At 57.3% G+C, this 243793-nt stretch overlaps 7 protein-coding genes and 3 long non-coding RNA genes across 14 annotated transcripts in view; 4 read left to right on the forward strand and 6 right to left on the reverse strand.

The window, feature by feature from the left end:
* LOC112545912 (uncharacterized) overlaps positions 1–884 on the forward strand; it is a 2841-nt gene extending 1957 nt beyond the window's left edge. The window contains exon 2 of the long non-coding RNA XR_003089500.3: positions 1–884. This exon is cut by the window's left edge and continues 64 nt beyond it. This is a non-coding gene — a long non-coding RNA (uncharacterized LOC112545912).
* Positions 885–91189: 90305 nt separating this feature from the next.
* On the forward strand, positions 91190–97231 carry LOC102460934 (uncharacterized). Of its 3 annotated transcripts, XM_006128572.4 has the most exons (3): positions 93813–93962; positions 95043–95188; positions 96068–97231. In XM_006128572.4, the coding sequence occupies exon 3, from the start codon at positions 96088–96090 to the stop codon at positions 96598–96600; it is 513 nt and encodes a 170-aa protein (XP_006128634.3). In that variant the 5' UTR covers positions 93813–93962; positions 95043–95188; positions 96068–96087; the 3' UTR covers positions 96601–97231. The 3 variants fall into 3 exon arrangements, with proteins under 3 accessions (XP_089628627.1, XP_006128634.3, XP_089628626.1); XM_089772501.1 differs by lacking the exons at positions 93813–93962; positions 95043–95188 and adding an exon at positions 91190–91257; XM_089772500.1 differs by lacking the exon at positions 95043–95188.
* A 33138-nt stretch (positions 97232–130369) lies between these two features.
* On the forward strand, positions 130370–133485 carry LOC149521793 (uncharacterized). The gene is made up of 2 exons (XM_089772555.1): positions 130370–130529; positions 132415–133485. Exon 2 carries the CDS (start codon positions 132436–132438, stop codon positions 133192–133194), a length of 759 nt encoding a protein of 252 aa, XP_089628681.1. The 5' UTR covers positions 130370–130529; positions 132415–132435; the 3' UTR covers positions 133195–133485.
* Positions 133486–138118: 4633 nt separating this feature from the next.
* LOC112546700 (uncharacterized) lies at positions 138119–141222 on the forward strand. The gene is made up of 2 exons (XR_003090418.3): positions 138119–138257; positions 140696–141222. It is a non-coding gene; the product is annotated as an uncharacterized LOC112546700 (long non-coding RNA).
* A 27313-nt stretch (positions 141223–168535) lies between these two features.
* LOC149521794 (uncharacterized) lies at positions 168536–178008 on the reverse strand. Of its 2 annotated transcripts, none has more exons than XR_016347732.1 (4): positions 177862–178008; positions 174329–174484; positions 173785–173929; positions 168536–172056 (listed from the first exon to the last, which is right to left on the reverse strand). It is a non-coding gene; the product is annotated as an uncharacterized LOC149521794 (long non-coding RNA). The 2 variants fall into 2 exon arrangements; XR_016347733.1 differs by lacking the exon at positions 177862–178008 and adding an exon at positions 175470–175520.
* Positions 178009–181235: 3227 nt separating this feature from the next.
* LOC102448873 (peptidoglycan recognition protein 3-like) lies at positions 181236–192429 on the reverse strand. The gene is made up of 5 exons (XM_075907448.2): positions 192171–192429; positions 189085–189181; positions 188396–188606; positions 185053–185171; positions 181236–182674 (listed from the first exon to the last, which is right to left on the reverse strand). Exons 2-5 carry the CDS (start codon positions 189131–189133, stop codon positions 182496–182498), a joined length of 558 nt encoding a protein of 185 aa, XP_075763563.1. The 5' UTR covers positions 189134–189181; positions 192171–192429; the 3' UTR covers positions 181236–182495.
* A 13281-nt stretch (positions 192430–205710) lies between these two features.
* On the reverse strand, positions 205711–208463 carry S100A12 (S100 calcium binding protein A12). Its single transcript, XM_075907832.2, has 3 exons — positions 208307–208463; positions 207781–207945; positions 205711–205991 (listed from the first exon to the last, which is right to left on the reverse strand). Exons 1-3 carry the CDS (start codon positions 208313–208315, stop codon positions 205824–205826), a joined length of 342 nt encoding a protein of 113 aa, XP_075763947.1. The 5' UTR covers positions 208316–208463; the 3' UTR covers positions 205711–205823.
* A 141-nt stretch (positions 208464–208604) lies between these two features.
* Positions 208605–224423, reverse strand: LOC142819606 (uncharacterized). Its single transcript, XM_089772453.1, has 4 exons — positions 223594–224423; positions 222952–223062; positions 214580–214929; positions 208605–209674 (listed from the first exon to the last, which is right to left on the reverse strand). The coding sequence occupies exons 1-4, from the start codon at positions 223685–223687 to the stop codon at positions 208808–208810; spliced, it is 1422 nt and encodes a 473-aa protein (XP_089628579.1). The 5' UTR covers positions 223688–224423; the 3' UTR covers positions 208605–208807.
* Positions 224424–228283: 3860 nt separating this feature from the next.
* Positions 228284–240070, reverse strand: LOC142819607 (protein S100-A1-like). 2 transcript variants are annotated; one of them, XM_075907827.2, is made up of 3 exons: positions 239958–240070; positions 230267–230457; positions 228284–228608 (listed from the first exon to the last, which is right to left on the reverse strand). In XM_075907827.2, the coding sequence occupies exons 2-3, from the start codon at positions 230408–230410 to the stop codon at positions 228453–228455; spliced, it is 300 nt and encodes a 99-aa protein (XP_075763942.1). In that variant the 5' UTR covers positions 230411–230457; positions 239958–240070; the 3' UTR covers positions 228284–228452. The 2 variants fall into 2 exon arrangements, with proteins under 2 accessions (XP_075763942.1, XP_075763940.2); XM_075907825.2 differs by lacking the exon at positions 239958–240070 and adding an exon at positions 234001–234156.
* On the reverse strand, positions 228752–230250 carry LOC142819605 (uncharacterized). The gene has a single exon (XM_075907822.2). It carries the CDS (start codon positions 229919–229921, stop codon positions 228752–228754), a length of 1170 nt encoding a protein of 389 aa, XP_075763937.2. The 5' UTR covers positions 229922–230250.
* Positions 240071–243793: the final 3723 nt, after the last annotated feature.

Below are 243793 nucleotides of genomic sequence, written 5' to 3' on the forward strand. Positions count from 1 at the left end.
GCCCCTGCAGTTATGGGAGCGGTGGCGGCTACCGGGGCCACTACGACTGCTATCGGCCAGGGTGCTACTCTAGGCCCTATAGATGTGGCTGGGGGTATGACAATGGCTGTTACTACCCTTCTTCTTCCCGTTGGGGCCATGGGTGTGGGTACCAATATGGAAGATGCTGGCCATGTTAAATCCCGCAAGAAGAGCCTCAGAACAAGGAACAACCAGGAAATGAAAAGCAGGAGATGGATTCACAACTGAGCTCACGGGCAATGGCTTTCTGAAATGCTGACCCTCCACAACCCCTCAGATCTGTGAGCGGTCAGCAATTCTGTCCATTTGCCCCACATCTGTATTTCCCAAATTCCTCTTTATTATTGTTCCTTCTACTCTCCACTTCTCCTTTAATTATCTGAAGGCCTGAAGCTCAATCCCATGAAGGTCCCTTTAGGCCGGTGTGACAGTCAGTGACCTAGGGATCTGCGGGTTGGGACAAACAACATTTATACTCACTCAGTGCCCCTTCCTGGCAAGAGAGGCCTGTGCCTTGTTTTAAGCCCTTTCTTTAACTAAATGTCTTTTCTTTTTTCATGTAACTGTGCCATGGAAAACGTATCATGGAGAAGCAGCGTAGCGCTCTGCTTGTGCTGGGCTTTGTCTCGTTTGACCCTAAGATTAAATAAGTGCAGTAAAATCATTGCAAGCAAAACTCAGTTATCAAACTCCCCAGGAGCCACGAAGCAAGAAGAACATCTGGTGTGAAACATCACCTCAGAAGGGGTGATTCTTGGCAGACCCTCTCAGAAACCTGGAGACGTGGCCTTTCTTCTCTGCATTGTTTCTGTCTGCACCCATGTATGCCTTTTCTTATTCACAGTAAACTTTTTGCATCAGAATATCTGTTTTCTGGATTTCCTTTAGGCTCCACGCCTTATTCCCCAGCCTTTGTGGCCCAGATTTAGTGAGCTGCTTTCACGCCCAACTCCCACGGAAATCAGTAAGAAAGAGGCATCTAAATACCCTTTTGAACCCAGGAGTGTGGGTGACCCTTCCGTCCTGGGCAGGGAGACATACGTCCCACTTGAGCCTTGAGGTGGGAAAAGAATCCGGTCGGGCAATCATAAAAGGTTTTTTCCAGCCATTCTCCTGTTTGTCCCAACTAAGCCAAGCAGGGTGATGGTTATTCCTTCCCATTCCGAACAACTAGCGCTTTTAGGTTGAATACCGATTCGTAGGAGCTTGATACGTTCCACAATGTGAGGAGGGGGGGGGGAAGGAGTCTGCCGCTTCCCTCCCACACTCAATGTGAAAGGAGTCTGCCGCTTCCCTCCCACACTCCTGAGAACAGCCTGCTGTCCCACCCCCACGTTATTCCATCCTTGCAATGTGGTTTCATTAAAAGTGCTTCTGAAATCTCCTGCCCATCAGGCAATCTCACATTAAGCGCCACGTCGGGTGAGGAGGCGGTAACGGTCACTTGCCTAAAACCGTCCATTTTCCGATGACATGCCAGATATCTCCCGGGGGTTACAGCCCCAGCAGTGAGCAGGAAATGAGAGTTCCTATTTCCCTCCCATATGGGACTACACGTTGCACAGGGGGTCTTATACCTTGCACAGGGGTTCTTACACGTTGCACAGGGGGTCTTATACCTTGCACAGGGGTTCTTACACGTTGCACAGGGGGTCTCACACCTTGCACAGGGGGTCTCACCTTGCACAGGGGTTCTTACACGTTGCACAGGGGGTCTCGCACCTTGCACAGGGGGTCTCGCACCTTGCACAGGGGGTCTCACACCTTGCACAGGGATTCTTATACCTTGCACAGGGGGTCTCACATGTCATCGCACCTCGACCCTCTTCCATGAAAAGCAAAGACTCCAGAGCACCAGGAAGCGGGACCAAACCCTGAGCCACAGGAACCTGACACCTGGCGGGGCAAATCCAAAGCTGCACTGCCCCAGGTGGGGGGGGGGGCAATACACGGGAAGGGCGGGGGCGCAGCGGAGGGGCCAGGAGGGGAGGCTGAGGGGCGGGGCTTGTTCCGGCTGCAGACGAGCAGGGGGCGGGGCTCAGAGTGACGGGGCGGGGCGAGCCCTCAGGAGCCACCACGTGCGGGGGGGGGGGGGGGGGCTGGAACCGGACCCTGCTGCCCGGAGCCCGCAGGGCTTTGCCCAGGGGCTCCGGGCACCAGCAAACCAAGGCGGGGCGCTAGGGGGCGGGGCGTTAAGGGGGCGCTGGGGGGCGGGGCGGTAGGGGGCGGAGCTGGGCGGGGCGGTAGGGGGCGGGGCGTTAAGGGGGCGCTGGGGGGCGGGGCGGTAGGGGGCGGAGCTGGGCGGGGCGCTGCGGGGCGGGGCGTTAAGGGGCGCTAGGGGGCGGAGCTGGGCGGGGCGTTAAGGGGGCGCTAGGGGGCGGGGCGCGGCCATGGCGGCCGCTCGCGGAAGCGGGGTTGTGGGGCTCGGCGGGGTACCGGGTACCGCCTGGGGGCGGCTGAGCCCGGGGGGGGGAGGCTCTTGTTCACCTCCGAGAGCCCCCCCCCGGCCTGTGATCCCGCGCGTCCTGCCCCCCCCCCGGCCCCCTGCTGCCAGCGGCGGGTATCGGGCAGGGCGAGCGGGGCCCCGCGCATGCGCCGCTGTTGAACCCTCCCCCGCCCTGCTCGGCGCGGGGTCGGCAGCCTGGGGCCCGCGCGGGAGGGAGCTCGAGCCCCGCCCCCACCGCAGCAGGCAGCCCGCGCAGGCGCGGCAGCAACAGCCCCGCCCCCGCAGAGCCGCGCAGCACGGCGGCTGCTCCCCCCCGCACAAGCCCATTGGCCGGAGCTGGACAATGGCCGCTGCGGGAGCCCACCAATCAGCGCTCCCCTCTGGCTTTAAATCCCCAGCACATGGCCGGGCGGCGCCTGTAGGAGAAAGGGGCGCGCGGCGCTTCTGGGGCAGTGCCCGCCCCCACCCCCTGCCTGGGGCACAGTCCAGACCCCCAGGCCTGCCCGAGAGAGGCCCCCCCCGACACAGGAGCCCCCCCCAGACACAGGAGGCCCCCCCTTTATCACAGCCGCTTTACGACCCCCCCCATTTCACCTTTTTCCAAAGTGGGGCCGGGGCCAAACCCCCGCTGCAAAGAGGCTGAGCGAGGGCGGGGTCGCCAGGGTCCGGCCCGGCCCCACAGTCCGGTCTTTGTGGCTTCGGTCAGGCAGAAACCCCCGAAAACAGCGGCCAGTGAAATGTCTAGAAAGCCACCTGGGATGTTCTCGCCCTGCCCTGTCTGCAGGGGACGGGGAGTGCGAGATTTAAAGGTGCCCTGATTATTTTGGGGGTGGGGGGCCCTTTTTTGCTCAACATTCGGACATCCCTCCCCTTTTTATTAATGCAGAATGTTGTTTAAAAATGAATTACAATATCATTAGAATAAAAATGATCCAACTAAATTAAGTTTCTATCAAATTTACCCGATTCACATTTAATATGAAAATAGCCTTCCATTTGTGCATTTGACGCCTTTTTTCTATTTTTTTCTCCAAAGGGGGGCCTGGAGAAATTGTGCTGCCCTGGGCCCCACAAAACTCTCATCCACCCCTGCCTGCTGGGACTCTGTCGCCTCTTCTCCCCGCTCCTCCCACCTGGATCCCCATGTCTGGCTCTCTAAACAGTCCCTCCTCCCCCTATTCTCTGGGCCCTGTAACCTCCCCCCCAACACACACACACGCCTGCCCAGGAGCCCAGCCCTCTTGTGCTGTGTCCTGACAACCTCACCCCTGCCTGGGACCCAGGTGATTCTCCCTCCCCCTTTGTCCGAGGAAGGGGAACTCTGGTGTTTGAGTGCCGGTGTCCCCAAGTCCCTCCCTGGACAAAAAAAGGAGGGGGGCATGTTCGCGGTCCCACAGCAGGCCCTGTCCTTGGTGAGGATCAGTTATGGCCCATGCAAGAACCAGTCTTATTTCAAAACGAGCTCCAATGTGATGCTCAGTGCCTACCAGGAGACGGATTCATAGCCAACTCCACCACAGGAAACGGGGCAAGCACAGTGGTTAGACTGGCCCTGAAGCACTCGAAACTGTGTGTAATTTCTCAGCTTTCCTTGAGGATCTCCCTTTGATGTGGAGGTCCCTGTTCATTGCAAACCAAACCTGGCTGCACACACCACTCTTTTAGCTGATGTAATTGTATTTCCTCAATCTTCCCACTCTGTCCTCAAACTCCTGCCGTGATTGTGACCTTGATAACCTCCCAGCGTAGCCCTGGAGAAGCACGCGGTATAATGTTTATGTGTCACTGTGAGATAGGGACTGGGTAGATGAATCTTGCAAGGGAAGAAAAGAGGGTGGTTAACAAGGTAAATTACTCACAATTCTACACTCCTTGCACAGAGGTGCCACCCTGAGAGAGATTCGCATAGACTCGGGGCCCCCACAGCACAGCAGTAAAAGAGCCCGTTGAAATCAACAGGTTGTGTGTGAACAGACTGTCAGGGCCTTCTTTCCCATCCCACAAATGGACAGGAAGCTTGCATCCCAGGTAGTGTCCTCTTTAACCTCCATCCCTGTGCCGATGCTTTCTATTCATGTGCAGAATAAATTTTTACGTGCACAAACGCATGTGGGATGTGCACCACCACAAGAAACACACGCCTTGCTGTGAGCGCTGTGCTAATCAGCTGGGGGAGCCTTTCAGTCTCTTCCAAACAGCTGCACAAGCGCTCAGCACACAGGGAACACTGGTCCCAGCCTCGCCCCCCAGCTAAAAAAATTAGCAGAACAATTGAAAAGACTTTGGGCTACTAGAATGTCATAAGACTGAGCCGTGACTTCTGGTAAGCTTGTAGAATTCACGCCGGGACTTTTATTGTTATGCTTTGAACAATGTCCGGAAAGATCTAGCCGTAGTGAATACAAGGGAAGATTGAACCCCCTTTTTGGGTTAGTTTATACAAAGAAGGGAATGGCAGAACTAGTATCTCCCTTATGATGTATAGAATCCTGCCAGGCCTGATTGTCTTCACACTCAGAAGTGTGGGAAGGAAGGAATGCACAGGTATGAGGGCCCTGCACGGGGCTGCTCTCATGACAATAAGTAATTTCCCCTCCAGGTACGTTCACCTCCTCATCACTATTGGAGTGAGCCACGTCCACCCTGATCTCATTAGCACTGATGGTTCGCTCCCATCTCTGCACCCCGTTTCCTGGCCTTGTGTTTCCTTCAGGCATCTGAGGAAGTGAGTTGTAGCTCACGAAAGCTTATGCCCTAATACATCTGGCATTACATTTAAGATACCCCCAGACTCCTTGTTATTTTTGCCAAAATAGACTATTTTTGCTGTAATCTCTACCTGTTGCCAAGGGACTGGAGCAATACCTCGCGTTGGGCACGTCTACACTACACTGGAGATCGACGCTGGCGCAGTCAATCTTTCAGAGTTCCTTTTAGCGGGTGCAGCATAGACCCGTTGGATCAAACTCAAAGGGTGCCCCCTCCCCCCCGTTAGTGCCAGTACTCCTGCTCCTCGCGAGGGGTAAGGGAAGTGGACAGAAGTGTCTGCTCCCATTGAGTTTCCGCTGTATGGATGGGAATTTAAGTTATGTCAACACCAACTACGTAATTTACATAGCTGGAGTTGTGTCTCTTACTTCAAGCTTCCCATATGGTGCAGACCAAGCCTGAGGATTTACTGACTCTAGCCAGCCCTAATGGCTTTGCACTACAGGGCTGGAATGAGACTTAAGGAAGAAATTGGCCTGCACAAGAGTGAATTGTTCCCCATGCTCCTGGACTCACAGGGGTATTTAGTCATTTCATTCCCGTCGATTTCATTAGGAACCAGGCACCTAAGAAGCTCTGGGAATCGGAGCACGGAGGCTGGCAAGTCAGGAATGGAGCAGGAAGGAAACCCACACAGCTGATATTGCAATGCAGAGTCAGTTTAATGCGAATGAGAAGATGAGCAAAAGGAAACAGAGAGAATGCAAATGAAAAGAATCTATTTCCGGCGCTTCAAGTTGGTTGGCAACATATCACCCCTTCCAAGGCAAGGCATTTCACACCAGCTCTCCCTCTTTCTTCCAGGCAGTTGTCACGCTTGACAGTCAGGTCCCGCTGGTAACCCTGGCCAGAGTTTCATCCCCGTCAGAGCTAACTGCGCCAAAGCACAGGAGGAGCAGGGCACTACGCCACTTCAAGATACATTTTCTGTAGCCAAATGAAAGCTGGAAACAAACACGACAGAAAGGGGTAGAAAAGCGAGGGCCTAATTCTCCTTGGCACCACGTCCCTCGTGCGCTGCTCCGTAAGGAACATTCCGGGGGGGGGGGGGTAAACGTTCTAGCGTAAGGCCCTTGCTTCGTTTACACTGCCAGAGTGGCATAAAGGAGTCGGCGTGAAATTCGGATTCAGGCCCCCTGGAGAGTTAGAGGCAGACAGCCCTGAAGGCCACATGGGAAATACAGATCTGGGGTATTTTAGAGAGGTTCTGGGCGCTCGCAGCCCCCATTGGAGTCACAGGTGCCCAGTGTTTCCGAAAGCCATTCTACCAAAGCTCAGCCGGGAATCCACATCCTGCTGCTCGTGTCCCTTGTTTCTGGGCTGTTCCTGCTGGGTTTAACAGGGCCAATGCTTTCCACAGGGGTACCAGTGGCCCCATTGGGAAGAGCAAGGTCTGGAGCAATCATACACATGATTCCATCCACCCCTGGAGGCCCCCCAATTGCCACATGGCCTCGTGTAGCTAAAATGGCTCCGGGAGCCATGCCAGCACCCATGACTCCAGGGGTTGTAACACAACTCAATAATGCTTCCGTCGAAAGTCATCTTTCTGCGCTGGAGGTTGACCTGAAACACACAGCAGGGAAAAGAGTCAACACAATGCACGCGAGTCAAAATGGGGTTACTCTCCTATCGCCGGCCATGGAGCTAGAGACGGGGCTGGAGCAAGGAAGTGATGACTTAGGACCAGTTCCTGGCTATATGTTCCATCCTCCTATTTATCCTCTTTGGGTATGTCTACACTGCACAGCTATTTCGGGATACCTCTGGTATCCCGAAATAGCTACTCCACGTCTACACAAGCCGTCCATAATTTAGAAATATTTTTCAAAATAATGGGCACTATTTCGCCATCCCGGTAAACCTCGTTGCACGAGGGATAAGGGATGGCTTGAATACACGTTATTTTGAAATTTGGCGCTGTGCAGACACGGCAAATTTCAAAATAAGCTGTTTCGAAATAGTTGCATAGTTCAAATTGCATATCTTATTTTGAGTTTCAGGTGCTGTGTAGATGCAGCCTTTCACTCATTCATAGCCTTCTTCTTAACCAACCCCTTTTATTCCATCTCCTTCCCCTTCTCTGAAAATACCGGTAGCAAGGTAACTATCTTCTAGGGACTATTTTCATCTCTCTTCATTCGGACATAGGAAATCGTGTTGGAGTCTTTGTGAGGGTTTCCTCTCAGTATGGAGACAAGTTCTCTCTAGAACCAGAATGTGATGCTTTGGCTTCGAAGCCACGCAAGTCAGAGATGGAAACTAGTCACTTCCCAAGGAACTACATGAAGGAACAGATGGATTACGTCAGTTCAGGCTGGTGTAAGTTAGCAAATCTCCACTGAAGTAAGTATAGCTAAGATGTGCCACTCAGATCCTTAACTGCAGACACGAATCTAACAATTGTCACGTTCTGTCAGACCGGCAGGTCATTTAATCCATTACACTGTTGAGTACCAACTGCTTCCCAATGAGGAGCAGTGAGCTCTTTTGTGGAAGGAAATAGAAACGTTTTTTCCTCAAACCTTTTAGGAGGGAGGAGATTATTCAAAGATGCCAAAGAATTCCAGTTCCCTGTTTCCTCTTGAGAGTCTTAGGAACCGGGTGTCAAAGACACGGGTGTTGCTCTGCAAAGCCTACCAGTAACTTCTAAAGCATGAATCCTCCCACAGTCTGAAGAACTATGAAAAAATATGGAATAACTAAAACCACAGCGCCCCTTTGGAAAACCCAGTCCTGAATGAAAACAGTCACTAACATGCCACCCAAAAATTGACTCGAGTCAGACTTACCCTGTTCACTGAGGACACAACGTCAAGAGAAGCGGTGGGAAGAGCTGAAAGTACAAGAGCTTTTATACTGTCTGACTGGCAGGAGGATTGAGACATCCTTGCGCATCAGGTCTTTATGAGCGATACAATGAATTGTGTAGCACGTCACTCTTTTAATGACTATAATTGTTTTCCTGAGTGCTTGTGGTTATTAGTCTCTTCCTAAATGCACACGGAACAATAGGCACATTGCATCCTGTGGGAGTCAACCGTACTAAAAGTGTTAGGGATGAATTGTATTCCTGCTCTCATTCTCCTGACTTCACTGATATTACACGGAGAATGAATCCGTATCAAACTCAGAGCTGGCTCTGTGCATCAGGCTCCTGTACAGGAATCCAGCCTGGTCCTTTAAATCCATGATGGTGTTGGAAAAACTGAAAAAACAACAAATAGTCTTGCAGCACCTCTACAAAACATGTAGATAGGATCATGAGCTTTCGTGGGCACAACCCACTTCTTCAGATGAATGCCGTTATTAAAGGTCCAGTTTCGAAATAAATAAATAAGGGATGGGAGGAAGGAAAAAAAGAAGAAGGGGGGAAGAAATAATCAATTAGGATGCATCTACATAACACCCTAAACTCAAAATAAGATACTCAATTTGCGCTATGCAAATTACATATCATATTTCGAATCTATTTCGAAATAGCTTATTTTGAAATTTGGTGTGTCTACACAGCACCAAATTTTGAAATAATGCACTATTTTGAGACATCCTTTAACCCTCGTGCAACAAGGTTTACTGGGATGGCAAAATAGCGCGCCCATTATTTCGAAAAATATTTTGAAATAACAGACGGCTTGTGTAGACGCGAGGTAGCTATTTCGGAATACCTCTGATAACCTGAATTTGCCGTGCAGTGTGTAGACATACCCTTAGAATGTCGATGCTACATGAAGTTGATAGAAACAGTGCTAATTGTTCTTAAGTACCCTTTGTTTAGTTTTTTTATGTAATTAGGATGTGGAATGTTGGTGTTGGTTAAGAATGTTTTGGCAATGTCGTTTTTTAGGATCAACTACAGGTTGAACCTCTCTAATCCATCACTCTCTGGTCTGGCAACATCCATGGTCAGGCACAATTTCATTTAGCCAGATGTCCACTTATCATGGATGTGGCCAAGTTTCCCACAGTCTCATAAAGTTTGTTTGCAGCCACTTGTCCTGGCTCTCAATGTTCTGTGCTGTTCTTTAGCTCTAATTTACCCCTCAATGTCCTCTACCATCCCAACAAGCAGCAGCAGTGTTGGCGATGCTACTAGACAATATGCAACTCCCGTAGTCTGGCCAGACTAGAGATGTTCAACTGGTAGCCTTAATTCTGCATGTTCCGCACATCCACCTATAATGCAGCTGAACCAAAGCACATGGAAATGAACAGTAGTTAATTAACTGACTTCAGTGGGCTCTTCATGAAGCCATATAACTTGAAATTAGCTATGGCAGAGGAGGAGTACAAGAGCTATGAACCAAATCGGTCCCACCTACACATTCAAATATAGTTCTTCTTTGACGCCTAAGTGCTCATTCTGCAGTATTGACTGACTGTCCTGTGAGGCTCCTCCCTTTCCATTTTATGACAAACAATCCAATTCCAGGCACATCCCATTGTCCTGGCACAACCGAACCCCGGCCTTGCCATTCAAGAGGAGTTCTTAAACAAACAGACTTACAGATGGACAAACAGATAGACAGAGTTGTGCACATTTCTAAAATATATAGTAAGATAATTGAATTGAATCTTATTTCTTTCTGACCACTTGTTCAGTGTGTTCAGCTCCTTTTGAATTTTAATCCTGTCCTCCAAAGCACTTACAGCCTCTCCCAGTGAAGTGTCATATGCAACTTATACTCAGTATGCCATTATCTAAGCCATCGATAACCATTGATTAAGATCATCAATGGAACTGGACCCAGAACTGATCCCTGATGGATTGCAGTCATAATTATCAGAATCAGGATTGGTATCATAATCTTCGGTTTATGTCCTGAATATTGTATCAAGACACTTATTCCTGGGCAAAATCCCATTCCTCACTCCTCTCCATATGACTGTGAATATGGCTGCCTTTACATACATCTGGAAAGAGCAGAATGGAGATAGATGCACCAGCAGTCCATTTAACAAGTCTAGCGAAGACCCACCAAAATAACCACAAATCTCTCTCCATTCGATTCTGGTATTCTACACTACATAAGAAAACTAAAATAAGTCATTGGGAGAGTGTCTCTTAGGGTATCGCTACACTACCCCCTAGTTCGAACTAGGGTGGTTAATGTAGTCATACGGAGTTGCAAATGAAGCCCGGGATTTGAATTTCCCAGGCTTCATTTGCATAAAGCTGGGCGGCACCATTTTAAATGTCCGCTAGTGCGGACTCCGTGCCGCGTGACTACACGCGGCACAGATCAGGTAGTTCGGACTAGGCTTCCTAGTCCAAACTACTGTTACTCCATTTCTCTTCCGTTTCTACTCCGTTTCACGAGGAGTAATAGTAGTTCGGACTAGGAAGAGTAGTCCGAACTACCTGGTCCGTGCTGCGTGTAGCCGCGCGGCACGGAGTCCGCATTAGCGGACATTTAAAAATGGCACCGCCCGGCTTTATGCAAATGAAGCCTGGGAAATTCAAATCCCGGGCTTCATTTGCAACTCCGTATGACTACATTAACCACCCTAGTTCGAAATAGGGTGGTAGTGTAGACATACCCTAAGTGACACTGTAGGCAGTTGACTTATTGCAGGTCGACTCTAGCTATGTTATTCTTGAAGGTGCTACTAGACTCTTCCTTGTTTTTTAAGTTTTTCCAGTTACAGACTAACTCGGCTACCCCTCTGAAGCTCATGTTATTCATGTGCACCAGTTGCCTAACTTAGGGCAACTCGCTGAAATAGTGTAGATGCAACCTATAAAACAGAATCTTAACTCCAACCTAATATTTTCCTCAAAAAAAAAAAAGCAATCTTCTCCAGCAAATGGACTCTAGATCTGTTCCACCTACATTGGCTGAGGTTGCAGTGCAGATTGTAAGTAGTTTGCAATGTTGTGGTAGTTTTGTTAGTCCCTGGATATTGGAAAGACGGGGTGGAAGAGCTAATGACTTTTGTAAGCGAAAGACACCAGCCTTCGCAGAGCTCTTCTTCTGCATGAGTTTGAAAACAGAAGTTGGTCCAATCAAAGATATCACCTTACCCGGTTTTTCTTTGGTTAGTTAAATATTTGGAAACCAAGAAAGTGATGGGTCTAGGAAATTCAGCATCAATGAGAAGTAGGTAACAAATACTGTCTAGAGCAGTGGTCCCCAATGTGGTGCCCGTGGGTGCCATGGCGCCCGCCGGGGCATTTATGTGCGGCCGCCTAGTGACCAGGGCCAGCCTGAGCCATTCTTGCGCCCCGGGCCTTGGTGCCCAGTGCATGCACGGCCCCTGCCCCGAGTGCGTGGCTCATGCGTGGTGCCACCCCCAGGCGCACGACGCATGAGTGGCCCCCACCCTGGGCGTGCGGAGCATGCGTGGCTCCATCCCTGGGTGCCCAGCAGCCCCAAAACGTTGGGCACCACTGGTCTAGAGCACTGTGTGTTACTTGTGACTTTGCCATTTTCTCTGTGACCTTCACCCCCACTGTTTCTTTATTTATTTGCATATAAACCAGGAAGGAAAACAATCTCATGAATGTTCCATTATTTCAGATACCAAAGTACTTCACAAACATTCATTAAGGGTTTTGATGTCCAACATGTTGGTTTATTATCATGCTAATCGTGTCTTCCCGGAAGACACCTTAATCATGAGTAATAGAGTCATTTTTAAAAATGCATGTCAAGGTGACTTGTGTCGTCCTCCTAACGAGGTCATTCAGAATTTCCAACGATTGGATTTCCATTCAAAGATTGTATTTCCTTTTCAGAGACACCTCCCTTTCACAGTTTCAGAGCAGGAAATCAGCTAGCCAGAGTAAGCATAGCTCCATAGAAAACATGAGCTATGAGGGAAGGCTGAAAGAACAGGATGGCTGCGTCTAGACTGGCAAGTTTTTCTGAAAAAGCGCCTGCTTTTGCGCAAAAACTTGCCAGCTGTCTACACTGGCCACTTGATTTTGCGCAAAAGCACTGACGTTCTACTGTCCGAAATCAGTGCTTCTTGCGCAAATGCTTTGACATTACCGTTCGGGCAAAAGCTCTTTTGCTTAAAAACATTTCCGGAAGAGGGCCAGTGTAGACAGCTAAAAACTGTTTTGCACAAAAAAGCCCCGAAGGCGAAAATGGCGATCAGGGCTTTCTTGCACAAAACCGTGTCTACATTGGCACGGACGCTTTTCCACAAAAAGTGCTTTTGCGGAAAAGCATCCGTGCCAATCTAGACGCTCTTTTCCGCAAATGCTTTTAACGGAAAAACTTTTCCGTTAAAAGCATTTGCGGAAAATCATGCCAGTCTAGACGTAGCTGATTTGTTTAGTTTGGAAAGGAGAAGACTGACGGGGACATGATAGCAGGTTTCAAGTCTCTACAAGGGTATTACAAGGAGGAGGGAGAAAATTTGTTCTCCTTGGCCTCTGAGGACAGGACAAGAAGCAGTGGGCTTAAATTGCAGCAAGGGAGGTTTCAGTTGGACATTAGGAAAAACTTCCTACCTGTCAGGGTGGTGAAACACTGGGATAAGTTGCCTAGGGAGGTTGTGGAATCTCCAACCCTGGAGATATTTAAGAGCAGGTTGAGTTGATACCTGTCAGGGATGGTCTAGACAGTGCTTGGTCCTGCCGGGAGGGCAGGGGACTGGACTTGATCTCTTGAGGTCCCTTCCAGTTCTAGTGTTCTATGCTAGAATTCAAAGATGCTCATGGTATTTCAGTCAGCATAAGGCTCTTCAACCTTGCAAGGTTAAAGGAAACGGCCCTTTGGGAGAGAGGTCGTTACCCTTTAATTCAGTGTCTGACCAATCCTGGGGCATGCTGCAAGACCCCGAAGTCACAGAAAGCTTTCTTACCAAGCTGAAAATGATTTTTAATCTAATCTTATCCCAGCCTTGGCCAAGAAGGCCTTATCGCCATCATCCTTGTGTTCAGTCTAGGCCACATTTTTCCACGGTTCAAGAATTGTCTGGGCTGTTTTTGGAGGGAGATCCCTCTGAGCTTTGGCCTTTATAATCCATTTCATCCCAGAGCATTGCTGCTATAATGGAGGGGACTGTGAAATGAATTTCTAACCAGCAGATGGAGAAGGCCAACACAACGGCCAACACAACTGCTCCTATGTCCCTCTTAGGACCTATTTTCAAAGCTGAAGTGAGACCTGCATGGTTCATAAACCACATTCTGTCTTTCTTCCAGGGGCAATGTTCGAATCTGAGTCAAAACCCACCAGGAAGAATGCCTTGCATTCATGCCAAAGGGCAATAGATACCGAAACTTGGGGTGACAGCTTCAGAGCAACCAAATTGTTCCTCCCTCCTAGGAATTACAAGACTCAGGCAATGCCCACAACATAAACCAACATGACTTAGCAGGGCCCCACTGGATTCCTTTGCACACCGACAAATATGCGGCTGATATCGCCTGGAACCTTTCTGACAGTTGGAACTCCAAAGGTGGCCATTAGCATGATAGCAGGATGGAGTGAGTCCCACAAAACTTTTTTAAATGAATGTTAATTGAACTCTGGGCTTGTACATACGTGTCATTCCTCATGTGAGGCTGACAACACAACCTCCCAACCACAGAAGAAAACAATTATAACGATTGGAGGAGCCTTGTGCCCAGCAAAACACGTTTTGTAATTAATGAAGACCGTGAGCAAAACAATGGCTCAGATTTTCCAGGCAATTTAAGAAATTATGTAAAAGCACTTCCAACTCAGAGTTCTTTAACCATTTAGCTTGACTCCTCACCTTGGTGACCTTGGTAAGACTGATTTCACTCTATAACTATCAAGATCTCATATTGCTGATAATTTCATTTTTCACTGAATCTTGCACAGAACTCTGTGAGCATTGGCTCTCTTTCAGTGGAAAACCCCTGAAGAAAGTTATTGAGTTGCAAGCTCTGGTGGATTCATGCTTTAGAAGTGTAAGGATGCAATTCAGGTTATCAAAGTGTAAAGCTACATAGGATTTTGGGACACTGGTTCCTCTTTAATTTTTTTATGAATAAAGTATTCAAATCCCTTTGGCAGATTGGAGACATCTGAGACCCAACTTTTCAGTTAGCGGTGTTAGGAAGAAACTCCTGCAGTTTAATCTCTAAAGCCTGGTCTATACTATAGCAGAAGGTCAACTTATGATCTGCAACTCCAGCTACATTACTTATGTAGCTGGAGTTGACATATCTTAAATTCATGTTTCTGTACCATCTATACACCAGAAGGTCAACAGGAGCAAATGCTCTCATCAGCTTCCCTTACTCCTCATGAGGAGCAGGAGTACTGGCACTGACGGGGTGCCCTCTGGGGTTGATTTAGCGGGTCTATCCTAGACCCGCTAAATCAAACCTCGGAAGATCAGCCACAGCAACATCGATCTTCTGTGTAGCGTAGTCATAGCCTAACCGACCGCTTCCATGTTCTTCTGCTTTAGAATGCTGAGTTATAGCTGCAGCAGAACAGAGACAGGATGGGATTAGGTGATCCAGTAGGGCCGTCGCTACCTCCTTTTGTGCACTGGGAGAACAGCAAGAGGCAGATCCCCAGCTGGGGTCATTTCACTGGACATGACTGAACGCCGTTGAACGCTGCTGATTTCTGCCGGCTGAAGTGCTGGTTCTGTGTTGTGTTTTCACAACAGAATGCCGGCCATTGATTCATGAGCACATACTGCTCACACAGGCTCTGGAGGCCAAAGCCCCACTCTCTGATTCTGGGGAGCGAAGAGCTGGTATCTCTGCTGGAGTCAAAACCTCCCCAAACCTCCCTAACAGTTTTGTCCCACCCATACTTTGTACGAACAGTTTGGAAAAGCGACAAAAACTAAAAATCCCAAGTGTGCATGACGGAAAGAGAATCACAGAATCCTACGGCTGGAAGAGACCTCAGGAGTCATCGAGTTCAACCCCTTCCCAAAGCAGGACCAGCCCAACTAAATCATCCCAGCCAGGGCTTGTCAAGCCAGGACTTAAACACCTTTAGGGATGGAGATTCCACCCCTCCCTAGGGAACCCAGCCCAGCGCTTCCCATCCTCCTAGGGAAAGAGTTTTTCCTAATGTCCAACCTAGACCTCCCCCACTGCCACTTGAGCCCATTGCTCCGTGTTCTGCCACCTGCCCCCACTGAGAACAGCCTCTCGCCAGCCTCTTTGGAACCTCCCTTCAGGGAGCTGCAGGCTGCTCTCAAATCCCCCCTCCCTCTTCTCGTCTGCAGACTAAATTAATATTCTGTAGGGTACGTTTGCTTATTCCAGACAGTGTTCTCAGGACAAAGGGACTTAGAAGGGTGCAAAGAGGTTGCATAAGAGGGAGGCTGAGATGAGGAGAGGAAGGAGCAAGAGGACCAAGAAGGAGGAAGTGGGAGGAACTAGGTCGCCACCACCTGAGGGTCTAGGTCATGTCCCTGTTCCGTCGCTACCCCCCGGCTGGCAATGCCGTGGTAACTGAGATTTGACTCTTCATTCCACTGGCTCTCGTGCAGTGTGTTAATTCTCTTCCCTGCTGCGTGTCTCAGGCTCAGCTCGAGCGCGGAGACGACTGTCAGTGAACGCATTAATCGTGTTAGAGCCCTTCCTGTTCCGAGGGCTGGTGCTGTTTAGAGTTCCTGCAGGCCGTCCCAGCGTTATGGTGGCCACTCCCCTTACTGCTGGAGCCTGGGGCATGGGGGCTATGGCAAGGTCCGGCCACATTTGGCCCAGCAGCGCTAGACCTGACACAAGAAAGCACCAGGAAACATCAAGTGATAGGATATCCGCGGGGGCAACGCCGTTCCTCTCGCTCCAGCCCTCCCGTCGGCACTCCATTAAAACCTCTTAGGTTTACCTCTCCCACATCCAGAGTGAGACTGGGCTGTGGTCCTGTGTAAAGGGATGGGCCCTTTTGGCCGATACGCCCCTAATCGCCCCCCAACTGGTGTCAACCCATCCTCTTGCACAGGCCAGGGCAATGAGGAGACAAAACAGAGTCCAGAGACGTGCGTCTCCTCTAACGACGCCCCCGGACAGGGGTCCACGTAACAACAAACCAAACGCCTCCCCCCGGGATCCAGGCTCAGGTCCCACCAAACAAACCCCCAGCACAGATTCCAGGCCTGCTCGGGGTACACGTCCGGAGCAGGGGAGAGCTTGCTGCCCCGACAGACTATCGGCTTCTCCTGCCCGCCCCCTTTCCTGCTTCCTCTCCCTGACTGAATCGCCACGAGGCCAGCGCAGGGAAATGCCTCGGTTGTGCACGGTCGGTTCTGTCTCTGGTGGGGCTGGGCCCTTCTCTGGGCCTGGGACCTCTAGACTTTGTGGGGCCGAGGGGGTGGGAGTGGGCTCAGGGCTGGGGCAGGGGGTTGCAGTAAGGGAGGGGGTGCAGCTGCAGCTGGCGAGGTGGATTGTGACCGTTACAGCGCAGTGTAAACGGGCTCCCATGGCCGTCAGCGACTCCCCTTGTGGAGCTGGTTTTCCCACAGGGCTGGGAGAACTCCTAGTGCCGGTGCCATGACCCCCCTGCAGCGTTAGAGCGCTCTAGGCAAACCCTTCTCTGCACGTCTGCTCCGACCCAGGCCCAGGCAGCTCTGCAGCCAAAGTTCTTCCAGACCTTCGTTCCGGACACACCCCTCCCATTTTCCCACATTTGTCATTTCTTCCCTGCCATGCGCACCGCTCTCGTGCAGAGCTTAGGTCTGCCTGGTTCACGGGGGAGTGAAATAGTCAAGATCTGACGCTTGTCATTGACTCGTGCAGGGTTTGTAGGATCCAGAGCAAAAGCAGGTGGGACCCAAAAAATTCAGCTTCAAACTGAGAATTTTTTTTTCCTTTTTTTCTTTTTTTGTTGTTGAGGAAATAGTGTGTTTGTGGCAACAAATAACGAAACCAGATGCAGCGTCTTTGGGAGAATCTTTTGTACTAAGATGCTAGGTCACCGTGTGCATAGCGAGGAAGGTGGGATTGTACTAAGATGCTAGGTCACAGTGTGCAAAGCAAGGAAGGTGGGATTGTACTAAGATGCTAGGTCACCGTGTGCATAGCGAGGAAAGTGGGATTGTACTAAGATGCTAGGTCACCGTGTGCATAGCAAGGAAGGTGGGATTGTACTAAGATGCTAGGTCACCGTGTGCATAGCAAGGAAGGTGGGATTGTACTAAGATGCTAGGTCACAGTGTGCAAAGCAAGGAAGGTGGGATTGCGTTTGATACACACAAGGGGAAGGGATGCCATAACTTCTGCAGAATGTAGATACTTGGGGTGATCAAGGTAAATCCCAGAGCAATGGAGACACCCAAAGAGAGGTACCGCCCTGCCGGCAGCCCAGCATATGGCTGTGCAGCCTTTCATTGGTTGGGGACCCTCTGTCTTCCTTTTCACTCAGCAGCCGAGCTGGTGCCTTGGAGCTGAAGGACTCTTAGACAGGGGGTGCAGCTGAGAGGGGGATATTCGCTGTTCGCTCACATGCAGGAAGGAAGCTATAAATACAGGTTACCCACCTAACTAGTTCCGTGACCCTCGGCCATGGGGCTTGGCTAACAAGATATGGAGCAGCAAGGAAAACCAGCAGGCAGGGCTATGATGCAGAGCGGCTTTATTGCGGATTGGCGGAGGAGCGCCCAGCGAGGGACACAAGCAGTGCAGGGACACAGAAGATCGACAGCGAATCGCTGGCTCCAGGGGCCTGGCTTTCACCCCAGATGTTCTCCAGCCGTCGTTGCCATGGGAGCGGTTGCTGATGCAGCCCCGGGTCCAGCGTTTCTAGCCCGTTTGGTTTCCTGGTTGTTCCTCATGCCGGGTCTATTCCTGCTCGGCAAAGCAGGGCCAGCAATTGCCATAGCCGTACCCACAGCCCCAGCGGCTGGGGTAAGAGTAGCAGGAGCCGTAATTGCGGCCCCACCCGTAGCTGTACGGCCCACAGTAGCCCCCGGGCCGGTAGCAGTCGTAGCGGCCTCTGCAGCCGCCCCATCCCCCATAGCAACAGGGGTCACAGCCCCAGGAGTGAGAAATCTTTTGGTGGTGGAAAGTCATCGTCCTGCGCTGGAGGGAACCTGAAACACAGCAGGGGAAAGAGTCAGCTCCCTGCCCCGGAGACAACGCAGCGGAGAGGCCTGACTCGGTCGCTGTTGGAACAGGGGCCGGAGCGAGCCAGGCCCGGGAAACGCTCATCCGGCCCCTCAGTTCCCTCCTGAGTTTTGCCTCCTATTTCCTCGTCCCCTTCCTCCCCTCTCCTTCAGCCTCGTTCCCGGCCCGGCCCTTCGAACCCTTCTGAGGCCCTGTCTCCTAGCCCCCCAGTAGAATAAATCAATGCACAGGACAGAATATTTCTGCCCTACGCACGTGGGAATTTGCCCTTGTACTGAACGTTCACACAAAACTTGGCTGGGACAAATCTATTGAGGAGAGTTTCCCTGTGAGGATTCACCTCAGCAGAGACCCCAGTTCCCTCTAGGACCAGAGCCAGGCTTTTTGCCCGCTGAGGCTTGCGACTCAGCAATGCTTCCCAAGGAACCAATGGCCGATATTCCTGGGTCAAAGCACAGTGGTGAGCCCCGGAACCTGAGCAGCGGGAGGCCAGCCTGGCTCCTCTAACGACAGGGTTCTTGGCTAACCCACGCCGCTTGGGATCTGAACGCTACCTTGCTCCTCACACACAGAAGAACAGGCACGTTGCCACACTCGGTCGGCCCGGAAGGCCGTCTAACGCCTTTCTCTGTCTGGACAGTGCTGAGTAGCAGCTGCCACAGAATAAGGGATCCAGAGACGCGGTCTCTTGGGGGATGGACCGCGAGAGTTCCTTCCTCCCGTGGGGCATTTCAACACCGCTGGGGGATTGGAATGTCTCATTCTGCAAGCAAATAAATGGGCAAGTGTCCCCCGTGCCTAGGTGCCCTGTGAAATTTGCCACCTGTACTTCCAAGCCGCGATCCACCTGCATCTACATAAGCACTATCTGCAGGGAAACACCCCCTTACCAATTATACGCAGGCCTCAGTCCTAAATTCAAACCATCACCAAGGTGACATCTCGATAGCTCTATGGAGAGTGAGGCCAATCGACTTACCGAGTTCACGAGCACGAGAAGTCGGGAGAAGTGGTTGTAGAGCCTGAGCTAGGTGCCCTTTTATACCGTGTCTCAGGCTGCCTGGGGAATCCTTTCGCTGAAGGTCTTAATTAGTTTCCAAACACGCTTTGCTCTTTGCGTCACTCCCTCCGTTGATAGGATTGTTTACAAGGTTATTGTGTGTCAAGGCTGGCATGCAGAAAACACCCTCGTCAGTTCTTTAATCTGAAAAGTTTTATAGGACTCAACATTCCCTGAGGAACCAACATGAGCTGTACAATAGGAATGAATCCACAGGTCAGAGCGGTATCTATTGCACAATCTGCTGCCCTGTGCATGGATCCATCTAGATCTACTGACCCAGACTGGTATTTGTCGGGGGCATTGCTCAGTTCTTCCCAAAAGGCACAGAATTTTTGGAAGGCTCCCCGAGAAAAGCCGACACGCTCTCGTTTTTAGATCTACTGCCCACTGAAGTCAATGGGGGAATGTGGTCTGGGTGGACTTTGTCTCACGCTGTATGACTTGAAATCTCTCTCTGGAAAAAAATATAATATAATTCTTGTACCCCAATGCAGTCCCATGGACACCGTCAAAATAGAACGTTACAGGGAAGAGGTAGTGTCCAAGGCCGTTCTGCTGGCCCCTCTTCTCGAGGGTGAATTCCCCCGACATGGAGTAGAAATTAAGTTCATCGTCCACCTCCAATGGGCCACCAAAGCTGTGGGATCGGAGGGAACATCCTGGTAGAAGCTCGGTTTGCTGCCCACTGAGGGTTGCTCTGGGGCTGAGCTGAGGAATGGTGGTAGGAGCAAACCGGCAGTGCAGTCGGTGAGAGAGGCCCTGGAATCAGCAACTTGATCCCATCCAAAAGCAGCCAAGAGAAATGATGCTCTTGCAAGAAAATACAATTGTACCGTCTCCGACCAAACACCGGAAAGGTGGAGATACGGCTTTCCTGGCCACGGCAGCTGGATACCCTCTGTGCAGCGGACGGAGGGGACCCTGCAAGACACTGAAAATCATTCTCAGCCAGGTAGACGGGCTGTCTGCAAGCTCAGAGTGTAACGCACACTCCAAACATTGTTTCCCCTCTAACCAGGCAAAGGTGCAGTGCCTGGTTCTGATTGAAAAGCTCCGAATAACTTTAAATTCCATGGAACTGTTTTGATTCCTTCCAGTTGGGCTCCTTCCCTTTTCCGTGTATCAAAGACATGCCTACGGAAAGGCCAAGGGCAGCTCCTTTGAAATGGAAATCCAATAATCCCAAATTCTAAGCAGCAAAATCATGATCTCATTGGGGCATGACACAAATCATCTTGGCAGGTGTTGCTTTTAAGAGGCGAGTCTATTCCTTAATACACGGGCGTCTTCCTGTATCAAACTGTGAATATCGTAACAATGTCCCGCGTGGCAAATCAAAGGCTTTAGTGCGTGCTTGTGAAGTGCTTTGATATCCAGCGTCCTCCAGAAGTGGAACGTCTTCCCTGGGCATGATGATGCTATTTTACTGGGATGCCCAGAATCACAAAGTTCTAGGAAAGACTCAGTTCTCAATTAAAACCATCACTGACGCAACATCTGCTAGAGTGTGGTGGGGACTCTCCCAGTTCCGGAGGGGAGGGAGACTGTGGAAAACCCGCCCCCTCACATTTTCTCCTCTACTGCCCACTAAAGTCAAAAGGAGTCGTTACTCCAGGCGCATTTTGCCTTAGACCTTGCACAGTCTTGGCTTTCAGATAGGTTAGGTTGAAATTTCAAGTCATAGGGGCCAAAGAGGTCTCAGGGCCAATGGTCAGTGCATGACACATGCTGTTAACGTGACCACGTTTCAGTTCTGCTTTGCACCTTGCTTCCTGGCCAGCCTTCACCTGAATGTGCCTCAGTTTCTCTGCATGAAAGAAGGGATCAAACCTCTCCTGGAGGATGCCCTGCTTCCTTGGGACTCTGGCTGTCAGAGCATCTCACAAGCACTCATGAAGGTTTTGGGTAGCCAAAGTGGTCTATTATAATTATATTCATAATTTGATTCTGGACGATGCCTTTCTATTGCGGAATACGCGTCGAGGTGATTGGAGTCATTCCCTTCATGAGACTTGCAGCTCGGAATTTGGGATTATTTGATTTCCACTTAAGAGAAGCTTTCCATCCCTTTCCTTGTTGGAAAGGCGAAAGCAGGCAACCAGCCGGAATAAATCAAAACAATTCCATCCAACGTGAAAATATTCAGGGCCTTTAAATCAGAACCAGGCTCTTGACTCTTGCCTGGTTTGAGGAAACAACATACAGCGTGAGGGTTGCACTTTGAAAATCATTCTCAGCCAGGTAGACAAGCTGTCTGCACGCTCAGGCCTTGCTGCATGCTCTGAGGAGGAGCAGGTTTTCAATTAATGGAAGCTTTTCCCATAGCCTTTGCCAAGAAAGCTACCACTCCAGCTTCCCTGTGTTTCATTGTGGCCTTTATCAGTTGTATTTTCTTGCAAGAGCACGATTAGTCTTGGCTGCTCGGCTGGGGATCATATTGCTGATGCTGTAAACGTCCCAGAATTTCTCTCAAAACCTGCATAAAATATTGCATTGTGGGTCGTCCCCCCCCCCGGCATCCCTCTCCCTGTAATAGGGAGCTCCCTGAGTCTGCATGGTCACCCCTCTGGTCCTGTAGCATCTGTGGAGGTGACCTGGGGACCCAAAAGCTAAAGAACATGAGTGCAAATGTCAGGTCATGCGACCCGAGCCCCACGCCCCCAGGAATGACGCGCAGTAACGTCAGGGGGCGTTCGATCAGAAAACGTGGGGGTCCCGGCTATGCGAAATGATCCCTCCCTCCTACAGATTTCAGGAGGAGCACTGCAAAGCCCCAACACATACCAGCAGGCCTCCCAAGGACAAACCTGGATTCCCTCCCCTGACAGCAGATGGTGCAACAGCCACAGCTGTGACTAACCTTTAGATTAGCTCCTATTGCACATTGACAGCCGTCATTAGAAGGATTCCAAGGAAGATTGTGCCCCATAAACTACTGAGATGAAAGAAACATAGAGGGTGTTTTGTGCCGTGTGAGGCTGAAAAAGCAATAATCCTGGGACCAATTATATCAGCCGAAAGAGTGACATGTGTCGTAAACAGTTAATTACAAAACATAAGATGTCAAGCCAAGGGTGGTGCAGATTCTCCAGGCAATCTCAGAGACCGTATAAAAGTGCTCGCAACTCAGGGCTCTTCAGCCACTTGTCTTGACTTCACCTTCGCTGAGCCAGGTAAGTCCTATTGTCTCTGTCTAGAGCTATCGAAAGGTTTCCTCTGTGGGGGAGTGAATCCTGCGTATAACTTTGCGAATATTGGGATGGACTGCGTTGGGGTTAGTGGTTATGCAGTTGCAGGCGTTGGAGGAATAATTTCTGAGCAGAAAGCCTGACATTTTCATACAATCACAGAATCATAGAACATTAGAACTGGAAGGGACCTTGAGAAGCTATCGAGTCCACTCCCCTGCTCTCTAGACCATCCCTGGCAGGCGTCTGTCCAACCTGCTCTTCAATATTTCCAGGGATGGAGATTCCACAACCCCCCTCGGCAACTTATTCCAGGGTTTCACCTCCCTGACAGGCAGGAAGTTTTTCTTAATGTCCAACCTCAAACTCCGTCGCTGCAGTTTAAGCCCCTTGCTTCTTGGCCTATCCTCAGAGGCCAAGGAGAACAGTTTTTCTCTCTCCTCCTTGTAACTCCCTTTTAGAGACTTGAAACCCACTATCGTGTCCCCTCAGTCTTCTGTGAGGGAAGACTGAAAGAACTGGGCTTGTTTAGTTTAGAAAATAAGTCAATTTTCTAGACCTTTCATCATTTTTGGACCTTCTCCAATTTCTCTACATCTTTCTTGAAATGTGGTGCCCAGAACTAGACAGGATATTCCAGTTGAGGTCTAATTAGCAGAGAGTAGAGCGGAAGAATGACTTCTCGTGTCTTGCTCACAATACTCTTCTTCATGTAGCCCAAAATCATGTTTGCTTTACCTCACTCCCCTCCCCTAACAGAGTCACAGGTACATAGGCATTTGGGATTCTAGTTCCTCTGTTTTCATGAGGTGTTCAACTGACTTAGGTGTTCAAATCTTCCATCCAACTTTTATCTAAAGGGTTTTAGGGTCAGTATTCTCACATTATTTCATAAAGACTGCTCCGGTGCGCTTCTTGATTATCTGAAGACGTCCATGCAGTGTGCAGCGGCAGTCAAAAGAACCAAACAGAATGTTAGGAATCATTAAAAAAGGGATAGAGAAGAAGATGGAGAATATCTTACTGCCCTTATATAAATTCATGGGACACCCACATCTGGAATACTGCGTACAGATGTGGTCTCTTCATCTCCAAAAAGATATACTGGCATTAGAAAAGGTTCAGAGAAGGACAACTAAAATGATTAGGGGTTTGGAACAGGTCCCACATGAGGAGAGAGTAAAGAAACTGGAACTTTTCAGCTTGGAAAAGAGGAGACTAAGGGGGGATAGGATCGAGGTCTATAAAATCATGAGTGGTGTGGAGAGGGTGAATAAGGAAAAGTTATTTACTTGTTCCCATAATATAAGAACTAGGGGCCACCAAATGAAACTAATGGGCAGCAGGTTTAAAACAAATAAAAGGAAGTTCTTCTTCACACAGAGCATAGCTAATCTGTGGAACTCCTTGCCTGAGGAGGGTGTGAAGGCTGGAATGTAACAGGGTTTAAAAGAGAACTAGATACATTCATGGAGGTTAGGTCCATAAATAGCTATTAGCCAGTCTGGGTAAGGAATGGTGTCCCTGGCCTCTGTCTGTCAGGGGGTGGAGATGGATGGCAGGAGAGACCCAGTCTGGCCGTTCTTATGTTCTTATGTGGCAGCTGCTACACAACAGTATTTCAGAAACAGTAACACATTATACAGACTTCTGGTCTGAGGTACATGACTAGGCATTGGAAATCCCAATCTACAACTGGTGTCGGTGAGCTGAGATCCCCGAGTTCAGCTGCATAGTGCTAATATCTTCCTGTTCGGGATCCAGCTGCTGCTGTTCCGGTTTGACACAGGAATATGTTCCATTGTACTTTCTCCAGTCCCCCGACTTACAGGCGTTAGCCGCCGAAGGGCCCCGCGCCGAAGCCAGTAGAGACGTGGTGAGAAGTTCACTCCTCACACACCAACTCATGAACGGATTTAAAAGTAGCCCTCCTCCTGCAAAGGAATTTCGAAAGCCAGCTACAGAGTGTGGAACTGGCCTTCACATACACATTTGACGCTATCCCTCATGGCTAAAACAAAGACATGAACTGGATGGGCCGTTAGCTTTCCATGTCAATTGGGTGTTGAATATAAGTATGGGAGACTGCCAGCCCGCTCCGTCAGCCTCACTAGCACCGGCACTACGATTGACAGGCACCACCCCCTCCACCTCCTTTTTCTGTTGTAAATTGTGACTGTTCCCCCTTTTCTCTCCTCTCTGCTCCTCTGAGGAAGAGAGTTTTGCCCACGAAAGCTCATGATTCTAAATATGGAGCGAGAGAGAGAGATGGGTTAGTCTCGGAGATGCTACAGGACTGCTTGTTTTTTCAGCTAACCTTAGCACATTTGTCCCAGCAATGCCAAAGGAAACACATTTGGAACAAGGGAATAAAATTCCCACGTGCGTAGGGCAGAAATATTCTGTCCTGTGCGTTGATTTATTCTACTGGGGGGCTAGGAGACAGGGCCTCAGAAGGGTTCGAAGGGCCGGGCCGGGAACGAGGCTGAAGGAGAGGGGAGGAAGGGGACGAGGAAATAGGAGGCAAAACTCAGGAGGGAACTGAGGGGCCGGATGAGCGTTTCCCGGGCCTGGCTCGCTCCGGCCCCTGTTCCAACAGCGACCGAGTCAGGCCTCTCCGCTGCGTTGTCTCCGGTGCAGGGAGCTGACTCTTTCCCCTGCTGTGTTTCAGGTTCCCTCCAGCGCAGGACGATGACTTTCTACCACCAAAAGATTTCTCACCCCTGGGGCTGTGACCCCTGTTGCTATGGGGGATGGGGCGGCTGCAGGGGCCGCTACGACTGCTACCGGCCCGGGGGCTACTGTGGGCCGTACAGCTACGGGTGGGGCCGCAATTACGGCTCCTGCTACTCTTACCCCAGCCGCTGGGGCTGTGGGTACGGCTACGGCAATTGCTGGCCCTGCTTTGCCGAGCAGGAATAGACCCAGCATGAGGAACAACCAGGAAACCAAACGGGCTAGAAACGCTGGACCCGGGGCTGCATCGGCAACCGCTCCCGTGGCAACGGCGGCCGGAGAACATCTGGGGTGAAAGCCAGGCCCCTGGAGCCAGCGATTCGCTGTCGATCTTGTGTGTCCCCTGCACTGCTTGTGTCCCTCGCTGGGCGCTCCCCCGCCAATCCGCAATAAAGCCGCTCTGCACCATAGCCCTGCCTGCTGGTTTTCCTTGCTGCTCACTTCTCAGCCCTGTGGCCGAGAGTCACAGAACCACGTAGATCCGGTCTGTAGTGAAATCCAGGTGAGGGAGGCATGCCACCTTGCCTGTGTCTGGCTGTCAGGAGATTCCCACCCCGTCACCACTGCAGTGCAACTGCAGCTCTCTCTCCTGCCTCTGCTTCCTGCGAGTCCCAGTCATCAGCTTTCTTGGTCAGAAACCCGCATCGGTCCCCCTTCTCCCCCAAGGGTGCCCAACCCCCAGCCACCTGTCGATGGGATGTACCTCTCCCGGGTGTCTCCAGTCATCTGGGATTTGCCTTAGTTCGTGAATGAGCTTTGGTACCCCTCCCCAGGGTGGGTGGCAAACTCAGTTGTCCCCACATTGCTTTGCACTCTCTGCTCTGTAGTCTTAACACAATGCATCCCCCCAAAGACACTGCGCCTGGTTCCACTTTCTCTCACAACAAACCCGTGTCAGTGAGAACAAGGGAGGGGTTTCTCCCATTCGTTGCTTGTTGTTTTTTAATAAAAGCTCCAACAATTCCAAAACTGGTCCTCAGAACAATGATCGGTGGGAAATGCCCATCTTCCAGACCTGAGAACATGGGGAAATGACCCATTCCTCCCTGGCTCCCCGAGCCCTGGGACCGCGTTTTCAGCTGTCTAACTGCCCAGCAGAATTCTCGTTAGCAGTGCTGAGCGGGGTCCATGCTACCTTACTGATTCTTACAGAAATAATACCCAGTGAATAGTGTGAGAAGAGACTCCGTCCATTGTATTCACAACAGAGCATGTACAGCTGGTTTAACCATTGAATCCTAGAATCCTAGGGCAGGAAGACCCCTCAGGAGTCATCGAGTCCAGCCCCTGCCCAAAGCAGGACCAACCCAACTCAATCAGCCCAGCCAGGGCTTTGAAACCTGTAGGGATGGAGATTCCACCCCCTCCCTAGGGAACCCAGCCCACCCTGCTTCACCGTCCTCCTAGGGAAATAGTTTTTCCTAATATCCAACCTAGACCTCCCCCACTGCAACTTGAGCCCATTGCTCCTTGTTCTGCCATCTCTGAGAACAGCCTCTCTCCAGCCTCTTGGGAACCCCCCTTCAGGAAGTTGAAGGCTGCTCTCAAATCCCCCCTCACTCTTCGCTTCTGCAGACTAAACAAACCCAACTCCCACAGCCTCTCCTCATAGGTCATGTGCTCCAGCCCCCCAATCATTTTGGTTGCCTCCGCTGGACCCTCTCCAATGCGTCCACATCCTTTGTATAGTGGGGGGCCCAGAACTGGACACAATACTCCAGATGTGGCCTCACCAGAGCCGAATAAAAGGGAATAATCACTTCTCTGGATCTGCTGGCAATGCTCCTCCTAATGCACCCTAATATGCCATTAGCCTTCTTGGCTACAAGGGCGCCCTGCTAACTCCTATCCAGCTTCTCACCCACTGGAACCCCCAGGTCCTTTTCTGCCAAACTGCTACTTAGCCAGTCGGTCCCCAGCCTGCAATGTTTGGGATTCTTCCTGTCCTTATTGCACCTCATCAGATTTTTTTAGGGCCAATCCTCTAGGTCACTCTGGACTCTTTCGTTGCCCTTCAGCGTATCTACCTCTCCCCCAAGTTTAGTGTCCTCTTCAAACTTGCTGTGGGTGCAATCCATCCCCACACCCGGTCATTCATAAAGATTAATAGGGATGCCTAACATAGTGAATGCTAGTGGAAATGGGGTAGGGTTAGAAGTTAAATTAAAAAGAACAAGTTAAAATTACTTGGAGAAGTCAGATGTCTGCAAGTCACCAGGGCCTGATGAAACGCATCCTGGAATACTCAAGGAGCTGCCGGAGGAGGTATCTGAGCCTTTAGCGCTCATCTTTGAAAAATCATGGAAGTCGGGAGAGATTCCAGAAGCCTGGAAAAGGGCAAACACAGTGCCCATCTATAGAAAGGGGAATAAGGGCAACCCAGGAAACTACAGACCAGTCAGTTTAACTTCTGTGCCAGGAAAAGTAATGGAGCAAGTAATTAAGGAATTTATCTGCAAACACCTGGAAGATAATAAGGTGATAGGTAACCGGCAGCATGGATTCCTAAAGAACAAACCATGTCAAACCAATCGGATAGCTTTCTTTGATAGGATAACGAGTCTTGTGGATAAGGGGGAAGCGGTGGATGTGGTATACCTAGACTTTAGTAAGGCGTTTGACACAGTCTCGCATGACATTCTTATCAATAAACTAGGCAAATACAACCTATATGGGGCTACTATAAGGTGGGAGAATAACTGGCTGGATAACCATTCTCAGAGGGTAGTTATTAACAGTTCACAGTCCAGCTGGAAGGGCAGAACAAGGGGGGGTTCCGCAGGGGGTCTGTTTTGGGACTGGCTCTGTTCAGTATCTTCATCAACGGTTTAGATATCGGCACAGAGAGGACGATTATTAAGTTTGCAGATGATCCAAAGCTGGGAGGGGTGACAAGTGCTCTGGAGGATGGGTCAGAATTCAGAATGATCTGGACACACTGGAGAAATGGTCGGAGGCCAATAGGGTGAAGTTCAATTAGGACCCATGCAAAGTGCTGCACTTAGGAAGGACCAATCCATGGCACACATGCGGAACGGGAAGCGACTGTCTAGGAAGGAGTCCTAAGCCAGAGGCCGATTACACGCTCCCTGCCTGGGAGGCTGAGAGCTACCCCACAGCCTGACCCAGAGGACCAGCCTATCTCCATATCCCATCCTGCACCCCAGAACTGGGAGAGACGCGGCTGCTGCCAAGGCCTGAGGTGTGGCTGGAACCCCTGACTGACCCTGCCCCAGGCTGCACCGAGGAACTGGCTGAACCCCCTGGATCTGCGAGTGGTGGAGGACTGCCCGGACCCCCAGGACCCCAGTGGCACAAGACCACCCCGGCCTCCTCGACTGAGCAGCCAGGAATCCACATACCGGCTGAGGGGGGAAGGGAAGTGGCCCAGGGGTTAGCGGGACTGGTAAAGGCCTCAGGGCTGACGCGTTGTGGGCTGGAGCCTGCACTGAGCCCGTCACAGCCTGCACTGCTGCTTCCAGGGCCCTGGGCCAGGGCGCAGTGGAGTGGGAGGACCTGTGCCCCCCCCCCCGCCACCCACCCCCCTCTGCCACTGCAGGCGAGCTGCCTGCACCCCTCCTGAACAAGGGGACCCGGGCCTGTGTTTGTTGCTGCCACGCCCCAAACGAGGCCCTGGCTTTGCCTGACAAATTGACTGTGTGTTTATGACCTGCCTGAACCAAGGCCTTGGCCCACAGCCTGCTGTGTGTTGCCTCCCCTGAAGCAGGCTAGGGCACTTTGAACTATTTGACTGTTTGCGGCCCTGCCCTGAAACAGGAACGGGACTTTATACTAACTGTGCTGGCTGCCTGCCCTGAGCCAGGGCCGGCTTCCAGACGCACTAGGGCTCCTGATCTACTTGCCTCTCACCTTGCCCCGAGCCGAGGCCGGGGAGTTGGACTACTGCCTTGGGGGCTTATCCTAAGCACCTGGTGGAGTGGGGCGGAGCAGCCACCCACTGCCCCGGAAGCGGAGGAACCTCTCCAGGTAGCCAACCCAGTTACAGCGGCATGAACGGGAGTGTGGTGCGCAAGACCTGAGGAGTCGTTCTCCCGCTCTGCCCTGCACTGACCAGGCCTCAGCTGGAGGATTGTGTCCACTTCTGGGCACCGCATTTCAAGTAGGATGTGGAGAAATTGGAGACGGTCCAGAGAAGAGCAACAAAAGTGATGAAAGGTCTAGAGAACATGAGCTAGGAGGGAAGACTGAAGGAACTGGGCTTGTTTAGTTTGGAAAAGAGAAGACTGAGAGGGGACATGCTAGCAGCTTTCAAGCACCTGAAAGGGTGTTACAAGGAGGGAGAAACATTGTTCTCCTTGGCCTCTGAGGACAGGACAAGGAGCAAGGGGCTTAAACTGCAGCAAGGGAGGTTCAGGTTGGACATTAGGAAAAACTTCCTGCGTGTCAGGGTGGTCAAACACTGGGATAAATTGCCTGGGGGGTTGTGGAATCTCCATCTCTGGAGATATTGAAGAGCAGGTTGGACAGACACCTGCCAGGGATAATGTAGATGGTGCTTGGTCCTGCCGTGAGGGCAGGGGACTGGATTTCCTGATCTCTCGAGATCCCTTCCAGTTCTAGTGTTCTGTGATTCTATGATTCTCTGAAAAGAGGTCAAGTGAAGGCATTAGAAGAATCCCAAATCTGAACAGTGTTACACGCTTCTCAGACCTGCTGCGGGATCTGAGATGCCCTTTGTCCTTCTTAGCTGCATGTCACCTTCTCAGTCAATGTCATTATTTCCCTCAGTGTTTGTGATTACTACTGTATTACCCATCTCATGCGAGACTTGTGGTGAATCTAGCAATTCTATGCTGTCCCTTCACAAGGCACTATTGTGTGAAATATATGGACCGCAGTAGACCAGGGATTGTGTGTACAGTTGTGTTCGACACAAACATCTTCAAGAACTAAAACAGAGGCGGACAATTGAAGTAAACCATTGATGACTGTAATATCTCCAAAGTGGAACCAAGGGATTATCTGTGTCAACCTGTGGAACTCCCTGCCAGAGGATGTTGTGAAGACCAGGAATTTAACAGTTCCAAGAAGAGCTGAATAAATTAATGGAGGACAAGTCCATCAATGGATATTAGCTGTTGAGCTGGGCAGGGATGGTGTCCCTCGCCTCTGTTTATCAGGGGCTGAGAATGGGCAACACGGGAGGAATCATAGGATGGTTCCCTGTTCTGTTCACACCCTGTGGGACACCTGACATTGGCCACTGTCAGCAGACAGGACCCTGGGCTAGATGGAATTTTCTCAGAGAGAAAGCAGCAGACAAGACCTGGCCTTTCCCCTGTGCCATCCCCAACTCACCAGTCTCAGGCAGAGGGTGAGGCCTTAAAACCTGGGCTCAGAGGAGAGAGCGCTGGGTCTCCACAGCCAAAACAGGTCACAGCTGGGAGTCAGAAACCCTAGCGGGGCCCCTGAGGGGCCAGACGAGCAGGCAGCCACACCCGGGATATTCTGGTCTGAGCGTCACCCCCGGCACGATTCTGTCAAGTGAAAGGTTTGTTTGGCAAAACGACGTCCCCTGGTCCCCAAACTACCTTGGCCATGGTGATCTCCCGAGGCCCCTTCCTGTTCTAGGACTCCAGGAGCCCGGGATTGTTCCCTGACTCCCTGGTGTCACAAGGGAAGGGAGCCAAGGCTCGCTGGGTTAGTGGGCACGCAGAGCGGAGCAGCAGGGCTGCCTCCCCTCCTACGGCTTTCAAACACTGCCAGACCGAGTCACCTCTCCCCACAGGGCTCCAAAGGCCTGGAAGTAGGTGTCACATTACCGAATTGGAGGGAAGCAGCCAGATCGCTGCTGCACCCCTAGGTGGGGGTGTTGGCCCCAGAAATCTGTATGAAAGGGAGCTATGTGGGGTATTGAATGGGAGATTATTGTTTGTTGATCTTATGTACGCTATTTATGTGAGTGTATAATGTCTGTGTGTGTGGGTAGGAATCTGTAATCTGTGTGGAAGCTGAATATTTCTGTGAATGTGGTTAAGCATGGCTATGGACAGGCTGAGTAGCAAAGCCCTGTGGAACAATGACTCTCAATAGGCTATGGACACACCCAAAGAATGGGATTTGTCACCTGAGGGTAGCCAGCAGGAAACATAGAGATTGGCCTCTGACCAGGTGACTTGCTGCATACTAGAAGAGGCCAGGAAGGGAATAAAAGAGGCCATGTGGTCAATGCCATTTTGTTCTCAGCTCAGCACTTCATCCCAGAGGCAGCACTGCAGGGATTGAAGAGCCCGGAAGACCTGTGAACCCATCCTGATCGTAGGATGTGCAATAAGGACTTTTAAACCAGCAGCTGCAACATCTCTGCTAGAGCCTGCATCGAGAACTGGGAGATTCGGTGCATGTAACGTACTGTACTTTAATAACCTTACTCTCATGCTTTTCTTTCTTGTAATAATAAACCTTTAGATATAGATTCTAAAGGATTGACCCAGCGTGATTTGTGGGTAAGGTCCAGAGGGTAAATTGACCAGGGATCTCTGGCTGGTTTCTTGGAACCGGACAGAACTTGTTCGGGGTAGGTGGGATTGGGTGCTAGGACCCCCCACCTGTGTATGAGGCCCGGGGCCATCTGGGGCACGGATATTGCTGGGGTGTCGGAGGGGTTTTGCTCCGGAGGCTTCAGGCAGGTTGCTGAAGCGCTCTGTGGGACTGGTTTTTGGCCTGTGTGGAGAGGTCACCAGTCGGGGGCTGTAAGGAGCCCCGGATTTGAGCAATTCGCCCTGAGCGGACGCACTCAGCTGTGCCCAGACACGGCCCGATCCGTCACAGTAGGACACAGATGCTGCCGCCCTGCACAGCAGGGAACGTTCCCACCCAGGCGTGGACACCCAGCGCCGTGGTGCCTCGCGCACACTGATTTCAGCAGGGACAGGCACCCCAGGACATCGGTGGGCCTGGGCCCTGGGGGCGGCCGCTGAGCAGGCAGCAGAAAGGAAAAGCAGGAGGCGGCTGTTGCGATGCAGAGTCACTTTAATGCGAAAGGGGAGGAGACACAGCGAGGGACGGGCCCGGTGCGGAGCGGAACGGGGGCATTTCCCGGGCTCCAGGAAGGTCTGCGAGGAGCCCCGGTGCCAAGGGGAATGCAGGTCGCCCCAGGCGGCTTCCTTCTGCGCTGCAGCGGGAGCATTTCACACCCACGTCCTGCCCTCCTGGTCCCCCGCTCGGATCGAAGGAGACAAAGCGCAGGGCCCAGGCTGGGCTGCTCCTCGGCGCACGTCCGGCAGCGGAGCGCAAAGTGGGAACAAGCGGGAGGCGGCCCTGGAGAGACTCGAGGGCAGGGGGATGATTCTCATTCACACAAAGGCCCCGACACGGCTCCCTGTGCAGCTTCCCAAGGAGCGTGAAGGCTCCGACCCACCCCACGGCCGCTGCTTGGCTTGCTGGGCCTGCCTGGCCTAACGGGGCCGTCGTGGGACTGAGATTCCCTCTGCTGGCCATTCCAGGAGAAGCGGAAGAGGACGGAAGGGATCAGCGGGAAGAGGGATGGAGTGCGATCTAGAAATGGGCAGTTTACTCAGGTGCCGAGCACTCTCAGCCCCCAGGGGAGGCGGGGGCACTCGGCACGCCTCAAAGCCATAGTGCAGGAACTGGGCCGGTGGGTTTCCTGGGGGGCCGTGTGCCGGGTCTATTCCTCCGCGGCGAAACACGGCCAGCAGTTCCCAGAGCCGTAGACACAGCCCCAGCGGTACGGGTAGGGGTAGCAGCACTTGTACTGACGGCGCCAACAGCACTTGTAGGGCCTTGGGTAGCACCAGGGCCTGCAGTAGCCAGACCCTCCATACCCACAGCAGCCCCCATAGGAGCCGGAGTAGCACCAGGGCCTGCAGTAGCTGTAGCCGCAGCAGCCCCCAGAAGAGCCAGAGCAATAGCAAAATCCGCCGATAGGGCTGTCGTCAAAAGTCATCTTTGGCTCTTGGAGTGCACCTGAAACACAGCAAGGGAAAGAGTCCTGAGTCCACAGCATCACACTGTGGGAAAAAACTCAAACAGGATTCTGTGCTGCATGAACGGGAGTGTGGAGAGCGAGACACGAGGAGTCGTTCTCCCTCTCTGCTCTGCGCTCACGGGGCATCAGTGGGAGTGTTTTGTCCCGCTCTGGGCTCCATGTTTCAGGAAAGATGTGGGGAGCTTGGAGAGGGTCCAGAGAACATGAGCTACGGAGGAAGAGTGAAAGATTTGAGCTTGTGTAGTTGGGAAAGGAGAAGACTCAGAGGGGACACGGTCGCAGTTTTCAAGCATCTAAAACGTTCTCACGAGGAGGGAGAAATCTTGTTCTCCTGCGCCACTGAGGAGAGAACAAGAAGCAAGGGGCTTAAACTGCAGTAAGGGAGCTTGAGGTTCTACATTAGGAAAAGCTTCTTGCCTGTCACGGTGGTGAAACACTGGAATAACTTCTCTATGGACATTGCTGCCCCCTGTGGTCATTCTCCAGTATAACTCCCTCCTGCAAGTCCCCTCCCTTTCCATTTTATGAGAAAACATCCAATTCCAGGCACATCCCTTTGTCCTGGCACAACCAAACCTGGACCTTGTCTTACGATATCAGAAGAGGATTCTGCCAACCAAATTTGGTGGTCCTGGCTCTTACTGTTTAGGAGGCGCTCTTGACCAAACAGACTCACAGATAGACAGAGACAGACAGACAGACGGAGACACATTTCAAAAATATAGTAAGATTCAGAGCTTTTAAAGGGGATTCCCATTTCCCATCATGTGCTAGGAATCAGAAGAAACACTCATGTTGTTCACCCCATCCCACCGCTCCCTTCTACAGTGTGAATCGGTTGATGCCTGCAGCATCACAGCCTGGAACAAACACATCGAAATCGGCATTTACGTTGCTGAGAATCACCGAGGCACCGTCCCTGGTTCCGTCCTGAGCTGAAGAGTTAACAAATGAGCCACCTCAGTAGTAGTGCAGAGATGGGTTCAAACCAGACTTACCCAGTGCGCTGAGCAGAGCAAGTCCAGAGAAGTGGTGAGGAGAGCCCGGAACGGCAGGAGCTTTTATCCAGTTCTCAAATGGCCTGGAGGATCGGAGATGCCCTTTGAGCTGGCCCTCGTTAATTACAAAGCACATTTTATTGGTCTGGTTTGATGACTATTTCATTTGAGGTAAGTCTTTCCTTGGTCTTTGTAAACAACGAGTCGTCCAATGGCACTTCAGAGACTCACAACAGATCTGTATTTCCCACCTGTAGCAGTGGGTTTTGCCCATGCAAGCTCATGATGGATCAATACATTTGTTAGTCTCCAATCTATCTCAGGATGACTCACTGTTTACAGTGTTAGGGTATGTCTACACTACAAAGTTAGTTCGAACTAACGGACGTTAGTTCGAACTAACTTTAATAGGTGCTACACTAGCGCTCCGCTAGTTCGAATTTGAATCGAACTAGTGGAGCGCTTAGTTCGAACTAGGTAAACCTCATTTTACGAGGACTAACGCCTAGTTCGAACTAGCTAGTTCGAACTAAGGGCTGTGTAGCCCTTTAGTTCGAACTAGTGGGAGGCTAGCCCTCCCCAGGTTTCCCTGGTGGCCACTCTGGCCAACACCAGGGAAACTCTATGCCCCCCTCCCGGCCCCGGACCCCTTAAAGGGGCACGGGCTGGATACGGTGCCCGTGCCAGGTGCAAGCCTGCCAGCACCCAGCTAGCAGACCCTGCACCTGGCACGGCACAGAGCCACCCACCCGATGCCCCCCAGCCCACCCCCTCTTGCCGGGACCAGGCTGGCGGCTCCCGGGAGCTTGCCCTGGACCGCAAGAGGCGGGCACCTTCCTGGGCTAGTGCGGACATCGTGGACCTCGTCCACGATCTCCGCACTAGGCACAGGAAAGTGGCCGTCTAGGGCAGGAGAGCTGCCAGCCTGGCCACCCAGGACCAGGTGTGCATGAAAATCAAGGGGGTCCACTGAGACCCCCGACACTGAGCCCTGAGCTTACAATGGCCGTACTGGGTCAGACCAAAGGTCCATCTAGCCCAGTAGCCTGTCTGCCAACAGCGGCCAACCCTAGGGACCCTGGAGGGGATGGACCGAAGACAATGACCAAGCCATTTGTCTCGTGCCATCCCTCTCCAGCCTTCCACAAACTTTGGGCAGGGACACCACTCCTACCCTCTGGCTAATAGGACTCCATGGACCCAACCTCCATCACTTTATCTCACTTCCCTTTAAACTCTGTTCTAGTTGTAGCCTTCACAGCCTCCTGCAGCAAGGAGTTCCACAGGTTAACTATTTGCTTTGTCAAGAACAACAACTTTCTCTTACTAGTTTCAAGCCTGCTACCCATTCCTTTCCTTTGGTGTCCTCTAGTCCTTCTTTATGGGAACTCAGGAAGAACTTTTCTGAATGCACCCTCTCCACCCAACCCCTGCTTTTAGAGACCTCTATCCTGTCCCCCCTCCGTCTCCTCTTTTCTAAGCTGAACAGTCCCAGTCTCTGTAGCCTTTCTTCATCTGGGACCTGTTCCCAACCCCTGATCATGTTAGTTGCCCTCCCCTCTCCCAGCCTTCTCTTCCCCTCTCCCACCTCCTTTTCCCAGTGTCCCCCAGTTTTTTTCAATAAAGACAGAGTCAATGTTGGAAGAAACGTTATCTTTATTTTGTACATCAATAAGAAGAGGGGCTAGGGAAGGGTAAGTGGAAGGAGGTGAGGGAGGAATGGGGTACGAGCCCCCGATGGGGAGGACTGGGCTGGCTCTGCGGGCTTCTGGGGGTGGAAGCTCTCCTGCAGCCCCCCAATTACTCCCTCTCCCCAGATGGCAGCCTGCGGCAAGTGCAGCCGGGCTGATGGCCGAGTGGTGTGATGTGCCCAGTGTGGGCACTCAGGGCACTCCAAGCCAGAACTTCTTTGCAAGCGGGGCACCCCTTAGAACTGTGTGTCCGGGGTGGGGGTCGGGACCCTTTAAGCGCAGCCCTCGGCTAGCCTGAGACAGCATCTCCACGCTCTAAGTCCTCCTCTGGCCCTGCCGGCACTGCTTCCGGCCATCCTTAAGCCCTGTTCAGAGTCCACTCAATGTGGACTTACTAGTTCGAACTAGCAAAACGCTAGTTCGAACTAGTTTTTAGTTCTAGATGCGTTAGTTCGAACTAGCTTAGTTCGAATTAACTAATTCGAACTAAGTTAGTTCGAACTAGCGCTGTAGTGTAGACGTACCCTTACAGACTAACGTACCTTTGAAAGTCCTCTCAGCTTTCTTCTATTGGGGGAGCATTCCCATGGGCAGGCTCCCATCCTGTCCCCCCGTCATTCCAGGGAGGGCGGGAGGCTGAGTGAGTCTGAAGGAAAGGACGAGGTCCATATCACACCACTACCATGTGCAAGGATCCAGTCTCATCTTTCACCTCCATGGTGTTGTGAGTTCAGGACACTTCGGTAGTAACCGCGGCTGTTAATGGGAGCCCGTGTTCTGCACTTCCGCCCGTGATGAATGGCAGAACCCAGTGCTCACTGAAATGAATGGGAGGCCAGCATGGCATAAGCACGCTGATCTATTTGTCCTAGGTCGGGCAGGCTGGTGGCACAGGGTTGTATAAACCCTTGGAGTCACAACCACATCCCCCTCCGTAAGGAGCTAAGAGAAGGGCGATCTTATGGGAATGTAGGGCCCAGAGATCCCAGATGAAGCAGAAGAAAGTGGAGAAAAGACACTGTTGGCCAAGCAAGAGCTGTCTGTGCCATGGGTCATGGAGTCCATGTGTCCAGGGTCTCTTCCAGGGAGTATTCCACTAGCCAGACTGTGATTCACGGCTGTTCGGGGCCTGGCTTCTGAATCGCACAAAGGAATTTGCTATGAGATAAGACACAAGGGGCTTCGAACAAATAGCGACACGTTCTGCGGTGTGAAACCATGAGCTGAGTGAGGCCTAGAAATGGGGGGATGGGAATACGGTGGTGAAGTGACGCTGTTACTCAACACAAGGGCTTCTCCCAGGTGCAGAAGATTGACATGGCAACCCTACAGCACTTTGCATCTATGGAACGTTAATGACTGTTTGCGAAGGGCTTGGCACCCTGCGTTACCACTGATTATCTATGAAAACACGCGCCTGCTCCACTTTATCATGCCATGTGCTGCTCTCCGAGTCGGACGTGATTAGACGTCATCAAATGACATTGGCCACGAGTTTTGTTAATAACATGTAATGATTTGAGATTCCTAGTATGCAACTGAGATGGCTGTAATGGTGACAGAGACTCAGGAATCTTCTTGGTTTGTTTGGAAAGACCAACCGCAAAACATCCTGGTCTACTTTAACGGGGCCTTCCTTGCGCATGGAGATACTCATTTTCCAAAGGAATGCTCCGGATGTAAATTCCATGCGTGTGCTGGGTGGGTTGGGATTACACATTTCCATGTAGAATGGATATATTAAAGGCTGAGTGCCAAGACGCCGACGTGTGTTCTTCTGCAAAACCCTCCTCTTACCATCTCCACTCCAACCTCCCGTGCCCCCAAACAGTGTTCACCTCCCCCAGCGACGCTGGAGCCTCCATCTGCTCCATGTACAGTGGCTGAGTTTGCCCTTAAGGTGACATACATTGTGATGGATTTCCCCAGTCATAGAATCATAGAACCATAGAACCGCAGAGCTGGAAGAGACCTCAGAAGATCATGAAGCCCAGCCCCCTGCTGTAGGCAGGACCAATCTCAACTAAATCAACCCAGCCAGGGCTTTGTCAAGCTGAGACTTAAACACCTCTAGGGATGGAGACTCCACTACTTCCCTAGGTAACCCATTCCAGTGCTTCACCACCCTCCTAGGGAAATAGTTTTTTCTAATATCCAACCTGGACCTTTCCCACCACAACTTAAGCCCATTGCTCCTTGTTCTGCCATCTGTCACTACTGAGAACAGCCTCTCTCCATCCTCTTTGGAACCTCCCTTCAGGAAGTTGAAGGCTCCTAGCAAATCCCCCCTCACTCTTCTGCAGATGAAACAGACCCAACTCCCTCAGCCTCTCCTCATAGGTCATAGTCCAGTGGCTGTTCCGTGTCTTTCTATGGAAACACTTTCTTATGACGGTTCTCAGTAGCCTGCTCATTATAAAACACATGGGGCCTGTGTGACAAGGTAAAAGTGGGTCTTGCTCCTTGTCTTCCTCTTACAATTGTGACAGACGGCTGGCTAGGCACAATTTTGCAGAAGAACACACATCGGTGTCCTGGCACTCAGCCCTTAATATATCCATTCTACATGGAAATGTGTAATCTCAACCCACCCAGCACACGCATGGAATTTACATCCGGATCATTCCTTTGGAAAATGAGTATCTCCATGCGCAAGGAAGGCCCAGTTAAAGTGGAGCAGGATGTTATGCGGTCGGTCTTTCCAAACAAACCAAGAAGACACCTGAGTCTCTGTCACCATTACAGCCATCTCAGTTGCATACTAGGAATCTCAACTCATTACATGTTATTAACAAAACTCTTGGCCAATCTCATTTGATGAGGTCTAATCACGTTCGACCCAGACAGCAGCACGTGGCAGGATAAATCGGAGCAGGCGTGTGGATGTCTCCGCAACCGACTCTTTGGGTGAGCTTGAGCACGACATACCTCTGTGTATTTGCATAGATAATCAGTGGTAACGCAGGGCACCAAGCCCTTCCCAAACAGTCATTAACGTTCCACCGATGCAAAGTGCTGTAGGGTTGCCATGTCAATCTTCTGCACCTGGGAGACGCCCTTGTGTTGAGTAACAGCGTCACTTCACCACCGTATTCCCATCCCCCCATTTCTAGGCCTCACTCAGCTCATGGTTTCACACCTCAGAACGTGGCGGTGTTTGTTCGAAGTCCCTTGTTTCTCATATTGTAGAAAACTCCGTTGCACAATTCACGAGCCAGGCCCCGAACAGCCGTGAATCACAGTCTGGCTAGTGGAATACGTCCTGCAAGAGACCCTGGATAAATGGCCTCCAGCGGGTCAGAGGAGGCGTCTACACCCATTCCAGAGACTTGCTTGGCCAACGGAGCCTTTTCTCCCTTTGCCTGTGATCTCTGGGCCCTACGTTCCCATAAGCTCTCCCCTCTCTTAGCTCCTTATGGAGGGGGATGTGGTTGTGACTCCAAGCCTTTCTCAAACCCTGTGCCACCAGCCTGCCCAGCCCAAGACAAATAGATCAGCGTGCTTATGCCATGCTGGCCTCCCATTCATTTCAGTGAGCACTGGGTCCTGCCATGCATCACGGGCGGAAGTGCAGAACACGGGCTCTGAGAAACAGCCACGGTCAATAACGGAGTGTTCTGAACCCACAGCAGCATGGAGGTGAAAGATGAGACTGAATCCCTGCCCATGCTACTGGTGTGAGATGGACCTCGCCCTTTCCTTCAGACTCACTCAGCCTCCCCTCCTCCCTGGAATGACGGGGGGAGATGGTATTGGAGCGTGCCCAGGGAACGCTCCTCCAATAGAAGACAGCAGGGAGGACTTCAAAGGTAGGTTAGTCTGTAACACTGTAAACAGCGAGTCGTCCTGTGCAACCTTAGAGACTCACAAATGTATCGATGGATCGTGAGCTTGCATGGGCAAAACCCACTGTACAGGTGGGAAATACAGATCTGTTGTGAGTCTCTGAGGTGCCATTGGACGACTTGTTGTTTACAAAGACCGAGGAAAGAGTTACCTCGAATGAAATAGAGTCATCAAACCAGACCAATAAAACGTGCTTTGTAATTAACGAGGGCCGGCTCAAAGGGCATCTCCGATCCTCCAGGCCATTTGAGAACTGGATAAAAGCTCCTGCCGTTCCGGGCTCTCCTCACCACTTCTCTGGACTTGCTCTGCTCAGCGCACTGGGTAAGTCTGGTTTGAACCCATCTCTCCACTGCTACTGAGGTGGCTCATTTGTTAACTTTTCAGCTCAGGACAGAACCAGGGACAGTGCCTCAGTGATTCTCAGCAACATAAATGCCGATTTCGATGTGTTTGTTTCAGGCTGTGATGCTGCAGGAATCAACATATTCACCCTATAGAAGGGAGAGGTGGGATGGGGTGAACAACATGAGTGTTTCTTCTGATTCCTAGCGAATGATGGGAAATGGGAATCCCCTTTAAAAGCTCTGAATCTTACTATATTTTTGAAATGTGTCTCTGTCTGTCTGTCTGTCTCTGTCTATCTGTGAGTCTGTTTGGTCAGGAGCGCCTCCTAAACAGTAAGAGCCAGGACCACCAAATTTGGTAGGCAGCATCCTCTTCTGATATCTTAAGGCTAGGTCCAGGTTGGGTTGTACCAGGACAAAGGGATGTGCCTGGAATTGGATGTTTTCTCATAAAATGGAAAGGGAGGGGACTTGTAGAAGGGAGTTATACTGGAGAATGACCACAGGGGACAGCAATCTCTGTAGGGAAGTTATTCCAGTGTTTCGCCACCGTGACAGGCAAGAAGCTTTTCCTAATGTAGAACCTCAAGCTCCCTTACTGCAGTTTAAGCCCCTTGCTTCTTGTTCTCTCCTCAGTGGCACAGAACAAGATTTCTCCCTCCTTGTGAAAACGTTTTAGATGCTTGAAAAGTGCTACCATGTCCCCTCTGGTCTTCTCCTTTCCCAACTACACAAGCTCAAATCTTTCACTCTTCCTCCGTAGCTCATGTTCTCTGGACCCTCTCCAAGTTCCCCACATCTTTCCTGAAACATGGAGCCCAGAGCGGGACAAAACACTCCCACTGATGCCCCGTGAGCGCAGAGCAGAGCGGGAGAACGACTCCTCGTGTCTCGCTCACCACACTCCCGTTCATGCAGCACAGAATCCTGTTTGACGCTCTGGACTCAGGACTCTTTCCCTTGCTGTGTTTCAGGTGCACTCCAAGAGCCAAAGATGACTTTTGACGACAGCCCTATCAGCGAATTGTGCTATTGCCCTGGCTCTTATGGGGGCTGCTGTGGGTATGGAGGGTCTGGCTACTGCAGGCCCTGGTGCTACCCAAGGCCCTACAAGTGCTGTTGGCGCCGTCAGTACAAGTGCTGCTACCCCTACCCGTACCGCTGGGGCTGTGGCTACGGTTCTGGGAACTGCTGGCCGTGTTTCGCCGCGGAGGAATAGACCCGGCACACGGCCCCCCAGGAAACCCACCGGCCCAGTTCCTGCACTATGGCTTTGAGGCGTGCCGAGTGCCCCCGCCTCCCCTGGGGGCTGAGAGTGCTCGGCACCTGAGTAAACTGCCCATTTCTAGATCGCACTCCATCCCTCTTCCCGCTGATCCCTTCCGTCCTCTTCCGCTTCTCCTGGAATGGCCAGGGGAGGGAATCTCAGTCCCACGACGGCCCCGTTAGGCCAGGCTGGCCCAGCAAGCCAAGCAGCGGCCGTGGGGTGGGTCGGAGCCTTCACGCTCCTTGGGAAGCTGCACAGGGAGCCGTGTCGGGGCCTTTGTGTGAATGAGAATCATCCCCCTGCCCTCGAGTCTCTCCAGGGCCGCCTCCCGCTTGTTCCCACTTTGCGCTGCGCTGCCGGACGTGCGCCGAGGAGCAGCCCAGCCTGGGCCCTGCGCTTTGTCTCCTTCGATCCGAGCGGGGGACCAGGAGGGCAGGACGTGGGTGTGAAATGCTCCCGCTGCAGCGAAGAAGGAAGCCGCCTGGGGCGACCTGCATTCCCCTTGGCACCGGGGCTCCTCGCAGACCTTCCTGGAGCCCGGGAAATGCCCCCGTTCCGCTCCGCACCGGGCCCGTCCCTCGCTGTGTCTCCTCCCCTTTCGCATTAAAGTGACTCTGCATCGCAACAGCCACCTCCTGCTTTTCCTTTCCACTGCCTTGCTCAGCGGCCGCCCCCAGGGCCCAGGCCCACCGATGTCCTGGGGTGCCTGTCCCTGCTGAAATCAGTGTGCGCGAGGCACCACGGCGCTGGGTGTCCACGCCCGGGTGGGAACGTTCCCTGCTGTGCAGGGCGGCAGCACCTGTGTCCTACTTCCAGGCCTTTGGAGCCCTGTGGGGAGAGGTGACTCGGTCTGGCAGTGTCTGAAAACCGTAAGAGGGGAGGTAGCCCTGCCGCTCTCCTCTGCGTGCCCACTAACCCAGCGAGCCTCCGGATCCCTCCCGCTGTGACGCCAGGGAGTCAGGGAACGATCCCGGGATCCTGGAACCCTAGAATGGGAAGGGGCCTCGGGAGATCACCGCGTCCAAGGTAGTTTGGGGGTCAGGGGACGTGGTTTGGCCAAATAAACCTTTTACTTGACAGAATCATGCCGAGGGTGAAGCGCAGACCAGAATATCCCGGGTGTGGCTGCCTGCTCTTCTGGCCCCTCGAGGGCCCCATGTGACGGACCGGGCCAGGGCTGGGCACAGCTGAGCGCGTACACTCAGGGTGAATTGCTCAAATTCGGGGCTCTCCATAGCACCCATACTGAAGACCCCCCCAAATAGGCCACAAACCAGTGCCACAGAGTGCTACAGCTGCCTGCTCAGCCAGCCAGAAGGCTCATGATCAAAACCCCTCCCACACCCCAGCAATATTCGTGCCCCAGATGACCCCGGACGCAGGTCAGGGGTATTGGAGCCTCATCTCACCTTCCCCAAACAAGTTCTGTCCGGTTCCAAGAAACCAGCCACAGGTCCCTGGTCAATTTACCCTCTGGACCTTACCCACAAATCACGCTGAGCCAATCCTTTAGCATCTAACATCTAAAGGTTTACTACTAAGAGAAAGAAAAGCCTGAGAGTGAGGCTGTTAAGGTATCACACGTTACACGCATCGAATCTCCCAGTTCTCGATGCAGGCTCTAGCAGAGATGTTATAGCTGTTGGCTCAAAAGTCCTTGGTGAACATCCTACACCGGGATGGGTCCACAGATCTTCCCGACTGTTCGTTCCCTGCACTGCTGCCCATAGGCGTGCGCAGCACATTTCATTAGGATGTGCACCCAAATAATTTTTTTAAAATGTACTTTGACCCCCATTGGCCACACCCCCTGACTCCCATTGGCCACACCTCTGGAGGTAACACTCTGAGGGCAAGATGGGCACATAACCGGAAGTAAAAAGTGTCATGTGACCCCCCCCCTCTAAGGACTTTTCCCACCATCCTGCTACCAACAGGGATTAATTTGTCCCTCACCAAGCCCCCCTCATGCAACTATCCTGCAGTTGCATTAACCCCGATGTGTGTGACAGTAACTCGGGGGCGGAGAGGCTGGGGGAAGTGTTCCTCAGAGTTTCCTCCCATGAGCAGAATGGATTTTGTGTTGTGCACCGGTACTGAGTTCATGTGGCTTGTTTGGATGTGCCTGTGGCACCCACGTTATTAATAAATGTCTCATAAACCTTTTCCCTCTGCTGCCATGTCTCCTCCCCTTGCTCCATCAGCTCCCTGGTACCTGCTGCCCCCAACTCCTCACCCTCCTCTGCTGTCCTGACTCCTGCCCTTCTCACTGCCCTCAGCCCTCCTGCCACTTGCACCCCTCCACCAGCCCTTCTCTCCCCCCTGTGCCCACTCCTCCAGTAGCCCCACTCTGATCATGTGAGCTACCCCTCCTCATCCCCTCTCCTAACACCTCCCTACACACCTGCCCTGCCTCTCTCCTCTGGTGCTGGTCCCTCCCCTGCAGGTGTCTGCCCTTCTGCTTCACCCCCAGAATCCTCTGGCACCTGCATCTTCCCTTAGCCCTGGGTCCTCCAGGTGCCTCCCCCTTCCCTCACTACTCCTGCCCCCTTTTTCCCTGGTGCCCACCCCCTCACCACCCTCTGCCCCCATTCCCCTCATGCCTGTGCCCTCACGCCTGTGCCTTGCTCCATCCCTGCCTTCCTCATGCCCACCCCTTCTTTCAAGCCTTCTCCCAGCACCTCCCCTCACCCCTCTATCCCCCAATGCCCTTCCCCTCTCCTCTCCCAGCATCACCCTGTCCCCCTCCCACTGACACCTCCCCTCCTGCCCTTTCCCTCATTGTCTGCACTTGGCCGCTTGGCCTTTGTCTCTCCTCTACCCTGTCCCTTTGTGCTGAGGGGAGGGGGCAGGTCAGGAGGAGAAAGGGGAAGGCACCAACCCCTTCCTCTCCCACCCCTTCCCCTCCCATCCCCTCCGTTACCTTATCTTCAGCTTCTGCCTTCCTATTTGCAGGGCTGGAGTCAGAGCTGGCCCAAGCTACAGGCCGGCTGGGCCCTAGCTGGGGGCCTCAAGGGCGCTGCACCGTGCTGCCGGGCCAGGGGGGTGCTCCCGGGAGCCTCAAGGGTACCACGCCGTGCTGCCGTGCTGGGCGAGGGTGTTCCCGGCTGCCTCGAGGGCACTGTGCCATGCTGCTGGACCGGGTGGGGCCCAGGGAGCAAAAATGGCTCGGGCTAACCGGCCCGAGGCATTACGATGTGCCTGGGCACACCCGGCACACGCCGTGCTGTCGCCTATGCTGCTGTCTCTGGGATGAAGGGCTGAGCTGAGCACCAAGATGGAGTCGGACACTTGGAATATTTATACCCCTCCTGGCTTCTTCCAAGCTGGAGGGAGTCACATGGGCAGCTGCCAGGGGTGTCTTTGGCCTCCAGAGGCCCATTGTTCCCTGGAGCTTTGCTCATTAGCATGTCCATGGGCAAACATTCCCGGCCCATTGCTCAATCACATAGGGTACGTCTACACTACCACCCTAGTTCGAAGTAGGGGGGTAGTGTAGACATACCCATGCAGAGAAACTTCCAGTCCCCATACAGAGTACATATTCATAACTCCACACACAGACATTACGCAGGTGTATGACGAGCAGATACAGAGCCAGTAGGAAGTAAGCTTTTGTTTGACCCCTCACACGGCCCCCTTTGTACCGACTTTTGGGGCAAACACCCCCCATGGGTGCAGCAGTGATATGGCTGCTCCCCTCACAATCCCGTAACGTGACACCCCGCTAGGGTTTCTGACTCCCAGCTGTGACCTGTCCTGGCTGGGGAGACCCAGCGCTCTCTCCTGTGAGCCCAGGGGTTAAGGCCTCACACTCTGCCTGAGACTGGTGAGTTGGGAATGGCTCAGGGGAAATGCCAGGTCCTGTCTGCTGCTTTCTCCCTGGGATACAAACATCAGGGCGGCCAGACTGAGTCAGACCACTGGCCGACAGGGGCCAGTGCCGGGTGCCCCCGAGGGAGTGAACAGAACCGGGAACCATCACGTGACCCCTCCCCTGTCGCCCATTCCCGGCCTCTGACAGAGACGAGAGACACCGTCCCTGCCCACGCTGGCTAATAGCCACTGATCATAGAACCACAGAGCTGGAAGAGACCTCAGGAGGCATCAAGTCCAGCCCCCTGCTCTAGGCAGGACCAATCCCAACTAAATCAACCCGGCCAGGGCTTTGTCAAGCCAAGATAAACATCTCTAGGGATGGAGACTCCACTACTTCCCTAGGGAACCCATTCCAGTGCTTCCCCACCCTCCTAGGGAAATAGTTTTTCCTAATATCCAACCTGGACCTCTCCCACCACAACTTGAGCCCATTGCTCCTTGTTCTGCCATCTGCCCCCACTGAAAACAGCCTCTCTCCAGCCTCTTTGGAACCCCCCTTTGGGAAGTTGAAGGCTGCTCTCAAATCCCCCCTCGCTCTTCTCTTCTGCAGACTAAACAGACCCAAGTCCCTCAGCCTCTCCTCATAAGTCATGTGCTCCAGCCCCCTCATCATTTTGGTTGCCTCCGCTGGACCCTCTCCGATGCGTCCACATCCTTTTTGTAGTGGGGGGCCCAGAACTGGACACAATACTCCAGATGTGTGATGGACCTGTCCTCCATGAATTTATCCAGCTCTTTTTGGAACCCTGTTAAAGTCCTGCTCTGCACAACATACCTCTGGCAAGGAGTTCCACAAGTTGACAGGAATAACCCCATGGTGCCACTTTTGACATGTTACATTCATCAATGATTTACTTCTATTGTCCTGCACTGCTTTAGTTCTTGAAGACATTAGAGTCAAACACAACCATACACACAATCCCTGGTCCATGGGGGTCCACACATGTCACACACTGGTGCCTTGTGAAGGGACAGCAAAGAATGCTAGACACACCAGAACTCTCACAGGAGATGGGCAATAAAGTAGTAATCACAAACATCGAGGAAAATCATTGGGCCCTTGGAGGGGGGAGCGCACCAATTTTTTGTAGGTAAAAAACCCTTGCTATGGGCAGTAAGGAAAATCTAGATGTAAACCGGTAATGGTTCCAAACACATCATTTTGATAGGAGAGGTGGGCTGCTCCCCAATGCTGCGGGAGAACCCGGAGCCTCAGGTGCCAGACCCAGGCAAGCCGGGGGTTGCAGCCGGTCCCTGGGCCTTACGTTCCCACCCCTCGGCGTATACAATGACCGATGAGATACTGTTCCTTCCACTTTGTCTTGCTTCTCCGTGACGCTAATGGTTGTCGTGATGAATAGATAGCTAAGGGATGGACAATGAAGGTCCCGGTTGCTGTCGGGTAAAACTCCATCCCTACCCTCCCTGGTTCATAGCCATTGATGGACCTAACGATGCGCTGGGTGAAGCAAAACGTCCTTTTGTTTGTGAACTGTGTGGACCCACCATGGACCAGGTTGTGGTATGGTTGTCTGTATGGTTGTGCCACACCAACATCTTCAAGAACTAAAACAGTGGAGGGCAATTAAAGTAAATCACTGAAAATGTAACACCTCCAATATGGCACCACTGGGTTATCCATGTCAACCTGTGGAACTCCTTGCTGCCCTGCACAGCAGCGAATGTTCCCACCCGGGCATGGCCCACCCAGCTGTGTAGTGGCCTGTACACAGTGATTTCAGTGGGGCCAGGCACCCAAGGACATCAGTAAGTCTGGGCCCCGCTGAGCTAGGGAAGCGGAAAGGAAAAGCAGGAGGCGGCTGTTGCGATGCAGCGTCACTTTAATGCGAAAGGGGAGGACACACAGTGAGGGACGGGCCCGGTGCGGAGCGGAACAGGGGCGTTTCCCGGGCTCCAGGAAGGTCTGCGATGCAAAGTGGGAACAAGCGGGAGGCGGCCCTGGAGAGACTCGAGGGCAGGGGGATGATTCTCATTCACACAAAGGCCCCGACACGGCTCCCTGTGCAGCTTCCCAAGGAGCGTGAAGGCTCCGACCCACCCCACGGCCGCTGCTTGGCTTGCTGGGCCTGCCTGGCCTAATGGGGCCGTTGTGGGACTGAGATTCCCTCCCCTGGCCATTCCAGGAGAAGCGGAAGAGGACGGAAGGGATCAGCGGGAAGAGGGATGGAGTGCGATCTAGAAATGGGCAGTTTACTCAGGTGCCGAGCACTCTCAGCCCCCAGAGGAGGCGGGGGCACTCGGCACGCCTCAAAGCCATAGTGCAGGAACTGGGCCGGTGGGTTTCCTGGGGGGCCGTGTGCAGGGTCTATTCCTCCGCGGCGAAACACGGCCAGCAGTTCCCAGAGCCGTACCCACAGCCCCAGCGGTACGGGTAGGGGTAGCAGCACTTGTACTGACGGCGCCAACAGCACTTGTAGGGCCTTGGGTAGCACCAGGGCCTGCAGTAGCCAGACCCTCCATACCCACAGCAGCCCCCATAAGAGCCGGGGCAATAGCACAATTCGCTGATAGGGCTGTCGTCAAAAGTCATCTTTGGCTCTTGGAGTGCACCTGAAACACAGCAAGGGAAAGAGTCCTGAGTCCAGAGCGTCAAACAGGATTCTGTGCTGCATGAACGGGAGTGTGGAGAGCGAGACACGAGGAGTCATTCTCCCTCTCTGCTCTGCGCTCACGGGGCATCAGTGGGAGTGTTTTGTCCCGCTCTGGGCTCCATATTTCAGGAAAGATGTGGGGAACTTGGAGAGGGTCCAGAGAACATGAGCTACGGAGGAAGAGTGAAAGATTTGCCCTTGTGTAGTTGGGAAAGGAGAAGACTCAGAGGGGACACGGTCGCAGTTTTCAAGCATCTAAAAGGTTCTCACGAGGAGAGAGAAATCTTGTTCTGTGCCACTGAGGAGAGGACAAGAAGCAAGGGGCTTAAACTGCAGTAAGGGAGCTTGAGGTTCTACATTAGGAAAAGCTTCTTGCCTATCACGGTGGCGAACCACTGGAATAACTTCTCTATGGACATTGCTGCCCCCTGTGGTCATTCTCCAGTATAACTCCCTCCTGCAAGTCCCCTCCCTTTCCATTTTATGAGAAAACATCCAATTCCAGGCACATCCCTTTGTCCTGGCACAACCCAACCTGGACCTAGCCTTAAGATATCAGAAGAGGACGCTGCCTACCAAATTTGGTGGTCCTGGCTCTTACCCTTTAGTAGGCGCTCTTGACCAAACAGACTCACAGATGGTTGGAGAGACAGACAGACAGACGGAGACACATTTCAAAAATATAGTAAGATTCAGAGCTTTTAAAGGGGATTCCCATTTCCCATCATTCACTAGGAATCAGAAGAAACACTCATGTTGTTCACCCCATCCCACCTCTCCCTTCTACAGGTGAATATGTTGATTCCTGCAGCATCACAGCCTGAAACAAACACATCGAAATCGGCATTTATGTTGCTGAGAATCACTGAGGCACTGTCCCTGGTTCTGTCCTGAGCTGAAAAGTTAACAAATGAGCCACCTCAGTAGCAGTGGAGAGATGGGTTCAAACCAGACTTACCCAGTGCGCTGAGCAGAGCAAGTCCAGAGAAGTGGTGAGGAGAGCCCGGAACGGCAGGAGCTTTTATCCAGTTCTCAAATAGCCTGGAGGATCGGAGATGCGCTTTGAGCCGGCCCTCGTTAATTACAAAGCACGTTTTATTGGTCTAGTTTGATGACTCAATTTCATTCGAGGTAAGTCTTTCCTCGGTCTTTGTAAACAACGAGTCATCCTGTGGCAGCTCAGAGACTCACAACAGATCTGTATTTCCCACCTGTAGCAGTGTGTTTTGCCCATGCAAGCTCACGATGGATCGATACATTTGTTAGTCTCTAAGGTTGCACAGGACAACCTGCTGTTTACAGAGTATGTCTACACTAACCCCGTAGTTAGAACTAGGGTGGCTAATGTAGGCATTTGAATTTGCAAATGAAGCCTGGGATTTTAATATCCCGGGCTTTATTTGAATCTTCCCGTCCGGGCGTCATTTTTAAATCCCCTTAGTCCGAACTAACGGCCCGCGGCTTCACGCGACAGTCAAACGTTAACTCGAAGTAAGTTTGAGTTAACTGTTACACCTCGTGGAAGCCCTCTCTGCTCTCTTCTATTGGAGGAGCGTTCCCATGGGCATGCTCCAATCCCGTCTCCCCCCATCATTCCAGCTAGGGCGGGAGGCTGAGTGAGTCTGAAGGAAAGGACAAGGTCCATCTCACACCACTAGCATGTGCAAGGATCCAGTCTTGTCTTTTACCTCCATGGTGCTGTGCATTGGGGACACTCCGGTATTGACCGCAGCTGTTTCTCAGAGCGCTTTTCCTGCACATCCACCCATCATGCATAGCAGGACCCAGTGCTCGCTGAAATGAATGGTAGGCCAGCATGGCATAAGCACGCTGATCTATTTGTCCGAGGCCAGGCAGGCTGGTGGCACAGGGTTTTAGAAAGGCTTGGAGTCACAACCACATCCCCCTCCGTAAGGAGCTAATAGAAGGGCGATCTTATGGGAAAGTAGGGCCCAGAGATCCCAGATGAAGAACAGGAAGGTGGAGGAAAGGCACCGTTGGCCAAGCAAGAGTGTCTCTGGAATGGGTGCAGACGCCTCCTCTGACCCGCTGGAGGCCATGTGTCCAGGGTCTATTGCAGGAAGTATTCCACTAGCCAGACTGTGATTCACGGCCATTCGGAGCCTGGCTTCTGAACTGTGCAAAGGAATTTCATATGACACAAGAAATAAGGGACTTTGACACGTTCTGATGTGTGAGACCATGAGCTGAGTGAGGCCTAGAAATGGGGGGATGGGAATACGGTGTTGAAGTGACGCTGTTACTCAACACAAGGGTGTCTCCCAGGTGCAGAAGATTGACATGGCAACCCTACAGCACTTTGCATCGGTGGAACGTTAATGACTGTTTGGGAAGGGCTTGGCGCCCTGCGTTACCACTGATTATCTATGCAAATACACAGAGGCATGTCGTGCTCAAGCTCACCCAAAGAGTTGGTTGCGGAGACATCCACACGCCTGCTCCGATTTATCCTGCCACGTGCTGCTGTCTGGGTCAAACATGATTAGACCTCATCAAATGAGATTGGCCAAGAGTTTTGTTAATAACATGTAATGAGTTGAGATTCCTAGTATGCAACTGAGATGGCTGTAATGGTGACAGAGACTCAGGTGTCTTCTTGGTTTGTTTGGAAAGACTGACCATATAAAGTGCTGGTCCACTTTAACTGGGCCTTCCTTGGCCATGGGAATACTCGAGTGCCAGGACGCCGACGTGTGTTCTTCTGCAAAACCCTCCTCTTACCATCTCCACTCCAACCTCCTTTGCCCCCAAACAGTGTTCACCTCCCCCAGCAACGCTGCACCCTCCATCTGCTCCATGTACAGTTGCTGAGTTTGCCCTTAAGGTGCCTTGTGTGATGTGCATTGTGATGGATTTCCCCAGTCCAGCGGCTGTTCCGTGTCTTTCTATGGAAACACTTTCTTATGACGGTTCTCAGTAGCCCGCTCTTTATAAACCACATTGTGCCTTTGTGACAAGGTAAAAGTGGGTCTTGCGTCTTGTCTTCCTCTTACAATTGTGACAGACGGCTGGCTAGGCCAGAGCTCTGCCAGGACAGCCTGGCTGGAAAGGCCAATTGCCGGCAGCTTAGCCAGCCCTAGTCTGGAGGGCGAATGGAAGCAGCTGTGGGCTCAGTAGCCAGAGGGAAGATAAGACAAGCAGAGCAGCAAGGGCAGGAGCCAGGAGCCAGGGTGTGGCTGAACGGGCTCCCCAGGAAGATGAGGAGCCTGGCTGAGTTTGCTGGAATCCAGAAAGCTTTGTAACTAGAAGGTAGTGGGAAGCCGATAGTTAACGTTCCAGGGAACTGCACCAGGGAGGGTCTCCGGATGGTTTGTGTCCCAGAAGAGGTCCCATACGAGGGGCCTGAGCCAGGACCTTGGTACACGTGATGTCAGGGGTGGGATCTGGTGCCAGCGAACATGGTCCTGCCTCAGGACCCTCGCCCTGGGAGCCCTTCCGGTCCACAAATCAATCCTTTACTGTCGGCTCCCACGACCTTCTAGTCACAAAGCTTTTTAGAATCCAGGAAACTCAGCCAGCCTTCCCGTCTTCCCGCATGGAATTAACATCTGGAGCCTTCCTTTGGAAAATGAGTATCTCCATGCGCAAGGAAGGCAAAGTTAAAGTAGATCAGCACGTTATGTGGTTGGTCTTTCCAAACAAACCAAGAAGACACCTGAGTCTCTGTCACCATTACAGCCATCTCAGTTGCATACTAGGAATCTCAACTCATTACATGTTATTAAAAAAACTCGTGACCAATCTCATTTGATGAGGTCTAATCACGTTCGACCCAGAAAGGAGCACGTGGCAGGATAAATCGGAGCAGGCGTGTGGATGTCTCCGCAACTGACTCTTTGGGTGAGCTTCAGCACCACATACCTCTGTGTATTTGCATAGATAATCAGTGGTAACGCAGGGCACCAAGCCCTTCCCAAACAGTCATTAACGTTCCACATACACAAAGTGCTATAGGGTTGATTGCTAGGTCAATCTTCTACTCCTGGGAGACACCATATTCCCATTTCCCCCATTTCTAGGCCTCACTCAGCTCATGGCTTAACACATCAGAACATGTCGCTATTTGTTCGAAGCCCCTTGTTTCTTGTCTCATATCAAATGCCAGTGCACAGTTCTGGAGTCAGGGCCCAAACGGCCATTAATCATAGTCTGGCTAGTGGAATACTTCCTGCAAGAGACCCTAGATACATGGCAGGTCAGAGGAGGCGTCTGCACCCATTCCAGAGACAGCTCTTGCTTGGCCAATGGTGCCTTTTCTCCACCTTCCTGTTCTTCGGCTGGGATCTCTGGGCCCTACCTCCACATAAGATCGCCCTTCTCTTAGCTCCTTATGAATGTGGATGTGGTTGTGACTCCAAGCCTTTCTAAAACCCTGTGCCACCAGCCTGCGTGGCCTGGGACAAATATAACAGTGTGCTTATGCCATGCTGGCCTCCCATTCATTTCAGTGAGCACTGGGTCCTGCCATGCATCACGGGCAGAAGTGCAGAACACGGGCTCCGAGAAACAGCCACGGTCAATACTGGAGTGTCCTCAACCCACAGCAGCATGGAGGTGAAAGACAAGACTGGATCCTTGCACTTGCTAGTGGTGTGAGATGGACTTCGTCCTTTCCTTCAGACTCACTCAGCCTCCCGTCCTCCCTGGAATGATGGGGAGACGGGATTGGAGCATGTCCATGGGAACGCTCCTCTGATAGAAAACTGCAGAGTGGGCTTTCAAAGGTACGTTGGTCTGTAACACTATCAACAGCGAGTCGTCCTGCTGTACCTTAGAGACTAACCAAAGAGTCGATGGATCGTGAGTGTTCATGGGCAAAACCCACTGCTACAGGTGGGAAATACAGATCTGTTGTGAGTCTCTGAGGTGCCATTGGACGACTCGTTGTTTACAAAGAGCTAGGAAAGAGTTACCTCGAATGAAATAGAGTCATCAAACCAGACCAATAAAACGTGCTTTGTAATTAACGAGGGCTGGCTCAAAGGGCATCTCCTCTCCTCCAGGCCATTTGAGAACTGGATAAAAGCTCCTGCCGTTCCGGGCTCTCCTCACCACTTCTCTGGACTTGCTCTGCTCAGCGCACTGGGTAAGTCTGGTTTGAACCCATCTCTGCACTGCTACTGAGGTGGCTCATTTGTTAACTTTTCAGCTCAGGACGGAACCAGGGACGGTGCCTCGGTGATTCTCAGCAACGTAAATGCCGATTTCGATGTGTTTGTTCCAGGCTGTGATGCTGCAGACATCAGCGGATTCACACTGTAGAAGGGAGGGGTGGGAAGGGCTGAACAACATGAGTGTTTCTTCTGATTCTTAGCAAATGATGGGAAATCGGAATCCCCGTTGACTGCTCTGACTATTACTATACTTTTGAAATGTGTCTCCATCTGTCTGTTTGTCTCTGTCCATCTGTGAGTCTCTTTGGTCAAGAGCGCCTCCTAAACAGTAAGAGCCAGAACCACCAAATTTGGTAGGCAGCATCCTCTTCTGATATCGTACGACAAGGTCCAGGTTTGGTTGTGCCAGGACAAAGGGATGTGCCTGGAATTGGATGTTTTCTCATAAAATGGAAAGGGAGGGGACTTGTAGAAGGGAGTTATACTGGAGAATGACCACAGGGGGCAGCAATGTCCATAGAGAAGTTATTCCAGTGTTTCGCCACCGTGATAGGCAAGAAGCTTTTCCTAATGTAGAACCTCAAGCTCCCTTACTGCAGTTTAAGCCCCTTGCTTCTTGTCCTAACTTCAGTGGCGCAGGAGAACAAGATTTCTCTCTCCTTGTGAGAAAGTTTTAGATGCTTGAAAACTGCGGCTGTGGCCCCTCTCGGTCTTCTCCTTTCCCAACTATACAAGCGCAAATCTTTCAGTCTTCCTCTGTAGCTCTGGACCCTCTCCAAGTTCCCCACATCTTTCCTGAAACATGGAGCCCAGAACGGGACAAAACACTCCTGTGAGCGCAGAGCAGAGCGGGAGAACGACTCCTCGTGTCTCGCTCACCACACTCCCGTTCATGCAGCACAGAATCCTGTTTGACGCTCTGGACTCAGGACTCTTTCCCTTGCTGTGTTTCAGGTGCACTCCAAGAGCCAAAGATGACTTTTGACGACAGCCCTATCAGCGAATTGTGCTATTGCCCCGGCTCTTATGGGGGCTGCTGTGGGTATGGAGGGTCCGGCTACTGCAGGCCCTGGTGCTACCCAAGGCCCTACAAGTGCTGTTGGCGCCGTCAGTACAAGTGCTGCTACCCCTACCCGTACCGCTGGGGCTGTGGCTACGGCTCTGGGAACTGCTGGCCGTGTTTCGCCGCGGAGGAATAGACCCGGCACACGGCCCCCCAGGAAACCCATCGGCCCAGTTCCTGCACTATGGCTTTGAGGCGTGCCGAGTGCCCCCGCCTCCTCTGGGGGCTGAGAGTGCTCGGCACCTGAGTAAACTGCCCATTTCTAGATCGCACTCCATCCCTCTTCCCGCTGATCCCTTCCGTCCTCTTCCGCTTCTCCTGGAATGGCCAGGGGAGGGGAATCTCAGTCCCACGACGGCCCCGTTAGGCCAGGCAGGCCCAGCAAGCCAAGCAGCGGCCGTGGGGTGGGTCGGAGCCTTCACGCTCCTTGGGAAGCTGCATAGGGAGCCGTGTCGGGGCCTTTGTGTGAATGAGAATCATCCCCCTGCCCTCGAGTCTCTCCAGGGCCGCGTCCCGCTTGTTCCCACTTTGCGCCGCGCTGCCGGACGTGCGCCGAGGAGCAGCCCAGCCTGGGCCCTGCGCTTTGTCTCCTTCGATCCGAGCGGGGGACCAGGAGGGCAGGACGTGGGTGTGAAATGCTCCCGCTGCAGCGAAGAAGGAAGCCGCCTGGGGCGACCTGCATTCCCCTTGGCACCGGGGCTCCTCACAGACCTTCCTGGAGCCCGGGAAATGCCCCCGTTCCGCTCTGCACCGGGCCCGTCCCTCGCTGTGTCTCCTCCCCTTTCGCATTAAAGTGACTCTGCATCGCAACAGCCGCCTCCTGCTTTTCCTTTCTGCTGCCTGCTCAGCGGCCGCCCCCAGGGCCCAGGCCCACCGATGTCCTGGGGTGCCTGTCCCTGCTGAAATCAGTGTGCGCGCCTTAGTGTGGGGGGAGCACGCCAAATTTTTTTAGTTAAAAACCCCTTGATAAGGGCAGTAAGGAAAATCTAGGTGCAAAACCGAAGTGGTTCCTAACACACCATCTCGATAGCGGTGGAGCAAATCGCACTTGCCCTGTTCACAGAGGAGGAGAAGTCAAGAGACGTGGTTAAAGAACCCTGAGTCGCGAGTGCTTCTTTTCAGAGAATATGAGCCACCCTTTTGCCTGAGGTCTTAATTAGTTAGGAAAAAAGACTTTGCTGCGTCCATCACTCTTGCCATTGAGATAATCGATTTATTCAGCCAACGGTGATTTTCGGCCCCACGTGGTTTGGAGCGCACATGACACCCGTCAGGTTCCTTCATCTTAAAAGTTTTCTGGGACAAATTCTTTCCTGGTATCGGTCTAGGGCAGCCTTCCCAGTTACTGCAGGAAACAAATCGGCACATTACTCAGGGCTGTATCCATTGTACAATATCTTGTCACGCAGAAGATTCACCTTGGGCCTTTCAAATTGCACTGAAATGAGTCGGTCGTGTTGGGAGCGACGAGTCCTTCCCCCTATCTTAGGAGGAAGGGCACATCACGGCCCAGTTCCTTGACATTTCTCCCTGCCATAAGGACGGTTTGAGACCTGTGAACTGAGAGACTCCCTGCTAGGAAATTCGGCTTTAGGAATTTGACACTAAAAATAAACTTTGCATTTCCATTTCTTACACAATCAAATATCTCAAACTGGGAGGGGAAATCCCCAGTCTGATCTGGGAGCGACAGCAATGATCGTGCCAGGAATGCTTTGCAAAGCGGCTCTGACGCTCAACGCAGGGTGTCCAGCCACAGACGGTGTTATCAGACGCCTTCCGTCCCTTCCACATCAATCGGTTCCTGAGCGTTTCCCAAGAGGTTTGCTGTCTGGGGCGCCAAGGAACCGGCCCAGCCGCACTGAGCGATCCCTTCCCTGTCTGACAGGTGAGAGACAGGCCCGCTGCACCTCATCTCCCGCCAGGCCTTGCTCTCCAAGGCAGAGCTTGTCCCCTGCTCTGGCCCACATGCGCTAATACTCTGCATTGCACATGGCCCGTCAGACCCTTCGCATTCGTCCATCTCAAACGCGCCCACGAGTGGGGAGTAGCTCACAGGCACACGCAGCCACGGGGCTGTTCCTGCTTTGTTCGGGAAGGCTTGGCGGCTGGTTGTCCTTCCCGGGGGCGTCTCCTCCCAAACGTGAACCTGGAATTGTACAGTCCAGTCCATGATCCGACACCCCCATTGCCCCCGTGCGCCTGGCATAGAAGCGCTGGATTGGAAAGCCAAAGAGGAGTAGGGGAGGAAGACATCTCAGGTCTTCTAGAGCACGCTCCCATTAATCACCCCAGCAGGGCTTTCTCCAGCCTGGTCGTAGGTGAGGATTCCAGCTCCTCCCTAGGTGGCCCCGTCTAGCGCTGCCCCACCCTCCAAGGGAATCCTTTGTCCTAAGATCCAACCTAGACCTCCCCACTGGAACTCAAGCCCATTGCTCCTCGTTCTGCCTGTGCCCCACTGAGACCAGCCTCTCTCCAGCCTCTTTGGAACTGCAGGGAGCCAAAGGCTGCTACCGAATCCCCCCTCACTCTTCGACAGGCTCCGCAAGCCCCGTTCCTTCAGCCTCTCCTCCTACGTCACATGCCCCGGCCCTTCCTCCTTCCCTTTGTCCTCCTGTTGTCACGCTCTGGTATGTCCATCCCCTCTCCGCAGCGGGGTCCCAAACGTGGCCTTCCTCTGGAGAGAGATTTTCTGCCCTTACAGAGCCGGCCAGCTCAGAACCAGTCACTGTCTGGCCCGGTCGGCCTCTGCTTCTGCCTAGATGAGAGAAAGATTCCTTGTGCATTCCCGCACCCCTTTGGAAAGCCTCCCGCGGGGCGAGACCCACTGGGCCAGTGAGGCTGGTGCTTTCTCCCTCTTTCTTCCGAACAGAGGCCGGAGGAGTTGGGGGCGAGGACTAACCAGAGAGTAATTCACGAGGCGATTCAGTCACAACTCTGGTGCGTGTTGTTTGGGGAACAGCTGGAAGACTCCTCCAGGGACGAAGCATAAGGCAGGGCTGGGAACCTCTTTGTGGGGGGGAGTGTGACCCACAGGGAAATCAGTCGGGGGCTGCAGAGAAAGGAGACGCAGAAAACAAAACAAAGAACAAAACCCCCTCACTGAGACGCCCCCGACTGAGACGGACCAGAGTCCCTCCCCACGTTCCCCTCGCACACCAAAGCCTGGGCAGGTGGGCTCCTGGATTTAGTGTGCTCCAGCCTTGCGGGGGGGAGGGGTGGGCTGCTCCCCAATGCTGCGGGGGAACCCGGAGCCTCAGGTGCCAGACCCAGGCAAGCCGGGGCTTGCAGCCAGTCCCTGGGCCTTACGTTCCCACCCCTCGGCGTATACAATGACCGATGAGATACTGTTCCTTCCACTTTGTCTTGCTTCTCCGTGACGCTAATGGTTGTCGCGATGAATAGATAGCTAAGGGATGGACAATGAAGGTCCCGGTTGCTGTCGGGTAAAACTCCATCCCTACCCTCCCTGGTTCATAGCCATTGATGGACCTAACGATGCGCTGGGTGAAGCAAAACGTCCTTTTGTTTGTGAACTGTGTGGACCCACCATGGACCAGGTTGTGGTATGGTTGTCTGTATGGTTGTGCCTCACCAACATCTTCCAGAAGTAAAACACTGGGGGGCAACTGAAGTAAATCACTGATAAATATAACACCTCCCATGTGGCACCACCGGGTTATCCCTGTCAACCTGTGGAACTCCTTGCTGCCCTGCAGAGCAGCGAATGTTCCCACCCGGGCATGGCCCATCCAGCTGTGCAGTGGCCTGTGCACACTGATTTCAGTGGGGCCAGGCACCCACGGCATCGGTGAGTCTGGACCCCAATGAGCAGGGAGCGGAAAGGAAAAGCAGGAGGCGGCTGTTGCGATGCAGCGTCACTTTAATGCGAAAGGGGAGGACACACAGTGAGGGACGGGCCCGGTGCGGAGCGGAACAGGGGCGTTTCCCGGGCTCCAGGAAGGTCTGCGATGCAAAGTGGGAACAAGCGGGAGGCGGCCCTGGAGAGACTCGAGGGCAGGGGGATGATTCTCATTCACACAAAGGCCCCGACACGGCTCCCTATGCAGCTTCCCAAGGAGCGTGAAGGCTCCGACCCACCCCACGGCCGCTGCTTGGCTTGCTGGGCCAGCCTGGCCTAACGGGGCCATCGTGGGACTGAGATTCCCCTCCCCTGGCCATTCCAGGAGAAGCGGAAGAGGACGGAAGGGATCAGCGGGAAGAGGGATGGAGTGCGATCTAGAAATGGGCAGTTTACTCAGGTGCCGAGCACTCTCAGCCCCCAAGGGAGGTGGGGGCACTCGGCACGCCTCAAAGCCATAGTGCAGGAACTGGGCCGGTGGGTTTCCTGGGGGGCCGTGTGCCGGGTCTATTCCTCCGCGGCGAAACACGGCCAGCAGTTCCCAGAGCCGTAGCCACAGCCCCAGCGGTACGGGTAGGGGTAGCAGCACTTGTACTGACAGCTCCAACAGCACTTGTAGGGCCTTGGGTAGCACCAGGGCCTGCAGCAGCCAGACCCTCCGTACCCACAGCAGCCCCCAGAAGAGCCGGAGTAGCACCAGGGCCTGCAGTAGCCGTAGCCGCAGCAGCCCCCAGAAGAGCCGGAGCAATAGCACAATCCGCCGATAGGGCTGTCGTCAAAAGTCATCTTTGGCTCTTGGAGTGCACCTGAAACACAGCAAGGGAAAGAGTCCTGAGTCCACAGCATCACACTGTGGGAAAAAAGTCACACAGGATTCTGGGCGGCATGAACGAGAGCGCTGTGGGAAAGACCCGAGGAGTCGTTCTCCTGCTCTGCTCTGCGCTGATCAGGCCTCACTTGGAGTGTTCTTTATTCAGTTCTGGGCTCCAGATTTCAGGGAAGATGTGTGGAAATTGGAGGGTCCAGAGAAGAGCAAGAAGAATGATGTAACGTCCAGAAAACATGAGCTGTGAGGGAAGACTGAAGGATTTGGGCTTGTTTGGTTTAGAAAAGAGAAGACTGAGGGGGAGATGAGAGAAACTTTCAAGTATCTAAAAGGGAGTCACAAGGGGGAGGGAGAAAAATTGTTCTCTGTGGCCCTTGAGGATAGAAGAAGAAGACAGGAGCATAACCTGCAGCGAGGGAGGTTCAGGTTGGACATTAGGAAATCTTCCTGCCTGTCAGGGGGGTCAAACACTGGGATAAGTTGCCCAGGGGGTTGTGGAATCTCCATCCCTGGGGATATTTAAGAGCAGGTTGGACACCCGCCTGTCAGGGTCGGTCCAGCCAGTGCTGGGTCCTGCTGCGAGGGGAGGGGACTGGACTCGACAGCTCTCGAGGTCCCTTCCCCTACTAGTGTCTGTGACACTCTAACGTGCCGTGGCCAGCAGAGTAAAGGGTCACAGCTCAGTTCCTGTTGTCCTTGAGGCCATGGAGAGAGAGAACAGGCAAAGAATGACCAAACCCGCAGTCCCTGGCCTTGTGAGGTCTCCTCTTTCCTCCTTCTAGACCCCTCTTTCCGTCTCTGCCTCTTCCTCTTAGCCCGCCTGTGCCCGGCTCTCATGCTCTGCCCTTCCTAACTGAGACATGGAATCCCACCTACCCAGCGTTCCCGTGATGCGTGGCTCGGGCAACGTTCATCGGGTGGGTTCCCGGCGAGGGTTACGCCGCAGCATCCTGAGCCCGTCCCTCCTTGCGCCGACTGTAGCACTTTGCGGGGTCAGGCTAGCGAGGCAGCGAAACTTGCCAAGGACTGAATGGAAAACGTTCCCCTTTCCCTACACCGCAGCGAGGGCCAGAGCCGGAGCTGGGTTACAGCGGCTCACCCTGATTTCAAAGGCTCCATGATAAGTCGCCCTGGCCTGAGAGCGGGATCTGCACTGGCTCCGGGCACACGTCAGAACAGTGACATTGTCCTCTTGGCACAGATCGGTGGCTCACCGAGTCCGTTCCCTGTCCTGAGCAGGGCCGAGCACCGGGTGCTGCCGAAAGAGGTGGAAGAACCAGAACCCGGAAATTCCCCTTTGTGGAAGGAAGTGGAGGGGACGCGTCTCAAACCCTCCCGTGAAAACAGCGCTGCCCACATATTAGGACGTTGCCCCGGCCTTGCTCTCGTCCTTTACCCTGAAAAGTTTTCAGCGTGAAAGCTGCCTTGAGGGGAGAGGACTGCCCCAGCACGATCTCCCCATGGCAGTGTGGGGCAGGGGAGAAGCACCTGTCCATGGCTGCTCCAGCCACATGTCTGCCGGCTGGGGGACAGACAGACACGCAGACAAATGGACACACAGCCAAACTCTCTGAAATATCTAGTGGAGGGCTGTCCCTTTCTCCTCCCTGCCCCCGGGGTAATAGCCACATGGGGGACTAGCTGTCCCGGTCCCCATCTCTGGCCCATCGCTGCCTCCTGTGGCCATTCTCTGGGTTAACTCACTCCTAACCCCCCCCCCCTTCCCTTTTATGAGAAACCATCCAATTCCAGGCACATCCCATTGTCCTGGCACAACCAAACCTGGACCTTCCTCTTCAATAGCAGAAGAGGACGCTGCCCACCAAATTTGGTGGTCCTGGCTCTTACCCTGTAGGAGGCGTTCTTAGCCAAGCAGACTCACAGATGAATGGACAGAAACATTTCAAAAATACAGAGTAAGATTCAGAGCTGTCAAAGGGATTCCTAGGAATCACTCATGTTGATCAGCACAGCCCCCCCCCCCTCCTTTCCAAAGCGAGAATCTGTTGATTCCTGCAGCATCACAGCCTGGAACAAACACATCGAAATCGGCATTTACGTTGCTGAGAGTCACCGAGGCACCGTCCCTGGTTCCGTCCTGAGCTGAAAAGTTAACAAATGAGCCACCTCAGTAGCAGTGCAGAGATGGGTTCAAACCAGACTTACCCAGTGCGCTGAGCAGAGCAAGTCCAGAGAAGTGGTGAGAAGAGCCCGGAACAGCAGGAGCTTTTATCCAGTTCTCAAATGGCCTGGAGGATCGGAGATGCCCTTTGAGCCGGCCCTCGTTAATTACAAAGCACGTTTTATTGGTCTGGTTTGATGACTCTTTTTCATTCGAGGTAATTCTTTCCTCGGTCTTTGTAAACAACGAGTCATCCTGGGGCACCTCAGAGACTCACAACAGATCTATGGACATGTCTAGACTACATGGCTCCATCGACAGAGCCATGTAGATTAGGGTTGTAGGCAAAGGGAAATGAAGCCACTATTTAAATAATCGCCGCTTCATTTACATTTAAATGGCTGCCGCGCTGAGCCGATCAGCTGTTTGGCGGCTCAGCGCACTAGTCTGGATGCTCCGCGGTTGACATCAAAGGCATTTGTTGACCTCCCCATTATGTCTCGTGGAACAAATGTCCATGCAAGCTCACAATCTATCGATAGATTTGTGATAGAAATGCAGCCGTGTTAGTCTGGACTAGTTGAAACAAAACACAGGACTATGCGGCACTTTAAAGACTAACAAGATATTTTATTAGATGATGAGCTTTCGTGGGCCAGACCCACTTCCTCAGATCAAATAGTGGAAGAAAATTAGCAAGACCATCCTTGTGCTATATAGTCCTGTCTTTTGTTTTATCAATACATTTGTTAGTCTCTAAGGGTATGTCTACACTTGCAGCCTAATTCGAACTAGGGCTGCAAATGTAGGCATTCAGAATTTGAAATCAAGCCCAGGATTTAAATATCCCGTGCTTGATTTGCATCTTCCTGGCCGGGCGCCATTTTTGAAATTTACAAGCCCGAAGTAACTGCCCGCATCTACATACCGCAGTGAAACGGGCGTTTGAAATAAAGCTCTATTTCGAACTACCTGTTAAACCTCATTGCAGGACCTGTTAAACCTCATGTAGATGCGGGCAGTTACTTCGGGCTTGTAAATTACAAAAAATGGCGCCCGGGCAGGAAGATGCAAATCAAGCACGGGATATTTAAATCCTGGGCTTGATTTGCAATTCCGAATGGCTACATTTGATCGAATTAGGCTGCAAGTGTAGACAGACCCTAAGGTACCACAGGACGACTCGCTATTTACAATGTTACAGACTAATGTACCTTTGAAAGTCCACCCTGCTGTGTTCTATCAGAGCATGGGCAGGCTCCGATCCCGTCTCCCCTTCTCCCCATCATTCCAGGGAGGGCAGGAGGCTGAGTGAGTCTGAAGGAAAGGACGAAGTGCAAGGATCCAGTCTCGTCTTTCACCTCTATGCTGCTGTGGGTTCAGGACACTCTGGTATTGACCGCGGCTGTTTCTGGGAGCCCGTTGTTCTGCACTTCCACCCGTGATGCATGGTGGGACCCAGTGCTGGCTGAAATGAATGGTAGCCACCATGGCATAAGCACGCTGCTCTATTTGTCCCAGGCCGCGCAGGCTGGTGGCACAGGGTTTTAGAAAGGCTTGGAGTCACAACCACATCCCCCTCCGTAAGGAGCTAAGAGAGGGGAGATCTTATGGGAACGTAGGGCCCAGAAATCACAGCCGAAGCACGGAAAGATGGAGAAAAGGCACCGTTGGCCAAGCAAGAGCTGCCTATGGAATTGGTTTAGATGGACACCTCCTCTGAACCACAGGAGACCATGTGTCCAGGGTCTCTTGCAGGAAGTATCCAACTGGCCGGCCGATGATTCACAGCTGTTTATGGCCTGGCTCATGAACCGTTCACTGGAATTTGCTCTGGTACAAGACACAAGGGGCTTCGAACAAACACCGCCACGTTCTGGGGTGTGACACCATGGCCTGAGTGAGGCCTAGAAATGGGGGGATGGGAATACGGTGTTGAAGTGACGCTGTTACTCAACACAAGGGCGTCTCCCAGGTGCAGAAGATTGACATGGCAACCCTACAGCACTTTGCATCGGTGGAACGTTAATGACTGTTTGGGAAGGGCTTGGCGCCCTGCGTTACCACTGATTATCTATGCAAATACACAGGGGTATGTCGTGCTGAAGCTCAGCCAAAGAGTCAGTTGTGGAGACATCCACACGCCTGCTCCGATTTATCCTGCCACGTGCTGCTGTCTGGGTCGAACGTGATTAGACCTCATCAAATGATATTGGCCAAGAATTTTGTTAATAACATGTTATGAGTTGAGATTCCTGGTATGCAACTGAGATGGCTGTAATGGTGACAGAGACTCGGGAGTCTTCTTGGTTTGTGTGGCAAGACCTATTACATAACGTCCTGCTCCACTTTAACGGGGCCTTCCTTGCGCATGGAGATACTCATTTTCCAAAGGAATGCTCCGGATGTAAATTCCATGCGTGTGCTGGGTGGGTTGGGATTACACATTTCCATGTAGAATGGATATATTAATGGCTGAGTGCCAAGACGCCGACGTGTGTTCTTCTGCAAACCCCTCCTCTTATCATCTCCACTCCAACCTCCTTTGCCCCCAAACAGTGTTCACCTCCCCCAGCAACGCTGCACCCTCCATCTGCTGCATGTACAGTTGCTGAGTTTGCCCTTAAGGTGCCTTGTGTGACGTGCATTGTGATGGATTTCCCCAGTCCAGCGGGTGTTCCGTGTCTTTCTATGGAAACACTTTCTTATGACGGTTCTCAGTAGCCTGCTCTTTGGGCCTGTGTGACAAGGTAAAAGTGGGTCTTGCATCTTGTCTTCCTCTTACAATGTTGATCAGCGATAATCATAGAGAATGAGACAGGGAATATCTTATTGCTTCTAAATATAACCATGGTGAGCTCACATCTTGAATACTGCGTACAGATGTGGTTGCCTCATCTCAGAAAGATCTATTGGCATTAGAGAAGATTCAGAAAAGGTCAACAAAAATGATTAGAGTTTGGAACGGGTCTCATGTGAACAGAGATTAAAAAGACTGGGACTTCTCAGTTTAGGAAAGAGGAGACTAAGGGTATGTCTAGGCTGGGGGGAGGTTTGAGATACCAGAGGTATCCTGGAAAACCCCCGCCGTGTCCAGGGAATGCGTTTGCTCTTCCGATTTTTTTCTCAGAAAAGCAGCCGTGCTCTTTCGAGGAGCCCTGTATACCTCTGTGCCCATCTTAGGGCCAAATGGTGGAAAAGCCTCCTCCGGAAAAAAAAGTGGAAAAAGGTACGCAAAATGCAGCACACGTTTTGTGTTCCTTTTCCCACAAAAGTGTAGTCTAGACATAGCCTAAAGGGTGATAGGATGGAGGTCTATGAAATCATGACTGGTGTGGAAAAAGTGAATAAGGAAAAGTTATTTAATTGCTTCGACAACACAAAACTAGGGATCGCCAAATGAAATTGATAGGCTGCAGGTTTAAAACAAACAAAATGAAGTTTTTCTTCACACAGCGCACAGTCAACCTGAGGAACTCCTTGCCAGAGGATGTGGTGAAGACCAGGACTTTAACAGGGTTCAAAACAAATCTAGATAGATGCATGGAGGTTAGGTCCAGCAATGGCTATTAGCCAGGGTGGGTAGTGATGGAGTTTTAGCAGACAGCAACCTGAAACTTCATTGTACATCTCTTACTTATCTATTCATTTGGACAACCATTAACTTCACTATGAAGAAGACAAAGTGGATCAAAACAGCCATGGACAGGTGCTTCTCCCCTGGCCCACACTGCGCTGGGGCAGTCCTCTCCCCTCAAGGCAGCTTGCACACTGAAAACTTTTCTGAGATAAGGAGCAGAGCAAGGCCGGGGCAACGTCCTAATACGCGGGCAGCGCTGTTTTCACGGACGGGTTTGAGACGCGTCCCCTCCACTTTCTTCCATGAAGGGGAATTTCTGGGTCCTTCCACTTCATTCGGCAGCATCTGGCACTCAGCCCAGCTCAGGACAGGAAACAGTGAGCCAAGTAACAAAAAAAGTTTAGTCCTCTGCAGCCATTGTCTGCTCACTGCTTTATCCCAGGCCTGGTCGAATGAGACAAAGCACAATAGAAGCAAAGACGACTTGTCCGTCCAACTCTGCGGCAGCCCCGCGGGGAGCAGAACTCCGGCGGGAAGGCACCGGCGCGATGCAGCGGGTTTCTTCCAATCCTTCGGGAGAACCTGCAAATCGTGTATCTCCTCCGTGTTCTGCCTGTTCCGGTGCACTCCTGCCTTGGCAGCAGTAAAGGGAGTCTGCACGCTGAGCTCGGCCGTCTGGTGTCCTTCCTGCTCCTGTCCTCCCTCGCCAGCCTCCAGGAGCGAGGTGCCGAAATGCTGGAACCCTGGCTGGGAGGGAAGCATCTCGCTCCTGCGCAGGGACCCGGGCTTGTGTGCTGCGACATCCCCGGAGGGAGACGAGAATCGGGGCAGGCAAGAGACTGTCAATCAGCAGCTATTGCCCTGTGGTCCCGACCCGCGACCTAGTAACTCCGGTCGGGGGGTTGCTATTGCTGCTCACGCGTGAACGTCCAACGACCCTGTTCCTCCAATTCCGTCCCGTCGTCCTGAGCTCATGGAGCGGCCCTGGGCCTCCCCCATGATCCAACAGGCTCGCAGCATAAGTGAGAAATCGGAGGCACACTGGAAGTGTGGCCCTGGTTTGTAGTGATGCTTGGAGGGGGGGGAAGGAATCCCACTGCTGACACCAGCCCCACAATTACGTGTGTGAGTGGTGCATTCGGCTCTCCCAACACACCAAATCCTGAGGTAAAAGAGAGTTCTTAGGGGAGGCCGGTGGGACATGAGGAAGGGGACATTTAAGGATGGCAGGTCATTGAGCAAATCTGGAGTAAGAACACACCACTGGTAGAGAAACTGAAAGGAAATTGGAAGCATCTAGATAGCACTTATTTTGAAATAGAGTACTCCTCCTCCGACTTCCCTTACTCCTTGGACATTGAGGGTTACAGGAGTCAGAGTAAGACGTCCTCCAGCTTTTGACATTCTTTCGAAATCATCGCCAGCAGGGTAGACGCAGACCAAGTTATTTTGTAATAGTTTTGCTGTGTAGACGTACCCCAAGAGGGGTGGACCTGCTAGTGAGCTGGCCCTTTGTGTTCCTTTTCAATTCAACGTTACTGCTCGTGAGGTAACCTCAGACCTTTAGCATCACTGATCAATTGGCTTCATCAGCCCAACAGTTCCTTAATCCCCATCAGGCAGCGAATTCCGACTTCCTCCTGGGAGATGCCCTATTTCACTCGGCGTTCTCCATTGGGGAGAGTCTTATGCTTGTGTGGGCCCCAAGGACAGGGCCCTCCGGCCCTGGTCACAAGCTCAGGAAGCGTGTTCGCCGTTCAGGCACCAGAGAAGTGGAAACTGCTCCACGGAAGCTTCCCCTTCACCAGTTTTGACCCTGCCAAGGACCCGTGTGGTCGAGCAGCGAGTCCCCGACAGTGCCCAAGAACGGCTGCTTCCCAGCCAGGCACAAGAAACTCTGCCAAGAGCAGATGCTGGATCATGCCCTGGGGAGAAATTTCTGACTAATTCCCTGTAATGGCTCAGCCCTCATCTCCGTGACTGGCTGATGCCCCGAGGCAGGAAAGTTTCTATCCCTGACACACAAGCGGAGTGCGTCTGTCTCAGGCAACCGCTGCCCGGCGTACCGCACGCACCCCGGGGGCTGGAGTGCCCGGGGCTCACCCCATCTTTGCCCTCTGCTTTGGGGCACCACAGGGAAGAGCAGGTGGAAAGCGAGAACATTTCAGGCCTGGGAGTCTGTGGACACAGCCTGGCACCAGCCACCATTGTGCATGTCGTCTGCAGATCGCAGCCTGCCTGGAGGACCAACCCCCGGGGGAGCGGGGCCAAAAGCCACCGCGGGCCCTGGAGCAAAGGGTGGGGGAGGCCGACTCCACGCCCCAAGACCCAGGTGGAAGGGGCAGGGCCCAGGGCAGATGCACCCCCCTCCCCAGCCTCCAGGAACCCCAGAGCCGTGCTCTAGCCCTACCACAGCAATTCTAAGGGGCTGGAAGCTGGTTGCCCTTGGATACCAGGAGCTCAAGGAACTTTGAATCTCCAGGCCCCAGGGGAATTGCCCCCAAACCCAGTAGCAACCCTGGGACCTATGCGCTTGCCTCCTGAAGAGAGTCCAGTGCCCATGAGCCACCCTTGTGGCCAGGCACGGCCTCACTGCTTTTCCCACAGAGGAGCGGCCCAGCTAGCGGCCCTCCAGCGGGGTCCACAACCCTCCTCCACCCCTTCTGCAGTCCCCAGTGCCCCAATCTCGGGGCCGTCTGCCCCTTTAACGGGGAGCCTGGAGCTCACAAACAGGACCGAGTCCCAGTTAGTATCTATGCCCCCGCAAGAGCGGCCAGAGGCCCATCCGGCCCAGCATCCTGTCTGCACACAGGGGCTGATGCCAGGTGCCCCAGAGGGAGTGAACAAAACAGGGGACCATCCAGTGACCCCTCCCCTGTCGCCCATTCCCAGCCCCTGACAAACAGGCCCGGGGCGCCATTAACATACCAGGTGGGACTTGAACCCACACGCCCCAGCGGCCGGTGCTTTTTCCATTCGGCCACTGGGTCTGTGCCGTACAACTGGCCGTAAGAGGCCACTCTCCCTTTGTTCTGCCCTGGGGTGAGTCTCACTTTCTGGGGATTAGAAAGTGACCTCTTTCCCTAGCGCGCCCCTTGTTACAGTGCCCGGCAAAGCAGAGCCGCACGTTCGGCTCCTGGCCGGGCTGGCTCGCTCGTCGCTGAGCTTGTAACTCTAAGCCCCTAGAAAACACTCGGCCACGTCTGCACCCAGGAGCGCCCGAGACAGCTGAGCTTGTGCCAGGAAACGGCTGCTCTGTGTGGATGTAAGAGTCTGTCCCGTCAGACCCTCCTGTTTAGCGGCTGGCTTGCAAAGGCCGCTACCGGCCCCGCAGCCCAGCTCTGTCATCGTGTCCTGCGGCTTCTGCCTCTGTGGCCATCTGCTGTTTCTCCCTCATACCTCGAGTGCAGGATCCTAGGGGCAGGGACCATGTGCTTGTCCTGTGCTTGTCCCGCCCCAAATGCCAGAGGTCCAGACGAGGGTGCTATCCTAATCCAGGGAATAGGCTGAGGAAAGATACATTCAATGGCTACTGACTGGAGTCCAGAAGTCCCTTTCCTTATCTGGAGGTGGTTATGAACCGAAAGGGCAGTTCATGCAGACCCCACATGCGCCGGCGACGGATTCCAGCCCTTGGGGGGGATTTTCTACCAAACATGGGCCTCCCTTGTGTTTTCATCAAAATTCCTTCCCTGGTTTCTGGAGTCACTGAGAGGGAGCGAAGTTGGGACGTGGTGGGTATTTCAGGAAGCCAGGAGGGAGAGATCTGTGGGGCGGGTGGGAGGGGTGGACAGGGGCTAGTGCTCTGGGCAGGGAGCAGAGGGGAAGGCTGGAAGAGCCGGGAGGAAGGATGGGGGGGGATACTGTGCTAACAGCCCACCACCAGCTCTGCTCGCGGGCGGCCTCGTCACGGCGTGATTATGAGCTTCTCCCGATGGTGCCTGTCCCGCCAGTGATGAAAAGCAGAGGGCTGATACATAGACCGCGCTGAGACAGCTAAATAACCCGATTGTCCACAGGCACCAAATGGCTGTTTTGAAGCAGGAGATTTTTTTTTCATCCCGGACACACGTGGGTGAATGTGAGCTGTCACGATCCTGTGGCCGACTGCCCGTTTCCCCCGCCTCAGAGATATTGCCTAGGAAAGCCCAGAGTTTTCATTGCCAGGCCAGTATGTTCAGAGTTCTCGTCGGCTCTCCAGCCGGGCGCGGTGCCAGCCGCAAGGGCCGAAGGAGGACTCTGAAGTGCACGTAGAGGTCCGCACGGTGGCAGAACCGTTGTCTCCACATGGCTCCTCTGTGACACGAGGCAGAGCTTTTGTTCAGGTGCCGCCGGTTCTTCTGAAGTAACACGGTGGTGCAGACGGCCCCTTCGGGCCCATAGGCAGGCAGCCATGTCCTCACGTTCACCCTGGGAGACACCGGGATTGAAACTCGCCCTTTGCAGACTCCTTCGTGGTTTTCTCAGACCGGGTTCTCCATCCCTGGCAGCCCCCTCGTGTCTTGCTGCAGAGACGTGTCAGAGCCCTCCGGACAAAGCTTTTGCCCTCTACTGCAGGACGGTTCGTATGGCCACGTTCCTTGCAGCACAAACACGAGACTTTCAGTTTTGCCCCCACAATGATCGGTCGAGTCCAGTCGCAAATCCCTTCCAGTAGACGAGAGCAGCTGCTTCAGACCAAGGGGCAAGAAACCCAGCAGAAGGCAGGTGTGTGAGAACCTGCCCATAGGGAAAGTTTCTGGCCAATTTCCATTCATTACTCAAACTCAGGAGGGATTTGCCCAAGTCCATGCAGTGAGGCACTGGCAGGACTGAGACTAAAACTCACACCCTCTCAGGATTATCTCCTCAGACGCTGCTACCCTCCATGGTAACCAAAAGTACCTAAAAGGGTGTTAGAAAGAGGAGGGAGAAACATTGTTCTCCTTGGCCTCCGATGACAGGACAAGAAGCAAGGGGCTGAAACTGCAGCAAGGGAGGTTCAGGTTGGACATTAGGAAAAAGTTCCTGCCTCTCAGGGGGGTCAAACACTGGGATAAGTTTCCTGGGGAGGTCGTGGAATCTCCATCACTGGTGATATGCAAGACAGGTTGGACAGACACCTGTCTGGGATGGTCTATTCTAGATGGAGCTTGGTCCTGCCATGAGGGCAGGAGACTGGACTCGATGGCCTCTCAGGATCCCTTCCAGTTCTACTATTCTGTGATTCTGTGGAATACCCTCCCCCCCATGTCTTGCTAGAGAGATAAATGATAACTCCCCTATTGTAGATTTAGTCTAAAGAGAAGATTCCTCGCCCTCTAATACAGAGCCCTGGCATGGCCACATTCTTGGATAAACACAAGACTTTCACTGCTGATCCCACCAAGTCAGCTGATCTCTCTAGATCTCTCTGTCTCTTTCCGTGGCCTAGAGCAGCTGCTCCCAAGGAGGGCGTCAGGAGCCCTGCAGAAGCCAGGTGAGGGCTAACCAGCCCATAGGACCCAGTTCTGACTCACTTCCATTCATTACTCAGACCTGATCTCCCTTATTGGCTGATGCCCTGAGGCCGGAAAGTTTCTCTCCCTGCCAAACCTGAAAAGCCCGTCTCAGCCTCCTGCTGCTTAAGGACGCCGCATACGCCGCCGTGGCTGGTTTACCCCCTAACTCCGCCTCGGGACACAGGGGTGCCTGGGGTCCAGTGGAGAAACGCCTTTCACAACCCGCCATTGTGCCTTTCGGCCTGAGGTCGTGGCAATTGCAGAGAGCGAATGCCCCAGTGGCTCTGAGACCATTGGTCTTAGTTCCTGCCACAGAATCCATGTGCCACGGCCCGTCCCGCGTGGGGCAGGCTCTCCTCCATGGCAGGTCACCCATCAACAACGGCAGGGGCCGTGCAGTGCGGCTGCCTTCCCCTGAGCTGCAAACGGCCTTCCTGTTCAGATTAGGTAGGGGACTTCATGGGAGCCTGAAGCGTCTTGTAAATGTCTTGGCTGAGTGAACGCAGTGCGGCGACCCGACCCCACGCTCAGCAGGGCTCCTGGGAGGTGAGGAGCCAAAGGAAGCGGGGAGGTTTCTAGGTGTCCAGAGAAGACAAAGAGTGGAAAGAACTGGGGATGGAGTGACGGAGGCCCCGGGTCGGTGTTGTTTGGGGTGCTGCTGTAGCCGTGTGGTCCCCACGCGTGAGAGAAGGGGGGAGATAATATCTCAAGCTCTACGGAGACTCGGATTCGCTTTTCCAGACCTGAAGTCGAGTCCGGTGAGGCCTGGAAGCTTGTCACTTTCGCCAGCAGAAATGGGTCCAGTAAAAGATTTTGCCTCTCCCGCCTCGTCTCCCTTCTGTGCGTACTGGGAATGCTGCCATCGCTTTCTCTCGGCCTGCGGGAGCAGCATCCTCTCCATCCCAGCTCGGATTCTGGCCACCACTTCCTCTAGATGCATGTTTGTCACCCGCTGTCTCTCGTTCCTGGTGGAGCAGGAGACCACGGTGTTGGGTTCAAAGCAGGAGGCGCCTTGACCACAGGATCCCAGAGAAACTGAGGCTGAAATCCACCTTCCCCTGCTCCCATGATGAACAAAGTCTTTATACCAGGAGTGGGGAACCTCATACCCAGGGGCTGGATTACCTGGATCCAGTCCCTGAGGCTCAGCGCCCCGCCCCTACCACCACCACTGGACCGCGGGGCTGGGGCACAAAATCTCACTTGAGTGTGGCCCCCAACTGATTTTTCTGTGGGTCACTGGGCCCGGGCCCCAGAACGGTTCCCCACCGTGTCCTTAACGCCCCGAACAGAACCTTTCAGGATTTGCATGGGCAGAATTCCCATTTGCCATCCGGCTCCCAGCTCCCAGGGCTAGACGGGGAAGACGACGCGACAAAGGAAATGCCACTCCGGGCTAAGGTGCTGCGGGAGCTAGAGAGCTGACGATCACGTCAGGCGCACGGCTTGTTACACCCAGGATCCTGAAGCATTTGCCCGGCCTCCTGACTTAGAACGTGTGCGTCCATCTGCCTTGGGTTTGAGAGCTAGCGCGCCCTGTCCACGCACGAGCAGTCGTGTTTCCCCCGTGCAGGGTCTCCGATCCTATCCCAAAGCCCGAGAGAGGCCAAGCAAAAAGCATAAGAAAAAGAGCAAAGCAATTGGTTACACACGGGTGCCATCTACGGGGCACTGATGGGAGCAGCACAGACACTGAGAGCTGAAAGCTACTAGGAAGTGAAAAAGTATCAGAGGGGGAGCCGTTAGTCAGTCTGAATCTGCAAAAGCGGCGAGGAGTCCTGTGGCACCTTAGAGACTAACTGAAGTGTAGGAGCATAAGCTTGCGTGGGCAAAGACCCACTTTGCCAGATGCATGTAGTGGAAATTTCCAGAGGCAGGTATAAATATGCAGGCCAGGATCAGGCTGGAGATGACCAGGTGGATCCAATCAAGGAGGATGAGGCCCACTTCTAGCAGCTGATCTGGAGGTGTGAATTCCAAGAGAGCAGAAGCTGCTTTTGTAGTTAGCAAGCCATTCACAGTCTTTGTTTAATCCTGAGTTGATTGTGTCAAACTTGAAGATGAACTGTAGCTCAGCAGTTTCTCTTTGAAGTCTGCTCCTGAAGTTTTTTTGCTGCAGGATGGCTGCCTTGAGATCTGCAATTGTGTGTCCAGGAAGATTGAAGTGTTCCCCTACAGGTTTTTGTACATTGCCATTCCTAATATCAGATTTGTTGCCATTCCTAATATCATATATTAGGAATGGCAACATACAAAATGTCCACTACATGCATCTGACGAAGTGGGGCTTTGCCCACGAAAGCTTCTGCTCCAACACTTCAGTTAGTCTATAAGGTGCCACAGGACTCCTCGTCGCTTTTTTAGGAAGTGAAAGGTTTCCCATCCTTATCTAGAAGATGGATGCATAACCTGCTGGACAACTGTTCTCAGCGAGTCCTTATTAATGGTCACAGTCATGCTGGAAGGGCAGGACAAGGGGGGTTCCACAGGGGTCTGTTTTGGGACCGGTTCTGTTCAGTATCTTCATCAACGATTTAGATGATGGCATAGAGAGGACGCTTATTAAGTTTGCAGATGATCCCAGGCTGGGAGGGGTTGCAACTGCTTTGGAAGATGGGTCAGAATTCAAACTGATCTAGACAAACTGGAGAAATGGTCTGAGGTAAAGAGGATGAAGTTTAATAAGGACAAATACAAAGCACTCCACTTGGGAAGGAACAATCCGTGTCACACACACAGAATGGGAAGCGACCGTCTAGGCAGGAGTACTGCAGAAAAGGATCTAGGGGTTATAGTGGACCACAAGCTGTATATGAGTCAGCAGTGAGATGCTGTTGAAAAAACAGAAAACTTGATTCTAGGCTGCATTAACAGGAATGTTGTGAGCAAGACACGAGAAGTTATTCTTCCGCTCTGCTCTGCTCTGCTCTGCTCTGTGCTGATAAGGCCTCAGTTGAAGGATTGTGTCCAGTTCTGGGCACCACATTTCAGGAAAGATGCGGATAAATTGGAGAGGGTCCAGAGAAGCGCATCAAGAATGTTTAAAGATCCAGAGAACACGAGCTAGGAGGGACGACTGAAAGAATTGGGCTTGTTTTGTTTGGAAAAGAGAAGACAGAGAAGGGACATAATAGCAATTGTCAAGTATCTAAAAGGGTGTTACAAGGTGGAGGGAGAAAAATTGTTCTCCTTGGCCTCTGCTAATGGGACAAGAAGCAAGGGGCTTAAACTGCAGCAAGGGAGGTTTAGGATGGACATTAGGAAACACTGGTTTGGTTAAACACTGGAATAAGTTGCCTGGGGGGGTTGTGGAATCTCCATCACTGGAGATATTTAGGAACTATTTAGAAAAGCTAAACGTACACAAATCCATGGGTCCGGACTTAATGCATCCGAGGGTACTGAGGGAGTTGACAAATGTCATTGAGGAGCCTTTGGCCATTATCTTTGAAAAGTCGGGGAGATCGGGACAGATCCCGGATGATTGGAAAAAGGCAAATGTAGTGCCCATCTTCAAAAAAGGGAAGAAGGACGATCCAGGGAACTATAGGCCGGTCAGTCTTACCTCGGTTCCTGGAAAAATCATGTTAGGGATCCTTAAGGAATCCATTTTGAGGCACTTGGAAGAGAGGAAAGTAATCAGGAATAGTCAGCATGGATTCACAAAGGGCAAGTCGTGCCTGACCAATCCGATTAGCTTCTATGATGAGGTAACTGGCTCGGTGGACGTGGGGAAGTCAGTGGATGTGATAGACCTTGACTTTAGCAAGGCTTTTGATACGGTCTCCCACAATATTCTTGCCAGCAAGTTAAGGGAATGTGGATTGGATAAATGGCCTGTAAGGCGGCTAGAAATCTGGCTAGATTGTCGGTCCCAACGGGTAATGATCAACAGCTCGATGTCTGGTTGGTCGTCCATTTCAAGTGGAGTGCCCCAAGGATCGGTTCCAGGGCCAGTTTTGTTCAACATCTTTATTAATGGCCTGGATGAGGGGATGGATTGCACCCTCAGCAAGTTTGCAGATGACACTAAGCTACGGGGAGAGGTAGATACGCTTGAGGGCAGAGATAGGGTCCAGAATGACTTAGACAAATTGCAGGATTGGGCCACAAGAACTCTGATGGGATTCTTCCCTCCCAAGGGCAGGACTCTACACTTGTCTTTGTTGAACCACAAGTATTGTTAAAGGCTGGGGACCAACCGGTTAAGTAGTAGTTCTGCAGAAAAGGACGTGGGGGTTACAGTGGATGAGAAGCTGGATATGAGTCAACAGTGTGCCCTTGTAGCCAAGAAGGCTAATGGCATATTAGGGTGCATTAGGAGGAGCATTGCCAGCAGATCCAGAGATGTCATTATTCCCCTTTATCCGGCTCTGGTGAGGCCACATCTGGAGTATTGTGTCCAGTTCTGGGCCCCCCACTGCAGAAAGGATGAGGGGGTATGTCTACACTACCACCCTAGTTCGAACTAGGGTGGTTAATGTAGGCAACCAGAGTTGCAAATGAAGGCCGGGATTTGAATTTCCCAGGCTTCATTTGCATATTGCCAGGCGCCGCCATTTTTAAATGTCCGCTAGTTCGGACTCCGTGCCCGTGGCTTCCTATTCCGAACTACCGGTACACCTCGTTCAGCGAGGAGTAATGGTAGTTCGGAATAGGAAGCCTAATCCGAACTACCTAGTTCATGCCGCGTGTAGCCACGAGGCACGGAGTCCAAACTAGCGGACATTTAAAAATGGCGGCGCCCGGCAATATGCAAATGAAGCCCAGGAAATTCAAATCCCAGGCTTCATTTGCAACTCCAGTTGCCTACATTAACCACCCTAGTTTGAACTAGGGTGGTAGTGTAGACATACCCTGGATGCATTGGAGAGAGTCCAGCAGAGAGCGACCAAAATGATTAGGGGACTGGAGCATATGACCTCTGAGGAGCAGCTGTGGGTCTTGGGTCTGTTTAGTCTGCAGAAGAGAAGAGTGAGGGGGGATTTGAGAGCAGCCTTCAACTCCCTGAAGGGAGGTTCCAAAGAGGATGGAGAGAGGCTGTTTTCAGTGGGGGCAGATGGCAGAACAGGAGTAATGGTCTCAAGTTGTGGTGGGAGAGGTCCAGGTTGGATATTAGGAAAAACTATTTCACTAGGAGGGTGGTGAAGCACTGGGATGGGTTCTCTAGGGAAGTAGTGGAGTCTCCATCCCTAGAGGTGTTTACGTTTCAGCTTGACAAAGGCCTGGCCGGGTTGATTTAATTGGGATTGGTCCTGCCTAGAGCAGGGGGCTGGACTTGATGACCTTCTGAGGTCTCTTCCATCTCTATGATTCTATGAGTCTATGATATTTAAGAGCAGGTTAGACAGACACCACAACTAGCCATGAGGTGCTGTTTGCTGGTAATGCTGCGTTGTTGGCTTATTCAGGTGCAGGAACTGTTGATCATTTCACTACTTCTGCTCCCCGGTTTGGACTCATGAAGAGCCTCAGGATGATAGAGGTCATGTCCCAGTCTGTTCGGAAAGAGCATAGAGCGCCAGTGATTGCTGCTGCTGCTATTGGCCATACGACAATCGGGACGTTTCATACCTTGGAAAAGTATCGTTCTCCAGCATAAACACTATAGCTCAGTGGTTTGTGCACTGGCCTGTTAAACCCAAGGTTGTGAATTTAATCCTTGGGGGGCCACTTAGGGATTTGGGGCAAATCTTTCAAGGATGGTACTTGGTCCTCCTGTGACGGCAGGGGAATGGACTTGATGACCTCTCAAGTTCTATGGGATAAATAGGGCATATCTGCCTGACTAGCCAAAGCCGGCACTGCCTTCAGAAGATTGGTCAAATGCTTATTGATGACCCTGGTGCTAGACTGTTTCCTTTGTATGAAGTTTGTCAGGCAGTTGTTGTCCTGAATATCCCAAGGTGTGGCTCTGAGTCACATACCACCATAGTTCGAAACTCGACTGCTTCCTTGGGAAGATTGCCCGTGGGACAGAATTCCTAACCTGGAGGTCTTTAAGCTGTGTGGGCAGAAGTATTGCTTCCATGGCCATGATGCCAAACAGATTTGCTGGATGCTAGGAGGATGAGGATGGATGATACATGGCTATTAGTGATGGTCTTCTACTGCCAGTGTGTTCACAGAAAGCTCTCCCCTGGTACCTGGTACTCAATATAAAGATATCTTAAAAGGCCCAATGAGAAGTCATATGGCCCAATTCAACTCAGAGTGACCTGAAAATCATAGCTCAGGACAGACTGTACTGGTAGCAAACTATCATACAAGCTCTCAGCCACCTTGAGTGGCAACAGCTGCAGAAAAGACAAAAAACGTGTAGGATCTGGAAAGAATGTACAACATCCACAGACAGTGGATTTCTATGTGACATCTGTAATCGGATTTGCCGATCTAAGATTGGCTTAGTCACTCACCAATAGTCATAGCAGATGAGATCCTTCAATTGAAGGCTTAGTCCAGACATACATGCCATTATTTAAACGATTGATGAAGATATTGAACAGAACCGGTCCCAAAACTGACCCCTGTAGAACCTCACCTGTTATGCCCTTCCAGCATGTCTGTGAACTGTTAATAATGACTCTGAGAATGTTTAGCCAACCAGTTATGCACCCACCTTACAGTAGCCCCGTCTACACTGTGTTTCCCTAGTTTATTGATAAAAGCATCAAGCGAGACTGTATCAAATGCTTTACTAAAGTCTAGGTATACCATGTCTACCACTTCCTCCTTATCCATGAGGCTTCTTATCCCACCAAAGAAAGTTATCAGATTGGTTTGACATGATTTTTTCTTTATTAATCCATGCTGGCTGCTACCTCTCACCTTATTAACTTCCAGACGTTTTCCTTAATTATTCCTTAATGGGTTCCTTAATTATTTGCTGCAGTATCTTTCCTGGCACAGAAGTTAAGCTGACTGGCCTGTAGTTTCCTGGGTTCTTCTTATTTCCCTTTTTATACACAGGCACTAGATTTGCCCTTTTCCAGTCTTCTTGAATCTCTCTCTTCTTCCACGACTTTTCATTCCTTCCCTGGCCTGGGTACCATGAATTGACCCTCTGAATGTCAAAGTGACATTTTCTTACAACCCAGCTTGGAATTTTTTCCACTTTTCAATTAGCTGAACATTTTTGAAAAATTTTTACTTTCGCTTGTACTCTAAATAATTCCCTCTCCCCCCCCCCCCCCCCCCTGTTTTCAGAATTGTCAGTGACCTGGAAGCTCCGTTATTCAGCCAGCTGGAATCGTGCCACCCCCCTGACAAAGAATCATTTCAACCGTGTGTAGCAGAGTACAGAAACGGTGTTCTCCTTTGCTCCAGATTTCCCGCCTTTTAAGATTCTTGCCGCGGAAGGGCTTCGCACTTGAGTGGCGTTAAGCAATGTGCATCATTTTATTTCTGTTTGAATTCTGTGCTGAGATTTACAGGCTTGCCCCAGTCAGAAATAAGCTTGAAATGTATGAGTATTGTGACCATGGTGTGAAGACGCCAAGCTAAAGAAGATTGCAAAGTGACCTCGCTGGTCCTTGTGACAATTGCATCAGAAGATAATTCCTCCTGAACGTCACAAGGGAAGCGGAATGAATCTCGGTGTTCCCCACAGGTTAATGCCACGTTTTCAAACCAGCACACGAAGGGAGACTGAACAAACCATTGTTATTAACGCTGTCTGGTAATGCAGCCTCGTGTGGTCAGAGCCGGCGGCGAGTGCGTAGCACAAGGAGTCAAGATATTTGTGTGACCTTGACCTCAATCCTCGTCTGTTGACCTGCATATGAAAGGATAATAGCAGGCATGGGGGAGTTCTGAGACTTCCTATAAACTCAGGGGTTCAAAGCACTTCATGCCCCACCCGTAACACCATGCTATTACAGTATTAACAGTATGACTCTGGGATGAAAAGTCCTGGTATAGAACCACTGAGTCATTTTCCAAATGCATCTCAAGGTCGTGTTGTTTCCCAGCTCACGTCCTGATTTACAGCCTCCGAATGTGGGACTATTTTACATGAACAGACACTTTGCTTTTTACACTCCCCCTCCCATGTACAAACAAGGTTTTTTGGATGGTCGGTGCAAATCGGAATAACTCCATGGAGAAAATGTTCTGGAGATAGCAGGAAAATGGAGGTTCTTTTATCTGCTCTCAGGTTGGTCAGACTTTGAATTCGGGTCATCCCCCCCCATGCATCCCACAGCCATCGCGCCATGGTTAGGCAGACACGGTCTCCCTATTTTCTTCCTGAGCTCTATTGGCTGCCATTTTCCCACAATGAAACGACTCCAGTGGACAATGGGTCAGACCAATCTGGGGGCTGGATTTAGGGGTGCTGAGTGCTGCTGCTCCCTCCTCTTGAAGCAGTTTCTACAGTGTCTATAGTTCAGTTCAAAGGCCCTCCTATAAAAATTGTTCCAACCCCCTTGGCTGGAGGGGGTGCTGTTGAGCATATAGAGAAAAGATATTCCCTGTGCACAAGGAATGGCAAGTGTAAATTCCACCCTCGTCCCAGCCAACACCGGAGAGGAGTTAAAGGACCTCACTGGAGAACTCTTTGTGATTGTTTTACCCGAGCACTTCTAGGCTACCGTCCTATTGCTAAAAAGTCCCTAACCCTATGGAGACACGGGACGAATGGACCTATCTCAGCTGAGGTCATGGAATGTTACATCCCATTAATTTCACCCCATAAAAGTTTTGCAAGTAAAGCAACATGTTGCATGGAAGCCGTTCTCTGCGCCTGTGAGATTACACCACTAATCACCAGAAGTGAATAAAAGAGTCGTGTCATGTAGAGGAGTTAAGCCGTCAGTAGTCTTGATTGGTAACTAATTAGGCCCATGTGCCCCAAGGGCATCTCATGGGTTTCAGGCGGTCTGAGGATGAATATAAAAGCTTTCGCACGCTAGGTTTTCACAACCACTTCTCTTCATTCATTCTTCTTTGTGAGCGGGTAAGTCTGACTCGAGTTCCTCTCTTTATAATTCTTAAAATGGGATTTACTGGTATTTTCGACTCACGGCCCGAGTCCTGCATAAATACCCTTAGCAACTTCAGCAGGGATGTTAACACTGAATAACTAATAACTTTTTTTTTTTAGTTTTCATGCACAGGCATTGGCAAATTAAGGCTTTAGCAGGGGATTTGGAATGAGATTTGGATGCTCAGAATTCATAGAATCCTGGAATCCCAGGGCTGGAAGAGCCCTCAGGAGTCACCGAGTCCAGCCCCCTGCCCAAGACAGGGCCAGCCCCAACTCAAACATCCCAGCCAGGGCTTTGCCAAGCTGGGACTTAGAAACCTCTAGGGATGGAGTTTCCACCCCTCCCTGGGGAACCCAGCCCAGCGCTTCCCCACCCGCCTAGGGAAAGAGTTTTTCCTAATGTCCAACCTAAACCTCCCCCACTGCAACTTCAGCCCATTGCTCCTTGTTCTGCATCCGCCACCAGAGAACAGCCTCTCTCCAGCTTCCTTGGAACCCCCCTTCAGGGAGTTGCAGGCTGCTCTCAAATCCCCCCTCACTCTTCTGTAGACTAAATAAGCCCAAATCCCTCAGCCTCTCCTCAGAGCTCATGTGCTCCAGCCCCCCAATCATTTTGCTTGCCCTCCGCTGGACCCTCTCCAATGTGCCCACGTCCTTTCTGTGGTGGGCCCCAGAACTGGATGCAATACTCCAGATGTGGCCTCCCCAGTGCTGAATAAAGGGGAATGATCCCTTTCCTGGATCCTGTGAATCCATCCAGATTTCATCAGGGGGCTCTGAAAATCTTTTGCTGCCAGACACCGTTCAATTGCGCACCTCTAAAAGCAGACCCAAGGCCAAATGCTCAGCCACTCTCCATGAACCTAGGCGAGTTTACACCAAGTTACAAGCTGGCTATTAGCACTTCCGCAAAGCTGCAGAAATCGACCTTTACGTAGCACCACTGAGGGGTAACGTGGGGCTGGTTTCCACCTCGGCCACACGGCTACAATCGCTTTGAATCCGGGGGCAGGGGTGGTGCCAGTTCAGCCCCTTTCAGGTTCGGGTGCAAATCCAGCGTTCGGACTCGCTGGCTCATCCCGTACTTGGCTGGTCCTTGCGCCTTACACTGACTCTGCTCCTTAGCGTGTGTTCCAGGCCTCCCTCCCTCCCGAGAGATGTCTTGCTCCAGAAGCGTGTGCACCGAGGGGGCCGCGGCATGCGGCGTGGCTCGCCCCCAGCCGTACAGTGACACCTGCAACCAGCCGTGCGTCACCCAGTGCCCCGACTCCAGAGTGGTCATCTTCCCGCCGCCGGTGGTCGTGACCTTCCCGGGACCCATCCTCACCACTTTCCCTCAGGAGAGCGTGGTGGACTCCGCCGGGACGCCGGCCGTGGCGAGCGGCTACGGGGGCTCACATGGCGCTGGGGTTCTCGGCTTGGGCCGTGGAGCCTGTGGCCCGTGTGGGCCATGTTAGACCCTGCAGGAGCTGCCGGGGGGCGTGACGCGGGACGCGGGACGCGGGATCACAGCAGAGCTTCCGGCCGCGGCTTTCAGGGCTGCTCCACGCCCACAACTCCTGCTGCAGTGCACAGAGCTGGGAGGACGCAGGACACCTGCAAGGGAGCCCCGGACGCATCCCTCACGCTACTTTCTACTTTCTTCCCTCTAACGCCTTCCCACCTCTCTGCTGCTGCTTGTTAGCTGCTGGGGGCCCTCGACACCGTCCTGGCAGAGCGAAGGGAGCTGGAGCCTTAAAGCGGGTGCAAACGCCATCCCACTCACTTTAAACCCACTTCCCATTGCCAGAGGGGGGTTGGGGGGCTCCGTGTCAAAGCGGAATTGGGCACTTGGGTTCTAGCCATGCCAGGGCGAGATTTGCTGCTGGCTTCTGAGGTTGCCGCACGGGCTGCACGGCGCAGACGTCGGTTCGTGCTTTGCTTACGTTTTGCCGTCTCTCGTTCCTCTCTCGCTGGGGTGACACCGCGAGCGTGAAATGCCTGAGGGGGAAAAGCCGGACGGGCAAACTGCACCACTGCACCCAAGAAAGAGCCGCTTTCTCAAACAGCACCTCCGTCGAGCAAGCCATCGGGGCGTGGCCCGTTTCCAAGCCTGACCGGAGATTCTTCTCTCCTTTGCATCATTTCGTTCTGCTGCTGGACACCCCCCTCTTTTTCTTCACATTAAAAATCCGGTTGCTTCCCTCGCCTGGCTTCCTGGTTTTCCTTTCCACGTGTCTCTTGGCGATTTTCTGGTCACCCTATTGTCTCTAGTTTTCATGGACGGCTTAACAGTGTACGTGTGATCGGGGGGGCTGTCACGTGCTGCAGGAGTGGGACAAACCAGGCCCAATGGGGTGTGGGCACTCCGGAGCAGCTGTAAACTGAGACGGAGTCACTCCACTTGGTCCCATTTGGAAGGGACAAAAACCCTCCTGTTTCATATTTGTATGTGGATCCATCTTTGGTTTAACTTCTGGGGCTGTTGGCAGGGGCTTCCTCTGTGACCAGTGACCTCACGCCTGCCGTCTGCAGGGCTGCAGGAGGGATTGGGCCTCGAGAGAGAGCGGATGCTGGGCGGCGTGTGGACGTTCCCGTGTGTCTCATTCCCAGAGGGCAGGGCCATTTCACCTGTGCCCCATTTTAGGACAGGGCCGTGTTATCGTTACCCAAACCCAGTGCCCTGAGAGAGAACCAGCAAAACATTCCGGCAGCTCCAGCTTCTTGTGACTTTGTTTCCCCATCAGTGAAATAGGAACGAAAATAGTTCCTAGCAGAATAGAGTGAGTGTAAGAGATCGTGGCTAGGGCTGGTCAGAAAACGTTCCCATGAAAACACTGGAGATCCTTTTAGGGGAGGGGCAGGAGGGGTCCCACCCGGGGCGGGTCAAAACCGAATTTCCCGAAGGAGAATGCTTCCAGAGAGTTTCATCCAGATCTGACCATTAGCTGCTATTTTGGTAGAATTTTGAACATAGAAATAGGAGCGGGGGTGCAAATGATTCGTCTTTGGTAAGTGTTGGAATAGCAAGTCTAGTGCCGCATCAGACAAGAAATGGAAACTCGGTTTCCCTGCTCACCTTATGGTCCTGTTTCTTACTGGGGAAAACCTCTGGCAAGGGGAGTTATAGTTCTCACTAGTAAGAATCCAGGATCTCACAGACCATATCTGGGGCAAAGGAACAGGCTAGGGTTATCTCATTCACTTTACCCTGATCCACCTACCTATCCATCCATCCCCACGTGCACGATCTCCCTCCCTGGGCATCCCATGTCACCTCTCTCTCTGAGTGCTTTTCTTATAGAACCTCTGCAGCTGCGCCCATTGGGAAGCGCTGTCCTACCTCATGACCATGACTCTTCTGAGACCGGATGGGGAGCGGTAAGCACAGCCCTCTCCTCCCATGGACCCACTCCTGGCTGCCTTGGGAACCCTTCCACATGCGCACCAGCTTCTCCCCAGCCCCGGCTCCTCCTAGCATCCCTTCCTCCCCCGGGCGCCAGTTCTCCTCAGCCCCCGTTGTTCCAGAGCACTCGCCCCCCAAAATCTTCGTCCCAGCATTTCCTTTCTCCTCCCTCTCACTGCCCCAGCTCCTCCGCGTGTCCCCTCCCTGAGCACCGCTTCTTCCTCTCTCCATGAGCCATCCCCACGTCCTCCCCTGCTCTCCCTAGCCCCGGTATCCCTGCACGCTCTCCCCAGAGCACCTGTCCCAGCACGGACCCACCCTGCAGTCCCCAAGTCCCCAGATTTCCTCCTCTGACATCCCTACTCCCTCCCTCCTCTTCCGACTGGCGCTACGAAGCAAAACCTCCACTGGGACCCCCACTTAGGAAAAACGATTTCCCTAGGCGGGGGGAAGCACTGGGATGGGTTCCCGAGGGAGGGGTGGAATCCCCATCCCTAGAGGTGTCTAAGTCTCAGCTTGACAAAGCCCAGGCTGAGTTAATTTAATTGGGACTGGCCCTGCCTTGGGCAGGGGGCTGGACTCGATGGCTCCTGAGGGCTCTTCCAGCCCTGGGGTTCTAGGATTCTAGGACCTCATCATCCTCAAAACTTTTTCCCCTCTGCTCCAGCGACATGGATCTGGGGACCTGTTCCGTACACAGGGTACGTTTGCTGAGGTCACCGTGTGTTAAGCTTTCGGTGCACAGCGCCCAGGCGGATGAATGTGCCACGTTCAGAGAGAGTAGTTCTGGAAGCAGAAAGACTTCTTTACGCTGGGTCGCAATGTTCCATTGGCGATGACCTGCCTCGGGTGCGTGTGGAGTGTGTCACAGAGTAAAGCTTTCTCCTGAACTCCAAATTTCCTCCCTTTTATGGATTTCCCTTAGCGGCAGGAATTTGCATCTGAGCATCCTTCAGTGTCGTCTCCCCAAGTTTTAGTTGTTTAATGAAAGACGGCAATTTACAACCCTACACAATCCACGAACAACCTGAAATGTAGACACTAGTCATTGGGAAAGTAAGGTTGCCCTAGATAAGGTCGGCCTGTGAAAGATTAAACAATTGTATTATGGACTACGCTTCCATGAGTTGCGACTCTCTTCCTCAGATGTATCTGACTCCATGCATCCGATGAAGTGAGTTGCAACTCCTGAAACTCCCGAAAGTGTATACCCCAGGAACATGATTAGTCTGTAAGGTGCCACTGGACTCCTGGTTATTACCTAGTTGGTCCTTGTTTATCCTTAGATCAAAAGATGATTCACCCAGAAGATGCATCATTTAAAAAACATAAAGACCAAAACCTGAGTCTCTCTCTATAATTGTTGCTCTTGTTATAATGAATTATCTGGAATTCAAGCCTGTGACGCATTATTAAAGAAGACGTGTTATTAACCCTCCCTTGTGACAAATGCTAATAAGAGTCAGGAGCGGTGGGTACCACGTGGACCAAAAAACTTGTATCACTGGATTGTATTTATGACAAAGTCCCTGTTTCAAAGCAACACGTCTGTCTTGATTTGCTATAAAACACGGATAATAACACCATTGCTCAATGTCCCAGGACTTTTCCAGAAGTTCAGAGGATATCAAACCACTTCACTAACATTCATTAGTGTTTTATATGTCCAAAGTGGAGCCTATTATATTAACAGTTTGACACCTGAATTTAATTTCAAGGTTTTTCATTTCATGTCCCTAAACAGGTCATACTACTGTATAACCTCAGAAATAGGGAATATGTGTTTTTCATTTAGAAGTCACTGTTTAATTCTGCTTTTTTTTTAATAAAGAATGTTCCCAGACCAGTCCCTCAACTGGTGTGTACTGGGACAATTCCACCAACCAGTATGGGGCACAGCTTGTACTGTAAAAATCATTCTGGATCTGGCTGGAAAGGTCTGTGCAAGATTAGGAACTCACAGCGCTTCTTAAAACTGATCAGTCTTTGAATTAGTCCAATCTCAGCTCCCATCCAATGCCCCCTAGCCAAGAACGCCTCATCTCCATCTCGCCGTTGCTTTTTCCTGGGCTTTGCTGCCAGCCGTTTCCCATGATCAAACAACTCGTTAATTTCCGAGGGCTTTGGATCAGAACCTTTGGGGGGGAGGTTTGGAGTGTGCGGAACAAACCCCCCTTCCCTAGGAACTGCAAAGTACAATTCCATCCTGCGCCCACCAACACCCGCCTGGATTTCATGGACCAAATTGGATTGTTTGTCCGCCCCCACAAGTGGCTGCCCAAACACGACTCCCCCACCCTCATAGTCTCATGCTGACAAAAAAAATAGCCACGTGTGTAGAGCTCGATTAATTCCGGCAACTCCACTACGGCAAGTGGAATGGCACCAAGAATGACCTAGACCCATGAAGCTTTAAAATGAAAGGAACCAATGAGTGTGCGATGTCCATCACGTTGTGTAGGAACCGATGGGTGTGCGGTGTCCATCACGTTGTGTAGGAACCGATGGGTGTGCGGTGTCCATCACGTTGTGTAGGAACCGATGGGTGTGCGGTGTCCATCACGTTGTGTAGGAGCCGATGGGTGTGCGGTGTCCATCACGTTGTGTAGGAACCGATGGGTGTGCGGTGTCCATCACGTTGTGTAGGAACCGATGGGTGTGCGGTGTCCATCACGTTGTGTAGGAGCCGATTGGTGTGCAATGTCCGTCACGTTGTGTAGTAGCCGATGGATGTGTGGTGTCCATCACGTTGTGTAGGAACCGATGGGTGTGCGGTGTCCATCACGTTGTGTAGGAGCCGATGGATGTGCAGTTTCCATCACGTTGTGTAGGAGCCGATGGGTGTGCGGTGTCCATCACGTTGTGTAGGAGCCGATGGGTGTGCAATGTCTGTCACGTTGTGTAGGAACCGATGGGTGTGCGGTGTCCATTACGTTGTGTAGGAGCCGATGGGTGTGCAATGTCCGTCACGTTGTGTAGGAACCGATGGTTGTGTGGTGTCCATTACGTTGTGTAGGTCTGAATGAGACTTGAAAAGAAATCACAAGCCCTGGGCAAAATAATTGCATCATCCAGAGGAGTTACTTTTGTTGGTAGCTAATTGGTCTCTTGCGCAAGGCTGGCTCCTCGTTGCAGGAGCTGTGCAGAGGGCTATAAAAGCGCCCAGCCCCGGGTTCTGCGCACCACTTCTCGACGTAGCGTCAGTGAGCTGGGTAAGTCTGATTTGGCTTCATCTCTTTAACCCTGTTATGAATTGACGCTTCTAACTCAGGACAAAATCCTGCCCCAATATTCTGCAATTTTAGCAATCCCATGGGGTCCCTTCCATAACAGAACCCTTTCGTAGACGTTGTCGGCACTGAGATGAGATTTTCCGCCTGCTTTTGGGGGGAAGTAACATCCTGATCTCTGCTTCCTGAGCGCTGAAAACTCGGAGGCTCCCTTCTTTGAGACTAAACGGGATTGTCCTGGGCACGTGCAATATTCCCATGGGCCAGTCCTCGATGACTTTCGAGAGCCGCACCGGTTGAGGACGTGCCCTGAACCAGTCGCTCAGACCCACAGACACCGGCGCTCCAGACTGAAGGGTCGCGCCATGGCGGCTTTCTGCTCCAGGGGACTGCGGCCTCGATTCCCATTGAGAAGTGCGCCGCCCGCTGACCAATCCTTATGCAAATTGCAGCTTGTCTGTAGTGACCCGATTCCCGGAGTCTCCGAGCTGCCTCTCGTGCTCCACTAACTTCTGTGCCTCACGTTGACTCTGCTCCTTAGCGTGTGTTCCAGGCCTCCCTCCCTCCCGAGAGATGTCTTGCTCCAGAAGCGTGTGCGCCGAGGGGGCCGCGGCATGCGGCGTGGCTCGCCCCCAGCCGTACACTGACACCTGCAACCAGCCGTGCGTCACCCAGTGCCCCGACTCCAGAGTGGTCATCTTCCCGCCGCCGGTGGTCGTGACCTTCCCGGGACCCATCCTCACCACTTTCCCTCAGGAGAGCGTGGTGGACTCCGCCGGGACGCCGGCCGTGGCGAGCGGCTACGGGGGCTCACATGGCGCTGGGGTTCTCGGCTTGGGCCGTGGAGCCTGTGGCCTGTGTGGGCCATGTTAGCCCCGGGAGGAGCCGCCGGGGGGTGAGACGCAGGACACAGATTCATAGCAGAGCTTCCGGCCCCGGCTTTCTGGCCGGCCCAACACCTGCGGCACTGCACGGGAGTGGGGCGTGCGCAGAACTTCTGCGAGGGAGGCCTGGACCCATCCGTCCTGTCACGCGTGGACGTCCGCCCCTAAAGTCTTCCCAGCTGTTGGCTGCTTCTTTTATTAGCCTCCTTCTCAATGCCACCGAGGGCCCTTTGCTCCTCCCCGAGGGGCTGGGGCCTTCCTCTGGGCCTAAACCCCATTCCCATTCAGTTTAAAGCCGCGTCCCATAGCCAGGGAGGGGTCAAGAGGCTGTAATGTCGACGCAGAAGTGGCCACTGGAGGTATTAACCATTCCACGAGGAGAGGTGCCATTAGCAGCCTCCATGGGACGTGGGAGCCTCGTGAGTCTCTGCTCAATCGCCTTGTGTCTCTGTCTTTCTCTGGCGTGAAAAACTAACTTTAAATTCCCAGGGAAAACACTGGCTAGGCAAACTGTGCAGCTGCCCCAAAGCACGAAGCCCATCTGGTTTTCATTGTATCTTCCCGGTGTGAATCATTTCTTGTCCTTTTCGAAACCCTGAAAATATATTCTCTCTTCTCAGCACTAGATCTACGCCCCCCGTGTCCTCTTTTCGCTCACATTAAAAGTCATCTTGCATCATACAATTGGACTTTTCTGTTTTCCTTTTTGCTCCACTATGATAATTCTCATGTCACAATATAACCTCTCGTTTAGTTGCCTCCAAGCTTGGGGGCCTGCTGTAATGTGTTTTCTTTCACACAGTGCACAGTCAACCTGTGGAACTCCTCGCCAGAGGACGTATTGAAGACCAGATCTTTAACAGGGCTCAAAAAAGAACTAGATAAACTCAGGGAGGTTAAGTCCATCAATACTTTTAGCCAGGCTGGGCAGGGAGGTGTCCCTGGCCTCTGTTTGTCAGGGGCTGGGAATGGGTAACAGGGGAGGGATCACATGATGGTTCCTTGTTCTCTTCTCTCCCTGTGGCGCACCCAGCACTGGCCACTGTCGGTGGGGGGCTGGATGGATCTTCGGTCTGACCCAGTCTGGCCGCTCGGATGTTTTTCTGTTCTTTATCCTTATACGGCGCCTCTCCCAAGAGAGAGCAATCAGGCACCGTCTGACCCTGGCGATCCAGGCAGACTGGTGGGTGCAGCAGCCCAGAGCACCTGTCAACTGAGCTGTGGACATCTCGGGGCTGCGGGGCTCCGGGAGCAGGCGCTGGGTGTGGGTCAGAGCGCCCGTGGCAAGAGGAAGCCCGTGTGCACAGGCAGCACCAAAGACCAGAATTGCTCTGATCCATCACTAGCTTTTTTTGCTCCCACCGCTGGTGTGCCCTGGGGCTGATCAGAGCAGTGCCCCCACTCTGGGGTGATGATAGCTGGGGAGAGACATGGTAAGATGCTGGGAACCTGCCTTTCTCCACGGTGCTCCAGACCCTCTCCTGGGCCTCCACATCTCCAGCCGGCCCTCCAGGTCCCCAGGGTCCAACTCCTTGTCTCCCTGACTCCTGTAGCCAGCCGGACATGACCCCCCCCCCATTGGCATCTAGCTGGCTGAACATACCCCTCCGCTTTCCCCCTTCCCTTGGCCCTGGCTCTGTGAGCTACCATTGATATTAGGCTCCCTGTTATGATCAAACTAGCGCCTGTGAAATCAAACCCTTTGGGGCCAGTGTCCTGTTTGCCAGAGGCGATAAGGCCCGGCTTTGCTTGGGAAGCGCACTGCTTGTGAGCATGCGTGTAGCCTAGGGATGGGTGCGAGGTGCGAGTGAGGAACAGCCAGTCAAAGGCCGGGCGGGAGCTGTAACCTGCTACGGCAAAAAAGGGCCCTGCCAAGTGTGCACAGCAGCTGAGGAGCGGCCAGGAAAGCTCCCTCTCCCGTGCACGGACAAGATGTCAAAGCATCCAGAAGCCTGGGACCGGCCCAGAGGAAGCAAAGCCTCCCGCAGAGCCGAAGGGATCTCCCAGGGAACCGCCCGGCCGAGTCTCCGGGAAGCGGAGGCCTGGCCGGCACCAGCCACTTGCCACGGTGCTCGCAGCCCGTCCGGACTGAGCCGCGTGTGAGCAGCGCCTGGCCCGTCAGGATCTGTACCAGGGACCCCGAAGCCCCCGTCCCGCCACCCCGCAGGTGTGAGGACGGGCGACGGCTCCCTTCCCCCGACTCCAAACTTCCCCCCAGCCCTTCTCCCCCGACGGTCCCGCCCCAGCGCCTGAGAATACAGGTCCCAGCACGTCCCCTTCGCTCCCTCCCCCTGACACGGCTCCCCGCGCCCGGGCGGCCTTTCCACGCCACCCACTGCCCCACAGGGCCACTGGGCCCCTACAACACTGGCTCCACTTCGCTGCCCTCCCCCCTTCCAATCCCTAGAGCGCCTGCCCCCCACCGGCCCTCCTGTGCCCCCAGATCTCCACTCACCCCCAGCCCTCTTCATCCCCTCCCTGGTACAAAAGAAAAACATCTCACCTGTGTCCTCCTCGCATCCTCCGCACGTTAACCCAGCCTCTGCCTCGCGCTTGTGCCGCGCACACGGCGTATTCGCTAAGCGCAGATTGTAGCGTATCACAGCCATCGGGTGAATGTGCCAGTTGAAGTGTGTGTGTGTGTGAGAGAGAGAGAGAGAGAGAGAGAGAGTGTGTGTGTGTGTGAGAGAGAGAGAGAGAGCGCGTGTGCATGAGTGTGTGTGAGTGTGTGTATGAGAGAGGGAGAGAGTGTGTGTGTGTGTGTGAGAGAGAGAGAGCGCGTGTGCATGAGTGTGTGTGAGTGTGTGTATGAGAGAGGGAGAGAGTGTGTGTGTGTGTGTGTGTGAGAGAGAGAGAGAGAGAGAGCGTGTGCGTGAGTGTGAGTGTGTGTGTGTGTGTGTGTATGAGAGAGGGAGAGTGTGTGTGTGTGTGTGTGTGTGTGAGAGAGAGAGAGAGAGAGAGAGCGTGTGCGTGAGTGTGTGTGTGTTTGAGAGAGAGAGAGAGAGAGAGAGCGTGTGCGTGAGTGTGTGTGTGTTTGAGAGAGAGAGAGAGAGAGAGAGCGTGTGCGTGAGTGTGTGTGTGTTTGAGAGAGAGAGAGAGCGTGTGCGTGAGTGTGTGTGTGTTTGAGAGAGAGAGAGAGAGAGAGAGCGTGTGCGTGAGTGTGTGTGTGTGTGTGAGAGAGAGAGAGAGAGTGTGTGTGTGCGTGTGTGTGTGTGTGCGTGAAACAGAAACACACAAAACTATCCCAACCATCCCCAATGCCAGCGCGTCTCTTGCATTCCCCTGAGTTAGGCATTTTCGGCGGCCAGCGACGCTCCCTTTGATGCACCATCTCCCTGCGTTTGCCTGCAGATGCCCCGGAACGGGCCCAGGTGCTGCAGTTCCCGGCGTCCCAGGCTGCTTTTCCAGTGCGGAGGAGCCAGGCCAGATTCACATTTGTGGGCTGGGAGCCAAACATATTTGTTCCCCCGGGGAATGACAGTAAAAGCAGGAGTGAGCATGGGGGGGATGGGTCCCCGGCAGGAGCCAGGTGGGGGCTGGGGGGTCAGAGCATGGGGGGATGGGTCCCCAGCAGGAGCCAGGTGGGGGTTGGGGGGTCAGAGCATGGGGGGATGGGTCCCCAGCAGGAGCCAGGTGGGGGTTGGGGGGTCAGAGCATGGGGGGATGGGTCCCCAGCAGGAGCCAGGTGGGGGTTGGGGGTCAGAGCATGGGGGGGATGGGTCCCCAGTAGGAGCCAGGTGGAGGTTGGGGGTCAGAGCATGGGGGGGGTGGGTCCCCAGCTGAGGCTACAAAATCCGTTTCTTATTAAGCTGTGGGAAACGGGGCAGTGGCTCACGGCCCCTCTCACATTTCCCAGGTCGGCCTCCGCCCGGTCTGTCGGCAGCGAGTCTCTTAGCAAAGGAGCAACCCCCCCGAGCGCTTCCTAGGGCCTCAGCCAGCGCCAGCCTGCCCTGCTAAGGGCACTTTGTTGTCTTGATTACTTCACGTTCGTTCCCACCAGGTGTAAATGGCCAGTGCGCTGCACCCAGCCCGCCTGGCCACGCACGTAAGCACCGGGCCGAATTCACGGTGATCCAGACACGCTGGGCAAATGGTCGGGGTCAAGAGGATGAAGTTCCATACGGCCCCATGCAAAGTCCCCCCTGAGGAGGGACCAGTCCGTGTCACACAGAGCAGGAAGCGACGGTCTAGGGAGGAGTCCTGCAGAGCGGGCTCTGGGGTCAGAGTGGCCCACAACATGGGGCAGTCGCAACGAAAGCGAACCCGACCCTGGGCGGCACGGACAGGAGTGTGGTGAGCCAGACCCGGGGGTCGTTCTCCCGCTCTGCTCTGCTGTGCGCTGGCCCGGCCTCAGCGGGAGTCTCGTGTCCGGTTCTGGGCCCCGCACTGCAAGAGAGACGTGGAGAAATGGCAGAGGGGCCAGAGAAGAGCGATAGGAAGAATTCAAGGGCTAGAGAACATGAGCGATGAGGGAGGCTGCAGGAATTGGGCTTGGTTAGCTTGGAAAGAAGGAGACTGAGAGGGGACGTGAGAGGGTGTGTGAGGGGCGGCTGCCCCGCGCTGGCCCTTTAAGGGTAAAACCCAGCCCTGGGAGAGGGCTGCGAGGGAGCCCACAGCTGAGGCAGATCCAGCCGATTAGGGCCCAGCTGGGGCTGTATAAATAAGGGCTCCTGAGGCAGGCAAAGCCAGAGACACTTGTGCTCTAGCTGGGGAGCAGGAGGGGCCGGGGCCAGCCCAGCCCAGCCCAGCCCAGCCCAGCCGCGCCGCCCCTCCCCTCCCCTCCCCTCCCCTCCCAGGCTGCAGGGCTGAGGCAAGGCCTGAGGGCACTAGAACTGCAGGGAGGTAGCCAGGGTAAATAGAGGCAGCAGGTCGCCCCCCCACCCCCGCAATGCTGAGTGGCCCTGGCAGGCTGTGGTTTGCCCCGGGGCAGGAGCTGGATGATGCCTGGCCGTGGGTCACTGAGGCAAGGTGGGCGTAGGGGAATTGGGGTTCCCTAGGAGGGCGGGACCCCAGAGTGCAGAGACACAGGACTGCTGGTGCCCCCCAGAAGGGGGGCAGGGGACAGTGCCGGAGGGCAGTGTCCTCAAGAAGGCGCCGCGGTCTGAGGGTGGAATGGGGAGCGAAGACAGCGGGTGACACCCTCCAGCGGGAGGCGCCCTGCGGGCCGGTCTGAGCTGGTTCCCAGTGCTGCCAGCAGGAGGCGCCCTGCGGGCCGCTCAGAGCTGGTTCCCAGTGCTGCCAGCAGGAGGCGCCCTGCGGGCCGCTCAGAGCTGGTTCCCAGTGCTGCCAGCAGGAGGCGCCCTGCGGGCCGGTCTGAGCTGGTTCCCAGTGCTGCCAGCAGGAGGCGCCCTGCGGGCCGGTCTGAGCTGGTTCCCAGTGCTGCCAGCAGGAGGCGCCCTGCGGGCCGGTCAGAGCTGGTTCCCAGTGCTGCCAGCAGGAGGCGCCCTGCGGGCCGGTCAGAGCTGGTTCCCAGTGCTGCCAGCAGGAGGCGCCCTGCGGGCCGGTCAGAGCTGGTTCCCAGTGCTGCCAGCGGGAGGCGCCCTGCGGGCAGGTCAGAGCTGGTTCCCAGTGCTGCCAGCGGGAGGCGCCCTGCGGGCCGGTCAGAGCTGGTTCCCAGTGCTGCCAGCAGGAGGCGCCCTGCGGGCCGGTCAGAGCTGGTTCCCAGTGCTGCCAGCGGGAGGCGCCCTGCGGGCCGGTCAGAGCTGGTTCCCAGTGCCGCCAGCGGGAGGCGCCCTGCGGGCTGGTCAGAGCTGGTTCCCAGTGCCGCCAGCGGGAGGCGCCCTGCGGGCTGGTCAGAGCTGGTTCCCAGTGCCGCCAGCGGGAGGCGCCCTGCGGGCCGGTCAGAGCTGGTTCCCAGTGCTGCCAGCAGGAGGCGCCCTGCGGGCCGGTCAGAGCTGGTTCCCAGTGCTGCCAGCGGGAGGCGCCCTGCGGGCCGGTCAGAGCTGGTTCCCAGTGCTGCCAGCGGGAGGCGCCCTGCGGGCAGGTCAGAGCTGGTTCCCAGTGCTGCCAGCGGGAGGCGCCCTGCGGGCCGGTCAGAGCTGGTTCCCAGTGCCGCCAGCAGGAGGCGCCCTGCGGGCCGGTCAGAGCTGGTTCCCAGTGCCGCCAGCGGGAGGCGGGCCGGTCAGAGCTGGTTCCCAGTGCCGCCAGCAGGAGGCGCCCTGCGGGCCGGTCAGAGCTGGTTCCCAGTGCTGCCAGCGGGAGGCGCCCTGCGGGCCGGTCAGAGCTGGTTCCCAGTGCCGCCAGCAGGAGGCGCCCTGCGGGCCGGTCAGAGCTGGTTCCCAGTGCCGCCAGCAGGAGGCGCCCTGCGGGCCGGTCAGAGCTGGTTCCCAGTGCCGCCAGCAGGAGGCGCCCTGCGGGCTGGTCAGAGCTGGTTCCCAGTGCCGCCAGCGGGAGGCGCCCTGCGGGCTGGTCAGAGCTGGTTCCCAGTGCTGCCAGCGGGAGGCGGGCCGGTCAGAGCTGGTTCCCAGTGCTGCCAGCAGGAGGCGCTGCGGCAGTGAGTCACGCCCCGGGCCAAGGAGGAGGGAGGAAAACTTGTTCCCCTCGGCCTCTCGGGGCAGGCTAGGAAGCAAGGGGCTTTACCTGCGGCCAGGGAGGTTGAGGTTGGCCAGGAGGAAACACGTCCGTCCTGCCTGCCGGGGGCTAAGCACGGCAGAACGACTGGGGTTTTACGGGAGGCAGAGATGTCCTTTAGCACTCGGCTGTGCCCCCGCCGAGGGGAGTCACTCGAATTTCCCAGGCACGGCCCCGTCCTGTTAGCGACGCGCCCGGAAGCTGCGGGCCTTCAGCGCTATGTCACAGAACGAGCTGCTGATGCCTCCTGTGGCACAGTGACCCGGGGTAGCCCTGCTGGGCAGAACATGGCGCAAGGAGCATCCCAGCGCCTGGGTTTAGTTCTGGCTTTGCCCCTCCCTCCTTGTGACTCTCACCTCAGTGTGTGGCGCTTTACAGGACTAATGGCCCCTCGGAGGGGCGGTCTGAGCTCTCCCCCACACAAAGGGGTTCAAACCATTTTGCTGCTGTTCGTTACTGTTCCTCACGTGCAGCGGGTGGCTCTATTGTGGTGTTAGCCGGTGACTGAAGTAACAAGTTACTCATGGGCTGAATATACGTGTCGCTTCAAAGGAAGTGTAGGCGGGGAAGCCACGTTAGCCTGTATCCGCAAAAATAATAATGAGTCCTGACTTACGTCAACCAGTGGAACTCCTCGCCAGAGGATGTTGTGAAGGCCAGGACTTTAACAGAGTTCAAAAAAGAACTAGATAAATTCCTGGAGGTCAGGTCCACCAATACTTATTAGCCAGGCTGGGCAGGGATGGGGTCCCTCGCCTGTTTGTCAGGGGCTGGGAATGGGCGACAGAGGAGGGATCATGTGATGATTTCCTGTTCTGTTTGCTCCTTCTGGGGCACCTGGCGTTGGCCACTGTGGGCCACCAGGACAGTGGGCTGGACGGGCCCGTGTGACCCAGACTGGTTGCTCTTCTGTTCTTATGTTGACCCCCAAAGCCGCAGCCTCGGGCTTGGCCACAAAGACGTTGTCCAGGGTCTTGTAGGAAGCAGTAAGTTCTGCCCTTCGGCCGCTCCGGTGATAAATGGAGGGAGACGGCACGTTGGTAACGCAGGGTGGGGGCAGCCCTGTTGGTCCCAGGCTACCAGCGTGGGGGGGGGTTAAATCTTGTATTGGACCAACTTCTGTTCCACGAGTGTCCCATCTCGTTAGCACCTCTTCCTTGGGGCAATTCGGGGCGAAGTGGCTCATTGGGCAAAGAACGGGAGGAGGGAGGGAGTTACAGATTGTTGTAATGAGCCATCAGTCCAGCCAGGTTGTGGGTGTCAGGTCCCAAGCAGCGTTCCCTGTCTGTTGCACGCTTGGGCACTTGTGAGAGCCCAGGGCTGCCCAGCTGATTAGCAGAGCGCCCCCAGCTCGGTTTGGCTTTCGACTGGTGGTGCACATTCACATGTGCTGCTGCGCAGGTCAGAAATGGATCCCGCACATGGAGGGAAAAGATGACTGGGACCATTGGTCCCACTGGACTTTGGAAGGAGTTGTGCAGGCTTCCTTTCTGGCGGCGGACTGGAGGGCAGCAGTGGAGTGCTTGCCTTGTGAAAAGCCGGGACTCACCAGTGCGAGGGTGTGTCTCTTACTTTCCTGCATGAGTTCCGAAACAGGACACAGGCCGGCAGGGTGCCAGCCTTTGCCAGCAGCGACGCTGCATGGAAGCCAATGGAAAGGCTGCCGGCCACTGTGCAGAGTGAGCGGGGGAGGGTGGGAATGCTCGGGATGCAAATATTCCTATTTGGCCAGAACTGCAAAGCTAAATCCCTCGATACTCCCAACGCGCTCCAAGCCGGGATGAAAAGGGCCAGCGCGGAATCTTGCACAACGTCGCATTGCTGGCCCCGTCCGCCCCTCCATTATTCACGGGCTGAATGCGGAGCAGGACTCCTGCCTGCAGTCACGCCGCGTGGGCGCTGGGAAACGCCACCTCCGATGTTGGCCCATCAAGTTTCCAAATGAAAGGACGCTGCAGGGTGTGCCGTGCACCCGGGGCTGCAAACAGACCCACAGCCGCAGTAACACAATAGCATCAAATGGAAAAGTTAGGCCCATAAAAAGTTCTAATCTGGTAATTAATTAGGACCTTGTGCAAGAAGGAGGCCTCTCACCCTGCCGGCAGTCTGAGAAGCCGTATAAAAGCCCTCGCAGCAGAGAGCTCTTCTAAGCGCTGCTGTCGCCTTGTTCTCCACCCGGCACAGGACAGGTCTGACTTGACTCGCGCGCTGCGTAAGTATCAAAACGTCCCTTTTTCTCAATGGTTTGAACTGAAACTGGATCTTGCCGAGTCTTCGGACTCTTAGCGACGTGCAGGGGTTTCTCTCACTGACCCACCACGGGGCGGGAGCACCCGCAATCGACTCAGCTGGGCCCCCAAGCTCTGCTGTGCGAGGGAACGGGGGGGGGGTCTTTCTCCTCCGTCGGGGGCCACAGCAAAGCGGGGTTGGTTTTTCTTTTTTGCTTTTCACTTGTGTGGGGCCCCCGGCTGATGTTTTCTGTGGGTTAGTGGCCCCCGGCCCAAAAAAAGGCTCCCCAGCCTACAAAGTTATGCCCATTCTGTGGATGGGGAAACTGAGGCAGAAAGCAGCAACGTGACAATTGCAGCCCCCTAGCAGCCTGGGGGAAAACCTGGGAATGGAACTTAGGGCTTCGGGATGTCTAGTGCTCTGGCCACTAGCCAACACTGCCTCTCAATGGGCACTCCAGGCACCGCTGGGATGGAACTTGCACTCGTCGGACCTGGGAGTTAGTCTCAGTTCTCCCGCAACCCCAGGCAAGGCTCCTGGGTCCTGCCTCCCCCTTTAGGAGACGGGGATAGTAACTAGCTCCGGGGCAGCGCTGCTGGGAGGGCCAGGGGCCCCGTGTGCAGCCAGCGGGCCCGGCGCCCTGCAAGTCGCAGGTTACGCGCTTATTGTGGCTGAAGCTAAAGAGGAGGGTTACGAGTTGCCAAGGGCGGCTCAGGAGCCGGAGCGGGGGGCAGGGGGCTGGCGATGGTGCCTGCCCCTCTTCCTTCCTTGCATGTCGATTTCATCCCCGCGTCCGCGCCCCCCCCCCCAACGCCCTTGGCTAGCGCCTCGCGTGTCTCACTCTGTCCCCGCTGTGTTCCAGGTGGCCTGGCTCCCGGGAGGATGTCTTACTTCGCGTACCAGTACAAGCAGCGGAACTACACCCCGTACTCCACGACGCGCCTGCTGGCGTGCGCCGAGCCCTGCGTGGTGAAGGGCCCGGCGCCGTGCGGGACCAAGTGCGTGGAGCCCTGTGCCACGAAACGGCCGGCGCCCTGCGCGCCCAAGTGCAGAGACCCGTGTGCCGGGAAGGCCCCCGTCCACTGCGAGCCCAAGTGTTTGGAGCCGCATGCCCAGCGAGGCCCGGCACACTGTGCCCCCAAATTCTCCGAGCCCGCAGGCGTGAAGTGCTCCGTGCCGTGGGTGCCGAGGTGCCATGAGCCGTACGGGCCGATCCCCGCTCGGCCGTTCCCCGAGCGGTGGAGTCCGTGCGCTCCTCCCTACGGGCAGCCCTTCGTGACGGGGTACCCCCAGGCCTGTGGCCCCTCCTACGGGCCGTCGTTCCCGAAATACTCCTACCCTTGTGCTCCCCAGTGGCCCGGCGGGTGGGGCTATGGGGGCTGTGGGCCGTGCTAAGCCCGGAAGCAGCCCAACCCCGATGGGAAACGAAAACGCTCGAGGCAGATTCCCAGCTGAGGGTATGGGCAGCGGGGTCTCACCCGGCCGCGTCCCTTCGCCACCCTCCCCTTCCCTTAGGTGTACGGCTCTTTCCACTAGCGGCCCGGCCGCGACCTCGGATCATTCGCGCCACCGGCTCGAGTTCACGCTACAAAGGCACCGGGACAACCGCTGGGGGCATCCTCTGATTCCACGCGGTTCCTTCGGGGCCGGAGGGGCACCCAGCCGCCTCCGCACGAGGACTCAGCCCCGCGCCGTCTCGCCTGCCCAAGGACACCGGCCGCTGGCTCCTGTTTGTTCGCTCGGCTCCGGCTGACGGGTCGGGGAAGCTGCTTTTCCTTCGGCGCCTGTCAGGCTGCGGCGTGCGGCGCCCGCGGACGGTAAAACAAGGAGCTTGCAGCGGCGGCGGATCGCCCGGCTCTCCAGCTGCTGCAGAGACAGAGCATCCTGGCCGACGTGCCTTCCCGCCGCGTGGACGTGGGGTCCCGCGCGGGAGCGGAAACCAGAGCGTGTCCCCTCTGCCCGGGCCTGGCTTCCTTCCGCCTGTTGTACCCTCCACTCCTCGCACATTAAAACTCACCTTGCTTCACGCCGCCGGCTTTCGCCTCCTCCTCGTTCCAGCCCCCTGGGCTGGGATCCCCAGGGCGGGCGGGCCAGAGGGTGACACAAGCAGCACCTCCCCCCCGGGACGACTCCACCTTCCCCCTCCCCCCTGGGACGACTCCACCTTCCCCCTCCCCTTGCATCCGTCATTCTTTAAGCACTTTCCCAAGGGGGGTGGTGTCGTTCTCCCCAGTTTGCAGATGGAGAAACTGAGGCCTCCACCAGTCACTCCAGAAGCAGAGGGAATCAAACCCCGCGCTCCCCACTCCCAGTTCTGTGCTGTCCCCACAAGGCCCCAGCCCTGCAGCTGAGGGAAGGCAGGGGTGAGCCCCCGGTGGGCCGCTGGCAGGGCGTTTGCCTGCACGGTCGGGCTTGCAGCTCCCATGGGCCAGCGGGAGCCGTGGGAAGCGGTGTCCCAGGCATGGCCATAGGTGGAATATGCAGCTGTGCAGGGCACCCAAAAATCTGGGGCACCGCTGGGTCCTAATGCCCACCCGTCCGCCTCTTCGTAGCCCTGGTCTGCGGCCCGGCCTGCTCTGGAGAGGAGCTAGTGAACTTACCAGTGATAACGCCAGCCCGGGCCCTGAGCAAGGGCCAGTCGCGGGCAATGAAACCCGTCCCAGGCCTGTCCGCTGCTGAGTTTAGCGTGGTGGTCGGCAGGAGCCTCCTTTCAAACGTGCTTTACAAACTCCCAGCGTCGCGTTGCTGGAGATGATCGAATCCCCCCTCTACAAAACCTGCCCCCCATCTCCTGGCTGCCGTGGGCACGGGGGCACCGGCCGAATAGGCCTGTAGGGCCCCGTCCATCCTGGTCCCGGTCCGTGCCACTCCCTGCGGCTCCCATTGGCCGGGAAGGGCGACGTGCAGCCAATAGGAGCTGCGAGCGGCTGTGCCTGCGGATGCGCAGGTTAACTAAGTGGCCAGCACCCGCCGGGGGAGCCCTGGTGAACCGTGTCTGCCCACAGGCCGCTAATTGCCCACCCCGGGCTGAGGGCCAGGGAATGAGGCAGGGCAGTGGGAGGCCTAGCCCGGGCCCCCTGCTCTGACAGGCTTTTCCAGGTGCTGGTGAGACGAACTCCCAGGGAGTCAGGGCCCAGGGCTCCGTTTCTCTGCCCAGAGCCCCGTCGGGCGGCCGGGATAACGCCCTGCCTCCCTGGACTCTCCCGCTCCGGCCCAGCGCTCCCCTAGCCCGCTGCCCCCCCAGCAGTGGCCAGAGCAACCGGGGCACGCTGAGCTCTGTGCTCAGGGCCCTAGGAGGCCGGGTAACCCCGATTTCATAGGGACACTCCCCGTATTTCCCCCTCAGCCCCAGTCCTGATTTTTTAAGAGGCCCAGCGAGGGGGGTTCTGATTATAGATTTGAAACTTGCAGCTCTGTCTGCAGCAGCGGGGCTCAAGCGGGGGGGGGGGTCACACTTTTGGGGGGACACTGAGCTCTTCCGGGGGGACCTCAGCTCAGCCAGGGCCGCGCGTTCCGACAGGCTACCCAGAGAGCGCGGGCGAAGTCGGTACAAACTCGGATTCCCGACCCACGATGACTCGCTCTAGGTACCGTGGCTGGGTTTCTCAGCGCCGAGGGGGGATCTCCGGGGGCTCACAGGATGGCGTTTATGGGGTCACACGTGCAGGGTTGGGGTGGCGAGCGGGGGCTTAACATGGCCTTAGTTCACACTCTGCCGCCCGGGGCTCATGAACTGACACCTTGTCCTCCCTGGAACGGCACCCAGAGCTTCCCCACCCGCCAGCCGCAGCCCTTACCCGCCAGTACGACAGCACCAAAGCCAGGGTGGGCAATTAGCCATCTGGTTCTGGCTCCTTGGCTGCTCTGCGGCAAGACAAACGGTTTCACTATCCAGTGACTCCCTGACCCCAAGAATCTGGAACCCGGAGACGGCGCACGGGCGAGAGCAAGGCCTTAAAAACCCTGCAGCAAGGACGGAGGAAACCGGTGTCTTGCGCCATCTTTAGAACGCGGGATTCACCCCAGGCTTCCTCCTGTTCCCTGTCTGTTGCATTCCCTGCGCCTCCGAACCAGCATCCCCTGCGGCCGCTCGGGAGAGATGCCAATACCACAAAGCCCCCAGCGAGGTCAGTTGCTTCTCCCGGTGGTGCACCCTCCCACGTGCCTCGGTGCACACCCAGTCGTGTTCCGCACATGGATGGGAAGGATGAGGGGGTGATTGATCCAGGCCCCGCTGGCCAAGCTCCAGACGCCGTGAACGAAAGGAAACCGCAGCTGCTGAACATTAGCAAAGCAGGAATTTGCGCGGACACGTGATTCTTAGCGAGGTCACGAGAGAATAGCCATAAAGAGCCGGGTTCCCTTTGCAGCCGCACAGACCGGCGCCGCGCCCCCACTGAGGGGGATTGCCGAGCCCTTTGCTCCTTGATTCGTGGCTTGTGCCACGCGGCAGGGAGAAGGCTCCAAGGCTCGTCTGTTACCCGGGAGAACCTGTTCTCTGCAGCCGACTCCCCGCCGCCGATCTGAACAGGGCTCCCCTGCCACCACCTGCCCCTCCAAGCCGGTCCGGCCGGGAGCTTCATCTCTGCTGCTGGCCCACCCCCCCCCCCCCCGGATGTTGTACTTAAAAGAAGTACTCGGGATCTTTTTCAGAGGGATAAGGCAACACGCCACATTTATTGATCACACATAGAATAATTAACAGTTATCATATGCATCTGATATATATATATAAGTCACTCATGCACTCACACACACACACACACACACACACAAGCACACTCCGTCTTGCTGTTGTTACCAACAAGTTGCTCCCCTTAACTGCACTGGCCAGGTGAGTTAGATGGGGGAGGGGTGGAGCCGGGCTTCTGCCGATCCGGATCGATGCTCCGATGGTGACAAGACGAAACCCGGGGTCCTCTGCAAGACACCTCACTTTTATAGCATCCCTCTCATATGCAAATATATATCCCAGATTCAAACTCTGGGTCTGTGTCCCTTGGTCCCTTTGTGCTGCAGAGAGGGTGTTTTCCAGAGAAGGTGCCTGCTCCTAATCCCCAAGGACGTCAGTATGTCTGCTCTCCTTTCTTCAGCCCATTGACACCTTGGGTCTGGCTTCCACCCCCTCTTCAACTCCTGTAGCTGTCTGGAGGTGCTTGGCCCCCAAGTCTTACTCATTCACACCTCGTTCATTCAACAGGGCAATTGATTACAGAGTGGGGGGAGAGAGTGGGGGAAAGATCTTATTCTGCTACAAGTTTTCTATATAGGGTTCTAATACAAAGTTACAAGGTTCTATGGAGAGGCACAGTGTCAAGTCATATGCAGCAATATATAATACATAGATTTATCTACACGGAGCTTCCCAGCTGCCACCACCCCCTCCAAAGCTGCTCCAGCTGGGGGCTTCCCCGCCCCCACCGACTCCCCGCCTCCTCCCCTGCAGCCAGTCCAGCCGGGAGCTTCACCATCGCTGCTGGCCTCTCTGCTGCCGGCTTGGCTGAGGACTTCCCAGCCACTGCCAGTTTCCTGGCCACCGCAGGCCCCTCTGCCGCTGGCCCCGCTGCAGCCGACCTCCCAGCAGGCCCCGCTCCCTGCCACTGGGGCTCTCTGCCTTGCTGGACCCTGGATGTTGCCAGAAAAGAGAGGCCCGGCCTAGTCCCACAGATCCCTAGGAAATACGGGGAAGAGGAGAGAGGATGCAAATTACCCATTTCTACAACGTTCCTTCGCATCTTTCCCATCCATGTGCAGAATAATTTTATGTGCACCAAGGCATGTGCAGATGTGCACCAAACCAACCCAGCTGGGGGTGCTCTGTCAGTCAGCCGGGTGTCACTGGACTCGCTCCTGAGCAGCTGCCCAAGTGCCCAGCTTCCCGGGAACCCTGCCTCCAGACCCGTCCCTGACAAGCTGTGCCCCGGGCTCCCCATTGTCTGCCCTCCTCCCGCAAGGTGCGGACAGGGCCACAGGCCCCGCTGGAGGAGGGAATGGCTCTCGGCTCGTGGGGGAGCTGGGGACAGGGGAGAGGCCGGACTAGTCTCCCCGCTGCATGTCGGTTCTCCGGTGGTTCTGAATCCGGCTCTCTCCCGAGCGCTCTGACCTTACAAGTCAGCAGGCTGGCTCTGCGGGAGCTGGGTGGCAGCTAAACTGGGCGATTCCGCTGCCGAGGAGGAACGAAGCCGAGCCGGCTGGCAGGGGCAATCTGACTTAGCTGGGGAAATCATGGCAGAGCCAGGGGACGGTGCAGGCTGCAGACACCCTGCTCAGACTGTGGCACATCTCTCTGCCCAAGGGCGGTAGCAGCTGGGGCGCCAGGAACCCAAACTGGGGTGGCATTGCGGTAGCATAAGGCGGGGGGGGACAAAGGGAACTGTGACTGTCGTATACTATCCCCATTAATAAAAGTTCCTGGAGTGAGCATGATAATGAAATGAATAGGTGGCAGGTTTAAAACAAACCAATAGAAGTTTTTCTTCACGCAATGCACAGTCAACCTGTGGAACTCCTTGCCAGAGGATGTGGTGAAGGTCAGGACTTTAACAAGGTTCAAAAAAGAGCTAGATAGATTCATGGTCCATCAATGGCTATTGGCCAGGATGGGAAGGGGCGGTGTCCCTGGCCTCTGTTTGTCAGGGGCTGGGAATGGGAGACGGGGAGGGGTCACATGATGGTTCCCGGTTCTGTTCCCTCCCTCTGGGGCTTCTGGCAGTGGCCGCTGTGGGCAGACGGGACACGGGGCTGGATGGACCCTTGGTCTGGCCCAGTCTGGCTGCTCTTATGTTCTAATAGAACGGTCGGTGCGTTTATGAACCCGCCAGGCCTTCGAAAGGCAGCAGGGCTTAGCGGTGAGAGCTCTGGGTAGGACTCAGAGCCGCGGTTTGCAAACTGTTTGTCTAGTGACCCAGCTGAAGAAAACTAGTGATGCCCATGACCCAACGTGACGATACCTGTCGGGAAGCAGGCGGGGTCCCGAGTGTGGCCGGGGGTGAGCGCTTTGGGAGGGCTCCGGCTGGGGTGCAGCTTGGGGTGCAGGCTTAGTTCTGGCAGCTCCTGGGCAGCGGTGCAGTGGGGGGGGCTGAGGCAGCTCCCTGCCTGCCCTGGCACCGCAGACCACGCTGCCCCCAGACGCAGCCGGCAGCAGGTCCAGCAATGTGTGCACTGCGCACCCCTCGCAGCTCCCGTTGGTCAGGAACCAGCCAATGGAGGTGCAGCACCAGCACTCCGGTGGGGGCAGCACACAGAGGCCCATGACCCCCCGGCTTAGGAGCCAGACCTGCTGCTGGCCATTTCTGCAGCACAGGGCAGCCCGCAGGGCCAGGAGGGGCAGGAAACCTGCCTTAGCGCCCGGCTGGGCCCCCTACAGCAAGGTGACCCTGTGACGGACCTTCTGCCACCCAGGAGCTCAAAAACCATCGTCACAGAGCCTAGAGCTCCACCCAGCCCTGCGCTCGGCGATGGAGTGAGCACGGGCCAGAGGCTATCCCAGAACACTAGCGCTGGCAGGGCCCTCGAGAGCTCGAATCCAGTCCCTGGCCCCCACGGCAGGACCCAGCAGCGTCTGGACCATCCCTGGCAGGCGTCTGGCCAACCTGCTCTGAAATATCCCAGGGATGGAGATTCCACAACCCCCCCAGGCAACTTATTCCAGTGTTTGACCCCCTGACAGGTAGGAAGCTTTTACTAATGTGCAACCGAAACCTCCCTGGCTGCAGTTTAAGCCCCTTGCTGCTTGTCCTGTCCTCAGAGGCCAAGGAGAACACGTTTCCTCCCTCCTCCTTGTGACACCCTTTTAGGTGCTTGACAATAGCTCTCATGTCCCCCCTCAGTCTTCTCCTTTCCAAACCAAACAAGCCCAGTTCTTTCAACCTTCCCTCACAGCTCATGTTCTCTGGACCTTGCATCATTCTTGTTGCTCTTCTCTGGATCCTCTCCGATTTCTCCACATCTCTCTTGAAATGTGGTGCCCAGAACTGGACCCAACACTCCAACTGAGCCCTAATCAGCGCAGAAGAACGACTCCTCGTGTCTTGCTCACCCCACTCCTGTTCATGCAGCCCAGGTTTGGGTTCTTTTTTTGCAACAGCGTCACACTGTGGACTCATATTTAGCTTGTGGTCCACTATGACCTTAGACCCTGTCTCTCCTTGTCTGTGCCTCAGTTTCTCTCCCTAAAATGGGGCAAGTGACACCATTGGGTGAAGCACTTTGAAGTCTGCGGAGGCAAGTGCTAAACATCTGTTCTCATTGTTACAAATCCCCAGAACATACCTGGGCACATTTCCCTGCTTTCATCCTTAGTGCCGCTCTGTTCCTCCCACATTGCAAAGTGGATTTGCAAGCACAGGCATCGCCCGTCGCTAATGCAAAATGCTTCTTTATAGTGCACACAAAGGATTAAACTGACTCCAAGGCAGAGGCCCAGCGCAAAGGCCCATGGCACGACTTAAAAGCGACTTACGCCCTGCTTGGAGGATTTAGTGGGGAATAGACTGTAAGCCAGAATTCAACCACACCTCAAAGGCAAATGACCTGTTCGAGCCCTTTTGTCATCTAATCTCCCCCCGCGGTTGGTAGAAGAAGGCCAGTGTGAGCTGGCAGAACCCCACCACCGCCAGTGGGACGCCTCTGACCTGCCCCAGCCCCGGATCTGATCTGCGGCTACCTTGAGGCTTCTGATGTGGCCGGGTTAAAAAACCATAGAGCTGAGCATTGCTCAGTTGGGTAACCAATCAACGGAGCACTTTTGCCATTCGCTGGCACCGCCCCACCTCACCGTGCAGCGACGAAGTACAGTGGCGGCTTGTGAGCCTTCTAACCCTCCGGCCAGGGAGACTGTTTGCAGGATAATCCCTCCCTCCGCGCCTCGCCAATTACACTGCGCCCTACGAGACCACAACCTGGGTCAGCAACAGAGTTGCCTTCCATGTGCCGGGGAAGGGCACTAGTGCAAAAAAGCCCCCATCAGTCCGGAGGGCCTGCGTGGAAATTGTTACTCCTAGTCTCAAGGGCGTTTAGAATTAGGGAGCAGGGTTTCCAGCTGGTAAGTCAGCCCAGCTCCACGGAAGTCAGTGCAGGCACGCCGGTGTCTGGGAGGTGAGAACGCAGCCCATCGTGCACACACCACCGACACGCTGCCTTTCAGACACCTTTCCTAAGTGGGCTGCAGTGGAGTTAGGGTGAATCAAGCTAGTGGGAATCTGGCCTGCGGTTAGGAAATTCAAGACTATCCCAATTTATAATCTTTACTGTAGATTTTGGAAAAGGGTGTTCGTCCGTCTGTCTGTCCATCCATCTGTGTGTCGGGTTCTCCTCCTACATGGTCAGACAGGACCACCGTATCATAACGTAAAGCAAAGTGCGGGCTGGTTGAGGCTGGACAATGGGATGTGCCTGGAATTGGATTGTTGCTCACAGAATGGAAAGGGAGGGGTCTGGGAGGAGGGAGTCGTACTGCAGCATGGCCACAGGGCGCAGCCAGGGGCCAGATATGCTGACCAGGCCCACTATAACCCCATTGGGCCAGCAGGAGGGGGGGTGGAGATAGACACACAAACCCTCTAAACTATCTAGTCGATAGCTGCCCTGTGTATCTGTCCCCTAGTGGGGGACATGCACACCTCCCCAGGCAGTGCCCACTGCAGCTGCAGTAGCCATGGGCCAGCACTTTTCACCTGGCCCCAAGCTGCTGCAGTGAGAGAAGGCTGGGATTGTCCTCCCTCCCCAAGGCTGCCTGCACCCTGACCCCCTCCTCCCCAGCCCCACCCCAGCACAAATCATTTAAACGAAGAAAAAAACCGTATTTGAGTTAGGGACCCGAGCAACACCGGGTAAATCTGGGAAGACGGTCCCATGTTTAAAAACAGAAGCATTTTGGAAGGGAACTAGGCTTCCCTCTTCCGGGGCATAAACCGACTTCTGTTTTCGGGAGATCCTGAGGAATCCTTGTGGGAGATTGCCCCAGACTTGATGGCTGCAGGGTGCATTGTATCTGGTCCTGGTGACCAGGAACCTGGATTACAGGGACCCCTGCTCGGATCCAGCCCAGTAATTCATATACCTGGAAAGCTGTTCACGTGTACAAGGACATCTAAGCAGAAATGAATCCCAGGTGTTCGTGTGTCCTGAAAGCGCCCGGGGACTCAGGCCAGGATGTCAAAAGCTACATTCAGGCCCCTAAACAAACAAAAAAGGCCCAGTTTTCGGAAGTGCTGGATACCTAGGAGAGAGACCCCTGCAGGCAATGCCAGCTGGATCGCCCATCTCACATCCGCAGTCCTAATCCAAAGCCCACTGCAGTCAATGTGAATCGCTAACTACGGGGTTTGGAGCCTAAACTTAGCCACCAGTTTGAAAGCTTTCGGCTGAAATGTCATTTACCCTGGTGCTCTGCCTCTGCCCGGCATTCCTCACAGCTCTCCCGGCCCTGTAGGAACAGGAATCCTGAAGAATACGGACCCCTCTGTGGTCCCTGAGCTACGATCCCCACCAAGGGGGCCAGCAGCCCTCCGAAGCCCCCGTCTTGTTTTTAGCCACAAGTTGAAAGTGAACGGGAAGGAGGCTGCTAAATGCTTTGGGTACGTCTGAAAACTTCCTCCTCGGTCCGTCGTTTTCGTCAGCGGGGGCAGCGTTTTGGCAGGGGTAAGGGATTCCCTGCCCCTCCGAGGAGCTAACCTAGAAAGAGCAGCTGCCAGGGGCTGTTTTAACTCCACCGCATCCCAAGCAGTGACTCAGGAGGGAGAGTTGCTAATAAAAGCGGAGCGGCGCCATCGGCCCGTCAGGTCTCTGATGCAAGGAGGAGGGCGCGGGCCGTGTATAAAAGGCCTTCCCCTCGCCAGCCTCCCGTGTCGCCTTCCCGGAGTGGTGGGGGACAGTGAGCCAGGTAAGTCCGCGTGGGTCGTTATTGGTGAATAACATCGCCCTCTGCGTTCAGGGCGAGCGTTTCCCGGCGCTCGAACGGCTGGCACCGGGCTGGGGAGGGCAGGCCCTTCTGGCGTACGGGCCACGCTCAATGGGGCCGTGTCTCTGGCCGTGGGGGTGTCGGCGAGGGGCGTCAGCACGCTGTCGGGGGGGCAGTCTCTGGGAACAGGGTCCCACCGGACAGCGCTTACGCCAGGGCTGGGCAGCATGTGGCCTCACACTTGGCTCCGGCCCACGGGCGGCATCTGGCCACTTTCTGTTTCTATCCTGCTGCCCCTGCCACCGAATGTCCAGGCCGTGGCTCCGGCAGCAGGATCCCATTTGAACGGCTCACGAGTCCCAGCTGCAGGCCGGAGCCGCGAGCCCTGTAAATAGCCAGGAGGCCTGTCCCGGCGCCTGCCAGGCCTCGCGATAGCGGCAGGGTCCTTTGCTGTTTTTAACTCAAAGCCTCCAGCCCCAGACAGCTCTGGAGGGAGCCCCCGGCCCTTCTGCCCCCGGCCCCGGCCCTTCTGCCCCTGGCCCCGGCCCTTCTGCCCCCGGCCCCGGCCCTTCTGCCCCCGGCCCCGACCCTTCTGCCCCCGGCCCCGGCCCTTCTGCCCCTGGCCCCGACCCTTCTGCCCCCGGCCCTGCGCCTTTCAGGGGGAGCCAGCCCGTGACCATGCACATAAATTCATTAAGTGGCCCCTTGCCAAAATGATTCCCCCCCCCCCCAACTTATGCTGCAGCCGAGAGCCCGGGGCACCCCCCAGAGAGAGGAGAGGGCGGGGGTTGGGTCGGCGCGCACTGCGTGGCCTCGAGCTGCCTACGCCTGCACTGCAGCGTGCCACGGAAGCAAACCACGGGAGCCAGAACGGTTTGGAGCCGCACGCAGAGGCCTCGTGCCCCGACGCAGAGAGGAAACCGGGCAGGTTCGCAGCGGGCGCGAGCGACTCTGGCGCCAAGCTCAACGTGGCCCGGGCCCGCTGCATTCAGCCCAGGGGCACTAAGGCTGTGTCTCATTTCAGAACAACGGTTTGGAACCCTCCTCCCACAAGGAACAGCGCCCGGCCCAGGGTAGCGATTCCGAAATCAGGCGTGTGCAGACTCTCCACTGCGGCTATTTCGCAATAGCCCTTCCCAGGGCCACTCCCAGTTCTTCCTGCGGGGGCGTTACATCGGGAGAGCGCGTCTCCATCAGGGGAGCCGGCCTCCGACACATTTTGAGGCTTCCGCGCAGTGTAGACGCGCTATTTCGGAATGGGCTATTTCAGAGGAACTCCGGACTAGCTTATTCTGAAACAACCGTGCAGTGTAGATGTAGCCTAAAAGGCCCCACAGAAAGTGTGAAGGAAACGGGAAGGAAACGGGAAGGATTTCAGGCGAGTGCTACGAGAGTGCGGGTGAAATTGACTAGAGGGCGTTTTGGGAGGCTGGATTAGCCACACAGAGGGCCGCACTTCGGCTGGGGGGCACTGAAGTCAGGTCGCCACAGCTGGCATGTTTGCCGGTGGAATGGCTGGGAACGAAGGGTCGGCTAACTGTGGGGAGGGCGGCAAAGCGCAGGCAGAACTGAGCACCATGGAGGGGAGAGGGCAGAGAGACACTGAGGGCTAATTGGTGGGTTCCTTTCCCTGGCGATGAAGAGCCCATCAGAACGGTCCCTGGCCCAGTGAAGGGTCTGTCCCCTCGCCGTTTGCTCCCCCGGTGGCGGATGCAGCGAAATGTCCGTAACCTCCGTCCCGATGTGTGTTGCAGGATTGGCCGCGTGGCGCTGGAAGATGTCTTGCCAGCAACCTCAGCAGCAGTGCAAACAGGCCTGCATGCCGCCCCCGTGCAAAGAGCCGTGTCTTCCGAAAACCACGGAGCCGTGCCCCCAGCAGTGCACGGAGCCATGCCCACAACAGGGCACGGAGCCGTGTCCGCCGAAGTGTGCGGAGCCGTGTCCGCCGAAATGCCCGCCTCTCCAGCAGTGCTAGAACAGCAGCGCCACGAATTAACTGCAGCCGCCGGGCGAGGAGACGGCAAATTCCAACGCACGAGCCGAGTCCCCTCGCTCCCGGCTGCTTTACTGTTGCGCTTCTCGTCTTCCAGCTCAGAACTGGCCTAGCAGCCGGCACCGGCCGCTGGGAGGGGTTTGGCACTGACACACGTTCACAAGCTGCACAGTTCTGAGGACCTGTGTGTGCGTGTGGCTGGGGTCTGGGGAACAGCTCTGGAAATCCTGGGGCATGACCAAACCCGAGGAAAACGGAGCCCCCATTGGAACAGCTGGAATAAAACCCGAGTGGCCAGATGTTGCTGTCTTGTCGTTTGTGGCGGCCTGAGTTGCTTCAGGGCCGGGGAACCTCTTTTGGGTCGGGGCTGCTGACCCACAGGAAAGTCAGTCAGGGGCTGCACACAAGTGAGAGGAGAAAAAAGCCCCCCTCTCGGGCCTGAGCAGCAGGCAGAACGACTCTGCACACCAGAGCCTAGCGGGGCCCGGCTAATCGATTCCCCCCCGGCTCTGGGTGGGAACAAAAACGAGGGGTTCAGTGTGTGGGGGGCTGCCGGTGTGGGGTCTGGGCAGGAGGGAGGGTGCCGGAGTGGGGTGGGGAGGTGGCTCTGGGAGGGTGGCAGGGTACGGGGGGGGCTGGGCACGAGGCAGAGTGGAGGATTGAAGTGGGGGTGGGGGCCCGGGTAGAAGTGGGGTGTGGGAGCCACTCCCTTGCTCACGGCTCCGGCATCCAGCCCCGAACTTCCATCGGCTTCTCCCAGACCCTCTGCACTTCGCTCGTCCAGACTTTGCCTCTCCCCTCTCCCGGGCTTCTCCCCCACAACCGCCATTGTTACTCCAAAAATACCCACCCAGCCCTCCCACCCCACTGTTCGAACTCGCGGGCAGACTTTGTTTTATGGGGGGGTGACAGCGTGTCGGGGACCCCCCGATCCTGCACCCCGGAACAGCCAGAACAGACCCCGCCGGCCGGTAGAACGGGGGGGTCATCGCTCCTCCGGGTACAGCCCAGCACAGACGGGACGTGGCTCCAGGAGTCAGGGCCCGGCAGCCTCAGACCCTTGGGGGAGGGGGGATCCATCGCCCCCCAGACCCTCAGCCCCCAGCTTAGTCTGTCCCCTTCATGGTTCCCAGCCAGGACCTGCCTCCCTCCCAGCCCTGCCCCCAGCCCGGGGGCGTCTCCCCCTCCCTCCCTTTGTCTCCCCTGGGAAGAGCCTTGTTCCCTGCCCAGGCTGGGCCGGGGTGTCGGGGCCAATCCCCACGTGGGTGAGTTAGTGGGAATCGCAGCCCAGCGCAGGGGGACTGCAGATTACAGAGCAGACGACCCCCCCCCCCCACCCAGGGTGCTGCTAGAAAAGACCTTAATTATTTCTTGCCACGATCTCGCGGGAAGGCCAGTAACTACACCCCCCCCCCCCAGCATCCTCCACTCCAGGGGCACCGCAGATCCCAGCCCCAGAACTGGGACTAGACCTCACATTCCCGATCGCAGGGCTCTCCTCCGAGCCCCAACATGGCATGCAGCTCCCCTCCTTCACGGCTCGCAGCGTGAGGGACCACCCCATCCTCTCGCCCAACCTGCCTAGCACGGCCCATCGCAGCGACCCGCCTGCACATGGACGGCAGCATGAGACCCAATATCACAGCCCCAGGCGACACCTGCATGTGCTGTGGGCCCCGCACAGGAGGGAGTGAGGCAGACCTGAAATCCCTGCAGTGGCTGGGAACGGAGACAGTCTATTCAGCCAGTGGACTGAGGCTGAATCGGGAACATCACTGGCTAATGCAGATTCAGTAACATTTTGCCATTTTATAGAAATCGTGGAATCACAGAACACGAGCGCTGGAAGGGACCTCGGGTGTCATCGAGTCCTGTCCCCTGCCCTCACCGCAGGACCAAATTCTGTCTAGATCAGGGCTACCCAATCCCCGTCTTGACAGCCACATTTTGCTGACAAACTGCTGACTCGGCAAAACGCAGCGGCCATGCTTAGTCAAATGACAGGTGGGAGATTTAAATCCCCGCTTCGGAATGTCTAATTGACATCCCTCTGGCAACCGAGAGATGTAGTCTAGCCATACCCAAGGACTCCTCGTGTCTTGCTCACAGCTCTCCCGTTCATGCAGCCCAGAATCACGTTTGCTTTTTTTGCAACAGTGTCCCACTATTGACTCATGTTTAACTTGTCGTCCACTACAACCCCTAGATCCCTTTCTGCCGGACTCCTCCCTAGACAGCCACTTCCCCTTCTGTGTGTGGGAAACGGATTGTTCCTTCCTCAGTGGGGCACTTTGCATTTGTTCTTTATTGAATTTCATGCTATTGACCTCAGAGCAGTGGTTCCCAACGTGGGCCATTTCTGTGCGCCCGCTGAGTGATCGGGGCCAGCCCCGGGTGTGCGGCACATGGGCAGACCCGCCCCCAGGTGCGCGGTGCATGGGCTGTGCCAGCCCCGGGTACGCGGCGTATGGGCGGACCCGCCCCCAGGTGCGCGGTGCATGGGCTGTGCCAGCCCCGGGTACGCGGCGTATGGGCGGACCCGCCCCCAGGTGCGCGGTGCATGGGCTGTGCCAGCCCCGGGTACGCGGCGTATGGGCATCCCTGCCCCATGGCACGCGGCACAGGAGCAGCGCCAGCCCCAGCTGCGCAGCATATGGGTGGCCCCGCCCTGGGCGCGCGGCACAGGAGTGGCGCCAGCGCCAGTGCTGACCCTGGGAGTGCGGCGTATGGGTGGCCCCGGGCCTGGGCGCAGCCCTGCCCCCCGGTGCCCAGCACGTGACTGGCCCCACCCCCAGACGCCCAGCAGTCCCAAACGGTTGGGGACCACTGCCTCAGAGTATGTCTAACGCCGCACGGCCGTGTGACTCCACCTGCCCTGCCGGGCGGTGCTCCTAAACAATTCAGGCATCGTTGGGGTTACGCAGGTTGTCAGATCAAACAGTCGCTTTTTAACCCGTGTGGCCTGACTCCAAGCGGCCCCAGGGTTGAGCTCAGCAGTTGAAGTAGGGCTAAGTACTGAGATTGGAAAGCTGCCCCCTAAACAGATGCTTAAAGTTCAAAACAAAGAACAAAGCAAAGGTCCCGGGAGACTCAACAGAATGAGGTTTGCCCACAATCCAAAGCTGCAGGATGTCTGCAGCGAGCTAAGAGTCGTGCACCTTGCGCTGTGGAAGCGCGGATGCGCCCCCTGGAGGATATTGCAAAAACAATGAGGAGTCCCGTGGCACCTTATAGACTAACAGATTTATTGGAGCATGAGCTTTCGTGGGCAAAAACCCACTTCGTCAGATGTATGCAGGGTCTTTGCCCACGAAAGCTCATGCGCCAATAAATCTGTTAGTCTAGAAGATGCCTCAGGACTCCTCATTGTTTTTGCAGATTCAGACTAACATGGCTACCCCTCTGATACTGGGGGATATTCACATTTTAGGCTCCTTGGATAGTTCAAAGAGCTTTGTGATGATGAATTTATTCACAGTTGCCTGTCAAGTGGAGGCCTTGTTTACACCGGCATCTTTTGTCACCAAAAACTGCCTTTTGTCAATGAAACAGTCAGAATGTTTCCGCTGCCGGGCGACTTTTGTTGGGGAAAACACCCAGTTTTGGCGACAAAAAACTTCTAGCCCTGTGAGAGACTTTTGTCTTCTCCCCTCCCTTTATTGTCACAAAGAGCCAGTGCGGACTCTGCTGTTAGTTTTTCCAGAGAACTGGCTTCCTCCAGTATCCCACCAGACCTGCCCTGCTGGCTGTGCTCAGTGTTGTGTGGTCTCTGTTGCCCTGCAGGCTGTGCCCCTCAGTGCTGGTTGGACATTCCTCAGCACAGAGAGCTCACTGAGCCACGTGGGAATCCCAAGAGGCACAGGGATCAGCTCTGCCTTCCCACTGCACTGCACTGTGGGATGCTTGCCCACAATGCTTGTCTGTGCCTGTCAACAGGGTGCTAGCCATGTGGCCAGGAAATTACAACGGGAGGCAGAAAAAAACCAGTCTGACTGGTTTTCACGTATGACGACTTTTGCATATCGACAGCCCTTCCGTTGCCAGACGGTCCCAGTGTCGACATCACCTGACAAAGGAGCATCTTGCACTGATGCGCCCCCTGGAGAATATTTACATGTTAGGCTCCTCTGACATTTCAAAGAGCTTTGTGAAGATGAATTGATTCAAGGTCCCTAGCCAAGTTTGGGCTTTTTTAATGATATAATAAGCAGCTTATGTCATCCCAGCATTAAGCGTAGTTATAGAGAAAAGCCTCGCATCAGCTTTTATGCTACTTCAAATTGATCTAAGGGAGCGTGTGGGCATGCATCTATTGGCTTAGCCCTGGCGTCACCAGAGACGAACGCAAGGCAGGTATAAAATTCTGCCACTTGAGAATGATGGAGCCTGTTTTTCAGTGACACTCAGATCCCGGTGAGCTGCTGTGACAGCATAAAGGGGCTTTTCCATTTTAAAAAAACTCACAACTGAAAACTCAGAAGGTTTGATATTGAAAATAGCAAAATCTGCCGGCTTCCCACTTCTCTGATTTTTAAATCAATCAAAAATTGGCAAAATTCAACATGAATTCACCAAATGTTTGTGTCTCCAATCTGCATTTGTCACAAGGGGGCGCTGTGACCTGGTTGATCAATCCATATCACACTACCCATTGGGTTCAGCATTCACAGAACAAAAGAGTCTTTCACAGTATCTTAAACATACCTTTAACGAGTTTTATTACATGCAAATCAGGAGCAGTTTTAAAAGCTCTCTCTATATATGTATATTTAGTACTAAACAATTAAAACAGCATTAAAAGACTTTAAAAGGCCTCACAACATGAAAAGGCATTAAAAGCAATATTTAAATGGAACAATTAACAATTTACATCTGATCCTTAACCCAATTTAACACACAGACACTCACACACACTCTCACCTTGTGGGGCTGGCCAGACCCCAGGTAACGTTGGTTAATTGGGTTGAGGCGGACGTCCGACGTTCATGTCACCCCAATATGCCGAATTGATGGACTCCAACTTGTGGGGCAAAACAGTGTGGGATAGATCCCCTTGGCGGGGGCCAGGCCGGTGGGATGCCATCCGCTGGTTACACCCAGTCCAGGTGGGTGATGTCCGTTAGCGACACCCCCTTCTTCTTACTGGTGTGTCCACGACCGATCCAGAAATATCCCGTTTTTGCACCGCTTGCCTCACCATGAGTGAGAAACAACGGTCTGTGCTTGGTTAGATTCTTCCCTTGTTACTTGTTCTTATCTGGCAACGCTGGGAACGCTGCCTCCGCATGCAGACACCGTCCTTTGATCTCACAGTTCTTTCTTACAGTTGTAAACGAGTCCGTAATCCTCCGGGGGTTTGCCTGCGCCAAACAAGTCCATAACCCTCTCTTCAGCTCACGTCCTATGGATTCACTCATGCACTCACACTAACCATTCACACTACCCATGATTCTCTGAAAACAAAGCGGGGGAACGATCTGCCCTCCTCTAGCTGGTTCAGGCAACTGTTTGTTCGGGGATTTTTAATGGAAAAAAGACACTGGCACCTGAGGCAGGGAGCTCAAATGACACCCCCCTACCCCCTCGCTTGGACCAACACTTGGAAAGGTCTCAATTCTCTGGGTCCTAGTGGTACCTCCCCCCCCCCCCACCCACAGTCTGGCACCTGAGGCGGCTGCCTCAGTTTCCCTCATGGTAAGGCCAGCCCTGCGTCTTTAAGGCGTCTCCATGTCCCCTCTCCCCTTTGAATTTCAAGACTACAACGATTGTTGACTGGCAACATAACTAACCACGAAACCGGAGGGAAATTTACCACGATTTTATCCAAATCAATTTCCCAGATTTTGGAAATTTCATCAACATTGTCAAAATGTCCAGTCAACACCTTTATATAGCTCGTGTTAGTGAATTTCTGCCAGCGTGCGGCCTCCCCCTGGAGTGCCTTGAGATGGGGCTGAGGCGCCTGCGTCCTCTCGAAGTTCTGATTTCACCTCCTTCTACCCTGACTCCTCCCTCGCAAACTTGCTCCCCCGGGATGAAACGTTTCACCCTTGAGTTGCTCTGGTTCTCTGCTGCCCCCGACAGCTGAGTCCTCAGCCCGGCAGCACCCGCCCGATGGCACCCTCTAGTGGAAGGTCGTCCCAAGACAGGCCTTGACATAGACCTCGTCTCCACTGGCCGTGCTGGAGATCCATCGTCTGGCGTTTGATTTAGCGGGTCTGGTAAGGAGTCGATCGCTCCCATCGACCTCCCGCTGTGGAGACGGCACCGAGCTCGGCTTGCGAGTCCAGCTACGTTGTTCACATAGCCAGCGCTGCAGACCTTACACCGGCCTGCCGGGTCTCGTGTCCACCTGGCCTTAGACCAAGTGCCAGCAAGGGGCCCCCGTGCCTCCCCGGCCACAATGCGTCTTAGGGGCACGTGAGGCTGGCTCAGAACTGTACACCAGGGGAGGGAAATGTCAGGGCCCCCGGCTCACCTGGATCCAGCCCCCGGGCCTTGGGGCTCCCAGATCCAGCCCTGCAGCCTCTGCTCCGCTCCGCCCACAGACCCCTCCACGGGGCTGGAGTGCCAGCACTGGCTCCCCGCTGCAGGGGGGAGCGAGCCCCAGTCCTCCTAGGCCAGAGTCAGGCAGGCTGGGTCCAGATCCAATCCACAGATGGGGGAGGAAGCAGCTCATGGACCCCCCCTTCTGCCCAGACCCCCAGCCCTACTTCACTCCTGCACCCGCCTTCCTGCTCAGCCTCCCACCCCCAGCCCACTCCTCCACCCCCTCCTTCCCAGCCCTCCCACCCCACCCCACCCCACTCCTCCACCCTCCCAGAGCTGCCAACCCCCACCCCACTCCTGCACCCCCTCCTTCCCAGCCCTCCCACCCCCACCCCACTCCTGCACTCTCCCAGAGCCGCCAACCCCCACCCCACTCCTGGGTTTTTTGGGGGGAGGTTTAAAGAAAAGGAAATGTACATGCTTTATTCAAATCCTTGTCTTTTTCAAAAATAAATATTATTTTTATGAAGTTAATTTTTAGTTTGGATGTCTTAAAATGGGGTTATTAAAAAATTTCCTTTTAATTATTTTAATATTTTTTAAATGGGAATTCAATCCAGGTGTGTTTGTTTTTTCATCCCTAAGAACTCTTATCATTCACTATTTTAACAGAAAGGGCCAGCGTCAATCTAGTTTCCAGCAACATTGTCTTCCAGTTTTCAAACCTTGTGCATTGATTTAGTTGTGCTAACACAGAACTAAAACTACTCCAGATCTCCCCATTGTATCTCTTTTCTGGAAGGTTTATTGTGGAGCAACCCTGTTCCAGGTTCATCCTGTTTTTCTGGCTCATGTTGGTTGAGTCATTTCAACATTCACTGAGTTATGTCACTTGTGAGGGCTGTACTGATCTGGAGATTCTGTCTGTTTCCTGTTCGGTTTCAGGAGAAGCAATCCTATTCCAGTTGCTTCCCCTTGTCCTGGCACAACCAAACCCTGACCCTGCTTTAAGTTATGCTAAGAGGAAGCTGCAGACCGAATTGGGCGGTGCTAGCTCAGTGGTGCTCCGTGAACAACTCTCAAGTGTGCCACAACCTCTTCTTTGGTTTTGTCTTTTTTTTTTGTCTGACGACAATTTTTTTTTTTTTTTGAAGAAAATGTTCATAGGTGTTCCGCATAAAAAAAAATAGTTTGGTTTTCCGTGGTCTCAAAAAGTTTAAGAAACACTATTCTAGGTCTTGCCATTTAGGAGGCATTCTTGATCCAACAAACAGACACACAATCTCTAAAATATATAGTAGATGCCTAATTTGCACTCTGCGCATATACCGAGCCTTTCATTCCTAAAGACGGACACACGTGCAAGTAATAAGGGCTTACTTCACCCATGAAATGCAGCCACTTCTGGGGTGGAATATAGGCACAGCCATAATTCACAAGTGTTTAGCTCAGAGAGTAAAGGAGCCACCTGCAATGAACTGAAACTGTAAAAAGAAATCAGGTGCTGCAAATGTAATTATCCAGCTGGGAATTTGACTAGAGCATGAGAATTAACAGCTGGCCTCGTGCAAAAGTTGCCATCGTGAGAGATCACAAGAGTTTCGGCCTTGCTTTTCTATCTCCTCCAAACAATGGCACGGTCAGTGTGGCCCTGAGGAAGTGTGGCCCCCTACTGGCTCACCACTGCAACTCTCTGCATCGTCCAGCCATGCTTCCGAGCGCTCCTAACCCCTAAGAATACCCATTATTAAAGAGATGTGGCACTTTGTTAGCAGGCTACTCGCCTTCAAAGCAGACCACAAGTACAACTAAGTATTGACTCAACTCAACCCAACCCACTGAGGCTTTTCAAATCTCAGCACATGCTGTGGCTGCAGCCCAGCAGGGGAAGGGATGATCCCTGAAGATATTACAACCGTCCCCCCTGAAATTTGCTTTGCGAGTTATAAGCCCAGCGCTCCTGGGCCCGCCCCTGGGAACAGCCCTTCGAAAGGGGATTGAATCCTCTGCAAATTTCCCTCTTGCCTTTGCATGGGAGAGGCAGGAATATTGCCCAAGATGGCTTTGGCAAGCGAAGAAAAGGGAAGGGAATGTTCTTGCTGTAGGATGGGTCTTCTAATTGCTACGTGCCAGGCAGCTGGCAAACTGAAGGCAGGGAAGATGGAGGCAGATTGTTTCAACACAGGCCAGCTCTGAAGGTGCAGCCGACCGAGTACATGGTGCTATGGACTCTCTAGGTGGATACATGAGTAATACATCTCATGTGCAGCTAGGTGAAGCAGCAGAAACCGGGGCATGTTTAACAGGCAAGGATGTAACTTGGGCGCCCAGATGTCCTGATTTTATAGGCACAGTCCCGATGCTCAGGGTCTGTTTTATATAGGTGCCTATTTCCTGTTCCCATGGTTCCCAATTCCTATCTGCTCGTGCTCCTGCTAACCCTATTAGCAATTAACTAGAGGAGTCCCGTCGCTGAGACCAGCCTTCCCAGAAAGGGGATGCCATGAAGCAGGTTTAAAATCTATCCGAGATGGTTTAGAGCAGTGTTTCGCACCCGGTGGCACGAGTCCCTCAGGGGTACTTGAGGGAAGTCGGGGGGGTACGTGAACACAACTGACATTTGGAGAAAACGGAAATTGTGTTTTACGTTTTCCAGTGCTTGATTCTTTTTGTACTTTTTACACCCAAAACTTTCATTGCCCACCTGGCTACGATTAAGTTGTTTAAACAAATGTGTTGCAATGGTAGAAAAAGAATTGTGTGTCTGAAAACTGTAGGGACTGGGGTACATATAATTTTTTTAAAAGGGTACTTTATAAGAAAGGTTGAGAAACACTGCTGTAGACGGGGCTTGGCCCTGCCGTGAGGGCAGGGACTGGAATCAATGACTCTCGAGGGCCCTTCCAGTTCCAGGGTCCTATGTGTCTATGATTCTAAAATGCAGCTTAGCCCCGATCACGCTCACTGTTTCTCCTCCCACAGAGCCGTCCCAAAGCAGACTGCGGCCACACCGGAGTGGGAGCTGCCCAGGGGTAGGGAGACACAGTCCTTGCCAAAGCGACCTGACTGCCACAACAGACAAAAATGGGAAGCGATGGTCTAGGAAGGAGTCCTGCAGAAAGGGATCTGGGGTCAGAGTGGAACACGAGCTAAATATGAGTCAACAGTGGGACACTGTCGCAACAAAAGCAAACCTGATTCCAGGCTGCATGAACAGGCGTGTTGTGGGCAAGACACGAGGCGTCGTTCTTCCGCCTACTCTGCACGGATTGGGCCTCAGCTGGAGGATTGTGTCCCGTTCTGGGCACCACATTTCAAGAAAGATGTGGAGAAGTTGGAGAGGGTCCGGAGAGCAACAAGAATGAGGAAAGGTCTCGAGATCATGAGCTCTGAGGGAGACTGAAAGAACTGGGCTTGTTTAGTTTGGAAAGGAGAAGACTGAGAGGGGACATGAGAGCAGATTTACCTAAAAGGAGGAGGGAGAAACATTGTTCTCCTTGGCCTCTGAGGACAGGACAAGCAGCAAGGGGCTGAAACTGCAGCGAGGGAGTTCAGGTTGGGCATTAGGAAAAACTTCCTGCCTGGCAGGGGGGTGAAACACTGGGATACGTTGCCTGGGGGGTTGTGGAATCTCCCTCACTGGAGATATTGAAGAGCAGGTTGGCCAGACACCTGGCAGGGATGGGCTAGACAGTGCTGGGTCCTGCTGTGAGGGCAGGGGACTGGACTCGATGCCCCTCAAGGGCCTTTCCAGCTCTAGGATTCTAGGAAGGCCTCGTTATTCCCCTTTAGGTGCTGGGGAGCCAAAGTGGGGAATATTTAAGGGGCCAGATTAGTAATTGAATGCAGGGGTCTAAACTGCAGCCCGGCTCTCAGTGACAGTCCCTGAACTGCCTCATCACCTAGCTCACGATGATTCCAGTGGGAATTAGGTGCACGGGCCAACCTGCAGCTTGAGGTTCGAAACACCTTTGCAAATCTGGCCCTAGGGGACTTTTCCAAGGGTCCTAGCCGGAACCTGGGGCAGAGCCAGAAACTCTGGAGTCCCAGCCTCAGGCTTTGGCCGCGTGGCTCTTCTCCCTCTGTCCTCGGTGGGGGAGTACAGACAGACAGTGGCACCTGCGGGTGGCCTGTTTTCAGAGGGGCGGGGGGTGGCTAGCCCTGCTTCTTGGCTGCAGGCGTCTCGTCCGTGCGTTCTGTCTTGCCCCCTTCTCGTTACTCACACGGCCCTCGCGGCCACCGCACGGATAACCACGGCGAGGGAAACAGACTGTCTTTGCCCCTTGCACAGCCACGCACCCCACGGGGGCTGGGTTCTACCTTCCTTGCCCCAAGGAGCCGCCAAGAAGTGGTCGCGCGCGATTGATTTCCGCAGGCTGGGGGCTGCAAGCGCCGCTCTGCAGGAAGGACGGCAGAATGGGCACCGTCTGGTTTGCCTGCTGGGGGTCGCGCCCGCAGCCCCAGGAGACTTGGCTCCCTTGTGACGTCCAGGTGTCGCCCGTCTGAGCCGTCTGCTCCTCGCGGCCCGGAGAGCTTGTACGTCAGCCCAGAATGCGCAGGACAGAGTCTGGGCCATGCTGGGGCCCCACACAGCCCTCCAGGGAAGGGGCTGCCCCTCCATGGGGGGAAGCTGTTCTCAGGGCCATGGCGCTGTGGGGGCAGGAGCTATGGGGGGCAGCAGGGGTCAGGCCTGCCCCTACACTCACTGGCAAGGGCGGGAAATGGGCCAATTCAACCGGGTCTGCTGCCATGGCTCCCCTCCCAGGCCCGACGCTCAGCAGAGGGGCCTTGGGGAGAGGGGGTGGAATGGGGGTAGGGAGGCAGTGGAGCTGGGGCGGGAAGAGGGGGGCTGAGACAGAGCCGGGTCCAGGACTTGGGGACAATGGTAGAACGGGGGCGGGATTGGGGTAAAGCAGGGCAGACTGTCCTGGGCTCCATACCCCCAAGGGCCAACCCGCAGGGGGCCTTCCAGGGGATGGGGCTGGCCACTTTCGGAGCATGCCGCTGCCGAGGACACCACCAAACGAAGGGCAATTTGCTGCCCCGAATGCCAAGCCCCTACGCGGCTGCGGGTGTTTGGTGGCTCGGTGGGGCCGGGCCGGGCCCCAGGGAAGAAAGCGGTGGCTCTTTCCAGCCATTCCACCGGTCGGATCCCGCGGGTGAGGAGCAGCCGGAGGTTGTGAAAGGACGTGTGTGCGTGTCACCGCTTGTGCGGCTTGGCACAGCTCACTCCGTGGGGGGGCCCTGCAGTGGGACGTTGCTTCTCTCCTTCCCCACCCTAAATACACCCAGGCTTAGCCCTGATCTGCACCTAGATTGGGTTGCCATGGCGCCGGCTCTCAGGGGTGTGACTGCTCCACACCCCTGAGCACTGCGGTGATGCAGGCAGCGAGGCGGGCAAGCAAAAGGCGGTCGACGGCCTACCGTGTCCAGCGACCTAGATACTTTTGCTTGGGCGAGGGGGGTTCCTACGGCAGGGGGAAAATGTCCCCTTGCTCTCGCGTGTGTCTGCGCTCCGGCAGGGCTGGTTGTGTCGACGTGGCGTTAGCGCTGGTTTGGACCAGAGAAGTGAGGAGCAATGGGGAGTGTTTACACTGAAACACGGGTGTCCTGGAGGAAAGAGTCTGTTCTTGTCCCCAAAGCAAAAGCCACGTGGCAGAGATCGTCCCCGAGCTCCCCATGTCCACAAAGGAAACCCGCTGCGGATAGCGGTGAGGGAGGAGACCCACCACGGTGCCCCTGCCCTACAAAACCCCTCACCGGGCCATGGGGTGTGCCTCCGGGCCAATTACACCTTGCCTCCAGCTGACCCCAATGAGGGAAACTGTCTTCTTCTCGCCCCATCTCCACCAGACCTCCACCTCCTTGACTCCTTCCAGTGAGACAACGGAGACACGACAAAACTTGGGGGGGGGGGGGACTTCACCTGTTAAAACAAAGGACACGACCCACAGCCACGCTGAGTGTTGGAAGGGGAAGTTCGGTGCCTAGGAACGGACAGGCTTGCACCACTCCGGGGGTGTCAGTGACGCTGCGCATTCGGGAATCGGGGTTGGGTTTGGGTCTTACACCGAGCCAGTTACCAGGACAAGCCCACGGTTGAACGCAATGACCCAAGTGCAAAGATGCCTTATGTTAGTATCGCTAACTCCCCTGCCACGTGGGTGTAAACGGTGCCGGAGTGAGCAGACGCACTCGGCTTACCTGGGTCCACATTAGGCAAGTCCAGCGGCAGAAGGAAGTGATTACGTCTGTGATCAGACAAGGTCTCAGGAGCACAAGGACATAGACCGAAGGTCCGACTCGCCCGGTGTCCTGAGCCAGATGAGTGATTCCCGTCAGCCCACAGTGGCCAGTGCCAGGTGTCCCAGAGGGAGTGAACCAAACAGGGAATGATCCAGCCATCTCCCTCCTGCCGTCCATCTGCACCCTCTGACAAACAGAGGGTGGGGACCCCATCCCTGCCCAGCCTGGCCAATAGCCATTTATGGACCTAACCTCCATGAATGTATCTAGTTCTCTTTGAAACCCTGTTACAGTCCTCGCTAGCCGAAAAGGAGGCGTCTTATGACGGGGAACCATTCTTCCCTGAGGTTGCCATCTCATGTCCTGGATTGTTTAGACCCTCCGGCCTTAATGTAGGGGAGCTTCATGCAGCAGTGAGCAATCGGAGGCGTGAGGCCCAGCAGGGGTCTCCGAGTGGCCCCTGAGACATTTTGTCGACCGTTGCCCACTGGTTTCTGCTGGTTTCCGTCCAATTCGTTTTCTTCTCACCAGTGTTATAAAGTGACACGCACGTAGGACGCGGGAAGCGAAGGGCGTGCTGGTGGCACATGGTATTGTCCATAAGAGTCGTGCCCCCCCCCCCCCCGCATCCAATCCCAGCGCTGCTACGGTTCAGTCGGCGCCCCCCACCCATTCTAGGGATGCCAGCACAGAGAGCCAAACAGCCCTGTCCTGGGAGACCGTCTTGGTTACAAACGTCTTGCAGGCCACGGAGACGAAGGAACCACTCATGCGGCCCCCTCTCTAGCCTCGGTTGCCCATTGCTGGCGTCACGCTCAGCAGGCACCTCCGTGGCTTCCTGGATTGGGGGTCTGGGATTGATTCTGTTCCAGCTCTGAGTCACTAAGGGCTGGCCCAGACCTGCCTTCCCATCCCTTGTGACTGTTCGTCAGCAACAGGATCATCCCAAAAATATACTAAGAGCTCACCACTGAGGCATGTGAGGCGCTTCCATTGAAATGAACCAATGGTGGGGTATGGCCAGCACTGATAATGAGCCAATTAGTCGTGTCCCTTCGGTGACGGCATGTCCCTTAAGACACATGCTAATTAACTAGATCCTATGAGACGCAAAGTAGGTGAGCACCATGATTCAACATGAGCAGGGAGCCCAGCAAATAGCTGGGTGGCTCCGATACGGGCACACCTGCACCCTCAGATGATGAACTCAGGCGTTGGAACCCTACCAATGCTGCCGCCTCCACCCAGGTGTCTTGTGTGAAGGTCATAATAATCCTTGATCCATTCCAGGTGGAAATTTGTGTGATGATTGCAATCGGGCTGTAAGCAATGGGCTTACACTGCCGCAAGGGAGGTGAACGTTGGACGTTAGGGTGGTTGAGTTAAGTTGGATCTTAGGTTAGTTAAGCACAGGAATAAATTGCCTAGGGAGGTGGTGCAATCTGCATCGTTAGAGATTTTCTAGAGCAGGTTGGACAGGCACCTGTCAGGGATGATCTAGATAATGGGTTCCCCAAACGGGGGGGCATGCAGGAATTCCAGGGGGGGCGCGAGGCGACCCAGCCACACACACCCCCGACAATCTCACCCAAGTTTTGCTGCTATTTGTTGGGGAGGGAGGGCGTGAGGGTTTCTCAAAAATCAAAAAGGGGGCGTCATGCCAAAAAGTTTGGGAACCTCTGACTGGTGCTTGGTTCTGCTGAGAGGGCAGGAGACAGGACTCGATGATCTGTCGAGGGCCCTTCCAGTTCTAGCGTTCTAGGATTCTGGGATTCTTTTCTGTAAGGTTTACTAGGAAGCCATCCTGTTCCAGCTCCTTCCTATTCCAGCTTCTTCCTATTCAGCTCCTTCCTATTCCAGCTCCTTCCTATTCCAGCCCCTTCCTATTCCAGCTCCTTCCTGTTCCAGCTTCTTCCTATTCCAACCCCTTCCTATTCCAGCTCCTTCCTATTCCAGCTCCTTCCTATTCCAGCTCCTTCCTGTTCCAACCCCTTCCTATTCCAGCTCCTTCCTATTCCAGCTCCTTCCTATTCCAACCCCTTCCTATTCCAGCCCCTTCCTATTCCAGCTCCTTCCTATTCCAACCCCTTCCTATTCCAGCTCCTTCCTATTCCAGCTCCTTCCTATTCCAACCCCTTCCTATTCCAGCTCCTTCCTATTCCAGCTCCTTCCTATTCCAACCCCTTCCTATTCCAGCTCCTTCCTATTCCAACCCCTTCCTATTCCAGCTCCTTCCTATTCCAGCTTCTTCCTATTTTTCTGGCTCATCTTGGTTCAGCTTCTTTCAGCATTCGCTCCGTTCTGTCCATTTTGAAGACTGTGCTTGATTTGGTGATTCTGTCTCTTTTCTGTTTGCCTTTATGACGAGCAATCCCATTCCAGGCACATCCCGTTTTCCTGGCACAACCAAAGCCTCGGGTCACTTTAAGTTATGATCAGAGGAAGGTATTTGCCGAAGTTGGTGGTCCTAGCTCTTACTGTTGAGGGGGAGTTGTTAAAACAGACAGACACACTCTTCAAAATATATAGTAGATTAAGAACAGTTACATTACTGTATCGTCATTACCCTCATTTTACAATTTCCTTTGATTAGCAAACATTTACATATAACTCAGGAAACTTCCTGAGTTAATTGAATAATCATAGTCTGGATTCGTCTGCAGTTATGTCTGTGATTAACACAGGCAAATCAGAGTTCAATTTGGAAGGGATTTCCTTATCTCCCGGAGCCTGACTGTTATCCCAAACACCCCTTGGGCATTCTAGGACTTATAAAATGATCCTAGAATCCCAGGGAGGGCAGAGACCTCAGGAGGCATCGAGTCCAGCCCCCTGCCCAAGGCAGGACCAACCCAACTCAATCAGCCCAGCCAGGGCTTTGTCAAGCTGGGACTTAAAAACCTCTAGGGATGGAGATTCCACCCCTCCCCAGGGAACCCATCCCAGTGCTTCCCCTTCCACCTAGGGAAATAGTTTTCCCTCCTATCCAACCTAGACCTCCGCCCACTGCAACTTGAGCCCATTGCTCCTCAGTCTGCTATCTGCCCCCACGGAGAACAGCCTCTCTCCAGCCTCCTTGGAACCCAGTTGCAGGCTGCTCTCAAATCCCCCCTCACTCTTCTCTTCTGCAGACGAAACAAGACCAAATCCCTCAGCCTCTCCTCGTAGCTCATGTGCTCCATTTTGGTAGCCCTCCGCTGGACCCTCTCCAATGTGTGCACACCCTTCCTGTAGCGGGGGGCCTAGAACTAGAAGCAATACTCCAGATGTGGCCTCCCCAGAGCCGAATAAAGGGGAATAATCCCTTCTCTAGATCTGCTGGCAACGCTCCTCCTAATGCATCCCAATAGGCCATCAGCCTGCTTGGCTACAAGGACACCCTGTTGACTCATCTCCAGCTTCTGAGCCGCTTGCGAATGAGTTCAGATTTCTGTACCTCTAGTTTATTTTTTTGACAAACTAGGAGAGTCAGACGCAAGCACCGTACAATCCGTCTACGCTGCGGCCATGAGGCGGGGCGGCAGCTAGCGTCAGTCTGAGTAGCTCAGCTCTGGAGGAAAAGGGACAGAGCGTCTTGGCTTGTGTCGGGAAAGCATCGCTGTTCTTGCAGGATGGGCGCCCATGCATGCACCCCTAGCTTGGGGCTGAGGGGCCAAGGCAACTCCCTGGTGGCGGTGGGGGATTTGGGAGGCGGCTGAAGCTGGGGAGTAGCTGGAGAAAGCCCGGGCGTCAGAGAATAAGAGCTTGTTTCTGGGCTGGGCGCTGCAGCTGGAGTCCTGTCTAAACAGGCGAGGGCAGTAGGGAGGGGCTCCGGGGAGTGACGGCGCCCACAGGGCGCGATTCCACCCGGATAAGTGGCTGTCCCAGGTGGGTGGAATTCACCCTCCGCGACGAGGCCGCAGCAGGCTCCTGCAATACGGCACGTTCTCCACGCTGGGCTTAAGCCAGACTTTACTGCATGGCGGGGAACAGCCCACGCTCAGAGGGCGCAACTGGGCCTAGGCCAGCCCCACAGAGGCCGGGGGGAGCACCTCCCAGCCCCAAGCAGATCCCCGTGTCCAGGACCCTGGCTGCCAGCCCTGCTCTCCTGTGGCCCCAGCCCCGCCACCTCCTTAGCTCTGTCCATGGCTGCCCCTCCTGGAGCCACGTCCCGGCTCCAGGCTCTGGCCCCGGGGCAGGCTGCACAGCCAGCGACAAGGTGGGGCGCGGGGTAAAAAGGAAGGGGCCCACTGGCTGAAGTGGTTAGGGGAGCCAACAGCCTAGCTGGGCCCCTGGGAGGGGCGGGACCTCAGCTGGAAGGGACGGAGCTGAGGCTGCCAAACCCCTCGCCCTCGGCACCACCCGGACCATCGCGCACCCCTCGCCCTCAGCACCACCCGGACCATCGCGCACCCCTCGCCCTCAGCACCACCCGGACCATAGCGCACCCCTCGCCCTCAGCACCACCCGGACCATAGCGCACCCCTCGCCCTCGGCACCACCCGGACCATAGCGCACCCCTCGCCCTCAGCACCACCCGAACCATAGCGCACCCCTCGCCCTCGGCACCACCCGGACCATAGCGCACCCCTCGCCCTCAGCACCACCCGGACCATAGCGCACCCCTCGCCCTCAGCACCACCCGAACCATCGCGCACCCCTCGCCCTCGGCACCACCCGAACCATAGCGCACCCCTCGCCCTCAGCACCACCCGGACCATAGCGCACCCCTCGCCCTCAGCACCACCCGAACCATCGCGCACCCCTCGCCCTCGGCACCACCCGAACCATAGCGCACCCCTCGCCCTCGGCACCACCCGGACCATCGCGCACCCCTCGCCCTCGGCACCACCCGAACCATAGCGCACCCCTCGCCCTCAGCACCACCCGGACCATAGCGCACCCCTCGCCCTCAGCACCACCCGAACCATCGCGCACCCCTCGCCCTCGGCACCACCCGAACCATCGCGCACCCCTCGCCCTCGGCACCACCCGAACCATAGCGCACCCCTCGCCCTCAGCACCACCCGGACCATAGCGCACCCCTCGCCCTCGGCACCACCCGGACCATAGCGCACCCCTCGCCCTCAGCACCACCCGAACCATAGCGCACCCCTCGCCCTCGGCACCACCCGGACCATAGCGCACCCCTCGCCCTCAGCACCACCTGGACCATCGCGCACCCCTCGCCCTCAGCACCACCCGGACCATAGCGCACCCCTCGCCCTCAGCACCACCCGAACCATCGCGCACCCCTCGCCCTCGGCACCACCCGAACCATAGCGCACCCCTCGCCCTCAGCACCACCCAAACCATCGCGCACCCCTCGCCCTCAGCACCACCCGAACCATAGCGCACCCCTCGCCCTCAGCACCACCCGGACCATAGCGCACCCCTCGCCCTCAGCACCACCCGGACCATAGCGCACCCCTCGCCCTCGGCACCACCCGGACCATAGCGCACCCCTCGCCCTCGGCACCACCCGGACCATAGCGCACCCCTCGCCCTCAGCACCACCCGAACCATAGCGCACCCCTCGCCCTCAGCACCACCCGGACCATAGCGCACCCCTCGCCCTCAGCACCACCTGGACCATCGCGCACCCCTCGCCCTCAGCACCACCCGGACCATAGCGCACCCCTCGCCCTCGGCACCACCCGAACCATAGCGCACCCCTCGCCCTCAGCACCACCTGGACCATAGCACACCCCTCGCCCTCAGCACCACCCGAACCATAGCGCACCCCTCGCCCTCAGCACCACCCGAACCATAGCGCACCCCTCGCCCTCAGCACCACCCGAACCATAGCGCACCCCTCGCCCTCAGCACCACCCGGACCATAGCGCACCCCTCGCCCTCAGCACCACCTGGACCATCGCGCACCCCTCGCCCTCAGCACCACCCGGACCATCGCGCACCCCTCGCCCTCAGCACCACCCGGACCATCGCGCACCCCTCGCCCTCAGCACCACCCGAACCATAGCGCACCCCTCGCCCTCAGCACCACCCGAACCATAGCGCACCCCTCGCCCTCAGCACCACCCGAACCATAGCGCACTCCTCGCCCTCGGCACCACCCGGACCATAGCGCACCCCTCGCCCTCGGCACCACCTGGACCATCGCGCACCCCTCGCCCTCAGCACCACCCGGACCATCGCGCACCCCTCGCCCTCAGCACCACCCGAACCATAGCGCACCCCTTGCCCTCGGCACCACCCGGACCATCGCGCACCCCTCGCCCTCATGGGCCAGCGACTGCCCCGTACGAGAGGAGGGAGCATTCCCTCTCTCCTCACTGAGGGGCAATATCAGAGCCAGGCACTGAAACCCGGCTGTGCAGGGTGAGAACCTGGCGGCCACCTCCCGGGGTTGGGGTGCTCGGAGATCACCTCAGGTCCGCTCTGTCCGTTCACTTCCAAGGAGCGCAGCCCTGACCCGGGCGGGTCGACACTGATGCTCGCTCCACGTGGCTTTTGGCCGGCGAGCACCAACGCCCAGCGAGGGGGCCTGTGCCAGGGCTGCCCCGTGGCTCAGAGCTGCCTGGTAGAGCCACGCCCTTCGCCCGCAGAGAAGCAAAGCGCCGGGTGAAACGAAACGGTTGGGCCCTTCCGTTCTCTCCTGGGAGTTGTTCCCACTGCTCCATGAAAACCCTTTTCTAAGGAAACCGTCGGTGCCGGTGCTGCCCACAGGCGCTTGAAGGGGGAAGTAGAGGTGACCGAAACCCTGTCAGATGGGCGACTTGGTGGGCCCCTGCGCAAGGTGGGGACAAGAAGGGGCGGGGCCTCAAGTGGAAGGGGCGGGGCTGGGGCAGCCATCCCTCAGCGCCACCTGGACTGTGCCCAGGTCTCCAGCCGCCACCGCCCCTTTGAATGCCTGAGCCCCAGGGCAGTTACCCCTTTGCCCCCTATCGGCAGGCCTGCTAGTTGCTGCATGGGCAGCATAGCAGGGCCGCTGTCCAAGAGTGGGGGAATTGCAAGAATCCACCCTGAGAGCAGGGGGCCGAACGCTTGATGTTGCTGGGCCCGGAGCCCAGGGGTGGGAAGGCCAGCATAGGGGCCCGTGATTCGACAGGAGTCTGTGGCTCGCGGGGGCCTGGCGGTGCAGCAGGGAGCTCCGGCCCCAGCATCCATGGAGCTCAGAGGCCGGCAGCAGTCACGGAGCTCAGCCCCGGCGACAGCAGGGCCACGGCAGCTGGGGAGCTCTGGTCCCGGGGAGCCCCAGATGGGCCAGTGACGGGGGTCTGGGCCCCAGCCCGAGGCGGCGGGGCCAGGAGCAGGCTGGACGCAGACGGTAGGGAGGGGTTGAGAGGCCAATGACAAGGGAGCACCCCTGGTCCGGCAAATCCCCTTGTCCGGGAGCAGTCAGGTGCCGGAGCAGGGAGGTCCAGCCTGTGCATAGCAGGGAACTGGCCTGGCAGACCTGTGAGCAGCACACGGCGCCTGTGGCCAGAGCCCGGGACGCGCTGCCTGTGTCCAACGTTACCGTCTCGCCGTGTCCCAGGAATCCCGCGCCCTGGGAGGTGCCCAGTGGGCGCGTCACTACACAGCTGTGCTGGGCCGGGAGGGAGAGGGTCTGGCCCCTGGTGTTTCTCACTCCACGGTGGAGCATTGCCAGCCCGGCAGCAAACCACGGGCATCTCCCCAGCCGGAGACAGGCCAGAGATGCTAACGGGGGACCCCATGGGCGCTGCAGCTGTGTCTTTTAGCCGCTCCACACAAACCAGTCTGGGAACCAGCCTGGCCTGAGGGAACACAGCCTGGGCACTCAGGAGAATGAGCAGGAATTCAGTCCACGAGCTCCTGATGAGAACGCCAGGCAGGCCCCTCCGGCGCCGCCTCTGACACCTCGTTCCCCTCGTATTCCCTTTGTCCTTTGGGAAGATGCAGATGGGAGCCCAGTTCTCTTGGCCAAACTCCAGCCAACGGGCTCCTTCCGGCAACGTTCTCTCCTTCCTGGAGCCCTTCCAGATGATGCAATCCGAGACGGTGCTTCCCCGGGGAGAAACACAGCGGTGGGACAACGGGCCAAAAGGGAATGCGGCAGGGAGGAAGGATGGTCCAGTGGTTAGCGAACTAGCCTAGATTATGAGGGCCCGTGGGCAGGTCACTTAGCCGCTCTGTGCCTCAGTTTCTCCACAGAGGGTTTCAATGCCGGTCCGTTTCACAGGGGTGGCAGAAGGACGAACGCCCATTGTGAGAGGGCCAGCGAGCGTTAGACGTGCCTGAGGTGGAATTTTGGTTTGTGCAAGACGCTGACACCCTCCCCTTCCGAGGGGTAAAAGAAATGTCAAAACTGGAGAATTTCCCGCTGAACAGCAAAATCCAGGCCTGCCTGGAGCGGCTCCCAACAGCTCTAGCGTCCCTGGCTCTGGGCCCTGCTTTTGTCTTCCGACGTGTGCCGGGGCCTTCCCCTCCATTGCTTTGGGCAGGCACAGGGAGCCCTGGGCCTAGCAGGACAGGTGGCTGGGGGAAGAGATGGAGCTGACCCACCTACAAGGAGGGTCCTGCCGCTGGCAGGCTCCACTCGGCGAGGGGGAGGCGGGCTAGGAGCATGCCCCGACCCTGCCGAGAGGCCGTGCTGGGGTCTTTGCTGCACAGGGCTGGGGGCCAGGGGCTGGTGGCCAGACTGAGCGAAGCAGGGTGTTTTGGGGTGCAGTTCCCGTAAGAGCTCCCACAGGAGAGCCACAGCGCTGCGTGAGCGCCAAGCGAGGAGGGATCCACACACGAGCCCACATGCCGAGCGGAGGGGGCCCTTCCTGCTGTCCGCTCCCCCTGCTCTCTGGGTTCTTCTAGTCTCCTTTCTGGGGCCACAGGCCTGCAGCCTGCCGACACCCCAGTCTGTGGGCAGAAGCAGCATCCCCCGGGTTCGACTCAGTGGAGCCAGCGTTAGCGGCGCGCTCTGGGAACGGCCTCGTGCTGTTCCCATGGACCTCCCCGCAAACATGCTCTGGTTTTCATCTGTCCGTAAAACATGGCTTGGGGCCGCCGCGTAGCCCAGCCGGGTGAGGGGGACAGCCCTGACAAGTGGCCTGTGTTTGATCAGGGAATCAACACTAGCCAAGCGCTCCAGCCCAGCGGCTGCGAGGCGGCAGCGAGCGAACCAGGTGCACTGCTCAGGCGAGAGGCCGCTGCAGAAAATTGTTTTCCCCAACAATCCCTCTCTCTCTGCTAACCGACAGTGGCTTTTCCTACTGGGACTTGGTCTGGTTGTCACACCCAGCCACTGGCTCAGGATCTGCTTTTCTCTGCTCAGTTAAAGAGTCAGCTAGTAACGCGTCTTTTCTCCCCACAAGATGCTTTTACACTAAAAGCAACCCAGGGCAGACTCTAGCTGCTCAGTTCATGCTTCCAGTTTGCAAACAGTGGGGAAAAGATCGCTGCCCTTCCCCACCCAAGTCCTCACAGGACTCCCCCAGATCCAAGCCCAGATTAAGTAACTGAGCCACTGGGCAGGGCTAGCAATTAAATCTGTTTGCAGAAGAACATCCCAGGTGATGCAGAAGAGATATTGATCTACAGGGACATGCCAAGCATTTGGTGACAAATAGGTGGGCCAACAGAGCTGGGTTTGGCTGGTAAATAAACCCATCGCCATTCCTAGAGGTGCCTCACTTCCTTTGGGAGAAGCCAGAGCACCGGTATAAAAGTCCTTGAGCCCCAACGCTCCTCAGCCACTTGACCTCGCTCCTTTGCACTTCTTGCCAATCGCAGAACCAGGTAAGTCTGTTTCTATTGACGCGTCTTTCCTAGGTTTGGCCTGGGAGCAGCAGAATAGCTGCACCAGCTCGGTTCTGGGCAAATCCCTTCCAACACCCAACTCTGAGAGCTCCACTGCTTGGACACAAGGCAGACGGTCCCTGGAGTGCAGGGGCCCAAGCGGGACAAGACTCCAGATGGGCAGCAGGCAGGAGGAAGGGCTGGGGGAGTAGAGGCCACGTGGTTTATCTCTGTAAATCCAGGGGGATCAGTAAGGCAGCTATTGCTTTTCGGCTGGGTGAGTGTGTCGCCAACACCTATTGGACGACACGGCCACAGGACATCTGAAGATGTGAGCTGTGCCCACGAAAGCTCATGATCCCATCTAAATGTTTCGTTAGTCTTTCAAGTGCTACCAGACCATTGGTTGGTTTTTAAGTTTATTAATAATTAGTTTGGGCAGAGCAGTTTTCATCCCTTGATCTCAAAGCACTTTGCAAAGGCAGCAGAAGATCCTATCTCCGTAGGAGAGGTGTACAGGGAGCAGAGCACCAATGAATCATAAGCATAGTTTGACGGAGCGGTTTTGATCCATTGATCCCAAAGCACTTTGCAAAGGGAGCTCACCACCCTGCCTCCGTTTGACCGGTGTGTAAGTAGCACCATGTGAACCGGAACAATTACCACAAGAACAATATTAGCTTTTTGCTAACAATCATGGCAAGAATGGGGTATGATCTGCCAGGCACCCGAGTCCGGGCCTGGGGAAGTAAACTGCTTTGTACAAGTACCAAAATCTATCTATCTACCTATCTATCTATCTATATGTCTGTCTGTCTGTCTATAATTGATTTCATAGTATTTATATAGTTTCAAATCAGTTCTTTAAAGCAATGACAGAAAATATGTTCTTGTTTCTCAAAGAATCTTTCTACCAGAACATGTAAGAAATTATAGGTTTTCCCTGGTGGAAAAATTCAACTTTTCATCAAAACCCTGCAAACCAAAACATTTCAGCAAGAACTCAACCTGTGTTGTATGGCTGAAAAGTCTAAATTTCCCTCAAAATTTCACCAAAAAGGAAAACCGCCTTTACCTCGGAAAATGCGACTCTGATCTAATCTGTTTGCTTTTCTACCCCGGCGCTCACTTTTCTCCTGCGCCCCACAGTTCTTTGCTCTCTTTTTAACTTCCGGCAGCGTGGGAACTCAAGGCAGCCTCTGCTGCTGCCGTACTTAGAGCAATTGGCAAAACTCAATTTTTCTGAGGCTCTTGCTCTCAAAGGCCCATCAGCTTGAGAACAGCTGAAGATGCTGTGAATCCACAATGGGAAAATTTGGTTCACAAGTTTTCAACAAGCTCCATGTAAGTGGCACAGGCTGAACCTCTCTAGTCCAGAACTCTCTGGTCCAAAAATTTCTGTAGTCTGGCATGATTTCCGTTAGCCGGACGTCCACTTATTCATTGGTGTGGCCAAGTTTCCCACCGTCCCCTAAAGTTTGTTTTCAGCCACCAGGCCTGGCTCTCAGTGCTCTGTGCTGTTGTTTAGCTCTAATTTACCCCTAAATGTCCTCCCTGCAAGCAGTGGAAGTGTTGGCAAGGCTGCTAGACAATATGACCTTCCATGCTCTGGTTCGGAACCGGTCAGGTCCCAAGGGCGCCAGACTAGAGATTCAGCCTGTACCACAAATTGGCTTGCTCTCTGGCTTCTCAAGGAGACCGGTTGGGGAAATCCCCATTAGTGCACCCCCAAAGAAAGCGGCTGGTGACCCTCTGACAAGGTCATGGCCCACAGGTTGTGTGCCATGTGTATTACATTAAAAAAAACCTACTGCACCATAGCCCCGGACAACAAATACCAAGATCTCCTGCTTTCGCAACCTCTGAGAGCTTTTGTTCCTTGCAGGGATCCCTAGCCCGCCGGAAGATGTGCTCCCATCAACAGAAACAGGACTGCCATGAGATCCCAGCAGGGCCTGGAGGGGATTGCAGCTGCACCGGAGGAGGATCCGTGGGCGGCGGCAGTGGAGCTGTGCTGCACCAGAGCACTCTGGGCAACTCGAGCGGGGGATCGGCCTGCTGCGGCGTGGGAGGAGGATCAGGCGGCGTGGGCGGGATAGCAGCTGGTGGCTGCCTAGGAGGGGGATCAGGCGGTGTAGGTGGGGGACCAGGGCAAAAGGTTGTAGTATGCGGGGGTAGCGGAGGATCGTCCGACTGTGGAGGGGGATCAGGCGTTGTGGGCGGTGGAGCAGCCAGCAGCTGCCTGGGAGGGGGATCAGGCAGTGTGTGGGGGGGACCAGGGAAAAAGGTTGTAGTAGGCGGGGGTAGCGGAGGATCGTCCGGCTGTGGAGGGGGATCAGGCAGTGTGGACGGGACAGCAGCTGGCGGCTGCCTGGGAGGGGAATCGGGCAGTGTGTGTGGGGGACCAGGGAAAAAGGTTGTAGTAGGCGGAGGTAGTGGGGGATCATCCGGCTGTGGAGGCGCTGTGAGTGGGGGAGCAGGTGGCAGCTGCCTGGGGGGATCAGGCAGTGTGGGCGGGGACTCCGCCAGCTGCTGCAGCGGGGGATCTGCCGGTGTTGGCACCGGTGTCTCCCTGCAATCCTCGCAGCAGAAATGCCCCGTTGTGGTCCCCTGCCTGGAGCAGCAGACCAAGCAGCCCTGCCAGTGGCCCCCGCACCCAAAGTAGCAGCCGCGGAAGCATCAAGGGAGCTGATCCTGCAGCCGCCGCATGCCCGGCTGCTTCTCGGCCCGTGAAGTTTCCTGAATTCCCAACGCTTTGCACGGCTCGAGGCTCTCCTGGGTTGTAGCTTCTCTCCCCCTTCGCCAGCTGGATCCTGTGTTGCTGACGCACTCCGACCCCCCTGAGCAAGGCGATCTGTGCTTCCAGGCTGGGATGCATATTCCCTCCCTCCGCCCTCTGCTCCGCTCTCCCACTGTGCATGTGAAAAAAAGGAATAAAGTGTAGAATGCAACGGCACCTGTCTGGTGTGTTCTGTAGCCTTCGCTCCCCTGTTCTGGCTTCAGAACAGAAACTGACCCCCGAGGAATCCTGGAACTGGCAGGGCCCTCGAGAGGCATCGAGTCCCATCCCCTGCCCTAGCGCCAGGACCGAGCACCATCTAGCCCATCCCTGGCAGGTGTGTGTCCCACCTGCTCTTCAATCTCTCCAGGGATGGAGATTCCACAACCGCCCTGAGCAACTTATCCCAGTGTTTGACCCCCCTGACAGGCAGGAAGTTTTTCCTAATGTCCAACCTCAACCTCCCTTGCTGCAGTTTAAGCCCATTGATTCAAGAAGAATAATTTTCCTCCCTCCTCCTTGTGACACCCTTTTAGATCCCTGAAAACCGCTCTCATGTCCCCTCTCAGTCTTCTCCTTTCCAAACTAAACAGGCCCAGTTCTTTCGGCCTCCCTCAGAGCTCATGTTCTCTAGACCTTTCATCATTCTTGTTGCTCTTCTCTGGACCTTCTCCAATTTCTCCACATCTTTCCTGAAATGTGGTGCCCACAACTGGACACAAGACTCCGGCTGAGGCCTGTTCAGTGCAGAGCAGAGCGGGAGAACGACTCCTCGTGTCTTGCGCACCACACTCCCGTTCATGCCGCCCAGAGCCAGGTTTGCTTTGTTTGCAACACTGGTGATTCCTATTGAGTTTGTGATCTGCTAGGACCCCAGGTCGGGCTGTGGGCAGTGGTTTCCCACGGTGTGTGGAACTGACTGCTCCTCCCAACCTGGAATATTTTGCATTTGTCCTCGTTGAAATTCATCCTCTTCCCCCCAGGCCATTTCTCCCATTTCCGATCGTTGTGACTTATACCCCTGCCCTCCACAGCAAATCCGGACGATGCAAACCAGAGATTTAAGCCAGACTCTGTTCAGTCCATGAGAGCATGACTCTGACCGGGGAGCTGAAAGCCTCCGCCGGCCCCTGGCCCAGGTGTGGGGTGCTGCCTCTGCACTCCAGGAAGGGGCGGAGCCTCAGGTGGAAGGGGTGGGATTGGGGGCAGCCAGAACCTCAGCACTGCCAGGAGTGCGGTGTCACACACACACGCACACACCTCAGCACTGCCAGGAGTGCAGTGTCACACACACACACACACCCCTCAGCACTGCCAGGAGTGCGGTGTCTCACACACACACACACCCCTCAGCACTGCCAGGAGTGCGGTGTCTCACACACACGCACACCCCTCAGCACTGCCAGGAGTGCGGTGTCACACACACACACACACACACACACACAGCCCTCAGCACTGCCAGGAGTGCGGTGTCACACACACACACACACACACACAGCCCTCAGCACTGCCAGGAGTGCAGTGTCACACACACACACACAAAGCCCTCAGCACTGCACATGCTGAGCGTGTCTGCCACGTGTGAGAGGCCCCTCCCACTGGCCTCCCCTCTGATGAGTTCATGGGACTGGTTCTAGAGTGACAGTACCAGAACACGCCATGCCCGTCTCTGCTTTGCAGTCAGGACCAAGTGCTCTCACATCTGTCCCCGTGAACAAAATCCACCGGAGCCTAGAACGTAAAACGGCAAAGGGCCCAGACAGGGCCTCTGTGTATTAATGGGGTTATAAACGCCGGACTCCACCTGTGGGGGTCGGGTAGTACAAATGCCATTCTCACCCCAAGATCCCAGGAAGAACTGCACTGACGCATGCTGATGGTGGTTCTAATGTTCCTGGTACTGGGTGACTATAAATTAGTTTCTTGGATTTCTCTGGATCTACAGCTCGATTATCAAACCTGTTTCCATGCCTTAGGAGCACCAATCCGGGTGAAAATCAAAGTTCTAAGAGGCCTAGGGGCTTTTGAAAATCCCACCTAATGGTCCTTTTTAGGGCTCTGTCATTCTAACGACTTGCCATAATCCAGGCAACATGAGAACCGTAGGGATGAAATAAATCAGAAGAGCTCCTGCCATTCATCCGAGAAAAGCAGGTTAAAAACAGCTCATGACAACTGCCCAGGCCCACAAAATACTCCCCTTTACACCCACGGGCAGGCCCTTGGACTGCAAGGAATTGCTATTTGACAGTGTGTGTTCCTCCTTGAAGAATGTGTGTCACAATTACAGGAAAAATGGGGGTTATGTTGTCACAGCTCAATTCCCCAACCTAGTACTTTGAGTGTGGATATGGGGGCCGGTTAGCAAAATAAACTCTGTAAGAACCTGTCTCTTTTACTCCCTGAGAAAAAAATTGTCCGGAAACTGAGACCTAAACAGAAAGACAATCGGTCGCTGCCACCACCAAGTGTAAATAAAAATATAAAATAAGCCCTATTCCAGGGAAGAAATCACTTAGAATCCCTTCCCCGAGCAAAGCTCTCCCTCCTGTCCCAACCTCTGTTTTGCTTGGGGTTGGGAAAACAAACAGAGATCATCTGCAGAGAACAATGGGGCTCTACTCCTCCCTGATAACTTAGGCATGTAGGTGCAAGGACAGAAAAATCAACCAATACCGGTTAACCAAAACAAAAAGAAAACACTTTTATTATTAAAACAAGACTACTGTTGCAAGCAGAGTAAATGACTGGGTGTTAAAAGCCATGGAATGAAATAGACTTAGGGAGAATCCCTGGGCTGTAATCCTCAGTTTCAAAAGAGAAAAACATTTAACTAGCTCAGACATGATTTCCAAACCCCCAAACAAGGAAAACAAGAAAACCTGACAGACTATCCAAACTTTTCCCTACTTACAAGTTTCAATGAATTCAAGGAGTCTGTTCCTGGGAGAGTCCGTCTCTCCTACTACCTGGGGAAAAAATTGCTCTGACCCCCAAAAAAAAGAAGAGAAAAAAAAATCTCTCTCAGTTTGAAATTCCTTATCTGTATTTCATTGGCTGAATGCCCAAAGCCTCCTCTCTCAGACGCATCTCCAGAGTTGCTTAACCCTTTCCTCAATCTCCAGATAAGTCAGACTCTCCTTTGCAGCTCCAATTCATGACATATGTTTACTCCCCGTACATACCATTTTATTCAAGTCACATCCATATATCTTGCACAAATAGGCCAAATAATAATTTTTTTCCCTGTACACATTCAATGCAGGTAAAAAGCTTGGTGCTGTTCATCTTACAAAGCAGTCTGCAAGTTACTGTTTTTGTTTCTTTGCCTGTTTTTACCACACACACACACACACACACGTATTTATTGTGCGCTTCAGTAAAGACTCATAGGGACAGATCCCCTACTGAAATAGCTGCACTGAAGTCACCAGAGGACTGCTGATTTACACCAGCTAAGGATCTGGCCCAGAATAGCCAATAACAAACCTCAGACATTTACATCAGTCTGCTGGTGACTCTCCCCGCCCCCATCGTAAATAACAAATCGGGGTGTCCGGATTGAATTGACAAGACGGTGAAGAGTAGCCAGGTTTGCTACAGTGTGTTTGTTGCGGGTCTAACTCTAGGCCTGCTGAAGTCAAAGGAAAGATCTGCCCTGATTCCAATAGGCACTTGAAACTACCTCCCCGCAGGCATGAATATTGGAAGGAGACGTTCATTTCAGCAGCATTGCCTGGTTGGGGAACAGAGTTCTCTTAGGTCCCCCGAACTAACACTGCCTCCCCGCAGGTTTCTTCTTTAATTCAAGCATCCTTTGGCTTCCTCCTCTGCCTGCCCAGGTCCATACCAGGCATGTTCCCAGATTAAGGACAACCAGAGGAAGCAGCAGGTTGAACATGGATCCTTCCGGCGAGCGGGTGACCTTGGGGTGGCCTTGGGATTCGTCCTCTTACCCCCTCAACTCTCCCTGACATCACGCACCAGCTGATACTTGACGCTCGTTGGACCCGTCCCACTGCCTGGTTGCTCAAAGGTTTGAAGTGACAGGCCTGGGCCGAATTCTAGGCCTTCTGTGGCAAGATAGACACAGAAATGGCACCAGGACAAGGAAGTGAGGAGGGACACGTTCACTCCTCCGAATCTCGGCCATTCTCTCAAAGACGTGTCCTGGCAATTAGAGTTGCAGGAAACTACCACCAGGCCCACAAATGGGGGGATCAAAAGAGGAGAAGTGCCCCGGGGCCTGGTAAGTTTCAAGGGCCCAGTGCTCCCACCGGCTGCTTCTGTGTCAGCGGCAAAGCCCAGCGCCCCTGGCCCCTTAGCTCGCAGCCAGAGTGTTACGTAGCAGACTCCAGGTGTTAGCAGGCGGGGGCAGCATGGCTCACTCTGGGTGGTGCTGACGTCTGTCTGCCCAAGGCCCTGCCCCTTCTGCCCAAAGCTGCGCCCCTCCTGGGAGTATGCAGCTGCAAACCCACACCTTGCTTAGGGGTCCAGCGTGGCTGCCAGCTCCCCTCACTGCCACTGAATATTGTACCCAACCTCCTTGTCCAAACGTTTGCCAGGGAGTTAAGATATCTCAGGTCCGGGCCATCTCTCCTTCGGGTGCTGCAATCCAAACCCTTCCCCGCACGACGGAAAAATACTGAACCACCAAAACCACCCTTGTGGTTTGCTCATCCCCACTTGCAATGCACAGCGGGTGGGAGCGGGTGGGGCTCCCAACCGAAACTGTGTGAAACACCAGGAAAAAATAACATTGAGCAAAGGCGATGAGTCAAGGGAGCTCTGGAAGGAAATGAATGTCTGTACAGAGGTGGGTCACTGTCCCCCTGGGGTATTTCATTTCCAAGAACAGGCTTTCGGGAAGGTATAAAAGTTCCCGTGTCCCAGGCTGCCTCATTCACTCAGCTTCCTGCTCATCTCCCGCGTTCCAGCTGACATTCAAGGTGAGTCGTTAGTCTGATGAAGCTCTTCCCTGTTAATTGAAATTAACTTCATCGGTTTGGCCAGGGAGTATTACAAGCCTAACTCTGAACTCTCCAGTTTGGAGTGGGCGGGTGTGTGGGTTGTCAGGGTTGGAGACTTTGATGCTAAGTAGCAATGTGGACTAACTAGTGTGAGCTACCTGACTCCCCATCGTGCCTAGGACCTGGAGTTTTTTGAGGACAAAATAGAGTGAAGTAAGGGAGAAGCAGTGTACATGGTATACCTAGACTTTAGTAAGGCATTTGGCATGGTCTTGCACGACCTTCTTTTCACTAAACTAGGGAAATGCAACCTAGGTGGGGCTACTATAAGGTGGGTGCAGATAACCATTCTCAGGGAGTAGTTATTAATGATTCACAGCCATGCTGGACGGGCAGAACAAGGGGGGTTTCACAGGGGTCAGTTTTGGGACCAGATCTGGTCAATATCTTCATCAATGATTTACATGATGGCAGAGGGTATGTCTGCACTACCCTCCTAATTCGAACTAGGAGGGTAATGTAGGCATACCCATAGAGAGCACGATTATTAACTTTGCAGATAATAGCAAGCTGGGAGGAGTTGCAAGCACTTTGGAGGATACAGTCAACATTCAAAATGATCTGGATAAACTAGAGAAATGGTCAGAGATCAATAGGATGAAGTTGGACAAGGAGAAATGCAAAGTGCTCCGCTTAGGAAGGACCAATCCGTTTCACACATATAAAATGGGACGTGACTGTCTGGGAGTGAGTCCTGCAGAAAGGGGTGTAGTGGACCACAAGCTAAATATGAGTCAACGGTGTGATGCTGTTGCAAAAAAGCAAACCTGATTCAGGGAGGCATTTGCAGGAGTGTTGTGAGCAAGACACGAGGAGTCATTCTCCTGCTCTGCTCTGCACTGCGCTGATAAGGCCTCAGTTGGAGTATTGTGTCCAGGTCTGGGCACCACATTTCAAGAAAGATGAGGAGAAATTAAAGAGGATCCAGAAAATATGTAAAGGTCTAGAGAACATGAGCTTTGAGGGAAGACTGGAAGAAGTGGGCTTGTTTAGTTTAGAAAAAAAGACTGAGAGGGGACATGAAAGCAGCTTTCAAGTACCTAAAAAATTCTTACAAGAAGGACAGAGAAAAATTATTCTCCTTAAACATCTGTGGACAGGACAAGAAGCAAGGGGCTTAAACTGCAGCAAGGGAGGTTCAGGTTGGACATTAGGAAAAACTTCCTGCCTGTCAGGGTGGTGAAACACTGGAATAAGTTGCCTAGGGGGGTTGTGGAATCTCCATCCCTGCAGATATTTAAGAGCAGGTTGGACAGACACCTGTCAGGGATGGTCTAGACAGTGCTGGGTCCTGCCAGGAGGGCAGGGGACTGGACTTCATGCTTCTCGAGGTCCCTTCCAGTTCTAGGATTCTATGGGAAGCAGAAAGCAGGCACTGGTATGGACACAGCTCAGAGAACAGACTGAAGCCTCTTACTGCATTTCCCCAGCTCTTCAAGCTTTTTGGCTTCGAAGGACACCTCAGGACAGATCTCCTTGTCTCATTGCTCTGGGTTTCTTTTTCTCCACTGTCAGACTTTACTCTCTGCCTTTTGTCTGGGACTTTGCAGGGAGCCGAGGGGTATAGGTATGAAACTCCCATTTCAATCTGGAATCTTAACAGGATTTAGGAACCACGTTCCGTGCCTTAGACAATGCCAGCTTTCAGGAATAGAGAGCCACTGTGCATGGATTCCTGTTGGCTATCTCCTGGGCGGGTGTGAAATCAGCACAGCCCCCATTGAGTTCAAAGCAGCTGCCCAAGTTTCCACCAGCAGAGGATCTGCCCCAGACCAGCGAGGGCGCTGATCATCTCTCGTAAAATTTCTCAAGAGCACCTAATGATTTCGGAACCTAAGTTCTGCTAGGAATTTAAGCACCTGGCAGCCCAAGGCTCACTGAAAATCAGCGAGAATTAGACTCCTAAAGCGTTTTGAGAATTTTATCCCTTCTCTGACCCCTGGATGTGACAGGCTACTGAGAATGTGAAACTCTCTTCCCATCTTTGCAGCGCTCCACATTGTCCCACAACAACCCCCCCCCCCTTGCCCCGTAACCATTTATCTCCAGATTTGGGGGGAAGGCCCCCAGGGAGGCCATGAGGCCTATTGGACAGCACACAGAGCTGAAGTGAGGAGAACCGAGGTCTACTCCCTCCATCGTCACTGTCCCTACTGGGTGAAACTTGAGCCAGTCAGTTACCCTCTCACACCTCAGTTATCCTCACCTGGGAAATGGGTGTAGTGAGATTGGCGCCCCTTGGCAAAGAACTGGTAGGAAGGGCTCGGTGCTGGTATAATCTGTCTCATTTCTTAACCGGCCTCTGATAATTGATCTTGATTGCACGGTCAGTGAAGGACAATTTCTTTTTTTCTCAGGGGCTCCCGGCATTACAGAAACATGTGTTCCCGTGAGCCCAGAGGCTGCCCCGACAGCGAACGCTCCTCCTGCCCCGACAGTGAACGCTCCTCCTGCCCCAGCAGTGAACGCTCCTCCTGCCACGGCAGCGAGGCCACGACCTGCCATGATGTGAAACCTCATCCCCAGTGCCCCACCACTGTTCCTTGTCAAACCCCCACCAGCCCCTGCCAGCAGCAGACCAAGCAAACCTGCCCGTGGCCACCCCAGAAACACCAGAAGTGAGAGAAGGGGCAAGAAGCTAAAGTGAAGGCGTCCATCTCGGAAGCCGAGTTTGCGTCTTGTTCTCGGCGCACTGCCCAGCGCTGGGAAAGCTTTGCCCCTCGCGTCTTTCACAAATGGCCCATCCGCTCTCCCCGACGGACGCTGTAGCATCCCAGGGGTGACTAACCACTGTTAAGGAACGGGCTTGGCTCCTGCAGGCTCAGAGAATTTCATCCTGCCTCTGTCCTAGGCAGAAATGCCAGCTATTAAAATTTAAAGTTCATGGAGTGTCAGTGTCTTCATGTTTGTTACCAAGGAGTTTCTCAGTCCCTTCCCTGGCACCCTGAGAGCAAAAGCCCAGCCCGTCTGCTAAACGTGGAAGCACGTTAAGTGCCCAAGGCTGTGACCCGAATCCTCAAGCTTGAACCCACCTTAGGCTGCCCATGAGGCTGGCAGCCGAACAGCTCGGGGCTGCCCATCCTGGCGGCAGGGTGTGTGGGGCTTTCCCTCCAGCTCTTCGAGGCTGGGGATGGGCAACAGGGGAGGGATCACTGAATGGTTCCCGGTTCTGTTCACTCGCTCTGGGGCACCTGGCACTTGCCCCTGTGGGCAGACAGGACCCTGGGCCGGATGGGCCTCTGGCCTGGCCCAGGCCACTCGCTCTTAGGTTCTTCCTATTTCCACCTGTGGTCCGGGAGCATCGGGCGGGCTGCAGACCATGTCTAGATTTCCAGTTGGATCCCGCGCTCCCACAGGGAATTGTTTAGGGGTTCACAGACGAAAAAAGGTTGGAGCCCACTGTCCTTGGAGGGGCTGAGCAGGCCGGCTGCTGACAAAGGGGCCTGGCAACTCAAGCAGCAGCCAGAGCTTTGGAGTCTTCCAGTCACCACCAGCCCCCTGAGTGGTGCACTGCAGGCAGCACTGAGGGCTGGTTGGGGGAGGCACAGGATGCTCTGGGCACCACTGAGGACTGGCTGCCCCTGAGGCCCCACCCTTTCCAGAAGCACAGAGCCGGGCTCTCCCCCCCCCTCAACCAGGGGCCCAGCAATTCTGCCAGCCCCCCAGGACTGAGCATGTGTAACCATCACCAGGCAGATTTGCACCTGGAATCTCTGGAGCCTTGTCTCATGTAGGAGCCTCTACAGCTTGAGCTATGAAGCCAGCTGGCTCTTGGCTCAGGCTGCAGAGCGCCCTTGTTCCTATCTCGCGCTGTCCATGATCTAAGTGCCACTACATGGCGCAGTGACCCACACTAGGGGCGTGGGCTACACGTGGGCTTGGGAGCGGGAAGTCTCCATCTGTCAGCACTGCCAGCCACTCCCCGGTCGCCTGGGCGAGTCGGACAGTTCTGTCCCCAAGTGCCAGCCACACGTCCTCAAGCGACTAATTCCGCACTCAAGTGACATAAGCAGAGCGAGCCAAGTGAGATCCTGGCCCTGGCCTAGTATCAGGCGTAGGGGCCATCATATTGCCCTGACTCACCGATCATGGGCACTTCCCCCTGCCATGCCTCAGTTGCTCCCTCTGCAAAATGGAGAGATGAACCTGCCTTCTCCACCTCGTGCAGCCGAGGAGAGGAGTAATTAGCTGAGTGCTTTGATCACCTGCACTATTCAAACTGCGGACATGCTGTGCCCAAGTAATTAACCAGCCCCTGCAGACCCCAGGCCTTGGGAACAGCCCGGGCACATGAGGCCGTCGGGAATGAGGATGTCATCGTTCGGGAATGAGGATGTCATGGCATTCATTTGGCAGGGGGGTCCCAACCGTATAAAAGCTCTCCCCTGCCAGCGGCCGACACACCTCTGCTCCGCTCTCTGCACCGGGCTGGTCAACAGGGTATGTCGGATTCTACTGACCCTCCTCACTGCTCATTGTGAAGATCTTAGCCGCGGCCCGCCCAGATCAGAGTGGAACATTCTCTCGTCCCGAGCTCAATGCTGAGGGCGGTTCCTGTCTCGCCTGACTGGGTCCGTAGGGGAACCTCAAGGGCCCTTCTGTCTCTGGGCAACGGACAGAGGGCATGGCAGGTTCCAAGGGTGCATGGGTAGGAGTCAGAGGGCACCATGGGGCTGCCTGAAGAAAAGGCAAGTTTGCAGCGGGGAGAATTGGCCAGGACCCAACGGCTGGAGTCGGATCCCTGGGACTTGCCATTTTTCACCTGGCCAGGGAAACCTGTGTCAATGTAAATGCGGGGGGTGTTTCTCAGAAGGGCCGAGCCGCTTCCCAGACACCGTCCCCCCTTAGACACAATTGGAGTTATTTGATTTTTCTCCCACAACAGCAATACTTTTCCTGTGCTTGTGACATGGCCTTACACATATAGCCCTTGGCCTGGCTTCTTTCCTTCACACATTGGCCTGCCATGTTATTTGGCTCCTATAGCAGCTGGTGTTTGCACTGCCCTGTGAGGAAGCACCCTACAATACACGTGTGCCGTCATGCCCGTATGGGCTCTTTCTGGTGTATCATTCGTATCCCTGGCCACGCGCTGTCCCATGTTCTTGTGGGATAATTTCTCCCATTTCCTTTCCGCTTCAGGGGCCAGTTGTAGAGGAGAAAACAGTAAAACCCACACAGGGCCTGGGGGAGGGGGCAGCGTATAAAGTCACCTCCCGCCCTGCAGGGGGCTCGGCCCTTAGAGTCAACCACCAGCTGCTGCTGGACTGTGACATGGGGCCAAATTCTCTGCTGATGTAAATCGGACCCAGTTGAACCAGTTTACACCAGGGGAATTTGCGCCATTGGCTTTAACAGAGCTACAACACAGATAAACCTGAGTGAGATTACTCCCTGGTAAAGCGCGACACACCTCAGACCAGCTCAGTCCCCGTGTCCTGCTTCTCACACTTCCAGCCCCTATCTTCTGCCCACACTTATTGCCTTAATTCTGCCTTTGTCTCTCTCTCCCACACACACCCTGGATTTTTTTTCCAAAGCTACCTGAACAAACTGGCGGGACTCCAAACCCTTTCTCAACACAAGCACGTCCCTGAGCCACCCCATTGACATGAAAACTAGACAAAAGGGTCCCCAAAGACCTTTCCCATCCCACCACCTTCCCATTCCTCCATGACTTGGGATGCCACTGCTTTGGGATGCTCACTTGGGACTTCTGAAAAGGACCTGGTTTTTAGCAAGTGGCTGAGCTGAAAATTTACCCTCATCAAGGTGCCTCAGAAGGGGCACCCTAAAACACATGCAACCAAAATCACCAATTTGCCTTTCACGGTTGTCTCCCTTGAGTCCCATTGCAGTAGCGCCCCAGTGTATTGCTAGAGGGCGCTGGTACGCTGAAGGTGCCACCGTTCTGAAGCGATGGAAGAAAGACGTCCTATCAACCGGTGCTCACTGAAAGATGCAGAAAGACTCTACCCGGTCTAGGGGAGCCAATACTGGCTCGGTGATTGGCCTTGGCCTTTACACTGGTGCCTTTGGGTGGGTCGTGACCTTTGACAGAGCCTGGATCTAAAAACCCCACCTCTCCATTATGTCAATGACAAGGACCAGGTTCAATTCACCTGGAGACAATAGCTGACTTTCAAGACTCATCACCTGCCCCGGCCAGTAGGGATGAACAGCGGTGCCAACCAGTCCCCAGTTAAGCCCCAGTTTAGGGCTGAAATGTATTCCCAGTGGTGCATGGGCCGCACACGTCGTCAGCACATGGGGGGATTACGCCCATTAGCCCATAAGAAAGCTGTGGTGTTAGCTACCGGGATTGCTCTGGCCAAATTCGAATGGAGTAGAATGGGCCCATGTCTTAGGCCGGAGGGCAGGTCTGCTCAACACATCACGGTCAGGCTCCCTGTGGGCAATCATGCCAGTCATTCCACAATTGTATTAAAAAGGGTGCTGGGAGGGAGGAGAGGTTGGGGCCAGGCGTTGGGATATGTAAGAATTAATAGGGGCCCAGGAAGGCAGTAGAATAGTGTTAGGGGTCTGGCCAGACCAGGCATTGTCCTTTGAACATGTTTTCCCACATCGTCCTTGCAGCCTGAAAAGACAGATGAAGGGTCTGGGCAGAGCAGGTACTGTCCTTTCTGATGTATAAACACGCTCTTTCCCTTCATCCTTGCGGCCTGCAAAGCTAGATAAACTGGCAAGGGCACTAAAACTGTACCGGTGATGAAAGGACAGTATCTTCTTTGGTTTTGCTCTTGCTCGTTCTCACTTGCTCTGTAAAAATACTTTCAGGGTCACAGCCTTTGGAATCTCTGAACCCCGCTCATTCGGGAAATCTGGAATGTAGAAAAGTGCTGATCTGACTGAAAATCCTGTCAACAGGGGTGGGTATAATAATATTCATTTCCGGCCTATTAATATTCATGTATAGGAGTTAACACTGCTAAATGAGGATACAGGAAAAAGTAGCGGTAAACGGGTACATTTACAGTAAACTTCCGATAATCCTGCACCTTTGGGGCCCAGGGGTGCCGGATTATCAGATATGCCGGACTATCGGAAGGGGGGGGCTATGAGGGGTCTGGGGGGGCGGATGCCACCCTAGACCCCTCATAGCCCCCACTTCCGATAGTCCGGCTCTGCCTCAGGCGTCCCTGAAACTGACCAGCAGCGGCTGAATCGGAGACGCCTGGGGCAGAGTAACTGGAGTGCTGCCGGGTTGGTCCGGTAGCGCTGACCCTTGGCACGGCGGGACCAACCCAGCAGCACCCCAGCTGCTCTTGGGGATGCCTGGGGCCGAGCAGCTGGGGTGCTGCTGGGTTGGTCCTTCAGCGCCGCTCCTCGGCGCTACTGGACCAACCCGGCAGCACCCCAGCTGCTCTGCCCCAGCTGTCCCCAAGTCAGCCGCTGCTGAAACTGACCAGCGGCTGACTACAGGAAGCCCGAGGCAGAGCTGCTCTGCCCCGGGCTTCCTGGAGTCAGCCGCTGGTCAGTTTCAGCAGCGGCTGAATCAGGACACCTGGGTAGAGCAGCGGGGGGCTGCCAGGTTGGTCCCACAGCACCGAGGTGTGGCGCTACTGGACCAACCCAGCAGCACCCCAGCTGCTCTACACCAGGTGTCCCCAAGTCAGCTGCTGCTGAAACTGATCAGCGGCTGATTCCAGGAAGCCCGGGGCAGAGCAGCTCTGCCTTGGGCTTCCTGTAGTCAGCCGCTGGTCAGTTTCAGCAGCAGCTGAATCAGGGACACCTGGGGTGCTGCCCGGTTGGTTCCACAGCACTAGAGGACCTACCCGGCAGTGCCCCAGCTGCTCTGCCTCCAGCTTCCCCGATTCAGCTGCTGGTCAGTTTTAGCAGCGGCTGAATAGGGGAAGCTGGGGGCAGAGCAGCTCCAATGGTCCGGCTGCCCGGAGCACTTCCGGGTTCCTGATGGTGCTGGACCATCAGGAGTGCTGGACCGTCAGATGCCAGACCATCGGAGTTTTACTGTACATTCTAAAATGGATACAGGAGTGTAGCTCGTGCAAGATCGTTGCTCGCTTAGAACATTGTGTTGGGGATCTGAGGGGAATGAGCATCTGCAATAAGAGGTCCATTTACTCCATTCACTCCTGAGTCTCTTGTTTCTTCTCTACCATAAGGTAGTGCAGATGGTTTGACTCCAAGAGGTGATGGGTTTGAATGCTAGCCCACTTCTGAAAATGGTGGCCCAGCGACAGCTGGCTGGTCCCTATCAAATGAGCCAATGAGGACAGACCTTTTCATAATAAAAACGCCCTCCCCACAGGCAAGCTTGCAGGTGGAATCACTAGAAATGTCAAAGAATGAAGAAAAGGTCTCGTTGGGGATTATCTGAGGAAGCCTGCGTAGCAACGTCTGTGCTGCTCTTGTTCTACAGATACATGACCCCTTCCACCAGTCCTGGGTGTCATTCCATCATCTCCCAAGACCATCCCCTTTGACTCACTTGCTTTTCGTCCATCTTCCAGCTTGCACTACCGGGCTGACAAGGCTGATCCCCTTTTAATTAGCTTCCTAGTCCAGCTAAAAAGAGCCTTGAGGCAGTTCCTGTGGATGTGAAAGAAAAGAGACCCACCCCCTGTACATCCCCACTTAGGCATTTCATCAAGTCCTAATATTGAGGCAGAGGGAAACACTATTCCTGTGATTGAGACAGAGGGAAACACATCCATTGAATTGTGGTAACATTTACACCCTGGAACTCGGAGGGGTTTGTATACAGGAGCCCTGCAATAAAACTGTCCTAAAAATGCACAGGTTTGGCTCTGTAACCAGTGCAATGAGCCTTCAGGAGTGTCTGACCTAGTGTTGCAGTGAGAGTTGCAGCAGCATCATAACACAGATACGTTTTACAGAGACAAAAGGGGTTTTTCCCCACGGATACAGGATGTAGATGGAGCTCTATCCCCACCTATCCTCCTCCCCTGCAGGAGCTAGGTCACGGCCCTCAACAACACAACTAGGTTGATCTACTTTTGAAGGGTAGACCAAGCCCTTGCAAACCCCCTCATCTCTATTTTCCCCCCATCCCTGCCTGCAAATCATGCAAGATGTGGTTGGCGATTCACGTTTTCATGGAGCATTGAAAAAAATGAAGGGTCCCCAGTTAGCTACTGATTTCCCTATAAAACACGACTCCCATCAGCATTATAAAGATGTGGGTAATTAGCGCAGGACTGAGACGTGGAACAAGCCCACCACCCTTCCCAAGTTCCGTCTCTCACAGCCAGCACTTCCAGAGGAGAATGTTCTCTATGTGGAGAACCTTTAAACGCATTCCTAGATATTATTGGAGAAGTAAATACTGTCATCCTGTAACAGCGCCAATTGGCAAATTATGTATCATAAAATCCCTTCGGCCACATTGCAAAATGGGCCAGAGGTTCCATAACCGGCTTGCAAACTTATCATTCTCTCGTACAACCCAAACCACTTCATAAATATAAATTATGGTGATATAGATCAACACCAACCCTTGGGGTTCTCTGCTTCTTTTAATTAATAGACATTTACATTGCTTCTGCCTATCTCCCGATCTCCTTCTGTTTCTCTTCTGACTTTAAATTAATGCCCACCCCCATAGTATCTGAACTTTCCTAAAATGCAGGTGTGTGGACCACTGGATTTACAACCCCAGATCCAAAGAGCTCTTGCTCCAATACTTGTTGGCCTGGATATCCCACCAGGTGTGTCAGAAGTTATCATTTCCAGAGAACAATGTGAAAAATGGAGGGCATACCAAAGCGATAATGAGCTACTAATAAAACCATGAGTCAATCCAGCAAAGCAACATTTTGGGTAATTAGCGCGGGCTTGAGATGATAAACAAAAAAGTCACCGTGATCAGGAAGTGCCTCGTTTCCAGAAAGCTCAACGAGGTAGAATATAAAAGGTCTGGGACCCCGGTCTTCCTCATCCACTTCACTTCCGTTCTCCTGGCACGTTCCTGGTGAATAGGGTAAGTCCAGCAAGGTTGATTCTCTTTGGCTAGTCATGGGAAATAATGGGACTTGTCGTTTCAGCTAGAAGCATGCCCTTCTGACCAGGATTTTGCACTGCTAACTTATACTAGCAATTCTCTGTCTGCTGACTTCTGCTTAGATTGCATGCTGCCCAGGGTAGGGGCTGTCTTTGCAGGTGCTTTGCAAACCTAGAAGACAGAGTGGAGATTTAGTTCATGAGGTAGAACCTCGGCCATAATCCAGGGCACAAAATAAAGAAATATGATAACTAGAACAATATGGGGGAGGGGACATATGTTCATAGAGCGACCAGCTGCGCATCTGGTGCACTGAATCGGGCTCTGGACTGTCAGTGTCCACACCAGCTTCTCATTCAATGCGTGAGCCTTCCCACTTCCAATCTGGGCCATTCCTTGTGGGGGATCGGCTCAACTCAGCGGTGCTGCAGCAGGGGCAGCAGGGTGTGCTCCGGCGCTGCAGGATGCAGAGAAAAGTTGCAGGACTAGCAGTCTCTAGTTATCTATCTGCGACAGGAGAGGATGGAGAAGAGGGGATGGGAGGTTCCTAAACAATGTCTTATCTCCTTTTCGGGGTGGGGATGTAACAGTGCAGTTGATTAACTGATTTACCAAGCAGCAGAAGCATGTAAGTTAATGCTGTAGACCAATGGTCCCCAACCCGGTGCTGCCGGGGCATTTATGTGTGCCCGCCTAGCGACCAGGGCCAGCCTGAACCATTCTTGCGCCCCGGGTGCCAGGCACCTGGCACATGCGCAGCCCCCACTCCGGGCGCATGGCACATGCACAGTGCTGCCCCCGGGAATGCGGCGCATGCACAGCCCCGCCCCCGCCTGGCCTGGCAGCCCCAAAAGGTTGGGGACCATTGCTGTAGACTAATGCTGTTGATGTACGCATCTCCCCCTTCCCTCAGCCAATTCATATTTTAGCAGGTTGGCCAGCAGCCTGGCTCAGTCCTGGCTTGTGCCGGGTCTGGGTTCCCCCGCTGCAGCTCTGCATTTAAAGTGTATTAAGAGCCAGGCGGGCAGGCAGCCCGGTTCAGTTCTGGCTCGCGCCGGGTCCGGGAGCTCGGGCGTCCCCTAGACAGGCTGCAGCCATCCCGCACTGCTGCCTCTTTATCAGAGGCAGCCAGACCTCAAGGGGATCTGGGTTTTAAACTGGCTCCCCTCATGGACCAGCTCCCCCCAGGCACCCTGCGCTGCTGCCTGTGATACAGAGGCAGCAGCATGGAGTAGGAGGGGCTCCTCGGGAGTGGGGAGAGATTGCACTGGCTGCCGGCCCCGCCCCCAGGGACTATAGACTACTCAAGTAGCCAATAAGAATTCATGAGGTTACTCAACTATTCCATTAACGGATATTTAACATCCCCGCTCTGGGGATCCGAGCTTGCAGGCTCAAAAGCCTCCTGGCTTTTCCAGTCCACATTCTGTGAAGGTATTTCCTGTGCACTCTGCAGGGGAAGGAAGTGGGGCCCCCACACAGGTTCCTCTCGTATCCACATGCGGTGAAGGATGCCTCTCTCTGTCTTTCAGAATTCCCCAACCTGCACAAAGATGTGTTCCCGTCAGGGTGGTGATCACTGCCACAGCTCGGACAGCTGCCTCAGCAGTGGCTCCTCTTGCCACGGAAGCGGAGGGTCTTCTTGCCACAGCAGCGGAGGCTCCTCTTGCCATGGTGGAGGCTCCTCTTGCCACAGTGGAGGCTCCTCTTGCCAGGGCGGAGGCTCCTCTTGCCACAGCGGAGGCTCCTCTTGCCATGGTGGAGGCTCCTCTTGCCACGGCGGGGGATCTTGCCATGGGAAACCACAGCAGCCCTGCCAGCAGCAGCAGCCGCAGCAGCAGCAGAAGGTCTGCAATGTGCCCTGTAAGAAGCTGAAGTAGCAGGGCCCAGCACGGATGCGGGGGGAGCCCAGGATGGCAAACCCCTGCTCCCTGCCTCGTCTCCCGAGTGCACCTTGAATTTGCAATGCTCTGCATGTCCTCGCTAACGATCAGCCTTGGCAAAGCCTTTCCGCACTTCTCGCTTGACCTTGTATTGCTGGGGAGCTGTCGGCGCCTGTGAGAAACCTCGACGCTGCCCCAAACCGATCCCTCAGTTTCTTGCTTCTGTCTGTCCCTGTGCCTGGGAGACATTAAAATGCAGAATTCATGAGCATTCCGTGGTGCTGGTGTTTCTTTAACTGCCCCTCGCTTGTCCCCATACACCCACTTGAAGGCTCCCTTGCGTGTCTGTCAGTTGGAAACCCATCTTCCACCTTCCAGATTCCACCCCCCAAAAGGGAAAACATGCACCGTTCAAGAGAGCCAAAACCATTCCTCACCCACAACCGGGGAGACAGCTCTCTGGGACATCCATGAGGGACATGCTTATTGATTGTACACAGAGGCCCCCAGATGCTGAGGTGATAGATCGATGGGGTGGGGGTTTATACTACTGTCTAAGACACACAGCTTCAGCGATGCCGCGTCTTCCATGCTGCAAGGGCAGCAGGAGCTTCTCTTCCCTCTACTTCACGGGTGGAGTGGCGGAGTCGACAGGAGAGTACTCGGAGGTTGATTTATCATGTCTAAACAGACAGGATAAATTGACGGATCGATCACTGCAGGGTCAAATCGCTGTGCAGTGAAGACCAGCTGCAGGGTTAGATAAATAAATATTTCCTTTTACATGTCTCCCCAAAGTCTTACTGCTGTGTAGCATCCATAAGAAATTCAGAAATGCTACCACCATGCCCCATTGGAACTGTAGTCGGTTTGCCTCCAATTCTCCTCCATGGGCTGGTCTGCCTGGTCTGACTGCTTCACCCATGATGCTCCTGTCTCCATTCGTATCAAGGAGAGGCAGGTGAATGGCTTCGGTGCAGCCTGGGAAATTAGGCATAACCAGGAGCCCAGCCCTCTGAGGATAATGGACACAAGATGCACACTACAAGTCCCATGAGGCACCGAGGCAGCATTTCCACACTGAAATGCTCCCATTTTGGTCAAAGCCTGAAACATTTCCAAGAACACTGACCTATCCCGCAGAAAGCAAACATGCCATGTGGGGGGAAATGCATTTTTATCCAAAACCCCGTTTTCCATCTGTCCAGGCTGTTCCCCACTCTGGAACAACGAATGCAGACATGGGAGCCCGCAAGAGCACTCCAAAACCTTGCCTCTACACACTCTGGTACAAAAACTTCCCCCCAAAATCTTAATACCCAGATTTCGGGGAATTCGCTACCACCATCAAGTTCTTTTGAAGCCACAAACAGGTGGACACTTGATACCAACCCCAGCATACCCCAAGCTCTTTTTCCCCAAAAGAGATTGAAAAAAGAAAAGAGCAAAACAAGCTGCAGTCTGTGGTAGCCAGCCCCTCAGTCAGGCCTGCAGATCCACACAGACAGACCTTCCAGGACACAAAGACCAACCAATACTGGCTAATTAGAAAAAAGAAACAAACTTTTATTATCAACACAAAACTACATTTGCAAGCATAGTAAAGTGGCTAGATGGAAAGAGTCACCAATTGGTCTAGATACCCAGGGGAACCCCCTGGGCTATACTTAGTTACAAAGAAAAAAAACACAATTAACAGCTCAGACATTATTTCCAAATTCCCAAACAAGGAAAACAAATCCTGATGGACTAGCTAAACTTTTCCCTACTTACACCTTGTAAGAAGTCCATTTTTGAAGAGAGAAGTGTTTCCCATCTCCCTCAGTACTTGGAAGAAACTGCTCTGCCCCTCAAACACAGGAGAGAGAAAAACCCCTCTCTTCCAGTTTGAACTTCCTACCTCCATTGTTATTGGCTGACCACCCGATACCTGCTAGGCACGATAGACATTAGTTAAGCCCTTAGTCACCGGGTGCTGGTCAGCACTCCTGATTATGACACCATCCAAAACTGGCTTTCATGGGAAATGTCCAGCCTCCTTTAAATTCACTGTGGGAAGAGAGCAGCCCATACCCCAAATAGCTAACCATTTCAAAGAACAAGACAAAGAACGGGTAGGAGGGAGAACGGTTTTCGATACGAGCACCCGAAGCACAGAAAGAGGAATTGCGTTGCTGGAGATCACTCAATCAGTCTCTGGCAGAGCAAGAGGATCTGAACTAGGTCTCATAAGACATATCCCCCACCCCATGGCTTATAAGGGTAAGAAAATCTTCATGCTGAAGCATTGCTCTGAGGATCTGAGAGCAGGGACGGCTCTCCTCCATGAGACCACTGGGGCCAGGGCTATCCGTATTGCTGGCTACGGATTCCACGAGGAGTACAGCTAGTTTGGATTAGGAAGCCTAATCCGAACTAGCTACTCCGTGGGATTTAAATATCTCTGGCTTCATTTGCATGTTCCCGGGTGGGCGCCATTTTTAAATCCCTTTAGTTTGAACTGACTGCCCGCGGCTACACGCGGCAATTAGAAGTTAATCTGAACTAAGTCCTTAGTTTGGATTAACTGTTACACCTCATTGCCCACGAGGCAGTTTTACAAATTCAGATCAGGCCTACCTAATGTATAGGTAGCAAAGACAGGGACTGTCAGCCAAATTCTAGCTTGATGAAAGAAATGCAGCATTTCGGATTCTCCTGAGATTTGCCCGGCAGCTAGTGTTTGGTCATTCCCCAAAGGGTGTGGACCAGAAACCTTCCACAATGAGAGCGGGTTCTTTAACAGGCTGAGTTAAAGTCGCCTCCCTCTGCTTACACATAATGACTTCATTACCGTAGTATCTGAGCATGACTCTTTCATCAGTGGGAAACTGAGTCACAGATTAGACAGTGAGGGCAGAGGACTGGACTCGATGGCCTCTCAAGGTCCCTTCCAGTTCTACCATTCTGTGATTCTATGACTGGGAATCACCCAAAGTCAATTAGGCAGAGCAAGTAACTGAACCCTCGTGGCCTTAACTCCAAATCAGTACCCTCGCTGTTAGACCTTGATTCCTACCCCATCCCCTAGCGAGTGGCAGTAGCAGACTTTTGTCCTCTGTGGGTCAGACGGAAGGCTGGATGTGGGGCATGCTGACATGCAATCCCCATCAGTGGTCATGTATTTATTTGTAGTCATTTCAATTTAAATAACTAATGAGATGTGTTTTCCGAGGCTGGAATGGCCTTAAGACATTTAAATCTCCGCCAGCCAAACCTCATGCAGAATCCTCTTTCACATCTCTGTTGTCTAAGTGCTTCACCCTGAGCCTTTTCCAAAAGCCTCACCAAACAATCGGTGGTAGAGTTTGTGTCTTTTAAATGATGCTCATGTCATAATAGGTCAAAAGTTTCCCCGTAGAATGGGTTTGCATTAGAAAAACGCTGATTCCATTCAGTCAAAACTTTGTACAGGCATTTGGTGAACTTTTCTATGGAAAATTACCAACCACATCATATAATACCAATTATAATACAAAATGTGACCTTAACTGAAACAAAATGTCAGGCTGCAACATACAAAATATTTCTGAATATTTCATTTTCCAAAACTTCCTTTTGTCCCAGTTTGGGACCAAACACGATTTCAAAAATCTTGAATTCCCTGTGAGATGGGAATTCTGGTTTTCCACCAGCTCCACTGCAATCACCGATGGAAAAACACAAGGTATTTCCTCAGGAAGCAAAGAGCTTTACTTCTCGCTCAACTGAACTATGAGAATCCCTTAAAGAAGGTACAAATAGGCACTAAAATTGGGCATGAAAATATTAGCAATCCAAATCCAGCTTCCTGGGTAATCATAGAATCATCGAACATTAGAACTGGAAGAGACCTCAAGAGGCATCGAGTCCAGTCCCCTGCCCTCATGGCAGAACCAAGCACCATCTAGCCCATCCCTGACAGGTGTCTGTCCAACCTGCTCTTCAATATCTCCAGCGATGGAGATTCCACAACCCCCCTAGGCAACTTATTCCAGTGTTTAATTCCCCTGACAGGCAGGAAGTTTTTCCTAATGTCCAACCAAAACCTCCCTTGCTGCAGTTTAAGCCCCTTGCTTCTTGTCCTGTCCTCAGAGGCCAAGGAGAACAATGTTTCTCCCTCCTCCTTGTAACACCCTTTCAAGTGCTTGAAAGCTGCTAGCATGTCCCCTCTCAGTCTTCTCCTTTCCAAACTAAACAAGCCCAGTTCCTTCAGTCTTCCCTCAGAGGTCATGTTTTTTAGACCTTTAATCATTTTTGTTGCTCTTCTCAGGACCTTCTCCAGTCTCTCCACATCTTTCCTGAAATGTGGTGCCCAGAACTGGACACAATACTCCAGCTGAGTCCTGATCAGGGCAGAGTAAAGCAGGAGAATGACTTCTCGTGTGCTGCTCACCACACTCCTGTTCACGCAGTCCAGAATCATGTTTGCTTTTTTTTTGCAACAGTATCACAAAAATGTGTAAATTTGAATTTGGAGACAAACCTCACAGCTGGGAAACACTCCAATTTAAACTGGGTACGACTTCAGCCTGATACTCATGTATTTACAACATGTGAGGTATATTGGTGCCCACTTGGTTGTTTTGCAGTGATATTAAGGTTACTGGCAAAAAGGCGGGAAAAGGGCTTGGTCGGGTGACCACTAATCTGCCCAGATACCAGCGGGTATAAAAGCTCTGAGCACGAACTCTGTAGCAACAGCCCACATCCACGTTCACATCCTCCGATCAAGACCCACAGAGAGACCCTGCCAAACAGACTCACACACACACACACGCACACCAGGATGCAGGACAGGTGGGGCTCCTCCCAGAGCCAAACCTCCCCCAGACCAGCTGCAGACCGGAGGGGGCCACTGTAGACAAGCCTGGACCCTTACTTCCCCCCCCCCCTCCCAACATGGTGCCAGGTCAGCAGGGCAGCTGGATGCCAGGGCTGGCCCCCCAGATCCTTATCCCCCCAGACAAGATGACAGATCTGGATTCAGGGAAACCTGAACCTGCAGGATTTTAACAGGGAGCCTTTAATGATCACATTCGTTTTTAATTTCCCCTCATTACAGGACATTCAAGACATCAAGAGAGGTAACAGGCACTTTAACCTCCCTGGACCCTCAGTAACTGATTAAAAGTAACCATCCTGTTAGGGAAAAAACTTCAAAACGAGACTCCAAAGAGAAACAGCAGAGCTGTGACCCATCAGCTAAGGTAACACGATCACATTAGGAGTGAATACGGACTTAGAATGGTTCTCTCCCTACAAAGGCAGTTTCCCCTCTCTGGGCAGTCATACCTCCCCATCTACTGCTGTGAGTGAGACACAGCCGCCCTAACTGAACTGGCCTCGTTCACACTGGTCGTACACTTGATAAGTAACTCCCTTCTTTTGATATGCAAATGCAACTGCTTTGGAGGATAGGGTCATAATTCAAAATGATCTGGACAAACTGAGGTAAACAGGATGAAATTTAATAAGGACAAATGCAAAGTGCTCCACTTAGGAAGGAACAATCCATGTCACACATACAGAATGGAAAGTGACTGTCTAGGAAGGAGTACGGCAGAAAGGGATCTAGGGGTCAGAGTGCACCAGAAGCTAAATATGAGTCAGCAGTGGGACACTCACAACGAAAGCAAACCAGATTCTGGGCTGAATTAACAGAAGTGTTGTGAGCAAGACCTGAGGAGTCATTCTTCCGCTCTACTCTGCGCTGATTAGGCCTCACTTGGAGTATTGTGTCCAGTTCTGGGCACCGCATTGCAGGAAAGATGTGGAGAAATTGGAGGAGGTCCAGAGAAGAGCAACAAGAATTATTAAAAGTCTAGAGAACATGAGCTGTGAGGGAAGACTGAAAGAACTGGGTGGCTACGTCTACACTGGCATGATTTTCCGAAAATGTTTTTAACGGAAAACTTTTCCATTAAAAGCATTTCCGGAAAAGCACGTCTAGATTGTGCTGTCTACACTGGCCCTTTTGCGCAAAAGTCTTTCAGAAAAAGACTTTTGCCTGAACGGGAGCAGCATAGTATTTCCGGAAAAGCACTGATGATCTTACATGAGATCGTCAGTGCGTTTCCGGAAATTCAAGCGGCCAGTGTAGACAGCTGGCAAGTTTTTCCGCAAAAGCAGATGATTTTGCGGAAAAACTTGCCAGTCTAGACACAGCCGGTTTGTTTAGTTTGGATAAGAGAAGACAGAGAGGACATGATAGCGATTTTCAGGTATCTAAGGGTACGTCTACACTTGCTCCCTAGTTCAAGCAAAAAATGAGGAATAACGTTAGCTCGAACCAAGGGGTTTGATTTGAACTAACGCGTCCTAGAGTGCACTTCCTGGTTTGAATCAACTGTTGAGCGGAATAATGCGCAGGCGAGATTATCTAATTAAGCGCGGGATATTTAAATCCCCACTTCATTAGCAATTTTGGTTGGCTACATTTACATCCCTAGCTCGAACTAGGGAGCAAGTGTAGACGTACCCTAAAAGAGTGTCACAAGAAGGAGGGAGAAAAATTGTTCTTCCTGGCCTCTGAAGATAGAACAAGAAGCAAGGGGGTTAAACTGCAGCAAGGGGGGTTTAGGTTGGACATTAGGAAAAACTTCCTGCCTGTCAGAGTGGTCAAACACTGGAATAAATTGCCCAGGGAGGTTGTGGAATCTCCATCACTGGAGATATTTAAGAGCGGGTTAGATAAATGTCTATCAGGGATGGTCCACAGTATTTGGTCCTGCCGTGAAGGCAGGGGACTGGACTCAATGACCTCTCGAGGTCCCTTCCAGTCCTAGTATTCTATATCTATATATATCCCTACCACTGTCCATTTCTGCTCCATGCATCTGACAAAGTGGTTTTTAGCCATGAAAGTTTATGCCCCAAATAAATCTAGCAAAGTGCCCCAGGACTTCTTGTGGTAGAAACCATAGAGCTTCTCCAAAATAATCCCCAAGAAGATCTTTTCTGAGAGCATCCACGGTTGATTTTAAAAGGGCAACCGGTGGAGAATCTACTACAACTCTTGTGAAACTGTTCCACTAGTTATTCACCCTCATGTCCAACATTTCCACCTTATGTGCAGTCTGACTGTGTCTAGCTTCCACTTAGAACTACTGGGCCATGCCTGACCTTCCTCTGCCAGACTGAAGAGCCAGGTATTCAATATTTATTCCCCACACTGCTACTTACTGACTGTAAAGAAGTCCCCCCTTAACTGTCTCTTTCTTAAGCTAAGTCGATTGGGCTCATCACGTCTAACCTTGCAGCTGAATTTTACCCTCTTGCTTATAATCTCACATCACATTTGGGATCAAAGTGGGTTGTACAGTTCAGGTTGGCCCTTTCTGCCCAAACTCTTTCTTTGTCTCCTGAAATCTTTTGAAATCATTCTGATGTAGTCTGTGCAATTGTTCCCTGGGGATGCCCCCAGCTCTAATAATGACTCCCCACCGATTTTAGTTCCCAGTGGGCACTGGGTAACCCTTCTGCATGGAGCTGGAACCCAGTCACTGCCTCCCAAAGATGCAGCTTCCATAAGTTTGATGCAATCATTGCAAAGCTATGGAGCGTGTCCGTAATATCTGTCTGACTGAACCTCTGCCATAAGGAAAAGTTATTTACTTGTTCCCATAACATAAGAACTAGCGGTCACCAAATGAAATGAATAATCAGCAGGTATAAAACAAGCAAAAGGAAGTTTTTCATCACTCAGCACACAGTCAACCTGTGGAACTCCTTGCCTGAGGATGTTGTGAAGACCAGGACTTTAACAGGATTCAAAAAAGAGCTAGATACCCATTGATGGACCTAACCTCTGTGAATCTATTGGTCAGGATGGGCAGGGATGGTGTTCCTAGCCTGTCAGAAGCTGGGAATCGGTGACAGGGGAGGGATCACTTGATGATTCTCTGTTCTGTTCATTCCCTCTGGGGCATCTGGCATTGGCCACTACCAGAACACAGGACACTGGGCTAGATGGACCTTTGGTCTGACCCACTCTGGCCTTTCTTATCTTATCTTTGCACCCAGGCACGGCAACAAGGATTAGTTCCAAGCGGCTCAAAGGGGCAGGTCTGCATGCAGGCGGCTGCAAGGGACTGATTCACTCCTCATGGCAAACCCACCCACAGACGCCCATGTGTCATCTGTTTGCTATCACAACCAGAACCGGCTGGAGGAGATGGCGGAGGGATTACTGGGATCTAATGAGAGGGTTTAAGAGACACTCATCCCGTGATCTCGATCAGCAGCCCTTGCAGAGGAGATTTCTCAGTGAGGGCCTGGCAGTGGGATGATGTGGAGTCATGAGACCCGATGCATGCTGATTACCACCAATGGCTTGGCTCCGGGCCCAGGAAACATGCAACTCTCAGTCCATGCCCACTGCACGGTGGAATAGTTTCCACATCGGCTCAGTCATCAGCATATTTGGCCTCTTTCCTGGTACTATCATCAGGGAGGTGCAACAGGCAACCCTCGCCCTGGGGAGGCGGGATTGCCACACCAATGCTCTTAGTATTCTACGGTACTGCTGTTGCGGCAGCCCCTGGCAGACCAAGGCCCCCGTCGCACTAGGCCCGAGTGGGGACGTACCAAAGACAGGCCTGCTCCAGGCAGCTCGCGAGCCCCTCAGCAGGCAGGCAGTAGCAGGCTGATGAAATGGAGAAAGTGGGTGGTGGTGGGCTGGGAGCACCCCACTAATTGACCCCTAAATGTCTTCCAAGAGCCCAGTAAGTGTGGCCGTGTTGGCAATGCCTCTAGACAATATGGACCTCCCGCGGTCCGGCGAACTCTCTGGTTGGACGCCAGCCAGGTCCTGAGGTGCCGGACTAGAGAGGTTCCACCTGCAGATGACTGAACATTTCTAAAGTGGAGAATGAGGCTATAATAAAGACCAAATGAAGCCGTTTCGGCTGTCAACGTTCAGAAAACTGTGCTAAACTGCCTGAAAATGTGGGTCTCGTCAATACTTTTGTGATTATATGTTGGCCACCCAAACACTCACAACGAATAATGGTCTGGTGGGGATCGCTCAGGTGCAGCAAGTTCAGAGTTGACTTTACGTATTTTGCGGACCCACAATCGAGAACTAAAGACTGAGGGAAAAAAAAAAAGATTGATGAAAACTTTCTCTTGTTTCTTTTCTTCCACTTTTTGCAAACTTGGATGAAGGGAGCATCCCCACAAACCGATCCTTGGAGGAAAGCGGTGCTTGTTTTTCCTCTTCAGACTGCTTCAGCCCCTTTCCTGAGGCAACCCCACCAAAGACAACTAGCCAAACTTGGGGCTGAAGATGCAAAACGGGAACCCAGTTGGGTTCCCAAAAGCTTTTCTAGACACTTCACCAACTCAGGCTCTCCTGTGACTCCCATTTGGTGTCTGTCTGAATCTTCAGGCACCTAAGTTCCTTAGTACGCTGGTCCAGAGGCTATGAGGGTCTCAAGTTTTCAAGCCCACCCGGTCGCCTGGAACTGAGCTTGGGTGGGCACTGTCTGCTAGTGTGAACCCTCCAGCAGGCCTACCCCTAGTCTGTTCACCTGGGCTGGGAAATCCCAGCCTAGATACAGCATAGGCGTGCCCCAAATGGCTTAGCAAATGTAGGCCTCCAAGTCCCATTGACTTGTAATCCCACCATAGTCCTGAGCCCAAGGATCGAGAACTATGGCCCAGCTTTAGCCAAACAAAACCCCACCTACTGAGGCTTTGGGAACTCCAAGCCACCCACATTTTTCCCATCTCAGTGAAGTGCAGAGGAGGCCAATTAGATTCTTGTATGGCAGAGGAACACCAGCAGGCACAAAGGAGAGATACGGATCTGCAGAGGGAGTGAGTCATGCGAACAATGCAAGCCAGGAGGAGTTAGAGCAATCCCTGGCGATTAGCTGAGGAGCTTGTCATGCCAAGGAGGTGTTCCATCTTTGGGGAAGAGGCCTTGGGAAGCGTATAAAAGGGCTGCGGTCCCAGCGATCGGCACACACTCCTCTCTGCTTCTCTTCAGCAGTTCTTCTCGGCACTCAGGTAAGTCTGACGATGGCCAATTTCTGCTTCCTCTGGGATCTGGTCCTGCGCCGTCGCCACTGAGTTCAGTGGGGGTCGGAGAATGAACGATTCGAGGTGCTGGATCTGGAAAGGACCATGCGTAACTTTGGGCTCATCCTTAACTCTCCTTGGTGGCCAGGGGGTGGAGAGGGTTGGGCATGTGCTAAAACTTAAGCCTATACCCACATGATGTCTGGGATAGGGGTCGTTCCCTGAATTCGGACCCCATTGCTCACGTGCCCAGACTCTGTTGGAAAACAGGCTCTGTCTTTGGGCAAGGAGGCACCGTAATCAAGTGTCTGCAGGGGCCTTCGGGGCTGTTGTCAGAGTTGCTGGTGGAGGGTTGATGTGGCTGGGCTTGGTCGGAGCAGGGTTCTCCTCTGAAAAGTGGCCCAGGGTCAGGCTAGTAAGTCCCCGCCAGAAACAGCCCGACCCAGGCTGCTGCCATGTGCTGCAGGAAGGCCAGGCTCACGTGGGCACTGGCCGGGAGCCGTGGCACACAGCGGGAGGCCAGAAGCAGGGCACAGGTCTGATGTGGCAGCACTCGCTGGGCCCCCAGCAGGTCAGCGCGGACGGGGCTCGGCTACCCAGCCTTCAGCAGCCAACCACGGGGGCTTTAGAAACAAAAGGGGCTCCCAGATTGCCCAGTGCCTGCTGCTCCCAACCTCCGTCTCTCTCTTCCAGGTCCCCCAGCTGCAGCAAGATGTGCTCCCGCCAGGAGAAAGACCAGTGCCCCAAGCAAGACTCCTGCCACAGCGGGGGCTCCTCGTGCGGGGGCGGCGGCGGCTCCTCTTGTGGGAGCGGCGGCGGATCCTCGTGCGGGAGCAGCGGTGGCTCCTCATGCGGGGGTGGCGGCGGCTCCTCTTGCGGGAGCGGCGGAGGCTCTTGCCACGGGAAGCCACAAAAGCCCTGCGTGCCGGACCAGCAGCAGCACAAAGACTGCTGCCAGGTGCCCTCTCAGAAGCTGAAGTAGCCGTGCCCCGCACGGCTCTCAGGAGGAAATCCTGAGCACCCGCATGCAGCGCTCACGGCTTCTTCTCATGGCCCTGCCTCGACCGGGGAAAGCTTTGCATGACCTTGTAACTCACGTAACTCGCCGGCCGGCCCTTCTGTGCCCCAGCGGCCCATGTAGCTCCAGGCCGCTGGCAATCCACGGGAGCGACGCGAGCGGTCTCTGTGCGCTGTAACCCTCTGCTTCCTGCTTTCATCTCCAGGGCTGCCTGCGAGACATTAAACTTTGAAGGTCATGAGAGTCCCGTTGTCTGGTGTCAGTCTCTTGGGTGCGCTGTAGGGGGTCACATCGGAAACACACTCACCTTACACCCAGTGCAGGGAGCAGGATTCCCAAAACTCCCAGGGCCAGATTCTCAAGGGGTCCAGACCCGGGGTCACATGCCCCACACTTGACCCACATCACTCCCATGCGCTCAGAGCCCCCTGGCTTTGTCAGCCTCAGACAGTTGGCCACCCCTTTGGCGGGAGCCAGGGAGCTGGGAGAGGAAAACTCAAATGGGCAGAGAGATTCTCAGAGCTGCTCCTTGGGTGCCGATCCCACGCGGGCGACACTTGTTCCATGGTGGGTGATGGGGGGGGGAGAATTCTCTGCTCTCACACACGTCTCCCGGCTGAGATGGCTGCAGACCTTAGTGATGCCAGAATTTGTAACAAGGGCCCATTTCACGTAGGTATAAGGACTGGGTGGATCCTGAAAGAGGCTCCGAAAAAGTCTCCTGGTTTTTCCCGGTCCCTGCACTGAAGCGGTGCATTAGACATAGACTCATAGATCATAGAATCCTAGAACCCCAGGGCTGGCAGAGGCCTCAGGAGTCATCGAGTCCAACCCCCTGCCCAAAACAGGACCAACCCAACTCAATCAACCCAGCCAGGGCTTTGTCAAGCCGGGACTTAAACACCTCTAGGGTTGGAGATTCCACCCCCTCCCTAGGGAACCCAGCCCAGTGCTTCCCCCATCCGCCTCAGGAAATAGTTTTTCCTAATATTCAACCTAGACCTCCCCCACTGCCACCTGAGCCCACGGCTCCTTGTTCTGTGCTAGCTCTGGGCACAGGTGGGAATTTCACCCTAGACAGAGGGAAGAGTCTCACGTTTGGGGAACAGCTGAAGCCTCCCACTTCCTTTGGGACCCGTTGGGCCTGCGTTTCCCAGTCAGACTCAGCCGAACTTCCGATTACCTGACCCTCGCCTCACCTGACACCGGTATGGCACTAGGTCGGCAGTTTCCTTCCCACCAACACCAAGGCCTTTGGGGGAGCATCAGTGAACTTTCCGATGAAAATCAGGCCCTGTGTGTGTCTGCCTGTATCTGTGCACGTGAAAGAGAGAGAGATGATATTGTCCTCCAGAGCTCACCCCTAAGAATCACAACCAAAGTCCATTGATATCACAGCAAAGAACTAGAGGTCACCACATGAAATGAACAAGCAGCAGGTTTAAAACAAACACAAGGAAGTTTTTTTTCACGCAGTGCCCAGTCAACCTGTAGAACTCCTCGCCGGAGGATGTGGTGAAGACCAGGACATTAACAGGGTTCAAAAACGAACTAGATAAGTCTATGGAGGACAGATTTATCAAAGGCTATTAGAGGCTAGGGACATCCTCCCTGCCCAGCCTGGCAGTCAGAGGCTGGGAATGGGCGACCGAGAGGGATCACTTTATGATTCCCTGTTGTGTTCACTGCCTCTGGGGCACCTGGCATTGGCCACTGTGGGCAGACAGGGGGCTAGGCTGGATGGACCCTTGGTCTGACCCAGGCTGGCCGCTATGATGTTCTGATGTTCTATAGTCTCGCTCTGATGCTCATGGGCTCTATCTTGGGGCCATATAGCGCGTTACAGCCTGTAACATTACTGCTAGCGGAATTACTGCCATCGCTCATGTGGCAGGGGCCGGAGAGTCTCAGCAACGGCTAAGCCCAGTCCTGCAAATCCAGTTACACCTCTGAGGCTCCGTTCCAGCACGTCCCACAAGGCGCCTCATTTGTATGCGTCAGATTTCTGAGCACACAGAAAACTGGAACGGGGCCGACTGGCCACTCCTATGGCATCGATCCAGCAAAGCCCATGGGAACTGAGCAGGTGCCTACAATGCTGCATGGGCATCAGGCCTTTGCTTCCCAGGTGAGGGCGGGCGGAACGGGCCGGCGTGCTGACATAGCCAGCTTTTCCTGTAAGTGTCAGGGAGGGAGATCAGCCAGGGGGTGCAGCACAGCTGGCTGCGTTATTGGCAAGATAAGGCGCGTCCTTTGCCTTGCATAAGCCACTCACAGTCTCTCCTGGCGGACGGCCCAGCCGCGAGCTGGCAGACTTGTCCAAGAGGCTGGGTGTGGAGTGAGCTGGCAAGCCCCAAGCTCAGAAAGCAGGTTGTCGATAGCCAGGGATGGTGCAGGAAGAACAGCCTGGCCTGGGCACAGCTGGCGTTTTCAGGACTCGGAGAAGGGAAAGGTGCTAACTGGAATCTCTGCAGGCCCTGCCCGACCAAGAATCTCCCCTGGAACATGAGGCTGCAGTATGGCCCATCCCCCAACCACTGAAAATTGTTAGGGCCCAGAATCACGCGACTGCCCTAAAAATCAGGAAGGGTATTTTTTTTAATCATAAATTTGGGGTTGTTTCCTTCGCTTTCTGATTCCTGGATCCATGGGATGGATTCAGGTCACCTAATATTTTCAGCGAATCATAGAATCCTAGAACTGGAAGGAACCATCAAGTCCAGTCCCCTGCCCTCACGGCAGAACCCAGCACTGTCTGGACCATCCCTGGCAGGTGTCTGTCCACCCTGCTCTTCAATATCCCAGGGCTGGAGATTCCACAACCCCCCATGGCAATTTCTCCCAGTGTTTAACACCCCTGACAGGCAGGAAGTTTTTCCTAATGTGCAACCTAAACCGCCCTTGCTGCAGTTTAAGCCCCTTGCTTCTTATCCTATCCACAGAGGCGAAGGACAGCAAGCTTTCTCCCTCCTCCTTATAACACCCTTTTAGACACTTGAAAGCTGCTATCACATCCCCTCTCAGTCTTCTCTTTTCTAAACTAAACAAGCCCAGTTCTTTCAGTCTTCCCTTGTAGCTCATGTCTTCTAGACCCTTCATCATTTTTGTTGCTCTTCTCTGGACCCTTCTCTAATTTCTCCACATCTTTCTTGAAATGTGGTGCCCAGAACTGGACACAATACTCCAACTGAGGCCTAATCAGTGCAGGGCAGAACGGAAGAATGACTTCTCATGTCTTGCTCACAACACTCCTGTTCATGAAGCCCAGAATCATGATTATTTTGTTTGCAACGGTGGCTCAGCCACCATGCGGGGTAGGAACTGACGAGGCAGGGAGCAGCATGGTAAATGACATCTGAGCATGACTCCAGGAGGTGGGGCTGTAAGGAAAAGACCAAGTATCCTGGAATTGTACATACAATTGTCAGAGTTGGCAGCAGGTCCCTGTGTTGTATGAGTGACTGAGAGTGAATCCCTAATGCTTTGTGCTATTTATTAGAAGGACCGTCGATCTCAAAACACAGCCAAGGGGTGAAATTGAGGCACCTCTTAAGCCTGATGGAAGAGAGAAAAAACCAGCCCTGTGGGATTTTAGCAGCGCAGAGTGAATTTCACCAACGTGGCTCTTGCCCAGAGAATACATTTACCTATGGCTCTTGTGCTCTAGGAGATGCCAGACCAAATGTGAAAAACATCAGACATCACACACATTGCAGAGAAACCAGACTTTCAAGTCATGTTGGCACATACTCCCACAGCCATCTGCCAGACTCCTCTTTTTCAGCTTAGAAAGGAGATGAAGGGGGGATAGGATCAAGGTCTATAAAATCATGACTGGTGTGAAGAAAGTGAATAAGGAAAAGGTATTTACTTGTTCCCATAACACAAGTACTAGGGGTCACCAAATGAAATGAATCGGCAGCAGGTTTAAAACAAAAAGAAGGAAGTTTTTCTTTACTCAGCGCACAGTCAAACTGTGGAACTCCTATGAAGGACTTGAACAGAATTCAAAAAAGAGCTAGCTAGATTCATGGAGGGTCGGTCCATTAGCCAGGATGGGTAGGAATGGTGTCCCTGGCCTCTGTCTGGAAATGAGAGTGACGACGCAGTCGGGGTTCCCCATCCGCCCGTTACTGCACCCCCGTAGCCACAAGAACTGACTCTGCCAGCTGGTAGAATAGAGGGGTTATTGCTTCTCCAGGATACAGCCCAGCACAGATGTGATGTGTCTGCAGGAGCCTGGGCCAGGATACCTCAGACCCCTTGAGATGGGTCCCTGGGCCCCTGGATTCCAGCCCTCTCCTCAGACTGGTTCCTCCAGGATTCTACCCAAGACTGACTCTCCCCAACACCCCAGTTCCTTTGTTCAGCCTCTTCCCTTAACTTGTAGAACAGGTTTTAGCCACTGCCCCGGGGGGGGGGGGGGGGGGGGGGTAGAGCACCCCCTGCTGGGCCGTGCTACAGACAGCTGCCAGTGGGGGTCACCCACAGCCCACAGCCCAAGCATAGCAACCAGCAAGGAACTTACACTCCACCACAATGGGTGACAGGGGAGGGATCCGTGACGATTCCCTGTTGTGAGCTCTCTCCCTGGGGCACCTGCCATTGGCCCCTGTGGGCAGACAGGACACTGGGCTGGACGAACCTTTGGTCTGACCTAGTCTGGCCGCTCTGATGTTCTTCCTTTTGCCTGGCTGAAGACAACGTTGGTTTAGTTTGTTCTTCTAATTGAAACTGTTGCCTCTATTAAGAGTCATGGCAGCCGGGCTGGGTCAGGGGATGAGATGCAGGGTTAGATGAGGTTGTTAGCTGTGATGCCGGCATGGCAGGTCCCAGTTCATCCTAGGGAAACCCTGAGAAATAGGTTTTTGCAATCAGGCTGACTCACCGGCGTGCTAACACTGGCCAAATAGGCAACAGAATTATAAACATGTGGTTAGGGTTTAGACTTTGTGGAATGCGTGTAAGTTGCTACCTGAATTCAGGTTCAGAAAAGGGCAACAAAAATGATGAGGAGTGTGGAACAGGAGCCATATGAGGAGAGATTACTAAGACTGGAACTTTTCAGCTGGGAAAAGAGAAGATGCGACAGAGGTCTATAAAATCATGACGGGTGTGGAAAAAGCGAATACGGAAAAGTTATTGACTTGTTCCCACAACATAAGAACTAGGGGCCACCAGGAGGAGCTGTCTACACTGCCCCTTCTTGCGCAAGAAAAACCCTCTTGCGCAATGCCGCTACGCCGATTATTTTCTGGAATAACGGCATTACGCAAGAGGGTTTTTCTTGTGCAAGAAGCCGCAGTATAGATGGCGCCTTCTGGCGCAAGAGCCTCTTCTGCAAAAACGGCGGCTTATTCGGTATGCAAATGAGGCTCGGCAATATTCCACGCTTCGTCTCATTTGCATATTTCTCGCGCAAGAAGCCGCGAGTGTAGACATAGCCAATGAGTCCCTGTTCTATTCACTCCCTCTGGAGCACCTGCCATTGGCCACTGTCGGACGACAGGATCCTGGGCGAAATGGATTTTTGGTCTGAGCTACATAACAAGCAAGGGGGGGAATGTAGGGAAGGACTGCAGGAGTGGGCATAGTCTGGAGACGCAGGGGCTTTGCCCCCACAAACTACAAGCCTTGGGGAGGCATGGAATTTCCCCACCCCCACCTGTGCGTGGCCGAGAGCCGTCCCTTCCTCCCCTCCCCCCCCACAGCCATTGGACTCCAGCGATGGGAGCAGACCACACTGGAAGAGCATGTCAGGCAGGTGGCTCGGGAGCAGCAGGAAGCCCGCAAAGATGGGAAGGTGGACGGAGCAGCCCTCAGGACATGGCAGGGTAAAGCAAGTATGGCCTGGCTCTTGCAAAGGGAGCGGTGTGTCACGGTGGAGCAGGCCGTGCGGGACCAGCCTGGAGCAAAGCAACAGCCCTGTAGGCCGAGCTCGGCAAGGCCCAATCAGCGGCCGCCATGGGTCCTTCCTGGCAGTGTGGGCATGGTCCCTGTGCCTCTGAGGAAAAGCCTGGGTGATTGCCAGCGCGAGCCCATCACAGGTATGAGTCACGCAGCCTCAGGCGAGCCTGGGCACGGCGACACGCAAGAAACCCACCCTCGGTGCCCCAGCGGGCTAGCGTAACACTCCAAAACGATCAGCCCCCAACCCATGTGCCTCATCGTACGTGACACGCTACCTCACTGGCCCGAGCCAAACCTCACGATCCCCCTCCCAGCACCCCGGGTCTTGGTCACAACCATGCACAAGGCGTTTCTGCTTCCCAGCATGCCGAGCTCCGCAGGCGTGGGGCCAGGAGTGAGGAAATCAGACCAGAGACGCTCTGTGTTTGTACCGTGCCGAGTGCCGGGGGGGCAAGGTCCGTGGCTAGGGCTCCTACACAATACTGTGTACAGATGCACTCGCCTCCTCTCCAAAAAGATCTCTTGGCACTGGAAAAAGGATGGAAACGGGCAACAAAAATGATGAGGGGTTTGGAACAGGTGCCATGTGAAAAGAGATTCAAAAGACAGGGACTTTTCAGCTTAGAAGAGAGGAGACTTGAAGGAGGATATGACAGAGGTCTGTAAAATCATGAAGGATGTAGAGGAAGTAGATAGGGAAGTGCTATTTACTCCTAGGGGGTCACCAAATGAAATTAATAGGCAGCAGGTTAAAAACAAATAAAAGGACGTTTTTCTTCATGCAGCGCACAGTCAACCTGTGGAACTCCTTGCCAGAGGATGTTGTGAAGGCCAAAATTTTAAAAAGGTTCTAAAAAGAGCTAGCTACATGCATGGAGGTTAGGTCCCTCAATGGCTATTAGCCAGGAGGGGTAGGGATGGTGTTCCTCGCCTCTGTGTATCGGGCTGGGAGTGGGCAACGGGGCGGGATCATTTGATGGTTCCCTGTTCTGTTCCCTCCCTCTGGGGCATGTGGCATTGGCCACTGTGGGCAGACAGGACACCGGGCTGGATGGACCTTGGGTCTGGCCCAGCCTGGCCGCTCAGATGTTCCAATGTTTAGAGACGATTGTAACAAAGAACAATCACACCGTGGCTTTGGTTCTTAGCTCTTGGCCCCATCGCAATGTCAGGGCCCAGCCCTCCCAACACCACCTCAGGGGGACTTTGGGCAGCAAGCCCTGCCCCTCGGGAAGTGTCTGTAGGCTCAGCCCTGAGCAAGGCACACGCGCGTGCCGGTGACTTTACGGCGGTGACTTGATTTATGAAAAAAAAAAACCGAGCGCTCCGCTGGCTACAGACCAGATTTATTTTCAAATGGAACCAGCTGCTCTTCCCACCCACCTCCTCCAGACCCAGACAGGCGCTCGGTATGTACATGGAAACCACTGGCCACGTCTCCACAGCCCATCCAGACAGCCGGTGAATGTGCCTGATCAGACCAGGAACCCAGACACTTGTAAAAACCAAGGGGAGCCTCACGCTTCCGCCAGCAGTCTGTCATGCCCCGGGGGGGCTGTGCACTCCTCCATCCTGCCCCCTCAGCTCCCAGCATCTCTCCTGCCACCACCCTCTGCTTCAGGTGCTGCTGAGCTAGAGACGACGTCAGAGCAGTTTGGAGATGGGCCCTTGTTAGACAGAAGGTCACAACACACGATCCTAGAACCCCAGGGCAGGCAGAGCCCTCAGGAGTCATTGAGTCCAGTCCCCTGCCCAAAGCAGGACCAATCCCGACTCAATCATCCCGGCCAGGGCTTGGTCAGGCCAGGTCTTAGACACCTCTAGGGATGGAGATTCCACCCCCTCCGTAGGGAACCCAGCCCAGCGCTTCCCCACCCTCCCAGGGAAATAGTTTTCCCTACTATCCAACCTAAACCTCCCCCACTGTGACCTGAGCCCATTGCTCCTTGTTCTGCCACCTACCCCCACTGAGAACAGCCTCTCTCCATCCTCTGTGGACCTCCCTTCAGGGAGTTGCAGGCTGCTCTCAAATCCCCCCTCGCTCTTCTCTTCTGAAGACTGAACAAGCCCAAATCCCTAGTCTCCCCTCCTAGGTCATATGCTCCAGCCCCCTAATCATTCTGGTTGCCTCCGCTGGACCCTCTCCGATGCGTCCACATCCTTTGTGTAGAGGGGGGCCCAGAACTGGATGCAAAACTCCAGATGTGGCCTCCCCAGACCCGAATAAAGGGGAACAGTCACTCCCCTAGACATCATTTGCCCCCTCCCACCCGCTCCCCATTTTTTCTCTTTCCAACATCCCTCCAAGCCACTAGGGTTCTCCTGTTGAGGCTGCGAGTTGAGCAGGGTGTTCCAGAGGGAGCACCTTACAGAGACAGACAGAGATAGGCCGTCCCGCTGTGTGCATGGCCTCAGCCAACGGGGAGCCCAGCTTCCAGGAGAGAAACCATGAGAACAAGGGTCCGGAGACATGAGTCCTGAGGCTGCTGGGGAAACCCAGCACAGTTGTGACGTCTCACACGTGCCTCAATCGCTTTTGGAAACGGGACTTGTTCGGAACAACCAGATTTCAAAGGAGAGTTGAACAGTCAGAGAGGCACCCAAAGGGAGTTCCCAAAGCCCCAGACTCCCGCTGGGTGTGCATGGGTTGAAGTGGTGAAGACTTTGCCCATTGTCGTTTGCTGCACGACTAAGGTGGTGTCGACACTGGGCAAGTTTGGTGACAAAAGGGCTGTCGACGTGCAAAAGTCACCAAAAGTGAAAACCAGTCAGAGTGTTTTTTCTGCCTCCCATTGTCATTTCCTGGCCACGTGGCTAGCACCCTGCTGACAGAAAGAGCAAAGCATTGTGGGGAAGCATCCCACAGCGCAGTGTGGCGGGAAAGCAGAGCTGATCCCTGAGCTTCTTGGGATTCCCTCATTGCCCTGGGAGCTTCCCATGCTCACTCAGCTACCAGACACTTCCCAGAGCTGTGCAAAGGGAGGGGCACAGCCTGCAGGGCAGCAGAGACCACACAACACTGAGCAGACCCAGCAGGGCAGGCCTGTGGGGTCCAGGCGAAAGCCAGTTCTCTTGACAAAACAGCAGAGTCCGCCCTGGCTCTTCGGTGACAATAAAGGGAGGGGAAAAGACCCAAGTCTCTGGCAGGGCTGGAGGTTTTTTGTTGCCAAAACTGGGTGTCCGTCCCAACAAAAGTTGCACGGCAGCGGAAACGCTCATGCCGTTTTGTCACCAAAAGGCCACAACGTGCCAGTGTAGACAACGCCTATGGGTGCTTACAAGGCACAAGGCTTGGGGAGGAGATCCCGGCCCGACTGACGTCAAGGAGAATTTTGCCGCTGATGGCAGTGAGGTCTTTTCACTGAGATGAAATGTGCAGTGGCCATTAGCAGGATCCAGCTGGCGTCAATGCCAGGCCATAAAATCAAGGCAGCCCTCCTGCTCTCACCCCCTCCCCCCTGCCGGGTGCTGTAAAGCTACACGCAGAAAACAAAATGACAGGACGATAGCAGAGACGTTCTGGTTCCTTGCGCACCACATTGTGAGCCAGGCCAGCTGCCCTGCCTACCACTATTCTGAGTCAAATGTGGGAAGGATTCCCCCTCCCCCCCCCCCCCCGCCAGCCTGCTGCTCCTCCCTGTCCCGCCCAGAGGGGCATGCAGTCAGCCAGGGCCCTGATGCCCCTCGCCCTGACTTGTCAGCCAAGGCCGGTGAGCCGAGGTGGAGGGGAGACCTGGGGGCCAAATGCATTTGTGAGTCTTTGAAGTGCCCCTGGACTCCACGGTGGCTTTGCTCTGCTTTTGAGGCAACGTACATGTGACCCTGAGAACGGAGAGTGGAGCTAAGAGCCCGGCGTGGCAGCTCGTGACTTCAGCCCCTAAGGGCGCAGGGTCGATCTGCCTGCTGGCTTACACAACTCTGCCCTGCCCCTTCCTCTGCGCGGACTGCAAGGAGTCAGGCTGGACCTGGGGTGGGCAAACTCAGGCCCGGGGCCGGATCCAATCTGCCCAGCCTTTCCCTCCGGCCTGCCAGCTACTTAGCAGGGGTGCAGACTGGCAGCCAGGCGCCTGTTCAGCTGCCCCTCCCGCTCCCTTGCTTTGCCCCACAGGTGAGCTGTGCCCAGGAATCTCCTGTTCGCTGTGGGGGGGGATGCTGAAGTCCAGGTGTCCCCCCACCCCGTACCCATCTCTGCAGAGCAGGGGGTGTAGACGGAGATGCACAGTGGAGCTGCTCCCTTCTGAAGCACGTGACCCGTAAGAGGTGCAGGTGGGGGCAGAGACAACAGGGCAGGGCAGATTTCCCTTAAAGAGACAGAGCATGGCTTCTCTCAGCCACTCCCCCAGCACACACTCACTGTCCCCCCCCCCCTCGCCTGTTCTGTGCCACACGCACTCAGCTTCTGGGGCACAAAGTCTGTCACTCACAGTGTCTCTGTAACCCCACCCCTGCCAGGGGGCCCAGCACCAGCCGGTGACCATGGACCAAAATCTGTGGCGTGGCTCCCCTACAAAAATGATGGCCCACGGGGGCTGGGCCAATGCCCTTGCTTTGCCACGAAGCATCTCTTGTCCAGCGCCCTGGGCACCTACACGTTCCAATCGTTCTGGCCTCTTGCACAGAGGGGATCGCCCTCTCCCCAAGACGCCTGCACAGACCGTGGGCATCCGGCTGAGCGGCCTGGCCTGCCCCATCTCCTGCCGCCGCGGTGTTCCCGGCCCAGCCGACAGCTCTCCGCGGCCCTGAGCCGCTCGCCGTCAGACAGGCTGGCCCGAAGAGACCCGACGTGCGCTTCGCAGGGTGGGCGCAGGGCGGGGCTTCCAGACGTTCGCTGCCGGCTTTGAGGCGAAGGCGACTCCCACTCTGGAGGAAGGGGGCAAAAAATCAGCGTGCAGTGCAAAGGCCATCATCCGGGCGGGGGGGCTCGGCCCGGCAAAGCAGGAAGACCCCAACGAAGCGGGTCCGGGGATCCCGTCGCAGTCATGAATCGCGGGGGCCTTTGCTCTGTGCCTCCTGCGGCACCCCCACACTCTGGAGGATGCGCATGCAACCGGGCTGCAGAATTAGCAGCGCACAACTGGCCCGATGGCACCCGGAATCCTTCCTCTGGTTTCCAAAGAAGGCAGGAGCCTGCTACAGTGCGAGAGCCAGTTATGCTTTCACCCCAGCCCCACCCCTTCTGCCTAGGCCCCACCCCCACAAGCACCAAGCTCCTCCCCCCAGCACCAGGAGGAGGGAAGAGGGCATGCGCCCCCAGGCTCCCAGGCCTGGAGCGAGGGAAGGGTGGGCACTGTGGGGCAGTAACACACCGGCCCCAGAATGCCTGCAGCAGGTGTTCTGGGGCCGGTGTGTGGGTGAGGCCAGGCTGGCGGTTTGGGAATCCAAAGTCTTTCCCTGCCTCGCACACCCACCCCCCCGGGCACGTTGCTCCCGTCTGCAAGGGGAGAGCTGAGCACCCGTGGGATGAAATTGTGGCTCCCTGCTGCCAGCTCTTTCCCGGGGAGTGACGTTCCTTGCCGAGTTAGCCGCCTCTTTGCTCACCGCTCGGTCCCAAATCCCCATCCTGGTTTCTGGCCCAATCATTTTTGGCCTACGGTTGTTCATGATTGTCCCCCTGTCCCTTGTGGCTTGTGATTGGATGTTGATGTCACATGGGGTTGTTTCTGCCCCCATATTTGACAAGAGACACGTTTAAAATGGGTGAAGAAGCTGGGACATTTGCTTTTGGACGCGTTTTCCACAGAAATCACAGTCTCCTACAAACCCAGCACTGTCCTGGGGAAAGGTTCAGTCCTGGTGCTGGAACCACCCAAACCCTTCTGTGTGGAATCAGATGAATGCACAACTGTTTTTTCCCCCACCTCATAGGAGCAGGACTAGTTCGGGGCTCTGTTACCCCCTTTCTTAGCCGCTGGGATCCCAGGGTGGACTACATCTCCCATGAGGCAACACTATCTCATCGTGCAGTGCAGCATGGGAGCCACAAGAATGGAAGTGCATCATGGGAGATGTAGTCCAAGGTATGGAAAGTCCAGTTTTTTGCTTGAGTCTTGGGAATATCCTTTCCCACAAAATTCACCCCCTCGAGTCTCAGGAAAAAAACCCCACCCTCCACACTCAGAGCCTGACTTTCCTCTCATGCATTCCCCCCCCCAGCCTCACTCTCATGAGACTGTTCCCTCCCCCCCCCCCAAACTCTTACGGAACCTCCACCCCCATTCCTTCTCAGGAGACCTTGCTTCCCTCACCCTGCCCCTTCCCCCTCCTTACCCGTGAGCCTCATCTCTGCCCATCCCACTTCCCAGGCCCTGGAGCTAAGAGGATCAGGAGGTTCAGTCTCCCCCACGTGATCCCCGCACCAGATGCTGTATGGCCCCCGCACATGCACACAACAGTCACCAGTTGCAATGGCTAGATATTTTTTCACATGCAACTTAACATCCATTGCTCACTTAACCCCCATTCCCTCTAGTTTAGACCCACTAAGGATCTGGCCCCCCTCAACAAGGAAATACAACAAAGCAATTTAAATGCCCCCCCCCTCCAAGCCACCGGCCCTAGGCCAGGTGCGCTTTGGGGAGTTGGTTTTACCTTGCTGCCATGCGCTGGGATGGCGACCCCCGTCCGAGCGTCAGTACATACATGGCTCGGCAGAGATGAGTCCCTCCTGGTTCATTGGCTCGGCGTCACAACCTAGCGTGTTCGCAGGGCGCTTAGGGCGGCTGCCGGATGATGTCTGAGTTAAGGGGAAAGCATTGGGGGACTGTTTCAAAGCCTGGACTGACCAAACGCCCCCTCCTGTGAGGTTGGGAAAGAGAACTCCCCCCTTTCACAGGTGGGGGAAACTGAGGCACGGGGCAGTGACTTGCAACCTGCCAAGCCGTTCTCCACAGCTGACAGAGAACAAAGTCAAGTGAGAAGGTTCCTATCAAGGAAACAGTCCTCCATGGCGGGGAAGGCGAGCACAAGGCCTAAATGCTGCTGAAATGCCCCTTGCTCCCCAAAGATCCCTAAACTCTAATCCAAGGGACACTGGGATTGGAGGGACGCAAAGGCGACACCCGGACTGCCCACCCCTCGAGCGGCACATTCTACCCCTTGCGATGCCGACACCACCAGAGACCTGGTAAGGTACCTTGGCCGGAGGCAGGTCCTGCTGAACCAGCTTCTTAAATTCGCACCTCTGGAACCGCTCGGATTCACGGCCCTTTCTGGAATTGTCCTGGTAGCTGCTAATCAAATCTGTGATGGCTTTGATGAACTTAGACATCCTGGAGTGAGGGTGCAGATCCTGAAAGAAAACGGGGCGGGGAGAGGGGAGGAAGAGCTCATGAATCCACCCATATGAACCCCATACAACCTTCACTTTGGGGGCTGAATCTTAAGCGTCATGGTGCGTTTTGCTCAATGGGCCGTGGAAGAAATAGGATGGAAAATAACGCTGGAAATATCTTCATGATTTACTCTGTATTTTAGAGAGCGTGTCTGTCTGTTTGGTCAAGATCTCCTCCTACGTGGTAAGCGCTACAGCCCCCAAATTCGGTCTGCAGCTTCCTCGTCTTGTAGTTTGGTTTTAGGAGAAGCAATTGCATTGCACGCACATCCCGTTTCCCTGGCACAACCCCACCGAAAAGAAAACAGAATCGCCAAAGCAAGCGCAGTCCTCGCCAGTGACAAAACGGAGTGAAAGTTGAAAGAGACTGAACCAAGAGGAGCCAGAAAAATCAGATGAACCTGGAACGGGGTCGCGTCTCAACACACCTTCCCGAAACAAGATAGAAGAGAGGAATTTGGAGCAGTGCTCAGTTTGGGCACTGCTGGGCAAATGGGGGGTGTTTATTTATATATATATTGTGACAAAGTCCCTTGTTAGCTCCCCATGGGTTCTGCGCTTCTTGACGGTTTCTTGTGTGCCTCAGAGACTCACGGGGACCCCTTTGTTGCCTTGGGACTTCCCCAGAGGCAAGGGTCCCTGCTTCCCGAGTCATTCTCATCACAGGCAAGTCCTGAGGGGGGGAGACAGCCCCCCTTTTCCTGGCCTTTGGATGTTCCTGTCTCGCCGGCGGGGTAATCCTCCAAGAGAAGGGGGGTATGAGCCCAGGCCCACCCACTTCACTGGACTCCGGTCCAGGGGCCCTACAGAAGGGGTGGTTGGCAGGGCTTCTTGCCCCACCCTAATACCCGCGTAATACTACCTAATACTTGCCCCACCCTAATACTACCCTTCCCCAGGCCACTTCATCCACCGCTTCCTTCTATTATCTTCCGCCTCTTACCTTGGGATCCGGCACTTCCCCGCTCTGCACCTCTCAAAACTCTTCCCCCTGATGCCTGGGAGGAACCCTTTTATAGGGACCTGGAGGCCTTAACTAGCAACAAGGTGCTTAATTAACCCCTGTTGCAGGCAGACTCCTAATTAGGCCTCCATTGTCTGCCCTGATTGCTGGGCTGTGTTCAGGTGAGTCTAATTGGGAAACAAGAAGGCATTAACCCACCTCCCAATGTAGCTGCCTTCTATGAGAGATTTGCATTTCACAGGCTGTGGTCTGTCACAATATATATATATATATGTCTGTCTGTCTGTCTGTCTGTGAGTCCGTCCATCTGTGAGTCTGTCCAAGAGCTCCCCCTGTGCAATAGGAGCTAGGACCCCCAAGGCAGCAAGGTCTGGGTTTGCTTGTGCCAGGAAAACAGGAAGTGTCTGGAATGGGATTGTTTTCCAGAGCATAGAAAGGGAGGGGCTGATCAGAGGGGTGGCTCTACTGCAGTGTGACCACTGGGGGCAGCCACCTGGTGTGACGGCACGTTGGGGTCTCCCGTCTCCTGCACCCCGAAATGGCACAAACAGACTGCCCCAGCCGGTGGGATAGAGGAAGTTTATTGCCTCTCCAGGATACAGCACAGCACAGATGTAGTCTGGTCACAGAGCTGGGCTAGGATGCCTCAGGCCCCCTTGGGATGGGGGAGACTGGGCCCCTAAACTCCAGCCCCTTTCCTTAGGCTGTCTCCTCCATGCTCCCAGCCAGCCACTAACTAACTCTCTTCCAGCCCTGCCCCCCAGCCAGGGCAGCATCCACCTTCCTTTGTTCCTCTCCATGGGGGGTATCTGGTTCAACAGGTTTGGCATCACGGGGCTGGAGTTTAGGGGCCCAGTCTCCCCCTGCCCTGAACCCCCAACTTCCTCCCCCCACCCTGAACTCCCCCACCCCCTGCCCTGAACCCCCATCCTCCTCCCTCCACCCCTGACCTGAGCCCCCATCTCCCTTTCCCTGCCCTGAACCCCCATCCTCCTCCCCCACCCCCGCCCTGAGCCCCCATCTCCCTCCCCCATCCTGAACCCCCATCCTCCTCCCCCTACCCCCGACCTGAGCCCCCATTCTCCTCCCCCCACCCTGAACTCCTCCACCCCCTGCCCTGAACCCCCATCCTCCTTCCTCCACCCCCTGACCTGAGCCCCCATCTCCCTCCCCCCACCCTGAACTCCCCCACCCCCTGCCCTGAACCCCCATCCTCCTCCCTCCACCCCCCGACCTGAGCCCTCATCTCCCTCCCCCCGCCCTGAACTTCCCCACCCCCCACCTTGAGCCCTCTCCCCCTGACCTCAGCCGCCCCCCCCACACACACTGAACCCTGCACTCTGAAGCCCCCACCCCCAGCCCTCACTCCAGCACCCTCCATGCCCTGCAACCCCTCACCCCTGTCCTGACTCCTGCCCCTGCCCAGGGGTCCGGTCTGGGCAGTGAGTTCAGGGCTCGGGGGTCAGGGCTGGGCAGTGAATTCAGGGCCTGGGGGTCCGGTCTGGGCAGTGAGTTCAGGGCCCGGGGGTCAGGGCTGGGCAGTGAATTCAGGGGTCCGGGGGTTCGGGCTGGGCAGTGAGTTCAGGGCCCGGGGGTCCGGGCTGGGCAGTGAATTCAGGGCTCGGGGGTTCGGGCTGGGCAGTGAATTCAGGGCCCGGGGGTCCGGGCTGGGCAGTGAATTCAGGGCCCAGGGGTCAGGGCTGGGCAGTGAGTTCAGGGCCCGGGGGTCAGGGCTGGGCAGTGAATTCAGGGCTCGGGGGTTCGGGCTGGGCAGTGAATTCAGGGCTCGGGGGTCTGGGCTGGGCAGTGAATTCAGGGCCCGGGGGTCAGGGCTGGGCAGTGAATTCAGGGCTCGGGGGTTCGGGCTGGGCAGTGAATTCAGGGCCCGGGGGTCTGGGCTGGGCAGTGAATTCAGGGCCCGGGGGTCCGGGCTGGGCAGTGAATTCAGGGCCCGGGGGTCCGGGCTGGGCAGTGAATTCAGGGCTCGGGGGTTTGGGCTGGGCAGTGAATTCAGGGCCCGGGGGTCCGGGCTGGGCAGTGAATTCAGGGCTCGGGGGTTCGGGCTGGGCAGTGAGTTCAGGGCCCGGGGGTCCGGGCTGGGCAGTGAATTCAGGGCCCAGGGGTCCGGTCTGGGCAGTGAGTTCAGGGCCCGGGGGTCCGGGCTGGGCAGTGAGTTCAGGGCTCGGGGGTTTGGGCTGGGCAGTGAGTTCAGGGCCCAGGGGTCCGGGCTGGGCAGTGAATTCAGGGCTCGGGGGTTTGGGCTGGGCAGTGAATTCAGGGCCCGGGGGTTTGGGCTGGGCAGTGATGCAGTCGCAAGGCACCCCAGGGACCCGAGCCTGATTGGAAGGGAAAGGCGCCAGAAGAGACTTACCCCGGCCGCCGATGCGCGCCAGCGAGCAGCAGCCAAGTGGCCCCGGGACAGCCGCTCCGGGCAGCCTCCTGCAGTGAGTGGGAGGACGGGACGGTGGCTCTTCTTCTGGCCAAACCTGCTCTCTGTGCATTGCTACAGGCTGCAACGCGCCCTCCCTTCCTGATTGCACCTGGGCAGGGAGCAGGGCCGGGGACGGCGGGCCAGGAAAGCCAGAGCAGGGCCGGCGGGGGGCTCAGCCGGCCAGGGCTGTCCTTAGGCATAGCAGAATAGGCAGTTGCCTAGGGCACCAGTATTTCTGGGGCACCACTCTGCCGGACGGGACGGACGGAAGCCATGGAGCATGTGGAAGCAGGGCTAACATCTGGGCAGCTGCGTGCTGGGCCTCTGAGACCCTCTGGGCAGCCGCACACTGAGGCTGCCGGTCTGATTCCCCCCCCCCCCACACACACACGCCTCCCCTCCCCAGAGCAGCCAAACAGGGCGAGAACAAGACCTGTCCCTCCGCAGCCCGGCCGGAGCTCACAGCGAGGAGCTCCCCACCCCCCCCACCCCCTCTGCTGGGGCACCGCCAGCAACACGGGGCCCATCAGATCGCACGGGGAAGGGCTTGTTTCACAATCCGTGCCACGTTTTTCACGGCCACGGCACTAGTGGGGCCCTGTTCCTTAGCTAGGAAAGGGAACAGCTGAGAAATGTGGAGCCCTCTTTGTGGCTCCCTTCATATTGTAACCCCCATCTCCACCGCACTCTCGTCTGTCCTCCTGACTCCTCCCAGCGGGCTCAGGGTGCTGCAAGGGCCCAGTGGCCGGCAGAGAAGGGGTGGGGGGTAAAACTGGCCAACGGGGGGCACCAGACCTTTGGGGGCAGAGGGGCTGGCGTGTCTGGGAGTAGCCAGCGGTAGGGGCTGGCTCTTGCGGGGGTCGGGATCCCCAGGGGACACAGAGGCGAGGATGAAGCTGTTCAGGGGCAGTGAGGGCTGGCCTAGCTCAGAGGAGCCGCTGAAGCTGGAGCTGGCGCTGAAATTCATCACCGGAAAAACTTCCTCTTGTGGAGCCAGTGACTCAGAACCGTCCCGCCCGGATCCCGGAGGCCTGGCACCACCGAGGAATTTCAGCTTCTGTGTTTTTAAAAGAGGAAGGTGCCTGCCTTCGTCTCTGCAGAGCACAGCTGGAACGGCGGCTCCGCGACCAGCCAATGGATAGAAATGGCCCAAGCTGTGATACGTATTTCTTACAGCTCCTGCTTTTGAAGCCAATCTCAAGATTTTTAAGGCTGACTCATGATTTTTGACCGTGTGGGGTTGGCAGTGGGGAACATAAGAACAGCCAGGCTGGGTCAGACCAAAGGCCCATCCAGCCCAATGTCCTGTCTGCCGGCAGTGGCCAGCACCAGGTGCCCCAGAGGGAGTGAACAGAACAGGGAATCATGATGTGACCCCTCCCCTGTCGCCCATTTCCAGCCTCTGGCAAACAGAGGCTAGGTACACCATCCCTGCCAAGTCTGGCTAACAGCCATTGACGGACCTGGCCTCCCTGAATCTAGCTCGCTCTTTTTTGAACCCTGTTGAAGTTCAGGCCTTCACAGTCTCCTCTGGCAAGGAGTTCCACGGGTTGACAGTGCGCTGCATGAAGAAGTACTTCCCTTGGATTGTTTTAAACCTGCTGCCTATTCGTGTCATGTGGTGACCCCCACTGTCATTGGTGTCATACCAGTGCCAGCAGAGCCATTCTGATTTGCCTGCCGTGTGTTTTGCGTGCGGCATGAGCTTCCAGTGGTGTTATCGCACCAACGTTAAACGCACTAAGTCGTTGAAACTCGAGCTGTGCGAATAATGGGGTTTTCTGTGTGTTGGCAATTTTAAAAAGCAAGAAGAAATGGCTTAAGGTCAGACTGAATCGGAAAATGTTTGAATTTTCCAGCAAATCGAAAAGCTGCAAAAACAATTTTTTGAGGATGAACAAAAAAAATGTTGCTTTGGTTTTGACCAATTTTTTTTTAAGAAGATTAAAGGGAAATTTTGAAATGAAACATCCATTTTGAAACAAAATATTTCCCTTTTTTTTTCAGAAATTTGAGGGTCCGTCCACCCCTTCCTCCCCCCACAAGCTGAACAAGTCAAGGAAACGGACCCTGATCCTGTGGCACGTTTCATTCTCACTGACCTGGTCTTTTTCGCCCAAAGAGGTTTTGGCCTAAAAATTTCAGCTGGCCAGGTAATTAGGACTTATGGGGCCCTGTGCAGTGTTATTGAACTATATCCCACAGCAGCCCACGGCCACGTGTGTATATCGGAGGAGGATGGCCTTTTGAAGGATCTATTTTAAAACGATGTAGCATTTAAAGCTACAAATCTGCGCCAGGGTTTTATAGAGATGGGGTTTTATAACCCTCAGCCACACACCAATGAAATGTTTCTGAAGCAAATTTGAAACCAAGGGCCTGTCGCCCGGCATGTTTGGTGTCCACGTTACAGCCACGCACAGCCGGCATTGTGAGTCCATTCGGAAATCGGCAGCCTGTTCCCTGCTACAGAGTTTCGCTACCACTGGCGCGGCTCTTTCCGTTTCAATGTTGTGCTCCCAGGACTGGCAGGCTGGAAGGGTTTTCCTGCTTTTCAGTTCTCCCCTCCCCAGAGAAGCCAGTTGCAATGGGGCGCTGTTGGAAGGGTCAGAATGGGGCTAGGAAGAGGTGGGGAGGGTGGGCACTAAGACCCAGGGTGCCCCACGTTTTCAGGGGCCCTACGCAGCCACCTATGCCGCACGTGCCTACGGCCAGCCCGGCACCCAGCTGGCATGGAAATTGAGTCAACAGCCTTTGGAAGCCTGCCAGATGAGCTCGTAATGCGAGGCGATTATTGATGATTTAGTGGCAGTGTTGTTGTGGGTGTGTGCACTGAACGTGTGGCCCGATCACGGGGCCGGACCCCCTGCGCTGCCCGCACGGCTGTATTTCACCCAGCTCGCACCGGCGACGCCCAAATGCCCGATGGCTCAAAACACCCTGAGGGGTTTTAAGACCAGACTGGACGGGGGGCCTGGCACGGACCCAACTGGGCTGCCGAAAGAGCTGTGGGAGGGCCAGAAATTACCCCCCCCCCCCCGGTCCGGGGAAAATCCCTCCTCCGGGAACAGTGGGTCCTCAGGTGCTGGCCCAGGGAGGCCCCGCTGGCCTCTGGAGAAGCAGAATGACGCTGCCCCTTTGCTTCCGAGTGGCTGATGTTGAACGCGGGCGCCGGGCCAGGCCCGTGGCTTCCTCTCTCTGCACGTCCGCTCCCAAAGGGGCTGGGGGGCTGACATCCCTGTAGACTGGGGGGGAAGGGGCAGCTGCCCTGGGGCCCAGAGCTTCTCAGCTCTACAGTGGTGGCAGCCGAACCCCGGGGCCCTTTGAATCTCCGCCGGAGCCCCACACTGCGCTCTGGGCGGGGCTGAGGGCTGGCTCACCCAGCCCCACCCCTTCGGGGAGCACGGAGCCAGCCCTTGTCTGGCGTCCGGTGTGGCTGTCGGCTCCCGGGGGTTGCCTGGTCATTGGTCGCTCTGGCGTCTGCCACGCGGCGGTTCTGCCGGAAAAGCCTTTGCCAGGAAGTGAGGCGCCTGCCGGCAGCCCAGTCAGACAATCAGAGCCGCACACAGGGAGCGTGTGGTTCTCAGGCTGCCGCCGCCTCTTTATTGAAGGGTTTGGCGCCGGGCCCCCTCACCGGGTTTTATGCCGGCCCCGCGCCCGAGAGGGCACACAGCAACCGCGGCTCCGTCCATGGCAGAAATGCTCCCGCCCGAGTCCTCACCTCGCGCCCCACAGATCCGCGCACAGAGCTGAATTACAGAGCAAGCCAGCGACTGGGGGGCGGGCAGGGTCTGGCAGGACTCCTGGGTCCTCCTCTGAGAGGAGAGCGTGGCCTAGCGGTTAGAGCCCAGACGGGGCAGATGGGACCCCTGCGTCTATTCTTGCTGCTTCCTCGGCTCCGTTGCGTAATCCGAGTCGATAACCCTGAGGTGACTCATCTGTAAATTAGACCTGCACCCAGCCAGTGGGTGGGGCGCTTTAATTAACAGCTCGGTAATCGCTCTCAGATCATCCTCCCCTTAATTACACCCAGCTTGTTTTGCTGATTTCCCAGCTTGGCGATTAAACAGCCGGGGGAGGCTGGGAACACTCATCGGGCTTTGGGCCACGGGGCTTACACGCCCTGAGCTTTGCGCCACCCCTTCGGCCCACCGGCTGGCCCCCCGATTCCGTCCCCTTCGGCCCTGCAGCAAGACGCGCCTGGAGCAAAGTGGAGAGGCCCGTCGGGGCACGGCGTCCCGCTAGAGCCCTCCCGCCGCCCCAGGTGTGGCCTGGACACTCAGTAGAGCAGCCACGGGGCCGCGTTTCCCAAAGCAGCAGGTGTTAGAGTTTGCTCTGTTGGTTTGACACCAGCGCAGAATTGCGACGGGGCAGGGGGCGTCTCAGCCGGCTTGAAGCAGCCGCTGGGCCTCCTCTGTGTCCTGCCCTGGGGACAGAACCGGGGCTGAGCGTCCAACTCGAACCACGTGAAGAGTCCAGATCCACAGCCAGGGCTCCATGCAAGGCACCGGGTCCGTCAGCCAGCGTCCTCGGCGCGCCCCGGCCTCGCGCTGCCGTGCCCCGGCGGGGGCCTCTCAGTGCTTGTAGTGCGGCCAGGTCTTGAGGACGTTGCGGATGGGCTGCCCAGGGGAAATGGTGTTGCTGACGTCCCCGTGGGCCATGATGAGGTAGTTGGAGGACAGGTAGCCGGCCTCCACCGCGAAGTGCAGCAGACGCTTCAGTGCGACCCACGCCGCCGCGTTGGGAGACCTTCCTGAAAGAGACCGGGGCAAGGGACGCGGCTCAGAGAACCTGCCTGGGCGCTGAGGTGGGGCAGGCCCTGAGTCCATCTCACATGCAGCAGGAACTCAGGAGAACGATGGGAAAGAGGGACCGTGGTTCATTTCACCCGGGCCTCCAAGGAGCTGGGGACGGGGTGTCAGGCCTCCAAGGAGCTGGGGACGGGGGTGTCAGGCCTCCAAGGAGCTGGGGACGGGGGTGTCAGGCCTCCAAGGAGCTGGGGACGGGGGTGTCAGGTCTCCAAGGAGCTGGGGACAGTCGTGTCAGGCCTCCAAGGAGCTGGGGACGGGGTGTCAGGCCTCCAAGGAGCTGGGGACGGGGGTGTCAGGTCTCCAAGGAGCTGGGGACGGGGGTGTCAGGCCTCCAAGGAGCTGGGGACGGGGGTGTCAGGCCTCCAAGGAGCTGGGGACGGGGGTCTCAGGCCTCCAAGGAGCTGGGGACGGGGTGTCAGGACTCCAAGGAGCTGGAGATGGGGGAGTCAGGCCTCCAAGGAGCTGGGGACGGGGGTGTCAGGCCTCCAGGGAGCTGGGGACGGGGTGTCAGGCCTCCAAGGAGCTGGGGACGGGGGTGTCAGGCCTCCAAGGAGCTAGGGACGGGGGTGTCAGGTCTCCAAGGAGCTGGGGACGGGGGTGTCAGGCCTCCAAGGAGCTGGGGACGGGGGTGTCAGGCCTCCAAGGAGATGGGGACGGGGTGTCAGGCCTCCAAGGAGCTGGGGACGGGGGTGTCAGGCCTCCAAGGAGCTGGGGACGGGGTGTCAGGCCTCCAAGGAGCTGGGGACGGGGGTGTCAGGCCTCCAAGGAGCTGGGGACGGGGTGTCAGGCCTCCAAGGAGCTGGGGACGGGGTGTCAGGCCTCCAAGGAGCTGGGGACGGGGGTGTCAGGCCTCCAAGGAGCTGGGGACGGGGTGTCAGGCCTCCAAGGAGCTGGGGACGGGGTGTCAGGCCTCCAAGGAGCTGGGGACGGGTGTGTCAGGCCTCCAAGGAGCTGGGGACGGGGTCTCAGGCCTCCAAGGAGCTGGGGACGGGGGTGTCAGGCCTCCAAGGAGCTGGGGACGGGGGTGTCAGGCCTCCAAGGAGCTGGGGACGGGGTGTCAGGCCTCCAAGGAGCTGGGGACGGGGGTGTCAGGCCTCCAAGGAGCTGGGGACGGGGTGTCAGGCCTCCAAGGAGGTAGGGACGGGGGTGTCAGGCCTCCAAGGAGCTGGGGACGAGGTGTCAGGCCTCCAAGGAGCTGGGGACGGGGCGTCAGGCCTCCAAGGAGCTGGGGACGGGGTGTCAGGCCTCCAAGGAGCTGGGGACGGGGGTGTCAGGTCTCCAAAGAGCTGGGGACGGGGGTGTCAGGCCTCCAAGGAGCTGGGGACGGGGTGTCAGGCCTCCAAGGAGCTGGGGACGGGGGTGTCAGGCCTCCAAGGAGCTGGGGACGGGGTGTCAGGCCTCCAAGGAGGTAGGGACGGGGGTGTCAGGCCTCCAAGGAGCTGGGGACGGGGTGTCAGGCCTCCAAGGAGCTGGGGACGGGGGTGTCAGGCCTCCAAGGAGCTAGGGACGGGGGTGTCAGGCCTCCAAGGAGCTGGGGACGGGGTGTCAGGCCTCCAAGGAGCTGGGGACGGGGGTGTCAGGCCTCCAAGGAGCTAGGGACGGGGGTGTCAGGCCTCCAAGGAGCTAGGGACAGGGGTGTCAGGCCTCCAAGGAGCTGGGGACGGGGGTGTCAGGCCTCCAAGGAGCTGGGGACGGGGTGTCAGGCCTCCAAGGAGCTGGGGACGGGGTGTCAGGCCTCCAAGGAGCTAGGGACGGGGGTGTCAGGCCTCCAAGGAGCTGGGGACGGGGGTGTCAGGCCTCCAAGGAGGTAGGGACGGGGGTGTCAGGCCTCCAAGGAGCTGGGGACGGGGTGTCAGGCCTCCAAGGAGCTGGGGACGGGGGTGTCAGGCCTCCAAGGAGCTGGGGACGGGGGTGTCAGGCCTCCAAGGAGCTGGGGACGGGGTGTCAGGCCTCCAAGGAGCTGGGGACGGGGTGTCAGGCCTCCAAGGAGCTGGGGACGGGGGTGTCAGGCCTCCAAGGAGCTGGAGACGGGGGTGTCAGGCCTCCAAGGAGCTGGGGACGGGGGTGTCAGGCCTCCAAGGAGCTGGGGACAGGTCATGCAGGGGGAAATGCCTCTGGAACTCAGGACAGGCACAAGGCTAACGGCAGGGACCGGCTACTTAGAGACCAGGGGACCCTTTAAGAAAGCCGCCCCCATCCCTGCGGCGTCCTGTCCCTTTAGGCTGGCGGCTGCCCATGAGCGGGGCAGGAGCACGTGGCGTTTGTACAGCGCCGGGTGCAGCGGGGCCTCGCTCTCTGCCGGAGGAGGGCGGGCGCTTACCTGTAAAGTCGCCCATAAAGGCGATGCCCAGGGCGATATCATTGTACCCGTAGGTGTGGGCGCCTTCGGTATTCCAGCCTCTGCCCTCATACACATTCCCGTCCTCTCCAATCAGGAAGCTGCGGGGCAGGAAAGGAAACGTTTCCGGTGCGAACTGTGCCCACCGTACGGAGCCTGAGGCTCCCATCTCGAGGCTGCCCACGGATCTGGGCTTGGCCTTTCGTTTCGCTGAGAATTCTACCCGCCTACGGCCACCCGCTGCCCTGCCGCTGTCAGCCCCCCGACGGACTGGGAACACCCCAGCCTGCGTCTCCAGCCTTGCTGGGAAGGGTCTGGATGCCAGAGCGTGGCGGACGAGTCTCAGGCTCCGTCTGCACCGGGCAGGTTTGGCCACAAAAGGGCTGCCGACAACGTGCAAAAGCCGTCAAAAGTGCAAAGCGGTCAGGGTATGTCTACACTACAAAGTTAGTTCGAACTAACGGACGTTAGTTCGAACTAACTTTAATAGGTGCTACACTAGCGCTCCGCTAGTTCGAATTTGAATCGAACTAGTGGAGCGCTTAGTTCGAACTAGGTAAACCTCATTTTACGAGGACTAACGCCTAGTTCGAACTAGCTAGTTCGAACTAAGGGCTGTGTAGCCCTTTAGTTCGAACTAGTGGGAGGCTAGCCCTCCCCAGGTTTCCCTGGTGGCCACTCTGGCCAACACCAGGGAAACTCTATGCCCCCCTCCCGGCCCCGGACCCCTTAAAGGGGCACGGGCTGGCTACGGTGCCCGTGCCAGGTGCAAGCCTGCCAGCACCCAGCTAGCAGACCCTGCACCTGGCACGGCACAGAGCCACCCACCCGATGCCCCCCAGCCCACCCCCTCTTGCCGGGACCAGGCTGGCGGCTCCCGGGAGCTTGCCCTGGACCGCAAGAGGCGGGCACCTTCCTGGGCTAGTGCGGACATCGTGGACCTCGTCCATGATCTCCGCACTAGGCACAGGAAAGTGGCTGTCTAGGGCAGGAGAGCTGCCAGCCTGGCCACCCAGGACCAGGTGTGCATGAAAATCAAGGGGGTCCACTGAGACCCCCGACACTGAGCCCTGAGCTTACAATGGCCGTACTGGGTCAGACCAAAGGTCCATCTAGCCCAGTAGCCTGTCTGCCAACAGCGGCCAACCCTAGGGACCCTGGAGGGGATGGACCGAAGACAATGACCAAGCCATTTGTCTCGTGCCATCCCTCTCCAGCCTTCCACAAACTTTGGGCAGGGACACCACTCCTACCCTCTGGCTAATAGGACTCCATGGACCCAACCTCCATCACTTTATCTCACTTCCCTTTAAACTCTGTTCTAGTTGTAGCCTTCACAGCCTCCTGCAGCAAGGAGTTCCACAGGTTAACTATTTGCTTTGGGAAGAAGAACAACTTTCTCTTACTAGTTTCAAGCCTGCTACCCATTCCTTTCCTTTGGTGTCCTCTAGCCCTTCTTTATGGGAACTCAGGAAGAACTTTTCTGAATGCACCCTCTCCACCCAACCCCTGCTTTTAGAGACCTCTATCCTGTCCCCCCTCCGTCTCCTCTTTTCTAAGCTGAACAGTCCCAGTCTCTGTAGCCTTTCTTCATCTGGGACCTGTTCCCAACCCCTGATCATGTTAGTTGCCCTCCCCTCTCCCAGCCTTTCTCTTCCCCTCTCCCACCTCCTTTTCCCAGTGTCCCCCAGTTTTTTTCAATAAAGACAGAGTCAATGTTGGAAGAAACGTTATCTTTATTTTGTACATCAATAAGAAGGGGGGCTAGGGAAGGGTAAGTGGAAGGAGGTGAGGGAGGAATGGGGTACGAGCCCCCGATGGGGAGGACTGGGCTGGCTCTGCGGGCTTCTGGGGGTGGAAGCTCTCCTGCAGCCCCCCAATTACTCCCTCTCCCCAGATGGCAGCCTGCGGCAAGTGCAGCCGGGCTGATGGCCGAGTGGTGTGATGTGCCCAGTGTGGGCACTCAGGGCACTCCAAGCCAGAACTTCTTTGGAAGCGGGGCACCCCTTAGAACTGTGTGTCCGGGGTGGGGGTCGGGACCCTTTAAGCGCAGCCCTCGGCTAGCCTGAGACAGCATCTCCATGCTCTAAGTCCTCCTTTTATGCCCTGCCGGCACTGCTTCCGGCCATCCTTAAGCCCTGTTCAGAGTCCACTCAATGTGGACTTACTAGTTCGAACTAGCAAAACGCTAGTTCGAACTAGTTTTTAGTTCTAGACGCGTTAGTTCGAACTAGCTTAGTTCGAATTAACTAATTCGAACTAAGTTAGTTCGAACTAGCGCTGTAGTGTAGACGTACCCTCAGACTGCTTTTCCTGCCTCCCGCTGTCGACATTCCTGGCCCTGTGGCTAGCACCCTGCTGACAGAGAGAGCAAAGCATTGTGGGGGAGCACCCCACTGATTTGCTCTTTGTTTGTTCCCCACAGGGAGCAGCTCACTCAGGGTACGTCTACGCGACAGTTTTGTCGGAAACATGGCTGTTTTTCCGACAAAAGTTGAGGAACGTCCACACTGCAATTGCGTTCTTTTGACAGTAAATGAAAGAACAGAGGGGGTTTTCCCGTGTTGGTAACCCTCATTCTGCGAGGAAGAAGCCTTTCTGGGAAAGAGCTCTTTCGCAAAAGGGTGTGTATGGATGGGAAGGAGGGAGCTCTTTCGCAAAAGGGTGTGTATGGACGGGAAGGAGGGAGCTCTTTCGCAAGAAGAGGAAAGAGGAAAAAGCACAGGTGCCCTGGTGGCCATTCCGTCCTTAGCAATCACAGCTTACATGCGAGAGAGCGTCCATTCAGTGTGGCCGCTCTCTTTTGAAAAAGCACATTGCTTTTTCGATGCACTTTTGCAGTGTGGACACTCTCGTCTGGAAGACGTTTTTTCGGAAGATCTCTTCCAAAAAAAGCTTCTTCTGAAAGAAGCCTGCAGTCTAGACATAGCCTCCGCTGCCAGACACTTCCCGGAGCTGTGAAAGGGGAGGGGCACAGCCTGCAGGGCAGCAGAGACCACACAACACTGAGCAGACCCAGCAGGACAGGCCTGGGGGTACAGGCAGAAGCCAGTTCTCTCGACAAAACAGCAGAGTCCACCCTGGCTCTTTGGCAACTATAAAGGGGGAGGAAAAGACCAAAGTTTCTTTCCAGGCTGGAGGGTTTTGGGCCCTAAAGTGGGGTGTTTTTCCCAACTGCAGCGTGTGTGCTTTCACGGTTTTGTCGCCAAAATGTCCCAGTGTAGACAAGCCCTTAGACTCGGACCCCGCAGCACCTGTGTAACCGCGTGACACCCGCGTCTATGCGCGGGAACGGGGCCAAACCGACGGGCCTTTGGCCTCTTACTTGTAGGCCAAGTTGCACCAGCCCTTGCTGTTCATGTGGTGCTGCTGGATGTTCAGCAGCTCCTGGTTGCATTCGGCCTGCGTGCTGCAGCTGCGGCCGGCCGTGTGGAGGATGACCACGTAGCCCGTCTGCACGTCCTTGAGCGGCGTCGAGCAGTTGGCTGGACGCCCGCCCCATTTTCCCGGGGTGATGATGTGCAGGCAGGAGAGCCCTGGCGGGGGAGGAGACGATGAACCGCGGCGCTGCCCCCGCCCTCAGGGGCACCAGATTTCCCGCCACGCCGCAGCCAGCGGAGGGTCTGGTCCCGGGGCCGCCGGTGGAACCCGGGTGCAAAGGCTGAGCAGCCCGGGTTCTCTTCAGCCCACAGCTTCGGGGGAGTCCCTCTCGGGTGCCCCTTTGCTCCCTGGGACCCGGCCAGGAGTGACTGACGCTCAGTGACGGGTGCACCCCAAAAGTTCAACACCCCTCAGCTCCTTCCTCCTTGCACAGACTGGGGACCTTCCCCTTGGGCCCCGGGCCAGGCTATTGCTCGACTGAGCTGTGCCCCGTGGCTGAGACACTGAGGGCGGCCCAGGGAACCGGTCTCCGTCGCCCACCGAGACGGGGTAGAGGCAAGAACAGAACCCCCCTTCCCTGGCTTCCACCGCCAAGCACCGGAGGGAACTGGGTACGGCCCAGCCCGGACTCACCCCATGAGACAGCGCTCACGGCCCAGAGCAGCACGGCCAGCTGGGACATCCTGGGGAGCCTGCCTTAAACCGGCCAAGCCAGAAGCATGACAGTGACCTGGGGACAAATATTGTAAATGGCACCAGGAGAAAACAATTCCTGGAGCTCCGAGGAGCCCCTCCTGCCCCAGAGCCCCATTAGGATCCCTCGCTCCAGCCCCCCACCCATGTGCGGAATGACTTTTGTTACGGGAGGCAGCGCGGCCAGCGTGGTGCACAGAACAAAACTCGTTCCGCACAGGCCCAGGAGGTGCGAGAGGTGGGCAGATGTGACATGCAGACTGGCGCAGCCGAGAACAGGCGGGCTCTGTCTCTCAGCCCGGGGGGGGGGGAATGGGCAGGCTCTGTCTCTCAGCGGGGGGGAACGGGGGGGCTCTGTCTCTCAGCCCGGGGGGGGAATGGGCAGGCTCTGTCTCTCAGCCCGGGGGGGGGAGGGAACGGGGGGGGGCTCTGTGTCTCAGCCCAGGGGGGGGAATGGGCAGGCTCTGTCTCTCAGCGGGGGGGAACGGGGGGGCTCTGTCTCTCAGTGGGGGGGAGCGGTCAGCGCCTCTGCCCGGAGGAGGCAGGGAGACTGAGCGAAGGGCCAGAGCGGAGCCGGCCCGGCCCATATGCCACATGGGGAGCCAGGAAATCGGGGGCCCCCAGCACGTGCTGCATCTGGGATCCGGCCGCCCCCGCCCCTCCTCAGCACCCGCCCGTCTCCTGGCTCGGCGCCCGGCCCCCACTGCCCCGGCGGCGACAGGTTGGGGGACTCCCCCCTAAAAGCGCTGCTTCTCTCCAGCCGCCTGAGGCTCCCATTCTCCCAGACTCACTGCAGCAAATGGCCTGTCCCATCCGGGCAGTGGCACCCGCTTTCCCCCCGGCCTCAGCCCTCCCCTCCCCCTGCACAGCACCCATTCCCCGGGGGGTCCGGCGCCGGGGTGTGCAGGGGCAGCCCTGTGACCCAGGACACGCAGGAGACCTGTGACAGAGCAAGGACTGAAATAGGGTCCCCCAAGGTCTCCTCTCTAACCACTACACCCTACTTCCTCACCAGCCAGCGCCACCTGAGCACCCGCCCACCCAGCCGGCCGCAGGGCACCCAAGGGAATCCCTCCAGACTTCGGTAGCCGGCTCCAGGGCTTTATCCAGCAGGATTTGCCAAAGAGAAAGGCCTCGCTAGGGGCCTGCCCATTAAGCACAGTCCTTGCACACCCCTCCGGGAGTGGGGGGGCCATGCTCAGCCTCGACAGGGCGTGTCTGAGAGGATCATTGCCAGTCGTCTCAGCCGCTTCGGCCCCCTCCGCGGTATGTAAATGCCCCTCTGGCTGTGGTATGGGAGCGCCCCACAATTTTCATCCTCCCCACAGGGCATCCCCCTTTTGCACAGGAGGATGACACAAACTAGATACAAAAGATGAAGTGACTTGCCCAAGGTCCCGCAGAGAGTCGGTAGCAGAATGGAGAAGTGAGCCCAGAGCTGCTGAGTCCCAGGGCAGAGCCCTAACCGAGGTTCCCTGTAAGCTGCGTGGTCACGCAGGCCCCCAGCCTGGCCCGCCTGGTCCAGCCCTGCTGGAGATGCCAGGGAGAGGAGCCCCCATGTCCCCCCACCCCAGGGGCTGTTGTAGGGAGAGAGGGCTGGGGGAGTATTCTGCCTGCCATAGCTCTGGGGCAGCCTGTGCCCCAAACTCCTCATCCCCAACTCCATTCCAGAGCCTGCACCCCCAGCTGGAACCTTCCCCCTGCACTCTCATCCCCTGACCCAGCCTTGAGGCCAGCCTGCACCCCAAACTCCTCACCCTGCCACCCTCAGAGCCTGCGCCCCCTCCCACTCTCCGAGCCCCTCGGCCGCAGCCCCTGCCACAGGAATTTTGTTATGTGCCCCAAGATGGAGGTGAAGTGTCACTTAACAAAATTCATTCCGCACATGGATGGGGACCATTAACGGTAACACTGGCCCTAACCACTGAGCAAGTCTTCCTCTCTCAAAGGCCTCTGGGTAGCCCAGCCAAACCCAGACAACATGCCCAAGCATCTAACCCCACAGGCAAAAGTGCACATCGTAGAATTCACTCCTGCTCCTCCCCCATTGCAACGCCCATTGGGAAAGGAACCAGAGCAGGGGGCCTTGGAGAGCCAGACTCCCAGCTGGGTAAAAAAGCCTCATTCCACTGACTTCAACAGACTCCACCTGCAGAGACGGCGGACAAGGCCCCGCCTCCTGCTTACAGCTGGGCGGGAAACGGCTTTCCTGGCCCTGGAATCGATTTTCAGGCGTTCACGCTTTTTACCCGTCCCAAACTGGGATGGAAAGTCAGCGACTCAGTGGTGGGCATGAACGGAAAAGCCGGACAAAGCTGTGGGCTTGGGACAGCTCAACTCTTCCCTTTCCAAATTATCCGAACAGCTCCTTTTGCTAACTGCCTTCAGAGCAAATCGATTCTGACCCAAAACAGCCATTGGGAATCAGAATTTCATTCTGGAAAATGCCAAGCCAAACCCTGGACTCTTTTCTCTCCAACCCTTTTTCGAGGCAGGACATTCAGAGCATGCTCCCCTGTCTGGCAAGCAGCTTCCGTGTCGACCAAGCTGCATTTTTGATGCACACCCCAAAAAAATATTGCCAGAAAATTGTGGCCTAGATCTACTCCGTCCTCCCCGCGAGACCCTCACAGCCGCCATTTGGGGGGCGTTGCTGCATCCTGCAGCCCAGAGGCAGCCGGAGGGGAGATGCCTCTAACTCCCATGGGCTCCCAGAAAAGTCAGACCCCTGCAGGTTCCCAAACATCTGCAGCAAGTGTCTGACTCAGCAGGGTAGAGAAGGACTCGGGAACGGGCGCGAACGTCACCAGATGCCCTTCGGCTGACAGCAGGGAGGGACCCACAAAATTCAACGCATGAGACTCTGCCACCCTGGGGAACAGCTGGGAACAGCTGGCACTTACCCAGAGCAGCCACTAGAGGGGAGGAGCTGGGGTGGGTTTTTACCCGGCTGCCCCACAGTTTGCTCCCGCTGCGGTGAAAGCGCAGGCGGGGAATGCCAAAGCGAAGCGCAGAGCAGTGTTTACCTGTGTCCGGTGCCTGCTGCCTGTGGCCTCGCTCGGCCGGCGCGGCGGGAACGTCTCTATTTATTGCTGTTGGCGTGAGGGAGATGTGGAAACAGCCCTGGCAGGGGAAAATCCCTTTGCCGGGAATCGGGGTGTGGTGATGCAGGAGCTCAGGGTGAGAGCTGGGACGCGCCCGGCTGGGGTGTGGCCCGTGATGTCACACTCAGCGGGGACGTGCCGGGGCTTTCTGTCTGCTCCGGACACGGTGCCACGCGCAGGGCGCTATTCATCCCCGGGTGTCTGGGGAGCTGAGTCAGCGCGGCGCGGAAACCGCCTCCAGAAAGAGGAAGGAAAAGTCTGTTACTTGGCCTCTTCGTGAAGAGCCCTCAGGCGGGTCCTGGAGCCCTGGCACCCTAGCGCTGGCAGGGACCTCGAGGGGGCAGCGAGTCCAGCCCCCTGCCCCACGGCAGGGCCACGCGCCGCCTGGCGCAGTGTTCCTCACCCCGCGGCGCGAGTACCTCGGGTACTCGAGAGATGTCGGGGGAGGGGCACATCAACACAGCTGAAATCTGGAGAAAACTGAATTTGTGTTTTAAGTACGTTTTCCAGCACTTGATTAGTTTTGTCTTTTTACACCCAAAATTTCAGCACCCACCCGGCTACGATTAAGTTGTTTAAACAAATGTGTTGCAACGGTAGAAAAAATGTGTGTGTCTGAAAACTGTAGGCACTGGGGGGACTTCTCTTTTTTTTTTTTTTTTTTTTTTGAAAAAGGGGTACTTTACTTAAAAAAAGGGGTGAGGAACTGGACTAGCCCATCCCTGGCAGGCGTCTGTCCAACCTGCTCTCAAATCTCTCTAGTGAGGGAGATTCCACAACCCCCCTCGGCAACTTATCCCAGTGTCTCACCCCCGACAGGCAGGAACTTTTTCCTAATGTCCAACCTGAACCTCCCTGGCTGCAGTTTCAGTCCATTGCTTCTTGTCCTGTCCTCAGCGGCCAAGGGGAACAATTTGTCTCCCTCCTCCCTGTGACACCCTTTTAGATACCTGAAAACCGCTCTCATGTCCCCTCTCAGCCTTCTCCTTTCCAAACCAAACAAGCCCAGTTCTTTCGGCCTCCCTCAGAGCTCATGTTCTCTGGACCTTTCCTCATTCTTGTTGCTCTTCTCTGGACCTTCTCCCATTTCTCCACATCCTTCTTGCAATGTGGGGCCCAGAACTGGACACAAGACTCCCGCTGAGGCCTGGTCAGCTCAGAGCAGAGCGGGAGAACGACTCCTCGTGCCTTGTGCACCACACTCCTGTGTGTGCGAGTGTGTCATGAAATCCCGGGCGATTCAGTAGGCCTCAGGCAACGAGGAGCTGCCCCCGATTCCACCGGCTCAGCCCTGGGCTGGCCCCGTGTTACAGATCAGAGCAGCCCCACGGGGGCCTGCTCTGAATGGCACCTCCTGCCCCTAAGACAGCCCGAGATCACCCCGGCCCCCTCAGGCCATGTGCCACGGCTCTGGCCACAGGCTGGCGAGCACGGCCACGACTGCGTGGTACCACTGAGTGGCCTTCCCCCCACCCCCGGCTGTCTGCGTCTGTCAGGTCCCATGCTACTGTCCGGGGGGGCTCTGACCCCACCCTGTAGTGAAAGGGGCCTTAGAAAGCCTGGCAGCTCCTCGCTGGCACCCAGCTGCACTGCCCAAGGGCAGCTCCAGCCCCGGGCTGCGTTCGGACTGGGAGAGGCGCCCAGCTCGTCCCATGCGCCCGAACCAGGCGCATCTCTTGTTGCAGGGCAGAGCCCGGGGCTGCCCCCGAGACAGCCCGAGATCCGACAGGCCGGGTGCCCCGGCCGCCCGCCCCTTCCCTCCACACCAGCAGCCGGGAAGGGGCTCGCCGAGGTGGCCCCGTGAGAGCCAGCACCCGGGCCCCTCGCTGCGGGGCAACCCCCCTTGCTCAGAACAGCGAGGGCTCCAGCGGGCGGAGGCAGCAGTTCTCAGCCCACCGCCCATGGGCGGGCCGGCCAGCTAGCACCCAGCTCTGCCCTGCGCTACGGGCCGGCCCACATGCCGGCTCCCATCCCGTTCCCAGCTGCCCGGCACAGGGGTCCGGCCTCGGGCTCGGGGCCTCCGGCAGCCCCATGAGATCCGGGTCCAGGGCTCCCAGCCAGCTCCATGCAGTCCGGGGCCTGGGGCAGCCCAGCGAGCACTGGGGTGCAGGTAACCCCACGGCTGGGGGTGGGGCAGGCAGCTCTCCAGCCCCGTGAGCTCCAGACGACGGAACAGACAAGCCAGCCCTGCCCCGGGACAGCCCCATGCTGGGGGGAGGAGATAGCCCACCCCGCGTGGCAGACGTCAGGGCTGCCACCCAGCCCTCCAGGGTGCACAGCCAGGAGCCAGCATCCAGGGCAGGCCGCCAGCTGGCCCCCCGTGGTGGGGATCCAGGGTCTGGGGCGGCTGCTGACTGGCCCCACATCAGCAGGGGCCTGGGCCCAGGGCAGGCAGCCACCCGGCCCCACATGACAAAGGTCCAGGGCTGGGACCTGACCTGCTGCCCCCAACCCCTGTGCTCCAGGCGACACGCGCAGCCCACGGGAGCTAGGAACCTGAGACCCACTCGGCTGGGGGCCCCTCCCGCCGGACCCCACTCGCCCCAGCCCCTTGCGGGCTGGTCCCAGTGCCGGGCTGGCTCAGGGGGCCAGGGGCACGCGGGGTGAGGCCCTGACACGGAGCCCAGCAGCTGGTGCATGGAAGAAGCTACAGCCCCAGGCGTCCAGCCATGGCCGCGTGGAACCACCAGGGGGCAGCAGTCACCCGCACCGGCCACCTTTTCCTATATAGATAGATAGATAGAGGAGGAGTAACGGTAGTTCGGAATAGGACCCTAGTCCGAACTACCTAGTTCGAGCCCCGTGTAGCCGCGCTACACGGGGTTCGAAGCAGCGGGGATTTAAAAATGGCGGCTCCCCGCTTATGCTAATGAAGCCCGGGAAATTCAAATCCCGGGCTTCATTAGCAAGTGCGGTATGCATACATTACCCCGCTAGTTCGAACTAGCGGGGTAGTGTAGACATACCCATAGATAGATAGATAGGGGGGGGGGGATAGATAGATAGATAGATAGATAGATAGATAGAGGGGGTGTGTGGGGATAGATAGATAGATAGATAGATAGATAGATAGATAGATAGATAGATAGATAGATAGATAGATAGATAGAGGGGGTGTGTGGGGATAGATAGATAGATAGATAGATAGAGGGGGTGGGGATCTATAGATAGATGGGGGGTGCAGGGATAGACAGACAGACAGGGGGTGGAAGGCCGGACGGGTGCAGAAGGGTTTGACGGACTGGCCTGTACAATACCCACGGGCTGTTGCTGTGCGTCTCCAGAGGCCAGGCCGGGGGGTGTTGTGGGGGGGGCTGGCCAGGGAGACGGGCACCAGGGTCCATTCCTAAAGGCGTCGCAGGCAAATCTCTGTCTCCCGCCCCCTGCGAGCTGGGAAATGGCGATCATCCCCCCGGGAGCTTGTGAGGCTGGATCCGGGGGGGCCGCGGGCAGGAGGGAGGGGGCGCCCCAGACAGGAAAGGAGGCCGGCTGCATTCCTGGGAACCGTCGACCGCAGCGCATGGGGGCGCGGGTCCGTCCGACCCGTCGGGCGGCGTTCCTGGCCCGCCAGGCCCCCTGCCTCCGCCCCGGGCCCCGCTGAGGAATGCTGCAGCCCTGGCAGGCGGTGGCTGGGACTGTGCGGAGGGCAGCGCCCCGGGGCAGCGCAGGGACCCCACGGCCCAGGAACACCCCGCCGGCTCAGAGAGAAAGGCCAACGCCCAGCCCTCAGGGAGGGCTCCACCGAGGCCTGGGGGCCGGACCGGGCCCTCCCATGGCAACCGAGGCACCGGGCACAGGCCGGAGTGGGCAAGACACGTCCACAGGCTGGATCCAGCCCACCAGTGTCCTGCAGCCACGGGGACCCTCAGGCAGCGCCCTGCCTGCCACGGCCCCGCACGCTGCTCACAGCAAGCACCTCCCAGCCAGAGCCTGCCCCCCGCCCCACCCCTTCCTGCACCCCAATCCCTGCCCCAGGTCACAACCCCTCCCTCCCCCACACCTCCCCCGGCCCCGCCCCTTCCTGCACCCCAATCCCTGCCCCAGGTCACAACCCCTCCCTCCCCCACACCTCCCCCGCCCCGCCCCTTCCTGCACCCCAATCCCTGCCCCAGGTCACAACCCCTCCTTCCCCCACACCTCCCCCGGCCCCGCCCCTTCCTGCACCCCAATCCCTGCCCCAGGTCACAACCCCTCCCTCCCCCACACCTCCCCCGCCCCGCCCCTTCCTGCACCCCAATCCCTGCCCCAGGTCACAACCCCTCCTTCCCCCACACCTCCCCCGGCCCCGCCCCTTCCTGCACCCCAATCCCTGCCCCAGGTCACAACCCCTCCCTCCCCCACACCTCCTCCGGCCCCGCCCCTTCCTGCACCCAATCCCTGCCCCAGGTCACAACCCCTCCCTCCCCCACACCTCCTCCGGCCCCGCCCCTTCCTGCGCCCCAATCCCTGCCCCAGGTCACAACCCCCTCCTCCTCCCCACCCCACCCTGCCCCCGGCCCCGCCCCTTCCTGCACCCAATCCCTGCCCCAGGTCACAACCCCTCCCTCCCCCACACCTCCCCGGCCCCGCCCCTTCCTGCACCCCAATCCCTGCCCCAATCACTTTAACTCGGGGGTAGGACCATCCCTGGGGGGGCCTGGGACAACCCCACCCTCCTGCCCAAGGTGCGTGGCCCAGGACAAATCCCCTGCCACAGGCCCCGCCCTTGGGACCGGGGCACTCTGCTTCCTGCTGCGCTGGGAGGGGGCAGGCTGCTGGGTCTCTCCGGCTCCCACCACCACGGTGCGGCAGCTGGGGTAGATGACCCCGCACTCACTAACAGGACCCCGCCCCACACAATCCCTGCTGATTAGCAGAGCATGCACAGCTGGGGGTGTGTTCTGACTGGTGGTGCACATTCCTGCACGCCCGGTGCACACACAACATTATTCCACACGTGGATAGAAAAAAATCTGCACATGGCTGGGAAAGATTAGCGGAAACCTTCTTAGGAGGGCAAAGCGTCGGGGTGGGGTTAGGGTTAGGGTTAGCGTTCGGGATTTGGGGTAATCGCCTCGTCGAGAGGCAGCGAGGGCTCCTGTGTACAACCTCCCATGTGAGGGAGGCAGGCTGCAAGCTGCGAACGCTTCCTGCAGGGGCTGGGGGTTTCCACATGCAAACAAAAGGCACAAACGTTCACCCGACCACCCTTCAGGTTAGACGAGAAAGAGCATCTCCGAGAACCGGGCGGGGAGCAGGAGGCTGCGATGCAGGCGCCAGGCTCTGACACAGCAAACCACCCACCGTGCACAAGAAGTCTGCCGCCCTGCGTCTAGTGCAGAGAAGGACAGACACGGTGTCCCGTTAGCCACGGCACTCCGGCCTCCGCCAGGATTCGAACTTGCACCCCCAACTCCCGCTGCCCCAAATCACCGTAAATGACGTTGCTGCAGGGGGGAGAATGTATCCTTGGTCCTGTCTCTTTCCTCGCCCTGCGCCCCTGCGCTGTACAGACAGAATGAGGCGGTCGGGGCAGTGTTCCTGAGAGCTGCACCTTTGTAGCTGCTCGGGGGAGATTCCAGTAATCTCGGGGGAGATTAGCAGAGCGCCAACAGCTAGGTCATGTGTCTATGGGTGGTGCACATTCACACACGCCTCGGTGCACATGCACAATTATTCCGCACATGGATGAAAAAATCTGCACCTGGATGGGAAAGATTAGAGGGAACATTGGTAGGAGGGCAAAGCATTTTTATTCCCACTTTTATGGGATGTTAAAGGGCTTTTGGGGGGGAAGCAGAAATGTTCATGGGGGAAATTAGCATTTTTGTTAAATTGGGGGGGTCTGTTAAAAAGTCCGCATGCCCCACCGGATCAGATCTGAACTGGGGACGGGGCTCAGTTTTCAATGAGAACTCAGAAAGGTTCAATGCATCCAACATTTGGGTTCTGCTGAAATTTGGGGGCAGGCGAACGTAAAAGAACGGCCCTTCCGGCTGCGTGAGAAAATGAAGCAGCTTTGTTACTGGCCTGTGGCCTGGGAGAGGAAACACCGTCCGGTCCGGACCCAGTTATCACTGTAGATTGTCTCAGGAATTCAGAATACGCCTGCGTCCTGTCCCCTCCCCTTAAATGAAGGGCTTTGGGGCAGGGGCTGTGTCTCTGTTTGCTCAGCACCTGCCATGACGGGACGCGGTTCTCAGTTAGCAGCCAGGCGTGACACTGCTAAGTGAGAGTCCTAGGAAGGCTGTCTCTGCTACTGCCTCCTCATGTGGCCTTGGCTGAGTTCCTTACCCTTTGCAGTCAGACCTGGCTGCCCTGCATGGGTATACTGGGGCCATGGCGTAGGAACACAACCCTTCTTAGAACAGCCGAGAAGCCACCATGGGCGTTTGGAAGCCACTCCCAGGTTGTGGGACACGAGGGTTGAAACAAGCCCTCCGCTAGAGCAAACCGTGAAACTCGAGGGGGCCTCCATCCATGCGCAGCAGCTGAGGGTGTGTCCTAGGCCTGGATGACTGCCCTGAACTGCTCCGCTGCCGGGGGCAGGATGGTGACGTTTCCGGCAGGTTTCCGCAGGGACACCGAACCCACAGACGTTATGTGACCAGCGCCGGCTCTTCCGGTCCAGAGAGCCATTAACCAGCCTCTGGAGTGTTGTGGCCAGTTCTGGGCCCCCCACTACACAAAGGGCCTTGGAGAGGGTCCAGTGGGGGGGCGACCGAAATGATTGGGGGGCTGGAGCACACGACCTACGAGGAGAGGCTGGCGAGAGGCTGTTCTCAGTGGGGGCGGGTGGCAGAACAAGGAGCAATGGGCTCAGGTTGCAGTGGGGGGGGTCTAGGTTGGATATTAAGACACACTCTTTCCCTAGGCGGGTGGGGAAGCGCTGGGCTGGGTTCCCAAGGGAGGGGCTGGAATCTCCATTCCTAGGGGTGTTTCCGTCCCGGCTGGACCAAGCCCTGGCTGGGCTGCTTGAGTCGGGTTGGTCCTGCCTTGGGCAGGGGGCCGGACTCGAAGGCTCCTGAGGCCCCTGCCCCCCCCCGGGGTTCTAGGATTTTAAGACTCAGGGACCTGGCCGGTACTCGAGTGGCGCACGAGTGGTCCTGTCCGTGCGGGGGGCATGTCACGGGCTCCTGTGGGAGTGAGGTGCCCCAGCCCCGTTAATGCCGTCGGGCCCCGCTGCCTTAGCCCCTGTCCCGCGAAGACGGAAGCACGGGCTCCGCTCTGCCTGCGCTTGGCTCAAAGCCGGGGAGCTCGGGGCCGGCCCGTGGGTCTGCGCTTCCGCAGGGCCTGTGCAGCTGATGGGCCGCACCACGTGCTGGCCACGAACCCAGCTCCCTAGACATGGTTTGGCTCTGAAACGAGGCCGGCAGCGGGAACCTTTCACGTCTCTCCAAAGGAGCCGGCCTTGTTCCGCAGCAGGGGGTTCCAAGAGCCGGGGAGAGGTGCCACGGACTGGCCCAAATCCCAGCCACGTCGCAACGGCCCCCCGGCTGCCGGCTCCCTGCTGGGCGCCTCCCATCCAGCCTCCGTGTCAACACCCGGCGGAGGGAAGCTGCAGCAAGCCCTTGCGCAAGCGTGCGGCCCACGAGCGGCCGTTGAGGGCTTGGGGGAATCCGGGGCTTTGCTTCAGAGCTGCGGCTCCGGGGACATTTGTGGCAAGTTTCTTCACTGGATTGTCGGCGCCGGGCCAGGTTGCAGCATCTGCCCGGCCTTGGGAAATGGAAACGCTCGGGGCGGCGGCGACGCAGGCTCGGGGGGGCGTTTCGCAAGGGGCGCGCTGAGCAGGCTGCATTGTGTCACTGTGGCTTCCCCGGCCAGATTTCTGTAGCCGCGAGTGATTTGGGGGCCCCTCCTCTCCAGGAGCTGAGCTGCCACAGCCCACGCCGGCTCCACAAGAACTGGGGCTGAGGCCCCGGGCCTTAGGTCTCGCCTGGGGAGCTCGAAACTAGATGTGCCCCAAATCAGCAGCAGCTGGAAAACGCCAGGCCAGTGGGTCCGTCTAGCGCAACATCCTGGCCCTGGACGTGGGCAGCCCCAGCTGCAAGAGGCATGGCCCTAAGGGCTAAGCAAGCCTAGGGCAAGTTCCCTCCTGACCCCGGCAGGCGGCAGCTGCTTTGAGCCCTGAAGCATGCGGATGTGTGGCCCTTGCAACGCTCTGTTTTGTATCCCTTCCGGATCAGCCTCATTAGCCGGGTACCAGCCCGTCCCGTTTGGGATTAGCCCCCCGAGGCCTCTGCAGCAAGGGAATTCTGCACCGTTTGCAGGGCTGGCGCCGCGACGTCCAGGCCCGTCTGTGCGCCTTGGAACGGGGCGTGTGCTTCATAACCGAGCGTGGGCCACGACGCGGTGAAACCCAACGGCCTTCCTGCCCCACAGGCCCCTGGCTGGGATTCCTCCCGGTTCCATCTTGCGTTTCAGGGGGCCGGGCTGTGTGTGAGCGCCACGGGACAACGCTCACAACAGCTGCGTTGATCTCTGGTGGGGGGGTGCCAGGCCGCTCCCTCAGCCGCCGGGAATCGCCCTTCCTGGAGCCCTGCCCGGCACAGAATGGCTGCGGGTGAGGGGGCAGGAGATGCCTGGGAACTCGAGAGCAGCGAGCGGGGAGGGGTTGCAACCCGGCGTACCCCCTACGATCGCCCGCCCCGAGCCGGGGGAGGCTCCCTGGCGCCCCGCTATCGGGGTCTTGTGCGCTGGCTGCGCGCCACCGGGGCACCCGGGTTACTGACACACACCCAGTGTGGAGACGTGGGGGACGGCGCGGCGCTCGCCCAGGGACCTGATTGAAAAGTGGATTTCACACCGAGCCAAAGCAACGCAAACGGGCGCTGGGGAATGTGCCATGGCCGGCGTCCCCTGCGGGTCCTTTCCCCAGCCTCCCCCGGCCCCCGCCTGGCCTTCCCCGGCCCCCGCCTGGCCTTCCCCTGGCCTCCCCCGGCCCCCGCCTGGCCTTCCCCTGGCCTCCCCCGGCCCCCTGCCTGGCCTTCCCCTGGCCTCCCCCGGCCTCCCCCGGACCCTGCCTGGCCCTCCCCCGGCCTCCCCCGACCCCCTGCCTGGCCCTCCCCCGGCCTCCCCCGGCCCCCTGCCTGGCCCCCCCCAGCCCCCTGCGGGTCCTTCCCCCGGCCTCCCCCGGCCCCCGCCTGGCCTTCCCCTGGCCTCCCCCGGCCTCCCCCGGACCCTGCCTGGCCCTCCCCCGGCCTCCCCCGGCCCCCTGCCTGGCCCTCCCCCAGCCTCCCCCGGCCCCCGCCTGGCCTTCCCCGGCCCCCTGCCTGGCCCTCCCCCAGCCTCCCCCGGCCCCCGCCTGGCCCTCCCCCGGCCCCCTGCCTGGCCCTCCCCCGGCCTCCCCCGGCCCCCGCCTGGCCCTCCCCCGGCCCCCTGCCTGGCCCTCCCCCGGCCCCCTGCCTGGCCCTCCCCCGGCCTCCCCCGGCCCCCTGCCTGGCCCCCCCCAGCCCCCTGCGGGTCCTTCCCCCGGCCTCCCTCGGCCTCCCCTGGCCCCCTGCCTGGCCCCCCCCAGCCCCCTGCGGGTCCTTCCCCCGGCCTCCCCCGGCCCCGCCTGGCCCTCCCCCGGCCTCCCCCGGCCCCCTGCCTGGCCTTCCCCTGGCCCCCTGCCTGGCCCTCCCCCGGCCCCCACCCGGCCCCTGCCTGGCCTTCCCCTGGCCCCCTGCCTGGCCCTCCCCCGGCCCCTGCCTGGCCCCCCCGGCCCCCTGCGGGTCCTTCCCCCGGCCTCCCCTGTCCCCCTGCCTGGCCCCCCCCCCGGCCCCCTGCCTGGCCCTTCCCCGGCCCCCTGCGGGTCCTTTCCCCGGCCTCCCCCGGCCCCCTGCCTGGCCCCCCCGGCCCTCCCCTGGCCCCCCGCCTGGCCCTCCCCCAGCCCCCTGCCTGGCCCTCCCCCAGCCCCCTGCCTGGCCCCCCGCCTGGCCCTCCCCCAGCCCCCTGCCTGGCCCCCGCCTGGCCCTCCCCCGGCCCTCCCGTGCGCCCCCCCATCCCGCACCCGGCCCCCTGCCTGGCCCCCCCGGCCCTCCCCCGGCCCCCTGCCTGGCCCCCCCGGCCCTCCCCCGGCCCCCTGCCTGGCCCTCCCCCGGCCCTCCCGTGCGCCCCCCCATCCCGCACCCGGCCCCCTGCCTGGCCCTCCCCCGGCCCTCGCCCGGCCGGGAGTCCTGGACGTGGGCTGGCCATAGCGGAGGGGTGCGCTCCGGTGTCGCAGGCTGCCAGGTCCTGGCCTCGGCGCAGCAGGGCAGGGACGGGGAAGGCCCTCTGGGCCGGCTGCGCTGTCCATCTTGCCAGAAGCAAGTCCGGCTCCTGCCACGTGGGAGCAGCCTCCAGGCCGGCCCCGCCACCGTCCCACAGCCGCCACGGGAACAAACGCGGTGCCGCCCGGCTCTCGTCTCCGCCCAAATGCCCCATCCCCGGAGCTGCGGGGGGGGGCCCCAGAGCCATTTCATGGGCTCTAAGCAAGCGAGGGCGGCCCCACCTCCGCAGGGAAGGGGGAGCCGCGTAGTGCTGCACCGAGAGCCGCTGGCCCGGCCAGGTGGATCCGGGACGGGGCTCTCCTCTCCCCTCTCCGCACGGCACCGGGAGCCCCCTGCCCAGCGGGTCCCTGCCCCGGTTAGCCCCCCCCCCCCGTGCCTGAGCCGTGGGGTTGCTGTCTGCACAGGGCGGCCGAGCTGCAGGACAGCCGGGGGGCCACGCTGGGCGGGGCGCCAGCAGCAAGCCCAGAGCGCTGAGCAGTGGCACCCCCCCGGGCAGGCTCCCTGCCCCCCAGGCAGCAGGGAAAGGCGACTGGCTGGGGGAAGGCCTGGTGTCTCCCTGCCGCTCCCTCTCCCACACCCGCTGACGGCAGATGAACGGCAACCTGACCCCCACCCCGCAGCCACTGCCGCAGCAGCTCCCCGGCCCCCCACGGGGCACCACGGCCTCACCCCACGGCCCTGCGGAGGAGGAGGGCGGGATTCGAACACGTGCTGCACGCCCGCGGCCGCGCACCCTGGAGGGAACTTAGGCGGCGAGCGCCTGGCGGGGCGGGACGAGAACTCAGAGCCATCCCGTTGGACGGAGAATTGGTGAAACCTTTCCCCTTGCTCGGGAAGGGCCCAAGCGCGCGCCCCACACACGACGGCCCGGCAAAGGCCCTGCGGGCTGCAGGGGACCCGGCTCGGTGGAGTCCCAGGCGATGCTGTCGCACAAGCAGACGGGGGCCCGCGGGGCGGATCAGCGAGCCTGCCGGAAGACCCGGGGGATGGCTGGGGGTTGCTCGCCGGGGAGGCCGCGAGCACCAGGCCCACTCGGATTCGGGAGGAGGCGGTGCAGGGGGCCGTGCCCGGCGTCTCCCCGTCCGGAAAGGGCGGCTCTCGCAGGCCAATGGGCCGCGTGGCCCGTGTCCGAGGAGGGCAGGCCCGGAAGCAACCGGCCTCGTTTGCAGCGAGTCACTTCAGCTGGAAATCTGGTCCGCGGCACGGCCAAGGCTGCACGCCACCCCCTCGCCCTCCGGCCCGCCAGCCTTCCGTGGCACCGTCCACGCGGCCGGGCCGGGGGGCTGCCCCCTCGTCCTGGGGGACCCGGCGCAAGGGCAGAGCGCTCACAGGTCGCTTTCCCGTGTCCGAGCACCCGCGACGCGATGGCCACGTGGACAAGCCCACGACTCGCCACGCCCTGGGACAAGGCACCGAGGGGCCCCCCCGATCCCCGTCACTGGACGCCTGCCAGGGATGGTCTGGGGAGTGAGCCCTGCGCCCTCCCCCCACCCGCCACCTCCCTCCCGGGGCTGGAGCGCCAAGGGACCCCGAGCCTCGCAGGCCGGGGCCGGACCCGACCCACAGGCGCTGCCCGGAGGAGGGGAGGAGCATCTCGGCCCCCTGGGGACCTGCAACTCAGCAAAGCACCGCCCCCGCCCCTCCGATTGGCTGTCAGTATAGCCAATAGGAGCAGCAGGGGGTGGTGCCCGGGAGCAGCGAAGCACGGAGCCCCGCCCCGTTGCCCAGAGCCCACCCCCGCTGCCCCTGAACTCTCCACCCACCCAGACCCTGTGACCTAGTGGGGGTCCCTTGCTGGCTACAGCTCGGCCCAGCAGGGCAGGGGGGAGTCATTATGCAAAGGGGGCTTCCAACCGGTCCGACCAGCCACCCCCAGGGAGAGGAACAAAGGAAGGGGGATGCCGCCCTGGCTGGGGGCAGGGCTGGAGGAGAGGGAGTTAGTTTCTGCCTGGGAAGCAGGGGAGAAGCCACCCCCCATCTCAAGGGGGGCACTGAGGCCTCCTAGCCCCAGTTCCTGGAACCAGATTCCATCTGTGCTGGGCTGTATCCTGGAGAAGCAATAAACTCCCCCTGCTCTACTGGCTGGGGGAGTCCGTCCGTGCCATTTCGGGGGTGCAGGAGACGGGAAAACCCCAACGCGTTGTCACAGACCCCACCCCCTCTGCACCCTCCCTCCAACACAGACCCCACCCCCTGCCCCTGCCCCTGCACCCTCCCTCCAACACAGACCCCACCCCCGCCCCTGCACCCTCCCTCCAACACAGACCCCACCCCCCTGCCCCTGCACCCTCCCTCCAACACAGACCCCACCCCCCGCCCCTGCACCCTCCCTCCAACACAGACCCCACCCCCTGCCCCTGCTCCTGCACCCTCCCTCCAACACAGACCCCACCCCCCTGCCCCTGCACCCTCCCTCCAACACAGACCCCACCCCCCTGCCCCTGCACCCTCCCTCCAACACAGATCCCACCCCCCGCCCCTGCACCCTCCCTCCAACACAGACCCCACCCCCCTGCCCCTGCACCCTCCCTCCAACACAGACCCCACCCCCCGCCCCTGCACCCTCCCTCCAACACAGACCCCACCCCCCGCCCCTGCACCCTCCCTCCAACACAGACCCCACCCCCCTGCCCCTGCACCCTCCCTCCAACAGACCCCACCCCCTGCCCCTGCCCCCTCCCTCCAACACAGACCCCACCCCCCTGCCCCTGCACCCTCCCTCCAACACAGATCCCACCCCCCGCCCCTGCACCTGCACCCTCCCTCCAACACAGACCCCACCCCCCGCCCCTGCACCCTCCCTCCAACACAGACCCCACCCCCCTGCCCCTGCGTCCCGGCAGTCCCCTCCCCGACCGTGAGGTGGCTGGTTTCCCCTGTGGGTCGGCAGCCCCCAACCCCAGAACGGTGCCAATTGCTCAGGCCGGCTTGGTCCCTTCCAGGTTCACTCTGGTCCTGCCCCCCAGGGGTGGGAGGACACGGGGGCGCCCGGGGGGGCAGAGAGCTAGTGAACAGGCCGGCAGGGCCCCGGCCTGCCACGGGGCAGGGCCTGTAAGAAACTGGACCTGCCTTTCCCCACCGACTTTGCCCCTCTTCCTGCCCCTCCCTGGGGCGCACACGCCCCCTGGGAATGCCCATCGCCCCAGAGAAACTGCCTCGCCCAGACAGCAGCCCCCGGCCTGGCGGCCCCGCGGGGAGGAGCCGGCCCGGCAAGGAAAGGCAACAGGCTCGGAGACCGTCACAGCAAATCTTTATTGGCTCGCGGCCGAAGCAGCCGCCAGGAATCGCAGCCCGGGGCAGCGTCTGGCTCCATGGGCCTGGCCCCGCCGGCGTGGGGCACCCGGGCCTAGTGCTGATGCTGCTGCTGCTGCCCGTCGCCCTCGTGGAGGTGGTCGTGCGTGGCCACGGTCACCCGGCAGATCAGGACCATGAACTCCCCGAAGCTGAGCTGCTGGTCCCGGTTCTTGTCCAGCTCTCTGAACAGGCTGTCGACGGTGCTTTTGTCCTTTAGATTCTGTAGGAAACCGGGGGGGGGGTCAGCTGCCACCAGCTCCTTGCCCGGAGAGATGGGGGGACCCAGGAAGTGCCCGGCCGGCAGCCCCCCAGGACCCTCGGCACGGAGCCGGGGGACAGGAGACTGAAGGGCGAGGCCAGGCTGGCCGTGCCCGTGGGCTGAGTGGCCCGGTGATTGGGGTGCAGGAGTAGGAGCCTCTTCCGGCCGGCTCCGGGACAAAGCTCCCAGCCCCCCAGAGAGCCCCCTGGGAGCTGCAGCTTCTAATCCCCGGGTGTCCCCTTCCACCTCCCGCTCCGCCTGCTACCTGGCGTCTTCAGCCCTGTCCCCCGAGTCCAGCCCAGACTGGCTCTGCGCACTTCGCACGGCAGCCTGGCTCCGGGCATTCCTGAGGTTTCCAGGGGCATCGCCAAGGAGCCCGGTGTCATTTTCCCCAGGGGAAACTGAGGCACGGAGCAAGCAGGGGCTTGCCCAAGGTCAGCGTCAGAGCGAGGAGGGGAGCCGAGACCTCCTGAGTCCCTCCGGTGGGCGGCCAACTGTGCCGCAGCAGGGGAGAAGGGGAGCTTGGAAGACACGGAGGGCCAGGGCGCAGGAGCAGGGCAGGAGGACATGCAAAGCCCACGAGTGCAGCGGATCCCCAGAAACCCCTCCGTGATGGGGGGCGCCCCAGACACTCTGCCAGGGACCCGCACCTGGCTGCCAACCCGAGCAAACCCGGCTCCCCACGGGCACGGCCCCACGGCTGCCCGCCAAGCTGCAGTCCCCTGCGGCAAGTCAAACACCCGGGGCCTGGGGAGCCAGAGGGAGGCGGGGAAAGACCCCGAGCCGCCCCATCGCCCCCGCCTGGTGCGACTGACACCTGGCCCTGAACTGCGCTCCGCTTTCCAGGACCCCGGCCGCGGCGCACCAGCCTCACGCCCTGGCAGACCGGGCGCCCCCCGCGGGCCAGCCTCGCGCCCTCCCTCGCGCCCTGGCAGACCCGGCGCCCCCCACGGGCCAGCCTCACGCCCTCCCTCGTGCCCTGGCAGACCCGGCGCCCCCCACGGGCCAGCCTCGCGCCCTCCCTCGCGCCCTGGCAGACCCGGCGCCCCCCACGGGCCAGCCTCACGCCCTCCCTCGTGCCCTGGCAGACCCGGCGCCCCCCACGGGCCAGCCTCGCGCCCTCCCTCGCGCCCTGGCAGACCCGGCGCCCCCCACGGGCCGGCCTCGCGCCCTCCCTCGCGCCCTGGCAGACCCGGCGCCCCCCACGGGCCGGCCTCGCGCCCTCCCTCGCGCCCTGGCAGACCCGGAGCCCCCTACGGGCCGGCCTCGCGCCCTCCCTCGTGCCCTGGCAGACCCGGCGCCCCCCACGGGCCAGCCTCACGCCCTCCCTCATGCCCTGGCAGACCCGGCGCCCCCCACGGGCCGGCCTCGCGCCCTCCCTCGTGCCCTGGCAGACCCGGAGCCCCCCACGGGCCGGCCTCGCGCCCTCCCTCGCGCCCTGGCAGACCCGGCGCCCCCCACGGGCCGGCCTCACGCCCTCCCTCATGCCCTGGCAGACCCGGCGCCCCCCACGGGCCGGCCTCGCGCCCTCCCTCGTGCCCTGGCAGACCCGGCGCCCCCCACGGGCCGGCCTCACGCCCTCCCTCATGCCCTGGCAGACCCGGCACCCCCCACGGGCCGGCCTCGCGCCCTCCCTCATGCCCTGGCAGACCCGGCGCCCCCCACGGGCCGGCCTCGCGCCCTCCCTCGCGCCCTGGCAGACCCGGCGCCCCCCGCACAGCACTGGCCCCACCAGGCCGGCCTCGCTCACCTTCAGGAAGTTGGCCAGCTGCTTGTCGATCAGCTGCTTGAGCTCCCCCTTGGTCAGGGTGTCGAAGTGCCCCACGCGCTTGGAGTACTCGTGGAACACGTTGATGATCTGCTCCATGGCTTTCTCCAGCTCCGAGAGGTTGCCCTTGATGGTCTGGGTCACCTGCTACAGAAGCAGCGGGATTGAACCGGGGGAGAAACGTGCCGGGGTCGCGGGCGGAGCAGGGAGGAGGCGCCGGGTGCCACGCTCCACGGCCCCTCCAGCTGGCCCGCGCCGGGTGCGCCAGGCCGGGGGGAAGCGTCCGAAGCCGCGTGCACCACGGGGGGAGGGGGGTGGCCCTCACCAGCCCCACGTGGAGCGGCCACACGAGCTCTGGAAGCCGCTCCCAGGAACTGCCCCGTTTCCCCGCCGCCGGGCCTCGTGCCCACGGACACGGCAGGAGGAAAGAGGCTGGACCCAGGCTCTGCGCAGGACAAGCCCCCCCGCCGCACGCTGCACAGGACAGCGCTCGTGCGTCTGCACTTACCTGACTCATGGTGCAAGGGACGTGCGAGCGACACCCAGGTGCAAGGAAGAAGGCTGAATGCGGGCGGCCAGGAGAGACCCCGTTTTATAGCCTGCCCAGCGCGCGGCTCCGTCCCCCCCGAGTTGTGAAATGTCGCTGCCTCACCTGATTGCAGGCCAGGCCGTTGCACACCCCGGGCGTTGCTCAAGGCTGCGGTGCGGCCCCGTACGCAGCATTCCTGTGGCTTCTGCTGCAACGCCGCCAGGAGCCCTGCGCCCCTCCAGCCTGCCCCCACTTCCTCCTGCCTCTGCCTCGTGTTGCAGCTGGCTCGGCCGGGGCGCAGCCTGGGCCGTGGGCTTGGGGGCAGGGGAGGGGTGTGAGAGCGGGGCTAAGGAACGGGCCTCCGGGGTCCCCTCGCTCCCGTCTTCCCGCAGCAGGCGGGGGTGGCGATGGGCGACGCGGAGGAGGCCACGCGTGGGTCTCCCCCTGCACGGTGTCAATAGCACTGCGAGCCCTGGGGGATCAGGGCGCCGCCCCTGGGGACATGGGGGGAGACACCCAGAGCTTCGTGAGTGCCTGGGGGGTGGCCTGTCGGCCCTTGGCGCCGTGGCCCCATGTATTCCTGGAGAGGCCGAGTCCAGCCCCCCCCGGCGCCGGTTCAATTGTTTGTCTTATGACCCAGCTGAAGAAAATCGTTGGTGCCGCGACCCAACGTAACGTGACTGGCCTGTGAGCTCGGGGGGGCGGGAGGAGCTTTGGGGGGCAGGAGGGGGCTGGGGCAGGAGGGGCACCCAGTGCAGCAGGGGGGCTGTCACGGCTCTCAGGTGGTGCCCACACTCGGCCCGTCCGTCCCCGGGCAGGACCCCCCCTCCAGGGCAGGGACCCTCTCCTGGGGAGCCCCCCTCCCCTGGGGGTCTGCCCCTCCAGCCTCCGCCTCTCAAGGCCTCCAGCCGCTGCCTCCGCCGTGAGCCCCCTCGGGGGTCCCCCCCCTCTGGCCCCCGGGGCCTCCCCTCCCAGAGGGCCTAGCGCAGCCTGTTCCCCAGCCCAGAGCGACTCCGGCCAGCACAGAACAGGGGGTCTATGGAGCTTTGGGCGCAGCAACGGATCCCTCAGGCCAGTCGGCCGGGGCCTCCGCCCGCACGTCAGCCTCCCTGCAGCCGGCTGAGTCCTGCCTGCTCCGCCCTCAGCCCCCGTCTCCCAGCTGAGCCCCCGATACCCCCGGCCACAGCCCCTCCCCCGGCCATTGTCTCCTCCCCAGCTAACGGGGTCGCCTGGGCCCCTCTTCTCCGCCCCCCTCCCTGCCCGATGTCTCTCGTCTGGCGGGACCGGCCGTGTCCTCTGAGCAGGGTCGGGGTCACCAGGCACCAGGCTCCAATTCTGGGCTGTTCCCTGAAACAACAAACTCCCAGTAACCTCCAGGCACTGAGCCCCCCTGTGTGCAACCCCCCTTGGACCCCCCAAAACTCCCCCCTTCCTCCCAGGGGCTAAGGCAGCTTCCTGCCTCTCCCGGCACCGCAGGCTCCCAGCCGGTGGGCGTGAGGGGCTAGTGCTCGGGGCAGGGGCAGTGCCCGGAGCCCTCTCCCCTAGGGGCCGGGCCTGCTGCCGGGCGCTTCTGGGGCGCAGCGCAGTGTGCGGTGCCAGGGCAGGCAGGGAGCTGCCTCAGCCCCCCACGGCTCCCCTGGCCCCTCCAGCCACGAGCCCCAGGGCCCGACATCCCCCGCCTAGTGCTGGGGCGCGGCCCCTCGCTTGGAACCGCCGTGCTTGAGTGACTGGGGCGCAAAATGCCTTGGACAGGCTGCAGAATTCGTTCCCCCTCCCCCCGCTTCCTCCGCAAGGGAGTCCGGGTGAAAAGTGACCAGCGAGACGCAGGCCGGGCCAAGCCCTCCCTGGCGTGGGGCCCCCGGGGCGGATGCGGGAATGTTTCCGGCTACGCTGGCTCAGGGCCCTTCTCCGTGAATTCCCTGGCCTCGCTTCTGGGGTCCCAGGGCCTGGCCCACGGGCGTTACGCTGCAGCAACTTGCACCTGCTTCTGGGGTGGCTGGCAGGGAGGGGTCCCGCACGGTGGCCGCCTGCACCCCAGGGGCTGGGGCCACGGAGCTGAGCCACGGAGCTGAGCCTCTGTGCTCTGCCCTGGGTCTGTGCCGGGCCCCAACACAGCACACGGGATCCAGCCGGCAGCGCCCGCCCCCGGACTCAGCCCCCGCTGCTGATGGGTGGGCCGCTCTTCACGGTCGGGAGGCCTTATCTGGCAGGCTCTGGGCAGAGAGCCAGCGGGTCAGAGGTCCGGTGCCAGCTGATCTCCCCGCAGCTCGGGTGCCCCACCTGTTAGACGAGGACACTTGTTCTAAGCCCTTGGGGCAGGGATTGTCCGATGGGCTCGGGGGTTGCCAGGTCCCTTCCCAGAACATCCCAAACAGGCAGGGAAAAATTGGTTGAGAAAAAAAAAAAGAGGTCGCTGCGCCTTTAAATGACTGCGCTCCTCTCCTCCTGCCCTCGCCGACCCACCCGCCTCCCCTCGGGGCAAACAAAGGACACCGGACAGTGTCCACGTCCCGGGTTCTCTGGTTCCTTTCACCGGACACGCGGCCAAAACATGGAACTGGCGGAAACCGGACACTGGCCCGAGCTCGGGCGCAGACCCGGAGCGACAGTCCCTGCCCCATAGGAGGGAAAGTGACTTGCCCGTGGCCCACAGATTCCGTGGCAGGCTCAGGAACAGACCCCACCTCCCCTGAGCCGCCCGGGCGCTCGGGGGACACAACGCGGCGGCATTTGTGACGTAGTGGGGGGACCTGGCTGGGGCTGTGGTAACCCCACTGGCTGCTGTCGGTACCACGGCCCAGCAGGGCAGGGGGGAGTCACTATGCAAAGGGGGCTCCAAACCCGTCTGACCAGCTACCCCCAGGGAGAGGAACAAAGGAAGGGGGATGCCGCCCTGGCTGGGGGCAGGGCTGGAAGAGGGTTAGTTTCTGTCTGGGAGCATGGAGGAGACAGCCAGGGGAAGGGGCTGGAGTTTAGGGGCCCAGGCTCCCCCATCTCCAGGGGGGCTGAGGCATCCTAGGCCTGCCCTGGAACCAGATTCCATCTGTGCTGGGCTGTGTCCTGGAGAAGCAATAAACCCCCTCTATTCTACTGGCTGGGGGAGTCTGTTCGTGCCACTCCGGGGTGCAGGAGACGGGGGACCCCAACGCGCCGTCACAGCATTATATTGGGTGACAGCTGCTGTGAGCCTGCCCCTGTGCGGGTCACCCTGCCGTGGTTTGTACCCATTCCCCGGCCTGGCTCCTCGAGTCCCATTCTGTAGCAATTTGGCTGGGCACTGCCCCGGTACGTCGGTGTGGGCCTGAGCTCGGCCTGCGCCGCGCCGCCCGCAATTATCCGAGCCAGGAGCCGCCTGTTACCCAGCACGCCCTCGGGCTTCCCGCTCGCTCGCAGCCAGCCTGGAGCGGCCGGGCTGGGGGTTTCCAGGCAGTGGGTTGATTTATTGCCACAGCCCCTCCGCCGAGGTTGGCTCTGGGCTGCGTGCCAGGAAGGAAATGCCCCCCCCCCCCGCACACACAGGCAGGCGGGGGGCGCGCGCCGGCCTAGGGCCGGGTGTTTCACAAGGTCTCCTTGAGGGGACCTGGCCCCGGCTACAAACAGGGCGGGGGAAGGGTGGACGGTCGTGGAGTCGGCCGGCTCCGGGTCTCTGCCCAGCTCGGCTGCCTGAAGCAAAGCGCCGCGGCCGAACGATCGAGGGGCCGGCGGGGGCTCGTGTCTGGCCCCTGGCTCTGTCTGCGCAGCGCCCAGCGTGAGAGCATCCTCGCCAGCCCTGGCCGCCTCTCCCCTCTGCCCCGAGCCCTGGGGACGTAGCCAGGCCGCACGCCACGTTGGCCAGCACGGGCTTGGCAGAGGCTGGTTCCCAGGGGCTCAAGTGCAGTGAGGGGAGCAAGATGTGGCGGGGGTCAGGGAATTAAGCTGTAGCGGGGGGGACTTGGGCTGCAGTGGGGGGTTTGGGCTGCAAGGGGGGGTTGGGCTGCAGCGGGGGGGTTGGGCTGCAAGGGGGGTTGGGCTGCAGCGGGGGGGGTTGGGCTGCAAGGGGGTTTGGGCTGCAAGGGGGGGTTGGGCTGCAGCGGGGGGGGGGGGTTGGGCTGCAAGGGGGGTTGGGCTGCAGCGGGGGGGTTGGGCTGCAGCGGGGGGGTTGGGCTGCAGTGGGGGGGTTGGGCTGCAGTGGGGGGTTTGGGCTGCAGTGGGGGGGGGTCTTGGGGCGGCCCCACATCAGGCCTTTTCATGGCACAATCCTGCCCCATGGTGACCAAGTGAGCCCGGCCTTTCCGACGCTGCATCTCGCCCGCCCTTGGCCTGCCAAAAAGGGGGCCACCCGGCCCCAGGAGCAGCCTGCCTGGCCCAGGCCTGGGGGCCCCTCCGGCCCCGAAGCCCGTCTCTGCCCCGGCCAGCCCCTGCGGGAGCTCTAAGAGCCCCAGTTACAGAATAAGCGACCCCCCCAATTGGCTAAAGGCGCGAGGGGAGTTCAGACGGCGCCGGAGGCGGCACCCTGCACTGGCCAGCTCTTGCCGGGGAGAGACGGGGGGGGGGCAGTGGAGCTCTGGGGAGCTGGGAAGCGAGTCCCCCCCGCCGCCCCCCGCCACCAAAGCTGCTCCAAGACGAGGTCTCGGCTGCCCAGGGTCCCGGGACCAGCCGCCGCGTGGGGGAGTTGAGGCTGCGTCTACACGGCGAGATGAGGCCGGATGGATCCCGGTCCCTGCCCGGTCGCCGGTCGGGGGCCTCGCGGCGGGGCCGGATTCCACGCTCCCCGAAGCAGCGCCCCCATGGCGGAGCCTGTTGCCGTGGAGAGCGACGCACCGTGGGCAGCTCACCCGCCCGGCCTGCGCCGCTTCGCGTTCTGGGCCACGCTCCCGGTGCCTGCTGGGAGCAAAACGGTGCAGCGGGTGGCGATGGGTTCATGTCGTCCGTATCCCACAATGCACCCGTCTGCTGCCTCCCCACTGCTTGAGGTCAACGGGAAACGTCTTCTCCCGCCTTGTGGGGGCGTGGGCGTGTGTGCGGACGCCGGAGCGGCGCGAGCCAGGGTCCCGTTTTGCACCAGACCAGTGCCATGTTGATCTCTGCCCCGGTGCGCCGCATGGCGCAGGGTTTTGAGAGCGGACGCCTCCCACGGGCCCAGAGCCTTGGCCTGGGCCAACACCACGTCTACGTGAGCATACACTCGACCCGGCGTGGCGGGGAATCGCGCTACTCCTCGCGACAACAGGAGCGCCCACGCCGACGTGACGGCCCCGAAGGTCGATGCAACAGGGTCCGCAGCGCGGGCGCATCGGTCGGCCAATCGCCCTCGTGCGGCTACCTGCGCTGTAAACGCCTGGCGTGGACCAGGCCTGCATTGCGCACTGGTGGGAAGGGGCGACGCGCGCCCCGGCGCGGGAGCCGGGCCACAGGGCCTTGTGCACTAAAGATTGCGACCTCGTTTCACAACCGCACCGAACGGGAAGCCGCCACAGCTGGCAGGAGGCCCATTTCTCAACAGGCCTGTCAGCGACCCTCCCGTTGCAGCACTCGGGCCGAGCTTAGGAAACCGCGCCTGTCACGTCGCGTTCCGGGGCCCGGCCGGCGGGCAGGGAAGCGGCCGGGCTAAGGGAGAGGCGGCAGCATTCTTAGCAAGACTCGGCCGGCCGGGCCCTGCCGCCCTCCGCATGATTCTAATTCCTTTCTCCCGGCCTCGCCAGAATTGTTCGGCCTGTTTGCAGCCAGTACGCTGTCCGCAGCTAAGACGCAAGGCAGTGAGGCGCGACTGCATGCCATCCGCCAGGCACACCCCCAGCCAGACACAAAACACTGTTGTGATATCTGCATCAGGCATCTTCCATCCTGTCTGTCTCCCAGCACTGAATGTGCTTGGGCAGCCACCCAGGAGGGATTCAAATACCACCCCGCTGATTAGCCGAGCGCCCACAGCCGGCAGCCTGTGTTTCTCCTGGTGGTGCACACCCGCACGGGGCTTGGTGCGCAAAACAAAATTCATCCCACACATGGATAGGAAAATTTAGAGGGACCGTCACTGTGGGGTCATTTTTTTCCAAAGCAGCTCAACTCCCATATCGACACTAAACTAAACGGCCTTTATTTAGCCTCTTCTGGCCTCAACATCCATGAGTCTATGAACCGCAGCTCAAGGAAACCAGGGGGTTTGTCTTCTCAAATTCGGCTTCTCTGCAAGCTGACCCACACGGCCTGAGCTTGGGCCAGTGACTCCCCAGGGCGCTGCACATGCCCAAGGGGTAATGTAAATCTGCTCACCACGTCATGCCAAAGCCACCGTCCTGGCTGGCGTCTCCTGGCGCGGCGGCCGTACACGTAACAAGCTCTAATGATGCTTCCTGATCTCCTGCGACCATCCCATGTCCTTGCGTGGGTCATAGACGCGGATCGTTCACGTCTCACCGCAGCGCGGCCGAAAGGAACCTGTGTCCTGCAAATCGCCAGCTCATCCCTGGGATACTCCAGCGGACGGGGCTGGTGCGTCTGGTCCGGGAGGAGGTTCTCAGGGGTCCGTGCGATCAGGGCAGTCGTCATCGTGAGCTCATTCAGGCCCAGGGTGTCCCGTACACGCTGCAGCTGGGGTGGGGCGTTCGGGTGCTGCCGAAAGACTGTGGGAAGGGAGAAAATGGGATTAAGGGCCACGGCCTCTGTGACGGGGGCGGAGCCATGCATGCACAGTGTGCCCGGGGGCGGGGCCATGCATGCGCCGTGTGCCCAGGGGCGGGGCCATGCATGCGCCGTGTGCCCGGGGGCGGGGCCATGCATGCGCCGTGTGCCCGGGGGCGGGGCCATGCATGCGCCATGTGCCCGGAGGCGGGGCCATGCATGCGCCGTGTGCCCGGGGGCAGGGCCATGCATGCGCCATGTGCCCGGAGGCGGGGCCATGCATGCGCCGTGTGCCCGGGGGCAGGGCCATGCATGCATCGTGTGCCCGGGGGCGGGGCCATGCATGCGCCGTGTGCCCAGGGGCGGGGCCATGCATGCATCGTGTGCCCGGGGGCGGGGCCATGCATGCGTCATGTGCCCGGAGGCGGGGCCATGCATGCGCCGTGTGCCCGGGGGCAGGGCCATGCATGCATCGTGTGCCCGGGGGCGGGGCCATGCATGCGCCGTGTGCCCAGGGGCGGGGCCATGCATGCATCGTGTGCCCGGGGGCGGGGCCATGCATGCGTCATGTGCCCGGAGGCGGGGCTATGCATGCGCCGTGTGCCCGGGGGCAGGGCCATGCATGCATCGTGTGCCCGGAGGCGGGGCCATGCATGCGCCGTGTGCCCGGGGGCAGGGCCATGCATGCACCGTGTGCCCGGGGGTGGAGCCATGCATGCGCCGTGTGCCCGGGGGCGGGGCCACGCATGCGCCGTGTGCCCGGGGGCGGAGCCATGCATGCGCCGTGTGCCCGGGGGCGGAGCCATGCATGCGCCGTGTGCCCGGGGGCGGGGCCACGCATGCGTCGTGTGCCCGGGGGCGGGGCCATGCATGCGCCGTGTGCCCGGGGGCGGAGCCATGCATGCGCCGTGTGCCCGGGGGCGGAGCCATGCATGCGCCGTGTGCCCGGGGGCGGAGCCACGCATGCGCCGTGTGCCCGGGGGCGGGGCCATGCATGCACCGTGTGCCCGGGGGCGGAGCCATGCATGCGCCGTGTGCCCGGGGGCGGGGCCATGCATGCGTTGCCCGCCCGCTGCCCGGGGCGCAGGAATGGCTCGAGCCGGCCCTGCCCTGGACTTAGTCTGCTCTCGTCAGGCATCCCCCAACCCAGACCGCCCAGCTCCCAGCCACGGGTCACTCACCCCCCCCCCCCAGGCAGACACCCCCCTTCCTTTGTTCCAACTCCTTCCCCTGGCCAGGTGTGAAGCGGCTGGGCCATTGTCTATGTGCCTTGGCTCAGGAGACCCCCACGTCCCGCTGGGCCCTGCCCGGACAGACACAGAGCAGCACAGGATCGCAAACGCAGACAGCCCCCCCCCCCACGTCACAGCCTCTGCCTGGGGGGAGGCGTGAGGAGAGCGGAATGTCGAATGCCAGACGCGCCGCCTGGAAACCGGAGGGGCGAGGGTCCCTTTGGCCACCGCCGGACATTGTCCAGCGCGTCGTTTTCCATTCGTTAAGACGTGGCGCCTCCTTCGCAGAACACGTCCTCTGCGCCCCGCTTGCGGCTTTGCAACCGAACATTCCCTGGCTTTTTTAACAGGTCCTTAGCCATTTTTTTCAAGTTTTGTCTGGAAAATGGCGACCGGCGCCGCCATGAGAACGAGGGTGCGTCGACACGGCACCGTTATTTCGAGAGAACAAGGCGAGCGTCTACCCAAAGCACTGGAAAAGAACAGGCGGCCTATTCCGAAATCTGCAAACCTCATTCTGCGAGGAAGAACGCCCCCTCCGGAATAGCGATTCCCAAAGCAGACGTGTGTAGACGCCCACTGCTGCCACTTCGCAATCGCGCCTCCCCAGGGCCATTTGACGTGATTCCTCCCCGTGCCTCCTGGGGCTCTCCGTCGAGAGCGCGTCTCCACTGAGCCGGCCTCGGACACACGACGAGGCTTCCCTGCCGTGTAGACGCGCTATTTCGAAATAAGAACATTCGGAAGAACTATTCCGGAATAGCTTATTTCGAAACAAGCGTGCAGAGCAGACGTGCCCTTATGCACCAAGGGGCTAAGCCAAGATTTCCTCCTGACCCGCCTGGGTCTCCAGGTAAAAGCCAGGGCTGCTACTGGCGCAAAGAGGCCAGCTGCAGCATGCACGGGTCCAACTGACACCCCCCACCCCGGCTTTCCTGAAGCGACTCCCAATTCGCACTGGCGTACCTGACGGCAGGATCGGGGCCAGGAGCACCCTAACATTAAATGAGGGGCAGACGCAGAGGCAGGACCCCGCAGTCCTTGCTGGGCCCAGCAATCTCCCCAAAAGCGCCCAGAGGCCGCGGGCCTGTGGCCATCCATGGGGCTATTCCAGATTGATCCGGGGCGGGTCAGGGCAGAGCAGACGGAGGCTGCAGGCAGAGGGGAAAGACAAACCCAGCGCTGCTCGTAACGTACGACTGGCGGGGGATCGTTCTAGCTGACACTGACTTCACACCAGTGTAATTAGAACAGAACCTGGCCCACTGGCCCAGTGACCTGCCCCTTGGGGTGCCCTTCCCCGGCAGGCTGAGCCGAATCGCCCCGGCTCAGCTCCCCGTCAGCAAGTTCCCGGTTCTTCCTGGAACCCCCTTGGCGGCTTGTCCTGCTGCGGCCCCGGGCAGGAACGTCTGGGGAAGATTTCGAGGCTGGTTTCAATAGCCACGCAGGCCAGCCAGCTCGGCGTCTGTCTGGAAAAACCGGACAGGGGAGAGTGGGGCCTGCCGCAGCCACTGACGAGGCTAAAACCGGGAGCCACCTCCCTCCCCCGCACACCTCCCCCTTCAGCGATAATTCAGAGGCAAAGAATCTCTAGTAGGAAAAGGCCGAGGGGCAGGCGCTGATGGGCAGGGCCCACAGACCCAGGTCATCGGCTGTAGGCCTGACCCTGCGCCCTCAGGGCCTGAAGCCATGAGCTGCTCCAGCACAAGGCAAAAGCAGCCGCCTCGCGCCCGCGTCTCCAGAACGAGCGTTTGTCTGGCTCCGTCTAGGGCTCCCCAGTGCCAGGCAGAGAGAGGAAGTGACGTCTCCTCCGTCAGCCTGCAGCCCAGGAACTCACAGCGCCTGGGGGTATGTCTACACTACCCTCCTAGTTCGAACTAGGAGGGTAATGTATGCATACCGCACTTGCTAATGAAGCCCGGGATTTGAATTTCCCGGGCTTCATTAGCATAAGCGGGGAGCCGCCATTTTTAAATCCCCGCTGCTTCGAACCCCGTGTAGCGCGGCTACACGGGGCTCGAACTAGGTAGTTCGGACTAGGGTCCTATTCCGAACTACCGTTACTCCTCGTGAAACGAGGTGTACCGGTAGTTCGGAATAGGCACCCTAGTCCGAACTACCTAGTTCGAGCCCCGTGTAGCCGCGCTACACGGGGTTCGAAGCAGCGGGGATTTAAAAATGGCGGCTCCCCGCTTATGCTAATGAAGCCCGGGAAATTCAAATCCCGGGCTTCATTAGCAAGTGCGGTATGCATACATTACCCTCCTAGTTCGAACTAGGAGGGTAGTGTAGACATACCCTGGGTCCCGGCCCTGCCGCCCCGGGTCTGGGGGAGGCACCGGATGGAAGGCCAAGCGGGCAGAGGGATTCCTGGCGGCGGAGCCCAGGACCGGGAGGACGAGCCGATGCAAACTCACAACCAGGCGCAATTCTCTTTGGGCGTCTACACTCGCCCCCAGTTGGAACTGGTGCGGACGTCCCCTCGGAGAGCCCAGGGGGCTGGAGAATCGCAGAATCCTAGAACTGGCAGGGCCCTCGAGGGGTCGAGTCCAGTCCCGGCAGGACCCGGGGGAGGGAACCTAAGGTCCAGGGGCTGGTTGCAGCCCCCAGCGTGCCTGGATCCGGCCCCTGAGGCCCCTCAGCACTGGGGAGCCTGCGCTGGCCCTTCAGCCCCCCTGCCGCCTCTCCGCAGGGCTGGAGCGCACAGATCTACTGGCCTGGGCCCCCAGGCCCATGGGTGCGAGGGGAGCTGCCTACGGGCCGCACCCAGCGGGCACACGCAGACACGCCAGCGAGGTGCCCGGAAGGCCAAGGGGACCGAGCTGTGGTGACCGGCCCCTTCCAGGAGTCTTCAGGGCAGACCCAGGAGGCCACCCCTGGACCCAGCAGCCCCAAGGCGGCAGTTTCCTCCTGGCAGGGACTGTTCTGCCCTTCCCCAGAGCTGAGGAGGATGGATCGGTTCATGGGCCGTCTCGTCTCCAGGGCATGGGGGGAGCAATCGCTGGCCTCCCCAGGGCTTTGTCTGGCTCTCTGGGCTTTCCTTTGTGGGCAGGAGGCCGGGGAGCCGACAGCCGCACCAGGCACCTGACAAGTTGTGGAGAGGGGGGCAGGGTTCCCTGGAAGCTAAGCACTTGGGTGGCTGCCCAGGAGAGATCCGGGTGCCTCCCAGCTGACTGACAAAGTGCCCAGAGCTTCCCACAGCCGGCAGCGTGTTTCTAGTGGTGGTGCACGTCCGCATGTGCACAGAACAAAATTTATTCCACACGTGGATAGGGGGAAAATAGAGGGACCAATAGAGGGGCGGCTCAGGCAGAAGGGGCAGGGCCAAGGCAGCCAGGTGGGAATGCCCCGCGCACACACACACCCCAAGCCCTCGGTGCCACCCAGAGCACCGCTCCGGCGGGCTGGAAAGGGCCCAGGCCTCCCGCCTCTGCCCCTGCCGTTCTGTGTCTCCCAGAGGAACCCGCGGCTGCAGATTTCTGCAGGGCTGCGCCGTCGGCACCTTTCTTCACGTCCTGCCGCCAGGCTTGTGAAACAGCCCTTGTGTAACGGCTTGGGCCACGCGCCGCTCCCGGAACGTGCCGGGTGCAGGGCGGGGAAGCTGGCCAGGCGCGTCGGAAATGAAATCGCCCCGGGGTGGGCTAGAAGCACCGTAAGCACAGCCCCGAGCCACAGCCGGAGGGAGCTAGGCCCTGCCCTTCCAACCGCGCGGGACGCTGCCACGAAGGAGCCACGCGCCACGAGGGGCGGCGCCCGATACAGGAGCCCTGTTACGCCAGGACCACCTGCGCTGGTGTGTGGCTCCGGGCCGCGGGGCTGGGCTGCCGAGCAGGGTTAGCCGCAAGCTCCCTACCCGGAGACGCTGCTGGGCCACGTCTGCCAGATCGACTGGCTGCCCCAGAAAGCAGAAGCCCCTTGGCCCATCCTGGCTGCCGCTAGACCGGGGAGCTTGTCCTAGAATCAGGGGACACTGGGGCTGGAAGGGGCCTTGAGAGGCATCGTGTCCAGTCCCCGGCCCTCACGGCAGGACCCAGCACCGCCTAGCCCATCCCTGGCAGGTGTGTGTCCAGCTCTTCTGCATCCCCAGGGACGGAGATTCCACAACCCCCAGGCACCGTATCCCCGTGTTTCACCCCCCACAGGCAGGAAGCTTTTCCTAACGTCCAACCTCAACCTCCCCTGCTGCACTTTCAGCCCCTTGCTCCTCGTCCGGTCCTCAGAGGCCGAGGGGACCAATGTTTCTCCCTCCTCCTTGTAACGCCCCTTTAGACGCCTGCAACCTGCTCTCCTGCCCTTAAAGGGTTGACACCGTTTCATTGCGTTTATGACTCCAGATCAGACCAAGGGGGAGGCAGTGTTGCCTAGTGGGAGAGCACTAGACTGGGGCTCAGACAACTAGAACTCTATTTTTTGGGCCAAGGGCCCTGACCCCCATCACCACCCCCAAGCCAGCGAGACTGACTCCCCCCGCAGCCCCGCTCTGTCCCTCCAACCCGCCCGCACCTTTGTCCAGGTGTCACCTGGTCCCACCTCCGCCTCCCCGGCTTGTGCTACAGTGAGCATCAGCCACTGTGGACGTGCTGGGCTGGGAAGCCTCCCCTAAGCGAGTCACACTCCAAATTCCCACCCCCGACCAGGCACCGGCGCAGGGTCCGGGGAAACTGAGGCACACACGGGGGGTTCCTCCAGGCCGGACGAAATCACTCGCAACAGAGCAGAGCGAACGGCGTCGGTGCGATCCCCACGGGGCACACCCAGGGGAGCTGCTCCTCCCCTCCCTTCCGCGGAACACGCCTCCGCCCGCCGGCCAGGCCTTGGCCCCATCTCCGGCTCTCGGCTGCTGGCTGCGTGGGGGGAGCTGGGTGCACAGGGATGCGCGGCGGGTGGGGAATCACCTGCTGATGTGCAGCGTTGCTGCCCCCTAGCGACGCGTCCCAGCGTCCCCGGCCTTGGCACAGACGGGCGCTGGGCCCTGGAGCCTGGCCGCTCCCTCCCCTTGCCAGCGTGCAGGGGACCCTGGGCACTGGTGGGGGGGGGTCTGCTCTGTGACCCGGGTCCCCCTGCGCTGGGCTGCGCTTCCCATGGACTCACCCACGTGGGGATTGGCCCAGACACCCCGGCCCAGCCTGGGCAGGGAACAAGGCTCTTCCCAGGGGAGACAAAGGGAGGGAGGGGGAGACGCCACCCGGCTGGGGGCAGGGCTGGGAGGGAGGCAGGTCCTGGCTGGGAACCATGAAGGGGACAGACTAAGCTGGGGGCTGAGGGTCTGGGGGGCGATGGATCCCCTCCCCCAAGGGTCTGAGGCTGCCGGGCCCTGACTCCTGGAGCCACGTCCCGTCTGTGCTGGGCTGTACCCGGAGGAGCGATGACCCCCCCGTTCTACTGGCCGGCGGGGTCTGTTCTGGCTGCTCCGGGGTGCAGGATCGGGGGGTCCCCGACGCGCCGTCACAGCTGATCTCCCCGAGGGGCGGCATCACCCCAGGCCCTGCACGGATCCATGGAGGGGGCAGAATATTAACCCCCCCCAAGGCGCACTAGCTTTGGGCACCCTCCCAGGGCAGCCGGTGGAGGGTCCCCGGTGCCATCCCGGCTCGAGCCATTCCTGCGCCCCGGGCGCACGACATGCCTGGCCCGCCCCGGCGTGCTGCGCACCTTGCAGCTGCAATCGGGCGTGTGGCCCCTTAGAGCTGCCATCAGGCGCCCCCCATAGGTCGCTAGCCCCCCGCTTAATCCGGCCCGGCCCGGTGCTGGCACAGAGCCAGGAGGGCGCCGAGAAATGAGGTGCAGCGCCGTGAATTGTCCCACCGCGCGGGCAGGCGCCCCGGAGCGATCCCGCGAGTCCTGCTGGACGTTCCCTCCCCTCCCTGTGGCCGAGGGGAGCTTTGCTCATACGCCAGAGGGCAAAGGAACGCCCCGCCCATCGCCCGGCCTTCCCGCCGCACCCACTGCCCCATGGGGCGCCAGCCGGGGTCCCCGGCCAGCAGCAGTGGAGTCTGGGTCTCCCGCCCCCGGCTCTCCCCGTCCCGGGCGCCTCCCCGCCACGCAGAGCAGCTGGCAGCAGGGAAAACGATTCGCCCCCCGCCAGCGCGGCCCGCGGGGGCGCTCAGACCCGCCCAGCTGCTCTGTAGGGGTGTGGCCAGGGTGCGCGGGGCCAGGGCAGGCGCGCACGGGGGAGCGGCCCCGGGGCGGCTCTAACTTGCCCCAGACTCCAGCCCTTCCTGCCCTGCCACCACGCGGCCCGTGCCAAGGCCAGGAAGGGAGCCGAGCCCTTGGAATCAAGTCGTTCCCAGCATCCCTGGGCCGGGCGCCCACCAGCTGCCCCCAGGCTCACCCCGCTGGATGCCCCCAGGAACGGCCCCTGCTCGGAGATCTGGGCCCAGCTACAGGAAACCCCAACAGGAAGCAGCGCCCCTGGGCCCCTTTGCCTCCCCTCCCCTCCCCTCCCCACGCACAGACACACGGTTCTCGCCGGACTCCCGTGCATGGATGCAAATGGGAATCCCCCCCCCCCCCCAAGCTGGCTATATGGTCCAAAGCAGAAGGGGATTGGAAGCCCCTGCCCCCCCCCCCCCGACAAACGTCAGGGTTTCCCAGGGGTGAGGGAGTCGGGTGCTGAGAACATTTCATTTCTATTGTGATTTTTATTTTTTGTAATAAACTAAACAATGAAAAGACCCCAGAATGCCCTGGGCCAAACAACGCTTCCCTCCCAGCTTCTGCTGCAGCAAACCTGGGTCAAACTGGAGCCGTTCCCAAAGACGGGTTTCAAGGCGCCGCATTGTACAGACTTACCCGTCTCTCGGGACACCTCCTCCCTGGCCTGGGACCGGAGTCGTTCCCGGGAGCGGTCGCCCTTCAGAGCCCGCGACTCAGACGGGACAAGCCAGACCCGCCGTTGGGTATCTGAATGGGAGACAGTTTTGTCCAGTGTCTATTTCCTGGTTACAGATTCGTGGCGATCGGCGCAGGGAGCGAACGCTGAACCTGAGCGGTAGCGCGGGGAATGGACTGGAGGGGACGAACGAGGTGCGGTTCCAAACAAACCCAGGCGGTGTGTTTATTTGTAGGCCTAGTTCAGATAGAGGGAGCCTATTTGTGTGTCTGTGCACATACACGCGTGTGTGCACACACACACGCGCACACACGTGCAGAGACGCGTGCACAGACACATGCACACACACGCGCACACGTGCACAGACACATGCACAGACGCGCGCACACACACGCGCACACACGTGCACAGACACATGCACAGACGCGCGCACACACTGTGTGGCACAAAAAATGACACAGAAAACAAATCCAAACTCTCTACAAAACTTGAACTAAGCCCAGGTGCCACATTGCTGTCGCTAACACGCAACCGGTCGTGCTGGCTGGGAGCCCGCGCTTGGGTGAGCGGGAGGAAATGAGAGCGGCTCTTGGCAAAGCCACCTGGGTACGAGTGTCGCCTTCTCTTTTCTGGAGCTGTTTCGCGTCGGGTTCCCAAAACCCCAGCAGTGACAATGCGTCTGCGCTGCTGCCGCATTGAGCCTCCGCGGCGGGAACCCCTCCCCCTGCACCGGGGTCACCTCCTCCTGAAGTCACCCGTGGAGCCAGGCCAGGGCTCGCAAAGGCCCCCGCACGGGACCAGCTCAGGCCTCGGCACCGGCCCGACGCGCGTTTCCAGCCCGTGTGGCTGCACAGAGGCTTGAAAACCTGCTCGCTGAAGCCCCCAAAGCGACGTGGCCGGCAGCAGAACCCCTCGAGCAAGAGGTTTGAAGTCTCATCGCTCTTTCAGCCTCGCTCATGGTATTGAGGGTGTGCAAAGGGCCCGCCTCTCGCGAGCGCCCCGTGGGGCCACAGGCCTGCGCCCCCCGGCCCCTCCGCCCTGACTGGGAGCGGAGGGGTCCCAGGAGGCCTTTCTGATGGGTCGCCTGGGACCAGACTTCTTTTTTGTAGCTGCTGGGGGTTGGGGGGAAACCCAGGCCTGGTCACCCGTAACAAGCGGCTGCCCCATAAGTGTCTCTGTGGTCCGCTGCTACCCGGGCCACTTCCCCCGGAAGCTGCTCCGTCCAGCCCCCTCTCTTGGGGCTTTGAGGGCGAGTTCTCGCCACATGTTCTGCAATCTGTGGTCGTCTATCACAGCCTGACATCAGCCACCGGCCCTGGACTTCAGCCAGAGTCAAATCCAGTCCCACTCGGAGCTGTCTGAGCTGCCATTGTCTTCCCAGTCACCCCCTGGGACCAGCTGGGTCAAGCTCCTGCAAGGAAGGGCCAAGCCCTCCCCCTGCAGCTTCTTTTATACCAGCTGGCTGGGCCCTGATTGGCTGCCACAGAAGCAGCCACTCTAGTCTGCTTGGAGGACCTCTCTTCTGCTCTTTTGCCTGGGGTGGGGTATGGCAAGGCCACCAGCCTCCAGCAGGGGGCGTCAGACCTAGCCCACCCCATCCCTGTGATTCTATGAGTCTCTGGAGGTGTGGCCGGGGGAGGGAGTCAGGCCCCCCCCCCCCCGTCTGTGCGACTTCGGCTGGGCTGGCACCCAGTGCTCACAAAAAGAGCTCGTTTCCGGGTACAGGAGCCGGCCCATCCCTCCCTCCTCCCCGTATCTTGTGTCTGTCGCCGTTCCCGGAATCCTCATCCCAAAACATCAGCCCCCCAGGCAACTGCACCCCCAAGAAAGGCCGACGTGGCCCGGAGGGCTGCGGCAGCTGGCGCCCCAGGTGGAACACGCGATCGATGCCCCCGCCTGCACGGCCGCCAATGACATGACGTCACCGTGGGGCGCCCCATGGAAGGCGACGGCCGAGTCGGCCGATACTGGCGGGCCGCCCCTGCAGATGGCGACTCCCCTCGCACTGCTCAGGCGGGGGGGGTGAAGTGGAGAGCTCCCCGGCAGCACGGGGCTCTGCTCCTTCCAAACCCGCCCCGGGGCTCCCCAGGGCTCCCCTCAGGACCAGAAGCCAGCCTGGCCCATCAGCCCGTTTCCTTGCACAGCTGGGCAGCGCTTACAGACACCAGCCAGTAGGGGGCACCCACAGCCCACACAGCAACCAGTGACTGGCCGGGGGGGGGGGGGGGGGGGGGGGGGGGGGGGGGAGGGCCAGGGCCACACGAGTAGACAGCCCCCCCCGAGTGTACAGCCCCCCCCGAGTGTACAGCCCCCCCCACACACACTATGTCACAACCCATCCCCCACCTCCCCTCAGACACCCCAGTGCTCCCTGTGCCCCCCAGCCCCCTCACACAGGGGAGAGGTTATAACCCATCCCCCACCTCCCCTCAGACACCCCAGTGCTCCCTGTGCCCCCCGAGTCCCCCTTACACAGGGGAGAGGTTATAACCCGTCCCCCACCTCCCCTCAGACACCCCAGAGCTCCCTGTGACCCCCAGCCCCCCTCACACAGGGGAGAGGTTATAACCCATCCCCCACCTCCCCTCAGACACCCCAGTGCTCCCTGTGCCCCCCAGCCCCCCTCACACAGGGGAGAGGTTATAACCCATCCCCCACCTCCCCTCAGACACCCCAGTGCTCCCTGTGCCCCCCAGCCCCCCTCACACAGGGGAGAGGTTATAACCCATCCCCCACCTCCCCTCAGACACCCCAGTGCTCCCTGTGCCCCCCAGCCCCCCTCACACAGGGGAGAGGTTATAACCCGTCCCCCACCTCCCCTCAGACACCCCAGTGCTCCCTGTGCCCCCCGAGTCCCCCTTACACAGGGGAGAGGTTATAACCCGTCCCCCACCTCCCTCAGACACCCCAGTGCTCCCTGTGCCCCCCTCACACAGGGGAGAGGTTATAACCCGTCCCCCACCTCCCTCAGACACCCCAGTGCTCCCTGTGCCCCCCAACCCCCCTCACACAGGGGAGAGGTTATAACCCATCCCCCACCTCCCCTCAGACACCCCAGTGCTCCCTGTGCCCCCCCCCGACCCCTTTACACAGGGGAGAGGTTATGAAACCAATCTCACCAACTCCAAACAGGCTCTCCGCGTCCCAAAGGACCAGCCGCATCCCCGGGTCAATGGATACGCTGGCTCCTAGCCGAAGGCACTCCCTGGGCAGCCCTTTCGTGCCCACACGGATCGGTGTAGTCGCTAAGGACGGGCGGGCGGAGAGCTGAGAGTCAGGCTGCTGATGAAAGAAGCACGTTGCATCCACCGGTCACAAGGGTCTTGGCGCCGCTCGCAGCAGAGATGGAACAAGCGCCTGTTGCTGGGCTGCAGCCCGTGAGGAGGGGTCCTCTGTCCCTGCGGGCTCAGTTCCTAGCAAGCTGCCTCCGAAGTGCTGAGCCGGAGGAGACGGCCCCGGGCCCCTCGTGTGGAGGGAACCCCGTTGCTCTGGCTGTGCGAACGTGCCTCCCAGCACGGCCTTTGCCCCACGAGCAAGCCCCGGTCCACGCCTGGCTCACACGCGGGTCTGCAGGCTCACCGCCAAGCTCCCCAGCTGTGAGCGCTCCCCCGGAGGGGCACTGTCAGGGAAGCGCTGCGGGCCACTGGACTGCCGCCCTGCCGCAGGAGACTGCCCGGGCCTGCCGCTGCCTCCCAGAAGCAAACACGTGCCGTGCCGGGACAGAGCCACCACGCACAACTCCATGTACAGAAATGCCGCCCAAACAGAATCAGCGAGTCGCAGACACCGCACATGTCCCGCTTTGCACGAGATTCGGTGCACGTGTAGAATGGTGGTCGCACCAGCAATTGGTGTGTTCAGAGCCGACTCCAGTCGCGTCTCACCCCCGGTGGGCGATAAATGCCTGCAAGGAAACTTGTCCTCCACTGCTCTTGGGTGCTGTGTGGGGCAGGGCGGGTGTGGGTTTGTGCCCACGGACGCTGCAGAAAGGCCTGACTCCAGTCTGTAACAGGGGTCCCGTAGGCTTTGAGCCCATACGCTTATGAATGCGACGTGCCTGGAGTACGCTTTGTGCGACTTTCTTCGTGGGACACCGTTCCCATGTTTGTGGTTAGAAATACAGCCTCCAAACCTGGGTCACTAATGCAGCCTTGCTAAGTGAGGGCCGCACAGGGAACTTAATGGCCCAGTAATCAACACAATGAGTTGGGAATAGACTTGGATTTCCTGTCAGCCTGAGAGGAGGAGTCATGGTGGCTCCTCCCAAGACACATGGCCATGCCCCCCGATGCTGGGACCCATCTTGGACGCTGTACTTTTCCACTCAATGTGAGAGCGAAGTTTAGACTGAACACAAAGGATTCCCGCCCTGTGCAAAACCTGTTTCAGGGTGGGGAGTGAGGGACTCCTGCTCCGCGGTCTCTTGGGCTACCCCACCCAGGATGACGCCTGGAATCAGCTAAGACTGAACGGGGGAGCGGGAAAGAGGCTGGGTCCATCCTGGGAGGCTTTCTAGTCAGTGAAAGAAGCTTCTTAGAACAACTCTGCGGGCGAGATATTCCACATCCCCAGCTTCCTGCTTAGCCGCCAGGCCCCCCCTCCCCCCCCCACGGATGGGCTCTGCCGGCCGCAGCTCGTGTTGCCGGCTGGAGCCCAGGGGAGGCGGCGGGGCGGGACTGGCGGGTGGCCCTGTCCCGGCGCGCGAGGCCTGGCGAGCCCCTTTCAGCAGAACGGGGCGAGGGGGGGCCTGCAGCCGTTGCTCAGGGGCCGACCGGGAGGAGGGGGACGCGGGGAAGGGCAGAGCCCCTGGAGCCGCTGGGCGCTAACCCGGGTGTGGGGCTTGCTGCTCCCGGGTGAGAAGGCCCAGGGCGGCGGGAGGGGGAGGGGCCCAGTGGTGGGTGTCCCTTGGGACCAGGGCTGTTGAAGGGGGTGATGCTCCACTCTGAACCCCGGCCTCGCACCTCCCCCTGGGCCGGGGCACCGCGACGGCCACCCAGCGCGCTCCCCTCAGTGCCGGGCCCTTTGGCCCCTCTGGGGCTCTTGGCCCCGGGTTCACACCCATGGCCACCCATGCAAAGAGGAAGGGGCCACGCCAGGGCTGTCCCGCCGCGGGGACAACGTGGGAGGAGAATCCGGGCACCCAGGCCTGTGCTGGGCTAGAACCCGAGTCCCTCACCCCTTGTGTCTTACCCGCTGGCCACGCGCCCCTCCCGCCCCATTGCCCCCCCCGCACCCAGCTCAACAGGCCCCCCGCCCGGCGGCTCGCGGACACAGCGACGGGACACGGGGCACTGGAGGGAGGCAGGTTTTATTGATGGTCTCTGCCCGAGCCGGCAGCGTCTCTCTGGGACACGGGCTCATGGCCAACCCTCAGTGCGGCGTGGGGGGGTGACTTTGTCACGGCCGGGATGTCGGAGCCTGGCAGAGGCTCTGGGGCCTACGGCGCCCGTGCCGGGCTGCTCTACTCTGTGTCATCAGGCGGGTGCGTCTCAGTGTGCGTGAGGGCCATCACGTTGGCCATGATGATAGCGAACTCGTGGAAGGCGATGCAGCCGTTCTCGTCTCCGTCAAGCCCCGTGAAGAGCTTGTGGATGTATTCCTCGTCGGACGTGTCGGGCTGCCCGGGCGCAGGAGAAGGAAGAATCCCTTGGTCACATGGTGCTCAAGGCTCGCCCACCCTGACGGAGCCAACGCACCCTCCTTGCACGTCTAACGGCAAAACCCCGCCTGCCCCGCCCACGCCGGGGAAAGATTCCCAGCTCAGGGGCAGCTGGACACCCAGCTCCCTAACGGCCAGCTCCCCGACCCCCGGCTCCCCGACCCCCGGCTCCCAGACGCCCAGCTCCCTGACGGCTGGCTCCCAGACGCCCGGCTCCCAGACGCCCGGCTCCCAGACGCCCGGCTCCCCGACCCCCGGCTCCCAGACGCCCGGCTCCCCGATGGCTGGCTCCCCGACGCCCGGCTCCCAAACGCCCAGCTCCCCGACGGCCGGCTCCCAGACGCCCGGCTCCCAGACGCCCGGCTCCCTGACGCCCGGCTCCCCAACGGCCGGCTCTCCGACCCCCGGCTCCCTGACGGCCGGCTCCCTGACGGCCGGCTCCCTGACGGCCGGCTCCCTGACGCCCGGCTCCCAGACGCCCGGCTCCCAGACGCCCGGCTCCCAGACGCCCGGCTCCCCGACCCCCGGCTCCCAGACGCCCGGCTCCCAAACGCCCAGCTCCCCGACGGCCAGCTCCCAGACGCCCGGCTCCCTGACGCCCGGCTCCCCAACGGCCGGCTCTCCGACCCCCGGCTCCCTGACGGCCGGCTCCCTGACGGCTGGCTCCCTGACGCCCGGCTCCCAGACGCCCGGCTCCCAGACGCCCGGCTCCCCGACCCCCGGCTCCCAGACGCCCGGCTCCCTGATGGCTGGCTCCCCGACGCCTGGCTCCCAGACGGCCGGCTCCCAGACGCCCAGCTCCCCGACGGCCGGCTCCCAGACGCCCGGCTCCCAGACGCCCGGCTCCCTGACGCCCGGCTCCCCGACGGCTGGCTCCCAGATGCCCGGCTCCCAGACGCACGGCTCCCTGACGCCCAGCTCCCAGACGCCCGGCTCCCTGACAGCTGGCTCCCAGACGCCCGGCTCCCTGACGCCCAGCTCCCAGACGCCCGGCTCCCTGACAGCTGGCTCCCTGACGCCCAGCTCCCAGACGCCCGGCTCCCTGACGCCCAGCTCCCAGACGCCCGGCTCCCTGACGCTCGGCTCCCTGACGCCCGGCTCCCAGACGCCCGGCTCCCAGAGCCTTTCCCAGGAGTCCCTGACTCCCCGCGCCAGCAGCCTGAATGTGAAGCTGAGAGTGATTTGAGACCCCTCCATGTGGCCCCGGAGATCCCCAGGAGGTGGGAGGCTCGGTGAGCTGGGCTGGGCCCTGCGAGCTGGGCCTGCCTCATGTGGCGGCGTTTGCTTGCACCAGGCAGCACCAAGGGCAGTGCTACAGGGCCCGGGCGGCGTTTCACTGACAGGGTTTTTGATTTGGCGCCGCGCGGCGAGCGTTGGGTTCAGGGAGCATCGCCCTGCGCCCTGGCGCCCGTTCAGGGTCACCGCGCGGCCTCGTGGGCTCCCCAGGCTAGCCCCGCGGCTGCACTCAAGGTGGGCGCCCGGCATCCGGCGTGCAACAGCCAGGCCCACGGGGGAAATGCCCCCGACAGGGCGAGTGAAGGGAGAGGAGAGGCCAGACCCTGGGGGTGGACAGGGCGCCCCCCACCCGTCCCTCACACCCCGGCAGCTCGGCTCACCGGACACGTGGCGCTCACAAACGAGCTGCAGTTCTCCTGCATCAGCTGCTGAAACTCGTCCTTGGCCAGGCAGTCGCCCTCAGAGGCGTAGCTGTGGAACGTCTCGACAATGGTGCTCATGGCATTTTCCAGGTCGCTCGCCATGGCGCTGGGTGTCTGGGAGCCGGAGACAGGGGCGCTGCGTCGGCTCACTGGGTTATAAGGGAGAAGCCAGGTCACCTCTGTGCCCCCGGGGGGCGGCCCCAGAGTCTGTACGAGGGGGCCATGTGGGGTGTCAAACGAAAGCTGATGTCCTACTGGTTCTGTGTGGGCTACTCCTGTTCCGGAGTGATGTCTGTGTGTGGAGGTCTGGCTACGGGCGCTGTGCTTATGCTGAGACAGAGCACTGGGCCAGGAACGTCCAGTCAGCGGCTGTGCTAAGTAGGGACCGCCAGGAGGGATATAAAATGCCATGAGGCGAGACCATCTGGTCTGCAGGGCTGCTCCTGATCCCACAGGCGGCCTTGCGAGAACATGAGAACACAAGAACGGCCGGACTGGGTCAGACCCAAGGTCCATCTAGCCCAGTATCCTGTCTGCCGACAGTGGCCAGCACCAGGTGCCCCAGAGAGGGTGGACCGAAGACAATGATCAAGCGATTTGTCTCCTGCCATCCCTCTCCAGCCTCTGAGGGTACGTCTACACTACAGCGCTAGTTCGAACTAACTTAGTTCGAATTAGTTAATTCGAACTAAGCTAGTTCGAACTAACGCATCTAGAACTAAAAACTAGTTCGAACTAGCGTTTTGCTAGTTCGAACTAGTAAGTCCACATTGAGTGGACTCTGAACAGGGCTTAAGGATGGCCGGAAGCAGTGCCGGCAGGGCATAAAAGGAGGACTTAGAGCATGGAGATGCTGTCTCAGGCTAGCCGAGGGCTGCGCTTAAAGGGTCCCGACCCCCACCCCGGACACACAGTTCTAAGGGGTGCCCCGCTTGCAAAGAAGTTCTGGCTTGGAGTGCCCTGAGTGCCCACACTGGGCACATCACACCACTCGGCCATCAGCCCGGCTGCACTTGCCGCAGGCTGCCATCTGCGGAGAGGGAGTAATTGGGGGGCTGCAGGAGAGCTTCCACCCCCAGAAGCCCGCAGAGCCAGCCCAGTCCTCCCCATCGGGGGCTCGTACCCCATTCCTCCCTCACCTCCTTCCACTTACCCTTCCTTAGCCCCCCTTCTTATTGATGTACAAAATAAAGATAACGTTTCTTCCAACATTGACTCTGTCTTTATTGAAAAAAAACTGGGGGAGACTGGGAAAAGGAGGTGGGAGAGGGGAAGAGAAAGGCTGGGAGAGGGGAGGGCAACTAACATGATCAGGGGTTGGGAACAGGTCCCATATGAAGAGAGGCTACAGAGACTGGGACTTCTCAGCTTAGAAAAGAGGAGACGGAGGGGGGACAGGATAGAGGGCTCTAAAAGCAGGAGTTGGGTGGAGAGGGTGCATACAGAAAAGCTCTTCATTAGTTCCCATAAAGAAGGACTAGAGGACACCAAAGGAAAGGAATGGGTAGCAGGCTTGAAACTAGTAAGAGAAAGTTGTTGTTGTTGTTGACAAAGCAAATAGTTAACCTGTGGAACTCCTTGCTGCAGGAGGCTGTGAAGGCTACAACTAGAACAGAGTTTAAAGGGAAGTGAGATAAAGTGATGGAAGTTGGGTCCATGGAGTCCTATTAGCCAGAGGGTAGGAGTGGTGTCCCTGCCCAAAGTTTGTGGAAGGCTGGAGAGGGATGGCACGAGACAAATGGCTTGGTCATTGTCTTCGGTCCATCCCCTCCAGGGTCCCTAGGGTTGGCCGCTGTTGGCAGACAGGCTACTGGGCTAGATGGACCTTTGGTCTGACCCAGTACGGCCATTGTAAGCTCAGGGCTCAGGGTCGGGGGTCTCAGTGGACCCCCTTGATTTTCATGCACACCTGGTCCTGGGTGGCCAGGCTGGCAGCTCTCCTGCCCTAGACGGCCACTTTCCTGTGCCTAGTGAGGAGATCGTGGACGAGGTCCACGATGTCCGCACTAGCCCAGGAAGGTGCCCGCCTCTTGCGGTCCAGGGCAAGCTCCCGGGAGCCGCCAGCCTGGTCCCGGCAAGAGGGGGTGGGCTGGGGGGCATCGGGTGGGTGGCTCTGTGCCGTGCCAGGTGCAGGGTCTGCTAGCTGGGTGCTGGCAGGCTTGCACCTGGCACGGGCACCGTAGCCAGCCCGTGCCCCTTTAAGGGGTCCGGGGCCGGGAGGGGGGCATAGAGTTTCCCTGGTGTTGGCCAGAGTGGCCACCAGGGAAACCTGGGGAGGGCTAGCCTCCCACTAGTTCGAACTAAAGGGCTACACAGCCCTTAGTTCGAACTAGCTAGTTCGAACTAGGCGTTAGTCCTCGTAAAATGAGGTTTTCCTAGTTCGAACTAAGCGCTCCGCTAGTTCGATTCAAATTCGAACTAGCGGAGCGCTAGTGTAGCGCCTATTAAAGTTAGTTCGAACTAACGTCCGTTAGTTCGAACTAACTTTGTAGTGTAGACATACCCTGACAGACAGAGGCCAGGGACACCATTTTATCCCCTGGCTAATTGAGTTAAAACAGAGTTTGAAGAGAAGCTAGATAATGTACTGGAGGTTAGGTCCATAAAAGGCTGTCTGCGAGGGACAGAGCCGGGGGATCGCCGACCCCTCCTGACATGGGACGTGCACCAGAGACTCCTAAGCCGGCCGTTTGTACCAGCTCTGCTGAGAGCCTGCAGGGAGAACTGGGGGATTGGTGCATGTACCGTATTCTCCTCCACCTCACTCACCTCCTTTTCCTTCTTTTATTAATAAACCTTTAGATGTTCGATGCTAAAGGCTTGGCCCAGCGCGCTCTTGTACATTGACCGGGATCTGTGACTGGTTCTTTGGGACCAGGGGACCCGTGCGGGCAGGCGAGATCGGGTTCCAGAACCCCTCACTGGCGTGCAGGCCCGGGGCAGACTGGGGCACAGGGAGAGCTGGGGTTTCCGAGGGGTTTTGCGTGGCGTGACTGGTATCTGACCTGTTTGGGAAGGTCGCTGGTCGGGGGCTGTAAGGAGCCCTGAGCGTGAGCAATTCACCCTGAGCGGTGCCCAGACCCAGCCCGGCCCGTCACACGCTGGCTAAGGACGGGTCCAGACACCGAGCCGGTGAATGACCGCAGCCTCCTGCCTCCGGCAGCCTGGCCGGCGCTCACCCAGCCGGCGGAATGTCCCTAGCACGGCCCCCGGGCTGGAGTCCCAAGGGCCCGCTGAGGATGCCCTGTGTGCGGGGCACAGATCTAGGGACGGGCCCGGCTCTGGGGGGGGAGGCAGAGGGCGGGTTCTTGAGTATTGGTCCCATTCGACAGACGGGGCCCTGAGCCACGGAGGGGTCTGCTCACTCAAGGGGAATATTCAGGGCACATGGGGGTGCATTATCCGCACTGGGCTGTCGCTGCTGGGCTGTCACCCAGCTCTGGCCGTTCCCTGGTTCCCTTTCCCAGGAGCGGAGCCTCTGCCCCTCCAGCCCAAGGCAGCGTGATCAGCCTGTCCGCGGCCCCGGAGACCGCCCTGCGCTCGAGCAGCGTTTCTGCCTCGCTGCCAGGGCGTTGCTGCTTCGTGAGCTCCCCCAGGCTCCCAGCCACAGCTCCTGTCCACACCGTGCCCTGCCGGGCAGTGGGCTCCGGACGGCCCGGCCGTGGCTCCCACCAACGTGGCCACAGACTCACCTGTGTCGCTGGGAGCTGCCGGAGACGAGCCGCGGGGGTGAATACAGCCCAGGGCGCGGGCGCTTTTATAGGCGCCTGGCGCTGAGCCCTGCGCGGGCGGGAGAACGCCCCTGCCTGCCCGGTTCTTGTTTCCCGCCCCCGTCAGATCCCGGAGCCTTGTGCAAGGCCCCGCGCCCGGCACGCGCAGGAGAGGCCTCTGGGGAGGGGTCGCTCGGTGGTTTGAGCCTTGGCCTGCTGATCCCAAGGGTGCGTGTTCAGCCCTGGAGGGGCCAGTGAGGGACCTGGGCAAACCCGTCAGGGATGGTGCTTGGCCCTGCCGTGCGGGGGGGCTGGACTCGACTCCCAGGCCCCGTCCAGCTCTCCATAGAACAAGTCTGTGCAGAGCAGGGGGCTGGGCCATTCGCCTGGCGGCACCAGCTGGCGCGGGGCACCGCGGGGCCGGGGTCACCGCCGTCCTGCGCCTGGGGCCTTGTGCTCCGGTTCACCCCGAGCATGATGGGAGCTCGGAGCCGGGCCCCACGGCTCAGCGGGGTCACTGCAAACGCTTGTGGGGTGCCGGGGGTGTCACTGAAAAACCTCCCCTGAGGCTGTGGGGGGCAGGGCCCTCGCCAATGGGGGGCTTGGCTCCAGCCCTGGAAGGGGAGGGGCGGGGGCGGCTCTGCCAGCGGTTTCAAGGGCCCAGAGGCTGCGGTCCTGGCCGGGAGCCAAGGGGCCTGTTGGGCCCTTCGGCTCCGCTGTTCCGGGGCACCGGGCGCGAGGCGCGGCCAGAGGAGTCCGGAATCCGGTTGCGGGGCGCTCGGTGCAGCTGCTCCCAGCCCGGCTGGGCTCCGGGGCTCTCCTGCCGGCCGCCTTGCGGAGCACCAGGGAAATGCAAACCCCTCTCCAGGCCCCCCCGTACTCTGGGGGGAGCTCCATGCAGCAGGTCGTCTTCCTCTTGCCCAGGCTCGCGGGAGCAGGACAGTGTCAGCTCGGCCCCCTCGTGCCCAACAGCCAGGGGGGGCAGGGAGGAGGAAGCAGCCGGCTGGGAACGTCCCCGGCTCCCCGAGAGCCAGAGGACAAAGAGCAGCAGGGACCCGGCCTGTGCGGCTGCAGCTCCCCCCCCCCAATGGCTCCCTTGCCCCCCCACTCATCCCTGCACCCCCTGTCTTGTATCCCTCCCCCCGCAGCCCTGACACCTAACCCCCCGCCCCACGTCTCCCTTCTCTGGGCCCAGTGCACTACAGCCCACTGCCCTCTGTTCTTGAGGTACCCGGGTGACCCCCTGCCGGGAGCTCTGGGCCCTTTAAATCTCCAGGCCCTGGGGCAACCGCCCCTTTGCCCCCCCCCCCTCTCCCCCGGCCTGGTCACTCGCGAAGGCAAAAAAGAAGGTGCCTGTCAGACAAGAGACGTTTTACCAGGAAGCGTGGGGGGGGGGAAGGGGGGGGCTGGGCGATGTTCGGGGGGAGGGCAGAGGAGCAGGGAAACAGCCGGGCCGGGGGGCAGCCCCTCCCTTGCCAGCCTTGCTCGGCTTGCGGGGGCCAAGGAGAGGACAGATTTCTCTGTGGGTCAGGGGCCCCCGGCCCAGAAAAGGTCCCCCGCCCTGGTCTCCACCCTTGGGATCAGCTGGAGGCTTATTAAATGGGTGGTGCCTTTATCAGGATCTCAAGAGGAGGGAAACTGAGTCACCGTCAGTAGCTGGCTCATGGGCTTGGCCGTGTTCAGATCACAATGTGCTGCCCTCGCTGCATGCTCCGAGTGCCTGTCACTTCCTGGGGCCGGCCCGTGGCCCTGTGCCCGGACGGACGCTGCGTTGGGGCAATCGCTGTGCACCTGTACCCCGCCCCCGAGCCAGCCCCGGGCCTGAGCGTCCGGGAAGGACCCCAGCCTGCTCCATGCGCTTCCTGGAACCAGCTCCATGCGCTTGCTGGGAGCGAGGCCCCAGCCACGAGGTCGCCGGCCTGGCCCTGGCCAAAGCCCCGCAGGGTCCATCGCTGGGCGTGTCCCTCTCGGCCCTCGGCCTCGCGACGCCCGCCGGGGAGCCCCCCGGCAGAAGGTGCCAGCAGCAGCCCTTTGGGCAGGGGAGGGAGGGGAGCTGTTCCCAGCCGCAGGGAATGGGGGGGACGCCATGGCCCCTGTCTTTGCAGAGCCCCCCCCCGTGCCCGTCCCCCATGGCCGGGGGCAGCTGGCCCCCTCTGCCCGCCCAGTGTGGCCAGGCCGCTCACTCCTCCAGGCTGCTGCTGGCCAGCCCCCTCAATGGCTGCCGCGTGGGCCGGAGGGCTGGGCTGGGCTGCGGGGCCCCAGACCCAGGGTATGTCTACACTAGAAAGTTAGTTCGAACTAACGGACGTTAGTTCGAACTAACTTTCCTATGCGCTACACTAGCGCTCCGCTAGTTCGAATTTGAATCGAACTAGCGGAGCGCTTAGTTCGAACTAGGTAAACCTCATTTTACGAGGACTAACGCCTAGTTCGAACTAGCTAGTTCGAACTAAGGGCTGTGTAGCCCTTTAGTTCGAACTAGTGGGAGGCTAGCCCTCCCCAGGTTTCCCTGGTGGCCACTCTGGCCAACACCAGGGAAACTCTATGCCCCCCTCCCGGCCCCGGACCCCTTAAAGGGGCACGGGCTGGCTACGGTGCCCGTGCCAGGTGCAAGCCTGCCAGCACCCAGCTAGCAGACCCTGCACCTGGCACGGCACAGAGCCACCCACCCGATGCCCCCCAGCCCACCCCCTCTTGCCGGGACCAGGCTGGCGGCTCCCGGGAGCTTGCCCTGGACCGCAAGAGGCGGGCACCTTCCTGGGCTAGTGCGGACATCGTGGACCTCGTCCACGATCTCCGCACTAGGCACAGGAAAGTGGCCGTCTAGGGCAGGAGAGCTGCCAGCCTGGCCACCCAGGACCAGGTGTGAATGAAAATCAAGGGGGTCCACTGAGACCCCCGACACTGAGCCCTGAGCTTACAATGGCCATACTGGGTCAGACCAAAGGTCCATCTAGCCCAGTAGCCTGTCTGCCCACAGCGGCCAACCCTAGGGACCCTGGAGGGGATGGACCGAAGACAATGACCAAGCCATTTGTCTCGTGCCATCCCTCTCCAGCCTTCCACAAACTTTGGGCAGGGACACCACTCCTACCCTCTGGCTAATAGGACTCCATGGACCCAACCTCCATGACTTGATCTCACTTCCCTTTAAACTCTGTTCTAGTTCTAGCCTTCACAGCCTCCTGCAGCAAGGAGTTCCACAGGTTAACTATTTGCTTTGTCAACAACAACTTTCTCTTACTAGTTTCAAGCCTGCTACCCATTCCTTTCCTTTGGTGTCCTCTAGTCCTTCTTTATGGGAACTCAGGAAGAACTTTTCTGAATGCACCCTCTCCACCCAACCCCTGCTTTTATAGACCTCTATCCTGTCCCCCCTCCGTCTCCTCTTTTCTAAGCTGAACAGTCCCAGTCTCTGTAGCCTCTCTTCATCTGGGACCTGTTCCCAACCCCTGATCATGTTAGTTGCCCTCCCCTCTCCCAGCCTTTCTCTTCCCCTCTCCCACCTCCTTTTCCCAGTCTCCCCCAGTTTTTTTCAATAAAGACAGAGTCAATGTTGGAAGAAACGTTATCTTTATTTTGTACATCAAGAAGAAGGGGGGCTAGGGAAGGGCAAGTGGAAGGAGGTGAGGGAGGAATGGGGTACGAGCCCCCGATGGGGAGGACTGGGCTGGCTCTGCGGGCTTCTGGGGGTGGAAGCTCTCCTGCAGCCCCCCAATTACTCCCTCTCCCCAGATGGCAGCCTGCGGCAAGTGCAGCCGGGCTGATGGCCGAGTGGTGTGATGTGCCCAGTGTGGGCACTCAGGGCACTCCAAGCCAGAACTTCTTTGCAAGTGGGGCACCCCTGAGAACTGTCTGTCCGGGGTGGGGGTCGGGACCCTTTAAGCGCAGCCCTCGGCTAGCCTGAGACAGTATCTCCATGCTCTAAGTCCTCCTTTTATGCCCTGCCGGCACTGCTTCCGGCCATCATTAAGCCCTGTTCAGAGTCCACTCAATGTGGACTTACTAGTTCGAACTAGCAAAACGCTAGTTCGAACTAGTTTTTAGTTCTAGATGCGTTAGTTCGAACTAGCTTAGTTCGAATTAACTAATTCGAACTAAGTTAGTTCGAACTAGCGCTGTAGTGTAGACGTACCCCCAGCTGCAGGGGCTCCGCAAACCCGGCCCGAGAGGTGGGGCAGTGGGGAGCGGGAGGGGGCTGGAGCCGCCCTTGTTCCTGGGGCAGGACGCAGGGCTGGGCAGCAGGGGGCGATCTCCACAGGCCGGGGAGCTCGGGTCCCCCCAAAGTCTGGACCCTGAAAGTCAAACTTGGCATCTGCTGAGAGCGCCTGCCCGAGCCCGACCCGCCCGGCACGGCCCCGCACGGGCCCCAGGGAGCCGGGCCTGAGCAGGCGTGTGGCCCAGGTAATTGACGGGTGGCGGATGCTCCTGCCGAGCGAGAGCAGAGAACGGGGACGAGGTGGCTGCAGGTGACGGCAGGGAAGGGAGTTACCGAGCCAAAGTAAACAACAGGCGCCAGCTCGTCCCCACGCCCGAGAGACTCCGCCCGCCGATTGTTGTAAACATCCCTGTCAGGAGCCAGGCGGCCTCCACTCCCCCGTCAGTCGGAGAGGTTCCCAGCCGGCATCGCGGGCCGGGGGGGTCTCCTGGCCCCCCCCCTCCGTTGTTTAGTTTCCCACCTTTGTTGCCCTTTGCCCAAGCCGGGGCTTCCTTGTGCCCGGCTCAAACCCCCCCCCCCCCCCGGAGCGGAAAAGCGCCGGATCCAGCCGGGTCCCCGCACTGGGTGCCGGGGGGCGCAGGCCCAGCCCCCGTCTGGGCTCCCGGGAAGAACCAGCCCTTCCCCTGAGCACCGGCCCCCACGGCCCCGGGTCTCCCGTCGGCACGTCGCCCGTTCCGAACCGCGCCCGCGGCGAGCGCCCAGCTCCACCCGCCCGAGTGGTGCGCGAGGCACCGAACCTGCGCCCGGCTTTGAAACGGGCGCCCAGGGTGCACATGCCTAGAGCGCCTTCGAGTTCTCCCTATGCATATTCATGAGCCAATTTACATAAAGCCTGGGGGGGGGAGCGGGACAAGGGGTCTAAATTGGGTGGACCGCTCCGCAAGGGAGCTAGGCCTCGGCGTCCTGGAGGCCAGCTCCTGGGAACCCGTGTGCCGCGGCCGTCGGAAGCGTGAAGAGGCTTTTGGGAAGCAGGAGGAACGAGACAGAAACCGTCCTATTGGCACTAGACAAACCCGTCTCCCGCCGCCGCTCACCCGCTCGCTTGGCATTGGGCGAGGGTCCTCAGGGCCACGCCCGGGACGGGGGTTTGGATCGGGGGCGATCAGAGCGCCTGGGAGTGTCGGCGAGGACCCGGGGCCACAGGGGGATCTCCCTGCTCAGCTGAGGACGTGGCTTTGCCCTGAAAGCGCATGCTACTAGCGAGATACATTCGTCAGGCTGGAAGGGGCGACAGGGCTGCGTGTGGCTTTGTAACCTTACTGACTAGCCCGCTCTGAGACTGTTACGGGGGGTATGGTGGAGAGCTACGTAATCATGATTAGTGGGGGGAATTGAATGACAGGCTGTTTACTCCTTCACCTTACAGTAGGTCACCCAATGCAATGTATAGGCAGCAGATTTAAAATTAAAAAATAACCTCACCGTTAACCTGTGGAACTCTTTGCCAGGGGATGGTGTGAAGGCCCAAACTATGACACTGGGCATTGGCCACTGTGGGCAGACAGGACACTGGACTGGTTGGACCTTTGCTCTGACCCAATTTGGCCGTTCGTATGGTCTGAGTATCTGCCCCCAGCTGTAACCCCTAGACCCTGCTCCCCTGCCGGAGCAGAGAGAGCGCCCAGGAGTCTGGACAGGGCCTGTCTCTCCCCAGAGTTACTCGCAAAGGAGGAAAACACGTGACAACGTTAACCCTGGCCAGGTCCCTTTGGTGACTTACCACGAGAAGTCAGAGCATGTTAGCGCTCGAGCCGGGTGGATCTAACGGTTCCTGATTGGCCGTGCCCCTGGCCGCTCATCGCTCAGTTCTCTGCCAGGAAAGGAGTTTCCCGGTGCCGCCGTAGCCCTGGAAAAACGGGGTGCATGCCTGAGGGAGGGGGGCCGGGGCAGTGCCCCTCCCCCCGATGTGGTGCCAAATCCACTGATGTCACCCCCCTCCCCCGCCTCCTGTGAGGAAATGGGGAGTTTGGAGGGTTCCAGGGGGGTTACATACAGGGGTATTGGTTCAGTGTGTAGTCCCCTTACTAAAGGGGCCTCTGTTTTATTCTGAAAAGACCCTGTGTGCTGCAATCCAGACTACAATTCCCATGAGCCCTTGGGAAAAGATAGGACTCTGGGGGGAGAGAGGGGGGCTCTCTCCATGTGCTTGAGGACAGGGACCTGGCAGCCTGGGACTCTGCCTTGGCGTGTGGAACCGAAGGGGGAGCCGGGCTGCGGCCAAGGACACTGAGCCAGTGCAGGGGCTGTCGGGTGCAGCTCCGGGATGCCTGTTGGAACGGGGGGCTAGCAGGCTGCCTCCGATAGGCCCAGCACGAGGCAGTGAGTTGGGCCTGTTGGAAGAGGCTGCCTGGGACCGAGCTGCTGCCTAGCCTGGACCGAATCCTCACTCCAGCGGCAACAGCAGCGCCCACGCAAGCACCTGGGACTGAGTCCAGGGGTGGGGTCACTGGGCTCTAGCTGTATGAGCCTCAGTCGTTGTTCTGGGTTTGTTAGTGCTCTTCCTTGCTACCCTGGTCATCCTGTTTATTCAGGCTAAGTACAGAGTGTGTATGTTCAAGTGCCCCATTAGATACCAGGGATTTGTACTTGCTCTGGAATTAGATCCAGATTTCTGTCGGGATGAGTCTCCTCCTGGAGGCTCCCCAGGCACCAGTGCGTGTCCAAGGCCAGCCAGGCGGAGGCACATTCATTGCCAGCAAGGGGGCGGACAGGGCTCTCCCCACTAAACACCATCCCCACTGGGGTGCTCAGGATCTCTTTGGGGTTAAAACACCAGGCGCCTGCTCCCCAGTAACCCGGGGAGAAAAAGGGGGGTTACAAATCTGACAAGGGGGGCGTTGATTGTTTCAGGGAACAGCCCAGAGTTGGAGCCGGGGGGTCTGGTGCCCTGGTGCCCCCAGCCCCGCTCAGAGGACACGGCCGGTTCTGGCCAGAGACAGACAAGGGGCGGCTGAGGGGAGACGCCAGCAACCGGCCCAGCTGGTCCCAGCGAGGGGGGAACACTGGGTGGGGAGGGGGGCGGAGAAGAGGGGCCCAGGCGACCCCGTTAGCTGGGGAGGAGACAATGGCCGGGGGAGGGGCTGTGGCTGGGGGTACCGGGGGCTCTGCTGGGAGACGGGGGCTGAGGGCGGAGCAGGCAGGACTCAGCCGGCTGCAGGGAGGCTGACGTGCGGGCGGAGGCCCCGGCCGACTGGCCTGAGGGATCCGTTGCTGCGCCCAAAGCTCCATAGACCCCCTGTTCTGTGCTGGCCGGAGTCGCTCTGGGCTGGGGAACAGGGGGGCCCCGTTCCTTCTGGGAGGGGAGACCCCGGGGCCAGAGGGAGGGGCCCCCCAAAGGGCTCACAGCAAAGGCAGGCGGCTGCAGGCCCTGAGAGGCACCGACCCCCAGGGGAGAGGGGCCCCCCCACGAGAAGGTCTCCACACTGCAGTGGCTCCCGGGAAGGGGCGGCGGCAGTGGGGGGTCTGCCCAGGAGCCGAGGGGTCAAGTGTGGCCCGACCAGTGAGCCGTGCCCCCCCCGTGCCCCCCACCGCTGCGCACAGAGAGCCCCTGAGCACCACAGCGTAGCCCAGTGCCCGCGTGCCGGCGAGTAACCCGCCATGGCCTGGTGCCTGCCACACGCCCTGGCCTTCGCCGCTCCCAGCGAGCCCAGGGCAGGGCCCGGCCTTGGGTGCAGGAGCATCCGCCCCCCGTCAATTAACTGGGCCACACGCCTGCGCTGTGCCTAGACTGGCCAGTTTTTCCGGAAAATCAGCCGCTTTTTGGAAAAACTTGCCAGCTGCCTACACTGGCCGCTTGAATTTCCACAAAGGCCCCGACGTCCTACTGTCCGAAATCAGCGCTTCTTGCGGAAACACTCGCTGCTCCCGTTCGGGCAAAAGCCCTTTGCGCAAGAGGGCCGGGGTAGACAGCTCAGATTTGTTTTCCGCACAAAAGCCCTGATTGTGAAAATGGCCATCGGGGCTTTTTGGCGGAAAAGCGCGTCTGGATTGGCGCGTCTAAAGTGCTGTGCGGAAAAGCGTCCTGCCAGTCTAGCCGCAGTCCCTGTGTTATCTCAGGCCCGGCTCCCTTGGCCTGGAGCCACCTCCCTGCCGGGGGCCGTGCCGGGTGGGCGGGCCAGGCTCGGGCAGGGGCTCTCAGCAGATACCAAGTTTGAATTTCAGGGTCCAAACTTCCAGGGGGACCCGAGCTCCCCGGCCTGCCGAGATCGCCCCCTGCTGCCCAGACCCGCCCCCTGCACCTGCCCCCTCTGGCCCTCCCCTCCCTGCTGCGCCCCTTTGCCCCCCAGCTCCCAGGCCCGGGCAGCAGCGGGGGGAGCTGAGCCCTGCGTGTGCCAGGCCCTGCCCAAGCCGGCCCCATGGCTGTGGGGCGGGACAGGGCAGGGGAGCCATCGCCAGCCTGTCAGGGAAGCCCCCTTCCTCCCCTTCAGGCTGCTGCTGGCACCTTCTGCTGGGACCGTGGCAGAGACCTGGGGAGAACCGTGACCCCACGTGCTCCCCCCCCCGCTTTGGCCAGGCGCGTCGCCAGCCCCAAGAGAAGCAGCAGGCGAGAGGCCGGTTGCTCAGGAACCACCTGTCCCTGGTGAGCGAGGAGACGTGTGTGTGTGTCCGTCTGTCTGTGCGTAGCGAGGGCCTGCCCGACTTGCCCTGAAACGCCTCCGCGGACGGCAATTTCACAGCCCCCCCGGAGCAATTTACTCCTGACAGGAAGCGGCTTCGGCTCAGGGCGGGGGCTCCCCGGCGGGCGTCGCGAGGCCGAGGGCCGAGAGGGACACGCCCAGCGATGGACCCTGCGGGGCTTTGGCCAGGGCCGGGCCGGCGACCTCGGGCTGCGGCCTCGCTCCCAGCAAGCGCATGGAGCCGCTTCCAGGAAGCGCATGGAGCAGGCTGGGGTCCTTCCCGGACGCTCAGGCCCGGGGCTGGCTCGGGGGCGGGGGACAGGTGCAGAGCGATTGCCCCAACGCAGGGTCCGTCCGGGCACAGGGCCACGGGCCGGCCCCAGGAAGTGACAGGCACTCGGAGCATGCAGCGTGGGCAGCACATTGTGCGCTATCAGGTACTGACGGTGACTCAGTTTCCCTCCTCTTGAGATCCTGATAAACCCCCACCCATTTAATAAGCCTCCAGCTGATCCCAAGGGTGGAGACCAGGGCGGGGGACCTTTTCTTGGCTGGGGGCCCCTGACCCACATAGAAGTCAGGCAGGGGCCACACGCAAGTGAGAAGCAGAAAACAAACCACAGAAAAGAGAAAATCCCAATCGAAACCAAACCCCACCGACCTGGCGCCGACGAAGGAGACAGAGGTTTGGGGGGGGACATGGGAGCCATTTTTGGGGGGGGCTGCTGGGTCCCTGCTGCTTTTCGCCCTCAGGCTCTCGGAGAGCCAGGGACGTTCCCAGCCGGCTGCTTCCTGCTCCCCCCGGCCGCCGGGCATGAGGGGGAGCCAAGCTGATAATGTCCCACTCGGAGAGCCAGGGCAAGAGGAAGAGGGCCTGCTGAGAGCAGCTCCCCCCCCCAACCAAACGTCACTTGGGGGGCTAAGGGCTGGAGCACCCTGG

This window comes from Pelodiscus sinensis, chromosome 22, assembly GCF_052426305.1.
Source record: "Pelodiscus sinensis isolate ZL-2025 chromosome 22, ASM5242630v1, whole genome shotgun sequence".
NCBI lineage: Eukaryota > Metazoa > Chordata > Testudines > Trionychidae > Pelodiscus > Pelodiscus sinensis.

Excerpts from the sequence above, each read along its gene's own strand:
- LOC102460934 (XM_089772501.1), top strand. The coding sequence starts at position 96,088 with ATGTCTTACTTCGCGTACCAGTACAAGCAGCGGAACTACACCCCGTAC.
- LOC142819607 (XM_075907827.2), bottom strand. The coding sequence starts at position 230,410 with ATGGCGAGCGACCTGGAAAATGCCATGAGCACCATTGTCGAGACGTTC. Across the intron at positions 228,609-230,266 it reads TTGTGAGCGCCACGTGTCCG|CCCGACACGTCCGACGAGGA; the intron begins GTGAGCCGAGCT and ends GCGCCCGGGCAG.
- LOC142819606 (XM_089772453.1), bottom strand. The coding sequence starts at position 223,687 with ATGCGGCAGCAGCGCAGACGCATTGTCACTGCTGGGGTTTTGGGAACC. Across the intron at positions 223,063-223,593 it reads AAGGCGACACTCGTACCCAG|ATACCCAACGGCGGGTCTGG; the intron begins GTGGCTTTGCCA and ends TCTCCCATTCAG. Across the intron at positions 214,930-222,951 it reads GGAGGTGTCCCGAGAGACGG|TCTTTCGGCAGCACCCGAAC; the intron begins GTAAGTCTGTAC and ends CCCTTCCCACAG.
- LOC102448873 (XM_075907448.2), bottom strand. The coding sequence starts at position 189,133 with ATGTCCCAGCTGGCCGTGCTGCTCTGGGCCGTGAGCGCTGTCTCATGG. Across the intron at positions 188,607-189,084 it reads CGTGAGCGCTGTCTCATGGG|GGCTCTCCTGCCTGCACATC; the intron begins GTGAGTCCGGGC and ends CTCCCCCGCCAG. Across the intron at positions 185,172-188,395 it reads TGGTGCAACTTGGCCTACAA|CTTCCTGATTGGAGAGGACG; the intron begins GTAAGAGGCCAA and ends CCTGCCCCGCAG.
- S100A12 (XM_075907832.2), bottom strand. Across the intron at positions 205,992-207,780 it reads AGCTGGCCAACTTCCTGAAG|AATCTAAAGGACAAAAGCAC; the intron begins GTGAGCGAGGCC and ends GGTTTCCTACAG.
- LOC149521793 (XM_089772555.1), top strand. The coding sequence starts at position 132,436 with ATGTGCTCCCATCAACAGAAACAGGACTGCCATGAGATCCCAGCAGGG.
- LOC142819605 (XM_075907822.2), bottom strand. The coding sequence starts at position 229,921 with ATGAGGCAGGCCCAGCTCGCAGGGCCCAGCCCAGCTCACCGAGCCTCC.